This window comes from Crinia signifera, chromosome 4 (assembly GCF_055691185.1).
Source record: "Crinia signifera chromosome 4, ASM5569118v1, whole genome shotgun sequence".
Classification (NCBI taxonomy): Eukaryota; Metazoa; Chordata; class Amphibia; order Anura; family Myobatrachidae; genus Crinia; species Crinia signifera.
The window spans coordinates 111,746,312-111,990,104 of record NC_139220.1 but is presented as its reverse complement, the minus strand read 5'-3'; the positions used below and the strand labels follow the sequence as shown (position 1 = coordinate 111,990,104).

The 243,793-nt window shown below is 44.3% G+C and overlaps 5 protein-coding genes and 3 long non-coding RNA genes across 11 annotated transcripts; 5 read left to right on the top strand and 3 right to left on the bottom strand.

Annotated features, from left to right (window-relative positions):
• Window positions 1-18,268: 18,268 nt before the first annotated feature.
• On the bottom strand, window positions 18,269-26,213 carry LOC146072399 (uncharacterized). The gene is made up of 4 exons (XR_014473108.1): window positions 26,051-26,213; window positions 24,779-24,875; window positions 20,909-21,059; window positions 18,269-18,411 (listed from the first exon to the last, which is right to left on the bottom strand). It is a non-coding gene; the product is annotated as an uncharacterized LOC146072399 (long non-coding RNA).
• Window positions 25,520-38,904, top strand: LOC146072400 (uncharacterized). Its single transcript, XR_014473109.1, has 3 exons — window positions 25,520-25,596; window positions 27,472-27,622; window positions 38,752-38,904. It is a non-coding gene; the product is annotated as an uncharacterized LOC146072400 (long non-coding RNA).
• Window positions 38,905-47,564: 8,660 nt separating this feature from the next.
• Window positions 47,565-53,291, top strand: PMCH (pro-melanin concentrating hormone). Its single transcript, XM_083182249.1, has 3 exons — window positions 47,565-47,859; window positions 48,644-48,848; window positions 53,101-53,291. The coding sequence occupies exons 1-3, from the start codon at window positions 47,614-47,616 to the stop codon at window positions 53,148-53,150; spliced, it is 501 nt and encodes a 166-aa protein (XP_083038375.1). The 5' UTR covers window positions 47,565-47,613; the 3' UTR covers window positions 53,151-53,291.
• A 1-nt stretch (window position 53,292) lies between these two features.
• Window positions 53,293-73,564, bottom strand: PARPBP (PARP1 binding protein). Its single transcript, XM_083182246.1, has 11 exons — window positions 73,407-73,564; window positions 71,120-71,269; window positions 65,866-66,093; window positions 65,010-65,111; window positions 64,746-64,916; window positions 63,860-64,014; window positions 58,934-59,117; window positions 58,628-58,806; window positions 56,337-56,418; window positions 54,191-54,353; window positions 53,293-53,726 (listed from the first exon to the last, which is right to left on the bottom strand). The coding sequence occupies exons 2-11, from the start codon at window positions 71,261-71,263 to the stop codon at window positions 53,437-53,439; spliced, it is 1,698 nt and encodes a 565-aa protein (XP_083038372.1). The 5' UTR covers window positions 71,264-71,269; window positions 73,407-73,564; the 3' UTR covers window positions 53,293-53,436.
• A 27-nt stretch (window positions 73,565-73,591) lies between these two features.
• On the top strand, window positions 73,592-120,394 carry NUP37 (nucleoporin 37). Of its 2 annotated transcripts, XM_083182248.1 has the most exons (10): window positions 73,592-73,700; window positions 79,689-79,889; window positions 89,894-90,018; window positions 93,022-93,094; window positions 94,233-94,327; window positions 103,801-103,891; window positions 108,545-108,726; window positions 116,539-116,589; window positions 117,035-117,128; window positions 119,566-120,394. In XM_083182248.1, exons 2-10 carry the CDS (start codon window positions 79,734-79,736, stop codon window positions 119,677-119,679), a joined length of 981 nt encoding a protein of 326 aa, XP_083038374.1. In that variant the 5' UTR covers window positions 73,592-73,700; window positions 79,689-79,733; the 3' UTR covers window positions 119,680-120,394. The 2 variants fall into 2 exon arrangements, with proteins under 2 accessions (XP_083038374.1, XP_083038373.1); XM_083182247.1 differs by lacking the exons at window positions 73,592-73,700; window positions 79,689-79,889 and adding an exon at window positions 85,760-86,128.
• A 25,131-nt stretch (window positions 120,395-145,525) lies between these two features.
• WASHC3 (WASH complex subunit 3) lies at window positions 145,526-158,223 on the top strand. 2 transcript variants are annotated; one of them, XM_083182244.1, is made up of 8 exons: window positions 145,527-145,741; window positions 147,091-147,249; window positions 147,476-147,574; window positions 148,463-148,528; window positions 152,005-152,133; window positions 154,938-155,063; window positions 155,301-155,365; window positions 157,998-158,223. In XM_083182244.1, exons 2-8 carry the CDS (start codon window positions 147,199-147,201, stop codon window positions 158,074-158,076), a joined length of 615 nt encoding a protein of 204 aa, XP_083038370.1. In that variant the 5' UTR covers window positions 145,527-145,741; window positions 147,091-147,198; the 3' UTR covers window positions 158,077-158,223. The 2 variants fall into 2 exon arrangements, with proteins under 2 accessions (XP_083038371.1, XP_083038370.1); XM_083182245.1 differs by lacking the exon at window positions 148,463-148,528 and having other exon boundaries at window positions 145,526-145,741.
• A 22,188-nt stretch (window positions 158,224-180,411) lies between these two features.
• Window positions 180,412-200,166, top strand: LOC146072397 (uncharacterized). Of its 2 annotated transcripts, XM_083179652.1 has the most exons (7): window positions 180,412-180,566; window positions 180,776-180,895; window positions 181,869-181,974; window positions 194,062-194,163; window positions 196,653-196,892; window positions 197,727-198,118; window positions 199,546-200,166. In XM_083179652.1, the coding sequence occupies exons 1-7, from the start codon at window positions 180,513-180,515 to the stop codon at window positions 199,693-199,695; spliced, it is 1,164 nt and encodes a 387-aa protein (XP_083035778.1). In that variant the 5' UTR covers window positions 180,412-180,512; the 3' UTR covers window positions 199,696-200,166. The 2 variants fall into 2 exon arrangements, with proteins under 2 accessions (XP_083035778.1, XP_083035779.1); XM_083179653.1 differs by lacking the exon at window positions 196,653-196,892.
• Window positions 200,167-239,647: 39,481 nt separating this feature from the next.
• LOC146072396 (uncharacterized) lies at window positions 239,648-242,217 on the bottom strand. Its single transcript, XR_014473107.1, has 2 exons — window positions 241,078-242,217; window positions 239,648-239,863 (listed from the first exon to the last, which is right to left on the bottom strand). It is a non-coding gene; the product is annotated as an uncharacterized LOC146072396 (long non-coding RNA).
• Window positions 242,218-243,793: the final 1,576 nt, after the last annotated feature.

The window sequence follows — 243,793 nt, the reverse complement described above, 5'->3', positions numbered from 1 at the left end:
CATGAATGTTGTATAGAAATTAGTGACAGAAGGGGTAGGGAAAGGAGATGCTGTGTCTTCAAAAGAGTAGGGAAACTGCGAGTGAAAGTAAATAGAACAGATTATTGACAAGTGCTGCCAACAAGCCCCCTAACCTGCAGAGCTGTGTGTGGTGTCACACTCCGCACCACCCTAGTTACAACCCTGGGCTGCCCAACATATTAATGTGCATGTGCTGTGTCAACTTGCCACTGTGTTTGAGTGACATGGTCAGAAATAGACATCACATACTTAGCTCCAGTGAACCTTGCCTCAAATACTGTTACTAATGTTCCAGCATCCCACTCCACCACTCGCATATTAAGCTCCAATCCGTTGCTAACTGGTGTATCCTAGTGAGTATGGCTTTTTTGAAAAGTACAAGAACTAATATTTGTCAGTAGTGCATAAAAAATTACTGACCTAGTTGGAATGTGAAACAGAAAGGGACAAGATGGACTTTGCAAGGGAGTAAGAAAACCATCTGTGGCGAAGGTGTTGACATCTGTGTAGATATATTTTCATGCTTCTTTCAGATTAATACCCCTTTGACATCGAAATGCGGGTCAGACCTGGCACCAACCCAGGTCCCGCGCTTTTCACATTAAACTTGGGAGGCCAATTATACAAAGGGTGTAATGAAACCTTATTATAACCCAGGTCGAATTGCTGGGTTGGTCGGCCCGAGTTATACGCTTTGGAGCTTTCACACCGCACCTCGACCCAGGTCGACACATCACCAACACGGCAGGTACTCAGGTCTGATGTGCGGCGTTAATGGGGTATCACAGTCACTACCTTCTGAACAAAGATAAGTGAAGTTTGGCCCAAATTGAGCCTTGTTGTGGAACAAGCTCTTTTGTAGAAAAAGACCCACCGCAGCATCCCGATATGGAGAATGCCGACAGGGGCTCCGTACCTACCCTAACCCTCTTCCCCTAATGCTCCCCTGCAGCAGCCTGACCCTAACACCCCCCACAGCCTAACTGTTTGATACTTGACTCAGCATGAGACACACTGTGCCTATGGAATGTGCAGCTGGAATGATTATTATTAGAAGTTGCTACATGCTTGCTTACATGTTCACTACTTCCTACATCATCAATTTTCAGTACTTTACTCTTAGCAAATTAATATTTACCCAGTTTCCTCTGTTTTCTTCTTAATTTGGGATTGCTGACCACATTCATTTTCTATTACTTTTACTTTTTTAAGCTGAGACATAATCAGGTATCTGTCTGGAGTCTTGTTTGTCAGATATTAATGATTACTGTTCCTTGAACAGTTCAACAGACAGCTATTTATAAAATGATAGTGTCTACAAAATACTGTATACTGTATTATTTTACAGTGGCAACAATAAGAAAGTGACATACTGTAAAATTACTTATTAATCTCTGAATCACTGAAATGCTAGTTGTGATTATTAAGGACAATATTAAGAATAATAAGGAAAAATACATAATGGTAATCCACAGTGCCATCACTGAAATGCACCCTAACTTCAACTGTCGGGCGAGATGCACCAAACTTTAAAATACGGACAAACCTTTGAAAATGCCATTTTATCTGCACCAAGTTCATGAATGCAATAGATTCCTGGGCTTTGATGTAGTGCAGGGGTGTCAAACTCAAATTCATCGGGGGCCGCATCAGCAGTTTGGTCACCCTCAAAGGGCCGGTTGTATCTATAGGTCCCCCTGTATAATTATATTGCCATGACACCACAGGCTGCTCCCCCTGTATAATATAAAATGAATGCCATGACACCACAGGCTGCTCCCCCTGTATAATAATAATGCCATGACACCACAGACTGCTCCCCCTGTATAATATAATAAAAGTAATGCCATGACATAAATGATTATACAGGAGGAGCAGCCTGTGGTGTCATGGCATTATTATTATTATTATACACGGGGACACCTCAGGAAACAGCAGATATATATATATTTTTTATTGTGAGTGTGATCCTCATCCTCACTTACTGTTTCTCCGTCTGTCCTGCAGCTGCTGCGGCTTCCAGCTTTTCTTCACTGCTTGCTGCGGCCACACTGTCCCCGACTCCCGGTCCAGCTTCCCTGCCTGCTCCTACTTCTCTACAGTCGCATGGGCGGGTGGCGTCATTGTCATGACGTCCCCACCCAGTGTCTGTCACTGCCGGGCATCAGAGGGAACAGGCGGCCGGGCCCTCCTCCACGTAGCCATGGAGGCCGGCGGCCATGTTTCTGTAGCCGCATACATATGTGCCTACAGGAACATGGCCACTGACAGTGGAGGAACAGGTAAGGCGGCCGTGGACGTGGACGCAGCACTCCTGTTTTAGACACACTGCCCCTACGTGCTATCTCCTCGCGCAGGCCACATGACGAGGCCTGGCGGGCCGGATTTGGCCCGCGGGCCTTGTGTTTGACACCCGTGATGTAGTGGGTATCACCATCTTTAGATGGAATTGCCCAATAGAAGCCCTTCGGATCCCTTTCAGCACCCCACATGTGGCAGGTGCCTTACTAGATGTATGCGCAGATAGGACTCTGGGTCATAAACCCAAAAGTCCTATCACTGCAATGATCAGCTCTTAACAACAATAGCAATAGCAAGAGTAAAGGGGCACACACACGCAGAGATTTAGGTACTTGTGAGTTATCCGGGCTGCCGATTTCTAAATCGGGTCGGATCGGGCACATCGCATCGCATCGCATGCGACCATCGGATGCGATGCGATGCGATGACCCGATTTTTCCATAGGAATCAATGTTAAAATGGACTGAGTCCATTTTAACATGGAATTCAATGGGAAAAAGGGGTCCTTTTCATACCCCTACTATCCAAGTGGGCATGGAGATGGATATAAACCTGTGGCGAGCGTAGCGAGCCACCGAGCCCGAAGCGTGGCGAGCGTAGCGAGCCCCGCGAGGGGACACAGAATACCGTCCCCTCGCGGGGCTCGCTTCGCTCGCCACGCTTCGGGCTCGGTGGCTCGCTACGCTCGCCACAGGTTTATATCCAACTCCATGCCCACTTGGATAGTAGGGGTATGAAAAGGACCCCTTTTTCCCATTGAATTCCATGTTAAAATGGACTCAGTCAATTTTAACATTGATTCCTATGGAAAAATCGGGTCATCGCATCTGATGGTCGCATGCGATGCGATGCGATGCGATATCGCATCGCATCGGATCTGATTGTATGCCTTAACTTAAGGCATACAATCAAAAAATCGGCAGCCCGGATAACTCACAAGTACCGAGATTTATGCTGAGCAATTTTGCTTAAGCAAAAAAAGGCCCGGTAGTGGATCAGAATGAGAGATTGCAATCAGTATCTCTTATTCTATACACACAGAGAGATTTGTAGTCACTTTCTAAGCAATCTGACTAGATTTTGGACTGCATGCACTGACTTAATTAGACTTAAAGAGATATTTAATCTCTTGGAGCATACACACGGAGAGATCTGTGCTAACTTTCTAAGCAATCTAGTCAGATAGACTAGATAGATAGACTCCTATAGACTCCTACTCTAGGCTTGCTTATTTTCTACTGTCCACAGATTTCTATATATAATCCAAGATACAGACATTGGGCTTATTAAATGGTTAGACCACTCCCACGTCTTCCTGACTCCGATGACGTCCTGCCCTCATTTTAAATAGTGTCAGTAGAGGTTAAATGAACAAATCCTGATGGATTCGAGGTTTAAACCTTAATTGATTGAGTCCATAGAGAATTATTTTGAGTTTATTGAGACGCCGTACATTTCCAGAGTCACGGTATGGGAAGCACACCAATGTGTTCTGTGCGGGAAGTTTATACAACTACTGTACGCTCACTGTTGAAAATTGAAAAATTAGGGGAAAAAACTGCCCTGGTTCAGAGGTTAAAAGAACTGGTGACAAAGCACAATACAGGAGTATCTGCCCTAGTTTTAACTAGAGATGAGCGGCTTCGGATCCTAGAGATCCGAACCCCCACGGACTTACCTGATCCGAGGCCAGATCCAGGGAGTTCGGTGGTCGCCGCCATCTTCCCGGGTCCAAAACGAGGGCGAAACGTCATCACCCTGCGCCGGATTCGGATCTATATAAGATCCGGCTCCGGCGCCATTTTCATTCGGCATGTAGGAGTCAGACAGCACGGATGTGTCCGTGCTGTCTCTGCGCACAGGGAAAGGGGACAATAATAATAATACTGCAAGGGCTGTTAAATGCGCTGTAGTCCAGGGGTGAGCCAAGAGTGCTGTATAATTCATGGGGTGTTGCTAAGTAAGGTGTGCTGCTCTTTTTTATAATTAAAAGAATACAAATTTTTATTTTTACTGCAGGAATATGTCTGCCGTATAATTCCATGCCTGCCGCCATGTGTGCCGTAACAGTCCAGGGGTGCCGCCATCTGTGCCGTATAATTCCATGTGTGCTGTATCAGGTCAGGGGTGCCACCATCTGTGCCGTATAATTCCTGGGGTAAGCCAAGTCTGCCGTATAATTCATGGGGTGCTGCCAAGTGTGCTGTATTAGTCCAGGGGTGATGCTAAGTGTGCCGTATCAGTCCAGGGGTGATGCTAAGTGTGCCATATCAGTCCAGGGGTGAGCCAAGTCTGCCAAATAATTCCTGGGGTGAGCCAAGTCTGCCATATAATTCATGGGGTGCTGCCAAGTGTGCTGTATTAGTCCAGGGGTGATGCTAAGTGTGCCATGTCAGTCCAGGGGTGAGCCAAGTCTGCCAAATAATTCCTGGGGTGAGCCAAGTCTGCCGTATAATTCATGGGGTGCTGCCAAGTGTGCTGTATTAGTCCAGGGGTGATGCTAAGTGTGCCGTATCAGTCCAGGGGTGATGCTAAGTGTGCCATATCAGTCCAGGGGTGAGTCAAGTCTGCCAAATAATTCCTGGGGTGAGCCAAGTCTGCCGTATAATTCATGGGGTGCTGCCAAGTGTGCTGTATTAGTCCAGGGGTGATGCTAAGTGTGCCGTATCAGTCCAGGGGTGATGCTAAGTGTGCCATATCAGTCCAGGGGTGATGCTAGGTGTGCCGTATCAGACTAGGGGGGATGCTAAGTGTGCCATATCAGTCCAGGGGTGATGCTAAATGTGCCGTATCAGTCCAGGGGTGATGCTACCTGTGCCATATCAGTCCAGGGGTAATTCTAGGTGTGCAGTATCAGCCTAGAGGGTATGCTAAGTGTGCCATATCAGTCTAGTGTTTGTGCAGCACACTTGTGTGGCTTATCATAGTTATCCAGCTACCTCGGTGCAACCTTTTGCCCTAAAAACAATATTGTAAGGTGTGAGGTGTTCAGAATAGACTGGAAATGAGTGGAAATTAATGTCATTGAGGTTAATATAGCGTAGGAGCAAAAAAACTCACCCAAATTCTGCGATTTTATCAGTTTTTATGCTTTTTTAACAAAAAATCAGAACCCAAAACCCCAAAAATCCAAACACAAAACACTTAGGAGGTGTTTTGCCAAAACCCATTAGAACCCAAAATCTCAAGGTAATCAGAACCCAAAACCCAAAACCCGAAAAGTGGCCGGTGCACATCTCTAGTTTTAACAGAGTTGAATGAGATAAGGTCAGCCCTTAATGCTGTGCTATTTGAAGATATTAAGAGGGACTATACTGTAGATTATGCAGGAACCGCTTCTTTCATAGGGGGAAACAAACTGGGGAAGCTTTTAGCTAGATCGCTTTGTGCCCAAAGGGCTACTTTATACATTCCAACTGTAGCAGACACAGAAGGCATTTGCCATACTCATAGAAACATAGAATTTGACGGCATGTAAGAACCACTTGGCCCATCTAGTCTGTCCCTTTTTTAAACATGTTACCTCAAACCATATTTGATCCTTATGTTTTCGTAAGGATATCAATATGCTTATCCCAAGCATGTTTAAATTGTACTACTGTATTTGCATCTACCACCTCTGATGGGAGGCTATTCCACTTATCTACTACTCTTTCTGTGAAGTAATTCTTCCTCACATTTCCCCTGAATCTTCCTCCCTCTAGTTTCAGTACTCGCACGGGAGACATAGTTGACACATTCCACTCCTACTATACCAAACTGTACAATCTGCAGGACCCTAGGTAACCAAGGAGACTTTGCTGGCTATGCAAATTTGAATAAACATTTATTAAAAGAGCTGTTCTTTGGGATTAAATTCAAGTGAATGATGTTTATAAATGCCATTATGCTTGCGAAGGGCAATGTGTCATGCATCCTGCCCTTAATCCTTGAGGACCATGGTTGGGAATGCCTGAGTTAGACATTGAGAAAAGTTAGAAATGCATTAGTTAGACATTGAGAAAAGTTAGACATGCATTTGTTAGACATTGAGAAAAGCTAGAAATGCATTAGTTAGACAAGCCGACGCACTCAATATCCCGACATCCTTTTTTTTTTTTTTAAACCAACCTGTTCATACTTTACCCTCCCAGTGGACATAGTGTGCTGAGTGCAGCAAAGCACCGTGCCCAAAGCATGGCGAGCGCAGCGAGTCATGTGGGTGACACGGTACACTTATATGGTGTCTATGTACAGATATCGATTTTCCATGTCAACATTTCACTTGTGTTGTTACTTTTGTCACTGTGCTAAATCTTATGTGCAGCCTCCGGCCAGTGGATGCATAGAAGTGGTGGGCGGGGACTCTGGGAGGCGGGCAGAGGCAACGGACACAGAGGAGGCGGGCGGGGGATGCTAGTGAGCCGGTGAGGAACAGAGAGTCGGACAGGAGGAGCATGGAGCTGCAAGAAAAAATAAAAACAATATAAATGAATGGGCAGCCAGTGATTTGCTGATTGGCTGAGAGAGCTCTCTGGGCTGCCCATTAATTTGTATAAACTTTTTTTTTCTTGCAGCTTCCTGCTCCCCCTGCCCGGCTCTCCATTCCCTTCACCAGCTCGCCAGCATCCCCCACCCGCCGCCTCTATGTACACCGCCACTCTGCTCCCTCCACCTGCAGCTCCCCTGGAATTGCATATGATAAATTGCATGCGCACAACTATTGATAGTTGTGAACTATACCGCACCCATTGGCTTGGCTGCACATATAAACATTACCTTATACTGGGTATATTTCTGAACCAGTTTCAGAAAGGGAGCTACCAAAACAATAAATGACCTAGGTACACAGCTAATTGCTTTTTTTTACCAAATCAGAATCAGGCCCGATGCATGATATAGCTGCTGTGTAACAATCTACAAGTTGTGGTATCTGTAAGAATGCTATTAGCTCAGAGTCTAATCCAGTGGTCGCCAACCCCTCGCGAGCGAGCTACTGGTAGCTCACGATACTGATCCGGGTGGCCCGCCCTTCCCTCCATCACCCGCCACCACCGCTTCCCACTGAGGGGTGGAGAGGGCATTGTGCGTCTCTTCTTCCCCTCACTGAGCAAATTAGAACTTGCAGGCTGGCAACCAATCAGGAGCCGGCCTGCGAGCTTTGATTAGCTGATGACCCAGTCACAGGGACACAGTGAGGTGAAGGAGAGACGCGCGATGTGCTGTGCTCTCCTCTCCTCAAAGGGAGGCGGTGGAGGTGGAGTAGGAGGAGACAGAAAGACAGCAGGGGACACCAGACTATCCCCTCCCAGAGCAGCAGCAGGAGCAACAGCAACTGGGAAATTCTGGCACATTGAGGGCATATGTGTTTCTGGCACTGTGGGTGCATACCTGGCACTGTGGGGGCATACCTGACACAGTGGAGGCATACTTGGCACAGCAGAGGCATACCTGGCAATGTGGGGGCATACCTGTTTCTGGCACTGTGGGGGCATACCTGGCATTGTGGGGGCATACCTAGCACCGTGGGAGCATATGGGGGAATATGTGTATCTGGCACTATTGGGGGCATATGTGTATCTGGCACTATTGGGGGCATATGTATATCTGGCACTGCACTATTGGGGACATGTGTGTATCACACCCCTATGTGTATCACATCTTCAGAACGCACAGATCTCCCTTCTCCTCTGCCTCCAGTGTTGGGAGGTATGTATGCGGACATTGCAGTGTGTGGTATATTGTGTCTGGGGCATTGTGGTATTTGGCATAATGTGTCAGGGGCATTACAGTGTGTGGTATAAAGTGTACAGGGCATTTTTCTATTATTTTGCAGATTTCTTTTTATTTTTTGTAGCTCTTCAGGCGGTTTATTTTGTCTCGAGTAGCTCAAGCCCCAAAAAAGGTTGGAGACCACTGGTCTAGTCTATATATGGGCAAAGTATGCTTCATTCCATCAGTTCTTAGGATATAAAAAAAAACAGCAAGATAAAATGCTGCTTATGGCAGATTAAATATTATCGTTTTGCTGAGCTCATTTGCAGTATGATTGGTATTTGCAATGAAAGAACTAAAATCTTTAAATGAATCAAGGTGACCACCGAATGTTTTATAATGACTTTGCTAAAGTTGCACTGAAACCAACTGTCTTCCTCCTGACCCCCTGAGGAGTAACAAGAATGAGCAGTTCAGTGCCTGAAAGCATTCTGTTTGTTCTATGCAAGTTACAGTAACAGCATTTAGTTGATGAAGTTGCAGTTAGGGTAACAGGGTTAAAGGCAAACTTTGAAATCTATATTTTTCAATGGCAATTACAGTACTTCCAAATATACTTTGAAATGCACATAAGTATACTGATGCTGATGTGTGTGTGTGTGTGTGTGTGTGTGTGTGTGTGTGTGTGTGTACAATCTCTGTTGGTGACAAACTCAGTTTTAAATGTGTGCTGTGATTTATATTATCTCATTTCACAACCTGCCCAAGTTTACGTACACATTTGGAGGACTGTCCCACAGGCTTAATTGGGCACAGGGTTGGGAGGTGATGCACTGTGCAGTGCCATAGAAGCACGAATCCAGCATCACTCCCAGATGGCAGCTCTTGTGTTTTTAGGTTCTAACACGTGATAATTATAAATAATATGCCTGCTTTGCTCACCGTTCATCACCACAATCCTTCCCATGCAGACTGTGGGTGTAAAAGCATGTAAATAAGAAACACAGGTGCATAATTATTGTACTTACCACTGTAATCTAGCTGTTCCTGGTGCCTGATCAGCTGATTGAACATCCTGGACATTTATTTTGTTCCTGGCAGATGTATTAAGCCTGGTAAAGTGCGAAGGAGCAGCACAGTACTGAGGCACAGATGTGCAGTGCGACGTCTTCGTCGCTCCTCTGAAGACAAGCGGGAGCAATTAACCTCCATTGGCTCCTCCTTAGCTGGAGATACTAGACAAGGCGAGACTGTAGGTTGCACTTTAGGTTGTATTTATTGGCAGAGTGTATATAAGTACGTGCAGTGTGGTTGTTAGACCTCACACTTAGAAGATATAACCAGTTTGAAGGGTTTATTCAAGTGGCAGGCTTGTAGGTTACAACAGTACTTCATGAGTTAACTTCAAGCAGTAATACAACTTGTACATTTGGTAACGACAGTCTCTGGTTGTTACTTAGCTGTAGCGTTTTGGCGCGTGCAGGGTAAATGACAGTCTGCTGGTTTACGCTGCGGTATCTCTCCCAGTCTCGCTGCTGCCAATGATGACTGATCTCCCTGTGCAAAAGGTCACGCTGGTAACGGGATTACAGCGGGGGCTTGCTCCTATGCGCTCCGGTGCACGTGGAGCTACAAACAGCATGGATGGAGTCACATACGATCTGAGGCACACTCTAACGCGGGGACTTCCTCACAGGAAAGAGTAACGCTGCCAGCAGGGTCAGGGGTCTCTGCCCTGCTATTCGCTTAAGCGAGCTGTCACTCAGGGTGACACTTAACTACGTTGGCTGCAAGGGGAAAAGGAAGACTGTAAGTCTTACACTAAACAGTGTATGCGGAGACAGGCGCTGAGCGCTGCAATCTAACACTCCCCCTCGCTCAAGGCTGTCTTCGGCTACATAAAAGAACTCAATACAATGCTTTGTCCTTTTGTAATACCTGTAACCGAAAATATGGTTAGAGAGAAAAAAAGACATTCAGAACATCAAAACTTCAAATCAACATTTTTGAACTTAGACAAGTCCACAGTCCTTCACGAACTTAATAAGCAAGTTTCCCGACAGTCCTTTAGTAAGCATGTCAGCGACATTCTGTTCACTTGCAATGTATTCAACATCGATGGACTTGTTCTCCACTAGTTCTCTGATGAAGTGGTGTCTTATCGCGATGTGCTTCGACCTTCCATGGTGCTTGGTAGTACAGGAAAGATCTATTGCTCCCCTGTTATCACATGCGATACTGATAGTCTCTTCTTCATAAAGTAGACCTAACTCACACAAAGTCTCTTTGATCCAGAGTGCTTCTTTTGATGTCTCTGTAAGAGCCATGTATTCGGCCTCGGTTGTTGAGAGAGCAACGGTTGGTTGTTTTCTACTCGCCCAACTAACTGCTGCTCCGGCCAGTGTGAACAGGTAACCGGTGTGGGAACGACGATCATCTTCATCTGCTCCCCAGTCGGCATCGCAGAAGACTTTCAAATATGAATTGCTTGTCTTGGCGAATTTTAATTTCAAGGAACTTGTACCTTTTAGGTATCTCAGAATCCTCTTCACTGCGATCCAGTGTTGTCTTCCAGGATTTATTGCAAATTGGCTCACCCGACTGACTGCATGAGTGATGTCTGGACGGGTTCCAATACTTGCATACATAAGACTTCCAACCACGTTCTTGTAAGGAACATCTTGCATTTCCTCTACTTCTTCTTGTGTGGTTGGTGACATACCTTTTGTAATCTTGATGCTTTTGTCAATTGGTGTATTCACTGACTTGGAGTCTGCCATCCCATACTTCAAGATTGTTGCCTCGATGTACGTTTGTTGGTCGACTGTGACTGTTCCCTTTTGCAAGTCTTGAACAATTCTCATGCCCAACAGATGATTGGCTGGACCTAAGTCTTTCAACTTGAATCTCTGTTTCAGTTGATCTCTTACACTTGTGATGTGATCTTCGTGACCTGCTATAAGTATATCATCCACATAGACTGCTATGATGAACAACTTTTCTCCCAGAGTTTTGTGATAAAGGCAGTGGTCAGTCTCTGATCTAATAAAATTCATTTCAAGCAGTACTGTGTCCAATTTTATGTACCAGCAACGACCACTCTGCTTTAGGCCATATATGGATTTCTTCAGAAGACACACTTTCTCTGTCTGAAGTTCATTCTCATCATAATGATCTGGTGATTCCATATAGATCTCTTCAAGTAGTTCTCCATTTAGGAACGCTGAATCGAAGTCCAGTTGGTATAGCAGTAAGTCTTGTAAGGTGGCGACTGCAATTACTAATCTGAGAGTGTTATACCTCGCAACAGGTGAGTATATCTCCCCATAGTCAATTCCGGATCTCTGTGTGTATCCCTTAGCAACAAGACGGGCTTTGTAACGGGCAACTTCTCCGTCTGAATTTAACTTCTTGCAGAAGACCCACTTGTTCTTGACTGTCTTGCGGTTGCTTGGCCTATTTACTATGGTCCAAGTATCGTTCTCTCTCAGTGCTGATAACTCTGTGTCTATTGCAGATTTCCATTTCGCCCAATCACTGCACGCTTTCGCTTCTTGAATACTCTGAGGTTCACTGAAAGCAATATTCGCATATTCTTCCTCATATCTTCTGGCTGGTATGCCCTTGTTTTTTCTTACAGAAGCTCTTTTAGTTGGTTCGCTTCCTTCTTCAGTATTTTCTGTTGCAGGTATGCTTTCTATTTCACATACCTCTACTAGTGCTTGCTTTTCTTGCTCTTTTGCTTTTGTGGGTGATGCTGTTTCTTGAAATATCACATCTCTTGATTTCAGGAGACGTCTGTTCTCTGCATCCCAGAGCCTGTACCCTTTGCTCTCCTCACAATAGCCTAGCAATATGCACTGTCTTGATTTTGGGTCAAGTTTCTTCCTTCTCTCTTTTGGTATATGTGCATAAGCTCTGCTCCCAAAGACACGGAGATGACTGATGTCTGGCTTCTTCCCAGACCAGGCCTCTAAGGGGGTTTTTCCCTTCACGGCCACTGTAGGTGTTCTGTTTTTCAGGTATACTGCAGTAGATACAGCTTCTGCCCAAAAACTCTTCTCCAGGCCAGCATCGTTCACCATCGCTCGTGCTCTTTCAACGATTGTTCTGTTCGCCCTTTCACTTACGCCATTCTGTTCAGGCGTGTAGGCCATCGTCAGCTGATGCTTTATGCCATGCCTTTTTAGGAAGTCGGTTAGTACTTCATTTTCGTACTCTCCCCCATTGTCGGATCTCAGGACCTTTAGTTTTAGGCCCGTCTGAGTTTCCACTAGGTTCTTGTACTCCACAATTTTCTTGACCACCTCACTTTTCTTCCTTATGAAGTATACGTGTGTCATTCTCGTGGCGTCATCGATGAGAGTCATGAAGTACTTGTAACCACTGGTTGACTCCTCTTCCATTGGTCCGCACACATCTGTGTGCACCAGAGCTAGTTGTGTTTCTGCTCTGCCTGCTGACTTGGGAAATGGGTTGCGGGTCTGCTTGCCTTTTATGCAACTCTCGCACACAGGTCTTCCGGTGTCTTTCACTGTGATTCCTGTTGCCATCCCATCAGCTAATTTCTGGACATTATCATATCCTAAGTGTCCCAAACGTCTGTGCCAGAGCTCCATTGACTCATTTTCAGCAGAGGCTGCCAAAGCTACACATTCATCTGTGTCTAGGACGTATAGTTGGTTGCATCGGGTTGCTGAAGCAATTACAGTCCCTCTTTCATTATGCACCATACACTTGCCCTTTGCAAACTGGACTCTGTAGCCTTTTGCCTCGAGTACGCTGATAGCGATGAGGTCACTTCCCAATTCTGGTACATACAGGACGTCTTGGATATCTGTGACTACTGTCTGTCCCTCAATTCTTAGTCTCACTGTGATTGTCCCAACATTTGAAGCAGTAAGGATCTTTTCACCAATCCCGGTAACTGTTGTGGGTGTACACTGTGTTAAAGAATTGAACCACTCCTTGTTGCAGCTGAAGTGCCTAGAGGCTCCCGAGTCCATGTACCAGAGATCCCTCCTTGGCTTGTCTGTTACATTCAGTGCTGACTCGTTCTTCTTGTCATGCCGCTTGTGCATGCCACTAGTGTTCTTCAGCCTGCATTCTGAAGCCTTGTGCCCTACTTTGTGGCACACATAACATTTGAATGTGCATTTCTTGGGTTTTGCACCCTTTGCTACTAAGGCAGAACCTTCAGCTATGGCATCCTTGTGGATTCTCTCTTGGAACTGTAGTAGTTTGGCTCTCACAACTTCAGTTGTAAGCTTGGTTTCATTTGACTCTAGTGCGACAACCAGGAAGTCAAATTCTTCTGTCAAGTTCTGCAGCATTACCATTGCTACTTCTTCCTCATCCACTTTTGCTCCTACACACGCCAATTGCTGAGCTATCGATAGTATTTTATCAATATAATCGTTCATGTCCTTGCATGCATTCAATTTTGTTCCATACAGTGTGCGTCTCAGACTTATCCTTCTCATTAAGCCTTTATTTTCATAAGCACCTTGTAGAGTTGTCCACATGTCCTTGGCGGACTCCTTCCCACAGATAGTAGAATAAACATGCTGCTCCACAGCCAGGCCTATTGTGCCAATGGCCTTGTCTACCTCTTCTGGGTTTGGACTATCTCCTGGGGCTATTGTGACTTTCCATAGCTTCTCCCTCTTAAGCTGCATTTCCATAGCGAACTTCCATGTAGTATAATTCTCTGAGCCTTTGAGCTTTGGAAAGTTCATGCTATGCCCTGTACTGTGCATTCTCGTTAACTCTTCCACAAATGGCAATTTAGAAATAATTCCTTTGTGTTCTTTTATGTACTGCGCTAGCACTTTGTCTTCAGGGGGTTAATCTTCGCGCACGTGACGTGCTGGGCCCATAACCTATTGGCAGAGTGTATATAAGTACGTGCAGTGTGGTTGTTAGACCTCACACTTAGAAGATATAACCAGTTTGAAGGGTTTATTCAAGTGGCAGGCTTGTAGGTTACAACAGTACTTCATGAGTTAACTTCAAGCAGTAATACAACTTGTACATTTGGTAACGACAGTCTCTGGTTGTTACTTAGCTGTAGCGTTTTGGCGCGTGCAGGGTAAATGACAGTCTGCTGGTTTACGCTGCGGTATCTCTCCCAGTCTCGCTGCTGCCAATGATGACTGATCTCCCTGTGCAAAAGGTCACGCTGGTAACGGGATTACAGCGGGGGCTTGCTCCTATGCGCTCCGGTGCACGTGGAGCTACAAACAGCATGGATGGAGTCACATACGATCTGAGGCACACTCTAACGCGGGGACTTCCTCACAGGAAAGAGTAACGCTGCCAGCAGGGTCAGGGGTCTCTGCCCTGCTATTCGCTTAAGCGAGCTGTCACTCAGGGTGACACTTAACTACGTTGGCTGCAAGGGGAAAAGGAAGACTGTAAGTCTTACACTAAACAGTGTATGCGGAGACAGGCGCTGAGCGCTGCAATCTAACAGTATTGCCCTTCTGCATTCAATTGCTCATTTATGGAAACGCAGGTCAACTTTAGTACATAATACAACAAGCCCATCCAGTTTTTGAGGTGTCACGGGTAGCAGACTAATATGTTATTTTATCACATATCAGATAATCTGTGCCAAAATGCTGCATACAGCGCTTCGTCATTCCAGGAGAGTTCGGAGTCCAGAATTTGGAACTGTACAAGGTACTGACCAACACATCGAGATCCCTGATGAAGATGTAGTATATATGCAGAAGCTTTAGTCACCTACCCAGGCTCATCAAATACACCGGAATGTTGCCAAAAATTTCTTATCCCCCCTAATCTGGGGCTGAGCATGACAGGAGAGAGATAATGTATGCAACTTTAGTTCTCTCAAGAGGAAAGTTTCTGACACTGATTCAGGAATACCCTTTAGGAGACCCATCGGACTTTGCAGGTATTGGCAAATGCAGACGAGGAGCAGCTGTTGTGTAGTTGAGGCTTGTCTGAGGTCTGACTGGTAAGTGGAGGCCTCAGGTGTAGGGGCTGACTGGTAGGTAAACCTGGGAGCTGTGATAAGGCTCTTGTACATAGACCAATATATAGTAACCTTGACTGTACACCCGAAGGTGTGACCAGAATGGAGGAGAGCTAAGAGTGACAGTCCAACAAGACAGGATGGGCATGCTGTGTAGCCACGGGGATAGTGGTGTCGGGTGACCTCAGGAGAGACTGTGGAAATGCTGCACTGCTCACTGGACGCTGATGAAAGCAGACTTGGAGCGACAGCCCTGTCAGACTGAGTGGTAAGAAAGTCTGTTTTGTTACCCGGATTGTGACAAAGAGCATATTACTCCAGGTGCCATGGCTCGAGTGCCAGACAGGGTCCCGACAGTCAGGATCCCGACTGTAGGGATCCTGGCGTCGGGATCCCGACAGTCAAAATCCCGACACACGGGGGCCCGAAGGCCACCAGCTATTCTCCCTCGTGGGGGTCCACGACCCCCATAGAGGGAGAATAGAATAGCTGGCAAGCACAGCAATCCACCGTGCCCGCTGCGTGGCGAGCGCAGCAAGCCCACAAGGGTCTTTCTTGTGCTCACCATGCTGTCTGGGTCCGGCCAGTCGGGATCCCGACGTCGGGATAATGACTGTCGGGATCCTATACCACACCCCCATGGCTCTACACCTCTGCTTAGAGCTTAACAAGCAGCATAAGTTTATTCACAGCAATGCTAGAGATGTTGCATGTTTTGTATCAGCCAGCTCCTTAGTGAGTACCTGATGACAAAAAAGGATGGGGGTGGCAGAGCAAAAGTGATTGCACTATAAATGGGCATGTTGAGAAGATGGGCATGCCAAAAGCTCTCTGCACGTTTCTTTTTATTATATGTTATGTAACTATGAATACCATGGTACTTGCATAACACTTAGCAAGCTGGACATATTCAATGGCATCGTGAGTACGAAAAATAAGGTTAATAGAAGAATGCAATGTCTAGTAACCTGTAAAATCGAACACGTTTTCATTGGATTCCAACTCTATAACTTGTATTGTTCTTAAATGCTTGTTTTTGCTTTACTCCTAACTCAGAATCAGTACCATTGTATAGGTCATTTTATTAAACCTCAGACAGTATTGGAAAACATAAAGAATAACTAAAGCAATGCAAATCTAAGAATTAAGGATGAATGTCAGATATGCAGCCTTAAAGTTTTTGATGCTTCACATTTGGTGTGCACTACACTCTTGTTTAATACACAAATAAGGGGGAAAAGTTAATAATACATAGTGGATCTTGACTAGATCCAGAAGCATGAGAGGTGAGAGCTTACTATCATAAGTACCATATTGCTTTTTTAATTCTTTCCTCAGATAGGTACTGTGCAAAGAATATAAAGTGCCAGCTCCACCTAGTGTCAACTTGACATAATTACAATAGCTTTTTTAATCCATGAAGGAAATGAGAGAAAAAGGTAAAAAAGAAATATAAATGTTGGGTTTACTTAACTTGATAGAAATCTTAGTTTCTATCGTCTCCAAAGTAGTTGAAAAGAAATTTAATTAAAGACTAAAAACAAAACAATAATTATAATTTTGAAGGAATATATGTTGTTGTTCTTAATTTCAGACAAATAAAATACGGTACTTGTTTCCTAGCACGGTGACAATCGCGGGCATCGGGTGTCATTTTTAGTGGTCTGCGACGCGACCGACGCGATGCCCCCGATTTTCCCATTGAAATGCATTATAAAAAGTCAAAATCGCGTCGGTCGCGTCGTATGCGGCTAAAAAAGGCTTAAATGGTCCAGACGCGATGCCCCCGATTTCCCCATAGGGAACAATGTTAAATGCCTCAATTTAGCCGCGATGCCCCCGATTTCCCATAGGAATCAATGTTAAATGGCTCAATTTCACAAAATCATCATAGGGACCAATGGTAAATGGGCCAGAAACCCCCCAAAACACCCCTGAACAGTGAAATGTCACCACAAAAGTAGTTGACGCCACCCCACGATCAACGCAAACCCGAAGCGCGGCGAGCGCAGCGAGCCCGCGAGGGGCAGCGGTACGCGTCCTCCGACCTTTTCATACCCCCACTATCCACGTCGGCGTGGAGTTGAGAATAGAATAGTGTGGCGAGCGCAGCGAGCCACCGAGCCCAAAGCATGGCGAGCGCAGCGAGCCCCGCGAGGGGACGCGGATACCTTCACAGATAAACGCGTCCCTTCGCGGGCTTCACAGGTATCCGCGTCCCCTCGCGGGGCTTGCTGCGCTCGCCACGCTTCGGGAACGGTGGCTCGCTGCGCTCGCCACACTATTCTATTCTCAACTCCACGCCGACGTGGATAGTGGGGGTATGAAAAGGTCGGAGGACGCGTACCGCCGCCCCTCGCGGGCTCGCTGAGCTCGCCACGCTTCAGGTTCACGTTGATCGTGGGGTGGCGTCAACTACTTTTGGGGGGACATTTCACTGTTCAGGGGTGTTTTTTGGGTTTTCTGGCCCATTTACCATTGGTCCCTATGATGATTTGGGTAAATTGAGCCATTTAACATTGATTCCTATGGGAAATCGGGGGCATCGCGGCTAAATTGAGGCATTTAACATTGTTCCCTATGGGGAAATCGCGGGCATCGCGTCGGTACCATCGCACCCGATTTTTTAGTGCATGCGATGGCCGCGATGCCCCCGATTTTTCCTCACGATGCCCACGATCATGATCGTTGTGGCCGTGCTAGGAAACAAGTACCTAAAATACATTCAGAAAAATACATAAAAAAGTGAATATTAAGAAATCAAAACATGCAGACTGTTTTTTCACATTTGAATTCATATCATAAGGCCTGGTTTGCATGTACTGCAAATGTGTATCTGGTGACCTATTGTGTCCTATTTGGAGTCCCATATTCTGAGGAGAATACACCTATATCACAGCATCTGCCCAGCCTCCAAATACAGTGACACTTACACCTAAGCCTTTGTTTGGTGCAGAAGATACTGTTTGACTGAAAATGTGTCCACTTGAAAAATGCCCCATGTCCTGAATTACTGTCATCCGATGTTGTATACTTAGTTTTCTACAATATATATATATATATATATATATATATATAGCCACTCCAGATAGCGAGCACCAGCGGACTTAGCAGCAAAAAGTCATCCACAACCACACAGGGTTTGCAAGCTTTCGGGCTTCCTTTATTCCAGCCCTTCGTCAGGCAACAATCACAAAGGCACAATGTACAATACAGTTCTTAAATAGCAGTGTACATACCAACGTGGTCAGACGCCGTCCTGGCCCGCAGCTTGTGCGTCCGCCGGAAGTAGAGGGAGCACCCTCATCTATTCTCCCCGTTTCGCACCGCTGAGCGGTCACCATGGCGACGCAGGACACAAACAGTCTCTCATGCGCTGAAATAATGCGCTGTGACTGTTAAAAACAAACAAATACTTATAAAAATACAATACATACAAAAAACAAACATATACAAAGCAGGATCAACCTGGAAGAGAGTGCATGCACTACATACATTAATAGCCTACAGTTTTTTACTAGTGTGGGCATAAATATGAAAACGGGAATAGGTATCCATACACAGGCTATTTGCCTGGGAATAATACAGTAGCGACTAGTTTTATAGAAATGAAATAGATGACTTAATCTACAAAAATACTCATATTAAGATGGTCATTGAGACCTTTGGGCTTGACTGTATCTAGCAGATAAATCCACTTAGACTCAAGGCGAAGGAGACTTTTATGTCGATCTCCACGCCTTTTATCCTCAGGTACATGATCAATTATGACATGCTTAAAGCTAGCAAGACTATGTTTCATTTCAAGGAAATGTCTGGCAAGGGGCTGGTCCGATGGTTTTTCCCCCAGAGCTGCTCTTATAGTCGTCCGATGCATCGCCATCCTCTCCTTAAAGGGGCGGATGGTTTTGCCTATGTAGCATAAGCCACATGGGCATTTTACCATATATACTACATAGGGCGTACTACATGTCACAGCATGTCTGATCACGTACTTCTTTCCGGACTGAGGATGATAGAAATTTTTAGTGGCAATCATATGCTGGCACGTAGTACAGCCAACACACTTAAAACAACCTGGCTCATGTCTACGTGTTCTCTTGTCAGCCAGCATATGTTCACTAACATCACTATGTACCAGCCAGTCCCTTAAACTCTTTCCTTTTTTATAACAAGGCATGATTTTAGCCTGTTTGTTTTTTTAGGTCATTGTCATTCCCAATAACTGGCCACAACTTATTACTCCAGTATTTTACATCATGATGGGCAGTATTAAAATTTTGAACCCAATGGATCCTTTCACCCGTTTTCATGGCTGCAGACTTAGCAGGATTAACCAGGGCTTGTTCCCTGGTTACTTTGGCGACTTTCTTTCTGGCACCCTCCAATATATTGTCTGGGTACCCACGATTTTTAAATTTATCGGTCATACCATCAAAAGTCGTCTGTATTGCAGCCGAGTCACTGGTAATACGTTTTGCTCTCAGGTACTGAGAGTAGGGGAGACTACGGATAGTTGCAGGGGGGTGGTAGCTATCTGCCCTAAGCAACATGTTCCTATCAGTTTTTTTGGTATAAAGAGAAGTACAAATTTTGTTGTCAACAATCTTAATCAGAACATCCAAATACGCAATTTCTTCAAGATTCATCTGGAATGTGAACTTTATTGGACAATCTCTGCTGTTGATGTCTAAGACTAATTTTTCAAAATCATCGGGACGTCCCCTCCATAACAGGATGACATCGTCGATGTATCTTTTATAAAAAATTATCCTGTCTCTCACTTCCCTATTGAAGAAGAAGTCTTGCTCTATGTCTACCATGTAGGTGTTAGCATAAGCGGGGGCCACAGGGGATCCCATGGCACACCCGCTTACTTGGAGGTAGTACTTGTTGTTAAATAAAAAATAGTTTTTCGTAAGTACTACCTCAAGGAGTGACAGGAAAAAATTCACTTCTGGTCCATCATATTAGCGGATTGTCCAATATTAGTTTTTTAGCTGCCGCCAACCCCCCCTCATGGGGGATGTTGGTGTAGAGGCTGGTGATGTCCAGGGTGCACAGCCAGGTGCCATCTGGTACATCACCAACCTCCCGCAGCTTGAGCAACAAATCAGTGGTGTCTCTTAAATAGGTATCCCCACTCTGCACACACGGTTGGAGAAAAGCATCGAGATACTGAGAAATGTTGTTAAATAATCCACCCCGGGCGGATATTATTGGCCTGCCCGGGGGGTTCTCCAATCGTTTATGTATCTTCGGCAGTGTGTACAGAATGGGGACCCTAGGTTGAGACACTTTCAAAAAATCACCCACTTGTTCCGAAATGTGCATATTAAATACAGCACCATCAATCAATTTAAACACATCAGATTTATATCGGTCAGTAGGATCATTTTTCAACTCTAAGTAGACATTACCATCAGACAATTGCAGATAGATCTCATTGCAGTATTGGTGGACATTTTGCACAACTACCCCTCCCCCCTTGTCCGCAGACCTGATGACTATATCACGATAGCCATTCAGGTCTTTAAGTGCCTGCCACTCAACTTTAGACAAATTATTTCTTCTAGTAACCGACTGTTTCTGTGATTCCATTACTTGAGAGTCCAATGCTTTCAAATACCCCAGTATCGCCACATTATGGGTCACAGGGTCAAAAGTTGATTTATTGCAAAATCGTTTAGAAGGAAGTATATTCACTGTGTTTACAGGAATTGTATCAGTTCTTTTTTCAAAGAATTCTCTTAATTTTAGTTGTCGACCAAGATTGTATAAGTCTATCTTCCAATTAAGGCTGTTGAAGGGATTTGTTGGCACAAAACTTAACCCCTTGTTCAACACCTTAATCTCATTCTCTGTCAAAGTCCTGTCAGATTAATTAAATACCTGATTTATTTGTTGCGTGTCCTTTTCTTGGTGGCCGCGGTATCGTTTGCCGCATCTCCTGGTACGTTTCTGGCTCGGCCTCTGCCACGTCGTGTAGTCACACCTAAAGGGTGCTTAGCTCCAGCATAATTCTGGCGGGCAGAGTCATCACCTGAGGAGGAGGGAGCATCACTTGAATAATTAGCTTGAAAACGACCTCTACGCTGGTTGTAATTTCTGGTATTAGTTCTTGAATCAGCCTTGCCAGACAGCCATCTATACACCTGATGTTCAGAATAATCTCTGTTCACAGTGTCTAGCTTCCTCTTTTTAAAGGCAACCAGTTCATTTCTATAGGTCAACAATTGAGAGTTTATTTTCTCCATCCAATCCTGCGTTTTATCTTGTAACAGGATTTTTTTATTCATTCCCTCATACTCCTTTATTTTATCACGTACTAGCTTCAATTCTCGGCCGGCTTCTTCCACTACAATGGTCATCAGATCTAGCGAGCATTTATTCAACACCGCGATCCATTTGCGACAAAATTCGCCATTATGGCGACCGATCGTAGGTGCATTATTTACCCGGAAACCCCGGGGTATTTTTTTATCACGCACATAGTCCGACAATGTAATGCCATGCAACAAAAAGTCTATTTCCTTCTTTTTCAAACGCAATAATTGAAAATAAACATCATCAGCTGTAGCATCTCCCAAGGAATCAGCAAACTTTTCAGTAAACAGGATGGCCTCAGTTTCACTTTCAGACAGGCTCTTAGTCTCATACAACGGCACCTGAGTCCAATCAAAACCACCAGCTTCATCCATAGCATATATAGCGTAATGCACAAGATATGTTTTAAACCACCACAGCTTCTCCTACTCTTGCCACAAGCAGGGATATGCTAGTGTGGTTTCAGCCTGGAAATCATGCACAAACAGTACACTGTATTTCAATGTTGGAGGTGCTGAACTGTCTAAGCAGTGTCACAAACCGCAGTCTGTATATCCACACTACTAATACATACAAGTCCAGTAGACGAGCACCCTCCTACAGCAGGACAGCAGCCGCAGTGCTTCAGCCAATATAATAATATAGCCACTCCAGATAGCGAGCACCAGCGGACTTAGCAGCAAAAAGTCATCCACAACCACACAGGGTTTGCAAGCTTTCGGGCTTCCTTTATTCCAGCCCTTCGTCAGGCAACAATCACAAAGGCACAATGTACAATACAGTTCTTAAATAGCAGTGTACATACCAACGTGGTCAGACGCCGTCCTGGCCCGCAGCGTGTGCGTCCGCCGGAAGTAGAGGGAGCACCCTCATCTATTCTCCCCGTTTCGCACCGCTGAGCGGTCACCATGGCGACGCAGGACACAAACAGTCTCTCATGCGCTGAAATAATGCGCTGTGACTGTTAAAAACAAACAAATACTTATAAAAATACAATACATACAAAAAACAAACATATACAAAGCGGTGCGAAACGGGGAGAATAGATGAGGGTGCTCCCTCTACTTCCGGCGGACGCACACGCTGCGGGCCAGGACGGCGTCTGACCACGTTGGTATGTACACTGCTATTTAAGAACTGTATTGTACATTGTGCCTTTGTGATTGTTGCCTGATGAAGGGCTGGAATAAAGGAAGCCCGAAAGCTTGCAAACCCTGTGTGGTTGTGGATGACTTTTTGCTGCTAAGTCCGCTGGTGCTCGCTATCTGGAGTGGCTATATTATTATATTGGCTGAAGCACTGCGGCTGCCAGGGGCGGATTGGGAATTAAAAGCAGCCCGGGAAATATCTTGAAGCAGCCCCAACGGGGGGTCCGATCCTGTTGCTCGCTGGAGGCGCGCGCAAATTTTTTTTGGGGTGGCCTAGCGATATGGGGGCGTGGCCTATTTAAACAAGGACACGCCCCATTTTTCACCGCTGTGGGGGCATGGCTAGTGGGTCTCTGAGGATGGCACAGAACGCAGAGTGTGAGGGGGGCATGGTGGCACAGGATGCAGAGTAGGAGGGGGAACGCATGTATATAATATATATACACCTATATTTATATATATATATATATATATATACTGTATAGATATAGACACACACAGCACAGCCTGGCTTAATACTGACTCACTGTACTGTTGTAACCCAAGCCAGGCTGCTGCTGCTCACTCTCCACCCGCCGCCGCCCATCAGATGGATCCCCAGCTGCCAGTGGCGTAACTAGAAATTTTGCCCCCCCCCCCCCCCCATACACCCAAAAAGTTTCTGGCGCCCACCCCCATACTTGAATTTATTTATATTTTTTTAAATACATGCTTGTTGCTGGGAGTTTCTATGCTACTTGCCAGGGGTTGCAGGCACTTTACAACCTGAGCTCCCCTAACAGACACTAAAGGCAATTTTTGCAGGGACACTTTAGACGGTAGGCAGACTACTTGGAATCTACCATGACCAGAGGCTGGCCGGCAGCTTTTATTCTGGAGGACAAGTGCAATCAAGTGGCCCTGGCATTTCCCTTTCTACCGCAAATCATCCCTCTGGCCTCTTCACTGTCCACCTCAAAGCAATCTTCCCCTGCATATACTGTATATACTGTGCTTGTGTTTTTTTATATATATGCAATGTATACTGAATACACTGTATATATTTTTTCACTATTTTCATGCTTGTTGCTGGGGGGTTCTATGCTTGTTGCCAGGGGGTCACATTGAAAGGGCCCCCCATTTTTACTACAATGCCCTTTAGAAGAGCATCAAAAAGAGTGAGGGGAGGGAGAGACAAAGAGGGTGTTAGGGGGAGGGAGAGAGGATTTCATGGAAAAAGACAGTTGAGAGAGAGAGGAGAAAGCGTGTGGATGTCAGAGCAAGGGATGAAAGGGGAAAGAGAGGGGGTATCAGGGAGAGAGATAAGGGAGGTCAGAGAGAAGGGAGGTGGGGGCTGGGGGTGAAAGTGGAGTGACAGGCTTTTGGAGCAGCCAGTGACTAGGTGCAGGGGGAGCTGTGGGCCCTGGAGATACTTTTTTTCCCCATAGCAGCTGCACCCTCGGTTGTTATGCCCGTGAATAGAGTAGCCTAAGGATTATGTAAAAGAACAGGGGAAGACAGAAGGAGTGGGGGGAAGAATAGAGGGAGAAAGAAGGAATAGGAGGAAGAATAGGGGGAGACAGAAGGAAAAGGAGGAAGAATAGGGGGAGACAGAAAGAATAGAAGGAAAAATAGGTGGAGACAGAAGGAATATGAGGAAGAATAGGGGGAGACAGAAGGAGTGGGGGGAAGAATAGGGGGAGACAGAAGGAATAGGAGGAAGAATAGGGGGAGACAGAAAGAAAAAGGAGGAAGAATAGGTGGAGACAGAAGGAATATGAGGAAGAATCGGGGGAGACAGAAAGAATAGGGGAAAGAATAGGGGGAGAGAGAAGAAATAGGTGGAAGAATTGGGGGAATCTGAACGAATATGAGGAAGAATAGGGGGAGACAGAAAGAATAGGGGGAAGAATAGGGGGAGAGAGAAGAAATAGGTGGAAGAATAGAGGGAGACTGAAGGATTAGGTGGAAAAATAGGGGGAGACAGAAGGAATAGGAGGAAGAATGAGACGGAGGTAATGGGGGGGGTATGGAAATATGGAAAACTGAAAGTAAAATGATCTCATCTGTTTTCTCTTACAGTGGTACAAATTCCCCCACTGGAAACCCTTCTACAGTACCACATTTATAGTTCAATCTAGGCAGCAGCAGATGTGTCACTTCTGCACTCCCCAGTGACCAGTCAGTATTCTACATACTACAGTACCACGAAGGATAAACACACACAACAGCTGCAGGAAGAGTAGGAACATAAAATCAGGCATGGAAGCAGGGAGGATGTGTAGCGAGTTACATCCCCATCACTCACCACCAGTCTTCTCACTTGGCGCTGCCGTGTCTGGCCATCCCTTGCTTCAGTTAGTTCTTCCCATGCTTTTTCATCAATTACAGCAGCCACCTGCCGGCTGAGATAATAGTGAGTGCAGTGCCTTTGCCGCATGCATTAATCCTGCTTGCTTGCCGGGCCAGCTCCTCCTCCTCTGCCTAGACCAGGGCAGAAACCAGGGTTTCTGGCACCCGGGGCAAGGCAGGCACTCAGACGCTGCCCGGCTGTTCCTGACCCGGCGTGTGGCCGGGAGAGGTCAGGTGGGGAGTGGGCTGTGTCCTGTCACTCACTGTCGGCATCACTGGGCGCCGTGACAGCGAGCGGATTCCGGCCTCTGACTGTTCTGACACTGGAGAGGTTCGGCGGTGAGTGGGTTCAAGCGCTAGAGATGCAGCTCTGCGGCCTGAGCAGCGTGACATATGGGTCGCGCTGCGCAGGCCTCAGCACTGCACCTCCTGCGCCGGAACCCGTTTGCGGCGCCTGACACAGCAATTACCTCCATCCAGGGTCACAGCGGCCACCAAAGTAAGGAGGACAAGGGCGTTTTTTTTTGGGATGCCAATCCCGGGATCCCGGGATTGAGCATTTTTCAATCCTGATTCCCGGGATTGAAAAAATGCCCCGGGATTGGCATCCCTACTTGGCATCTCCTCATTCCTATGTCTATACCTGGGCCAATGACACTGAAGGAATCAGGTGGCCCCGCCCCCTCCTAGTAGGACACTGCTGCCATCTTCCCTTTCTGTGATTATGCAGGATGGTCCCATGAAATGATCAGGTCCTGGGAGCATGGCCGAGAGGTATGCCAGACCCAAGTAACATTTGGGGGTGTGGCCTAATCACGGGGGCGTGGCTACGTCCCGCGATTAGGCCACACCCCCAAAATGTGCCAAATGTTAGGGGGAGGGGGGGAGACCCTCTAAAGAAGTTAAGGCCGGGGGGAGTGTTATTGTGCCCCCACCCAGCAATAGCAGCACACATATACAGCATGTGTGCATTGTGCTGTCAGCATGAGCTCTCACGCTGTCAGTGAGATGGTCATGCTGAGCCCAATGTCAGCAGCACAGCACAATGCACAAGCTATAGGTGTGTGTGTGATCCTGCGGGGGGAGGGGGGTTGGGGGTGTCAGATCAGGGTCCCTGCTCGGCACCACTAGCAAGAAGCCCAGGTAATTGTACCCCCCCCCCCCCCCCCTGCCCCCTGTGGCCCTGTCTGAAACACATTCCCCCAGAGTTTCCCTTAGTTTCAGTCACCTTCATTCTTTTCTGTGACTGGCTGCTTCTTATCTGGGAGGCAGTCTGGCAGAGCTTCTGGCCGGGAGGGGAAGTACGAGAGGCAGGAACATCATGTTCAGGCAGAGTCAGCAGATCACTGTGCCGAGTCCCTGCGCTCCCGTGGAGCTGGCTCCCCCCCCACTGCTAGGGTTGCCATAGTTACGCCACTGCCAGCCGCCCAGTCCAGAGTGCTGCCTTCTGGGGGATCACATGACCGGCGCAGCCACCAGCCGGCTTCATCCGTCCTCCTACAAGTACCGCGGGAGACGCTGTGTGCAGCTGCGCATGCACACCAGGCCTCCCGCGGCCATTTTACATTTGGGCAACCCGAGGCTGGCTGCGGCCATGTTGAATAAGGGCATAGTGCTGCGGCCGCGGCTGCTAACAGCGTAAATGGTGGTCCGCGGCCCAGCAGGGAGGGTGAGCGGCCCAATTTTACCTAAATGAGCCGGCCCACCGGGAAAATGCCCGGTTTCCCGGCAGGCCAATCCGCCCCTGGCGGCTGCTGTCCTGCTGTAGGAGGGTGCTCGTCTACTGGACTTGTATGTATTAGTAGTGTGGATATACAGACTGCGGTTTGTGACACTGCTTAGACAGTTCAGCACCTCCAACATTGAAATACAGTGTACTGTTTGTGCATGATTTCCAGGCTGAAACCACACTAGCATATCCCTGCTTGTGGCAAGAGTAGGAGAAGCTGTGGTGGTTTAAAACATATCTTGTGCATTACGCTATATATGCTATGGATGAAGCTGGTGGTTTTGATTGGACTCAGGTGCCGTTGTATGAGACTAAGAGCCTGTCTGAAAGTGAAACTGAGGCCATCCTGTTTACTGAAAAGTTTGCTGATTCCTTGGGAGATGCTACAGCTGATGATGTTTATTTTCAATTATTGCGTTTGAAAAAGAAGGAAATAGACTTTTTGTTGCATGGCATTACATTGTCGGACTATGTGCGTGATAAAAAAATACCCCGGGGTTTCCGGGTAAATAATGCACCTACGATCGGTCGCCATAATGGCGAATTTTGTCGCAAATGGATCGCGGTGTTGAATAAATGCTCGCTAGATCTGATGACCATTGTAGTGGAAGAAGCCGGCCGAGAATTGAAGCTAGTACGTGATAAAATAAAGGAGTATGAGGGAATGAATAAAAAAATCCTGTTACAAGATAAAACGCAGGATTGGATGGAGAAAATAAACTCTCAATTGTTGACCTATAGAAATGAACTGGTTGCCTTTAAAAAGAGGAAGCTAGACACTGTGAACAGAGATTATTCTGAACATCAGGTGTATAGATGGCTGTCTGGCAAGGCTGATTCAAGAACTAATACCAGAAATTACAACCAGCGTAGAGGTCGTTTTCAAGCTAATTATTCAAGTGATGCTCCCTCCTCCTCAGGTGATGACTCTGCCCGCCAGAATTATGCTGGAGCTAAGCACCCTTTAGGTGTGACTACACGACGTGGCAGAGGCCGAGCCAGAAACGTACCAGGAGAGGCGGCAAACGATACCGCGGCCACCAAGAAAAGGACACGCAACAAATAAATCAGGTATTTAATTTATCTGACAGGACTTTGACAGAGAATGAGATTAAGGTGTTGAACAAGGGGTTAAGTTTTGTGCCAACAAATCCCTTCAACAGCCTTAATTGGAAGATAGACTTATACAATCTTGGTCGACAACTAAAATTAAGAGAATTCTTTGAAAAAAGAACTGATACAATTCCTGTAAACACAGTGAATATACTTCCTTCTAAACGATTTTGCAATAAATCAACTTTTGACCCTGTGACCCATAATGTGGCGATACTGGGGTATTTGAAAGCATTGGACTCTCAAGTAATGGAATCACAGAAACAGTCGGTTACTAGAAGAAATAATTTGTCTAAAGTTGAGTGGCAGGCACTTAAAGACCTGAATGGCTATCGTGATATAGGAGGTTATTCTGATCGGAGCGGCCAAACGTGCGTACGTTCGCCATTACCGCACGCTAGCCGTACGCGGCCGTTAGGGTTAAGTCCACCCACAAATCAGCCGCTTACGTACGGCCAGAAATACCGTAGAAGGGGAGTGGCGTACAAATGAGCGTACGGCAACGTACGCGGACGGGCCAGCCCTTGCACTCCGACAACAGGCGTACAACTGAGCGTACGGCGCCGTCTACGGCCGTCTTTCCTCCGTCTCCCCACCGCCTTCTTGCGGAGATCTGAGCGTACGCCAGTTTGCACGGACGGGTCCCTATTGTTTTCAATGGAAAACTCAGCTTATGTCACCGCTCGTGAGAGTGAGCGTACGTCCGTGCACGCTGGCATACCCTTCACATATATGGACCTGCAAATCTTGCCTCTCAACTACTAATCTGACAATTGATTAATTAATCTATTTGTTATTCACTTATTGTTTTCTATTAACTCAATTGTCTACCTTAATAAAGACCTAATAAAACTACATTTTAACCCACATTACATGTATATTTGTTATGTTCTAATGTGGCATTTTAATCACTATCTATGTGTCCCCATATTGCTGTTACTTTTAAATCAAGTTATGTTGGTGTTTCTGTATATGTACTAAATTATGTACGTAATTACTTTGTCCAAAATGTGTAACATGTATACCTACCCTGATGTTATGTGTGATGTTTTAATCGAACAACATTAAACATTCATGCATTTTCACTATGTGTTATTTTACTCAAAAACACACACATTCACACATCAATCATTACCCCTCACCTCAAATTACAAGTATAACTTACAGTACACATCTGTATGTACCTACCCTTACACGCCCTCTAACATATTTATTAGTAAAAACACAGGCAATTTCGAACTGTAATCAAACTTTTATTGGATACAAAAATAAAAAGGGGGGGGGGATAAATAAAAAATTAAAGGCGGGCCTCCAGAAGCCCAAAAAGGAGCTGGAGGTAGACAAGGGTCAGCATTATTTCCCTCATTATTGCTGCCACCTCCTCCTGCTGCTGTTCAGTGTCTGTAATGAAGGGATAAAACAAAAAATTAATATATAACATACACAAATGTTTGTTGTATTTGTACATAATAAAAAGTTCAGAGTTATGTGTGAAGGCCACATACATTTAGAAACTACATTGAAGATGGGTCTGCTGTAAACACAGTACTAAAAAAAAATATGTTAACACACACATACTGTACATAGTAAATAACATTAATTCAATTACTCCTTCATCAATGAATGTATGCTGTATCCCAATTGGTACTTTGTTTTTGGGGGACTGTCCTCTAACCTCACAATTAGCCTGTGCTATTTAAGGGTTATGACATTGTTGTGGCTTAAGCACTCCTTACTATTTTAAATTTAGGACATTGCTGTACAAATTATAGGCCTACAGCTATGTTTGTAAAGCATGCATCCGCATGGCCTCACACACTATTACCAAAACAATCTCTACATTTAAGTTGCACCAGTGGCAGATTAAGCCTTTGACGGGCCCGGGGTACTTTAGAGCGGGGGGCCCCCTTGCACTTGTCATTACTGGCCGCACACTGCATGGGCGAATATTATACTGTCAAAACATAGAGTAAAGGCAGAATAAACTTGGTCAATGGTTACCTGCAGGGGATATATATATATATATATATATATATATATATATATATATATATAGACAGGGGGTTGGCGGCACTCGGAATAATATATATATATATATACACACACCACATGAAAAGCCTGTGTTTGTCCCTCTGCCCCTTACTCTGGAGGAGACCTCACAGTCCTAGTGCTGCCTCTGATTAAAAACCCTCCTATGACTAAGCTGCTGCTGCTGTTCTCCATGGACCTGAGAAGCATGTAATGAGCTCCACCAATCAGAGCTCAGCACAAACTTCTCAGCCTCTATCCTCTGGTGCAAAGTGTCATGGGACTTAGTCAACTCCCAGAAATGCACTGCACACTTGTGCAATCAGTGTGCCTTGGCTCCCGATGCTCAGCACCATAAATCATTGTCACATTGGCAGATAGGTCAAGCTGCAGCACTACCCCACCCATGCACAAAACATTTAGCTAAAAAAAAACAAAACATAACTTAAACATTTTATTTTTAAAAAATACATGACAACCACAGGGGGCCCCTAGCTAGAGGGGGGCCCAGGGGCACTGACCCCTTGCGCCTCCATTATAATCCGGCCCTGTGTTGCACATCATGCTGGGAACTGGAGTTACCAAACACCTGGAGCCACATAACTACCACACCACTAATGTCGGATATCTCATTGGATGTACTGTTATGTCAATTATTCAAGGGGTGAGGCATGGCCACACTCAAAAAAACCACCAAGGGGAGCCTTGTTCCTGGAGAAGGACCGGACACACCTCATGGTCGGCCTGCAGTGATATGTTGCAACTAATGTTGATGTTGGATACACATATGTGGTTGTTGTGATTGTTTATGTGTAGAAATGTGTAGGTCAACATTAGACACATTATTTACTTACGGCTACTTGAGCCATCCTGGGCGCCGCTGGTTGGCTGTGCAGTGGTTGGGGGGGGCAGGAGCAAGGTGGATGGTCCTGTAGTTTGGCCCGAGGTAGTGGGTGTGAGTGGGGAGTGGAGAGGTTTGGGGGTGGGTGGTGGAGAGGTGTAGGGGGGTAGGAAATGGGGTGGGGAGGGGGGGGGTTGTGGAGGGGGTGGGGGTTGTGGAGGGGGTGGGGGTTGTGGAGGGGGAAGGGGATGGGGAAATGGTGTGGGTCCAAACTGCACCCAGTGTCTCCTCTTCTTCCTCCTCCTCTTCTTCTTCCTCCTCCTCTTCTTCCTCCTCCTCCTCTTCCTCCTCCTCTTTCTTCTCCTCCTCCTCCTCCTCTTCCTCCTCCTCTTCTTCCTCCTCCTCCTCTTCCTCCTCCTCTTTCTTCTCCTCCTCCTCCTCCTCTTCCTCCTCCTCTTCTTCCTCCTCCTCCTCTTCCTCCTCCAGGGCTGCCTGGTCCCGGGTTGCCTGGTCCCGGGCTGCCTGCTCCCGGGCTTCCATACGTGCCCTTGCCCGTGCTGAAATGTTCATGTTGATGGCATAGAAATCGAAGATTGGGTTTCATAAAAAAGGGGGAAAGAAAAATTCACATTAGTCATGCTCATAACCTTTAAAATTATCATTGCTGTGATATTTCAGACATTTATCATGCAAACTATTTGATATCCTACACCCAAAAACTGATCAACTACTTAAACCCCCCCTATACACCCCCTATACACCCCCTATACACCCATATACCCCCATATACCCATATACCCCCCATATACACCCATATACCCCCCATATACACCCATATACACCCATATACACCCATATACCCCCCATATACACCCATATACCCCCCATATACACCCATATACCCCCCATATACACCCATATACACCCATATACCCCCCATATACACCCATATACCCCCATATACCCATATACCCCCCATATACACCCATATACCCCCCATATACACCCATATACCCCCATATACACCCATATACACCCATATACCCCCCATATACACCCATATACACCCATATACCCCCCATATACACCCATATACCCCCCATATACACCCATATACCCCCCATATACACCCATATACACCCATATACCCATATACCCCCCATATACACCCATATACCCCCCATATACACCCATATACCCCCATATACCCATATACCCCCCATATACACCCATATACCCCCCATATACACCCATATACCCCCATATACACCCATATACCCCCCATATACACCCATATACCCCCCATATACACCCATATACCCCCATATACACCCATATACACCCATATACCCCCCATATACACCCCATATACACCCCCATACTCAGGAACATATTTATAAAAAGTACACAAAACATTGCTAAAAAACGCTGACATACTAGTAATCAAAACTTACATCGGGCAATATGGCGGCGAAGGCTGCTGAGTAAAACCGGCTGCCGCCGGCGCAGGTCTGACCAGCGCCGCTCAACCTGCCCCAGGCTTCTGCGGACGCCGGTCGTAGAGAAGATGAGGCGGCGGGCAGCAGTATACGCCCGCCGCTTGTCGGCATTACTGACATATGGGCCCCTGGGCCCCAGGTGACGGTCCATCACTTCCACCAGGGCCAAAAGCTCTGAGGTGGAAAAGGGCCTAGCTCTTGGACAAGTCATATTGGCAATGGCGCAGTTATTAATTGCAGGTACATATATCACTTTTGGTGCTTGCTGATTGGTCGAAAAAATTGTTTGTTTGGTATTAACTTTATTAATCCTTCTTACATTAACAAACTGGATGCGAATAGAAACTTACGCGGACCATTCCGATATACACACACCACAACCAACAGCATGCATTCAATGAAGAGAGAAGTACTGTATTTACAGTGTGCGGAAAATAATAAACGCAACCCTCTACTTATAACTACGCTGCTTAAAGGGGGCACGATACACCGATATGCATGGAGAGGAGTACTGTATATACAGTAGGCGGAAAATAATACACGCAACCCTCTACTTATAACTACGCTGCTTAAAGGGGGCACGATACACCGATATGCATGGAGAGGAGTACTGTATATACAGTAGGCGGAAAATAATACACGCAACCCTCTACTTATAACTACGCTGCCTAAAGGGCCACAATGCAACATGTTGCTGTATGACAATTTCATACACATTACATATGTAAGGAAAGCATTATAACGTGATGTTTTGAAATGTGACTCACAAAGCATACACGAACTCCAACAGATACCAGCTGACAACACTCATCATTGGAATGACAGGTGCACACATTTCACGATGTAGCCCACAATGCTCCACAACCTGTGTATATACATATACGGGTGATTGATCAGGTGCATTGAGACCTGCGTAATTTAAGCGGCAATTATCGGCGGGAAATATCGGCGTAAATTTGCATCTACCTTGCGGGGAAAAATATACGCCCCCTTGTTCGTGGCGGGAGATTAACATATAAATATTCAGTCAGATGCAGCCCACAATTGCTGCAAACATGTCTGACTCTGACGATTCAGCAGCAGAGGACGCTCTGCAGAGAGCACAAGCCGAATCCCTGCTTGAAGCATTACAGAAGAGGGAACAGGAGCGGAGAAGGAGGGCCCAAGAGAGGAGTCGCCTGCAAGATCAAGCGGGCCCCTCAGTAACAGGCCCTGGTGAACCTCCACCAGCTCCACAAGGGCCAAGCAACCAGCCAGAACAAGAGGTTGCATCTCTCCAAACAGGTGTGACCCAGCAGGTGCATGGTGAGAGAGCTGGGGCCACCAGAAAACGTGCTGCAACATCTAGGGTGATGACTGAGCAGGATACCACCACCAGAAGGAGAAACCCTGCATTTGTAGAGGCCGAAATGCGAATTCTAGTGCCCAGGGCACGTGAATGGATTGAATTGGCAACCAGGAAGCCGGGTGCCAGTGCAAGGAGAAACCTTTGGGACAAGATCACAGAGGAAGTGAACCAGGTGTCACCAGTGGTCAGAACTTGGGACGCGGTGAAGAAAAGGTTAGTGTGTTTGTCAGGGCAATTTTTCAGCAGTCTCCAGCAGGAACTGAGGCCCTTATTCTAGTTCACTCTTTCTGCCCAAATATTTCTTAGATGGACAAAACCATGTGCACTGCAGGTGAGGCAGGTGTTACTTGTGCAGAGATAATCCGATTTGGGTGGGGTTTTACACCTGCCTCACCTGCAGTGCACATGGTTTTGTCCATCAAAGAATTATTTGGCCACACATGGCAAAAAAACATAAGATCACCCACACTAGGAAATGTCACGTAGCTAGGGGTACCACCTAGTCCCTTTAATTCCGGACACATATTAATTACACAGGTTCTGTGGCTGGCTGACTTCAAGACTCCACTTCACCTAATTTTAAACTGCCACAGAACCTGTGTAAGTAACATGTGTCCGGAATTAAAGGGACTAGGTGGTAACCCTACACGTAGCACAGTGGTGCACATATCTCATGGTGATATTTGTATTTTTAAACTTGTAGGTGGACTGACTTCAAAAGTGCCCTGAAGAGGAAGATGACTGACCGGTACAACCACAGCATGTCCACCGGGAACGGTCCTATGCCTGACCATTTGGAGTATACCCCCCTGGAGCTGGACTCCTGTGATGCCATCGATGTGGGGGAGATCAGGGGGATCTCCAATATGGACAGTGAGCTCCCGGCGGAGGTCTTTGCTGCTGCTTTTGATGGTAAGTCACAGTAATGCATTGTATTTAGAAAGATATTTTTTATTGCGTATGTGATGGTGACATTGTTTTCAATTCTTATCCTAGCAGAAGCAGAAAGTCAGGATGTACCAGCAGCATCTTCCTCTGCAGAGCCACAGGTGGAGCAGGTGGTCCAGCCTCCACCAAGACGTCGCCCCCAGCCCCAGCCACAGGAGACATTGAGTGAGAGCCTGTTGGTGACGCTGGACAGGATCGAGCAGCAAGGGGTGGATGCTGCGATCCGTCAGCAGCAGGTGGGGGATTTTCTGGCGGAGTGGAAGGCCACAAACCAGCTGCAGGTTGAGGCGTTGAACCGCATTAATGAAACTCTGGCGGCTGGCATGCTAAGCATTGGCCAACACCTCAGCCGCCAGAATGAACTTATTGCGGAGCAGCTGTCCACCGCCAGGTCCCTAAGGGACAATCCCCCATCTGCTGCCCCACCCCAAGCTGCTCCCCAACCTTCCACCTCGGCTGACCCTCCTGTGTCGACTAGGGGAAGACGCCGAAAGCCAGCTGAGCCAAAGGCCCCTGTCCCCAAGGCCCCATCTAAAAGGGGAAAAAAAGGGCCCAAATGAGACCTGGTTCACTTCCTCTGTGATTGGAGGCCAAAGGTTTAAATTGCACTGGACATCCGCTTCCTGAGTTGCCCATCGATCCATTTGCGTGCCATGGGCATGAAAGTTCGTATTTTGACCTCTACAAATGCAGGATTTTTTTTTTTGGTGGTGTGTATCTTGCTTAGTATTCACCCTGGTTGTTGCAGTACGTATTCTGGTGTCCCCATTTCTTTCACCATTGCATTTGCAGGGTAACACATGTTTGGAGATATGCAACCTCTTGTTCTGGCTGTTTTATTATTTGTGTGTCTATTTTATTTGTTTATTTGATTAAAGTGTCAAGCTGTGATGCTGAACAGCAAATAAATTTATTTTACAAATTAAAACAAAATTGTGGTATGTGTAATTTCTTGTGTGAAACAAATACTAGATTTATGTGTACTTACTGACCAGGGTATTTTTAAACATTTGTGGAAGTGTGGTGGAAGTTTCCCATGTGTAACCCTCTCCATGGCCATTCCCATGTTCCTATCCAACTTTTCCCTGCTAATTAGTTTGTGTCAGCACATGTGCAGAGCAACTTAATAGGTGAGAAAGCAGTTTGTGTGCAGGTGAGGTAGCTCCTACAGTAGTAGGTAAAAGCAGGTCCAGAACAATGCTTTCCTCATGGAGTGGGTGAGGCAGACAAACAAGGGTGAAAAGGTACATTTGTGTAGGAATGCATATGTGTCCTCCCTAAAAAAAGATGTGTGAATGGGCCAAACATGATAAATTAGCTTGTGAACAAACATGCATAACTTTTAAAATATATATGATTTGACAGTGTCATAAGCAGATGTAGGAATCCTTTGTTAGAGAGATGAGAGTGCAATAATGTGATTGGTGGCATCTTACATCCAGAGTGTAGTGAAATCCAAATCATAGCAGATGAGATAGTGGTACAGGTCATAATTTTGGGTACTATACAAAGATTGTGTGGAAAATAGTGGTCATGGGCTTCAAACATTGCTGAAACATCCTTTGTAGGTGTTAGATGTGGTTTATGTTATTGTATCCTAAATACAAAACCTATGTTAGTATTAGAGTGAACACGTTGACACATGTCGACTTGTTTATATTGAGTGTGCTACTGCGTAAAGTCTATGAAAGCAGGTAGTGAATGTGTCTGTTTAGCAAATACCTACCTTAGCGTATAAAAAGATTCTTACCTTAAATTAAACAAACCTTTAAATGTGGAGAAGTATAGAAACATAAGCTTCCAATGTGTTTGCGTGCTGCATGTGTGGCTTGCAGGCAGTGAAATCATGGTTTGGAGTTAATAGACTGCAGCATTGCTTATTACATTCAGGTGTATGTGTTTGAGTAGTAATCAGCGTTAATTAGCCAACTCAGGCGCACGCTGGCAAGCGGTATCTGTAGGGGTGGTTTTAGCTGGCGGTTGGCGGCCGCCTGTTTGGTGTCCGAAACGAACGGTGCCTTAGTCGATCGTGCGGTAGTAGCACCGCTCATTTTGGGTGCACACCCCCGTGTACGCCCATATTTACGCCCATTTTCCCTCATTATTTCGGCCGCTCCCATCAACACACCCCTATGCCGCCCCATTACCCGTACGCTCGCGTACAGGTTTTTTCGCACGTTGTGACACCGGCCGTAAGCGTTGTGGAGTGTTCGCGCCGGCGCATTAGCGTATCTGCACATGCGCAGATCGTAAAAAACCCCGGGACGTACGCGTACGGCCCGGACGCTCCAACCAGAATAAGGCCCATAGTCATCAGGTCTGCGGACAAGGGGGGAGGGGTAGTTGTGCAAAATGTCCACCAATACTGCAATGAGATCTATCTGCAATTGTCTGATGGTAATGTCTACTTAGAGTTGAAAAATGATCCTACTGACCGATATAAATCTGATGTGTTTAAATTGATTGATGGTGCTGTATTTAATATGCACATTTCGGAACAAGTGGGTGATTTTTTGAAAGTGTCTCAACCTAGGGTCCCCATTCTGTACACACTGCCGAAGATACATAAACGATTGGAGAACCCCCCGGGCAGGCCAATAATATCCGCCCGGGGTGGATTATTTAACAACATTTCTCAGTATCTCGATGCTTTTCTCCAACCGTGTGTGCAGAGTGGGGATACCTATTTAAGAGACACCACTGATTTGTTGCTCAAGCTGCGGGAGGTTGGTGATGTACCAGATGGCACCTGGCTGTGCACCCTGGACATCACCAGCCTCTACACCAACATCCCCCATGAGGGGGGGTTGGCGGCAGCTAAAAAACTAATATTGGACAATCCGCTATATGATGGACCAGAAGTGAATTTTTTCCTGTCACTCCTTGAGGTAGTACTTACGAAAAACTATTTTTTATTTAACAACAAGTACTACCTCCAAGTAAGCGGGTGTGCCATGGGATCCCCTGTGGCCCCCGCTTACGCTAACACCTACATGGTAGACATAGAGCAAGACTTCTTCTTCAATAGGGAAGTGAGAGACAGGATAATTTTTTATAAAAGATACATCGACGATGTCATCCTGTTATGGAGGGGACGTCCCGATGATTTTGAAAAATTAGTCTTAGACATCAACAGCAGAGATTGTCCAATAAAGTTCACATTCCAGATGAATCTTGAAGAAATTGCGTATTTGGATGTTCTGATTAAGATTGTTGACAACAAAATTTGTACTTCTCTTTATACCAAAAAAACTGATAGGAACATGTTGCTTAGGGCAGATAGCTACCACCCCCCTGCAACTATCCGTAGTCTCCCCTACTCTCAGTACCTGAGAGCAAAACGTATTACCAAAGACTCGGCTGCAATACAGACGACTTTTGATGGTATGACCGATAAATTTAAAAATCGTGGGTACCCAGACAATATATTGGAGGGTGCCAGAAAGAAAGTCACCAAAGTAACCAGGGAACAAGCCCTGGTTAATCCTGCTAAGTCTGCAGCCATGAAAACGGGTGAAAGGATCCATTGGGTTCAAAATTTTAATACTGCCCATCATGATGTAAAATACTGGAGTAATAAGTTGTGGCCAGTTATTGGGAATGACAATGACCTAAAAAAACTCAAACAGGCTAAAATCATGCCTTGTTATAAAAAAGGAAAGAGTTTAAGGGACTGGCTGGTACATAGTGATGTTAGTGAACATATGCTGGCTGACAAGAGAACACGTAGACATGAGCCAGGTTGTTTTAAGTGTGTTGGCTGTACTACGTGCCAGCATATGATTGCCACTAAAAATTTCTATCATCCTCAGTCCGGAAAGAAGTACGTGATCAGACATGCTGTGACATGTAGTACGCCCTATGTAGTATATATGGTAAAATGCCCATGTGGCTTATGCTACATAGGCAAAACCATCCGCCCCTTTAAGGAGAGGATGGCGATGCATCGGACGACTATAAGAGCAGCTCTGGGGGGAAAACCATCGGACCAGCCCCTTGCCAGACATTTCCTTGAAATGAAACATAGTCTTGCTAGCTTTAAGCATGTCATAATTGATCATGTACCTGAGGATAAAAGGCGTGGAGATCGACATAAAAGTCTCCTTCGCCTTGAGTCTAAGTGGATTTATCTGCTAGATACAGTCAAGCCCAAAGGTCTCAATGACCATCTTAATATGAGTATTTTTGTAGATTAAGTCATCTATTTCATTTCTATAAAACTAGTCGCTACTGTATTATTCCCAGGCAAATAGCCTGTGTATGGATACCTATTCCCGTTTTCATATTTATGCCCACACTAGTAAAAAACTGTAGGCTATTAATGTATGTAGTGCATGCACTCTCTTCCAGGTTGATCCTGCTTTGTATATGTTTGTTTTTTGTATGTATTGTATTTTTATAAGTATTTGTTTGTTTTTAACAGTCACAGCGCATTATTTCAGCGCATGAGAGACTGTTTGTGTCCTGCGTCGCCATGGTGACCGCTCAGCGGTGCGAAACGGGGAGAATAGATGAGGGTGCTCCCTCTACTTCCGGCGGACGCACACGCTGCGGGCCAGGACGGCGTCTGACCACGTTGGTATGTACACTGCTATTTAAGAACTGTATTGTACATTGTGCCTTTGTGATTGTTGCCTGACGAAGGGCTGGAATAAAGGAAGCCCGAAAGCTTGCAAACCCTGTGTGGTTGTGGATGACTTTTTGCTGCTAAGTCCGCTGGTGCTCGCTATCTGGAGTGGCTATATTATTATATTGGCTGAAGCACTGCGGCTGCTGTCCTGCTGTAGGAGGGTGCTCGTCTACTGGACTTGTATATATATATATATATATATATATATATATATATATATATATAGAAATCCGGAAGGGCCGTCACTCTGGACTGAAGTGAGCTGAAGTCAGTAACTTGCCCCGGTGCCAACTTGCAGAGAGCAGCAACGTAGCAGTGCCCACAGAATATGGAGAGGAAATAACTGGGCACTCGAGGACTCACAGATGCAGTACAAGTACAGTACTTCACACTGTCTGCACTTGGTCCCGACGAAACGTTGATGACGCCTGTAAGACCTTCTATGGATTAAATTGGTCCTGTTTTACCTGCATCTGTGAGTCCTCGAGTGCCCAGTTATTTCCTCTCCATATATATATATATATTTAACCATGCACAAATATCCTGTCTTATCACATAATGAAGCATTATACTAGTGTCTGTTAATCATGGGGCAATATTTAGAATATAAATGTTTATCCATTTTCCCTTTGTCCTCTGTAACAATATTGCTTAGGTTAGTCATAATAAAAATGGTAACTATGGACTTCACCCCCACTACATGGAGAAGTATTTCTCTTCCATGACTAGATGGCAGCAGCGCCAGGGTTCCATTCAGAAGCAGCAGCTGATATCCAAGATGGCGGTCACTCTCTCAATGCTGCAAGACACTGCTCTTTTGCCAGAATCTCCCCGTGCCAGCTGTGAAGATCCAATTGCCTCATTCCAGACTTCAGACTCCTATCAGGAAATGTTAAGGACAGTTAAAGAAAATAAATCTCACTACTGATTTACAGAAGCCTTTTTATGCAATGTCTAATAAGTGAGATGACCTCAAAATTCAGTCCAGCGGAAATAAGGTAGTGCTACTATTAACTGAGACTGGACAAATTTTGTCATAACTCTTATACTGTACAACAAAATATATGTAATTCCAATTTCAGATACAAGTAGTCAAAGGTCTTAACTACAAAACACCATCCTCCATTGCCTTCTTTTCTCCTTTGTTGGCCACAGCCCTGACTTTTTTTCTTAACCCCTCCATAAGCGTTTTTCCATGAGAAGCTGCAACTTTAAAACTATTTTTTTTCCAAATTCTCTTTAATCCAATCAAACTTTTGGGTTTTCTGGTATAGTCTGAATATCTCTTTTTACATAGAGCCCAAAATCGTTTAATAGGTCTACAATGGGGAAAATTCAGAGCGTTTGCTTCTCGACTTACAAATTCAAGCTAAATGTCCTGAAGATGGTTAACAACAGCATTTGCAAAATGGCATGTTGCCATGTCTGGCCAGAAGAGTGCCGATTCTAGAGAATGATTCTGGTGGATGAACTGTACTAATATACCTTTAATACAATTTTCAAGGTACACCCGTTGGTCCATGGAGGTGTTACTAACAAAGGGTTTTGAAACATTTCCATCAGAGTCAAGAGCTTGCCAAACAAGGAATTTCTTAGGAAATTTACTTTTGGTCTTGATTTGTGTTGATATTCAACTTCAGCACCCTTCTTTGATAAAAAGCTCTTTTTGGGAGCTCTTATGGGTCGACAGGGACGTATGTCTCATCATCAATGATGAGGATTTTTCCTTGCATTTTTCAATAAAGTGTTTTGCATGCTGCTTGGATGCGTGGTTCTTGAAATTGACTGTATTTGGGAGAGGTTTTTTTTTTGTTATGTCCTTAATGCCCAACTTCTCAACTTTAATTCTTCCTACCCAAGATCTTTTCATTTTCATTTTCTTCGCCGCTTCAGCCACAGTACTGGAGGGGTACTTCCTGTAAAGCTTCTTGATCTCCTCCATGTTGCTTTGGGTCGCTAGCTTCGGTGTACGACCTGGATTCTTTTTTAAACTTATTTATTTGAAAAGCTGGATCTTTTTTATATACCTGTGGATAGTTGCTTTTTTGAAATTCTCTTTTTTGAAATTCTGCCAGGTCACATTCGAGTCTTTGTTTGCCACAGTATTATAAAACTGTAAAACACCTTCCACAAATCCTTCACTTTGATGTCGGTTCATTTGAGAACGCTGCATTCTCAGAATAAAATAAAAATAATAAATACTAATTAGATAGTGGAGAATTTAATGAACGAAAACACATTTGTTTAAACATACACTGGAAATGTTATATATGACATTTTACACCAGTCCCAGTTAATAGTAGCACTACCTTAATTGTTAACATACACGTGTACCGAAGACAGATATCAGGTGGTTGGCAGTACTCAAAACAGAGGCACGGAGTCTAACTCACCTAGGTCAACTCCACAAGGGGTTTTAGACTTTGCGGGACCTGTCATGCAGGTGACGGCCCTCTGCCTGGCCACCTGCTGTCTGGACTGGACGGAAGTTATTTTCCTGGAGAATAAGATATGGCTGAAATGTATGTACTATAGCTGAGCAGGGTACAATGACAAAGACTTCTAGAATAAATTGCACTCTAAGGAAGAGATTGACTAAACCCAAGATTACTCGGTTTTCTTCTGGATATCTCTCTGTAATAGGCAGTCAGGGTGGCCAGGATGGATCAGGCTGTCCTCATGCCCACACCAGCCCTCAGGTCACCCAGTCGTTCCCCCACTGCTGGAGCCCTAACGGCAGTCAGACAAGAGTGACACCATCTGTCAGGGGAAACTGGTTTACAGCTGCTGTTGGCATAACTTATACCAGGTAAATGTCCTCTCACCTGGCGCTCGTAGGGGTAGATGCCTGCTGTGCAACCTGTGCTGCTCCCCAGACTCCAGGAGAGAGACGTGCTGTGCAGCCTGTGCTGCTCCCTGCTCCCCCGGACTCCAGGAGAGAGACATGCTGCTAAAATTCATATCTCCCGCTGGACCGCTAGCCAATAGGCGCTCGCGGTCCAGCAGCCACCAGTTGATTGGCTGCTGGACCGCATGCACCCATTGGCTAGCTGTCCAGCGTGAGACGTGAATGCTGCACGTCTCTGTCCTGGACTCCATAAACAGCGGGGAGCAGGGGAGAGGGGTGCGGGGAGCGGGCAGGCGATGCGGGTGCTGGGCGGCCTGGAGCTGGTTCCGGAATGCCGTTCCTGATGACGTAATTTTTAATTTGAGCTTCAGGAACGGCGTTCCGGACCGTTCCGGCTGAAAAATAGCCCTGAATGTATGTGGAAAAAGCCATTAGCCATTGCCAAAATAATGGTATTATGATCGGATCTGCATTACTAAAAAAAATGTTTGTTTGATGACAGTCTCTTATATATATTTAGCCAGATCTGTCAATCAATCTGTGAGTGTGTGTATAATGCTGGACAAAGTCAATCACTTAACTCCGCCCCCACCCAGCATTATACACACAGGACAGCGTTATACACACATCTGGCCCTAGCACAAGCCAGCATTATACACATAATCTGACCTTATATAACCCCTATGGCTCCTAAAGTCTCAGGGCGCCCGCCCCATCTGACCAGGAGCACGGAGGAATGGGACCCCAGCACCACCCACATACCTGCTCTCCTTCACACACACATAAATCCTGCTTCACTCACAGGAAGTCTCGCTGGAAGACGCGACGCAGCCAGCAGTTGGAAGAACCCGCCTCCAGCATTAATAACAGGTAATAATCATTGAGTTTGCTTCTAAAGTGGGTCAGGTCACTTTGAGGATCTGTTATAATATAGCTACAGGCAAATGATGGCAAGGCATTGTTAACATTTCACTTTGCTAAATGTCAAGACAATGACTTCTAACAATTCTTGCACAAGCGAAGAAGAGTTTCATTTCTCAGCTGATGCTTCAGTATGTTTGATTTGAACTTCAGATTTGTCATTTACAGCTCAGCCTCTGAGGACTAAGTTGCTTGGCTGCATATGGCTTGCCTACTAAAGCAAATTCAGCCATGTGATTCTCTCCTGGGAGCAATGTAGCAAACATGTAAAAAATTAATCAGACTAGTAAAGAGTGATGCAGAAACAGTGCTAGATATAATAGTTCTAACACATAAATGCTTTCAAATACTTAAATAATTAAAAAACAAGTGTAATATGTGCCACTAAATAAACCAATAATAAATTAATACAAATATAATAATAAATTATTGTAGTAGGTAAAAGAAACTTGATATTTCATTTTGTTTTCCCCTTATAAAAAAAATCATATAACAAAAGCAACTAATACCCCTTTCACACCCAAATCCTGGATCTGACTCGGTATTTGGAACACGGTTCCAAGCCAGGTCGGATCTGGGATTTGCACTGTGGTGCCGCCCCCCAGTGTAAACCGGAGCGGCGCTTGGAGATGACATCATCTCCAAGTGCCTGGACTGCCGATCATCGCGCTAGGGGCAAGCCCAGCACCTAGGTAAGCTGCTGGGCTGCCCCTAGCCCCCATCAGTGAGGTGAATGGATGCCACACACCGGCATCCATTGACCTACTCCCTGCCACCGCTGCTGTCTGCAGAGTACAACCTCCATGTTGATCACAGGGCGCTGCGGTCCGGAGGTTGGGCTTCCCCCATTTCTGTAAATGGGAGCTGGGCCGGATGACCCGCCATACTCATTTACACTGCCCTCTATCCAGATCTTGCCCTTGTTCTGCTCTAGTCATCACCTGTTAAACACTTTTACACCGCCGCTGACCCGGGTACATGCGGCGGTGTTAAAGGGGTATAAATAGATTACCATGCCACAATGACATCCACTCCACTCAATAATTCATGAAGCATTGTTTCTTATATTTATGGACTCCTTCATAAGTGAGTCGATTTCACAAGTTTGGTAGAAAGCAGATATGGCATCGATCTTTAAAAAGATGCCTACTCTTGTGTTCCGGGCACACAGTCAGCGTTCTCTCTATTCGTTTATTTCGTTCTTCAGGGTAAAGATACTCATCCTCTAATGTTTAGGTGGTATTTTTATTCAAAGAGGAGTACAGTATGTCATTATCAATATTTAAATGTATGGTACTGTGCAATATGATGTTAAAAATTCACCAATTAGGCAAGTAAATATGCCGCTGACCTCCAAAATGAACTTGACTGCCTCTGAGATCTGTCGCAGAGGGAGGGCTGTAGGCCTGTAGGCATGAGTGAGGTGTTTCCCAGATTCACAGGGGCCATAGCTCTTGTAAAACTCCCTGCTGGGTTGTTATGCGATTCAGACCCCCACTGCCACTCCACCTCACCCCACCATCTACAGCGGAAGACTTCTTTCCTGTTATCCCACAGAGTAAGATGTACGAAGCACAGAAAAGAGACAAAGCGGAGAATAATAACGCAACAGCAAATCAGTTCCTACTGTCATGTTACAGGCTGTATTTGAAAAATGACTGTTAGGAGCTGGTCGGTTGATAGTTTATCACTCTTCACTTAATCACTTTTTAAGCTTAGTACATCTGGCGCTTAATACGATCTCTGCTTACAGTAGAAATCACAAATATATATATATATATATATATATAAATTGATATGCATTATATACTGTATAACTAGATTTTAATATATACTCGTAAATTCAAATATGAAAATGAATGTCTACTAGTGCACTTTAAGGAAATAAAAAAATAAGGTGTGTTCAACTAAATGCTTCCAAGAACTCCAAGACCAAACAGGAAACGGTGAATTAAATTAGTTTTGTGCTAGACAATACAAAATTGAATTGGTCTAAAAGAAAGGCTACTTTTATATCTGTTATGATGCATCTTGATGAAATTATACAAATCTGTATTAATCCAGTCAATCATATTGGATTTATTACAAAATAACCAGTAAAAGATGTACTTTTAAACCAGGACAGCTGCAAAGTATTGCTCAGAATCAGCCAAAAAAATGACACTATTCTTTGGAGGAATTAGAACCAAATTTTCTAGTAATAGATAATTGAAAGTGTAGATCAGATCCTGAAGGGATGTGTCACTACATATTAATCAGTAAATGTTCAGAATGTTCAATCTGAGGCAATGTATCCAGGCATAAATTCTAAGACGCCTTGGGGCTAAGGTGCAGGACAAGTTATTATTATGGGACTTGAAGGTGCAAAAACTTTGCTATCATCAATAAAAGACTAGAATGACTGCTCCTAGTAATATGTCATACAGCAGCGATGTTGCTTCGCTACGGCTACAGTTGACACACAACCTTTCCTAATCAGTCTACATGGATGGTATAGTATGAAAAAGTTGCAACAAACCCATGTCATCCTTTTCATGTGTTGACCATTGCCATGTCAACCCATTGCTTGTGTTGACCTTTTGATCATGTCGACCATATGGTGCTGACCTATTGACTGTTGATCTAGACCGGTGAAGCCAACTCCAGTCCTCGAGAGCTATCAACGGTTCACATTTTCCAGCCCACCCAGCAGGTGCACTCATTACTTACGGGTACATTTTAAAAGATCCATATGTGGATCTAAATACCTCACTTGTGATTCTGTAAGAAGACCTGGAAAATGATAACTGTCGGTAGCTCTTGAGGACTGGAGTTGGCTACCCCTGATCTAGACATTGGGCGGTATTCAATGAGCCTGATTCGCCATGTTTTTATGGCGAATTTGTGCTGTTTGGCGAATTTCTGACTAAAACGGTGAATCACCCTATTCAATGACCACTTGGTGAATACATTTCAAGGTTTTTTTTCACCATGATTCATCGAGTAGCAATCGCTATCTTTTTATGGTGAAGTGGAATGTGAACTTTTAAAATAAAGGGTTTGGTTTTTACATTTGGTGTAAAAAAATCAGGAATTTTATTCTGAGGAGGGGCATGCTACTTTTATTCATGTGCTGTAAGCACATGAATATATATTTAATTTAAAAAAATATATATATATATATATATATATTTTTACACAGCAGCCAGCAGGGGGCGCCGGAGCCGAGCTGCTCATTACATATTCATATATTCACTGCACCTGATCGTTACGATCGGGTATAGTGAATATACGGTCCCCTGCTGGCACCCCCGGGGGGCAGCCTGTGCTGCCTGGCACCCGGGGAGCCCACCTACCCCCCACAAAGTTCTGGGGCAGGCAGAGAGACTTCCATCTCTTTGCCTGCCACCGTCCTCAGGCTCCCTGCGGCAATCGCCGCAGGAGCTCATATTCGCCAGTCAGGGGCAGCGAGCACCTGACACGTTGAATACCGGAGCCCGCCGGCTCCGGAACGTGGCGAATGTGCAGCAAATCCTAAAAAGGATTCGCTGCACCTCGCAGGTATTCTCATTGAATACTGCCCATTGTCTGTCATCCATCTGGATACCAATGGATGTTATCAAAGACTAGAACTAAGGTATTTGGTTTTTATGGCTGGTGTGGCAATCCGGTATACTTACAACTTGCAACTTTTCAAATATGATCTGAGTTATATACGGTAGGTTTCTCCCTGGCTCTTGCCGGTAAGAATGCTCGCTTCCTTGCCTCCATTGGCCTCCAGGCAGGTTGTTTACAAAATCCTGGCAGTCAGGATCAATTCAGTCATGAAACTGATAGGGAAGATTCCTGATGTATTCTGGATAAGTGTGTTCTCCAGGGGAGCTTCAAGAGCGGAGGAGCAGACTCCATCTCTATCCGGCAATGCTGTACACTCTGGCACTAGAGGAACTTAGCGAGTCCACTGCACATGCGCAAAACACCCAGTGATTTCTGCAGCGCTTATGCTCCTGACTCAGGTCATAGGAGGGTAAGTATTTAAAAATGGGTGCAGGGTTGCCCATGATAAATACACCAGTAGCGCACTCCCTATCCTTTCTCCAAATCTTACCCCTAACCCACCCTTCCCACTGCTTAACCTCCCCCTCACTCAGCCTAACCATATCCACTCCCTTCCACAGCCTCAAGCTGGGTACAAACTTGTACCCCATTTGTGACTTGGCTTGCAAGTGCTTGCGAGTGTGAAAGGGGTATAAGTGCACAGAAAGGTCCACTGGAGGTGGGGATCCATTCAGAGCCCTTCTTTCACTATGGAACTCCTTCCAATAGTAAACAGTGGTCCATCTGGAACCAACACCATTGACAGGCTTTTAACTAGTATGAAATAAAGATCAATTATTAGTAATGTATATGAATGACACTTTGTATCATTACTATAACAACAGGGTGCTTCAGTAAAATGATTAAGAGAATATTGGTTTCATAGAGAATCAAAAATAGAACGAATGCTATAAAATATACTTAAGAAAAAGATAAATAAGCTGATAGATTTGTTTTTAAGAAATGTGTACAATGCTATTGTACAGCATAGGCTTAGAAAATTGCATACGACTTACTTATGTCTTCTATGTAAAGATGTTTTCACTCAGGGGACAAGCACCCTGTTGATTAGGAAAAATGATCTTTCTAGAATACAAAACTAACAATAACCTTTGCTGGATTAAGTTAGAAATCAATTATTTAAGAGTGCTCGTTCAGGCTGTTCAAGTGGATTCCCTTATCTGAATCATTGAAAGATTTAACTTTTTTTTAAAGTAAGGCGCTAGAAGCAGAACATATATAAGGCCTGCATTTTCATCATATATCATTTCCTAATAGATGCTTAGATCTGCTTGAGGCCTGCCCAAAGAATGGTAAGAATGATTTTCTTGGGCTATCCTCTTATAATATCTCTATCTATTCTATCCCAAGGCTTCCTGGTTTCAGTTTCAAAGTCCATCAGAAAATCAGAGACTAACGATGCTTTATTAGATACAATTGCTCTAAGAAAAGCATTGTGGAACAGTGATATGATCGAGAAGTCTGAAGCTAACCCGCAGAATCATTACTCAATGGACGACAGCACAAATTTTAATGAAGATGAGGAAAGCATGAAGGTAAAATACTATGCATTTCATGCACTATAATAAGAAAACAACATTTCACAGAATTAAATATATTACAGTCTGAATACTTTGGGATAAATTTACTAAAGCTTCTAAAAACGAAAACAGGTATGTTGCCCATAGCAACAAACCAAAATCTGTCTATCATTTCTCTAACGCATCCCAGAAAATGATAGATAGAATATGATTGGTTGTTATGTGCAACATCAACTTTTTTCATTTTTAAAAGCTTTAGCAAAACTACCATTTTGAATTTTATATGAAAAATTGTAATGCATTAACATAGGTTAAAAATAATTGATAAATGTGAAATGTTCACACTCACTCTCCTGTAGACAGAATAGTGGAAGAACCGGCACTCTGGGTATAAGGTTCCAACTTAATTTTATTAAGGCATGAGAGAAATGTACACACACGGCCCAACAGCCATTGCAACTGCACACAGCAGTCTTCCTCAGGGGGCCCTGAGGAAGACTGCTGTGTGCAGTTGCAACGGCTGTTGGGCCGTGTGTGTGTGTACATTTCTCTCATGCCTTAATAAAATTAAGTTGGAACTTTATACCCGGAGTGCCGGTTCTTCCACTCTTCTGTCTACAGGAGGGTGAGGGTGAACATTTATCTATTATGAACTATGCACCACAAATACAAGCATTTACTACAGGAGGAAACGGTGTGTGGTCTTCAATGACCTCTTATAAATGTAAAATGCTAATTAATTTTCTCTTCGTCCCTCAAAAACTCAGCTTTTATTTATTGCAAAACTATTATCTTTCAGACAACAGGGCCTCAAAACAATTACTTCAGCCGCGATGTTCTTCCTTTAAGTGCTGCCTTGAAACAGATTCCGTTTCAACCACTGAAAAGCTCAGTCCGAAATTTGGAAACTGGAGATGAGAATGTAGAATTAACACATGAAAGAAGAGACATTGGCGAAGATGAAAATGCTGCAAAGTTTCCCATAGGGAGAAGAGATTTTGATAGTAAGTATTAATTACAATTAATGGATAATTTGATTATCAAATTCCGGCAATAGAAAAGTTGCAGACACTGATTCCGTAATTTATTTATTTTTGAAATCTAGGCATATTTTACTGTATACCAATGGCTGTTAGACAATGGCTAGGTTCACATCATATGGTCAACATGTCATAAAGGACAAGACAATCAGCTCCTAACAGTCATTTCTCAAACACAGGGGTAGATTTATTAAGCTCAGTGAAGTAATGAAGTGTCTGGTCGGCCAATCAGCTCCTACCTTTCATTTTTCAAACCAAGCCTATATCTTCACAGTTAGGAGCTGATTGGCCGGTGATAAAATACCAGCCACATTATCACTTCACGGAGCTTAATAAATCTGGCCATCAGACAATAATTTAAATATTAGAGGAAAAAAAACCTTCGAAAAACGCATGGATCCAGGCTTTTTGCAGTTACCAGTATTTGTAATAAAAAATGTTATGTTTTTAAAAAGGTTTTTGATTATACATATATATATATATATATATATATATATATATATATATATATATATATATATATATATATATATATATATAATTCAGTACGCATTATTCAAACATGCATTGGATAAAGTTAGGAACGGATTGGCTGGACCTACTATCACTCCACTCCACTTTATACATTTGGCCCAGTATATGTGTTTGTATATACAGTATACCTCAATATAAGAGCTATTTTTTTTATCTTCCAGAATGTCTGAAAAAGTAATATCAGTATACAAAATATTTATCTATGTGACCTTAGGTTACATTGCACAGTTTATTGTGTTTCTGCTCATTTATGTCATTTGGTATGTACGAAAACACAGAGTACACTAAAGTTAATGAGATGAAGAAGTATTTAGGAAAGCATTCGGCTTTAACAATGCAAAAACTTTATCCAATGTATGTTTGAATAATGCGTATTGAAATATATATATATATATAAATTAAAAAAACATAACATTTTTCATTACAAATACTGATAACTGCAAAAAGCCTGGATCCATGCGTTTTTCAAAGGTTTTTTTTTTCTCTAATATTTAAAAGTACATCATTTTTGATCTTACACAAAATAAAAGGATGTACATTTGAGACTGGGGTTAATTTAATTAAGGTGCCCATACACGTTGCGATAAGCAGCGTGCGATGCGCGCTCCTGCAGGCATCGCACTGTACAAAATGTATGTGCTGCACATACTTTTGTACTGCCCGCGGATCACATCGCACGCAAAACACATGCGTGCGATACGCCCAATAACCTGTTGCATTCCACACTGCTTATCGCAAAGTGTATGGGCACCTTTAGAGTCAAGTTCTATAAAGTAAACAAACATTTCTGAGCAGGTAATGCCTGACTTTTACAAGGGCAATGCTTTTACTAGTTTATTTTAGCTTAAAACCAACTTTGATTATAATCTCTTGTATATGAACAATATACTGTGGTTGAGTCTTATATTGTGGATATGCAAAGTAGTATATATGAAAAGGATAACAAAAATATGGTACTGGATGGGAGAAATGGACAATCAGAAATGTGCTCACAAACCCAGGAAATGGGCAAAAAAACATTCAGTCAAATTGTTTAAATCAAACAGGTGCAACTACAGTACCGTGTCTAGGGTTGCCAATCCCGGGGCATTTTTTCAATCCCGGGAATCGGGATTGAAAAATGCTCAATCCCGGGATTGGCATGCCTAAAAAAAAAAAATGCCCCTGTGCTCCCCACACTATCTGACTCTTGGGGAGGGGGGCAGGTGGCAGCGGTGCGTGATGCGGGTGGCCTGGCGGCAAGCAGGTGCCGGGGCCACACACTTACTTTTGGGGAGTGCCAAGTGGGGGAAGCAGGCGGCTTCGGTGAAGAGGCAGGCAACTGGGGGAGGCCCGGCGGCTAGCAGATCCGACGGTGGGGATGTAGTGCTACTGCCTGCGCAGCGTGACCTGTGACCTAATCACGCTGCGCAGGCCGCACGCCGGGATGGGGACAGCCGAGTGCTCAGACGCTGCCCGGCATTAGACTGCGCATGCGCAGTCTAATCCCGAAATCCCGGGATTGAAATCCCGGTCATTTTGGGGCCAAATCCCGGGATCCCGCCGATCCCGATCCTGGGATTGGCCACCCTAACCGTGTCTGAGCGACAGGTTTTGTCCTTTTCCAGATTTTGGGAGCAAATTTCTGAATTAAATATTACATTTGCTCCCATCCAGTACCATATTTTTATTCCATCCAAGCAACAAGTTGGATGGTTGGAGGAAAGTTGGTCTGACGTGTGGCCATCATTACAATGAAAAGAGGTGAAGTCAGTATCTATTATTTTTCTAGAATGCAATAGATAAAATGATAGACAAAATCACCTCTTCATTTTTAGAAGCTTAAGTAAATTCATCCCCAGGTCTGTTAAATATACCAAGATATCAGATAAGTAAAGTATTTGTATCATCAGTACCTTGATGAAATAAGACTTATTCGAAAACAAAAAAGTTTTTTAATGTTTGTGCAGCTACTATACCACATATGTATGTAGCAGTCACTATATTCCCTTTGTCAGTGCCACAATTACATTTTATTAGATGTATCAAGCACAGATCAGGGGTATATGTGCTATCCCCGTACATTAAATAAGGGGATAGCACTTCCCCTGATGTATTACTCCCGCAACGTGGGTACCTTGGCAGCGTGGGGCACGTGTCACATCAGCGCAGGTATTATTGAAATAGTACCTCCAATGTCTGAACGACTGATGTTCATGCCCATATCACCATCTTGATGTGTCGCTGCGGGTCTCCAGCTATCTAATACTCCGTGTCACTTGATGGTCTTCAGCATCTTTATATAAAACAGCTTATGCACTGGGTATAGTGCGCATGTGATAGTTTGCCATGAGGTACGTCTCTTCTGGCTCACATCTTCTCCCTTGTCACTGCTTAATAAATCTTACTATAATAAACAAAAGTTATCCCATCCTTTTGAGAATAAAGGTTTATAGGCATCTATAGATAACACAGAACAATTAGCTTTTTTCAGTTTAAGGTTCCATCCCACATTTAAAAAAAAGTATTGCTTTAATCATTTTCCACCGGTATCAGTGATCCTTATTGCATGTTCATTATATTGCCACTAGGTCCTGTGAGGATAACAGGTGCAGGAAAAGTAAAACCACTGTGCACATAGCTACAGGTTTCTCTTGTATTTTAAGAAGGTTACAAAATGCATTTGCATTAATAAAACCGGGCATCTTGGGAGAGATGTACTATAGCACATCGCACTTAGGGTTACTTTTAATAAAGCTTTGAAAATTGGAACGAGGTCATGTTGCCCATAGCAACTAGTCAGATGGTTTAATTTTTAGGATGCAATAGAGAAATTATAGAACCTGATAGGTTGCTATGGGTAAAATTAGCACTTTTTATTTTAAAATGCTTTAGAGCACAGGTTCTCAAAGACGGTCCTCGGGACCCCAAACAGTGCATGTTTTCCATGTCCCCTCACAGAATCATGTGAAATAATAAAAAAAAAAAAAAAATAATTATATATATATATATATTTTTATTGACATGTTATTGACTGCACTCTATTGTGGTATCCATATTAGAGTCTTTTCTTCCCTTATAAATGTATTGTGTCTGACTCTAGGTAGTGCAACCAACCTGTAAAGAGGCCCATACACTAGTACAATATGGTCCTTTTTTCACACAATTTCGAACCATGGGGCTGATCAATTATGTGAGAAGTGCCATATGTTATGTCATTTACCTCACATTCTGATCCTAAGTCCTGTGTTTATCAGATCGAATATACAGATAGTTATGGCTGCCACAAGATTTGTCATATGCATAAGGACTGCATACCACGTACGGTATGCAATCCTAGCCGCCGAGCACTTACTGAGGTATTATATGTGATACATTGACATAGTGTATAGGGGCATGAACAGATTCAGTTTGCAACCATCAAGGAATTAAATATAATCTAGTTGTTTTTTTTTTTTAACAATAATTCACCTCCCATTCCTGCTCTATTATCTTTACAATTGAGTGGCCTTGTGGAAAGTCTTATGTGGAATCAAAAATTCCCCCTCTTCCGCACATTTGTAAAGGATTTAAAAGTTGTTCTAGTAAATGTCACCTTATTTTAGCCAACACTCCCTTTTGCAATGCAAATACCTTTATTCAGGTGAAAAAGTGACCCTTACCCAAGACCAATGTTTCAAACATGACTAATTGTTATTTCTAGTGCTTAGATGCATGCTTGGAAGAGTTTATCGACCATGCTGGCAGATATGATGTGCGAACCAAGACTGAATAAACATCCGAAGGACGTGTATCTGCAACCCCCCCCACTGGAATGGACAGAGGACGAGCACATGCGGCATAAATTTATTAAATAAAAACAAAATAAATAAATACTGATATGAGCAACGTAAACCGGTTTCTTAATGTCTTATGAATAATGTAAAAAATATTACAGAATTAAAATTAAGGGGGGGGAGCGGAATGGAGAGGGAGGGGAATTGGTTCACATATCACCAAATAAACTTGACACCCTATTTCCAACTGTACAAATTAGAGTTTAAACACGGAAGAAGCTGGTTAACTTGGCTTGTCCTGCAATCAACTTGTTCTTGGGTGCGGATTTTCCTTTAGCTTTTGTGGCTGTATTTTCCTTTGTTGTTGCTGACCCATTTGTAGCTCTCTTCTGAGGGGGCTCGTTATCAAGGTTGTCCTGAGATTCTCCTTTGTCAACCTGCTTTCTTTTTGTACTCTTTCGTACAGAGTCTTTGTTGGACTTTCCTTTCAAGTCTCTATTATCTGTGTTTCCTGACCTTACCTGAAATGCTAGTTTTTCTTTGGACACACAACCTATGAGGCAAAATAAAACCTTTATAAGTATACATAAGCACACTCACTAAGCTTAAGGTAAATATAGGACATGTTGATGCTTCTTTTCGCTTCCAGATTTACCAAATTAACCAGCATTTTCGTACATCATACACAAAATGAAAGAATAAGGATCTCCGTATGTGAAGCTCTCAGTAGACGTTATTGTAAAGCTTATACTTGTGTTTACTGTCTTTTCTACTGCCCAAACAAGATGTGAAGTAAAACATTATATTAGATTCAGATTATACACAGGGATTGTGGCCTTTGAAAAAAATAAAAAAAAATAAAAAATAAGTCTAATTAGCATAAAGCTACATTATGGAGACATGAAGCGTTTCTTCTAGGTGGGGGGGGGGGGGGGGCGGAGCATGGCTTAAGCAAGTGGGCTTTGTCCATTTAACACAATCATAATAAGGTTAAAAAAAATGAAAAAAGAAAGTTACCAATGGGTTGCTCATCGAAGCAGAGCACTGGGACAATCTTTGGTGCTGGATGAATGCAGGTTGGAGCTTGACTCATACTCGGAAAAGCAGAGGACTTGATTGTAGCTGTGGAGCCCTCTTTATAAGTGCATGAGAACTGAGATTTAATCAAGTTCTGCTTTAGCTGTAGGTGGTGAGAAGATGCGTGTATCTACATTAGTAATGTGACAATAGGTTACCAAGTTCTCCTGTAAAGCGCACATTATAGCCCTCATTCTGATTAGCAAACTCACCCATACAATGGTGAAGCTCTGCGCATGCGCATATTCGCTTATACGCATTTGCAGGGCTGCAATACGGATACCTTCAGAGACTTGCATAGTCACCGAGGCACTCACAAAGTGAGGGGGGGGGGGGTGATTGTGAAGAAGGCGGGCATTGGCATATGTGAACACCTGGTGTCCCCATAGGAATGCAGGCGGGTACCTGGATCCCAGGGGCGGGTGCGGCTGACGTTACCGGACTCACAAAGCAGCGAACCCACGCTGCTTTGCAAGCCAACCGGAATCAGGGCCTAAAGCCAAAAACAAAAAGTACTTTGCAATTAATGAGGGGTCCCACAACCCCCCTTTTGCTACATGCACTGTGTAAGCATCTGTATATTATAGAAGTTACACACAAACCCACATTCCAACATGGAACACAAAAACCCAGGTAGACCCTTCCACACCAAGACAGGACCTTGGTTGACCAATAACCACGGTCGGTGAAAAGAGTAGGAGGCTGCAGTCTTTTAAATCACCCAATAGATAGGCTTGCATCTGCTAGGCCCAGGGCATAAAGTGGTCATGCAGAGGTGGGGGAACTCATTTCTCTCTGATACCTAAAAACACCCCCTCCCCTCCCCCCATTAGGCAGAGACAGGGCCTGTGGTAGGGTTTTGGCATCCCCCTGCAAACTAGAATGCTTTTCTGTGAGGATTACTGTGCAAGGCCAATGTGGAGGTGTAAATGTTCCACCTCACCATTAGAGGTGGTATAACACAGTTCCACCCCGTTCCCCCGTAACCCCTGGCTAGGCCTCAGATACAAATATGAAAGGTGGTATTGACGCCAGTCATTGCTAGGAGATTGACCACAATGCAACATGGATGAAATTAAAGTGGTGTTCTTAAAAAGTTTCCTCATAATACCAATACTAGAAGGCATCCAAAACAAACTTATACTTGGGCCCACACTCAAACACTGTTCCCATCATACGAATTAGTTATTACATTTGATTTTTAAATAAACAGAGGACATTTTGAAAGATGCATGGAAGGTGGTGCGCTAACCCTGGTATTAACCCCTTAAACAGTGCAGCTGCCATGGACTAGCCCTGAGGACCGCTGCTCTGAGTACCAAGTCCCAGGAATCGGCATAATGCATTCTGACAATTCCCAGGCGATTACACCTGCACAAATAAAAAAAAAAAAATCTTAAAAAAAAGCCACTAAAGGGCTTAAAGCACCATTGTAGTAGTTAAGTCACTGTTACCGGTCATTGTCTTGGAAATGGAAGAGTTAAAAATGTTATTTTCATGTGTCCTACTGGATTCTATCATGGACTTAACATCCCACTCTACCCAAGAAAATTTGTACTATACTAAAAGGACGACCATCAAGGGTTCCTTTAGTAATGTAAAATAGAGAATTTAAATATTTTTACATTTTTTTTATATAACTAAAGACACATTTCCATAAAGCAAATATAGAGGCAAAGAGGCAGTTATAGAAAAAGCAATGTAAAAAAGTGACTATTCAATGCATATTAGCATGTACCAAATAGGAATGCCTTGCATGGACAAAGAGGGTTATTCAGACTGCATCCCAAAGCTGCTTTTTTGGTACATTGACCAAGCCATGTGCACTGCAGGTGGGGCTGATGTAACTTGTGCAAAGAGTAGATTTGGGTGGGGTGTGTTCAAATTGAAGTCTAAGTGTAACAATAAAGCAGACAGTATTTACCCTGCACAAAAACATAATACCTCACCCAAATCTAACTCTGGCACACGTTACATTTACCCCACCTGCAGTGCAGCATGGTTTTGGCCATTTAGTAAAAAAAAGCAACTTTGCGATCAGGTCTGAATAACCCCCCAAATCAGTTATTGCATGCTGTTTAAGTACCTTGGGGTCATTTTTGTTTATACATTTTTGGAGACGTTGCCCAAGAGGTTTGGGAGAGGATCCATTATATTGTTCAGGAGTCCTGCATTGAAAAAGAAAATAATATTTTAGATGTATTCTATGTGTATATAAGTTTGCTAAGGAAAGAAAACAAAATATTCCAACCTAATCCACACAGACATCCAGATTTTAAAAAAATAATTACAAGATGGTTTGTTCCAACAGTTACAAAATATTTAAGTTCGCATTTTTTAATTGCAGGGTGTGGCTGCAGCTGAGCAACAATTATCAGTCTGTCTGCATGAAAAATAATGGTACTCTTTACCTAGAAGGGTGCCCATCGCAGCCATCGCATGCACTATAAAAAAAAAAAAAAAAAATCGGGTGCGATGCGACCGGCGCGATTCCCGCGATTTCCCATAGGGAACAATGTTAAATGTCTCAATTGACCCGATTTTTCCATAGGAAACCATGTTAAAAATGGGCCACAGAGGCCAAACAGGCACCCTGAAGTGTGAAATGGCCCCCACAATTGTTAACGCCACCCCACGATCAACGTGAACCCGTAGTGTGGCGAGCACAGCGAGCCCGCGATGGGCGGCGGTACGCGTCCTACGACCTTTTCATACCCCCACTATCCACGTCGGCGTGGAGTTGAGAATAGAAAGTGTGGCGAGCGCAGCGAGCCACCGAGCCCGAAGCGTGGCGAGCCCCGCGGATACCTTCACAGGTATCCGCGTCCCCTCGCGGGCTTCACAGCTGTCCGCGTCCCCTCGCGGGCTTCACAGCTGTCCGCGTCCCCTCGCGGGGCTCGGTGGCTCGCCACACTTTGTATTCTCAAAAGTGGGGGTATGAAAAGGTCGTAGGACGCGTACCGCTGCGCTCGCCACGCTTCGGGTTCACGTTGATCGTGGGGTGGCGTTAACAATTGTGTGGGCCATTTCTCACTTCAGGGTGCCTATTTGGCCTCTGTGGGCCATTTAACATTGTTTCCTATGGAAAAATCGGGTCAATTGAGACATTGAACAGGAAAATCAGGTCAATTGAGACATTTAACATTGTTCCCTATGGGAAATCACGGGCATCGCATCGCACCTGATTTTTTAGTGCATGCGATGCCCGCGATTTTTTACTAACAATGCCCACGATCAAAATAGTGGGCGCCGTTCTAGGTAAAGAGTACCAAAATAATTCTCTAGCATGCCTGATAGATGCCATATCTTATCTGTCTGATGGGAAGTATACCTGAGCATAAATCACCAGATATCTAGCATAATAGTTAAGCCATTGTGTGGGCAGGTCATACACCCTCAGATTTAACACAGGCCAGGTATTTGGTACTTACTGATACAAGTACCCACCCAACTCAAAATAAAAAAAACAGGTCTGGTCTAGCGGGATGTTTAGTAACGGATAGTGTGATCATCTACTGCCATTGCACAAAGAAATCCACATACCACAGATATTAACCTTCAATGTCTCACAAGTTCCGATTGGCTGCTATTATCATAGTGCAAATTGCAATGAAAGAGAACTGTAAAATGTGCAATTTTTGGGGGGCAAAATCGCAGGGTCCTTAGATCAAGTGTGTGGTATGAACTAATTGACCTTGTGGTCAGTCCACACACAATTTACCTAATGATCCTTTGTGATTTAGCTAAATCTCAAAAGTTCCCTTTTCTTTACTATGGGGATGATTTCCCCATAGTAAAGTATAGCGAGCTCTGCTTTGACCAACTGGTCAGCTGAGCTCAGCTAATATAGCATTCCCCTATGGACTGCTGGGCCCTGCAAGTTTTTAACACCGGGATGCCTACATGGAACAAACAGGACACGATCTACACTGAATCCAGACGAGTATTTTATATATTTTTTTCTTACTGGATTTCTACGTGGACATGGGGACAGATCTATGTAAGTAGATGTATGTTTATGTAAGAGCGTGTATGTATGGAAATAAAATTACTTTCATAGGTGTGTTAGCATGGGGCTGGCTATGCTCTGGATGTTGTTTTTTTTTTTTTTTTAGCATTGTGGTAAATATTTGCACCCTATTACATTTCAAATGTGCAACTTGCTGCAATTTTATTAGATGCCAAAAAAATTATTACTTAAAAATCGCACACCAGTGTCTTGTTTGGGAATTGTGGTTTATTTATTAAATCCCAACAAGAATGCATAGAACTGTTGCATTCAACTTCCTTTATAAAAAAATAAATAAAAATAAAAAAAGTCATCCATGGTGGCTGCTAACTTGTCACAAAACCAAAATGCATAAAGTTTACACATACCTAAAAAGCGATAAAAGAGAAATTGCTCCAAAGATGGCATTTTCTTCATCAGCACATAACAGCTCAGCTTTGTTTTTGCTGGGAGGACTAGCGGCTTCTTCATCCAGAAGTATAAGCAATGTTTTTATGGTCTCTCTACCACATAAAGCTGTGCCACGGTTTATTGCATGAATTCTAGGCTGTAATTAGACAGAACATCATCTCACAGATAATAGACAATGGCAATGTGAATCAAGCATATACAGTCTTGTCAGAATATGCATTAGGCTTAGCATCCTATTCAACATATAAGAGATATTTGCTTACCCGAGCAGGACTGATGCCTGTGGTGCTCTGACTAGTATCTTCGCTACATAAATCAATTAGGTTTTTAATCCTTAAATCCAACTCTTGTGCTACCTCCACCACAGCTTCACTAAATGAATCCCCGCTGCCTCTTCCTTTTATCAGATGCATCTTAATTGCAGATAAGATTAGTTTGCCTGTAGCTCTGAAATACAAATATAATGAGGTTGACAAATCTGTTAAATTTATATCTAATTTCATCAAAAGAATTTGAGACCAGGAAGAGAAAACTGGACGATTATATTCTTTATAAAAAAAAAAAAATATATATAATTCTATCTATCTACCTACAAGTACTTCAACTCAAAGTCCCCATTTGGGCATTTTTAACTTAGAGGAGGTGCTTTAAAAGATTATTTATTGTTGGGTATTGCGTTTTTCTATATTATAGCTGTACCTTATTTTGGATCTTTATATTTATGCTGGACTGTGGCCTGTGATGACTGCTATGAGCAAGTTCTAAATATCCTCTCCTGGATTGATATTACAATGCCTTTCATAATAAACCTGGTGATCCAATAACTGTGGAAGACATACACCAGAAGAACGACGACTATCTTTTATCCAGTTCCCATAGAACATCACTTCCATATTCTAAAGCAGGGGTGGCCGAACCGGTCCTCGAGATCTACCAACGGTCCACATTTTCCAGATCACCTAGCTGGTGCACAGCGGTAGTCATTACTAACTCACATTTTTAAACATATTCGTTCCTACTATAGATCCACAGGTGGCCTGAAACACATGAACTGTTGGTAGATCTTGAGGACAGGTTTGGCCATCCCTGTTCTAAAGCAAGTGGGAGGGACAGTTAATTAATTGTTTTGGGTATTGTGAAACACAGGACACACACACACACACACACACACACACACACAATGCATGAAGCTGGGGATGCTGCGCCTCTGGAGTGGAAATGGTCTGTCAATAACCCGGTTTGGATTCCCCGGCAATCCTACCAAGGTAATGATCAGGGTAGTACCCGGTTAGCACCCGGATTCAAGGGTAGTGAAAACGTTCCTAAACCGGGTTATTGACTGGCAATGTTAAAATCTTCACTGATCGGTGCTGCTGGGGCGCTGGCGAGTGATGTCATCACTCAGAGCCCCGCAGACAGCACACATTGTATGGAGGACAGCGTTCTGTGCACATGACCTGCATGTCTGTCCTGCTGACTTTCCCCTGCTGCATCAGAGGCTGCTCCAGCAGCCACCTGCCACTCTGCCTACAGCACCACAGGCAGCTCCAGCGGACACTGCGGTTCATCCCGCAGCACAACCTCAATATGGCTGCCAGCAATTGGTCTGATGCTGAAGTGAAGGAGCTGCTGCTCATTAGGGCAGAGGAGGAACTAAAGCGCCAGGTGACTGGTACCGTAAAAGACGCGGTTGTGTACCGAAAGATTGCCCGGATGCTGGAGTCTAGGGGGATACTCCGCTCTCACCAGCAAGTGCTTAACAAGTTGAAATCACTGAAGAGGCAGTTCACCAAGGTCTCTGACCAGAACAGGAAAAGAAAAATGGCGCTGCACATGTCGGGTGGGTCCATTACGATCTATGCTGCAGTGCATTTGGCAACACAGCTCTGAGTGCTCCTGTGGCACGGTCATCCTCAATGGAAAGCCAGATAGAGAGTAGCCAGGAGCCACCTGACACACAGTCCACCATGGAAATGTCGCCGTGCTGCCCAACTTCTCTGCTCCTGATTTCGGAAGACGGTGACGTCTACTCGATAGGTCTGTCTTGTCCGACACCGCACAGTCCATGGTGGAGAAGGGGTCCGAGACAACCAAGGAGCAGTCGACTCAAAGACATACCAAAACTGCGGTCAACTAGTAAGTAAAAAATAAAAAATGCAAACATTTTTCTCAGCAATCAACAGTAGATGTTGCAGAGTGCTGCAAGTGTGCAGGTGGTATAGGGCGACAAGCACATGTCTGCAAACACCTCTGTTATTTTATGTTTATAGTGTTTTTTTGTTTGCCCCACTTGCAGTTTACAATGTGCCGCCAAAGAAAAAACAAAACCATTCCAAACAAGCAGCAAGAGCTTGCTCATCCATAGTAATAGAACAGCAGCGGGAAATGGACTCCGACATGCAGACCAAAGAGGACGCTCGTGTGGAGAAGTTTTTAGCAAATGAGACCGCTGCAGCACTCTTTCTTGGATCAATTAAAGGACATGCAAGACAGACAATTGGCCTTCTTGGAACGGATATTTAATCGTGGGTATACGCCGCCTCCGCATTATGCACAGTATCCACCACATGCTCCGCAGTCCCCAGCACATCATGAGTATGCATATGGCCAATACAGTAGAGGGCCAATTCACTCTGCCCCTAGCACTTCGTGTGAGCACCAGCCACACCAAGAGCCTCTACAATATAGAGGACCCAGTAGCCACGCCCCTAGCACAGCAACTAGCTACCACTCGGCCACTGGTGCTCGCTACGCCCCCAACACTGCTACCAGTGCCCCACTAAACCCAGAGTATAGTGAGGCAAACACCACTAGCCGTGAAAACACGTCTACTACACTGCTGGCAACCCTAGGTTCCCCTGAATTTACAGCATATCGTAATTTGTCATAAGTAATACTTTTTCTTATTGCATTATTGCAATAAGAATGTTGAATACATCTATTGCATTCAGTCGCCTTGTGGACAGTTTGGTTAAACCCTACACTTTGCACTTTTTTTCAATTTATGGGCACTTGTTTTTTTTAACATATTTACGTGCACTTTTTTCCATTTTTATGTACGGCAAAGGCCCAGGTATACGTCAAAATTTTACCTAAACATGTCTTGTGTGAAGACACTTTTGAAAGTTCCAAAGATTTAAGTTTTGGGAGTAAAAAAAAAAAATTATTTTAAAAGAAATGAGTGTGGTCTCTTCTAATATGGTAATCTTTTTAATGGTGGCCCTTTTGGTGTAATGGTGACCCTGTTTTGTGACCTCCCCTGGTAAAGCCCTTTAAAAAAGGCTTTTTCTTATGTAATCTATAGGAAAAAAACAGGCCTTACCCGGGTTAAGTGTAAAAGGGGCTGATAAGGCAATTTACCGGGTAGCACTGCAGTGGAAATGGTGTCTTCCCCATGTCCAAACCTGGTCTGACCCAGGTTGCTAGTGAAAAAAAGAAGTATACTGCAGGAATTAAAACAGACAAGATCGCTAAATAAAAATACCAAGTATTGTATTTAATAACATTGCCCCTTTAAATTTAGTCTAAATGATGTAACCCTATTAATATACATCACTGATTGCTACATGAGAAAAATATGCACTACTTTAGGCTCCCCAATGCAAGTTAAAATTTATGGGGACATGAAATACATAAACTATAAAAAAAAAAAAAAACACTTAAAAAAACTCATGATGCTTATTTTTACGGTAATTGGATTATTTCTGAACTTTAAAACGAACAATAAATGGGAAAAGGGTTCTTATTATTTACATGTTATTTGGAACATATAAATAACTATGGGGCATATTTTATAAGCAGACTTCATGTCAACTGGGTCAAGTTTTTAATTTCAAGATTATGGGAATCCTGAGAAAAAAAAAACATTCCGCAAAGAAAACCATTTCCTGGATCCATAAATAATATCATACACAAAACCAGTACATGATTTAACAGCTCAAAGTTCATCTTCTCTGAAAACAATTCTCTGCTGGAAAAAGAATAATGTTCTCTAGCTAAAGAACAGGGATATGGGCAATTTCCAAGTACCGTTCAAAATATAAAACAGATTTTTAAATCACAATTCCAAAAATATAAGAGTAATCTAACAGCCCGGACAACATTTCTTTATAATTACAAAACCAGAATGTTTTTTGCATATGACAAGCTCCTGCGACCAGCGATCATAAGGGGGCTAAAACTGGTAGAGCGCACCGGGCGATTTATCGCCGGTGCACACTCCAATCGCTGGCAATATCAGCGACCATATTGCCAGCGATTATAGCATGTGTGTATGAACCTTTAGGATGCAATTGATGCGGAATTAGGCCCTAGGTAGTTCAGATTAGTGTTTTGCGGCAGTCCAGTCCGTGGTGCACTAAAAGGTGATACAATTTTTAGGGCCAGATGCACTAAACTTCAAAAGTGATAAAATGGAAAGTGACCAACCAATCAGCTCCTGCCTAACATTTATCAAACACAAACTGACATGGCAGGTAGGAGCTGATTGGCTGGCTGTTTATCTCTCCATTTTATCACTTTTGAAGCCTAGTGCATCTGGCCCTCAGTGAGATTTGATGATAGGTGCTTGTAAACACATCTGTCCCTCAGAAAGTGTGCAATATTTTATATAAAAAGTTCAACATATCTAAAAAATCAAGAATAGATTGGTAACTGATAATAGGCTTCAGGGAGAGAAATTATTTAAAAAGGGAATTGAAATGTATCAGTTAGGACAGTATGTAAAATATCTGCAACAATGGAAATTTGCAACATTATAGGCTATAAGTCGATTGGTATCCCCTTCCAATGGATAATAGAAAGATCAGCTGTACACTATTGAGAGCTTTAGATGTGCGCATGGGGGGGGCTTAGTCAGCTGATCGCAAACAAGTCGGCAACACAGTATGAAGCCACATGGAACAGAGCAAACTGAATCCTGGGTAAAGTTATTATTGGGGGAGTTAAGCTGGTCAGGCCATATCTCAAAGAGGGTATTCCTCTGTCACACTGGGGAAGTGCCCTCCAAGGCTTTGTAAGGGCAGGACAATTGGTAGGTATGCATGTACATTACTCAGCAATAAAAAAAATGTTAAAAAAAAAATTATATACTAATAAAGAAAACTCAAAAAAATGGTACATTATTATTCTGAAACATTGGCATGGCTTGTTCTTTAACTCATTTTATAAAACGGGGCATATGAGGTTACCTTGTATTATGGGTTTCCCCAAGAATTTCATCAAGTCGGTCCATAAAAGTTACAAAGTGTAGAAGTCCTTTCATATGCTTTCTTAAGGGATCAGATTCTGAGGGAGCATAACCTTTCCCTCCAAGTTCCACTGTTCTTACAAATGACATAGCCACCTGTAATGAAAATTTGCATTTATTTAAATTTATCTACACTTCAGATTGTATTTCAAACAAAACAGACCTACACCAGCCGATAAATAGATTATTCCTGCATACTAGTCTCCAGTCCATCAAAATGACATGGCAAAACCATGTGCACTACACGTGGAGAAAATGTGCCATGTGCAGAGTTAGGCCAAATTTTGTTTCTGTGCAGGGAAAATACTGGCTGCTTAATTTATACACTAGTGCGATTTAGCCACCTTTCATCAGATTACGATGGATCAGGCAGAGAAAATCGGGTAAGAAGTGGCCAAATCACAGGTGTTTGACATCTGATCGGGTCATGTGCGCATTGAATCGGATCCCGGCATTGAACCTGCTGCCTAGGGATAAACCAGAATCAGACCCATCAGCTGCAAATCGCTGGTGCTTTTTAGCAACCTGCAATGTATCACACCCCTATTTCCCTTGACCCACCCCAGCAGCTCCCTGGGAGTCCTTTTACATGCAATCAAAAAAAATGCATGTACAAATAAATGGCATATCAAGTGCCAAATTGTATGGAAGCTCTCCCTGGGGAGTTCGAGAAAATAATGTCCGACTTGCTCTTCAGACTCCTTTATGGGAGGCCTTTAGTAAGGAATTGAGACTTGCAACAACTAAACAGAATTACCTAGCATAGACAAAACAAATAATATTTTAACGTAATGTTTACGAAGAATTGCAAATATAATTATACGAACCAAGAACAGTGACATCTGCTTCTTTCTTGAAGCATGTTTAAGGTCGGTGAAAGCTTCTCTGCCTAGTCCTCGGTCCGGACAATTGAGGACCTGGGCTAGGGCAAGGTCATTTTTAGAATTCACCAATAGATGTAGATACGAACAAAAGATAGTATTAACCACGCTTTTCATCTGCAAAAATACATAGAAGAAATAAATACAATATAAACAAAAAGTTTACTGATTTTGTTCAGAACATACCACCAACCTCTAATCTTAAATTACCTTTAGGAAATCCATATTATTCTTGCATGGTGTTGATATGGCCGAATGTCCAAGTTCTGCATCTTCTGATTGAGAACCGAAAATAAATTCCAGTAAGTGGTCCTGTTGAAGCATACATTTATACTGTTATATAACTTTTTAGTGTAAGCAACTCCAAGACATACATTGAAAATTGCTGGATCTTTACTGCTCTAATTAGAATCCTCCGACGAAGAAACATAATAGTAAGTGGGGTATTCAAATTGTGCCAATATTTCCCAACAGGGAAAATATTGGCACTCACCTATGTAATGTTGTCGTTAACGACAGCATTAAAGGGCATCAGATCCGACTTCCTAAGAAGTCGGATCTGTTGTGTCGGAAAATGTTGCGGATTGTTGAATTCACAGCCGTTTTGACATCCGCAGACATTCCGCTCCTCGACATCAGGAACATTGAATTCCAGCTGTCAAGTTATAGTCGGAAGAAATTAAAATTGCACGGAATTCAGACGGGACGTTCCGACAGTCAGAATCCCAACTTTCACACTGCAGTCCTAGCTCCGAGCACCTTAACCATTTGAGTGCCAACATCTGAAAGATGTTCAAAACATCCGCAAAAAAAAAAATGCCAGCGGCACTCATGTTTTGTTATATGAATTCAAATTTAGAAAATAATAATAAAAAAAAAACCTTGTTTAAAAATAAATATATTACTATATAAAAAAAGGTGAACATTACAGGTCATTATGGTGAATAAAAATGTTTGCTTAGCAATTTTCACACCTATTTTGGTAAATTCACTTGGCAAAGTGGTTCTCGCATTACAGTTTATGAATCTTCATTGACTAGTTGTAAATGGCCAGATTGATACTTACAGAGGAGAGGTTTGTTTCTGTAGAGCAGCCAAGTGTTGATAATTTTTCATATAAATCAATCAGATCCAATGAACTGCTGTTTTTCATAAGGAGGTCATAGTTTTTTCTGACCTCATAATAGCTTTCAGGAGCAGGCACGCCACTAGCGATTAGTCCAAGTTTATCTTTTACCAAGTGTTTCCATAATAGCAGCACGTCACTAAGGGAGGCTGTATATTCTTTACCAGTCTAAAAGAGAAGAAAAATAATAATAATAATAATAATCAAAATCAATAACAAAAAATAAACCAACACACCGTGTGGGACTACCTTTAGGGCCTAATTCAGACCTGATCCCAGGGCACATTTTGTTTATAAATGGACAAGACCATGTGCACCGCAGATTGGGCTTAAGTAACATGTGCAGAGAGAGTTTGATTTGGGTGGGGTGTTGTAACTGAAATCTAAATTGCAGTGCAAAAATAAAGCAACCAGTATTTACACCGCACAGAAAAAAAAATACCTCGCACAAAGCGAACTCTGTCTGCACATGTTACATTTGCCCCACCTGCAGTGCTCATGGTGTTTTGCAAGGGTAGCAAACTCCAGTCCTCAAGAGCTACCGACAGCTACCGTTTTGCAGGTCTCTTCGCAGAATCACAAGTGAAGTAATCAGCTCCACCTGTGGATCATTTAAAATGTATCAGTGAGTAATGAGTACAGCTGTGTACCTGCTGATTAATCTGAAAAAAATGTGAAGTTGGTATCTTTGGTAGACTGGAGTTGGCTACCCCTGGTTTTGTCCATTTGTAAACAAAATGTGCCCTGCAGTAAGGTCTGATTTATGCCCTTAATGCAGAACCACCCACAAACAAACAATTAAAGACTGCAGTAACGGCCTGACAAAGCATAGCAAACAGAGGAAATCCACCATTTGGTGGGATTCATGGGTTCTAGACATCAGGCAGCCATTGCCTGCAAAGAATTCTATACAGAGTGAATTTGTCCAAATACAATTAAACCCCAGAAAATAGGGGACTGTATGAAAAATTTTGCAATTCATAAGCATTTTATGCATCATATTTTAGTCAACCCCTTGAATTAAAGCTGAAAGTCTACTCTTCCATTGCAACTCCATTGTTTAATTTCAAATCTACTGTGGTGTACAGAATTGTGAAAATTGTGTAAGTGTCCAAATGTATATGGTCACGATAAAAAAGCCCCTATTGGCATGCCAGGTCACATGAGCATCTTCTGTCGGGATTCTATTTTGGCAAAAACTAAATGCAACTATGATGAACAAAATGAGATTGTGCAGTTTATTTTTATTAATAATTTTATATTGGATAGAATAGATGGTGAAGATTTCAGGTTTTTGTTTTATCTGCATTGCTACAGACCAAAGTTTGTTTTGCCAATTAAGATAAGAGCAGTCCAAAAAAAAAAAAGTCTGTCACGACAAGTCTAATAGCACATTAAAACTTTTAACTTTCACCCTTATTTGCTAATCAAGTATTGGTATGTAGTAACCCAGGTAAGAGTTACTAAAATCAACACCAAAAGTTGTACATAGGCACATAAAGGGTTATGGTTGTTGAGTAACCCTTTGGGGGGTATTCAATCCCCTGCCGCTATGTCCGATGGGGGAAATAGCAGCGGGTGCCTATTCAGTGCTGTCTTTACCGACACCATTGGACAGGCATCTTGGCAGAACGGACCCAACGTCCAAAGCAGACGAGCCCATTCTGCCGAGAACAGCCTTGGATTGTCGAGCTCATGGCCGTATGGCGATGGTCCACAGCCATTTCTCGCAGACACGCCCCCTTTTCAGTGCTCGACAGGCTGGGCTTTGCATCTTAGTCGAGCGGGCCAGGGTCACGACTGTGGGGACGTCCCGACAGTTGTGACCCGGCATTTAATAACCCCCTTTGAGTGCCAATGTTGATGTAGAGGATGTGCAAAATATTTGCTAGTAGTGCCAAGGACGAAATTGAGGAATATGAATCGATTTAGTTATTGCTGGCAAATAATATGAAGTTAATTAATTGAACTTTAGCTAAATATTGTGCCTGCTGTAAGAGACACTGGCATTTTTAGCAGATATTTTTAACATCTCACAGCAATGTTGGCACTCAAAGGATTAAAAAAAATAAAAATAATTCCTCCTTTCATAATAATTTAGCAAAACAATTCTTACTTTATAGCAGTGGTTCCCAACCCTGGTCCTCAAGTACCCCCAACAGTGCATGTTTTGCAGGTCTCCACACAGAATCACAGGTGAGATAATTAGCTCCACCTGTGGATCTTTTCAAATGTGCCTGAATAATGAGTTCACCTGCCGGGTGACCTGAAAAATGTGCACTGTTGGGGGTACTTCAGGACCAGGGTTGGGAACCACTGCTTTATAGCTTGTGTTTCCCCTTCTGCAACAAAAAAGCTGTCCAGAACAAAAAGGTATGTTGCAGCTTGAAAACAGTTGTTAAAAAAAAAAAAAAAAATTTTTTTTTTTTTTGCTACTGGACCACAAAAATAGGCAAAAATACACTGAGCAACTTTAGGAAATGTTATCACAAGAACTAAAGGAGTATGGAGTCTGAAATTTTGGTACTCTTTACATAGAACGGCGCCCACGATTTTGATCGTGGGCATCGTTAGTAAAAAATCGCGGGCATCTCCGGCATTGAATGCACTAAAAAAAAAAAAAAAAAAAAAAAATCGGGTGCCATGCGACCGACGCGATGCCCGCGATTTCCCATAGGGAACAATGTTAAATGTCTCAATTGACCCAATTTTCCTGTTCAATGCCTCAATTGACCCAATTTTTCCATAGGAAACAATGTTAAATGGCCCACAGAGGCCAAATAGGCACCCTGAAGTGTGAAATGGCCCCCACAATTGTTAACGCCACCTCATGATCTACGTGAACCCGAAGCGTGGCGAGCGCAGCGAGCCCGCGAGGGGCGTCGGTACGCGCCCTACGACCTTTTCATACCCCCACTATCCACGTCGGCATGAAGTTGAGAATAGAAAGTGTGGCGAGCGCAGCGAGCCCGAAGCGTGGCGAGCACAGCGAGCCCCGCGAGGGGACGCGGACAGCTGTGAAGCCCGCGAGGGGACGCGTATACCTGTGAAGGTATCCGCGTGCGCTCGCCACGCTTTGGGCTCGGTGGCTCGCTGCGCTCGCCACACTTTCTATTCTCAACTCCACGCCGACGTGGATAGTGGGGGTATGAAAAGGTCATAGGACGCGTACCGCTGCGCTCGACACGCTTCGTGTTGACGTTGATCGTGGGGTGGCGTTAACAATTGGGGTGGCCATTTCACACTTCAGGGTGCCTATTTGGCCTCTGTGGCCCATTTAACATTGTTTCCTATGGAAAAATCAGGTCAATTGAGGCATTGAACAGGAAAATCGGGTCAATTGAGACATTTAACATTGTTCCCTATGGGAAATCGCGGGCATCGCGTCGGTCGCATCGCACCCGATTTTTTTGTGCATTCAATGCCCGAGATGGCCACGATGGGCGCCCTTCTAGGTAAAGAGTACCAAAATTTTTTAGTAGTGTGAGGATATTCACTTACACGGTCAGATGTGCCTTCAGATACTATCCACGATCCGATCAGATCGGATCGTGGATAGTATCTGAAGGCACATCTGATTTGCATACAAGTCTGACTATATAGTGCAGATCTGCACTATATACACTGTAGTCAAGGCAGACAAGACTTTCTGCCTTGCGATACATGAACGCGCATCCGAATCGGAATCTGAAGGGTTAAAACCCATGCGATCTGCATCCGATTCCGACTATATCATCAACATCGGAAGGCAAAAAGTACCGTGTGTACACACCATAAGTGCAGTGTTCCCATTCTTGCTCCGTAATTACCCCCAACATGTAACGTTTTACAGGTCACCCGGCAGGTGCACACCTGTATTTATTATTCAGTGACAGTTTAGAAGATCCACAGGTGGAGCTAATTATTTCACCTGCGATTCTGTGTGGAGACCTGGTACTTGGGGGAAGCTGGGAACCACTTACAGTAACTATAAAGAGGTCATAGGAAAAGTGTTTTCCTTTAGAGATATAAGAAGCTCAATTCAAAATTAAATGTAAACAGATTGTTTGGTTACTTCAGCTTTATGCTGTGAAAATAAAAATAATTAAGACTTTGAGCTTTGCTTTTTGAAATTAGCACCAGACGCTGTACAGACAATTTACACATCGTTAACGACATTGAGGGGGAAATTTACTAAGATGTGTATTCTACTTCACATGTGATGTTGCTATGGGCAACCAATCAGATCCTGTCTACTATCTTCTAGAGCAGGGGTAGCCAACTCCTGTCCTGTAAATTGTGGTACAGGTTGAGTATTCCTCATCTGAAATGTTCAGGACGAGGAACATTTCGGATGGGGGATTATTCCAGATTTAGTTTTTTTTTTTTTATTCATACTCACCTAGTCTCCATGTGCCCATCTTTCATGGCATCCTCTGAAAGCAGATGCCTGGGGACCAGATGGCCAGGTGTGTTTGAAAAAAAAAAAAAAAAGAAGACGACGACTGTCTTTGTATGTGCTTTTAAGCACATGCAATTGGCCGCTCCTCAGGTCTGCCACCTTCCCCCGCCTCGGAGGAGACGGATGCTAGAGATCATATTTGACCTAGTGTCAGTCTCCTCCGAGGTTCTTAACCCCTGGGTGACCATTAACCCCTTGGTTGTATGCAGAAGCTGGATTGTTCGACTGATTGTGTGCACAAAAACCACCACTTCTGTCGGGGAGTTAAATGGGAAATCTGGACACAATCATGATTGTGAGCAGGTCTTTCTGATGTATGGCCAGCTTCAGTGTGTAGTGTTCCAGCTGTGACGTCGGCGGGCCCGGTCCCCCGCCCGCCGCCATGCCCGCTCTAAATGCTAGAGTGAACACTAAGTGTGTGCCTGGCTTAAAGGCCCCCATACAGGTTGCGATTAAAAGCCTGCAATGCGACACGCGCTCCCGCCGGCATCGCACAGTACAAAAAGTATGTGCTCCATATACTTTTTGTACTGCCGTTGATCACATCACACGCAAAACGCATGCGACGTTATCGCAACATGTATGGGCACCTTTAGGGTAATAAGTTTATACATTCAGTGTAGTTTGGCAACCCATGCACATAACACAAACTGCTGAAAAGTGGGCAGGAAAGATATGTGATCAGCTTGTGCAAAAGGCAGTAAAAAAATAGTTTTCTACTGAATATTGTACAGAAAATCCCAGTTCTATTACCTTTTTATTGGTTTCAGCCAAAGCCAACTGTAAGGTGAGTAGCATATTGTCAGCACTGCATACAGTGGTTCTCTCACACTGGCACACAAGGGCCCACTTCTGTCTGAAGCATTTGATCAAACTTGACACCTGGGGAGAAGCCATCTGACCCTGCAGGGACACACAAGTCATAGGTTACACATTGCTCCCATCATAGAAACACTTTCCAAATCATACCACAATCTACACTGCACATGTAACAGCTGTGAACAAGGAGACAGTAACACTTATATATAATGTGCCCCAAGCGGGTGTGGTATAGGGTTCAGACAGTCGGGATCCCAACAGTCATTAGCCCGACTGGCCGGACTCAGATAGCATGGCGAGCACAACAAAGCCCCTTGCGGGCTTGCTGCGCACGCCATCTATTCTGTTCTCCCTCTATGGGGGTCATGGACCCCCAACGAGGGAGAATAGCCGGTGGCTGTCGGGAACCCGTCTGTCGGTGTTTTAACAGTCGGGATCCTGACGTTGGGTAAATGACTGTTGGGACCCTGTCCGGCACCCCCCCCCCCAACCACGCACGAATACACACTCATCCAGTGATGGCTACATTGACACTACAGCTGTTGAACTACACATCCCAGCATGCCCTGCTACAGTTTTGCTATTTGCCCATGCCAAAATGGATGCAAGGCATGCTGGGATGTGTAGTTCAACAGCTGGAGTGTCAAGGTTAGCCATCACTGCATACATCCCAATATGACACATTTCAGGATGGGCAAAATACTCTGCTCCTTGACTTCTCTTTTTGGGGTAAACCCTATTGTGGGTGATGTACTCACAGGTGCGTTAAGGAAGTTGTGTTGGCAGAAAAATTAACCATATTTAAGAATTTGGACAAATGATTGATAACATTCAGGGCTATAATTATCACGTTATGGTCTGGTGAGGAGAGCAGCAGGCTAAAGAATGACAACGTATCACACTTGTTAAGCGGAAGAATAAATCAAAAGTATATAATCATGGGGGGGGGAAAATCACATCTTGAACTTACCCAATGACTTTAGTTAAAAACAGGTCGAACACAATGGACAGACGTCTTTATTCAACCTTATCTACTATGTTAATTTACACCTGCACACAAAATTGTTCATTTTCCCATAGGGCTCCAGAACACATTTGTGTCAAGTAGAGCTAATTTCAGCCCCCAAAAGTTGCAAATATAAGACAATGCGCAATGACACAATTGCTTGAATAGGATTACCAACACCTGAGTGGAAATACTTTAGTTACTTGTTGAAGAAAGGAGTTTCACCACAGGTGACAGTAAATCATACATTAAGAAAGAACTCCAGGAGCAGACCATTTTGCCCCTCCATGAAAGGGTCATGTATATATTTCAAATTGAGGATGGCAAATCTAGGTCAAAGGTTGAACTCGATAGCCATATGCCCCTTTCAGCCGCTCTTATAAGACGGTATTTTGTAGATTTTTTAAGTTTTGAAACGGTAATATGTGCGGTCTGAAAGGTGCAGAGTGAATTTACGGTTTCCAAAAATCCGGTATTTGGAAATGGTTAAAAAGCAGGGTCCTACCGGTGTCAGACCAGTTTTTTTTGCAGTCTGAAACGGTACCCAGGGAGCAGTGAGCACTATTGGTCCCGCTCCGTGCATATCTACAGAGGGTGACTACCCCCCCACCCCACCTGGGCAGCAGGGTCAGGTCAGTATTGCTGGCGGGCAGGGGATCCCTGCAGCATATGCGAGATCAGCGGCAGGGTCCCTGCGGCAGATGGGAACTACAAGTTCCCGTCAATCATAGGGACCCCGCTGCTGACTTCACATACGCCGCAGGGACCCCCTGCTCGCCAGCGCTACCGACCTGACCCTGCTTCCCTTAATCCGGCCCTGCACGGAGTGTAAGCTCACCCCGGTGTGTAATGAAGGTACAAAAACTGTAAAATTAGGGACAAAAATGGCATTGAAATCATAAAATACTGTCTCACATATGCAGTGTGAAAGGTTTTAAGCTGTCCGACCAATTGTTTTTTTTTATGCGTCTTTTTTTGGAACCTCAATTATGTTACTATAGTCGACATGAGTTTTCACTATTTTTTTATTTTTATTGAGAGTCAACCTTGTATGTCGACCACTTCACAGCATCAACAGTTAGTGGTCGACCTAGACATGGTCTACCATTTATATCGTAACCAACCCAACAGTAGGGCTGCACTACAGCAGGGGTAAGTAACCCTGCCGCAGCAGCTCAGCACTCTAAATGCTACTATAAATGATATTACACCTGCCTTAGTGCCGGAGTCTGGAGATCAGCAGCGGGAGAAAGACTCAGCCAACGGGTACTCTGTCTGTGCTCAGTGCCGCTGCCAATTATTCCAATCCACACCAACGGCCGCCAGCTACAGATACACACATACACAGTCACACTACACACGCGAATGAATGTAGTAAGGTTTAAATGCTGGACGCGTCATAGCCTCAGTAACCAATCATAGGCCGCGACCCAAAACCCCGGATGTAGAAGCACCAGCTTCACAACAGCTACGAATCTTGCTGGCGGGAGCAGCAGCAGCAGCAGCGAGGTGTGTACAGCACAGGGTGTGTGTGTTACCGGGGGTGCGGGCTCGGTGACACCGGGTGTGTATCTCCGGCACATGCGGGTGACACAATCATTTATTATTTCTTCGGTGTCCGGAAAATTATGGTCTAACGCTGGGGATAAACACCAGTTCTTATGGCCGTCACCTGCCGGCAGCTCCTCCTGTGCTCGCATTTACCTGGCGTTTGTTAATATGTTACTGCCCAGGCTGCAGCATGACGGGATGCCCGCTATTGGTACCCGCAGCAAGTGATGCGAGGCTAGCCCTGGACACTTCCCCCGCTATGGCCAAAGGACACTTCCCCCGCTATGGCGAAAGCAAAAGCTTCTTATAGCAACTGTACTTTCTCTGGTCACTAGGTTCATTATAGGTGACGTTGGCAGTGAGCACATTGCCCACGTGGGCACACATTGCTATTTCATTTTGTTGACCCCTGATGGAGGATTTCCCGTCAATGCTATGTGCTTAGTGTGCTTCCCTCTGGAGGGAGTGGGAAGTCACTCTGCAACCAGTATATTCCCTCATAGAGAAGTGCAAGTAAATAAGCTAATACTGGCTACCATAACATGCACAGGCATCACACTGATGTGAATTCCCCTGAAGTATGTGCTATTGGAACTATATACATAAAACTTGTTTAAATGATTTCTCATGTTCTTTTCCTACAATCTTCTAGGCCAGTGTGTTCCCAAACTGGCCTGAATTATGGCACCATCAAATATCGGCACTTGTTCCATTGCACCCCTGGGCCAAAAGTTTATTATTGAGCAAATTAGCCATCTTCTAAATTAAGTAAATTGTGCTTACCTGTCACCCTTAAGCTGGATTCACACTGCTCGATCTGCATGTACGATATGCATGATAAGGGCTATTTCACACGTTTCGGCTCCTGCCAGAACCCTGCATGGCCAAATGCTGTGCCGCACACAGTAGTGCATAATGGACACGATTGGCCGGTTTCACACACTCCGGTTCCTGCCGGTCGGTGAAATCCCGCACGGCCAGGGAGCCATGCCGCACACACTAGTTTATCATGGAAGGGATGGCCACAGCCCGGCAGCCGTCCCTTCCAGAGGCGGGATCCGGCTGCAACCGTGCGGCCGGGTCGTGGCCGTCCCGTGTGAATGGACACAATAGTGTCCATTCACAACTAATGTGTGCGGCACGGCTCCCTGGCCGTGCGGGATTTCACCGTCCGGCAGGAGCCGGAGTGTGTGAAACCCTCCTTAGTGTCCATTCACACAGGACTGTGAATGTGGCCATCCCCTCCATTCTAAACTTCCTTGTGCGGCACGACTTCTCGGCTGTGCGGGGATTCGCCGCCCGGCAGGAGCCAGAGTATGTGAAATAGCCCTCATGATATCATCTTGCATAACGTTCATAACGATGCACACTTTTCCGGATTGTTGACGATAACCCCAATCATCTGAACATGCAGTTCAACCTTATGATATTTGTTGACAATTGACGGTGACTGCGCTGATTATCATTCAGTGTATACCTGCGAATTGTTAGTTTTTGGTGGCATCACTATTGTCTTAATCAGTACACAACTTTTAGGTGCAATTATCAAAATGAAATCAATATTGATCGTTCTGTGCAAATTGCTGCTCCAAAGAAGAAATCTGATTTATGCTGTGTACACACGGGGTAATATGATTGCTGTCAATCATATTGCTCAGTGTCTCCTTTTCATCAGCGATGAAAAGGAGACACTGCTACGGGGCGGAGGGGGAGCGCAGCAGACGCTGCTGCTGTCACTTTGATGGGAGGAGGGAGGGAGCAGCGGCACGGGGCTGGGGAGATCAAGGGTTTTTTTCCTTGCGATTCCGATGCGTGCTCCCGGGACAGCACAAATTGAAACCCCGATAGATAGGGTAGCGATGACTATGTAGTGCAAATCGAATGCAGATAGCATGAATTGTGTGTAAAGAGTTTAGCAGAGATTGCATAGCAATTGAATCTTAAGTCGAATATCAAGGGAATCTCACCGTGTGTACACACCATGTTCTATCTCCATTTGATGTGTATGCAAACCCGATTCAATTTTTACTATATAATTGTACCGTGTATACATAGCATTAGACCGTGCCAACCCTTATAAGGAGAGCTCATTTCGAATGCAGTCTCTTTCGATCTCAGAAATAATAATTCTATCCACACTGATATCATGTTGGTAAAATTGTATCCACTATTAGAATATAACCATACTGGTGTAATCAAATGTTTCATTGTGGGAATATATTAGACCTCCTCCACTTTCTTGCGCAGCTGCTATACTAACTCAAACACCTATTGAAGGATCACCATCCTTCGATACACAAGAAACATACACAATATATAGGTGGAGAATGTAAAGCGCTCTTAGAATAAAAATGTGTGACTTCCCTCTGTCTGGTAGTCAGGACTTCTGGTGGCTCTGAATATCACATTTGCTCCAGATGGATGAGTTTTTGTGAATGGTCATGAAAAAAGGGAGAAAATACAACAAATATTGTAGTAGTCTAGTGTTCCCGCTAGGCTGTTTTAGCGGGGCGCTGCGCCCTGCCCGATTTTTAAAGGGCAGAATGTGCCTGCCCCTCTAGAAGCGCCCCGCTAAAACAGCCTGCTGCCTGCCCGCCGGAGTGCACCGGTGAAGCCCAGCGCCGCCATAGATTGCGGTGCACTGCGCTTTCCCGGCAGCTCGGGGACTTAGTTACGGCCGGGCGCGCCCCCTTCAGTGTCGCGGCGGCTCGGGCGTGCCCCCAATTGTGACGCGGCGGCCCGGGCACGCCCCCAATTGTGACGCGGCTGCCCGGGCACGCCCCCCCAATTGTGACGCGGCGGCCCGGGCACGCCCCTCAATTGTGACGTTGGCGTGCCCGGTCCGCCCCTCCAGCGCCCTGCCCCGTTTGGGTCCTAGAAGGAACACTAGTAGTCTATATGAGTAAAGTTGAATCCACCTCAGTGCATATTAATCCCGAATGGGTGTTTCTTTTAAAATTATCCTTCCACCTTCATAAAGTGTGAATGAAACAAAATTATGTACAAAGTTTTATTATATTCTGATGAATCCGGAAACCGTAAGTGAAGTTACTTCCGGCAATATGGTATAAAAAGCCAGACTTTTAGACTACCAGCATCGCTTGAAAAAGATCCCTAGGATCTAAATCTGGGGTAGCCAACCCCATGTTTTGCAGTGAGCTAATTAGCTACATCTGTGTATCTTTTCAAATGTGTCAGTGATTGAGTGCAGCTGTGCAGCAGCTAGGTTGTCTGGAAAATGTGAACTGTTGGTAGCTCTCGAGGGCTAGGGTTGGCTACCACTGATCTTAATGCTTTGGGAGGCAAGGTGGACCTATTCTGCACTCCACTGAGACTTGAACACTTGTGGATCTTTTCCAACTGTGTGGGCGTTTGGATCCAACCACACCCAGGTCGTTATTCCATCTTTTCATACATGTCCAGTTCTCATTTTTGATTGTGGATAGGATCCTCACTTATATGTATTTTATTTTTATATATATTTTATTATTTTTTTAACATGTGTATTGGGGTGTTTCCAAATAAAATGGTGATTTGACATAATCCATGGGTCACAAAGATACCTTTATGAGAGTAACAACACGTGATCCACAGTAAGTTGGAGTACGGGGTTGCAGTTGTAATCCCAGCGTTGAAAATCCCGATTCCCTTCCCCCCCCCCCCCCCCTGTCGGGATTCTGAAAGCCGGGATTCCGACCGATGGGATTTCGTATCAATCCCGGGGTACGCATTACCATTGGGGATCCAGTAAAGATACCTTTATCAAGGAAGATCTACCATAGCATGCTGTGAGTGGGGGTATGACACCTCTTAAAAAGATACCTTTATACTTGTTCTCACTTATGTGAGTTTTGGTACGACACCGTTCACACTTTATGAAGGTGGAAGGATATTTTTAGAACAAACGCCCATTGGGGATTAATATGCACTGAAGTGGATTCAACGTTGGTCATATAGTCTACTACAATATTTGTTGTATTTTCTCCTTTTTTCATGACCATTCACACAAACTCATCTATCTGGAGCAAATTTTATTTATTTATTTATAGCGCAGCAGATTCCGTTGCGCTATTGTTTCTGATTTGTAAAAACAGATCACGGGGTGATATTCAAATGGCGGTTTTTCTCACTAATTAAGGACTCGCATAGAGGTTAAACGTTAGCATTCATATGGGTGACTTTTTGCACATTTCAGCTCGCCACTGACACCATATGCACACTAGAGAAGCTACACTTGAATAGCTGCATTGGGCGCCCTCTAGTGGCTACAGGAGCCTAATCATTTGATTCCGCCCCACAATATGCTTCTTATGAAACCCCACAGCTAGCATTGTGTTTGACCTCCCTTGCTTCTCACCACATGTAACCGCTCCTGGTGTATTGCACATATGCCGATGATGACTGCTCCAATGTATTACACATTTGCCAGTATTGCTGTATATCCATTGCTGGATGTCAGTAATAGTGGGAGTAAGTAGGTCCATTACGAGGGGAAGGGACAACACGGCCACAACACTGGTTGCGGATAACTGCCTTTGCAATCCAGGCTCTCCTTAACTCTGGATGTCCGAGAGTAAGGTCACCACTGTCCTTGATGCGTTTCTCCTCTGTGATTAACTGTTTTTAGAAAGTATAAGCATCTGTATACCAAAAATATATATTTTGGTAAGTTTCCAATATATATCCAATCAGCCTCCCAAACAAAATTTCTATTGCCACTCATTGCAGCAATTGGAACTTGTTTTCAGAGTCATTTATTTAAAAATAAATAAATTACTGGGGCAGTCAATGAGTGATGCTCCGCTCCCCTGCAACACTGGATGGCAGTAGTAATGGTGTGTCTACATGGGCCGATGTGGTGGTGGCCTGCGGGGTCCATGCTGCATTGAGCAGCATGACCCTCATTCCGAAATAGTAGAAATAGACTGTGCTGGACAGTATATTTCTATATTCAGTTCCGATGCCGCATATCACTGTGTGATTTGCACTATGTGCTATGTGATTTAGACTATATAGTCAAAATCGATGGTTCAAACCGCACAAACTTTGCCTGGTGTGCATGCCTGAGCCAGTTTATTTTTTTTTTGAACAAAATATTTTTTTATTCGATTAATAAAATGTTGTACAGAACAATATAGCACATTATTGGATCACATACAAAAATAATTGTGCATATCCAAATCGACTCCAATGTAATTTACATTCAAATGTAACAAATATATTGTGCTATACACAAATATGAATAAAGAACAATATCAAACACTCGGTGTCGGAGTCCTGTGCATTTTAAGTATCTAAACCGTAATATCAATTTATAGTAATTAAATTAGAGAAAGGGAAAAGAAAGGGGTATCATGCAAATACCAATTAGGGGGTACAACCCACATGTGAAAAGAGCCTGGGCCAGTTTATTAGCTCGTACAGGCACACTGAAACTCAAAGTCCTTTCTCTGATTTCCTCTTTATGTTCAACATCTTTTAATATATAAAGAATATTTTTTTTAAAAAATTAAAGCAAAAGTAGAAATGCTTTATTATGAATAATTTTTCTGAGAGAACCTGCATCCTTTTTTACCGTGATTAATACAGTAGTCTTCCCATGCTTTTCAAAATGCACCCCGGTAAGTCAGTCGTTTATGTTAGCATTGCATGGGGCCTTGTTTAAAAGGCAAAAGGCCTACATCTTGCGAAAACATTCTTTTTCTTTTTTTTTCTTTGATAAATAGATATGATCATAAGTAGGATGAATCTGTTAACAGTGTCCATGTTCTGCCAGACGTTTGTCGTTCTGATTTATCAGGAAATGACATTCTGATTTATCAGGAAATGACATATCGGGCCAAGATTGCTCCAGTGTGTACCCGTCCTTATTAGCTTGGCTTAAAATATAACTATTTTGTGATTTTTCAAAGTGCCTGCAGTTGACAGGTTTTATTTTTTTTTCAGTTTGGAATAATAATAATAAACAAAAAAAGTGCATTAAAGTAGAAGATGAAACAGGACTCAACTCGACATGCTACATACTCCGTGGACTGTGAGGACTATGTACATGTAGTAGAATTTAATCCCTTTGACACAGGAGATCCAGGCTCATTACTTGCCTATGGTGGCAACAACTATGTAGTGATTGCTTCTTGCCGATTTCAGGTAGGTGCAGCATTATTATTATTATTAATAAAAATAAATATATAAATGCTTGCATGTTGAGTATCCCTCATCTGAAATGCTTGGGACCACAGATTTTGGAATATTTAATTTTTTGGTACTTATGTAGTATCTGGGCTGCCGATTTTTTGATTGTATGCCTTAAGTTAAGGCATACAATCAGATGCGATGCGATATCGCATCGCATCGCATCCGATATCGGATGCGATATCGGATGCGATGACCCGATTTTTCCATAGGAATCAATGTTAAAATGATTCCTATGGAAAAATGGGTCCTTTTCATACCCCTACTATCCAAGTGGGCATGGAGTTGGATATAAACCTGTGGCGAGCGTAGCGAGCCACCGAGCCCGAAGCGTGGCGAGCGAAGCGAGCCCCGCGAGGGGACGGTATTCGTCCCCTCGCGGGGCTCGCTTCGCTCGCCACGCTTCGGGCTCGGTGGCTCGCTACGCTCGCCACAGGTTTATATCCAACTCCATGCCCACTTGGATAGTAGGGGTATGAAAAGGACCCATTTTTCCCATTGAATTCCATGTTAAAATGGACTCAGTCCATTTTAACATTGATTCCTATGGAAAAATCGGGTCATCGCATCGCATCGCATCGAATCGCATGGTCGCATGCGATGCGATGCGATCTCCCGATCCGACCCGATTTAGAAATCGGCAGCCCAGTTACTACATAAGTACCAATTTTTTTCATACTTCCCTGGTCCCCCGACATCCACGGCAGCCTTCAGGATCTTCTTCAGCGGCATCTCTGGTCCCAGGGTCGCATTGTTCGAGCACTGGGCCCCCGCGTTCGCGCAATGCTTTGCTGGGACAGGAGATGCTGCTGAAGAGGATCCCAGAGGCCGCCATGGACATCGTGGATGAGGTAAGTCTGAAAAAATGTAGCGGGGGGACAAAAATACCACAAAATATTCTGAAAAACCACAGTTTTCAGACCCTACCTGTATTTATTTTAGTGCTATCATTTTACTCAGCTACTTAAAAAGAATATTATAATTTACAGCAGTCTAAACCATTACCCCACAGACGTTTTTATCCATTTTATCTGCTGTTTAACCATTTAATGTTTTTTTTTTCTTGGTATAGCCTGATTTTGTCTATTTTGTATGGAGTCTTAAATTAAAATTATTGATAAAAATGATTTAGCGCTTAACCTCTTGCCTGGTGTGGTGATATCAGATGTGACCATGCTGGTCTTTCTCTGACATGGTTGATTCTGATGCGAACTGATAAAGCCCATTGTGCAGCTGCTGCTATCAGAGAGGGAATCGGGACATCTGTCAGAATGAACTTAGGTCTACAGTCATTAGGTCGACCCCACTAGGTCGACTGGCAGGAAGGTCGACCTGACTTAAGGTCGACATGGGCCAAGGTCGACATGACTTAAGGTCGAATTTGCATAAAGGTCGACATGAGGAAGGTCGACTGGTCATAAGGTCGACATGGGTTTTTCACAGTTTTTTATCCGAATGTCGACACAGTCGACATGGACACAGTTGGCAATGAGAATCGGACCCTCGCATCGCTCGCTTCGCTCGCAATGCTTCGGGCACGGTGGCTCGCTTCGCTCGCCACAGCTTTAATAACCTCCTCCATGCCCTAGTGGATGGTAGGGCATGAAATACCGCCTGTCGGCACGTCGGCTCCAAAAACAGTGAAAAACCCCATGTCAACCTTATGACCAGTCGACCTTCCTCATGTCGACCTTTATGCAAATTTGACCTTAAGTCATGTCGACCTTGGCCCATGTCGACCTTAAGTCAGGTCGACCTTCCTGCCAGTCGACCTAATGGGGTCGACCTAATGACTGTAGACCTAAGTTCATTCTAATAGATGACCACTTCCCATCAGAGAGACCTCTCAATCCCTTTGGTTCCCTTCTCCCAGTGTGTCCTTGCTGCTGATTGCTGATCAGACAGCTCTGCAACACCCAACACCTTCCTGCTGCAGACATTAGCAGCCGCAGGGGAAATGTTGCAAAGCATGCCTTAACTTTCCTCAGGGAGGAGCAGGAACCCATAAAATGTGACATAACAATGTTCCAGTGTTTTGTGTTCTTCCACAATCCAAAAATATACTGATAGGTTAATTGGCTCCCCAAAAATTTAACCTAGCATGAATGTGTGTTCATGTGGTAGGAAGTATAGATTGTAAGCTCCACTGGGGCGGGGACTGATATCAATGGCCAAGCATTCTCTGTAAAGCGCTACAGAATATGTGTGCACTACATAACTAACTGGTAATAGTTAACCCTTATACCCCTTTCACACTGCAGCTCTTAACCCGTATATTGCGGATTATATATTTTTTAAGCCTTTTATAATGGTTAGAGCTGCAGTGTAAAAGCACCAGTCTGCATTTAGCGGTTACAAATAACCGGTATTTGCAAACTGGTAAAAAGCAGAGTCCTACACGGTTCAGAGCCGTTTTTTTTTATGCAGTGTGAATGGCTCTTAACTGATATTTAGAACTCAGGCAGCAGTGAACTGGTCCCACTCTGCATATATAATGAGCGGGACCCAGCACAGTGAATATTTAATGAGCAGGTCACGCTCATTATATATGCACATATGTAATTGTCGGGAACCACTCATTAAGTATGCACTCTCTCATAGCTACTGTGTCGGAAGCTGCTTTCACACTGCAAACCTGCCTGAGACCTGGTATTTACATGCGGTGTGAAAGGGGATTTACTTGCTCTGACCCATTTTAAGAAACATTTTAAATACCGGGTCTAAGCAGGTTTTGCGGTGCGAAAGCTGCGTTAGAGTGCCAAGTGAATCTGTTTAAATAGGTGTAGATCCCTATCGACCACACTTAGGTCGACAGTCATTAAGTCAACAGGGTTCTAGGTCGACATGGGTGAAGGTCAACAGGTGTCTAGGTCGACATGGGTTTAGGTCGACATGGTTTTTTTCCCCGAATGTCGACATGGACACAGTTGGAAGTGAACCGCAGCCCCTCGCATAGTTCGCTTTGCTCACTATGCTTCGGGCACGGTGCCTCGCTGTGCTCGGCACACTATTATATTCCCACGCCACGCCCTAGTGGATGGTAGGGCATGAAATACCACCTGTCGGCACATGTCAGGTGAAAAAACCCATGTTAACCTAACGCATGTGTCGAACTAGACACCTGTCGACCTAGAACCCTGTTGACCTTGCCACCTGTCAACCCAACAGTGTCGACCTAAGTGCTGTCGACAATATGACCGTATCCCGTGAAAATTGGCAAGCAAACCTTTTGTATTCATCATAATGACCTGTAATGTTTACCTTGTATAGGAAATATGTTTTCTTAAACTATTTTTTATTTAAGAAATGTGAGTGATGCTGGCATTTGTAGTGACGTGGGATGCCATGCTGCATTTTGCAGCTTGGCACCACTACAGGAAGGGTTTTCTGACAGCCCTGCAGCAGGGCCAATCAAAAGACATCACTGATGATGGCTGGGAGAGCATATTGGGCATGCACACTGCCAAAATGCGCTGATGCACATGATATGTTGGTCCGATCAGGTGACCTATCACCTTCAATCACTTCCAGCATTTCTCTTCATCACAAAGTATAGCGATGGAGCCCTGATTGTCATGGCTGTACCAAATTATATTAATCATTTAGCTTGATATATAAGTTCTTTAAATATGTTTTCATTGAAAGGTAGTGTAAAATGTCATCACTGATTACAAGATAGTTGTAGTTAAAAATGTTTTAAGCCAAAAGTACACAGCCTGCCATGTTCCTGAACATATCAATATGAAAATGAATGTGGAAAGGAACACAGCCTTCTTTATATCACTCATTGTGTTTAGCTTACATGTGCTAGTGAAACCTTTTCAGAGTTTGGGGAACTGTAACATTGCCTTTTCCCCTAGTCTCAGATATACATGTATAGCTTTTAAAAACAGATGTCTTTGTCTAATACACCAGATCTTTTGTAAGGACACAGAGCCAAGTAGGGCAGAGGCTTTATGGATCCTTTACTCATTTACCAAAGCTATAATCATTTTGCTTTTTAATGGTTAACTATAAGTATTTTACAAATAATATTAAAATAGTTATCAGTCCCATTCTACAAGAATATGATAACCAATTGTCCCTCATGAAAATGATAATGTCCTATATTTGTTCTTCTTCCTGCTGTTTATGTAGCAGAGAGACTACAGTATATTACAATCTATGTGAACAGGTTGATCCAGAGTTTTCTAAACTCTGCGACTAAAGTCCAGATTTTATGGGTATCCAAGAGGAAATATGACTTCTTCAGTTTGCTTCATAGCCTTAAATCCTGGACTGTAAGGGTATACTTTGGGAAACTAGTTATTGCAGCACTATACAGTGATGTCTTCTCCACCAATACTGTCCGGACATATATTATCCTACAGATGTGCGACTTCAAGCTGACGTACTGATCTTACAATGTATTATTTTTTTTACTGTGTGTTTTTTTTTTCTCCCCCATTCCAGCTGCCAATATGTTAATACATAGATGCAATATTGCTACCTGCTTTGCAGAAGCTTTAGCAGCAGAATATGTGCATTAACCATGTGTCTAAAGCTGGCCATACACTTATTCAATTTAGCCCAATTTCAGCCGATTCTGGCTCATCGGGATGAGAAATTGGGCAAATCGAATGCGATTTTAGATCTGATTATGAGGCATGGTCCCGTGCGCATCTTATCTGAGCCTCTAGATCGTAACTGCTGCACTTACAATCTGTCATATCGCATGCAATTGGGACCGCACGCTATCCTGCCACCCGGGAAGCTCCAACTTCAGCTTCTCCCCTTAACTCCAAGTCTTCTATGAAGCAATGAGTGTAGGTATTGTTAACATACTACTACAATAACTATTACTATCCATGAAAGGATAACTATCCATGAAAGGACCAGGGTAAAATGAACACAAAAAAAACTTTGTACTGGATAACTGGTGGAACAGTGGAGAAATACATTTTTTACACAATAAGTTTGGTTTATTTTCACATTTTAAAGCCCAGAGTGACCCATGGACAACAATGACGTGCAACTGATATAATACTGCATAACCTCTTACATGCACCCCTCCGTACTCTTTTATATAGCAATAAAAAACATTTGCATGTCTATCTAAAATCTTTGCATAAATGGATATAGTTCCGTTAGTATGGATACCTGTTGTAAGCTTGAAATACCTTTTAAGCATATGCTATAGCAATGGTTTCCAAGCTATGTGTCTAGGCTACTGGGGTGCTGTAAGTCTCTTGCCGGAGTGCCTTGGGTTGGTGGTCCAGGACCAAATCAAATTTATTGTCAAAATTATAGTCCTAGCCAGTGCCAATTGTATAAAGTGTGCACAACCAGAAGCACACATGTACACCACCACATAAGTGACCTTAAGGGTGGCAGGTAGGCACAATTTACTCTATTGTTTTATTCCAAATTGATTTAAAAAAAACTGTTGTCCTAGGGGGTGCCATGACAAATTGTTGCTAGTGTAGGGTTCTAGAACTATTGGGCTATAGAAACAGGCTGGTTACTGCTCACAACTATGCCAGTTATATACTACGTTTTACAATCCTTACCAGCATGATATCTGACTCCTCAATAGTACATAATCTACCTTCTCCTAGGACTATTTTTTATTTTATATTTCCTAGAAAATTCTGCAAGTGTCCTGTGTTTACTCATACCATAAATAATACTTCTCTAGCTACATTGTAAGACAGGTTCTTATCCACAGCTATATGTGCAGGCTATAACTGCAAATATGTGCATGAATATCTGTATAAACCAATATTCTATGCTCCCCCTCCTATCTCCTTGTGTTAAGAAAACTAATAAACTTACATGGCTGAGAAAAGAAAATACCTTCAGTAAACGAACACTGACTTGTGTCTGACAACAGAGAACCATTACGTAGACTGAAACCTCTATGCTGAGTATGTGGAAGATGTAAGACTGCCTTTTACAAGAACTTATTACAGTATTTATAAAGAAAAATAGAAATGGGCCAAACTCACCAGTGCTGTGCCTACGGTAATATTTTCCTTCTGTTTGGTTTCTTTCACTGTTCAGTCTATATTCTCATCCAGGTTATAAAGCTGCAGCAAAACTCGCAAACATTTGCCCTTCTATTGGATCAGAAAACAGAGTGCAGTAGCAGGGCTGCTGACTTGTCTATGGCACTACATGTAAACTGCTGCACAGAACAGTCCTGTCTTATTACTGTAGGTACAAACCATAGCAGCCTTCTAAGGGTTATTGTATTTGCAGCCAATAAGATCTCCTAACTATGCTGCAATGTTATGTAAGTGCTCTCATGGGACCAAAAGTATGTGTTCAGTTCTATAGGAAGGTGGTTCTTGTGCTACAGTAAATATGGATTCTATAGCCTGACACCTGCAGTTTCTATTCAAAAAGTGTTTTGTATACCAAATATATTTTATTGAGCCTTAAAAGACAAAAGCAGTAATAGCAAAGAAAAAATGGCATACAGAAAACTAATGAGGATCAAAAACCATTTTCCAAATTTTCAAACTGATAACACTATAAGGGTGAATTAAGAAATTATCTATGCTAACAATGTAAGAAAGCCCCCACAACACAGATAGGAGAAAATACACCTAGAAGTTAAACTCGACATAGACCTAAAACCATTATAACATTAAAAAGAAAACAAAAAAATAACATTAAAATAAGAGTATAAAAAAAAAGGAAATAAATTTACTATAAAAATAACAAAATACTTGCCCAACTATAAACAAAAGGACCTCTAATCCATCCACGGACAGATCCAGCCAATCAGCAGTAAAAAAAATATAGGAAAGACGGTATATATAGGAAAGGGGTATAAGAGAGAAGATAAAAGGGAAAGAAAAACAAAACAAGTTATCAGGGAACAGAATCAGAGGGTAATAGGAGGAGTTGGAGAGCGTACCATGAAGTATTTTGAAAGCAAGTCTGATTGCCTGTTTAGTGTGAAAGGGCAGGGTTTGGATGAATTTGTCCCAACAATTAAATAATGCGGGAGTTATTGATTCTTTGTGCAATGAGGTCTCCAACCAGTTCATAGTGAACAAAAAAAGTAGTCGTGAAGTTGGCATGTCCAAAGAGGGGGTTGAGACCTGTATCCATTGTTGTAGGATAACTTATTTACCCACTGCCGAGATTATTAAGACAAGTTTTTTTTAATCATATTGGGATATTGGGCTGATCAGCTATATGGCCAAACAATGCCCAGGATTCTGTACATTGAATTGACAACCGTGTAGAGGTTGGAGCATAACTGTAATGTTTGCGAGAAGGTGAGTATGTGTGGACAGTGGCAGGGACAATGAAAAAGGTCAGCGTCAGGTGTGTGGCATTTAGGGTAATCGGATCTCTCTGCAATGCCCATCAAATAACAGCGCTCACTGGAAAAGTAGGCTCTATGAGATATAGTTTATATAGCATTTCTATATAGCTGGGATAAGTTTAGGGTTTATTAAAAATGGCATCAGGGTCGAGAGAAGATTGGAAGGCCCATTTAGTGAGTGCTGAGAGGTCAGGGTCTAATTCTGGACAAATACAAGCGTATATAGTGGAAATAGTGGGTTTTGGTATGAATAACAGAATTCAAAAGATGCGTAATCTCCTGGGGTTGTAGCTTAGATAACATCGATTGCAGATGCGTGGCTTGAAGATCCGAGAAATTGTGGCCAGGTGGAGAGGGAAGCGTTGCATAGCCTCATCAAATATAAGTGGGACAATAGAAGTATTTAGTAGGTATTGCAGACATAGACTTCCAAAGGAACGCCATGTTAAAAAAAAGCCTTTACTGTTCTGGAACTCTAGGTTTCCAACCAGTGGGAAGAGACAAAGAGTAGAAGTTTTGTAGATGGAGGGATTTTTTTTAGCTCCACTTAAGGCATATACAGTATACGTAGTAAAAGACTATGAAACAGGGGTAATGGGTGTGCGTGTAATAGAAAACTAAGAGAATGGAGAGCACATCATTGTGACTCATCTAGAGCAGCATCAGTGAAGACTGCAGAATCGTTGATCCAGTCCACCGCAAAGATTCAAAGCCAGATTACATTGTTGTATATTGAGTAAATTGACCACCCCGCTTGGTGGAATTCATCAATATATAAAGACTGATCCTGGGTATTTTAGCGTTCCAGATACATTTAGTAATCCTAGAGTGAAGGGAGAACAGGTCAGATTTGTAAAGTGAGATGGGAGTCCTTTTCAAAACATAAAGCAATTTTGGAAAGCTGGCCATTTTAAATAAACAGAGGGGAGGGTTTTTTTGTCAATCGTACAAGACTGGAATGGTCAATTTTTGGACCCCTTAATTTGTCCTTTATGTTGTGAAGTATCACTTATAGGAACAGGGGTGTGCTACTTTTGGACACAGCAAATTTGAACAAAACACATGAAAAGAGAAAAGGAGTGTCCTGTGTCGGTGCGCCTCAGAAAAACAAAAAAATTTAACCTTTATTACATCATATTAAAAGGCTGCGGAAATATTTAAAACCAAAAATGGACGTACATGGGTAGGGTAACACACATTAAAACAAAGGTGGCGGGCAGACGTTGCTATATCTTTTTCACTGTAAGTATATAGTGATTGCACAGTGTGGCTACCCAGGTCTGTGCGGTAGATTGTTATCGTAGTAGGATCCAATCACACCCTGCTAACAGATCCTATTACTGGGTGCCCAATGAGACTGGGTTGATTTTTTACTTTGCCTGCATAGTTAAGAATCTGCCTGATGACCGGTCGGGGTCTACCAGCCAGGTTAGGTCTATCAGGACCAATTCTGTGTGCTCTCAACGGCTAACAGTGTTCCCTTAAGGTCCAGGGCTAATTATTCTGGGATCCAAGAGGATAGATCCATAAGCTCATGCCCCCGTATTGACTCCGGTATGCCTACCACTCGTAGATTATTTTGGCAATTACGGTTCTCTAAATTGTATAATTTCTCGGTAAGGGTGAGGACATCTTTTGGAATGAGATTCAGTCACATGCAGCGCAGCATGCAGTTCATCCTCAAGGGAGGAAATTCTTTGTTCAGCAGTGTCCAAACGTTGGGAGTGTTAATTCAGTTGAGTGAGGGTAGAGTCCATAGCAGTTTTGAGGCCAGACAATTTTTTTGTCCAATAGTGGACCAATAACTGCAGCAATATCGTCCGGTTTCATTTTGGACGATCGGGATGTGGATGTAGATTTAAGTTTACCTTGTGAAAAGATTAAATATTTAGTGGTGACTCTAATTATAATCCAGGCAGCACAGTAGTAAAATGGAGGCTGTTTGTGAGAGGAATAGAGTGCAATATCATATGTCCAGCATTAGCAGGAGTCCAATTCAAGAATGTAGCTGCAGACTATGTATGATAAATGCAGTAGGGAAAATAGGTCCCACAGTCACCAGGGTGGAGAAAGTCAGCCAGATTAGGGAAAGGAAGCAAGGCATATGTTAAAGATAAAGGTCACTTGAAAAGAAAGATCATTCCCTTCAAGGGTATCTGACATGCAGAGAAAGTTGCTCAGTCCTCCATGTGCAATGGTTGCCACTCGGTGATCAGGCTCACATAGCGGTGGTGGTGGTGTAGTCCTGAGCAGTGTAGGGCGAGGCAGGATGAGGTCTGCAGCTGCCGCCGGCCGAGCAGTGTGGTTGAATGGTGCTGGTGTCCGCGCACGACAGTGGAGGTCCCGGCTTCACCCAGCACACTAGGTGGTAACCCACAAGAGGCTTTATAAGCCCTCCGCAGCCAGCACTGCCAGGGGTCCGGCAAGGTTACCGGTCCAACGGAGAGGCAACAGGGCGCCTAGAGAAGGGTGGAGGGGAGGGAAGGAAGAAGGCTGGGGAAGCAGGAGCTCTGGAAAATTGCTGCTCTCCAGAATTGCTTCCAAGCCCCCCCCCCCCCTCCCCCATTGGTTCTATGAATGCCTGATTAATACAAGTAAACTGTTATTTAAGTCTGTATACTAATACTGTGATGTACAGGAAGAAGATTCTACTATAAATGGCATAGAATTCAAGACTCTGAAAACCTTTCAACATGGAGCCAGAGTGGATGCTATAGCCTGGAGTCCAGAAACCAGATGTGATGCTTTGATTCCCCACCTAAGGTAGCTATCCTTATTTTGTGTTGTAGACTAATGATCATACAGTTTATCACCACCTAGACCCTTGATGGCTAACCTTGGCACTCCAGCTGTTGTTGAATTACACATCCCAGCATGCTCTGCATCATATTTAGCATGGCCAAATAGCAAAACTGAAGCAGAGCATGCTGGGATGTGTAGTTCAACAACAACTGGAGTGACAAGGTTATCCATCAAGGACCTAGAGTCCTAGACTAATAGTAAAACTGGTTAGCTCCAGTAACATAAATTGTATACATTGTGCTCCTGTTTAACATTTGTTCAGTTATTGTAATATTCATTGTGTATAAAATGTAATATATATATAACTAGTGGAGTGTTTTTATCCTGTTGCAAAGCAGAGAACATCACTACGGAAGTTCTGCCATATAATTTGAGATTCCATTATAAACCCATAATGCAAAAAAAGTCCTTGTAGCATCCCACTTGTGCTGTTAACAAGTCCTGGATACATAAACTTTTTTTTCCTCCTATTTGGGCAAGGCTGGGATGTGTAGTTTCACAACAGCTGGAGGGCCACTGTTTGGACATAAAAAGGACACGTATACAAAAGTGTATAGCAGTGCTTTTTTTGCTATACGCTTTTGTGTACGGTGTCCTTTTTCTACCAATCCGGTGACGACTGACTATCCTCCCTCTTTTAGCACCTGCTAATTGAAAACCAGCTCTTGTCTAGGTGCCCAACCATATTCTTATTGAATATTCTTTTGCCACAGTTTGGACATGCCTGTGTTATGTAATGATTGGCCAATCGCCTCACAAATGTGTACTGGAGATAGGGATTAGTCAATATATTAACTTAATAATTGGGCCACACACTGTACAACACTTGGACAAATAGATCAAGTGAAATTTGACCAAATGTATACAGCATAACATAAGCATTCCATCCGTGCACAATGTAATTTTTGTCCATTCAAGATCATTCATGACTGAAGTTTCCACATGTTTATTGTTTTGTTTCTTCTTACTTTTTGTTCTATGGGATGTTGACCGCAGACGTTTCCAATGACACATTTGAAACCTACATTATAAATTTTAATGTAATAGTTGCTCCTCATTTTGACCGTCTGGGTAAAACCATAGGTGTGTCTATTTGGAAGGTAAATAGTCAGATTTCCTTAGTGGATCACCTTGGTGCGTTACATTTCAAACTTATGCTTTCATCTTTCAGTGCTGCCCTTTCCCTTGCCAAACAGTCATACTTCAAGAACCTCATCTCCTCCCAGCCTAAAAAGCCCTGGCGCCTCTTCAACTCCTCCTCTGCCCACCTTCACCACCCTTCCTCACTCTCTGCTCTTGACTTTGCCACTTACTTCACGTTCAAAATTGACTCTATACATCAGGACATTACATCCCACAAGACCATCAGCAACCAACCACCTCCTTTCACTCACAATCCCTCCCCCCCCCTTACCAACTCTGACATGCTTCTCCCTTGTATTGTGAGTAAGTCCATGGACCTCATCCGTTCCTCCCCATCTGAACCTATCCCCTCCCACTCTCTCCCTCTGCCTGCTCCCATCTTCCTCACTTCTTCAATCTATCCCTCTCATCGGGTGCTTGCTCCTCTCCCTTCAAGCATGCTGTTGTCTTTCCTATCCTAACTCTCTCTAACTACCGACCCTTCTCTTCTCCCTGTTGCCTCCAAACTCCTTGAGCCTATTGTCTATAACTGCCTTTCTTTTCTCCCACTCCATGCTTGAGCCAATCCTGTCTGGCTTCAGTTCTCTCCACTCCACTAAAGTCTCCACCAAAGTCTACAATGATCCTCATTCTCTTACAAGCTCACTGGCTCCCCTTCAGTATACAATTCAAGCTCCTCACACTCACTTACAAAGCCTTCACCGATTCTACTCCCAGCTACATATCTTACCTTATCTTTTTACACTCCCACTTGCCGTTTTTGCTCCACAAATGAATGCCGCCTCTCCTGCCAATGGGTTACTTCCTCTTATTCTTACCTCCAAAATTTTGGCTGCTGTTTTCCGTATGTCTGGAGTTCTCTGCCCTCCATATCAGACTCTCCACATCTCTACAAAACTATAAACCGGTTCTCAAGACCCACTTCTTCATTAAATGTATCCATTTTTTATCCTAACCTTCTGTTTATACTGCCTTTTATACATGCTGTGTTACCTCGGTTTGTCTGACCCTTTCATTTAGAATGTAATCTCAAACGAGCAGGGCCCTCTCTCCTTATGTCCTTTTCTCGGACTAGATCTCTGCCACCCTGATAATTGCCTTTTCCTGATCTTTATTTACCATGTACTTGCCCTAAATTGCATTGTACTCATTATTTTCTTGTTTTTTTGCTCATCTATGTATTGTCAAGCGATGCGGAACCCTTATGGTGCCATATGAATTAAATAATTTTTTTTTTTGCACTGTGGAATAAAAAATGCAGATAAGACTAGTCTTTGTGGAAATTAGATCAGTAACCTTCATTGCTTTACTTGGAAAACCGCAAAAATTGTATCATCACAGACCCGAAGAAAGGAAGGGTCAGCCTCTGTGCATCACACGCAGGGAACAGATCAACAGACACTAGTACATGCAGTACAGTTATTAGAACAATCATAACTTGCTGAAAAGTAATTGTCCTACCGTTTCCAACAAACATGGGGTCAGATGCACTAAGCTTTAAAAGTGATAAAATGGAGAGTGATGAACAGCCAGCCAATCAGCTCCTACCTGACCTTTTTCAAACACAGTCTGTGACATGGCAGGTAGGAGCTGATTGGCTGGCTGTTCATCACTCTCCATTTTATCACTTTTGAAGCTTAGTGCATCTGGCCCCTAATCTGATATTTATAAAAATTGGCTGTGATAGGACGGTGGGTGGCAGCTATCCCTCTGTAAAATGTTTTGAAAACTGTGTGCCTCTGACCCCCCCCCCCCCCCCCCCCCTCCCCCTCCCCAACTGGTCAGAAGTACATTTACACTTTATCTTCTATCTTCTCTTAGATTTTGTACAGCAGCTGGAGATAAAACAATAAGGATTTTCACCTCTGATTTTCAGGAACAAAATGAGTACAAGGTAAAGTTTATGTATTCAGTATAAACTAAAATATTAACTACTTCACTACAGACAAGATGTGAAATGTTCTTTGCATTGTACATCCAAGCTTTGGAGGAAAGATCCCAATAGTCATTCACAGTGACATGGATAAAACTAAACCGTACTGTTTGGAGGTACAGGAAAACCCCCTACATACAAAGCTAGGGACATCCTCTATGTTGTTATCTGTATGATCACCAGACAGTGACCCCTTACACTACACAGGGATGGGAAAGATTGACCCCATAATGGCTTTCATTAATTCATGGGCACCCACTTTTGAAAGAGTTATCTAGTAAACTAGCACCCCTGTCATTATAGTGTGGTAATCCCCACACAAGATCACCCTGTACTATGGTAATACAAGCACAGTTGGGGAACATTTATTTGAAACAAAAGTTCTTCTTCCAAACAGGGGGCAGATGTATTATAGTGGCGTAATACTTCCTGCTTTACCTCATTAACAAGGCGAAGCAGGAAGGGACACCAACAGATGTATCGACCTCTTGTCTGCCAAAGCGGGGGAGCGCAAACTCCCCCCTCCAGTGATGTCCCCTTGAAGAGACAGCGCATCAGTTCACACTCCTCTCCCCTGGCAGGCTGGACTGGGCATGCGCAGGATCTCGCTACTCACATGAGATCTCCAGCACAGCCCAGAGCCAGCAGCGGTGAGTGACAGCGTTGTCCCTGCTGTTGAGATAGGGCTTTGCCACCCTGCTGCTGGTGAAGCAGATAGTGGCAGCATACATTTGCCCTGCATATCAGCCTGCTATCATTTAGATAGCAGTGCCCCTGTGTGGGGAGGAGGGTATTTCCTTGCTGACCGAGTATAGTGGAGATGTGGATGACTGGTTGCAGGTTCCTTTGGGGAACAGATATTGAAGACCAAGATATGCAACCAGTAACAGCAAGGACCATCAGGATTAGTATATGGAGAGACCCAGTAGAGAAAAAGTTGATGAGATCTTTGTATTCTTGGCCATTTTATCTGCATCCTTTTGGCAAAGTATAATGCATAATGTAGCTTTTTAACAACAAAAAATGTTTTGGGCACTACGTGAAATTTAGAAAAGCATACATTTTTATTCTCTCTCCTCTCACTCCATTTCTTTATAAGGTTATAGCGGGTCACTCAGGCTACATCAATGGCGTGGTTTTCTGCTCTCATGAAGGAACTGAAATTGCAAGTGTCAGTGATGACCACACATGCAGGTAGGAAATAAATGGCTTTAATATGTCTGGTGTTTACACTACAACTGCCACTGTTGTGCATGACCATGGTCAAGATGGTAAAAACTGGCAAAAAAAACAGTTCAGGCCTGTTTTGCTAGAGGAAGAATGCGCTACCTCCTCTGTATACTTTTTGGTAGTTTCCATTTAGTTTCTTTCTTCAGGTGGGTATGGCTATGTTTCAGTGATTTGGCCACACCATCAACAGACCTGCTCTTGCTCTCTGAGTGTCTTTGTAATGCTTCTTTATATAAATGTCATTGCCAGTATTATGGGTATGGTTCTACCAGTGGTTCCCAACCTCGGTCCTCAAGTACCACCTGTGAATCTTTTAAAATGGGTCTGTGAATGAGTACACCTGTTGGGTAACCTGGAAACGTGAAATGTTGTGGGTACTTCAAGACAAAGGTTGGGAACCACTGTTCTAGATTGCATGAACCTGTCAGCTTTCTCTTAAAATGGATTCCAACAGTGGCAGTGTTCCGAACTAGTCTACCAGCGGTGGCTTACTGGGATGTGGTATGGGGGTCCGACAGTTGTGATTCCGATAGTCATTAGACAAACATCAGAATTCCAGCTGCCGGTACTCCAATGGCAGGACGAGTGCAAGGAATCACCTTGCAAGCCGGAACCCCATGAGGGAGAATAGCCTCTGTAAGTTGGGATCCCGGCTGTTTGGCTTTTAACCGTCGGGATTCCGACTTCTGTCTACTGACTGCCGAAATCCCCACTGTTGGGAGGTCATCCAGCACCCCGCTTACTGTTATTGGTCCTGATCTCTGAAAAATGTATATTCTGCATGCTGTGAACTACTTTGCAGCCTGTGACCTGATAACTGCTAATGTTCTGTTGTGAACTGTGTATAATCTGTGGAAAAATAGACCTGCAAATAAGAACTTTTGACTGGTTTATTGGAGACCACAGATATGAGTGATTTTGTTGTCTCCTTGGCTGGCTGTGAATGTATGGATTGTCCAAAATAGCAGTATTCGATCAGTGGGCAAGGTATCACACAGGACTTTCAGTGGGCTCATTGAGGAATGAAAAATGCTGTCTCCTTATCTCATGTCTCTGTTTCTTTACAAGTTTGATTTCATTCTGCAGAATGTGTAATGAGGCATACACGCGGTGTGATTTGACTATATCAGGGGTAGCCGACTCCAGTCCCTGAGAACTACCGACAGTTAATGTTTTCCAGGTCTCCTCACACAATCACAAGTGAAGTAATTAGCTCCACCTGTGGATCTTTTGTCATTTGGCAGTGAGTAAAGAGTGCACCTGCCAGGTCGCCTGGAAAACATGAACTGTTGGTAGCTCTCAAGGACTGGAGTTGGCTACCCCTGGACTATATCGTCCATTTTGGTAGAAAACTGTAAGAGGGTCCATCAATAAGTACCTGTGTTTTAAGACAGGTGGCGTTGCTGAGGAATGTTGGTATTACTATTGTGTACTACCATCTTTCAAACCAAGCCATACCAAATTTCAGATTGATTCATAAGTTAGTTTTTTTTTTTTTTTTCACCACGACAATGCACCAGCTCCCTCATGCGCAATTGTTGCGGCCAAATTGCATGAATTGCGCTATGAATTGTTGTGGGTTTTTTTCCCCGGGAGCCACGTTTTCAGTTTAGAAAACAGAAAGAAGTCGCAGGGAGCCAAGTCGGGCAAGTATGGTGGATGTGAAGCGCAATGGAATCTGTTGCGTTTATATAAGAAACTGTAAATAAATAAATGTGGCAACTATTCATAGTGTAATTCATGCAATTTGGCCGCAACAATTCCGGGTGACGGAGCTGGTGCATTGTCGTGGTGGGAAAAAAAAACTAATCTATGAAGCAATCTGAAATTTGGTATGGTGTTGTTTGAAAGATGGTAGTACACAATAGTAATACCAACTTTCCTCAGCAATGCCACCTGTCTTCAACTACAGGTACTTATTGATCCACCCTATACAGCTTGCCATGGGTGCCCCTGCAGGGTAGACAAGAAAAAGAAAAAAGAGACTTTCAGGTAACTTAATTTTGACTAGGAAGTGTACAGTCCTATAGTATAGTCAGAATTGCACCGTGTATGCCCCTTTTAAGCTTTACACCACTGGGGATAGCAAGCTAAAATTGTGTTTGCATGCCCGTTGGCAAAAATATTTGAATATTACCTGAGGGCATGCACAGGTACCTGGACAGGTGGCAAACATTTGTATTTAATGCCAAGCCAGTAGAAATAAGTAGGAGCTGTGGTGAAGGCGTTTGGTAATGGTCTGGTTGTATGTCGATAACATCACCCTGTAAATTAGGCAGTTACAAGTGTTGGAAATTCCTTTTAAGGCTACCAATATCTGTTGAAGCCCATGGATGTACTTAGGGTGTGATTCTGATTGCTTCGCAATCTGCCAGGTCGGCCCTGTCCTGATGGTTTTGGGACTGCGCATGGTCTATTATGCACATGTGCAGGCCTCCTTTGCGATTGGCTTCATCGACTTGTATAGTCCCAGAGCCGTTCACAAGGATTGGGGATTGGACTAAAATTTGTTATCCAGAAAACCTATAAAGTATTCTGGATAATTTATCCTATACTTATGACAGACCTAAAAAAAAAGAATTGTATTGAAGTTATAAATAACATTGACACTATTGGAGAATGTGATATTAGAGAAGCATATTCGATATTGAAAAGGATTCACTGTAATCAGATTTTCACAATGTTGTATGAGGCTATATTGTAATAATTAATTCTGTGTTTTATCCCAGAATAATGAAATAAAGCACGAGTGGTGTACAATTGCCACATGTCTAAGACACCATTATTTCCTAATAGATTTATGCTTAAAAGCCTACTAACCTTTTAAATGTAATGTAATGATGATCATAGTTTAAAAACAAAAGCCTCATAAAGACATATATTGATTGATTATTATGATATTTTTTAATTCAAATTACCACATTGTCAGCAGCAGTTCCACATGGATTCTGTAAAATGATGTCTTAAATGTTGAGAAAGCGTTATGACTAGAGACAGGATTATATGCATTTGCATATTTGCATATGCATTTGCATATTTTGGCCATTCTCACTGGTTATTGCATATTTTACCTAAAATCTGGTGATGGTGCATATTTTAGGCCCAGCCCTCTTCCCACCCGCGAGTCACAGCACTGCTTTGCCCTGCTGCTGCTGGCCAGGTAGTGGTAGAGTGTGCAGGCTGGGGCAATATGTGCGCAGAGTGGGGAACCTTGGATGTATGATATGTCTGACACTGCTCTAGGCTGCCAATCCATGTTGATAAAAGTCAGTCAGGGCGGATGCCATTACGAAGCTCTTGAACCTTTGCCTGCCCCTGGCCTAGGACTTTACACCAAGAGACAGACTTCTGTAGCAGAGGAGGTTTGTGGAAGTGTTGTGACATCACGTGGCGCGGAGGAAATGCCGTGTCACAGTGAGTATGCGGCACAGGGAGGAAGCCTTCCACTGCTCCGCCCTCACACGCTATGCTGACATTTGATCCATCGGCGCTGGAGATGAGGATCCGTGTAGTTGATGCAAGAAGAGCTTTGGACGCTGCAGTATTCTGTAGCAGCCAGCATCCTGACATCTGCAGATGCTGTGGGCCTATTTTTGAGGTTTATTTGCAACTAATCGTATGCTGATTTTTAAATAAATAAGTTAAAAATTACTTTTTTATTATTTAATGTAGCATATTTTAAGTATTTTTCATGCATATTTGCATGCATATTTCAAGCTTTTTTTGTTGCATATAATCCTGTCTCTAGTTATGACATTGGATACAAACCAGAAAACATTGCCAAGTATATTAAAAACCAAGTACATTCTAAAAGAACACCAAGAGCGTTTTCAAAAGTTCAGCTTGCTCTTATTCTCCTTAACTCCAAATATATCACGTCTCTTGTAATACATCGATTTTACAGCCAGTACATGCATCCATTCATTTGTGTAACCACAGTTAAGCATATTTTTCACCACTTTCTGCGTAATAGGCCCTAAATAACATCCAAAGAACACTGTTTTTTTTAGAATCTGCTGTTCTCATGATGACATCTGAAATAGCATAGCCTTGCTTCATCTCTCCATGTGGGGGAACATTGGGGTCCACAAGTATGTTCCACCCCTTCATTTATAGTATTACTTACTAAAGTTCATTGCAGTGTTAAGGTCCATATACACTATTTGGACAATGGTGTTGGGGAAATTTGCTGGGCTTAAAATGACCACGTGAGCAATTTTCCAGGGTATGGGCAGCTTTCCATTGCAGGACGCGATGGAAAGCCATCTGCCTTGTCACTCTCCCATCTGCTGCCGCCGGCGGTGATGCGGGAGCGTGCATCAGTGCTGATCTGGGGGGCTTTTGACCTGACAGCAGCTCAAACAACAAACCTGAGCTGCTTTCAGCTCAAAATCGCCCAGTGTGTATGGGCCCTAAGCAGTGTACACACAAGACTCCGTCCCAACCATTTTGTCTGAGCCCTGTGTGTATCAAGATGCAGTTAAGCCGTCAGAGAGACCGCTAACCACATTCTGGGAGCCTCGACCAAATACACAGTGTAGCAAGAACATTCTTGCCTGCACGGTCTATTTGGCCGGGACATAGCGACGCTGCGGAGATCGCTATTGCCCACTGTGTACACACAGGGTGATTTTGACGATGTAGGTAAAATCACTTCAAAGAATCGCCCGGTGTGTACCCCCCTTAATTTTTTATGTATATGTCTGTGTAAAAGCTCCTTAGATCCATGTAGTTGTATGTAACGGTTGGCATTTTTGTTCTGGGCTGTGACTATTCAGTGTGAGTAGGTATGTTTAGCTCAGCTCCTCACCTTGATCTCTAGTGCAGTGCCTCAGCCAACATCTCGCTGCTCAGCCGTTCTACACCTGTTTCTCTTTCCTCCACTAGGTGACACTGTAGAGTTACAGTGGGGAATAGAAGGCGACCACAGGGAGCTTGGGCACTTTAGAATAAATTAACAGTGACTAACTCCTCCCCTTCTACTCCCTCTCCTAGGCAGTCTTAGCATGTGCCCTGCGGGAGCTGGGTGCGTTCAAGGCTCACTCCTGAGCTTTATATATTTTTATTGTAAAATGATGCTACAATCAGCAAGAGGACAGGCAGGTAGCTCCCTGTCCCTACCTGCCTGCGACGAGGGCGCTGTCGGCGGGTCCGGTCGCAGCTGCATGCAGCTTGCCTCCGGTACCCGGCTGCAGGATCCACAGATCCTGAGGTCCCGGCTGCTTGCAGCGCGCCTCGAGGACCAATCAGCACGCCGCACCCGACAAGCTATGGCAGGGGTAAGTATAGCGCTGATCTCCCGCTAGCGGGGGATTCAGTGTAAAAAGCCGCGGCAGCGCACTTTTTAAATACAGCGCCATTCCTGAGGAGCGAGAGCGCGGCATGCTGGGTACTTCCGCTTCCTCCTTCTTTGTAGGAGCGGCAGCCATTGAAGCAGCAGCGTGATCCGCGGCTCCCTCGAGGCGTCTGAAGTGCCGGTGACCCTGGTGCAGTGAGTCACAGCGGGACATAGGAGGTCAGGGCGGCTTGGACTGTGTCCAAAAAGGTCCCTTAGCCGGCGCAAGTTATATTTATATACAGTGCGCGTTTCTGGCTTGTGGCAGACTCTGCCTTTTTTTTCTATACCTCCTCTCCTGTCCGGTATTTCCATCTTCTTTCCTCTCTGTGAAAGATTGCTGAGTGTATGATGGCTGGTAAGAAGATTACGTGCCAAAAGTGCAGCAATAAGTTCACGCCACACGCGGAGGGCGCCATTTTATGTCCCTCATGTGCTGCATCCCCAGCCCGAAATCCATCAACATCGGGGCAGGATACACCTGTATGGGCTTCCCAGTTGTCTGTAGTGATTTCTCAGCTAGCTTCTGAGTTATCTTCGGCCAGACAAGATAGGGATGCAGCCAGGGATTAGCAGGCAGAGTTAACCTCTGCTGTGGAGAGTCTGTCTAGAGCATTGCATGCAGACACCTCTACACCCCCTCCCCCTAGAGTAAGAGTAAGAGAGATTCACCGAATTAAGCACAGCCACCTGGCAAGTATTTGAGCAGCATATTCTATTATCATTCACGATAGATTCTCAAGGCAGCTCAAACAATAATGGTCTGCTGCTATCCTGTGATGCAAGACCCATTGAAACACACACACACACAACGGATGTTGCACATGAGCAAATTACTGATAATCCATGCTTTGTGGTGCAGGATGCCACTCCAACCACATCTGCATAAACCCCCGTTGTGTTACCGGCAGCATGCTTTACATGGTAATCAGGGCCAAACATAACGCAACAATAAATATGCTTAGGTGGAGGGGCACTTTCTACTACTCCAGCAATACATAGAAATTGAGGCTGGTTCATTTTGTTATTTTAATGTGAGTAACTCTGTGGGCAAAATGAGCTAAACCTTGAGAAGTGATAAAGTGGAGAGTGTTAAACAACCAATCAGCTCCTAACTGGCATGTTACATTATGTTTGAAATGTGACAATTAGGAGCCAATTGACTAGTTGTTTATCACTCTCTACTTTTAAAGCTTTGTACATCTAGCCCAGTGTGTGGTAGTATTAATGGGTTGCACCGTGTCATGGGGCTTTGCCGGTTCTGTAGTCCTAGAGTCAATACTGAAAAGGTTTTGGCAGGTAGATCCTAGGAAGCAGATAATCTAAGCACTGGACACCCTCTTGTAACTTGAACTCCAAGAACACCCGCTAGAAACAAATTTCCACAAATTGGAATACCAGCCCATCTGGTACTCTCAAACTCCCCCCCCCCCCCCCCCCCCACCTTGGGGGGGGGGGGGGGGGCACATGTCCTCATGCTTCACTTTCAAAGATTTTGGCAAGGTGGATCGCTCCTCTTCTGCTGCAACTATTCCCAATCATAGTCCACGTGGTTGGTGAATGATGAAAAAAGTATCTGTTGATCCTTAAGAACTTCCTACCTTTTTGTACATCTCGACCATATGTGGTCATCCAACCTAATTTCTGCTGGCCTGTCACCCGGAACCCAGTTCAGATAACTCCTGTGTACCAGGTTAATGTGCCTTGCATGAGCCATGACATTTGTCCTCACTGTGGACCATCTGCTTTGATGCCAACGTCTAATATTTCCTTCAGAATGCCTGTTGCAGCAGTCATGAGGGTGTACTGCCCCAGGGAACGGGGTTTTATTTTTTCCCCCTAAAGGTTAGGTAGCAGGTTGGTCAGGCACAGCATATGTGACCCCTCAGTGTAAGGTTGGTGGGCATATTTTGCTTCTTTGGTAGTTTGTTTGATATGCTCAGCCCCTGGCCTATCGCTTATATTATGTATAATACTGTCTTTGCACTGTCATATGTGTGTGTGTGTGTGTGTGTGTGTGTGTGTGTATATAAATATATAGAAAAAATATTTAAGAGGACACATGTCAATGTGAATTTCGGGCACATTCTCTGTGTCCGAATGTGAATTTTGACTTAAAACCTGTGTCCTAATGCGAATTTTGGCCTATTCTGTGTGGCATAATGTGTATTGCACTGGGAAGGGAATATTTTTTGGGAGGGAAATGCCGGTAAATCACCGGTAAATGTACAAAAAGTAGATCTCGTGTTACAAAAGTCCAACCACCCCTGCATTGGCTGAAGTCTGCATGGAACAAAGCTAACACGAGTTCTGCAGTGAGAAAAATTTAATAGGCATTACGCACGAAATTGCTAAATTCCTCTACCAAAAGCATAATGAGTGGAATATTTCTTGGAATGATTAAAATTTTCCCTATTTTGTACTTCTGAACCACCGTGGGGTGAACCAGTGTCTTCAGCATCTGTGTTTTCAAATGTAATATTTAAAAGGCACAGTAACAAAATACTCACATTGGGCCTTATTCTAATTCACTCTTTCTGACCAAATCCTTCTTAGATGGACAAAACCATGGGCCTTATTCTAGTTCATTCTTTCTGACAAAATCCTTCTTAGATGGACAAAACCATGTGCACTGCAGGGGGGCAGATGTAACATGTGCAGAGAGAATTAGATTTGGGTGAGTTTTTTTTTGTTTCTGTGCAGGGAAAATACTGACTGCATGATTTTACACTGCAATATAGATCTCACTTTGAAGAAAAACCCCACCCAAATCTAATTCTCTCTGCACAAGTTACATCTGCCCCACCCGCAGTGCACATGGTTTTGTCCATCTAAGAAGGATTTTGTCAGAAAGAATGAACTAGAATAAACCCCCATGTGCACTGCAGGGGGGCAGGTGTAAAATAATCAGAGAGAATTAGATTTCGGTGAGTTATTTTGTTTCTGTGCAGGATAAATACTGCCTGCTTTATTTTTACACTGCAATATAGATCTCGCTTTGAAGAAAAACCCCACCCAAATCTAATTCTGGCTGAACATGTTACATCTGCCCCACCTGCAGTGCACATGGTTTTGTCCATCTAAGAAGGATTTTGTCAGAGAGTGAACTAGAATAACCCCCATTATCACAACCCTTTCTCCACAATTCCTCATTAAAACACTTCCTAATACCCATATTGCACATTTACATGTGTAATGGGTTTTTTTCCCAAAGCTTAGGGAATGAGATCATTAATAAACGTGCTTTAAACACATTGCTTAACTTAGTTACCATTGTTTTTCAGCATCCATATGTGTGAATCCTTACTGATGCATATTTTATTTCATCCTTGAGAGTTTATTTTAAGCAGAAAATATTTCTTTGATAGTCTCTGCCCTATCATTGCTTTCCTCCATTTTATATATATATATATATATATATATATATATATATATATATATATATATATATATATATATATATATATATATATATATATATATATATATATATACATAGGTTACCACATACACCTTGACAAAGGGGCGCAGCCCCGAAACGTTGGATGTTTTTCCTGTGAATACACTGCTTTTTACAAAGACCCTTGAGTGGCAGTCTCTTCCTTCCTATATATATATATATATATATATATATGTATATATATGTGTATATATATATATATATATATATATATATATATATATGTATATATATATATATATATATATATATATATATATATATATATATATATATATATATATATATATATATATATATATATATATATATATATATATATATATATGTATGTATATATCAGGGTCGCCTACCCTCCTAGAATGGCCGGGAGGCTCCCGAAAATCGGGTCCCCCTCTCGGCCCCCCAGAAAGGTGGGCAACCCTCCCGGATTCTGAAGGACCCCCTCTCCACACCCTCTCCACTTTATTAAATATACCCATGCAACTGCAACAAAAAATTGCTTATATGGCCTTGGGACTCTTGTTAACTATGCAGCTTAGCCATTCTGATGACTCTGTATGTGCCCTGGTACACTGTCTGGTAATATGTGGGAAGACCTTGTATGTCTTGATTTTTTTTTTCTTTTTTCCCCTATTTTAGGATCTGGGATTTAGTAGGAAACCAAATTGCTATGTTTATGCTGCGCTCCCCAGGCATGAGTGTGGCATGGCATCCAGAAGAAGCTTTGAAGGTATATACCTGTTTAATGGAACACTTGTACTTAACAATATTATGCACACATTACATTATGCTGGAATATTGGAATGATAACCAGCCAATCATCACCTAACTGTCATATTTCAAACACAGTCTGTAACATGGCAGGTAGGAACTGATTGGCTGCTTGTATCACTCTCCACTTGAAGCTTAGTGCACCTGGCTCATGAGCTGTTAGTAAATAAGGCTACATCTGGCAGGAAACTGGATGCCATTTGCTTACATTTCAACAAAAAGACTGTCCCTGGTAAATCTGGATGTAAACCAGAATGTATAACATGCAGTAAAGTAATGTAAGGATTTGTAACAAGAATGAAAGACCAGAACAAAAAATGTGCTTCTGATGATGATGATGATGATGGAAATTTTAATTCACGTTTAATTCCCAACTTTAGAACAATCTCCGGCGGGACCTCCTAGCAAGCCCAACATTTGGGCATGTATACGCACAGCGTCTATTCACTGCTGCTCAGCGGGTAACTGGGAACTCTCAACTGCCACCCCCACCACGGGACACTGCTGGGCAGGGTGTAGGAAAGTCCCCAAAAACCTGAACGTTTGCGCGAAAAGCGAGACAATTGGGAGGTATGGTGACGGTACAACTTCTCATGAAACTGAATCTGTAACGAATGTTGCTGTTAGGTCTCATCATTCACATTCCACCCCTGCACCATTCTGCTCTTCTATTGTGGAAATGTGCAGCCAACTTTCTTCACCAAGGCTTTCTGCTGGACATGCAAGTAAGCGAAAAGCCACAAAAGCAACAACACTTGATAACTTTTTAGTCAAAAGACCAAATCAGAAAAAGAAGCTCTTGACCTGCAATGTGCTCGGTACATCTATGCAACAAATTCACTTAGTGAGATGATACATTTGTGCAGATGCTTTACCCAGGATACAAGCCACCCAACCGCAATAATGTAGGTGGAAAGTTGCTTGATGAGATGTCGGTCTGTTCAAGAAGAAATCAAGGAAAAGTTGAGAGGCTAGACCAGGGGTAGCCAACTCCAGTCCTCAAGAGCTACCAACAGTTCACATTTTCCAGAGCACCTAGCTTGTGCACAGGTGCACTCATTACTCAATGACACATTCTAAAAGATCCACAGGTGGAGCTAATTACTTCATTTGCGGTTCTATGAGGAAACCTGGAAAACAGTAACTGTTGGTAGCTCTCGAGGACTGGAGTTGGCTACCCCTGGGCTAGACAGTGTGTATGGCTATTGACGGCTGGGGCAATGTGCATAATGAGCCAATTATTTGTTGTTCAGTTACTTCAGATGATTGTGAGTACTTAGTATTGCATATTGACACATCAGGCCATAGTCATACTGCAGAGTACTTAAGTAAACTTGCTGCCAAAAGTATTACATTGTGTGAAGAATCTTTTGAGTGTTCTGTGAAGAGCTTTGTGACTGATAATACTGCCAGTATCCCAAAGATTAGAGCAGACCTGGATATTATTGCACATGGATGTTCTTCACCCTTATTGAACCTTCTTGCACCTGACCTCAACATTCCAGGAGTTAAGGAACATATCATTGCTATTATTAAGCACTTTAGAAATGTTTTTTTCAGCAGCTTCACAAAAAGGAGCAGGTGGGAAAAGGCTCAAACTACGGCTTATAAGTGATGTACGCTGGAATATTATGGCAGACTGTTTGTCCTTTCTGAAAAACTGTCCCATTCTTGTTAGAGTATGTGATGAAAACAAAGATAATATCCCACAAGACAGTATTAACAAAGTTATTAACTTTAGTATTTAGTGGAGTGCAGAAGAATATTTGGCTTGACCGAAACTAACCTGTAGCCCTGGATCGTGCACAAAGACACAACTGCACAATTGGGTAGGTCGTACAAGTGTGGAAGAAGCTGTTGGAGGATCTTGAAGAGGCACAAGGTGGTCTCTCCACAAATGGATCAGTTCAAGATGGACTTGCCCATAATGTGGCTGATGTGGCCTGAGTCGCCCTAACCATCTGAAGTCAAAATGTTGCCCTAGATATGGGAATGAAGGTCAGAGGTGGTGGTGCTCCCCTGAGTCAATGTAGACTTATTAATGGAGTCAGATAATATCTCTATCTCTCTCTCAGGCATATCCAAACTATGGCCCTCCAGCTGTTGTGAAACTACAAGTCTCGTCATGCCTTGCCACAGTTCTGCTATTCGGGAATGCTAAATTTGTGGCAAGGCATGCTGGGATGTGTTGTTTCACAACAGCTGGAGGCTCACAGTTCAGATATACTTGAGATGTGATATATATATATATATATCTCCATCACTCTGTGAGAATCACAGATCCACGCTGTCAAACACTGCGGTTGTGGTAACCGTCAGTAAGGGTACGTTACCCATTGCTTTAACGTGTTCTTAAAAGCCTTTTATATGTCAATAAATTACAAAACATATTGCACTATGGAGCGCTCCTTTGCTTGTTTTATAGATCTATATATGGTACTTTTGTATTTTGGCGGCGCCCATCGCATCGCATACCATAAGGCATACGATGGTATGTGATATTGCGCGATATTGTACAATGCCATACAATTTTAAAATTGTATATGGCATACAATGCGATGCGATTAAACATTACAATGCTTACAATGTTAAATGCACCCCCCCCCCCCCCCCCCCCACTATAAACGTGAACCCGAAGCGTGGCGAGCGGCGGCGGTACGCGTCCTCCGACCTTTTCATACCCCCACTATCCACGTCGGCGTGGAGCTGAGAATAGAAAGTGTGGCGAGCGCAGCGAGCCCCACGAGGGGACGCGGATACCTGTGAAGGCTGCGAGGGGACTCCGATACCTGTGAAGGTATCCGCGTCCCCTCGCGGGGCTCGCTGCGCTGGCCACGTTTCGGGCACGGTGGCTCGCTGCGCTCGCCACACTTTCTATTCTCAACTCCACGCCGGCGTGGATAGTGGGGGTATGAAAAGGTCGAAGGACGCGTACCGCCGCCCCTCGCGGGCTCGCTGCGCTCGCCACGCTTCGGGTTCACGTTTATAGTGGAGGTGCATTTAACATTGTAAGCACCCATTACGGTGCTTAAAAGCACCCTTTAGGGTGCTTATACAATCTTTCATCGTATAGGGGCCAAAAATCGCGTCACATCGCATGGCATCGGGTGCATGGCATGCGATGCGACGCGATTAAAACATTGCGTATATATATATATAATCACACACACCCTTTTCATGATCTTGAAGAGGTTGATCACCACAACAGTGTAGTAAAGATGGCAGAGGCAAGAGCTAAACTGCACTCACAGATGCCCACTTGCTGGCTAATTACTTGATCCTAGATATTGGGGGGGGGGGGGAACACTTAGTCCTGCTCAAATAGACTGCTATAGAGTTTGCTCATGTCAATAATCATCAAGTTATGTCCTCCTCAACTTTTGCACCAATTAAAATTATTTTTTTCAAAACACTGTTTTGTACAATCCAAAACAAGCAACAGATTGGGAAATGTAAAAACGAAATCAAAATTACAGAAAGCAGCGCTGGGAATTAATGATGGGTGAATCAATGTGTTTAAAAAATACAAATTTAATAAAAAGCGCAAATAGAGTAAAGAAAATTCACAATAAAATGATATGCATAAAACACTGGTAATGTATATGTAAAAGGTGGGGGATTAGTCATCCAGATCTCACGTGGTTAAAGTTATCCACAATCAGGGTTGTTGTGACCTGCAATGTCCACACACACTTTAGTCCCGATTTGTAGAGGAAGTCCCAGGGAAGCACAGCAATTGAAGGTTTTATAAATCGGCTGAGGGAGTGGCTGGTGTTGGAGCCTACCTTCTACCTCACCGTATTTTGTATCCACCTTGGGAGATGCGTGGGTGAGGAGCTTCCAAAAAAGTGGGGACCTTGTGGTCAGGTAAATGGGTAGATGATTATCCAATAAAACACCCTGGATCCAGAAAAGTGTAGCAGCACCACCAACGTGTTTCGCTGGACTAACGCCAGCTTTATCAAGGTATTCCTGGGAAATGTAAAAGCAGCTAAGCTGGTTGCATGCTACAGATGCATGTAACAATGAAGTAACTTAGGACCTCATTCTGATTAGTTTGCTCGCACGGGGACCAATGTTTTGTTTATGCGCATAATAGTTTATGCGCATGTGCAGGTTCACTGGGCAAACTGCTTCGGTGACTTCCATAGTCGCAAAGCTGTTCGCACGTACCTGGTGTCGCCCATGGGAACGCCCATGAAAACTCTGGGTGTGTCACATGACGCCCTGTCTTCGTCCCAGCACATGCAAATAAAATTCAGTTTACACTCACTTTTATTTGCAAGCCGGCGACCAGCAAATTATCTCTCCTCCTGCGGGCACATGTGAGGGGATGTGACTTTGGTACACATCGGAAACGGCAGGGGGGGGGGGGGGGCAGATTCTCTGTGGGGCAGGCTTTTTGGCACCTGGTAAGCTGCGATCCTTGCAGCTTTCTGCGTCAACCAGAATCATCCCCTTAGTGTCCTAGTCAGAGATACATATATTTAAAATTGACCTGCCACACAGGTGTGTCACTTATGTGGCTTTTTTAGTCTTGTAAAATGATTTGGTTATGTTAGCATTTGCATATAAATACTCAACAGTAAAACATCTTTTCCCTTTTCTCCAGCTGATGGTAGCCGAGAAGACTGGCACCATACGGTTCTATGACTTGACAACAAACCAAGCCATTCTGTCTCTAGAGTCCATGCAGATGCCTCTCATGTCTGCCGATTGGTGCTTAAGAAATACATTCAGAGTAGGAGCAGTTGCAGGGAATGACTGGGTAATCTGGGAGATAGCTCGTTCCAGGTTAGTGTTTGCTTACATTTAATGCTTCCTTTTTATATTCTGTTTTAGTAGTTTCTGCTGCCTCCCCCCCCCTTTTCTTAATTCATAAAATAAAACAAACTGCCTATGCAAATACATCATATTACAGTGCTGATTGCATTGTAAATAATTAAGCTTAAGTTGACCTCTCAAGTCCATACTAAATAAATATGCATAGAAATTGTTGTTCAAGTCCTGAACGCTGCTGAGGGAATTGCAGGTACACTGTGCATGCACTTGGGCCACAAAGCGAAGTCCTGTACCTTTGCTAGCAGTTTGCTAGGTGATCGTCAGGAAGCCGGTGTCTGGGGGTGATAACCGGCCGTTTTATGGGTGTGTGATGTCGGCTCTGGCCTCAATTAGGCTAATGTCAACGCAAACGTCAAGTAAGTCCAAGGCTACATGGAGCTTGCTATCAGTGGAGACTGGTGGAAAAATCAATTGATGGTGAGCATCTTACAAATGGTTTGGGAAATATTTGCTCCGCTGCAAATTTTTCACTAGCCACACACTTATTCGCAAGGCGGGATTTTACTAAACGGTTTACTATATGAGATTGGACTACTCAGTCTAGCTGCTCCCACAAAAAGAGTGATTGAAAGCGCCATAACCGAACCTATCCTTGGGATTTTACTAAAGCTGGTGGTGTATACCTGATCACTGGTCACTGCCAATTTGCTGCCAGTTGATTTAAAAAAAAAAAAAGGCATGTAAATGCGATTTCAAATTTTAGTAAGTAATGGATGGAGGATGTCGCTGATGACACAAAGGGGTACTCATCGTCAACAGCCTGGTGCATACCCACTAGGCAATATGAACATCCGTCATAATATTCAGAATTGTTAATATTATTGTCTAGTGTGTACCTTAGGCCCCATACACACCAGAACGACCAGGATCGTCTAACGATCGGCTACCGATTTGGCGTGCACTTTCCTGGTGCGCTCTCCCGCTGCCGGTAAACGACTAGGGAACGATCATGTTCCCTGGTGCACACGATTAGCTAACGATCCGACATCGGTAACGATGGTCGTACGACCGTCGGATGTGCGGATCGTTAGTAAATCGCGAGTACAGTGGTACAGTCGTTTTTAAAATGTTAATAAGGGGCAGGGCTAGCATAGTGGGGCAAGGGGGAAGGAAAAAAGAAAACAAAGAATATGGGCTGGGCTAGCAGAGGGGGTACAAAGACTAGGGGCCATTTTGCAGGACCTCATTTCTGCTTTGTGACTAGTGAGGCTTGGTGTATACCTGCTGAACGCTGCACATTGCTATTTTTGGCTGCTTTGTTTTTGCTTTGCACTACAAAGTTTGCTTTTTGCTTTTCCCATACTGCTATTTGCGTTATGGATTCTGCCCAGCAAGATTTCCTGCTTTCCTACGCTGTGCTCAGGGTGAGGAGGATGAGGGCCCAGCGCAGGAAGGCTCGATCTTGCTGGACCAAGCAGTGGCTCCTGGGCCGACAGGCGCGGTCTCATATGCCCCTGCTGATGGAGATTCGCGAGAATAATCCCCAGGATTATCGGAATTTCCTTCGCATGGACGATGAGACCTTCCAGGAGCTGCTGCGTCTGGTCACCCCCCACATCCAGAAGCAGGATACCAAGTACCGGATGGCTATCCCTGCTGAGGACCGGCTGGTGGTGACCCTCCGTTTCTTGGCTACAGGACGATCGCTGGCGGACCTAAAGTTTGGATCCATCATTTCCCCGCAAGCGTTGGGACTCATCATCCCGGAGACCTGTAAAGCCATCGTGAAGGTCCTGCAGCATCAGTATTGCAAGGTAAGTAAAAATGTACTAGACACGTGTAGTGAAAATAACTGTTTTTTTATTAAATAAGTAAAAGACTGCAATATTTTTTTACAAATGTACTGAGGTAGAGACAATTTTTTGTTGTAGAAATATAAAAAAGGTACAAAAACAGTATTGCTACTATTACAGCTCTGTCCTGGCATGAGGTAGAGAAAAGTAAATTTTTTTGAAAAAAATGCACTTTTTGGCTACATCACGTGTTGCATAGTGCAGATGCAATGGTCCCGGCACCATTGATGTGCACTATGCACCACGTGAAGCTTTGAGGCATCTGCAATGCTGCACCCTGCATGCAGCAATGGTGACATCACGAATAAAATATTAGCAAAGTGCCCAAAAAAGTATAATACTGAACATACAACCAAACAGAAGTCACCTTGCCATGCGGTCACAGGTAGCATTGCAGATGCTGCATGTAGCACAGATCATAAAAACACCCTCATGCATCTGTGGTGCATAGAACAGAAGCAATAGTCCCGGCCCCATTGCTCTGAACTATGCACCACAGCTGCAGGAAGGTGTTTTCAGTATTTGTGCAACAAGCAGCATCTGCAATACTGCACCCTGCATGCAGCAATGGTGACATCACAGATAAAATATTAGCAAAGTGCCCAAAAAAGTATAATACTGAACATACAACCAAACAGAAGTCACCTTGCCATGCGGTCACAGGTAGCATTGCAGATGCTGCATGTAGCACAGATCATAAAAACACCCTCATGCATCTGTGGTGCATAGAACAGAAGCAATAGTCCCGGCCCCATTGCTCTGAACTATGCACCACAGCTGCAGGAAGGTGTTTTCAGTATTTGTGCAACAAGCAGCATCTGCAATACTGCACCCTGCATGCAGCAATGGTGACATCACAGATAAAATATAAGCAAAGTGCCCAAAAAAGTATAATACTGAACATACAACCAAACAGAAGTCACCTTGCCATGCGGTCACAGGTAGCATTGCAGATGCTGCATGTAGCACAGATCATAAAAACACCCTCATGCATCTGTGGTGCATAGAACAGAAGCAATAGTCCCGGCCCCATTGCTCTGAACTATGCACCACAGCTGCAGGAAGGTGTTTTCAGTATTTGTGCAACAAGCAGCATCTGCAATACTGCACCCTGCATGCAGCAATGGTGACATCACAGATAAAATATAAGCAAAGTGCCCAAAAAAGTATAATACTGAACATACAGCCAAACAAGAAGCTGCAACATGCAGCATCAGAAAAAATGCATAGCATCTTACGACAAATCCTGTAATAAAACAGGGGTGTCATCAGTCCCCGTACCCTCTTCCAGCAATGAAGAGTACAGATGGGTGTAGCGAGGAGGTGTGGTTGATATGCTAGAGGATTGTCCGCTAGTTGGTGTTGTTTCCTGCAACGAGGCAGGGATGGGCGATGTTAATTCGGTACTGGTGGATGGTGTATCTTCCCACGGTACAAGGCCGGCCAAATGCGTCTGAAATGACAAACGGCGAATGCGACCCATAAACACCAGCTCACTGCAGACACGTTCAAAAGCCATCTGTTGTGCGGGTTCCAATTGGCGTAAGCTCTCTGCCACATATTTCCCATATGTGTCAAAACGGTCTGGGGGCCTACGCAGCACCTCTTCAGCTCGCTGTAGCAATTCATCCTCTGGTTCATGGACCGGCTTACATCTTTTTTTTTTTCTTTTTTGGGTCGTTACCGGCGGTGTGGGTGTTTCTGGCACTCCGCTAAATGTACCTGAGGATACAGGGCCAGACTGTTCCAGGGGTGGGTTTGTGCAGATCTCTTTTTCTGTACTTGTGGTCTGTTGAAAAAAAAACACAAAGACATGTCAAACTAATGTTTTTTTTCTATTTCTTTTTCTCCCAGTTCCCCAACACCGTGCAAGAGTGGAAAGATATTGCTGCGGAATTTGAGGACACTTGGAATTTCCCTAATTGTGGAGGAGCTATTGACGGCAAACACGTGCGCATCAACCAGCCACCCCACAGTGGATCTTATTACTTTAATTATAAAGGGTACTTCAGCATAGTGCTGATGGCTGTGGTGAATGCCAATTATGAATTTATTTTTCTGGATGTCGGCAGGAATGGGCGAGCCTCAGATGGTGGAACTTTGAAGGACACAAAGTTCTACCACAGGCTCGTCTCCAACAGCATGCACTTGCCGACAGTCCAGGAAACCAAACATGGTCTGAATTTTGTGTTCGTGGCGGATGAGGCATTTGGACTTCATGAACACATCATGAAGCCATATGCCAAAAGGGGACTAGACCACGACAAAAGGGTCTTCAATTACAGGCTGTCCAGGGCACGGCGGCTTGTGGAAAGTGCGTTCGGTATCATGGCTAGCCGATTTCGCATTTTCCACACGGCCATAAACCTGCGCCTGGACAAAATAGATTGGGCCGTCATGGCGTGCTGTGTCCTGCACAATTTGTTGCGCCGGAAAGAAAGGCCCAATCGCCAAAGTGGACCAGCGCCTGATGAGGACCCAGAAGAGCCAAGGGAAGTAGCCCCAATCTCATCCCTGCAAACGCCGGCACTGCAGTATCGAGGGAGTGCGCGTGCCAAACAGGTCAGGGATGAGTACAAGGCCTACTTCAATGGAGTGGGTGCTGTCCCTTGGCAGGAGGACCACATATAATTGGCCGGCAAATGAATTTAAAGTGGAGACAAAAAACTGAAAAAACTTGTGTAATCAGTGGGATGGTACTTACCGATAAGGCCTGTGAACTTTCATCCTGTACTGGCACCACGTCATCTGTTTCGCTCTCTACCATGAGGCAAAGCCCCGTCCTTGGTAACTCCTGGCTCAAGGTGAAGCAAATCAGGTCGTAGTACCAAAGGGACGTTTCATAGACATCTGCTGCTCCTGCCCCTGATTTTTTGGACGCCTGTATCTTTTTGTGTTCCTTGAGGAACACAGTCCGCAGGTTTTGGATTTTCTTTTTGACCCATTCGGAGTTGGCATCTGGGTTGTGACTGCGGCTGAACTGGACAAGGTCCTCCAGGGCTTGACTGCGCTTTACTTTATTGCTGTAGTCCTTTGATTTGGTTTTCCAAAGGCACTCATGTTCCCTGTATTGTTCGATGAATGCCTCAATGAACTCTCTTTCTTTTTGTATGGCTTGTGACATGTCTGCCCAAAAAAAAAATATTTAACAATAAATATACATTCACACAATGAAGGAAAATTAAATGTATTATTATTTCTTAAAAGGACATTAGGAAGACAGTACAGTTGGGGTGGGCTGATGTGTCCTAATTAGCAGGCCAGTGGATACACAGTACAGGTGGGGTGGGCTGCTGTGTCCTAATTAGCAGGCCAGTGGATACACAGTACAGGTGGGGTGGGCTGCTGTGTCCTAATTAGCAGGCCAGTGGATACACAGTACAGGTGGGGTGGGCTGCTGTGTCCTAATTAGCAGGCCAGTGGATACACAGTACAGGTGGGGTGGGCTGCTGTGTCCTAATTAGCAGGCCAGTGGATACACAGTACAGGTGGGGTGGGCTGCTGTGTCCTAATTAGCAGGCCAGTGGATACACAGTACAGGTGGGGTGGGCTGCTGTGTCCTAATTAGCAGGCCAGTGGATACACAGTACAGGTGGGGTGGGCTGCTGTGTCCTAATTAGCAGGCCAGTGGATACACAGTACAGGTGGGGTGGGCTGCTGTGTCCTAATTAGCAGGCCAGTGGATACACAGTACAGGTGGGGTGGGCTGCTGTGTCCTAATTAGCAGGCCAGTGGATACACATTACAGGTGGGGTGGCCTGCGGCGGCCTGTTTACATTGCTGCGCCTGGCACACTGTGCAACCTGCGGTGGGGCACCATTGGTGGACAGTGGGGACACATACAGGTGGGGTGGGCTGTGCTGTGACCAACAAACAGTGGTGGGCAGTGGGGACACATTACAGGTGGGCACCATTGGTGGACAGTGGGGAAGGGCTTTTGTAGAGGGCTGCGTGCAGTTCACATACCTGTTTTTTGTTTTGGCAGCTTCCCACGCCGAGAACCTCCGTAGCTGTGCTGTCTGCGGCATCCACGAGGCAAAATGGCTGCGGTGGGAGTGTCTTTATAAACAAGCCGGATTGGAACGACGGTCCGTACGACGGGAGCACACACAATGTGCTTCAGATGTGCATACAATCAGCACCCGACCTGCGGTCGGATTGGAGATTCTGCTGCAGGAGGCAAAATCTCCAATGCGACACACGACGTGACGGGAGCGCGCATCCCGTCGCAAACGATCCTGATTGTGAGTGAAAAACGAACGATTGACCCACAATGCATGCACAACCGTCGTTACAACGGTCGAAATTAGCCCTAATCGTGAGCTAATCTTTCTGGTGTGTATGGGGCCTTACTTAAAAGTACATTTGTGATACACATTTGTAGATGATCTCTGAGGTTTCGCATAACAACGGGTTATGTCTGGTGTTATTGCTGCAGTTTCTTGACAAAGCTCATTTTAATTTGTTTGACTATAATAAGTTACCGAGTGGAAAACTATCCTCGTCCGCTTAAGGAAAGGCTTCTACAAAGCCAACTGGGCCATCTGACAGCTGCGGTCTACAAACATAGGACAAAAACCATTAATGAACTGAAGACTGCTACAGTATATACCATGAAACTATGATATCTTATTCAAAACAACTGAAATATTTTTTTAGATTATGTACTAAAATTCTAAATAGAATTTACCATGCCTGTTTTGTTAGCCATTAAAGTTTGGGTGGATTGTTTTTTTTTCTTCTTTTTTTTTTTTTTTTTGGCCTCACCCTGTACACAACTTGGCTCTTGCAAAGTCCTAAAACTCGAAAACTGTTGCAAAAGAAGAAATGACAATTACTGTGTAATTGTGACGCCATAGCACTATCCAATGCGCCTGTGAGTTAGAAGTTTTCCATTGAAATTCCTTTCTGTGAATATATGCAGTAATGCCACCGCAGTTCAAGCAGTCGCAGGAGGAGTCTGTGCCGCATGGTCTTTGCAGATTCCATGCAGCCGTCTGCTGACGTCGGCCCTCCAAAATTGTCTGCCACCTTGGAGGACACCGATACTAGAGGTCCAGTAGGACCTCTAGCTTCTTTCATGAGAGCATTGTGTGTGCCCAGAAGTGCTGGATTCTTGGTTTGCTGTAAGCACTAACCCCTGGCAACGAACATGTAGGTCAGGCATGTCCAAATTATGGCCCTCCAGCTCTTGTGAAACTACACATCCCAGCATGCCTTGCAATCGTTTTAGCATTCCCTAATAGCAAAACTGTGGCAAGGCATGATGGGACTTGTAGTTTTACAACATCTGGAGGGCCATAGTTTGGACATGCCTGATGTAGGTAAACAGATCATTATTAAAGGGGTTCAACATTTCTAGTTATGCCACTGATGTATGAGGAGAACACCAGTGGCTACTGGGGGTAGTATTTATGGATATAAGTGAAGTAATACTGTATGATTATTATAGAAGGGTAGAGGATGCTAAGGGAGTGGCCAAATGCGGCAGCAGCACCATTTATTAGCCACGTGTCCCAAATAGTCATTCTTTTGATTTTCAGTACTTTGTTGTTTTTTTCTTCCTTTTGGCAAAAAAAAAACGCCCATGTTACTAGTTATTCTTGTAACATCATATACAATATATACCAACTACTGCTGTTAGAGGTCCTTGAATCTTCTATTTTATATAGTGTACTGTAAACCTAGTGGTATAGAAGCTCTACAATTGTAACTAGGATACAGCTCTACATATATAACAATCCATCCTAAAGCTGTACTTTGGCTCAAACATGTTACCATGTTGCCTGGATTTCTTTCAACTGCACACTGAGGGTCTTATGCAAAGTTTTTAGGTGCCAACCATGTTGCAATGCAAGAAAAATACAGGCTGCTTGTAGCATACAAGAACTGGGTAGGTTTGTTTTTACACAGCAATTTGTATAATATTAAAATAATCTAATACTGATTAACATTTTTCTGTTCATTTTAGTTACCCCCAAGACAATAAGCCTGTGCATTCTGACAGAGCAAGATATTTCAGGTGCATATTTTTTTTTACTTCCCTAAATCCCATTTTACATGTATCCATTTATACAAGTTTCTACAGTACCAGTACCATCGGTGTTACTTTAGTCCCCCTCTTCAAGCCTGCTCATCTTTCTAATTACACTGTTTTTTTATTTGATTTCTGTTTGTGTAGCTCTGTTAAAAAATAAAAATCTATACAGTGGGCAAAAGTTGTTGCTAGCAGTGACCTGACTTGCTGTACATCAGTAAATCTGTGCAAAGCAATTCTGCTAATTAAGGGGACTGCTAAGCTTGCCACTCAGCCTTGTTCACTGGCTCAGAGTGGTGCAAGATAAAAGCATTTGGTTTACACTCCCCACCACCACCTTGAAAGTTTAACACATTACATCATCTGCTCAAGAACACACACTTTTTTTTTTCTTTCAGACATTATTGATGATTTTTTTTATTTTATCCAGGTGGTCCAAGTGCAATGAAAACTTGTTTGCAACCACTGGATGTCCAGGAAAGACGAACACCCAACTTTTCATCCATCATTTAGGGCATCCTCTTGTAAGATTATGTAACAAAGTACAGTTTTTAAGGATGATGTGTTTTATCAGCTTACAGTTTTTTTTTTTACTGCAGAAAGGGTTCCAGCTGGCCCTGTACAAGTCTGTTTTTGCCTGCTGGGATATGTTTCTCTTTTTCCATTGAGATAAAAGTGTAACCATGCATTTTTTTTCCTCCTTGTTACATAAGGAGTGCAACACTCTATGCATCGATGCGCGTTTCTTCTAGACATGTATGTTCTATTAAATTAGACCTGTCCTGTGTTGTTTTTTGGGGGGTTTAGCCGCCAGCCCTTAGTGCGATATGGCCACTTTTTATGCAATTCCGACACTTTGCTGTGAAGGATTGCATGAAAAGTGAATCATCACATGTCCTGTTCCTGCTTTTGCAATGTGAGGCACATTCCCATGTGCAGATCCTATAGGCTGCCATGAACATTAATTGTAGCCCTTGCTAGAATGGCATACGATACATTGTATGAAAAAGGACCTCGTAAAGGTCATGCGATCCTGCTGCCCGGCAGCTGCCGGGTGATTTGGTAGCGTATTGCATGCGAGCTAATGCCTGCAATACCTCACCGTAGAGGATGGGGGCCATAAGAGAGCAGTGTAAATGAACAGCATGGTAACATTGAATAGATCTGCTTACTGTATGTCTTCTTCTTTCATCTAGGGACACTTCTTGACCATGTGTTAATATAGTGTGGGTTGAGGATCTAACACTTAACAGGCTAACTTTTTCTAATATAAATGTCCTCTATCCACTTTCTCATTATAAAACTGAGCGCTAAAGGACTATCTCAGCTTAAGGCTAGTATACGTTTTATTTCTACTTTTTTGTTTTGCCTTCACATTTAGTTTTCTGTCCTTTCCTTAACTACAAAAACCTGGTATTTGTACAGCTTAGGGGTGCTGTCAAGGTCTGGTGCATAGTTGGACCAGAAAGAGGAGGGTGTAGTAGGCCACTGAGAAGGAGATGGAATTGCCCAAACTTTTTACAAATTATTGGGTAAAAACTGCTTGCTCTTGGCCAAAGTTTTTGGCCCTATCTATAGCTTCAGTTTATAAAAGATGACCTGTCTAGGCAGAGTAATTGGGTATCACATGAAGTAACTATATAGTTTCACGGAATATGGACTAAGGCAGTACATAGCCCGATGTCCTTTGTTCTACATTCTCTTTGCCTGGGACCATAGAGGTCCTTGAAAGTTCTATCTTAGGCCAAGGCACTTGAGAGGACTGCATTAGGTTTTAAACATCTTTTTTTAGACCGTATTGTTTTATACCAGTCCAAAAATACGTAATCAACAGTTAATGCAGATTTAATTTTTCTGATTCTGATGATGCCAAAATCGGGAAGAGTCTGATTTTAAAGATCCTGCGAAAAAGTAGTTAAGTGAGTAAATGACTTATTCAGAGCTGTTCATCAGATCTTGGAATTTAGAAAATCAAGATACTCCCCCTGATGATTTATTTAAAACAAGAGACTGAAGAAAAAAAAATCATAGCAAAATCAAATAATTGATTTCCTATATCAGTGGGACCAGGAGTCAGACAATAGGCATAGACCAGATCTGTTGTCCTAGGTCCTCCTAGTCACGGTATCTATCTGAATAATGACATAGCTCTTGACGCCAAGATCTTATGTGTTTGTTTTTTAAAATGCAGTAGTTAACTATATATAATGTTCAGACAACATTAATAGTGTTGTTATAAACTTTATGTGTTTTTTTTTTTTTTTTTTTTTTTTACTTTTTGTAAAATACCGGTTAACGTTAATTATACCAAGATGTTGAAAAACAGTTTCTTCGGTTAAGATACCCCTTCAAGTATGTGAACTGTTGTAATACACTTATTACCCAGAATTCAACTAGCTAGCTTCATGAAAAAATATCAACAAAATTCAGCATGTTAAAAATCCCTAATTCTCCAATCATTTATGGGTCGGAAACATCAAATTTGAGATTGTCCAACATGTTTGATTTGGCCAATTTCCTGACCCAGGCAAAAGCAGAATGGGGAAATGTCCGATAGATGTTGTACACATTTAGCCATGCTCAGCTTTGCCTGCCAGGTGTCCTAGTTGCATGCATTCATGCATGGCCTTAGGAAATGCATGGGGCTGCAGCATAGATGTAGCCCAGTGTTTTAAGTCACATGGTTCCCCATGTCACGAGAAGAGTGTGGCTACATCTGTGTGGGCTCCTTAAGGAATGTTGTCAAGATTCTGCCCACTTTGTATATCCTTCTCCTTTACCCTATATAAGATGCTCTATTCCTAAATAAGAAGACATTACCAAAGGCTGGAATTGAACCTACCCAGATGTAGTATACAGTACATACATATTTAATTTTATCATGTTTGCAACTTTCTTCTTGTTGTTTGCTACACGTTTCCAGCATTGACATTTACCTTGTGCAATTTCTTATCTCTTCAGCCCATCCTCATTGGCACTGCTCCTGTGGGATCTGGACTCAGCTGGCACCGGTCATTGCCTCTCTGTGTAGTTGGAGGTTACCGCAAACTTTTATTCTGGCTTACCGAAATGTAACTGCACGGAGTGATAAAACGTTGTTTACTTTGTATAAACATTTGCTTTTTACTGTATTTGGGTTCTGAACCCTTCCTGCAAAGGTTACTGTAACTCCATGCTAAAGTTACAATTATATGTATTTAATGAAAGAAATGTAGTAGAAAGAATATAAAAGACCAAACCTGTTTGCAGTTACTCTTTTGCTTATCAGAGGTAAAGATGATCCACAAAGCATTGCATTGGCTTTGAGACAAAATTAAACCATTGATTATAAATTTAATGTATTTTTCCTAGGGTGGCTCAGCTTGTGCTTCTCCCTCATTCCCATGTTTCCTTAGAGTCTGACTGCACTCCGAAGTGCCAAAACAAACTGATTCAAGTTTAAAGCAATAAAGAAGTCATTGCGTGTTGTAACCAATCTGTTCCATTTCCCAGTAATGTCAGAGCTGCAGTATAACAGAACAAGTGAATAAATCTGCTATGCCATGGTTTAATTGGGCCTTCTGAACCAACTGGGCACTGCCAGAAATCCCCTTTCAGGTCATGAAAACATTGGGTTACAAAATGGTTATTGCTTTGTAGCACCGCATTCTAAGAATTGTATACTCTGCTGTACAATTCCTGTGTGTATGTATGCTGCAAATATCAGTCACTCTAATGCTATACAGTAGTTTTTTCTTTTTTTATAATGTAAATATTAATGGATGAATGAATAAAATGATTCTTCTCATAAGTTTACCTAGTTTCTTTCTATGATCGACTGCTCCCAGAGTTCACCATTCATTAATGTTGCCATTGGTCCTCTCCTGACAATCTTCATGGAGTAAAACGATGGCCCTCCAGCTTTTGTGAAACTATACATCCCAGCATGCTTTGCAATAGTTTTAGCATTCCCTAATAGCAAAACTGTGGCAAGGTATGATGGTACTTCTAGTTTCACAACAGCTGGAGGGCCATAGTTTGGACATGCCTGGAGTATAGTAATCCTCTTGCAATACTATGCTTCAGGGACATTGCTTAGTGACCTGGGATATTTGTGAGGCCTTTTTGAGGTTCATAATTAAAATGGGGGATCATGTCCAAGTCTAGAAAATGTCAGATTTTGGAAAATAGTTGAATACACAATGCCCTAAATGCATGGAGTTACAAGTATCGTGTGGCACAGTGCTAAATATTGTTACCTCACAAGAATGGGGCTACGGCTCCAGGTGACATGGGATGTTCATTTATGAAAGTCTTCCGTGTTTGCAAGGGCATGAGCTGTTTATTCCACTTTCCTCTCACAGTACAGAAACATAGTTTCCTACCAGTGTCTAGCCCCATACACACGGGGAAATGTGCTGAGCGAGGTGCTTAAATGTTCAATATTTCATAATCCAGTTGACAATATAATAGTTACGCTGTTTCCTTACCCTTACTCATTTGTTACCTTTTCACGTTACCCCTAGCAACCACATGTCATAATTTCATCTACAGCAGTGGAGCTGTGTCTAAGGCATCTCCTTTCACAGACACTGTGAAAGGTTGTAAAATACATTTACATATGAATAGGTGCAACCACAAACATTGTCTCTGTCTCATATACATTTACTCTTATCCTCCCTGAGAATAAGAAAACCGTTTAAAGCGTCTCATACGCTATGTACTTATAAAGGAATTGATACGCACAATCAATCAGTTATATTGGGATCACGGATCTAACCCCGTGTCCTAGTATATTGTAGTCCTTAATGGACAAAGGTGATAAGAGGGTAACAATCAATATACAGGAACAATTCTACAATACAAAGATACAATGAATAGGTATTACATAAATGGTTTAAACAAACGCAGTGACTATGGAACAGGATTACAGCTGACACAGTGCAACAAACATACATATAAATATATTGATTACTGTCACAGGCAGAGAGATATGATCGCACGCTCTACCCCCTGGATCCTAGGATTGTGTTCTGTAAGATCACGTGTCCAGGAAGCCAGTGCAGCTTTTTTGTAAAGCAAAGGGGCTGGAGGGTCAGTCTTGATGGTCATTGGGTAAGACAGAGACCAGGCGTCATCTCATTGGTTCCTCATTACTTTGGTTTCAGATGTCCAGCTGTGGTGTCTTCCTGTCCACGTAGAGTGTCTTCTTGGCCATGAGGTAAAACTGGTTTAAGTCAGTTTTACGGTTCTTTGTCTTTTCGTTTGGGGTTATTTACACATGTCTCTATACACATACACATTTATATTTTATATATATATATATAATTTCTGGGGTTGCGATTAATATAATGAACGTGCGTCTGAGACGGCGATTACAACAATACTAAACTAAAAGTATGGACGATCATATTCCAATACTTTGGGGAATACATAATGTACATATATCGGGAGTGTCATTACAATTTAGACATTAATGCATTACGTCCGTCCTTGATCGATTTTTAAAGATTCTTTTTATCTAAACTAGATCTACGCAAATAGCGTAGTTAAATGGCGTAGAGGACGATCGCAATACATTAATAGCGTAGAGGTGCAATTTCGTTTTCCACAGCCGCAATGTGTGTTTACTATTGTTTTGCTAAGCAAAGCATTGTGATCTATAATAATAGACAGCGCATGCGGGTTCACATCACTATGGGGCATACACATTTGGAGCGATCAAATGCTAGTCAGCTCACATAGAAATGGGGCTTAAATCGCCCTGTGTGTATGCCCCATTTGTGTGGTAGAGAATTTAAACTGGAAACTTGGATGTGGCAACAATAATTGGATGTAAGTTTTAGTGATGGAACGAAGCCTCTATTTAACTAGATATGTTTTTATTTTGCATATTTCTCAAAAAGCAACGCTGATCAATGACAAAAATATTATATATTTTGTGTTTGTGACTTTACTGCCATCCATCCCGAGTCCTCTTTGTACTGAATATTGTGCAAAGACTTTAATTTGGTGATCTTTTACAGATGTTGTGTCTTTTAATTAAATGTTGGACCAAAATTATATTTTGCTTTTCATTCCCATAATCTCTACTTCCTGGTGGTTATTTTCATAACTTTCCAAATTGTCCTTTCCCTGCTTGAAAACATGACTATCTTATGTATCCTCTGTTATTGTACCTATTATGTTTTTTGGGTGTGTGTTCTGTTTTGTTATGGGACATGTTGCATAAACACTTTCACTGACCAAAAAAAGTCTAATACACCTTGTATTCATGACCATTCTAACTAGAATAATTTGAAATGTTCTATTTATCCTCAAGCAATTTCACATGCCCGGCTAAAGGTCCATACACACTGGGCGATTTCTTGTAATTGTTTGTCCTGTAGACAGATGAGAAAAGACCAGGGGTTTAAATTTGAAATAAGTATGATTTAAGGTGTGTACACATGGGCCATGCTGCTCTCAATGCTTTCGATCAGGGGCCGCGCATCGGGATCGAATTGGCATCGAATACAGCTGTCCATGTGCTATTCAGGCTACATTTCTATTCGGATTGTATTTTATAGTCCAAATCAAATAGAAAGTGATCCTGAATCGCACCGTGTGTACTCCTAGAGAAACCAATGTTTGGAGGGTTTTTTGATGGCTATTTTTTAATGTTCAGATTTATCAAAGGGAAAAAAGTTTTGTAAATCTCCACATTTGACTTCACGGTGATGTACTTTTTTTGTGTAACATAATATTTTATACCTTTTTATGTAGACAAGAAAATAAGAAATTCCAGTACGCTGCTAAAGGACTGCAAAAGAGACGTCTATCCTAAATTATAATAGTAATGCATGGATCTGTTAAGTCTCTCGCAGATCTCCAAAAATTGTGACTCTGTGATCTCCGGATATCTGCTCACCGAGACAGCAGTTTAAGTAGTGACGGGGCGGCGACCTAGTGTTTTTGTAGGAAAGTTTTTTTTGTTTTTTTATTCAAAAATTGTCTACCGTACATTGAATGTTGAACGATGTCAATGTTCCTTTTTTCTTTTTTTTTTGAGTAGCTCACCATTGGAGCTTCTACTAGCTCTAGGGCTGTTGAGCCTGACTAAACATAGATAGGATAGAGAATTTTCTCCACAAACTTGCTAAAAATTATTCCTTTTACACCAGGGCTCAACAAATTTTTTTTTTAAATCCAGGAGCCAGGATAAAAGTGTAGGAGCCAGATAAACTAACAGCAGAATCTGGGCGTAATGGCGACCTGGCCCTGGGATTTGTCAAGCCTGGTATTTGTAGGTTTATTTTTATATTTTTGGTAGATGGTATAACTGCATTATACTGTAGCTCACCCTCACATAAATGTTGGTGTATATTACACTAGACATTTATACGAAGAAATAACCATTTATCCTAGTTCTTCTGTCAAGTGCTGGCCATTTGCCTCGTAATGCAAACCAAGGCATGTGTTCTTTTATATTCACAGCACACTTGAATAATTGGATAAACTTGTAGAAATCGTTTTTTCCGAATGCTGGTTTGCTTTGCGATCAATTTGCTGACGTACTGTAAAGAGAAATAGGTCATTTATTTAAAAATATATATGTACCCTTTATGAAATGTTGTATTTTATGAAGTAACCATCATGCTGGGTTTTAAAACACATGGCTGAAACCTGATCTTCAGCCCTGCAACAGTTTCAGCGGTCTGGGCAAAGCTTGTGGAGCAGGTTAATTTGTTCCTCTGAAGGGAGCTTTGCTGATGTGAAGAATGTTGAAAGACAACTGTAGTTCTCTGTATCCTATGTCTTTACCAAATATTAATGCCAAGAGCTTTCCCGAGGAAAAATGTCCCACACAACTTCAGATACTTTTGTGCTTCTCTTTAAAGCTGCCCCAAATTAAACATTAGGTTATTTAATTTTAGTGTTTTTCACCCCTTTTTCCAGTAGAATCTGACTTTTGGGAGCAAAGCCGAAGCTAAACTTGGCTATTGTGCCTTGCTCTCCAGAAACGTACAACTGCAGGGCACATTTGCTTGGAAACTGTTGATGCACTTTCTGCTCTTCTGTAACCAATAATCCACTTTGGGACCTGCAATTCCTATGTTTGACTGTTACAAGATAGTTTGAGAAAAATTGCCATCCGACAGGCAGCACATGGTGATCCGCACAATAATACACCCTAATCCATCATTCTGTCTTTTTAGATTGCCCTTTGAATTAAAACCAACTTGCATGTTATCCTGTATACTGTTCATTTAATATTTGCAGGAGTGGCATTTGGGTAGGGTACTTAGAGATGTTGCACATTAGGTCAGCTCTATGCCTCATCAATAACTTATATATTCCACAAACCTTCATTCACTCAGTGTCACCAGGTGGGGTTCCCAAAGGTATGCAGTACCATTGCGTCCACAAATATGTCCAATAACACTATTGAATAGGGAAAAAGAACTCGCTAAGAAAGAAAGTTAAAATGCAAAGGCTCATTTAATCCATATATCCAGTGACCACGTTTCACATTAAATAAAAACATTTAATAAGGTACAGATGTGATAAACCTATGCTAAATGCACATAAACTGTGAGACGGCTGCTGCTGCCCCAGCACCTCCCGGGAATTTGATGGGCAGTGAGCAGGCCTCAATTAGCATCTGGTTCTGGGATAGAAAAGGGAGGGTATCTGCTGTCCTGGTCTGTCACATATGAATCCCTGGTTGTATAGAATAATTGCAGGGACTCAGTATTGTGATTACTGAGGATGAGAGTACCCATAGGTGTGTTTAGAGAGATAAAGTAGCAGTGTAGTGTAGCGATTGTCTGAAGTGTCCCTCCAACGCCTTCACACACAACAACCACAGTTTAGGTGCTCACGCGCTGGCACATGCCCAGATTGGCAAAAATCGTTATCTGAGATTTTTGGCGATCTCCCATTTCACTAATTACCTGACAGAAACCCCTTCATTAATCACCTTACATACTCCATCCTTTCAATAACCGTCTCACATAACCTAGACTATGCACCTCACAGCCCTCTCTGTCCCCCTCTTTTTGATAAACACCTGACAGCACACATTGCTCTGCTAATAGATCTACCTTATTATTTAATAGTTATGTGTTCAGTTTAATCATATAGCTATGGAAGCGGTAATTAATATATAGTTAGCTGGACATACATATTGTCTCAGCCCAATATGCTCCAGTGAGACCTTCCAGTGAGGAGGAGGCCTGTGTGCAGACTCCATCTGGGCACTCTCCTCTCTAGCCTGCAGCACTGTGCACTCGGATCACTAGAGGACCCCAGCGCTGTCCCAGAGTCTACTGCACATGCACGCCGTTTTCACTGTGATTTCTGTAGCTCTGCTGCTGCTGATGCAGCACTCCATAAAGTATTGAAAAATAGGTGCAGGGTGTACGGTGTGTGCCCTTGTGTTCTCCAGCACCTACTACTCCAGTGACTATAGCAAGCATTTACACAATAATTAGCAATTTAGAAAATGTCTAGTGGTTACTAAGGGGACCAGTATTGTGTTTACATATAAGCCTTCTGTATTAAGCTAATGGGTATGGGTCATTAGGTCGACATGGTTTAGGTTGACACATGGAATAGGTCCACATGGCTAAGGTTGGACCGGGTTGGAAGGTTGTCACAAGCATTAGGTCAACAATAGCAAGGTTGACAGTCAAAAGAGTTTTTTGCCCCTGTTGTCGACATAGGCTGCTATTTCATGTGTCGACCTAAGCCATGTCAACCATCAGTGGTTGACCCAATGCATATCGACATAATGACCGCATACCGAATGAATGGATTTCTCCTGATTGGGGGACTCTGTGTTCCATGGATGAATAGAAAGTGCTACTGCCCACAAATACATTTATCTATGTTGAGTTGTGATGCTCATTAGTTCTGATTGTCAGCATGGTAATAACACGGTAAGGGGATGCTGCACTAAGGGTTGACATGTCTGAAGGTCAACATGGGGATAGGTAGACACAAGCATTAGGTCAACATGGGCTAGGTCGACAGTCACAAGTTTGACATGGATTGTTCAGTGTTTTTTTGAGCCGACGTGCCAACAGGCAGTATTTCATGCCCTACCATCCACTAGGGCAGGGGTAGCCAACTCCAGTCCTCAAGAGCTACCAAAAGTTAACATTTTCCTGGTCTCCTCACAGAATCATAAGTGAAGTAATTAGCTCCACCTGTGGATCTTTTATAATGTGTCAGTCAGTAATGAATGCACTTGTGAGGTGATCTAGAAAACGTGAACCGTTGGTAGCTCTCGAGGACTGGAGTTGGCTACCACTGCACTAGGGCATGGAGTGTGAATAAAATAGTCTGCCGAGTGTAGCGAGGCACCGTGCCCAAAGCATAGCGAGCTACGTTCCGGTCCCCAAGTTGACCTAATGATCCTGTCAACCTTACCCCATGTCGACATTCAGTGGATGACCCATACCCATCCAGAGATAGCTTTACTTTAAAAAATGTTTTTTTTATTCAGTAACCATGTAAAGACAAGGCTATGTTTTTTGGACTGGGTATTACAAATATCTATTTTTCAACACCTATAAGTTGCCCAAAACATGTACATTATGATTTGGTAATCCGTGTGTTCATTAAACATCTATTTGATTTACACCATTTTTAAAAAGGAATTTGAATTGACAGCCAGCCCTAAATGTGTCTAATGGCTGATGTGGCTGATTGTACAGTAAAATAATGCTATGGGTGGGATTGACATGAAATCCCGGCGTTCAAAATCCTAACCGCCGAAATCCTGACAAGGGGGGGACGTGGATCGATAACTCCCCACCCCCCTTGCGGGCTCGCTGCGCTCGCCACACAGCGCGCTCGGCACACTAATATATTTTCCCTCTATGGGTGTCGTGGACACCCACGGAGGGAGAAAGTGTCAGGATTTCGGCGGTCAGGATTTTGAATGCCGGGATTCAGACCGCAGGGATTTGAACTGCATCCCGTCCGGTGGCTCTCAGTGATTTGGTAGACAGTCAATCGGTCCCAATAGGTCAACATGCACTAGGTCGACATTGACAAAAGACCGACATGCACTAGGTCAACTTTGACAAAAGGTCAACATGTCAGCAAATACATTTTCCACAATGATTTTCCATTTAATTAGACTTATTCCTGCTTTACCATTAAGAACAGTAAAGTTTGCCGAGCAGAGCAGTAGCGGAGTTATGTTGACCTACTGCAATGCATTTTGCCCTAATGACTGTCTACCTAGACAATGTCTGTGAGCTAATTTGGTTTAATGGCAAATTAAATAAAAAAAATGCCAATACAAATAGAAGAAGGTGCTTTTGGGTAATTTCAGGTGACTTTTTAAATAAAAAAAAATGAACAGCAATTATTTTTCATTGAAATAAATACATTTAGGGGGATATTCAATATCTGCCGATATTTTCAACGGGAAATATCGGCAGTTCAGTATTCAATCCCTGCTGAGGCTCTCCATCCCGGCTAAGACTCACCTACTACAGACCCGCCTTCCTATGGAGGTAAGTCTGTATTGTCGGAAACTGCTGTGGACTGTTGAATCTGCAGCCTTTTTTACAGTGATATTGGGCACTTTTTATCACTGTTATGAGATATTTCAATCTGTGATGATGAATGATCAATCTTGTGCGTTGTCTGGAAAACATTTCAGTTGTTGTTTGTATGTTGCACATTATTGAGCTGATTCTGAGTTGGGACAAACCATGTTGAATTGTAAGGGTTGCAAATGTATTATTTTTGCATGCAGGGTAAATGTTGACTGCTCTCGCATGTAACCCACAAATTCTGGAAAGCTTTATTTTACACTGCAATTTTAGATGTTTGCTTCCAACTCCGATTCGGTCTTTACATATTTAATTTTGTTCAGCAGGAACACTGTCAAAAAGTTACATGGATTTTTAAAACAGATACAGTATTTGTATAACAATCAGGAAAAACCTGGAAAGACTTCAGTTCCCAAACAATGCAGCGGGATCTTTTCAGCAAGGGAGGGAAACACAAAGCCAGATTGTTTAAACAATTACTGTGAGATGACTGAAGATCTTTATGACACAGCCAAATGTTTTTGGCATATAACTTGTGAAATCTATCCAGCAGGACACAGACCTAGATCCCAGAGTGATAGAGACTATCTAGTATCCTATAAGTGATCACTATAATGCTGATTGTTATCTCGGTAGTAAGTTTGGAAAAGATCACTCTACCAATGCCTCAAAATCTGTTTCTAAACAATAGAAGACAATAGGTGTTTCATAGCTCCGGGAGTCTACCTTCGACAGCTGCCATCGCCTGCAGGCTACCACACTGATCCACCCTGAGATAAGAGGTCATAGTCTGAATATGACTACTGTCACCACTGCTCCGGGGATTTAGAATTGTGGCCACCATAATAATATTATAATGGTTCTCAAACTGTGGAGCCTGACCCCAAAATCGGTCACGACCATCTCTGCATGGTGTGGTGACTCAGTTTTGCTAACCGTCAGGCTAATGCCTTATCTAATCTCCTCATCAGTGAGTCTGAAAAAATGACCATATATACAAGTATAAGCCGAGTTTTTCAGCACATTTTTTGTGCTGAAAAATCCCCCCACTGCTTGTACTCAAGTGAGGGTTACATTGCGGGGTGAAGGGAGGACGGCGCTGCCACTGACGGAAGTGTGGGACATGGAGCTGCCAGGAGCAGAGTGAGAAGCTGCATGGACTCGGGAAGAGAGAGGAAACACTCTGGAGCTGGGAACCTGCACTGCTGCTGCGGAAATCCATGCTGGGGACAGAGAGGAGGAGATCCGGCCTGGGGAGAGTGCAGTGCTGATGAGAGGAGGTACAGTGGGAGATTAGGAGGGACACCTGTTGTCACAACTATTTCAAACCCCTGCTCTCCCTTATTCCCCTAGGCTTGTACTCGAGTCAATGATTTTTCCTAGGTTTTGGGGGTAAAATTATGTCCCTCGGCTTATATTCGGGTCGACTTATACTTGAATTGTTGGTTACTTTAGACTCCTCACATCACTGGCTTAAGCTGTATACACACGGGGGCAATTTCAGCACATATCGCTGACAATATGGTCGCTGAGCGACCATATTGCCAGTGATTTCATATGCTGTGGGAGTTTAATCACTGGGAGCGCGCTCCCGCTGCCAGCCCTTCATGGTTGCAGGAGCATGCTCCTCCGATTATGGATAAAAATTGCTGGTCGCTGGTGCAAAATGATGCAGAAACAGAATGAGAAAGAATAGCTTGCAATTTTCAGCCAAAATTGCTGGTCGCTGATGAAAACGTTACACTGAGCGAGATATTGCCTGTACACTGAGCAATATGTTGCTGAGAGATTTAAAGCTAAAATCACTCAGCGACCAAATCCCACCATGTGTACACAGCTTTAGAGATATGAGGCCCCACCCCTGTGCTCTTCCCTCCCCATCTCACCTAGAAGTGGTTGCTGGCACCACTACCACCAGCAGGCTGCTCTGCAGGCTCCCTCTACATACAGATATCCATGGGGGCACCTGGCTGATAGCAAGGCACTGCCTCTTCTGGTCATCCTCTGTCTCCCTATCAACCCATGCCTCCCTCTGCCTCTCCCTGGAACCAATTGCTTCTCCCTGTCAATCACTTCCTCCATAGGCAAATCTAGGGGGTGGTCCAGGGGTGCACCCATTAGCCCATTTTGTAGCTGAGGAATGGGGCTTTCCAACGAGCCCAGCCCTGTGTCTCTAGCCCCCTGGGAACAGGAGATACTGCCAGGCAAAGCTGGAACGTTTTCCCTATAGGATAACATGGGACCCACTAATTCCGACCCCCACCCAGTTCAACGGCCGCCAGTTCCCTCTTCGGCATCACTGAAGCTCGAGGTTGATATCAGTCGAACCCAAATCAGTGGGCCTTCAATCTGATAACAGACTGGATCCATATGGGTTAATTGGTTCCAGGGATATTGAGGTTAAACCGTTTTTTTTTCCTTTCTTAAATGTAATTTCATGACTGTTTATGTTCTTTGAGGGCAGATTTATCTGAAACCAAACAGCCCAGTTTCACGGGACCAAAATCATTCGAAGCCAACTCAAAAGTTCTTCAATATGATACTGGTCTCATGTAAATGGGTCAGTTGGTTCTGAAGATATAGCTGGTTGGTTAAAGGGGGGTAGGGAGAGGGGAGTGGTTGTCTCTCCCCCTAACACCAGAAAAAGCAGGGACTAGGCTGGGATATAAGGGGTCAGTTTGGGAATATCCCTGCATGATCTTGGGATCATATTCCCGGGTAAATCACTGCATTTTCTGTTGTGAAAGGGTTATTATTTCAAACAGCCGTGACCTGCAGTGCTCTGAATACAGCCGGGCAGCCCCCTGCTCTCTGCCCAGCTGTCAATGACTGTCCCCCCTGCAGCTTCCGCTCCAATTCTTCTCCCCGCTTTCACCACAGCCCGCCCTCCCCCCCCCCTTAAATCATGTGGTGCCGGCGCCTGGCGTGCTCCCCCGACGTCATGCACAACAACAGCGTGCACAATATTTCAAATGTCCACTCGGCTAGAGGGGACACCAGGAGGGGAGTGGGAGCGTGCTCTGCGCTCTGCTCCTCTCCGCATAGAAGCAGCTGCACCGCTCTCCATCTCTCCCTGCAGCAGCAGCGAAGGCTCATATAAAAATTTACAGTAAGTGGCACTTTTGGGGGCATTGCTTAAGGGACGCTACAAGTGGCGGTATGTGGGGGCATTACGCATAATGTGTGGCTTAATGTGTAAGGGGCATTATGGTGTGCAGCATCATGTGTAAGGGGCATTATGTGTGCAGCATCATGTGTAAGGGGCATTATATGTGCAGCATCATGTGTAATGGGTACTATGGTGCGCGGCATCATGTTGAATGGGTACTATGGTATGCGGCATCATGTGTAATGGGTACTATGGTGCCATCAAGCAAGAACCCCCTAGCAATGAGCATGTAGGTAAGCAGCACTTATGTGGCAAATATGTAATGGGCATTACGGTTTGTTATATAGTATGTAATGGGCATCATGATGTGTGGCACAATGTGTAATTGGCATGACGGCGTGTGGCACAATGTGTAATGGGTATTACGGAGTTTGCAAAAATGTGTAATGGGCATTACTGTGTATGGTAATTAAGTGATTGTTTTAGCAGTCATTTCACTTCTGTTTTTGTGCCCCCACGATGCTGCCATACATGTTGTTTTTGCCATCTGGAGATCTTTTACGACAAATTACAATAAAAGGAGCCCGTCCAGCCCTTGCAGTTACAAACAATTGTTTAATTCAGCAGGTCTCACACTTGTCCTTACAGATTTTATGTCACCCGGTGGCTGCACATGCACATGTGCATTCATTACTCACTGACACATTACCCACAGGTTAATTATTTCACTTGTGATTCTGTGTGGAGACCTGCAAAACATGCACTGTGGACCGAGTCTGAGAATCTGTGTTCTATTGAACCACATGTATCCTATGCAGTAAGTTTTCTCTTCTGGGGCTCATACTGAGTTGGCAATACGCTGATTTGTAAATCAGCGATTTCTATGATTGGCTTTTTGATGCACATACATACAGCTCGCCACACTATATAAAATCAACTCCACGCCGACGTGGATAGTGGGGGTATGAAAAGGTCGGAGGACGCGTACCGCCGCCCCTCGTGGGCTCCCTGCGCTCGCCACGCTTCGGGTTGGTGTTAATAGTGGGGGTGGCGTTAACAATGGGGGTGCATTTAACATAATAATCACCCATCAGGGTGCCTGTACAATTAGAAATCGTAACGCATGCCATTGTAATGGCATGCGATGCGATATTAAAATTGTACAGTGCGGCTCTTAGGACCTTGAAAATCGGGTCCCATCGCATACCACTAATTAAGGTATGCGATGGGCGCCATGCTAGGGAACAAGTACCAATTTCTCACTTTCTGATTCTCTCACCCTATTACATTTCACCCATAATCTCCACAGCAGTAGTACCTTGTGATGGCTTGACATTACATACACCACATCAGAAAAGGAAGCTGTGGAGACAGTATTTTCTGTTGTAATTACTGTGCAGGACTGTGTTGGAGATGGAAATAGTTCCCCCTACCTTTACAGGTAGTGGAACTCCATTCCACCTCGTTTCCCCTAACTTTAACCTCTGCTTCCAAAAAGATGTTATAATACAAGCATGTAAAGGACGGGTGCAGTATGTCACTTGTGTAAAGAAAGAGGCAGTGAGGCAGCCATTGTTTTTGAAGTTCTTAAATGTGCATTGTGTTTAGTTGTAATGGATGTACTTTAACATATCTAAGATTACATTTTACTGAGAAATAATACAAACTAATAAACTGTTCCCAATTTAGTAATGTTATACGTCCCTGTATTCTGTAGAGCACCACATGAACTGTGTAAATACCGACATCTACTGGTCCAAAAAGTTACTGACTGTTGGAGAATTTCAGGTAGAATATCGCTGTTCAGTTTTAGTAGCAGTCTAATCAGATCTATGAATCTGATATTATAAGGTGTATAAATGTGATAATATGGAATTCCTGTAGTATACATTGTAAAAACAGGTCCCTATAAAATTATTTTTCAGAAGAGCAAAGGGAGTAATTGTGAGTATGTGGAAACTGTAGCTCTGCAATGGCCATGTCGCTAGCAATATGCTAGTGGTATCTAGTTGTGATTATTTACATACGTATTGTTTGATAGCTGTTATCTTTTTTTTTTTTTATTTCTTTTTTTACAATGTATATAGAACTGTCATAGATACATTGAAACACAATACTATATATAACAGGGATAGGGAACCTTTGGCCCTCTAGCTGTTGTTGAATTACACATCCCAGCATGCCCTGCAACAGTTTTAGCATGACCACATAGCAAATCTGTAGCAGGGCATGTTGGGATGTGTAGTTAAACAACATCTGGAGGGCTGAAGGTTCCCCATCCCTGATATATAACATTACTTAAGGTTCAACTTGCAAGTTCATAAAAACAAGATTCGGGGGATATGGAGTAAACCAGCAGCATTCAAATATTATGCATAGTTACAAGCAGCGATGGCTTCTACCTCTTTGGTGGAGAGGGCTGCCTCTGCCTATGCTGTCTGGACAAGAGGAGAGTCGGGCCACCTTTGCAATTAAGGTGTCATCGGCAGTGGGGATTAGAAATGGGCAAGAGCTGGGATCCAGCAGATCAGTCAGTGAAAAGATCCGTATATTTTAGGGGAATCAACGGTTCGCTTTGAAAGAAGGGGTAATTTGAAAATAACGAAGCATAACTTGTTTTACAATCATTTATTGCCATTTTTTTAAACTTTTTTTTTTTTAAAACAGTGAGCTGAACAAATAAGAACATACATAACCAAGTAAAACACTGATCGATGGCTGGGTGCAGAATCACCATCGATGGCAACCATCGATGGTGTCTGTACCGATGGCCATCCCTAGCAGCAACAGCAGCCTTATTATTCCTTCCTTCACTTGCAGTCACAGCACTGTACTCAGTCTCCGGAGTCAGTACATCTCAGTTGCCACAGGTGGCAGTGCTGAGATCAGGAAAATGCATTGTAATTAAAAACGAAACTTAAAGTAAAAGAACAACGGATCACCTTTTTGGGATCGGCGGCTCACTCGTTCTTTCATGTGATCCGTTCAAAAGATTTGCTACGTTCGCGAACGACCCATCTCTAGTGGGGATTGCTCATGCACTAAATACCGGCTTCTATGACTGCATCTGACGATCTGAGGTAAAGTTCTGGGTGAAACAGTGCTCTATGATCTAGGGCAGTGGTTTCCAACCATGGTCCTCAAGTACCCCCAACAGTGCACGTTTTCCAGTTCTCTACACAGAATCACAAGTGAAATAATTAGCTGCACCTGTGGATCTTTTAAAATGTGCCTGAATAATCTGTGCATCTGCTGGGTGACCTGGAAAACGTGTACTGTTCGGGGTACTTGAGGACCAGGGTTGGGAACCACTGATCTAGGGAACTTAACTGCTCCAATATGGGAGACAACTCAAAGACTCCAATGGTACAGTAGAAAGTATACATAATGATGCATGCTAGGGTAATGAATTAGTATGTGGAAGAATGATGTCGATTCAAGTCTTTATTGTCCATGGACTTGAATCTACATCATGGTTGCCTACCTGACCCTACCTACATGCTCTGTTCCATCAGCTGCGGTGAGCTAGGTAATTGATTAGAAAGGTGTTTTACCACAGGTGAGGGCAATCATACATTACCAGGGAATTCCAGGAACAGAGCATTTTCTCCCTGAAGGAGAGAGTCAGGTAGGCAAACCTGATCTACATCTCTTCCACATACTAACCCGCTACCCTAGAGCGCACTTTTATATATACTTTGTTCTATGGACTGCATTGGCTGCAGCCTATAGATCCCAAGTTGGGCTCTCTGCTTATCGCATCCTAGTCAGTCAGTACCAATGTCAAGAAACATAGGTAGGTATCACTTCCAATAGAAATCATTGCCAATCACAGAGAAGCCAGTGTTATGATTAGGGTGTGAACCCCAAGCTGTAACCGCTGTTTAGAATGGTCATTGCAGACCCTACATTTGCTCTGTTGAATTCCTCAGAGATGACTGGCACCTGTTATGCTAGGGTTCGTTTATAATATCCACATATTGATGGGCAAATTAAGTCTGCCCCAACTCTGGTGCCACCAGGTCTTACATGGGACATGGTGTCAGAAATCTCTGAAGAAGGACAAGACGAGAAACTAAGTAAAGGTAACCTAAACCAGGTCAATAATAGCAAGAAGTAAAAGCACCGCCGCCACAAACAATAAAGGGAGCAATCTAGTTGCAAAAATTTCCTGGTCGCAATGCATAGGTTAGAAAGTCCCACATGCAGGGAACAAAATAGACCACATTGAATACCTTTTAAAATGTGCACAATATAACACCACACCAAAAGCACAATGAGATAATGCCCAAACGGGACTCACTGATACCCCGATAAATGGACTGGGAGCAAGAACAGACACTGGCAGAATCCAGCCTCGAACTGTCAGGAAGCAGGAGATATAGCTAACAAAAAGCTATCACAAGCGAAAATGTACTGAACTGGCTCAGATAGCCAAAAGTATGCCAGCTGAGGCTGGTGCGCAAACCAGGCATCCCAATGCGGAAGTAACCACCCAGTGTCTGTGGTTTCCAGGCGACTGGATAATCAGACCCAGTAGCGGCTTCTGTTCCGGATTCTGCCGCACGTCAGACAGCAGGACCTGCCGCATCGAACTGTCGCCACAGCGGCTAACAGCCAGTGCAGTTGTTGACTGCAACTGGCTTACTGAGTTGGTGGATTTTACTTAGGAATGCAGCTCTGCACCCCTAGGTAAAACCTGTCAATGTCACAAGTTATATTTCTGTTGTTACTAACACTTTTCAAATGTGTGTTTTTGCTTGTTGTAGTGAAGATATATGTTGCTAATATTTTTGTTCAAGATTACATTGCAGGTACATTTTAAAGCAGGCATGTCCAAACTGTGGCCCTCCAGATGGTGTGAAACTACACTTTCCAGCATGCCTTGTAATAGTTTTAGCATTCACTAATAGCAAAACGGTGGCAAGGCTTGTAGTCTTACAACAGCTGGAGGGCCATAGTTTGGACATGCCTGCTTTAAAGGAATAGCACACAATGGGGTGGAAGTACGCTGTTGGAAATAAAAAACATTTCCAGGTAGCCACATAGTAAGCTATATTCATGTCCAAAAATTTCTTCAAGACTTCAAGACCCAGATAATATGGAATGTGCAATTGTGCCCAAATTATTAAGAAGTCAACTTATGTCCTTTTGCTAGGTGGCTTGGTTAAATATGCATAGTTGCAATACATTTTCAGCAGTAGAGACTTTTGCTATATACTGTACTTTAGATATTTTTTTTTAACAGTGGCACCTCTATCTTCCACTAATTGAAAGCTGTTTAATGTATGACGTTTAAATGCAGTTCACTGTAAATCATTCTTCAAATACAGGGACTCATTGTTTATTAGAAGTAAGATTTCTTGAGGATAGAACAGGGTTGCCGACCCTCCCGGAATTTCCGTGAGTCTCCCGAAAATCGGGTACCCCCTCCCGGCCCCCGGAAGGGTGAGCAACCCTCCCGGATTCAGGGGGGACCCCCGCTGACCCCCGGATTGCAGCATTAAAATGCTGCAATCCTCGGGTCTCAGAGGAGGGGGCGGAGCTAAAACGGCACAATCGCGTCATTTTAGCCCCGCCCCCTCCACGGAGATCACTGAATTAGCTGCTTTAACAACATGGGGCGGGGCTTAGTGATGTCACTCGTAAGCCCCGCCCCCTGAGCGGCTGCTGAAACTCTCCTCTCCGGGCTTCTCCCGGAGAGGAGAATATTAAAGTCGGCAACCCTGGGATAGAATAAAAATGTATTACTTTTTGTGGTAAGTTTTGTGGAGACTTTCATTTTTAGAAGTCTACCCTTATTGAGCAATACCCTAAGATACTTTAAACCTTAAACAAATTATCCCCTAACCCCTTGTGCCCCTTAGCTAAACATTAAACAGACATTTCCCTCAAACTTAGGTGTCGATTCAGACCCGCTCGTAGCATGCATGATTAACCCCTTCCCGATGTTTGGGTTTTACGCATGCGCGTTTATGCACATTTGCAAACTCTAGGAGCCAGGCTGTTCACTCCAGAGAAGGGGGGATTGGAGCAAGGGAACGCAGTGTTTTATGGGCATCCCCGTAAAAATGCTGGGCATTCCGCCGGAGACGGATTTTTTCTAAATATCCAACGATCTACAATGAAGTAGGATATCTCATAGATCAATTAGGTGATGCTATATAGCAAATGTCTCAAGATAATCTGTCACTTCAATTAAAAAAATCAGCATATAATGCAATGGGGGTTCTATGCCAAGATAGAAATATTGGGTCTCATAGGATTCAAATTATGATAGAGTGGATATCCTGAATGGAATAGATGCCTGAAGAGTCTGAACTGAACTCCTCAAGAATCCCTCAGATTCTTGAGGAGTTCTAGTTCGAATTCTTCAGGCATTTGCTGTATAGCATCACCTAATTGATCTATGAGATATCCTACTTCATTGTAGCTCGTTGGATATTTTAAAAAATATAAATTTTTGTCCATCATGTTTCTGATTCATTGCCCATATGTCTGAACCCCTAATTAAGTATTTTTAAAGACGAAACGCATAGGGTTATAACTATCATCTGGAAAGGAATGATCAGACGTGAATTATGAGATTTTAACGAAGAATTTTAATAAAAACACAAATTGTATTGTTATCGGTTGTATTTATCTTTCTGTATTTATCCATATCATTGGTGAAAACCAATGAGGTGGTGGACAACATCAGCTCTCTCTCTCTCTCTATATCTATATATATCTGCAGTTATCAATTGACCATGTGATATTCTCGTATGCAGCTTGTGGCCAGTAATGACAAGTGGGAGGGGGCCCCCTATCTGAAGTGCCCTGGGCCCCCCAAAGGCTTAATCCGGCCCTGCTATACGATAGTAAAGATCTGTACTATATAGACCAAACCTAATGCGTTTGCCTTGCCGTGCGATTCAATCCCGATCTAACTGGGATCGAATAGCAAGGCAATCGGACTGTGTACACACTTTTACTCACATTTTCACAGAGTGGGAAAATCATTAGATGGTTCCGGATTACGTATGGATTTTCAGGTGGATAGCGAATAACGATATTTTCACAATTCTCTTGCAGATTTGGACAGGGCGGGTTATCTCTGTCTGGTCGGCAGCTATGTACTCGCAGTCATCGGTAACTTTGTAGATGAGTGATCAGGTCTGAATCTGCCAAGTCCCCAAAGGTCGGGTTTGCACATGCGCGGATATGCACATGCGCAATTCCCGGGAGCAAACTGCTTCGGTGAGTTTCACACTCAGGGACGGAAGCAGGGAACGCCCAGCATTTTATGGATGTGCCCGTAAAAAACGCTAGGTGTACCCCTGCAGACACTTCCCCCAAATTTAGCGTTCTGTGGCCTTAATGAAAGTCAGTCTAGACCAGTGTTTCCCAACCCTGGTCCTCAAGTACCCCCAACAGTGCACGTTTTCCAGGTCACCCAGCAGGTGCACAGATTATTCAGGCACATTTTAAAAGATCCACAGGTGCAGCTAATTATTTCACTTGTGATTCTGTGTAGAGACCTGGAAAACATGCACTGTTGGGGGTACTTGAGGACCAGGGTTGGGAACCACTGGTCTAGACCGACTTTTAGTAGTGAACAGGTGAAAAATCATTCGATGGTGAGTGACCATCGAATGATTGTTCCCCCGTGTGGCCGCATTCTAGAGGGTGTGCTAAGGTGCCCACACACGCACCGTTGCCGGCGGTGCGATGCTGTATGATGGGGTGCGCGCTCCCGCGGCACCTCATCGTACAGTACAAAAAGTATAGCAGCCCATACACGCTGCTATGAGAGCTGACCCGATGTGTGGTTTGAGGTGCGCGCTCCCGCGCACCTCATCGCACAGTACAAAAAGTATGTGCTTGCACATACGTTTTGTACCTAGTTCTCATCAAATCGCATCGCATTGCATGCACAACGTGTGCACATGCAATGCAATGCGATTTGATCCGTGCTAGTACAGCACGGAAAGCACGCTAACAAAGCAGCGTGTATGGGCAGCTTATGTGCTGCACATACTTTTTGTACTAGCTTTTTCTAGCATTGCATCGCATGCACATCGTATGCATAAAGCTGCCGATACACGCTGCTTTGTGAGCGTGCTTTCCGTGCTGTACTAGCACGGATCAAATCGCATTGCATTGCATGTGCACACGTTGTGCATGCAATGCGATGCGATGAGAACTAGGTACAAAAAGTATGTGCAAGCACATACTTTTTGTACTGTGCGATGAGGTGCGCGGGAGCGCGCACCTCAAAGCACACATCGGGTCAGCCCTTATAGCAGCGTGTATGGGCTGCTTAAGGCATACGATGCTATGTGTGCTAGTTAAGCCCACAACGCACGCCGTATTTGGTGTGTGTGTGTGTGTGGGCTCCATTAGTGTACACATCCCCTCGCAACTGGAACGAACTTACGCCACTGGATCTGTATTTATGTATTGTAGTGTAGAGCAGATGTGAGTATACTGTTTATACAAGCGCTGGGGTCACATACTGTTGCATCGCAGACAGTTTGGTGCTTTGGATTAAAGAAACTGGTATAAGTGGTTATTTGGAAATGAACATATATGATGACGTGAGATCTGTGTATACAGAGTGTCATTAGTGGCTGGGAGCAGCAGGGGGCGCCGCTGTCACTGTCGTGCCATGTAGGGGGCGGAGCTGCTGGTGCAGCGGAGGGGAGGGACTAGCTCAGCAGCAGTCAGCTGCCCGGACCCGGACACTGGCGCCGCCGGCGCTAACAGCCCGGTTGTGACTATATGCCCTTCGTGGAAAGGAGGTGATCCTTATGGTGAAGGGTAAATAGCTAAATCACTAGAGAGCAGGCTTATTCCCCTTCACCGTAAGGACTTTTATGCCCCTAGTGGTCAGATCCTGCATACGAAGGGAAATTAGCCAGCTCTATAAAGATGTTAAGACCTTATGGCGAGGGTAATATAGCCAGCTTTACAGTGATAATGCTATATTCCCTTCGCCATAAGGATATTATGGACCAAAAGATGTTAAGACCTTATGGCGAAGGGAATATAGCCAGCTTTACAGTGATAATAGTATAGAAAATAAACTGATCTCCACAGCGCAATCCCTACTTCTGCCCAGGGTGACACCAGAAAAGCTTCCACCAAAAAACTTTAAAACATATATAGGACAAAAAGAGTTGGTGATACACCCACTGGCGAAATGGAATGACACTTACACAAATTATCAGGTTGTATAAGTCCAGATTAAATGATCTAAAATAGCTCAGAAACAAAAGCAACAAAACAAAACCATAGTGTAATATTGTATGGTAATTCAGGTTGTTTGTAGTTCAAACAGTGCACTCACAAAAGTAGATCACAAATGCGCATGTCAGGGGTCTTTTAGATGAAATCTGGTTTTTTCCTTCTCCTCCAATTACCCAAACCTATAGGGCTGGTAAAAGAACTAGATAGTGCAATACCGTTTTGTTCATAGATATAACAGGTTTTAATGTTGCACTCACATAATAAAAAGATAAAAACACATATCACCCAATCCTGGGTAGAACGATCACCGGCCGGTCTGACCACAATTGCAGCATAAGGTTTCCCAGACGTCCACAGCGGCTCCCCCAGGTCCGGTCCGTTCGGTAATGACAAAAGCTTAAGCGCGCTTTCGGGCTAACACAGCCCTTCCTCAGAAGCATATTGTCATTCACGAACGGGGCGGCTCTTAAATCCCCCGTTCACAATCAGAAAAATCCCGTACAGCCGTTGTTTCCGGCTGGACACTCCGGACGTGACGTATATTCTTGTCAGAAGCCGGAAGCAGTCATATTCTTTCTGCCGTTGATATGCGTCTCACGTTTATTTCCTGGTTTGCGTTCCACCTATTCAGTTTCCTGTCCTTTGAAACGCACGGACATTTTGGGCAAATGTTCGTTATTTGAATGTCCATATAACCCAAAGAAAGATAAAAACGGAAAGCAGCATATCAGAGTTTTTAACAGATACATATAAAAACATACAGAATAATTACTAAAGTGACAATGTGCAGCATATATACTGATTTCATAAAAACATTAAAAAACACTATTTGTTTAAAATGCATTTAAAGTGACAGAGTGCAGCACCACTAAAGTAAAAGGAGAAAGAAGTTAAAGAAACCATTTTATTTCGAAGTCACCATTCAGACCTGCAGGAACCAAGGTCTTCAACTTATATATCCATTGCATCTCTGCCTTGGCGAGGCGGACTTCGATGTCATTAGAACGCCAGTTGGGGTTTATTTGTTGAATACCCCAAAATGTTTTTATCTGACAGGGATCCGAATGGTGACATTTTTTAAAATGGGCCGGTAATGTGTGGCTTTCCAAGCCTTTTTTTATATTATAAACATGCTCGGATAATCTGGTTTTTAGGCTTCTAGTGGTTTTACCCACGTATACTAACCCACATTTACATTCGACCGCATATATAACATTTCGAGTATAAAATGATATCGTTTAGAGAAAATAGAAAAGTTCTCAAATGCGCATAAATGGAAGGTGAATACCCGGGATACACCTCCACATCCAGGCCAAAAAGGGGTAACAGGTCCACAGTCTAATCCTCACCAGAAGCAATAGGCAGACAGGAGCTCCATTTATGCGCATTTGAGAACTTTTTGTACCCACATAAGTTCTCCAACATCTGGGTAATTGGCCATTTTTTACCTCTGTTATTGTGGATTTTATTGTATGTTCAAATAAAGGGTATTATTCTATGTACCTTCCTTTTCACTCTTTTCTCGGCATCTACACCATTGGAGGGAATTCTGCCTCCCTGTGGATGGTCCAAGGGATTGACATCAATTGTTGACTATCTTGTGTGATACGGAGAAGAGGATCCCCTCACCTAAAGGAGGGAAGTTCGGGGTACTATACATTACTACGTGTATACGGAGAAGAGGACCGTCCCTTCATTCACAGGGACGTACTCTTCTTTATAGGGCGCCATTGGGAGGAACACCTTCACTCTGTTTCTATTCGTACTGCCTGCCTCTGTCACTGCCCTTGCAGTGTCCCCCACCCGCTGATCCTGCCTGGAGGCTGCACATAAGATTTAGGAAATCTTATGTGCAGCCGGTCCGACTGCCGACTCAGAGGTGCACGGGACCGCGCATCAGATCGGAGGAGATGTCTAAACATGCGATTTGAGCTGATTTCATGGCCCGATTCATCTGAATCGGTTGAAATCGTGCCCAAATCGCATAGTGTATGGGGGCCTTAAGAGTGGGCGACAGGGCACAGTGAGTAAGAGAGAAAAAGAGAGAAGAGTGGGGGAGTGAGGGGACAGTCAGAAGACAGAGGTGACAGTGTATATACATACTTAGTGGCTCTGCTTGTGCTCCACGTCCTCTGTCCTGTTCAACCTCCCAGCGGCGTGCAGCTCTGGCTTCCCGCAAGAGGTAGCAGACAAGTCCCAGCAGTGCGCAGCCTCGGACTCCCATGGGAGGGGGCAGGTGGGTCCAGGCGGTGCATGGCTCAAGCTCCCATGGGGTGAGCCAACGGGGGGTGACACACACGGGGTGAGGAGGGGTGGCGGGAGCAGCTGCGGGTGAGAACTGAGGAGGGAGGAGTACGCAGCCATTGGGTGGATGAGATGGAAGGGTGCGTGGGTGAGGGGTTCGCGGGTGGAGGGTGAGTGCACGGATGAGGGGTGCGAGGGCGTGCGTGGGTGAGAACTGATGGGGGTGGCCGGGGTAATCATGGGTGTTGTGCACGGCCGCCGGGCGTGTGCGGGGGCTAGGTGCAGCCATGGGTGTAAAACGTGTACCTGCAGTGCTTATAGCGCAATCTCCGCGCTCCCGCTGCTACAGCTATCCCCGATTCCCCACGCTCCTGCCGCTTCAAACTTCTTAGTCAAATGGGTGTGACGTCAACTGAGGGAGCGGGTCACATGGGGGACGACGTCATCAAGGCTCCTTTCCACGAAGGGAATCTAGCCACTACCATACTAGCATGGACTGAGGAGAGCCAGAGGATGTCTATATACAACCAGCGGCTCCTCCACCCAAATTGGTTAATTGACCGCCTATTGGCCAATCAGGAGTCGCAAGGCCGCTAGGCAGCCAATAGTGCTAATCAGCTGCAGGAATATGCGGGAGGGTGCATGGAGGGCAGCAGGAGGGTGCAGGTGGGGGCAGCAGGAGGGTGCAGGTGGGGGCAGCAGGAGGGTGCAGATGGGGGCAGCAGGAGGGTGCAGATGGGGGCAGCAGGAGGGTGCAGGTGGGGGCAGCAGGAGGGTGCAGGTGGGGGCAGCAGGAGGGTGCAGGTGGGCAGCTGGAGGGTGCAGGTGGGGGCAGCAGGAGGGTGCAGCAGGAAGGTGCAGGTGGGGGCAGCAGGGGGGGCTCCATGGAGGGCGGCGGCATGGAGGTGGCAGGGGGGTGCCGGTGGGGGCTGCAGGAGGGTGCCGGTGGGGGCTGCAGGAGGGGGCAGCAGGCGGGTGCAGCAGGCGGGGGCAGCAGGCGGGGGCAGCTGGCGGGTGCAGGTGGCGGGCTCCATGGAGGGCGGCAGAGGGGCTGCATGGAGGGCGGCATGGAGGTGGCAGGGGGGCGGCATGGAGGGAAGCAGGGGGTGCATAAAGGCAGCAGGGGGGTGACGGAGGGTGCAGGTGGGCAGCAAGAGGGTGCAGGTGGGCAGCAGAAGGGTGCAGGCGGGTGCCGGTGGGGGCAGCAGGCGGGTGCCGGTGGGGGCAGCAGGCGGGTGCCGGTGGGGGCAGCAGGCGGGTGCCGGTGGGGGCAGCAGGCGGGTGCAGGGGGGTGCCGGTGGGGGCTGCAGGAGGGTGTAGGTGGGAGCAGCAGGCGGGTGCAGGTGGGGGCAGCAGGCGGGTGCAGGTGGGGGCAGCAGAGGGGCGGCAGGGGGGCGGCAGGGGGTGCATAAAGGCAGCAGGGGGGTGACGGAGGGTGCAGGTGGGCAGCAGGCGGGTGCCGGTGGGGGCAGCAGGCGGCTGATGCAGGAGGGTGCAGGTGGGGGATGCAGGAGGGTGCAGGTGGGGGCGGCATGGAGGGCGGCAGGGGGGGCAGCATGGAGGGCGGCAGGGGGGGCAGCATGGAGGGTGGCAGGGGGGGCAGCATGGAGGGAAGCAGGTGGTGCATAAAGGCAGCAGGGGGTGACGGAGGGTGCATGTGGGCAGCAGAAGGGTGCAGGTGGGCAGCAGGGGGTGCAAGAGGGCAGCAGGGGGGTGCAGGTGGGGGCAGCAGGGGGGTGCAGGTGGGGGCAGCAGGGGGGTGCAGGTGGAGGGTGCAGGCGGGGGCAGCAGGAGGGTGCAGGCGGGGGCAGCAGGAGGGTGCAGGCGGGGGCAGCAGGAGGGTGCAGCAGGAGGGGGCAGCAGGAGGGGGCAGCAGGCGGGCTGCAGGCGGGGGCAGCAGGTGGGGGCAGCAGGCGGGCTGCAGGTGGGCTGCATGGAGGGCGGCAGGGGGGCTGCATGGAGGGCGGCAGGGGGGCTGCATGGAGGGCGGCAGGGGGGCTGCATTGAGGGCGGCAGGGGGGCTGCATTGAGGGCGGCAGGGGGGCTGCATGGAGGGCGGCAGGGGGGCTGCATGGAGGGCGGCAGGGGGGCTGCATGGAGGGCGGCACGGATCAATACATGGCAGCTGGCGGAGAGCAGGCAGCGGCTGCAGGTACAGGGGATGTGTGCACCCTGAGACCCAGTCTGAAGTAGGGAGTGACGGGGACACAGCCGCCGGGTCAGGCTGTCTGAGGGGGGAGGGGGAGGGTGTCCCTGCAAGAAGCCCGGAGAAGCAGCCAGTCCCCCCGCCCGCTGTCCTCCCTGCATACCTGCGTGTATGCTCACCGGTCCCTGTTCCAGAGCTGCCGGGATAGCGGCACTGACAGCCGCATGAGTACTGCGAGCTGGGTCCCCCGCTCATTACTTATGCGGCAGCTCTGGAACAGGGACCGGTCAGCATACACGCAGGGAAGACAGCGGACGGGGGGCTGACAAGCATTGGGACAGCATGCAGGGGGACGGCTCCCGGGGGACTCCTAAATCCCCCGGCGGCACACAGGGGACTTCAGACGGGGGACACAGTCCCCCCTTCCCTTCCAAACCACGCAGCAGTGCACTCTCTCCCCCTCCACCCATCTAACACACCAGGGGCATAGATGAGGGGAGAAGAGTGTAAACGTGTAATAAACCCCCGGGAAACTGTACCTGACGCCGCTGTGGGACTCACGACTCGAACGTGCTGCCTGTTTCCTTTCCTGCAGCGGGAAAACTGTGCTGCGTGCTGACTCCTCCCCCTGATGACGACAGCAGTCACATGACCGTGACGTCATCAAACCTCCTTTCCACGAAGGGAATCTAGCTGCTACCCTAACAGCCCTGGGGAGTGTGATCCGGTGCTGGATCTGTCAGCTGCGTTGGACCCGGAATACTGAAAGGCGGCCGTCGCAGCGGCGTGTGGTCACGGGTTATGCAGAAGGACGTACACGGGACAGAGAAGTGCCAGGGAGGAGGAGAAGCGCTATATCCGGCCCGCTGCCCTGTAAGTACCGAGGATGTGCACACAGGAGTTCCGACATCGGTTTTAACTTCTCATGAATAACGCTGCTCTCCCTGTCTCCTCATTCCTCAATGGTGAGAGTGGCAGTAGCGGCCACTACCCTGCTGTCAGCTTTGTGGATTGTGGCAGGCTGTGGGGAAGGCCTGGGAGTTCTGCCAGTGTGACCGACTGTGGGGTCAGGCCTGGGGGTGCTGCCAGTGTGACAGGCTGTGGGGACAGGCCTGGGGATGCTGCCATTGTGGCAGGCTGTGGGGACAGGCCTGGGGATGCTGCCAGTGTGACAGGCTGTGGGGACAGGCCTGGGGATGCTGCCAGTGTGACAGGCTGTGGGGACAGGCCTGGGGATGCTGCCAGTGTGACAGGCTGTGGGGACAGGCCAGGGGATGCTGCCAGTGTGACAGGCTGTGGGGACAGGCCTGGGGATGCTGACACCGTGACAGGCTGTGGGGACAGGCCTGGGGATGCTGACACCGTGACAGGCTGTGGGGACAGGCCTGGGGATGCTGACACCGTGACAGGCTGTGGGGACAGGCCTGGGGATGCTGACACCGTGACAGGCTGTGGGGACAGGCCTGGGGATGCTGCCATTGTGGCAGGCTGTGGGGACAGGCCTGGGGATGCTGCCATTGTGGCAGGCTGTGGGGACAGGCCTGGGGATGCTGCCAGTGTGGCAGGCTGTGGGGACAGGCCTGGGGATGCTGCCAGTGTGACAGGCTGTGGGGACAGGCCTGGTGATGCTGACACCGTGACAGGCTGTGGGGACAGGCCTGGTGATGCTGACACCGTGACAGGCTGTGGGGACAGGCCTGGGGATGCTGACACCGTGACAGGCTGTGGGGACAGGCCTGGGGATGCTGACACCGTGACAGGCTGTGGGGACAGGCCTGGGGATGCTGCCACCGTGACAGGCTGTGGGGACATGCCTGGGGATGCTGCCATCGTGACAGGCTGTGGGGACAGGCCTGGGGATGCTGCCACCGTGACAGGCTGTGGGTATGCGGCTGCAGGGTATTACATGGTGAAACACTGTCACCAAGCAATAGAGAATAACAGTTACTACATGCTGCCATGCATTGGTAAGTCCTTCTGGTAAGCAGAGTGCTAGCCGGGCTTTTTGCTGCTTCATAAGTTGATGACATCTGCTGTCCCACTGCAGCTTCTGGTGCAAAAACACAGCAGAGACACAGTGATTTTCTTCTTGTTTAACATTTAAAACCTTTTAAGAAGAGAATTTTTAAAGGCTTATGTTTTAGTCATAAATAAATATCTTATTTCGGTTGAATGGTCACATCCTGAGTAATCTTCATACATATGCCATTTCACCCTTACAGGTCACCGTTATTTTGTGTTTGTGTGACCGCTCTTGCTGAGACTGGTCACAAGAGCGACTCCTGACAGCTGGAGGAAGTGAGGCATTTGTGTGGTCATCTCCTGGCAGGATGGACGAGGATGGGCTGCCTATAGTTGGATCCGGCATAGACCTCACTAAGGTGAGCACATTTTATGTTTAATAGTGAAACTGCATTACGTGGTGACTGTGATAAAGCTGTGGTGTACCAACTGTCTCCAAATCAGCACCCTGCCTTCCGGATAGGCTAAATGAATGCCATATATTTTGCAGCTTTATGTTGCTTATCCCGATGTACAGTATATACAGTACATTATGGCAGCAATAACCATACACATCTGTAAAGCGTGGTATTTGTGTCTGTGCAGGTCCCAGCCATCCAGCAGAAGAGAACGGTGGCATTCCTCAATCAGTTTGTGGTGCACACGGTCCAGTTTCTTAATCGCTTCTCAACAATTTGTGAAGAGGTTTGTTAAATCCCCTGTACTGTCTGTAGTGCTGTATGAAACATAGGGTACATGGTCATTTCTCTAACTATTATTACTAATACCTACCAACGTATTTAGCTTCATCTATGATATGTTTTGTTCTGCTTGTCTATTATAAGTGCAGTTGCATTGTTCAAATGAATGCAAGTCCTAATGGGTCATACACATGGACACATAGGGCGATAACAGACCCATTTCTAAGGGATCTGTCTAGATTGCTTAAATTGAAGCACGGATCGCTCACCAGTGTTCTCTCAATTGAGATCACTGGACGTGACAGATCACTCAGCACACATCACTGATGCAGCGCTTAACTAGATCGCTCAGCGCACTGCTCCCATCGCCCAGTGTGTATTGGGCATTAGGGAGGTTTCCTATTGCCTCCAAAAAGTGTGCCACAGATTATCAGGGATTTTGTTTTACCTGCCTCAAGCAGGTGTTCAAAGTTTACAGTAATTGTGTTTTTTTTTTTTTTTTTAGGCATTAGGATGGTGCTAAAAATCCAGATCCCAATAATTTTACATCACTAATTGCATACCACCCTACGACTGTCAAAATAGATGTTATTCCTCACTTGTCACTTTGGGATAGATTTATTAAGCTCAGTGAAGTGATAGTGTCTGGTCTTTATCACTGGCCAATCAGCTCCTACCTGTCATTTTTCAAACCAAGCCTGTAACTTCATAGTTAAGAGCTGATTGGCCGGTGATAAAGTACCAGCCACATTATCACTTAACCAAGCTCAATAAATCTGCCCCTTTGTTTTTAATCTTTCAAAAAAACAATTTCATTGATTTTATATTTGGAATTAGGCAATCTTTCATCACCTGTTCTTTTACTTTCTTTTTTTTTTCTTTCTTTTTTTAGAAACTATCAGCTCTGTCACTTCGTGTTCAACAAATTGAAACAACGCTTAATATTTTAGATGCAAAGGTTTGTAAAAAAAAAAAATCTGTTTTAAATGCTGGTGATTAATTAAAAATACTTTCAAGACATACATAAACCGATGCTGTCTAAAGTGAAATAATTTATTGCATTTTTCATGTTTTTTTTTATTTTTTTATCAAGAACATAGATGTTCATTCATTATAGGGGAATATTTGCACTGTAGTGTTGTCTACCTGTCAAACAAGGGTTGCTAGTTATCATGTTTGGCGATGGAGGTTGTCCCCTGCCCTCCTCCCCATTTGTATCTCTCTCCCCTCTTCCCCCATATCCCTTCCTCTCTTTTTTTGTGTGTGTGTGTGTCCGTACTTATCCATGTGTCATTTCTGTAGGCCTACTTATTCCCCCATGTAATCCTGTCTCATTTGTCCTTCCTCCCTCTCATCTGTTTACCTTACTCCACCTACTCTTGCTTTCTCTGCCCCTCTGTCCTTTCTGGGTATCCAGCTGCCTCTCTACCATCTCCCCCTGTCTAAGCGCTCTCTGAAGCTCAACACGACCAAAACTGAACTCATCATCTTTCCTCCATCCAGAGTCTCACTCCCCCCAATATTTCCATCATCTTCGCCTTCTCTGCTGCTTGAGTGTCATTCTCGACTCCCAACTTTCCTGTGCCCCCTGGCTTAATCCTGTCTGTTCCAGCTATGCAAAATTGCTTGCATCAGGTCTTTTCCCTCGAGAGTTATGTTGGCCACACATCAGACCAACTTTTTTCCACCCATCCAACTAGTTGGTTGGTTGGACTGAAAATCTGGTACCGTATGGGGGCAAATGCCAATAAGCAATTTGCTCACAAACTCAGGAGAATGGACAAAAACAGTCAGTGAAATTGTTTAAATCAAATAGGTCCAACTGCAGTACATTGTCTGAGTGACAGTTGTTATTTATTTTCAGATTTTGGAAACAAAATGACTTCATTACAAATTACATTTGCTCCTATCCAGTACCAGGTTTTTCTTCCATCCAACCAACTAGTTGGATGGTTGGAGGAAAGTTGGTATGATGTGTGGCCAGCATAAGACTGAACTTATTATTCACTCACTGCGCGATTACAGCAACATTCTCTTTCCTGGCCTCCCGCACTAGCAGATTGCTTCCCTCTAGTCTGTCCTCCACTCTGCAGCTAGACTTCTCTTCCTCTACCGCCACTCCACTTCTGCCAAGCTCCTTCAGGAATACAGACAATAAAAGTTATTACTGGACCCCAGCAAGTTACCACAGAATGGACTCCACATGTGTGAAGTGAAGTGAAGTAACCTTTATTTTGGCAGTAGGTAATGAGGGGGATGTAAAAGGGGGATCGAAGAGGGAAGCAGAAGGTCCACAGACACATTCATCTGATGGTCAGCAACATGGAGTCGTGACCCCATGCTGTGATGGTCGGGAGCCACAGTTTGAAAACCAGTGCCCTACAGAATACTCTTCAAACTCCTCCCCTTCACATACACCTCCACTGCACCCTACATCTCCAACCTCACTTCCCTACCCACTCCGTGCTGCCCTCTCCCGTGAGCGAATGACCCTGGTCACTGAATGCCATGCACGTATCTTAAATTTTGCCATCGCTCCCCCCTTCACTGGCATGGGCCACCAGTTCACAAAACCATGCCCTTCTGCATAAACTAGCACCAAAACTACTCTCCCTACCCGCCACCTTCATATCATGGCCATCCCTGCCATTCTACTGCCTTCAGGTCTCCTTGCCTGCACCTCATGTTGCATGTCTGTCTCCCACTCCCTCTAGACTGTAAGCTCCTTGGAGCAGGGCCCTCCTCTTCTCTTGCGCTTCAATTACTGCTCTCTTACTCCACTACCATCAATGCTTGCTTCTCTTCCCACTAGTGTTCATTCATCTCTACCAACAACAACCTGCCCCTGGTAGCATGCAGACAACTCCTTTGCTTCCCTACATATCGCCTGTATTGTGTACTAAGAATTGTGCTGCTAATTGTTAACTGTGCTCTGTTTTAGTTTTTCAGTTAGTGTTCTGTGTACCCTGTACTGTTCTAATATGTGGTGTGTGTGTGGTTTGGGTCCGGCACTCACTACAGCAATGTTCAACGTACCCAGGTGCACATACACAAATATGTAGATGTCCTGCAAGCAGCACTCAGTATGCATAACACATAACAATAACAATCACAGACTCCAAATGTTGCAATATATGGAGTCTGTGACCGTTATTGGGTGGCACCTTATAAATAAAATGTAATAATAATAATGTCTGTGCCTAATTTTAGTTTGATATTTCTGCCCAATAACCACCCTGGCACTGTTAGAATAGTTTAATTCCCTGCCATCACCTCCTGCATCTGACAGACAGTTCCCCTCCCCTAATTTACAGGTAAGGGGTTGCAGGAGCTGGGTGTAGGTAACAGTCCTGTCCTAACAGCACAGGATGTAGAAGTCTGCCAGACACTGAAAGGGCTGGATCTTCTTGCAGCTAAACACAAACTTTAAAGGCATATGGAGACATCCCCACTGACCCGACGCGTGGTACCGTGCGCATCGGAGTTGGGAGGTCAGACGGGCTGCACATAAGATTTGCTAAATCTTATGTGCTGCCCGGAGCCGTGCGGGGGACTGCAGCTGGCGGGGGAGCAGGGGAGCTACCATAGCCTGACAGAGGGCGCAGGGGGGTGGTGCAGAGAGCTGGGCAGTGGAGGAAGCCACTGCCATCAGCGGGAGAGTGGGGGGGGGTGGGGGCAGAGTGCCAGGCAGGAGAAGATGCTGCAGCGGGGCAGCACGAGCAGAGCACTTAAAAATAAAATAAAAAAAGAGGTCTCATCCAATCAATGACTTCCTATTCGTTTGTATGAATGGACACTCAGTGATTGGCTCATTCAGAGAGCTCTCAGCCAGTCACTGGCTGTCCATTCATTTCTATGTGTTTTTTTTTTTCTAGGTGTGTCCGCTGCTGCCCAGGTTCCCCTACAGTACTCAGAACTGGTCCCCTTGTCGCCCAGTGCATCTACTGCCTTTCTGCGTCCCCTGCCTGGCTCTCTGCCTGGCTTCCCCCGCCACACTCTGCTCAGTTCACAGCTCCATCTGCCTGCAGCTCCCCGGGGACTGCATGTGACAAATCGCATGCAATTTATTCCATGCAAATATTGGCTCATCAAGTGCCAAATCGTGTGTGACTCCCCATCCCCCCCTCACCCTGGGGAGCTGTCAGTATGATTAGGTTCAACTTGTATGGGGGCCTTAAGGGAGCACTATTACTGTCAGCGATGCTGACTGTGTGCTGTGAGAATGATCGCACGTTACCGATAATCGCATTGTCCCTGAAGAATCGGATTCGGTTCTCTCTAATGTTTTTAAAAGGGTTGGCATTACTTAACCAATACAATCACAAGGAAGATTAAAAGGTAAAGTCGGAAACTATTAAATTACATTTGGTTTATGACAAAGCTTCAAGTTTTTCGCTAATCTTATGTGCCATCTCCCTTTTTTTTTTCTTTTAGCTTTCCTCTATTCCTGGCTTAGAAGATGTTAAAGTTGAAACACAACATCTGTCAAAGAACACTATTCCCAATGGAAATGTTCAGTCACAGACTGATACAGTATCCATCGCGGTGTCTCCTCCATCAGAAGTGAGTTGATTGTCATTGGTTGTGTTTGGTTCCGTATATCTTTGTTGTGCCAGAAATACAGTAAGGTAAATCCATGTAGAACTTTCCCTGATGCTGGGAGAAATGTGCACGGCATGGAGTGTGTTTGTCACAATGTAATGTATGACCTGATGTGGTTTTTTATTTTTTAAGTAATTAACTAAATATAATGTATGAGGTTGGAGATGGGCTGAGCCAACCTTTACTTTAAAAGCATTTGTATGCCCCCCGATGTAAACCCAAAACCATGAGGGATTTATTCCTAACTTATATGCCTTTCACATCGCACCTAATTATTGGGTTTGACCCGGTAATTGGTTCGATGTGAAAGGGGTTACCTGGTCCAGCAAACTGGTAGCAACACGGCAATACGAACCGGTAAAAAAGAAGGGTATTTACCGGTGTGTTGCTTTGCGGTGTAAACAGGTTAATCGATTCGAACAACCCATTTCCCATTCACACTGTGGAGGAGGCAGTGCTTGGAGCAACGCTAGCTCTGTGCGCTGCCTCCTCCCCTGCCCCTATGACTATCTGGCGCTCCACCCCGCATGACCTCAGCGAACCGGAAATATTGCTGCTTCGCTGAAGCGATCCGAATAACACAAAATGCAGGGTCGCAGCGGGACTGAAATGTTTCAAAGTCCCGGTGCGACCCTGCATTTTGCAAGGTGAAGGCGGTGTTAAGGATTTGTTGGCAGATACGTGCAAACCATTATTTACCAGAGATCTTCCTAGGGAGTGCATTATGCTCTCATTCTGGGAGAAGAATGTGACCCATGCATTAGGCCGACAATGGAAAGGTTAACATGAGATTTTCCAGTTTTTAGTCCAGAATGTTGACCTAGTCGACACGGACACCATCTAAGTGTACCGTGTCCCCTCAGGTGGCTCGCTGCCCTCGGAACACTATTATATTCTCCCACCGCTGTAGTGGATGGTAGGGCATGAAATACGCTACCCATTAAAATAAATGTGAGAAACTCATGTCAACCTCCCCATTGTTGAACTAATGCTTGTGTCATCCTTAACCATGTCGACCTATTTCAGGTGTCGACCTAAGCCACCTCGACCTAATGTATATCAAAGTTCATAGCGCCGACCTAGTGACCGTATCCCACAGGAACAGCGTCTCTTCCATAGTTGTTAAGCACAGACCTGCTCTCTCTATCTCTGCTGCATAATCTGAATGGAAGGAAGCTACATCATACATAGGCACCCAGTAGCTTTCCAGCTGTTGTGGACCTCCCTTCCCCATCATGTCCTCCCCATGTCTGACTAGCAGGGCTAATGGGGCAGGTGGTTCCACAAGACATTTGTTTCCACAGATGGAAGCATGCCTCTGAGCTTTACAGATCATTCATGCTGCCGGGTTCTGACAAGCTCGGGGGAGCTTCCCTTCCCTGCCTCCAGGATCTGGGAGAGGGCCATATTCTGTCAGAAACCAGTCATGGATGGCTGAATAGTTAACCAAAAAAATGTGAGTACTCGGGTTTTAGTTCTGTCACACAGCTTAAATTGCTATAGCATGCAAACCATTCCCTACAAGTGATATACAAATATTCTTGTGTTTTGAGATGCAGTTGTTTGTCTAGTGCTATGTGCCTGGGTATATTCTAGCTATGCTCATGCAATCTGTCACTGGGTGTGTTCCATGTCTAGCATTGCCATTGGACAGTTTGTTTTTTGAACAGGAGAGTCTGGTTTGAATTTTTATTTTATTTTTTTAAATATTTGTTTTCATTCTGTTTGCTACAGTAGGTAAGGTTTTAGATATCTGTGTGTCTTATAGTGTGTACAGATGTTAAGATTTGGCTTCTGATGTTCCCGATATAGGGAACATCGGAAGCCATATCGCATGCTTTTTTGGAGCTTGCGAGCCCGATGTGAGCGCATATCGGCAGCCAGATAGAGAGGGCAGCCAAGACTATATAGTGCAGATCTGCACTATATAGTGTAAATTGTGCCCCTCTAGCATGCCGTGAGATGCGATTGCCGATGCGATCTGATCGTATCGGGACTCGCATCTCACGGCAGTATCTGCTGTGTGTACACACCATTAGCCCAGATTTTTCCACTGCGCACTCAAACTCCTAGTGTTACACGATGATCTATTCTAGTTTCCTGTGACTTTAATTGGCACTGTCTGGGGGTCGTTTATGAATAGAAAATATATATTACAGGATAAAATGACTGTTCCGCTGAGTTGAGATGTTCATTTGTTCTAGTTCTCTGAATGGTAATAAGGTGGTATGGGGGTGTGGCTTATTGTGTTTCTTTCATCTCTTATGGAGTCATAAAGAACCCTGGCTTTCAGCTTCATTCTCTGATAAAGAAAAATTAAGCCTTTTGGGTTTTCTAGAAAATATTTTTTTTAAATGAAATGCCACCAACTACATGTCTAACTTTTGGGTTGGAGATATTCTTTTAGGTGATTGCTGTTGTTTATTCATAGGGATAACAGTGCTGGTGGTATGTGAGCAAACTATTTACAAAGCGCATTTTGTGGGAGGTGAGCCCAGGTTCTAAAGCCCAAGTTCACATTAGCAACATGGCAGTGGGTGACAGGGAGAGGCAGGGGGATGCATTGTTTGTCAGGAAAAACTTGGTGACAGGAAGAGGGTGGTAGAGTCAGCAGTTGGCCCCTTAGTCCTCAGAGGATCTGGTGCACTGCATTTGCTGCACCACCGGTAGTTCCGCCTCTCTGTGTAGGAGATTATACATAACTCTAGCTGGGGTCGCTGGCATTTCTCTTCTGCTGAAATACAACTATTGCTGGTATTTTTCAGGTCATACAACAAAATTCCATAAATGATATTCACACAACATTACAGAAGGAAGAAATACAAGCAGACAACGTCACCACTGTCTCTAAAGATCCAAGATATGCCCGATATCTAAAGATGGTCCAAGTGGTAAGATCCCAATCTCTTCTTACTATTGTTATCCAGGCCATTAATGTGAATGTGCTACTGTATGTAGTAGAGCTGATGATAGAAGTGACTGCAGGTACTGGTTTCTTCTATCCGTATAGTGATGTACATTGCCCAACACTGCATTTGTGGAATTATAAATGCATCATTTATTCAGCTATTTATTTAGCGTTCCTCAGACTATTGCATTACTCATCAGTCTTTTGTTCATTTTTATAGGGTGTTCCTGTGATGGCAATCAGAAATAAAATGATAGCAGAAGGCCTTAATCCTGATCTCTTAGAGTAAGTACAATAGACTCTTCCAGTACCAGAGGTTAAGTGCGAATGACAGATATATCGCTTGTGGGTGTAGGCAAACACCATTTCTGTGAACGTCTCTCTCGCAGACATATCACATCAGTGATGCAGCACAGCTGACTGCTGATGTATCGTCAGATAGATAGGCATCTGGCTGCGTGCTCCACTTGATGTGGATGCTAACATTACAACTGGGCGGCATCCACCGCTTGGTCGGCGAGACCGCGTGTCCTCTGTCGGCTGATGTGTACCTCGCTTTAGAGGAGGCCATACCAATTTTTTTTTTTTGCATTGCTCCAACCAAGTGAATATTTTAGGGTTGTATCTGGAAATATAGGGCTATATTTTGGTACCACAACAATGTGCCCCTGTACTGCTCTCTCTCCTTCTGTCCTGTCCTGTCACTGTAGTTGGAGCCATTGTGTTGGCACACACCAACCACACTCACTGCACGTGACAGAGAACAGACAGGTCATAGGGCTGTATTCAATGAAGAAAATTCTCCGTGCATGGCGAGAGATTTTTTCTCTCGCCATGCACTCTCCGTGTTCCGGAGCCTCCTGCTCCCACTATTCAATGTATTTAAGACTCGCCGCCACTCGCGGCGAGTCTTAACCCCTGCAGCGGACGAGCGTCCGCGGCAGGGAGCTGACAGGGAGCCGTGGGACGGTGGCATCCAGGGAGATTAAAGTCTCCCTGGATGCCCCAGAACATATGTGGAGGGTAGGGGGCCCCCCCGGGACCCAGGCAGCACAGGCTGTCCCCCCTATAGCCAGCGGGGGACCCAGTATTCACTGCACCCGAACGTGCATATTAACGATCAGGTGCAGTGAATATCTAATGAGCAGCCCCCTGCTGGCTGCACTGTGTAAAAAAAAAAAAAAATTTAAAAAAAATATATTTTTTTAATTAAATATATATTCATGTGCTATAAGCACATTAATAAAATTACATGCCCCTTCACAGAAAAAAAAACCTGATTTTTTGACACCAAAATTTAAAAAAAAAACCTTTTAGATTAAAAGTTCACATTCCAGCTCTCCATCAAAAGATGGAGAATTTCTACACGGAGAGAGACGGCGAAAATCACTTAGAAAGACGGCGAATATTTTACATTGAATAGGGTGGTTCACTTTTGGAGAGCAAAATGCTCCGTCCAAGGCGAAAAAAGCAAAAATTCTCCATAAAACACGGAGAATTTGGTACTTGTTTCCTAGCACGGCCACAACGATCATAATCGCGGTCATCGGGGGTAAAATCGGGGCCATCGCATGCGCAAAAAAATCGGGTGCGATGGGCCAGACGCGATGCCCGCGATTTCCCCATAGAGAACAATGTTAAATGCCTCAATTTACCCGCGATGACCACGATTTCCCATAGGAAACAATGTGAAATGGCTCAATTTACCCAAGTTATCATAGGAACAATGGTAAATGGGCCAAAAACACCCCTGAACATTGAAATGTCCCCACAAAAGTAGTTTACGCCACCACATGATCAACGTGAACCCGAAGCGTGGCGAGCGCAGCTAGCCCGCGAGGGGCGGCGGTACGCGTCCTCCGACCTTTTCATACCCCTACTATCCACTAGGGCGTGGAGTTGAGAATAGAATAGTGTGGCGAGCGCACGCGGATACCTGTGAAGCCCGCGAAGGGACGCGTTTACCTGTGAAGGTATCTGCGTCCCCTCGCGGGGCTCGCTGCGCTCGCCACGCTTCGGGCTCGGTGGCTCGCTGTGCTCGCCACACTATTCTATTCTCACTCCACGCCCTAGTGGATAGTGGGGGTATGAAAAGGTCGGAGGACGCGTAACGCCGCCCCTCGCGGACTCGCTGCGCTCGCCACGCTTCGGGTTCACGTTCATCGCGGGGTGGCGTGAACTACTTTTGGGGGGACATTTCACTGGTCAGGGTTTTTTTTTGGGCTTTCTGGCCCATTTACCATTCTTTCCTATGATGATTTGGGTAAATTGACCCATTTAACATTGTTTCCTATGGGAAATCGGGGTCATCGCGGGTAAATTGAGGCATTTAACATTGTTCCCTATGGGGAAATCGCGCCCATCGCGGGTGGACCATTTAAGCATTTTTAGGCGCACACGACGCGACCGACCCGATATTTCAATGGAAAAATCGGGGGCATCGTGTCGGTCGCGTCGCAGGCCACTAAAATTACCCCCGATGGCCAAGATTTGTGGCCGTGCTAGGAAACAAGTACCGAGAATTTTTCTCATTGAATACTGCCCTAAGTCTGTTATATAATATAATAGTATTTTATTTTTATAGCGCTTTTCTTCAGCAGAGCTCAAATTCTAATACTGTAGACTAGGGATGGGGAACTTTTGGCCCAGCAGCTGTTGTTGAGCATCAACAATCATGAACCTGCTGCATGTTTTTCTATTTAGCCATGCTAAGACAGTTGCAAGTTATGCTAGGATGTGTAGTTCATCAACAGCTGGAATGACAAAGGCTCCCCATCCCTGCTTTAGACCGTATCTCTCCTGCACTTCCAAATGATAATTGGCTGATACAATATTATAAGCTTTTGTTTGCTGCTAGCTGTATTTACTATGGTGTGTTTAGCCCACTGTGTGCCTTATGAATTGGTACTTTCCCCAGGACACCCAACGCACCAGTCCCAGATGGGGAACTCGCAGCAGAAGACAGCTCTGACAGCGAATCATCTTTCAGTGACTGAAGATGCCTGAAATTGCCAATGCTCTCTGCAGCTGGATGCCATCCATTGGACTCTAAAGTTTATTTTCTATGTACAGTAGCACTGTTCACAATTGTCAATAATCAGTGGATTAATCCACATAATATAATAAAAGTTAGGGTTGTTATATTGCGTAGCCAATATTTTTCGTAAGTAGCAACTATATAGAAAACTATACTGTGTGTGTGTGTGTGTGTGTGTGTGTATATGAAGATGTGTATGTAATACATCGAAAATGTTTGATCCTATCTGCAGTCTTGTCTATTATTGCCTCTGGGTGCCGCCGCTTTCCTCGTGTGTGTGTGTGTGTGTGTGTGTGTTTGTGTGTGTATGTTTGTGTGTGTGTGTGTGTGTGTGTGTTTGTGTGTGTGTGTGTGTATATATCTTAGCCACACATAGTATATTTTGCTAATCCCTGTATTGGGGTAAGTGTTTAGCAAGATTGGTAAAGCACCGTTACTGTTACATTTTGTGCAGGAGTTGTCGAGTGTGGAATAATCCATGGAAAGACAAAACCACGTTCTTCAGTATTCTGCCAAAGTCTTGTGTTGTCCACAACACTCTATGTACTAACAAATGCCACATCATAGTGTTTACATTTTATCTAAATACAGTATATTTATTATGAACTACAAGCAAGCTTGGTGAGAAAGGGCGTAAGGAGTAGCATCTAGAGCAATTTGAAGTTGCCCTCAGGAACTGCACTGAAAGCTTTTCCTACTGTATGTTAGCCTCCCATTGGTGCCTTATGCCCCTTTCAGGCCGCACTAAAAAAAAACGGTATTTTGCCGATTTTTAACCGTTTTAAAACGGTAATATGTGCGGTCTGAAAGGTGCAGAGTGATTTTACCATTTTTTGGAAACGGTAAAAAAGCAGGATCCTAACCGTTTCAGACCTGTTTTTTGGGGTGTCTGAAACGGTATCCTCCCCCCACCCCGGGCAGGGAATAATCACGCTGGGGGCATGGCATGGCGGACTCGGGCTACTGGCTGCCGGGAGCAGGGGAGATGTGAGTGGGGATGGGTGGCTCAGGCTGAGCTGCCAGCGGCTGTCTGCCCTGTCCCAGCCGGTGTACCTGCTACGATCAGACATCCGAGCACCTTCACCATCGAGAGACCAGCATGATTCTGGGTGCGGTACTCCAGGGGGCGGGATAGGCTGCGGCAGGGCTCAGGGAGCAGGTGCCGGAGAAGGCACTTAGGGGCAGCAGCGGGTGGAGGAACTTCCACAGCAGGCGGCTAGTCTGGGAGCAGCCAGGAAAGGATTAGGCAGTTGCAGTCCCGACATCCGAGGCTGAGCGGCCAGTCCATCACCGTGGTGAGTAGTGTTAGAGCGGGCAGCCAGGCTCCCGGAGTACAGACTGGCACGACCCGGAGCGTCACACACAGGATCAGATGCCCGGAGCTCCCAGCAGCATCACCCGCACTGCCCAGAGCATTCAGCACTGTTCCTGGAGCACAGGAGAGAGCGGCATCAGGCGCAGGTCCTTGGGTGGGGGATGGGGGTAGAGGGGGGCAGTGCATTTGACAGCTTTCACTGCTCTGTTCTCGGGCTTGCTAACTGCTACCATGCACAGGTCCATTGCTAGAGGTGTCGGGGTCTGCTGCTGATCTGTTATAGCTGTTGTTCCTCTGGCTGTGAGTCCTGCCTCATCCTTTGCTGGGGTCACCTGTGTGTGTGTGTGTCTCTTTGCTTTCACACCGCAAACCTGCTTTAGACCAGGTATTTACATGCGGTGTGAAAGGGGTTAAACTTGCTCTGACCAGGTTTAAAAAAAAAAACGTTTTAAATACCTTGGCTAAGCAGGTTTTGCGGTGTGAGAGCAGCATTAGTCTGCCTGTCAGCCCAGACGTGGAATGACCTTGTCCATCTGCCCCTCTCAAGTGCACCTCTGTACGCCCGCCATTTCACACTTTCTTAGGAGCCTTCTAATGCGGAGTTGACTTCAGACAACACTGTTACTCGCCACTGTTCCTCCTCCTCTATCCCCCAGGAGTCTTTGCAAGTGACGCTGGTGGAAATATCCATGCAGGTAGTATTAGTGCTTTGTGTTTTTTCTAGTGACATAGTTTTTTAAAGGGATTCCGTATTACCGTAAATCCCGGCGGTCGGGATCCCGGCGTTCAGAATCCTGATGCCGGAATCCCGACAGCCGAAATGCCGACAGGGGGGGGGCGTGGATCGCCACGCAGCGGGCCGGGTGCCTCGCTACGCTCGGCACACTAATTTATTCTCCCTCCAGGGGTGTCGTGGACACCCCAGGAGGGAGAATGTGTCGGTATTTCGGTGGTCGGGATTCTGAACGCCGGGATCCCGACCGCCGGGATGGTAACTGCATCCCTTTTAAAGTGGTAGTACAGCCTCTTACCAGCCTACTCCGGGACCTACTTAGCAGGATAGTGTAGTGCACTGTGGCTGACTGCATAGGCTATTCTTCCTTAGGCAACTGAGGAAGTTCAACATCCCACAGAAGCTTCTACTCCGCAATTGTGGAGTCTGTACTGTGCTCTTTAATACTGGTCTTGTACGGCTCCACCAGCAAGAGAGACAAATGCAGACTCCAAAAGGTAGAACTGTGTAGAAGATAATCGGGACGGACCTTCCCTCTGTCCAGGACCTGTACCTGGCTAGAGCAAAAAAGCGGGAAATGAAGATAGTCAAGGACCAACTACATCCTGGCCATGGCTTGTTTAACCTGCTGCTATCAGGCAGACGCTACAGGGCTATTCCCACCAGAAGCCTAAAAATTTTCTTCCCACTGTCTAGTCGCGCCATAACCCTTTGCACGTAATCTAACACGGTGTCCCCTCGGAATAACTTTCTATATGACTGTACATGTTCCCCTACCTGTTTATATTGTTTATTGTTTATACTGTTTACTTGTTACCCACCTGGCTGCTGCACAGCAAACCCAAAACGGAGGAGGAGGCTATCAACTTCTTCCAGCAGCATGATCTCCTTCCGCTGATGCAGAATTGCGCTAATGGGCATGCTATGCGGCTGTCAGTGAAGGAGTGTATGTGGAGGTGCCATGTTAAAACGTGCCGGCTCAAGGTGAGCCTCAGAGCGGCCCACTGGTTTCCAGGGTGCTGCTTATCCTTTGTCACCTTGGTGCGCTTCATCTATTCATGGGCCCAGGAGCTGACATCAACTACTGTCAGCAACAGCTGGACATATCGAAGAAGACAGCGGTTCTGTATAACAGATGGATGCGGGAGGCTTGCACCATGGACCTCATGGCGCAGCCACAGCGCCGTAGCAGCGGTCCAGGCCACATCGTGGAGGTCGATGAGAGCTTGTTTGTCAAGCGGAAGAGCAATGTCGGCCGTACGTTACCACAGCAGTGTGTTTTAGGGGAAATTTGTTGGGAAACTGGACAGTGTTTACTCACCATGGTGCCCAGACGCGATGCCAGCTCTTTGATGGTGGCTATAATTGACAATATAGAGCCAGGCACCACTATTTTCATGGACTGCTGGAGGGCGTACAGCACTGAACAGCTGGAACTTGCAGGTTATCAGCACGCCCAAGTAAATCGTTGTTTTCATTTCATAGACCCGTCCACAGGGGTTAGGCGGCTGGGGGGTGTATAGTTATGGCTAGGATACTAGAGGGTATATAGTTAGAGTTAAACTGCGGGAGGGGGGTGTATAGTTAGATTTAGGCTACGGGGGATGTATAGTTAGAGTTAGGCTGCAGGGGAGGGGGTGTATAGTTAGAGTTAGGCTGCGGGGGAGATATTGCTAGGCTTCCAGGGGTGTGTAGTAGCTACTAATCTGGCCCCCTATGCGTGAAAGAAGGTTTCATAAAGAGGACACTCTGAAAAACAAACCTTCAGAAATTTGTTAAGAACCCCAGCTCACGGCATTTATCCTTAATACCCATCCTGCTCTGCTGCCGCTGGGGACCCTGACTTCCACAACGGGTGTGGAATATCCCACTTACCACCCTGCTTCTCTGCTGGAGTGTCCCCTGAATCGCTTGTCTGCCGGAGAGTGTGGATCAGTAGCTGAGGCCTGCAGCTGCGCTGAGCCGTGGCCACCGCCGAACTCCTACTGTGCTGCTGAGATCCTGTGAGTCTGCCTCTGCGCCTCTCTCCCGGGTGCTGCAGCGGGCCGAGTGACAGGCGCTGGTTGCCCTCTGTGAAGTTGAGCGGTGTGGGCGGGAAGCGGCCTCGCTTGAGACGCGCTGCCGCTGTCCGCGCAGGGAGTGCCGGCGCCATCTTGCCCGCGCGTCCCCCTGGGTTGAGGCGCTTGGGGTTGTGACTGTCTGCTGAACTCCTCCTGGGACCAACTGGGATTACTGGCAGTGTACTGCCCTGCTGTGGCATCCCGAATCCCCTGTGTGCCGAACTCCGGAGCTCCCAGTGCTCAAACCCCTGCTTTGCCTTGCCAGCCTTTCGCTGCCTGTAGCCTCCGCATACTCCAGATCTTTATCTCTTACATCTCGGCGCACTCTGACGCCCGGAGACAGCATAGCCAAGCCGTACTTCGCTGGGGCACGGAAGAACCCGCGGCCATCTTGGCCTGTAAGGTACTGCTCTGACTAGTGCCATTATCCTCCTCCAGTCTGCACGGGCTTGCAGCTCAGCCGGGCTGCGCGGTGCTGGAGAAGGGGAGAGACTGCAATTTTACTGTAACTGGTGGTGTGCTAGCCATCACCGGTTTCTGCTGGGAACCTTAATGATAGTTGGTCAGCTCTCCTCCACATTCTGAACCATGGATACCAACGCAACTTCCATAACTATGGAAGCCTCTATTAATCAAATCCTGCAGGCCATACATGCCTCTACTGGAAGGCTTATTGCCTTGTTTGCTGATGTGCGCCCCGCTTCCTCTGCTCCTGACAAATATGCTGTTGGAGAGGAGAAGTCTTTGCCCACACACAATAATCCTGTGAACTCTACGGTGCTTATGCATGGTAAACTCCTGGATGAGCTCTTCACGATGGATCTACCTTCCTTTGAGTATCTGAGGAACTCTGTATATATATGCCTGGAAGCGTCTACAATTCAGCTAAAACCTAGTAGATTTAGCCTTTCTGCAGCTGTACAACCCCTTACTTCATCCACTGGCTATACTTCTAATTGTCTCCGTGAGAATGGACATATAGTGGGATGCCCTCATTTTCGACTTTCTGCATACTGGGAAAACCTGACTCCTGAGACTTTGTACCTTCACTATGTGGAATACTGGCCGGACTAATGCATTATAATTCATTATACCTTTTCATTGAGAATGCCACATTCACGATTTTTTACCTTGTATCGAGTCATCCCCTTTTTTTTTTTTTTTTCCTTTCTCCTAAATCATATCCTGCTTTTACACTCTTATGCTGTCTATAATTCCTGAGCTAACCCTGCTCTACAATAGGATTGACAGCTGGTTTACATAATGTCGTGCATTTATATACCCTGCTCTAAATATGTCGTATTTGCCACATATGTTATCCTGCTGTTTACAGATGTATTAAATAATGACCCAGGTGACTCCTGGGTTCGTATACTAAATGACCGTTGTGTCACTATTACATCCTGATGGTATTTGCCCTATGCTTACACAGGCCACGGCCCTGTCTGTCCATATGCTACTTATCCGTTTCGATTATAGATAGGGGGGGGGGGGGGGAGGGAGGGGGGTGAATTAGGTTTTTAGGCTAGTTCAGCTTATATAAGCTGTAGGCCACTAATTTATTCCCTCTTAGAATAGTTGACATAGGTAGTTGAGGGGGGGGGGGGGGCTTGTTAGGGATCCAGGTATACCTAGGTTGGGGTTAGGTCATACAGGGTGGGGGAGTTTTGGGGAGGTTTGTTTTGGGTCCTTTTGGGGGGTTTTGTTTTGGGTAGTATAGACAATATATTATAGATAGTGGATTTTTCTAGTTTGAGCAGTGGTGTCCTTGATAGATGTTTGTTTAATACTGAAATTGGAGGGTGCGTAATGATTGTGGGAGAGATACTGTAATATGTCATTTGTATACCTCTTCTCAAACTGCTGATCGCAAAAGCCCGGATGGCGCCTCCGGATGCTGGCGCATTTCTCCTGGAAGGGTGATACCCGATGTGTATACCCGAATAAATGTTTACGTACCTATACATGCATATTTCTATGATTTCCCTCAACGCATTTGTTGTCAGATTTGTCATATATGTTATATGCACCCTATGCAACCCTGCTCTTGTAAGGTTTTGTTTGTCTCTGTAAAACCAATAAAAATTACTTAATTAAAAAAAAAAAAATAAAGAGGATACTCTGGACCAACTCACCTCACTGCACCTCTGCATTCATCCCATGGGGACCTCTGGTATCAGGTTCACTGCAGCCTTATTCCCCATTCTGCATTGCATCCTCCTAAGCCCCTTAATCTTCTGCCACTGGGACCCGGTTCCGCGCTACTCTCTACTGCTCCCTCCCCTCCGGCAGCCCCGGACAGCCTGACTCCTGACATACAGGCAGCACAGAGAAATGCGTGCGCAGTACAGGCGGAGGGAGTGACACTGCAGACATCATCCTGAGCCGCTTCCCTGAATGTGTGTCGACCCTACAGAAGTTACAGAGGGCAGGAAGTTTGCATGGTGTCCCAGGGGGGCTATCCGCCATTGCGTTATCCCCTGTGGCATCCGTCCATGTGGTCCATGTACCTCCAGTCCACGGCCTGCAGTGGGGTCTATCCAAGTGGCGGCTGGGGGGCCGGAGCTTATAGCGGAATTTTTCCAGGCGGCAGGATGCAGCTGCTGAATATTTTGAAATGACTCTCAGCCAATCAACGGCCAGCCAGTCATTTCAAAATATTCAGCAGCCGCATCCTCCCACCCGGCAAAATGCTGCTACAAGCTCCAGCAACCCAGCCGCCGCCGCTTGGCCAGACCCTGCTGCCTACCACTAGGAGCTACCTGCCCCCCCCCCCCCCCCTAACCACAACAAGCTGGCCGGACCCTGCTGCCCTCCCCCAACCACCACAGCAGCTCCCCGGGAGAATCACATGCAATAAATTGCATGCAATTTATTGCATGTTAAAACGGCACGTGAGCCTCCTGGGGAGCTGCCAGGGGGCTCTGGGCAAACTGATCCGACTTGTGCTTAGAACAAATCAGGCCAGTGTATGGGGGCCTTAGCAAATCATACTGTATGTGCACAGCATAACACTAGAAGAGAGGGGTAGGGGCATTTCAGTGCTACAATCATCGACCACACCCCCTGACCACACAGCCACACGTGGATTTGTTCCTCTTATGCACAACAGGAGTGATGGCTTTTTTTAAGTTAAACATCTGTTTATTAGAATTAGCACAGAACAGATAGTGTGTACACATGGTAAGATTTGGCTTCCGATGTTCTCGATATACTGAACATCGGAAGCTATATCGCATGCAAATTGCATGCTTTTTTAGGGCTTGCGAGCCCGATGCGCTGCCAATGCGCGCTCCCGTGTGAGCGCAAATCGGCAGCCAGATAGAGAGGGCAGGCAACACTATATAGTGCAGATCTGCACTATATAGTCTAAATTGTGCCCCACTAGCATGCCGTGAGATGCGAGTCCCGATGTCACCTATTTCCTGTCACCTAAGTTGAACCGTATCTGGTCAACAGATCTACGATGTCTACTTTGATCATGTTATGGTCGACCATGCTGAGTCGAACCCATCTAGGTAGATGCCTAAAGATAGTCACCCACATCTAGATCAACAGTAACGGGAGATAGGCGCCAGCATGAGAGCGATGGCATTGTGGTTGACGGTCACATGGTTGACATGAGTTTTCACTATTTTGTTGCCAAAGGTCGACTTGGTTCATACTTTACTATCCAAGTGGACATAGAGTGAGATTATAATAGTGTGCTGAGCGTAGCGAGGCTCCTTGCCCAAAGCATGGCTAGGGCCCATTGTGCACACACAGTGTCCCCGGGGACCCATGTGACATTTGGCCCCAGGGGATGCGGTCGGCAGGTTGGCATTAAATAGGTTGACAGTCAACCACTATTGTTCAACATGCCATAGGTCAACACATGAAAAAGGTCAATATGGGAAAGGGCAACAAGAAAAGGGTCAACATAAGTTTTTCATATTTGTTTCCAATACAGGTGTTGGTACTTGTGTATTATCGCGGTGCCCATCGCATCGCACTGCATACCACTAATTAAGGTATGCGATGGGACCCGATTTCAGCCTTTCCCCGAGCTGAGGTATACAATTTTAATATTGCATCGCATGCCATTATAATGGCATGCGATGCAATGCGACGAGATCATGCCCAATTTGGGCTTATTCCAAAGATAAATGCCCCCCCAGATGCAAAGCGTGGCGAGCACAGCGAGCCCAGCGAGGGGACACGGAATATATGTGAAGTCATCCGCGTCCCCTCGTGGGGCTCGCCGTGCTTCGGGCTCGCTGCGTTTGCCAGTCGCCACACTATATAAAATCAACTCCACGGCGATGTGGATAGTGGGGGTATGAAAAGGTCAGAGGACGCGTACCGCCGTCCCTCGCGGGCTCGCAACGCTTCGGGTTGGCGTTGATAGTGGGGTGGCGTTAACAATGGGGGGCATTTAACATTGTACACCCCCCCTCCCCTGATGGGTAATGACTATCAAAAATCGGGTCTGGGGGGCATTTAACATAGGAATCAGGCATCTGGGTGCCTGTACAATTAAAAATCGGGTCCAATCGTGATGCATCGCATGCGATGCAACGTGATTTTTGGTCGTACAATGCCCTACGATGGAAAACGTGGGCGCCGTGATAATACACAAGTACCCAGGTGTTTTTGTTTACTTTATGTATATCAACATAGACAACAAAAAGTGTGAAAACCCATGTCATCGTATTTGTTGCGTCAAACTTTTGACCCTGCCGACCTAAGCCATGTTGACCTTTTTATTGTGTTGACGAATAGTGTCGACCTTCATTTAGTTGACCCTATGACCCATTCTCCTGGTGCAGAGTGTTATATCATTTGATGTATCCTAAAACTAGGGATGGTCGACACTTCCGGTTTCCGCTTGATGGAGTGAGGGAGGCTGACGCCGGAGCTCCGCTTCATCTATCCCCGTCGAACCTTTTAAAGGCTGCTTGCGGCTTCCACAGGCTATACCAGCCGACATACATCCTCCCCACACCCGATGGATAAATCTTCTGCACCCGCAGTGCCCGCACAGGCGCTAGCCCCGAGGCAAGAAAAAAGACGCCAGATATCCAACATGGCGCCGGAACAAGCCTCGGAGAGCGATGCACTATCACCCGCATCAAAGAAACTTGCTGCAGACACAGTGGGCTCACCACAACAGGTACGCCGACAACTTGACTCTCCAGTCACATATGGAGAGGTGGTGGACGCAATTAAGTCCACCATGACACCGCTCCTAGCACAAGCGGTAGCAGATATAACTGCACAAATGAAAGCCATTACACACAGAGTCACCAATGTGGAGAACACAGTAGGTGCTCTCACACATGATATAGATGGACTGAAACAATCCTATAAAAGTCTACAGACTGACAACCATCACATATGGAATAAACTTGATGAAATTGAAAATAGATCAAGACGTAATAATGTCAGAATTGTAGGTCTCCCTGAATCCTTAAAGGGACCAGCACTGCACCATTTCGCAAGAAACACCTTGCCTACTTTACTGGGTATAGAACAGGAGTGCCGAGATCTTGTTATTGAGCGGATCCACAGAGTGGGACCACCGCCAACTCCTAATAAACCCAGGCCGCGGGTTACCCTATTCCGCTGTTTAAATTTTTTACACAAACAAGCTATATGGGCCGCTTCACGACGCACTAAAGATCTGATATGGGAAGGCCATAAAATCCTAGTTTTTCAGGACTACTCCATGGAACTAACCAGAGCCCGAAAAGCCTTCTCAGAGATTTGCACTCAACTGGTTAAAGAGGGCAAAAAATTTGGCTTACTCTATCCAGCTAGATTACGTCTATATGAAGGCTCATCCCATAAAGACTTTTTATCTGCAAAAGACGCCCAAGCATACCTTCGTGAATCTTCTCGCGCATTGGATCAGGATATAAGTGACCCGTCTCCTGGCACCCTAACTCCCTGAAGAAAGACTGTTGTTAAATATTGACCCTTCAGCTAAGACTTGGTTTAGTCCCGCTCAGGGTGACCCGCTAATGCAGGACAATGCTAACTTACACCCATGAGCTCTCCAGACCAAGACTGCAACTGACCCACATTCACAGGACAGTTCACGGATCTACTCATAATTCAGCATTCAACCGTTACTTCGTGTGTGTTACATGATCATAGGAGATGTTCAGACTCCTATTTATACATAATTGGTTATACTGCGATACTTTTAACCCACAGTCATCCACTATTGATGTTTAATGTTCAAAGGTTTAACTAGATACTAAATCTATAGTAACGATGATGATTGAAATGGCTCCTTTATCATATTCCCAGAAAATGGAAATTTAGCTAGGAAAAAAAAAAAAAGAAAGAAATGTTGGGCTGATCTCTCTTGCTTTGCTTTTTTGTTTGGTTTTTATTGATGTTAGAAAGCAAGACACAACAAGCGAAAAAGGAAAAAAATATTAAACAAATATATAGAATAACAATAACACAAAAAAAAAATATATATATATATATAATAAAAAATGATGTTAATGGAGAGGGAAAACAAAATAAATAAAATAAAAATATTAAAAATATATATATGTAAAAAAATAAACAATTAATAATAATAAGTCTGGTTAGTAAAATAAAATTTATACAGATGCAACATATCTCAGTGTAGCCATGTCAGTACCTTGAAAGCAATATGGCATAGGGCTGGATGGGGAAGGAGCTGCCCGCCCTCCTCCCACTTCTTGATGTTTTAAGTTAAGAAATACAATATAAGAGTTTACTTGTAAGATCCCTGATGTTATCTAGGGTTATAGATATTTCTTACTGTTCCCTTATTACTGGAAGAGGGACATCTCCTTCTACGGTAACAATAATCTGTAAAATAGGAAAGACTACGCAACTAGTAGATGTCCCCAGGAACACAGCTGCCAAATGTAAATATGTTTTAGTCTTGTTTCCCCCTGTCTGTCTCTATCCTAGTGTCTCCCTCCCCCCCTGTCAAATATTCTTTCAGGTTCGCAAGGATTGTGTCTTACTCTACCAGGTACTAACTTCAATCTGAAGATAGGATCCTGGAACGTTGGTGGATTCAACTCTCCAGCTAAAAGAAGAAAACTTCTATCATACCTCAACAAGCAAGAAATCCATCTAGCGTTCCTTCAGGAAACACATCTGAAAGCCGAGGAGGTACTCAAATTGAACATGCTGGGCTGGCGGGTGATAGGCTCCAGTCCATATAATTCGAAATCTAGGGGTGTGGTCACTCTCATCAAACAACACATACAGCATGACATTATGCAAAACATTGTGGACCCCCAGGGCAGATATACTTTCACTAAACTAAAATTGGAGGGCCGGGTCTTCCTCATGGGTAATGTATACGCCCCTAACAAGTACTCACAGCAGTTCTTTCAGACCCTGATTGCCAAATTGTCCCCACACACAGACGCTACCATCATAATAGGTGGCGACTTCAATTTAATTTCAGACAAAACCTTAGATCGTTCGAATTCCACCCGCTCATCATACCGCCTCCCTAAACTAGGTATCCCAGCATTCTCTGAAAGACTTAATCTAATAGATATTTGGAGAGCTTTACATCCCATAGACAAAGAATATTCCTGCCTTTCTGCGGCCCATGGAAGTTTATCCCGAATTGACTACATTTTAGCTTCACACTCAGCATTTCCACTCGTATCCGATTCCAATATAGCTCCTATAGCATTATCAGATCATGCCTTAATCTCCCTCACTATCTCTCTCACTCCACCAAATAAAGGCCCCAAACCATGGAAATACCCATCTTATCTTTCCAAATCTTTAAAATTCCAATCCAGATTGGAGGCGGCTTGGGAAGAATATAAAAACAATAACCTTACACATTTAGAAACAGACCCCATGCTTTTCTGGATGACAGCTAAATCTGTCATTAGAGGAGAAATCATCTCATATGTAGCCTCGAACAAACGCAAACAAACCGAAAAATATATAGCCCTGCAAACATCGCTTTCTCAGGCTTTCTGCCAATATAAGGCTGATCCCTCACTGCATAATAGACAGGCATATGATTCAGCTAAAATTAGCTTTGATGAATACATGCACAATGTGGGTGAGCGCCATCTTTTCTCTATAAATTATAAATATCATAAATTTGGTAATAGAACAGGGAAACTATTGACTGATCTTTTAAACGGCACTAGAGCCCCAGCTACTATTCACCCACTTAAAACCCCACAAGGCACTCTCACATCATCCACCTCTGAGATAGCAGAAGTCCTTCAATCTTTTTATACATCCCTATACTCTGGGCCCCCTCCGAAAGCAACTACTTCTGACTCCCTTCCATCTCTCCCTCCGGACTTTTGGTCCTCCCTGCCGTGCCCCCAAATCTCGGCAAGTCAAGCAGATACAATTACATCCCCCATTACATTAGAGGAAGTAGAAACAGCAATACGCTCTATGAAACCAGAGAAAGCCCCTGGCCCAGATGGGTTTAGTGGAGACTTTTATAAAACTCTTCTTCCAAGAATAGCTCCCACGTTAGTAAAGGTCTTGAATTCTCTATTTAACTCAGCCACTCCACCACATCATTTTAATTCCGCCATACTAAGGATTTTGCCAAAGCCAGGAAGAGATCTTTCTCTCCCTGGTTCCTACCGCCCTATATCATTGCTGAATCTAGATTATAAATTATACACGAAAATACTAGCCAACAGAATCAAACTTATACTACCCTCAATAATACACCATGACCAATCCGGTTTCATAGTTGGACGTCACTCAGAAATTAATTTACGTAAAGTCCTCTCTGTGATACATTCATCTGCCTCATCTCAGACATCCTCAAATCTCCCTGGTCACGGAGGTGGGACAGGAATAGATCACAGAGACGATATCCTACTATCCCTAGATGCTGAAAAGGCTTTTGACCTTGTAGAATGGCCCCACTTATATGACACATTATCCAAATTCGGTTTCCCAGATAAATTCATCACAATATTGCAATGCATAAATTACAAACCCAAGACCCAAATCATATGTAATGGAATACTGTCAGATCCCTTCCCTATACAAAAGGGAACACGGCAGGGATGCCCACTTTCCCCCCTTCTTTTCGCTATTGCCCTTGAACCACTAGCCATAGCACTTCGTTCCTCCTCCATGTATTCGGGCATCAGGGTGGGCGAAATGGACCTTCGCCTATCCCTGTTTGCCGATGACATGCTTTTATTTATTTCCAATCCCCGCACTTCTCTACCCGAAATATTACGGCTGATTGAATCCTTTGGTGAAAGGGCGGGATACCGCATAAACCTGTCTAAATCCGAAGTTCTTCATATACATGACCTAACACAGGACACCAAAACTTTTTTAGCATCACTACCATTTTCCATGGTGACCTCAAGCCTTAAATATTTAGGAGTTAATATTCCAGCAGCCTTAGGTAAATTATACGAATGTAACTACTCTCCCTTGATGAGGAAAATTTACTCAATGCTAGATAATTGGAAACTTTTACCCCTCTCCCTTATAGGGCGAGTGGCAGTCATACAAAGTGTCATTTTCCCAAAAATATTTTATCTAATGCAGATGCTCCCCATTCGCATCTCAGGCCCGGACCTGAAGAAACTTAACTCATCAATCACCAAGTTCCTTTGGCGAGGGAAAAAACCCAGACTAGCTCTCAAGAAACTTTATGATACTAAATCAAATGGTGGATTGGGGCTGCCGGATTTCTTATCATATAACATTTCAGTTTTGATGAGATGTGCGATTGACTGGCTTAATGAAAGCTTCGCTTATACTAATATTGACATAGATAAAGCACTTTTCAATCCTTATTCTATAGGAGCTCTTCTCCACTCCAAATCTTCTCAGATTCCTAAGCATATACGGGAGAACTTGCTTTTCAAAGATGTCTATCAAGCATGGTTACATGTAAATAGAAAATTAAAGAGAAGTCACCAATACACCAAAAATATCCCCCTATGGGCGAACCCGGCTTTCCCTCCTTCTCTACATAATAATAATTTTGCCCAGTGGCGAGAAAAGGGAATAACTGACTCGTCAAAAGTATTTGATCCGGGGGGCAAATTCTTGTCATTTTCAGACCTACGTGAGAAATTCGGCCTCCCACACACGCAATTCTTTATGTATTTACAAGTTAGACACTACATATCTTCAGTGCTTCCTAGGATCTCCCCCTCTGCTCCCCCCCCATCCCCAGATTCACTACAATCCATCTTAAATATTAGTAAGCAAGTACCCTTTCGCACGAAATTCGTATACTCTTTATTAACGAACGCCACATTAAAGGGAAGATGGGAGGATCTTAGATCTAGATGGATTGTAGACATTCCTTCCATTCCTCAGGTAGACGTTTTGAGTAGACATTTTGAAACAACAATGAAGATCTTACAATCATCATATCTGCAGGAGGTCCATTTCTTTACTCTACAAAAGGCATATATATCCCCGGCCAGATATGCACATTTCCGCTCAGACAACTCAAGTCGATGCCCTAAATGCCAGATGTTAAACGCATCCCTCTTATATTGGAACAAACTTCTCAATTATATCACTGACACGTTACATATTAAAGTCACCCCTGACCCACAAGCATGTATACTAGCAATATTTTCCAATTGGAATTTGGGCCACAGTCATAAATCAATTACACAGATCTTGACACTTATAGTCACGATAGCAAAAAAGATCATCTTAACCCATTGGACATCCAAATCATCACCCTCGGTATCAGAAGTCAAATGTAAACTTCTACAGACACTTTACTTTGATCGGAAATCAGCCACTACCAACATAGAAAAAGGAGTTATATCCTTCTATCGCAAATGGGGTTTATTTATTGAAAGTTTAGAAGATGATGTCCAAAAACAAATTTTCTGTATATTTGAAAATACTGAATGGGCCTTGCATCGTTCTTTGTTGTGTACCTCCAAGGCATAGATTACTTTAACTGACGAATCCTCCGACTGAGATTTAAAGATATAAATTTAAAGATATAAAATTAAGATCCTATATCCACTGATTTCGTATAAGCAGAAATACACTTTTTTTGGTGGACAAGTAAATTGGAGATAATAAACAGAATCCTTGCTAGAATTATTTTACCCCACTCCCCTCCCCCCCCCCCCCCTCCTCAATGTGTTTACCTATAGATACCCTTAGGTCTGTATGTTTATATGTGCACATGTTCATTACATATATGCGATAAGTAGAGTTGGTTTTATATATGTATTGATATCAGAGACATTGAGGTTAATTAGTGAAATATATAGACCAATTAAGGTCTACAACGTACAATTACTATACATAGCATCAAACCAGCCAGAAATCTAACAAGACAAGTACTAGTAATATCTGACGATAATTGTAATGTAGAATGCTAAGGTGAAGGCTCCGGAAATGTTTTAGATATTCTGCCTCATGTTAAGATTCGATTCAATCTGTAAGAATAATTAGGGTAGGATTTTACATTTTAAACATATAATTGTATCATACTCCAAGAACGCAATCTGTTTTGTTAATAATGCATACATGGAAAGATATGTAAAGATTTTAAATATGCAAATGTTTATCTGCTTCATGTACCTGATATAAGATTCACTGTACTTTGTTCTTCTAAAAAATTCAATAAACAGAATTAAAAAAAAAAAAAAAAACTAGGGATGGTCATTGATTTGTAATCATCGATGGTTTATGACTGATATAGAACAGTTTTGACATCTATAGGTATAGAACCAGGCAGTTTTCCTTCATTGATGGCACAGTATAACCTGACCCCACAGTATAACCTGACCCCTCCCCTGACCCCAGTGAAGCCTTGCCCTGAGGTTCGGATTGGCCCACGAGCCAGTCAGTCAAAGAAAATGGAGGATCATTGATAGGTAACCATTGATAGGTAGTGGTAACCATCGGTAGTGATCACACCAATGTCTGTTCCTACCTAAAACTGATTATGTAGAATATCTAAAAGCAGCATCAGGGATCTACATTTCCATAACATCCTACACTCATGGTAGATGTCTGCCATGGCTGTTCTGTTAAAAGCTGTACAGTAAGACCTCTTACATAGATTTAGGGGTGTCTGCACAGACCACTATACTTACTCTTTACCATGTACAGTATAGGTAATTTCCTATTATTATATTATTATATTCTGGAAAATTAAATTCTGTTGACCGCTATGCTTGGAGGTGCTCCCAGGAATATTAAATACTAGTACAAAACAAGAGAGAGAGTATTCCTATTATGGGGCACTTATAGGACTAATATTGAGTTGTATTAGAATTATTATTGAACTTCAAGGTTTATCTTCCTGGGGATTGGTTAAAAACAAAAATACAAATAAAATGTAACTTTTATTGTTACTATTATAACATTTCTGGAAGCCAGCGAGATATAAACATTAATTTGACATAAATGAAAATATGTGAAAAGTGTTGAAAAACAAGTAAAAAAAGATTAAAATGTTGTGCACTGTATTAGAGTTGTCTGCAATTCTCTCTGTCCTCAATAAGCTCTTATCAAAGTAATTATTTCTGTTTGTAATAAAGTACTTCCACTAGTAGTTCAGTTCATGTGTGTAATCTGCTGATTCTGGTTATATCATTTGTTAGTATACCGCTATATCAAGGTAGGGTGCAAAGCCTTACAATCGTTCTAAGTAGTTTCCGTCATATACATTTTGATAGTAACTTGGAACGTCCCCTATTTTATTTAATTCTCTGAAATGCAATCGATAGGCTAATTGTATTACAAAAATAGGGTTGGTATAAATATGTTCCCCCTATCTCATGCAGATTTTTATCTGTCATGTATGTTTCTCTGTCTGTGGGCCTTATTCTAGTTCACTCTTTCTGACAAAATCCTTCTTTGATGGACAAAACCATGTGCACTGCAGGAGGGCAGATGTTACTTGTGCAGAGAGAGTTAGATTTGGGTGGGGTTTTACTTCAAAGTGAGATCTATATTGTAATGTACAAATAAAGCAGCCAGTATTTACCCTGCACAGAAACAAAATAACTCACCCAAATCTAATTCTCTCTGCACATTTTACATCTGCCCCCTGCAGTGCACATGGTTTGTCCATCTAAGAAGGATTTTGTCAGAAAGAGTGAACTAGAATAAGGCCCAGTGTAACAGAGCGTATTTTAGGTGTAATAACTACTATAACCTAGACACTAACAGCAAAGATATCTTCTTTATTTTAATTGAGCAGTATATTACATATAACACACTTCTAGTAATCTAGATGGAGAGAGATTGTATGCACTCTTCATACAGTGTTGCTAATTGTTACAGGATATTAGTGCATCCACAGTAAGGCACCTATAAGGCCCCCACACGCCTCCACATTGTGGCACATTTGCAGTTAGCTTTTGCCATTTTACTGGTCGTGTTTCAAAAATGAAAGTTAGGAACTGATTGGTTGGTTCTTTATCTATCTCCAATTTAGCTTTCTCCAAGGTTTGATACATTTCCCCCAAAAGAGGGTTTGGGGACCGGTTGATTACACCTAAGAAAATACATAGTCTTTCTATTTTCTGATTAACTTTTATTCATTAAATATTTGATAGGGAGAATACCACAAGGAGACTGCAGTGATCAGTCTTCTGGAAATACTCCTCATCACGTGGTGGATACTATGTGCTAATTACCTGTACTGCATTATGTATTATATGTATGTTTCTCTCTATGTATATTGTGCTTACGTGTACACAGCTTTTGAAAGAGGAGAGAGTATTAGCCAATCAGCTACTTCCTGCCATGTTACAGGCTGGGTTTGAAAAATGACAGTTGGGAGTTGTGACATCACAATGCAGCCCACTAGGTGTTGTCTCCATTTTGTCTGAGTCACTGCCGCATAGCAGATGCCAGACAGCATTGTGTGAGATTAGACTACCTTTTTTGGGAATCTATTGAACATACCACGAGAAAAGACACTGTATTCAATCATAATATTAAGGTACGTAGCCTAGAGCCTAAATGGAGGAGATGTAGGAAATTATCTGGTTTAAAATAAGAATTTATAGTCTGTGTTTATGAAATGTTGCTGGCTTCTGCCTTTCATACTATGACAGTTGGGAGCTGTGTCCTAGCATACCTCCCAACATGACCCATTCCAGGAGGGACAAAATGCTCTGTTCCTGAACATCCATACCAGTGGCAGATGCCGGGCTGCAGCACAGTCCAAAATTCAGATAGGGGAACCCCACCAACTGCCACCCCAAACACCATAGTCCGATACTCACTGGCAGATGTGGCTCCCCTATTTGAATATTGGACAGTGGTGCAGTCCCACCTCTGCAACTGCCACTGGCAAGGCAGTCCAGGAGCAGAGCATTTTGTCCCTGTCATGTTGGGAGGTATGTCATAGTAGGAAAATAATCTGATCTAAAATAACATGTCAAGTCTGCATTTATATTATGTATAAAATTAATAAATAACTAAATTAATATAAAATAACTAACAATGTAACTAAACAGGTATTTACATTATTGAGTTAAGGCCCATACACACTGGGCGATTATGCCCAGCGTGTATGGACAGCGATGATCACTATAATTTCTGGGGGGAAAGCCGCTCAGTGCATACACACTGAGCGTTTGTCCTATGCCTGGCGCCATCAGCGGGGGAGGATGGCTTTGCATAGTGCAGTGCCAGGGGCGGATCCAGGATAAAATGACGGGGGGCACCATAATAAAAAAGGGTTTGGGTGGGGGAGAGGCGTTGTTAGTGGTGCCAGTGTACATGCTAAGAGAGCAGCAGGAGAGGGTGGGAATGGAATTAAAAATAGGCCCTGGCATTTAAAGTACGCAGGCCCACCATGGCGACAAAAGTGAAGGATGTAGTTATGCGTGTGCCAAAGGCGCACACCGGAAAAGGGTGTGTGGCCACTCAACAGAGGTGTGTCAACACCATATACAACTTCTACACATTATGCAACAAAATACTAGACCCCATTATACTTGCTCCTTACACATGATGCCAAATGGATTGAGCCAAAATTCAAATAATGCCACGTGGATTGTGTCAAAATTCACATAATGCCACATGGATTGAGCCAAAATTTACATAATAACACACACGGATTGAGCCAAAATTCACATAATGCCAAATGGATTGTGTCAAAATTCACATAATGCCACACGGATTGAGCCAAAATTCACATAATGCCACACGGATTGAGACAAAATTCCCATAATGCTACACGGATTGGGAAAAAAATCACATAATGCCACACGGATTGAGCCATAATTCCCATAATGCCACATGGATTGAGCCAAAATTCCCATAATGCCACACGGATTGAGCCATAATTCCCATAATGCCACATGGATTGAGCCAAAATTCACATAATGCCACACGGATTGAGACAAAATTCACATAATGCCCCATGGATTGAGCCAGAATTCACATAATGCCACACAGATTAAGCCAAAATTCACAATACACTTCATAAACAGGGAAATTGTCCACCAAAGGCTTGCATTAAACATTTACACCATAATGTCCATTACACGTTAAGTTACACGCCATTATGTCCATTATGTGTTATGCCAAACACCATAATGCCTATTAAAAATGATGCTACATAAGTGCTGCTTCTCTACATGCTCATTGCCAAGGGTTCCATGCTCATTGCCAGAGGTTCCATGCTCGTTGCCATGTGGGATTACATGCTCATTGCCAAGGGGGAATACAGGCTCGTGGTAAATGGGGGACAGCCGCCACCAGGCAGAAGTAATAGCCACTGACAGTGGCAGAGCCTGGCTGTATTCAGAGCACTGCAGGTCCCGGCTATTTTAAATAATACCCCTTTCACACCAGAAAATGCATTCCCAGGTTGGCCCCTTTTACACCAGCCTAGTCCCTGCATTTTCTGGTGTGAGGGGGAGAGAAAACCACCCCTCCCCCCTTTAACCAGTTATCTCATTTAACCGGCTATATCTTCGGAACCAACTGACCCATTTACATGAGACAAGTATTATATTGAAGAACTTTTGAGTGGGCTTTGAATGATTTTGGTCCAGTGAAACTGGAACGATTGGTTCCAGAGTAATCTGCCCTCAAAGAACATGAACAGCCATGAAATTACATTTCAAAAATAAAAAAATCGGTTTACACGCAATATCTCTGGAATTGATTGACCGATTTGGACCAGCCTGGTATCATATTAAAGGCCCAGCGATTTGGAATTGAATGAAATCAAACACAAGCTTCTGTGATGCCAGGGGGGGAACTAGCAGCCATCGGAACCGGGTGGGGGTCGGAATTGACGGGATGCAGTTAAAATCCCGGTGGTCGGGATCCCGGTGTTCAGAATCCCGACGCCGGAATCCCAACCGCCGAAATCCCGACACATTCTCCCTCCGTGGGTGTCCACGACACCCCTGGAGGGAGAATAAATTAGTGTGCCGAGCGTAGCGAGGCACCGGGCCCGCTGCGTGGCGAGCGCAGCGAGCCCGCAAAGGGGGGGGGGGGGCGATCCACGCCCCCCCCCCCTTGTCGGCATTTCGGCTGTCGGGATTCCGGAGACGGGATTCTGAACGCCGGAATCCCGACCGCCGGGATTCAGTACTGAATCCGAATTGACGGGTCCCATATTATCCTATGGGGAAAAAACGTTACAGGTTTGCGAGGCGATATCTCCGGTTCCCGGGGGGCTAGAGACACGGGGCTGGGCTCATTGGAAAGCCCTGGTCCTCAGCTACAAAATAAATGACAGGGGGCACGTGCCCGGGTCCCCCCCCCCCCCTGAATCCGCCACTGTGCAGTGCTATGCAAAGCCGTCCTTAAAGCCGCTCATCTGCTGGTAATACCAGCAGATGAATGGTTTCCCGGCGATTATGCGGGAGCACGCAGCATCCACCGGGCCATACACACTGGGTGGCTTTGAGCCGAAAGCCGCTCAAACTTGCTGTTTTACAGTATGTTACATCTGCCGCATCTGCAGTACAGCATGGTTTTGTCCATCTGTGAAAAAAATTTGCTGTGCGATCAGGTCTGAATTAGGCTCGTAATCCTTTATTACACACTCAACTGCAGATCCCTGACAAACATGCAGTACTATAGTGTACCAAATGGTTTAATCAGCCAATCATCAAGTGGTGCTACAGATAGGGCAGCCGAGAGGTGTGCCGGGCCCTGGTAAAATTTTGGAGGCGTGGCCTAATCGCGGGAGGTGGTTAAACGCCCCAAAATGTTTAAGGTGGGTGTGCACACACCTGCAGCATGTGCAGTGCTGACAGCAGGCTCAGCATGAGCTGTCGCGCTGTCAGTGAGACACTCATGCTGAGCCGGCTGTCAGCACATGCTGTAGGTGTGTGCTGCTGCTGCATGGGAGGGACGAAGGAGGAAGGTATAGGGGGGTCAGACGAGGGCCCCCGCAGGGCCCCTCCAGCAATCCTGGGCCCAGGTATTTAGTACATTACACCCCCCCCCCCCCCTTCTCGGGTGCCCTGGCTACAGAAACTTCATTGGCTATTTCACACATGTGAGGTGCAGTTTAAAAAAAAAATAACAAGCAGCTGGTGGACAGAAAGTTGTGTTACAGTCTACGGCAGTGGTTCCCAAACTTTTTTTAATCACGGCACCCTGGAGTATCAGAATTATACTAGGCTTAAAGTTTCTGATTTACAAAAAAAATATTAAATTGAGAAAATAATGTTTATATGTCATCCTTAGGTATAATTATATGGGGAGGAACATGATTCACTTCTGTTCTTCCACATGTAGTTTATGATTTGAAGCTAACAGCACTGGTTTTGCCTATTACAATAACAAAAAATATCTGATTTGGTCTTGAGCCACCAAACTGGGGCACCCCTGCAAGGGTTCCGAGGCATCCCAGGGTGCCACGGCACATAGTTTGGGTACCACTGGTCCTCCTTACTGGCTGAAGGCCACATGTGCACGATAGCAATAATGTCAAGAACATGGTTAAGGCTGATTCATCTGGCCATAGCACCAGTGGCGTAACTAAATACATGTGGGCCCCATAGCAAAAGTTTGTAAGGTCCCCTATTTATCACCTAATGCTAAAAAATGTATATAGCACATGATACTTTGACAGGCAATGTGGGCCCCTCTCAGCTCTGGTCCCCATAGCAGCTGCACGCCCTGCAGCTATGGTAGTGACGCCCTTGCATAGCACATTATACATGACAATTTATAATGCAGGCCATTTTATCCAATGTTTTGTCATGATATGTTCTCTTCATTAATTGCATTTCCTTCCTCTCTCTTCTGTAGGGAGTAATCCTGATACGCAGTTGATCTGCGGTTCGCAGACGTCAGCAAAGATGTCCGACAAGGACAATGATTGTCACTTTTATTTTCACTACACCTGCATTAAGGTAACATCCAGAATTAATTTATTTAAATCATTTCAACTACATTAAATTGTACTATAGAGTCAGGGGTGTTGGAATAAATGACAGGGGTCAGTTCTGTCATTTTACTCTGCACTGCCATTTTCTTTTCTTTTGGAGAAATCCTAAAATAATGTTTGTGTGTAGTCCAGTAGCGATGAATAAGTACAATGTCAGTGTTTTCTGTCATACAGGGCGCCAGCTGTCCCTTCCGGAAACGTGAGGCAGCCCTAGGAAATATGACCGATGCCGATCTATGGAAGGAAGGCCGCTGCTTTTGGAGAGAATTTGCATTTTGTGATGAGGCGAGAAATGTAAGTGATCAAGATCAATCAATAAGGTGTAAAATATATATCCTGACACTTTGTATTTCAAGTAAAAAGTGCTTTCTTGGGCTTTATGTTCACTAACGTCAAAGGCATTTTTTACGGTTTCAGTAGGAAAAAAACCAAAAATACTGTAAAGGGAGCGCGGCTTAACCGCCATCGTTAGATGACATGTGCTTAACTAGTTCCAGCTGTTTTTTAACTAAAAATGTATATCATACCCAGAGTCCGTGTTCCTATTGGTTATATTTGGAATGGGCACCCTTGCTAGGCTGGCGGAGGTGATTTTCTGGGTGGTTTCCCTGTACCTGTGTGGCCATGCTGTGGCTCCCTGCCAATGGCTCAACTATTGTAAGCCTTGGGCTCTCTGTTGTGGAGTGAATTGTTCACATTGCCTAGACTTTCACTCCATTAATTTTTTCTTTTTCCCATCCCTCCTTTGAGCCAGGCAGTGTTGTCTTTAACTGTATAATTGACCCTTTGATCTTTTTCATAATGACTGTAAAGGGGTGTACACATGATGCGATTTGATCAGGCGATTTTGACAAGGTATTTAAAATTGCCTAGATTATTACGTGATGCTCCTGGCTACCCAGAATAGTGGGCCAGTCTCCTGCAGCCACCCTGCTGCACTCCAGCTAGATGCCCACTTGTGGGCATACGTCGGGCCGCTAATGTGATGAATTGTGTCATTGTAGCCATGACTCCTGTATAATGTTGGTATTGTATAACAGGGGCCATGGCCAGGATGTTGTAATTATGTAGCCATGCCCCCAGCATGCCCATGTGCCACCCCCTATTGCAGGCCACACTCCCCCACATCCACTCCTGCAGTGCTGACCTGCAGCCAGGATGTTGGCACCTATGCATAAACATATGTCTGAGGCTGATCTCTTCCATATATGGTGGGTACACCACCGGTCCTCACAATATTAAATATTTTATCTCTCCCCTTTCATAGGCTCCAAGCAAGCTTTCTGTGACCCCCATGACAAAATTACCAGAAGCTGTTGATAAGCCACGTCCTAGAAAAGTACCTGGAGCTGATAAAAAGTTGGATGACAGTGGTGAGTACTGTGTGTACAGAGTACACAGATTATAAGTGTGCGGACTGATTGGGTTGGCAGAGACATCTCGGCAAAACTGCAAATTCAAGCGTAAAATTAAAACTGTTCCTAACTGTATGTGAGGCCCTAAATGTGTACATTGGCTATTCTGCCCTGTCGTTGTGTGCTTGTCACACCAGGGTTCTGAGTCGACGAGACTGAGACCTCTGATGGGGACCTGGACCGGTACCTGAACCGGGGAGGTTGGAGAGGACCCTGTCACGCATATGATGCGTGACAGTGCACCCGAAGCCAATGAACAGTCAGTGGTAAAATACAACCGAGTTTTATTAGCAGATGGTTGTAATACACAGGCAGTAAAGTATGCAGATGAAATAGTACAGTCTATGTAGATAGCGATACTTTACAGCTGGATGATGGTGAGGTATCGATGGTGGAACATCGGATCCGGAATATCGGATATGGAGTGAAGACTGTGGGTCCGGAATGACGGACGGAAACTGGAAGTAGGAGATCCGGAATATCGGACTTAGCGATGGTGGAACATCGATGGTGAGCGATGATGGAACATCGGAAGGACCAGAGTCCTGGAGCTAGGCTTGAATGCTGGGCTGTAGAAGCAGGATCGCAGGAGATGGAATGCCTGGAGTACACTGCAGCATAGGAGAAACAACACCAGCAGGAATACACTTGTATGGAGACAAGGACAGCTGAACACACACTGGAGACAACTGAAGCACTAGCAATGATTCTGAGAGCTCCCTGCATACTTATACCCACTGGGTGGCCAGGATTGGCCGGGCAGGTATGACAGGGAGATCAGAACCATCAGGATTGGACAGTGCAAACATGTGACTGGGAAAAACATGGCAGCCCCCATGTCTGCTATGGCGGGAAAGAGTGTTTGTGCACGCCATGCTTGTGGCTGGGAGCAATGGCAACGGACAGACGGATTGCCGTGCACTGGGTACTGTCACTGTGGGTCAGGATAGCGGTGCGCCGCGCAGCCGCGGACTCAGCAGCGCTGAGAGGACTGGAGGATGGCAGCGGTGATGGCGCACGGCAGACAGGACGCCGGCAGGGATGACATCTGAACCGCAAGCTGAGCCTGCAGAGGCACTTAGCCGGTAGGATAGCCTGTCTTAGTACTCGGATCGTGACAGCACCCCCCCCCCCCTTTAAGGGTGGCCCCAGGACACCTTTTAGGCTTGCGGGGAAACTTGGAGTGGAACGCCCGGATGAGTCTGGGAGCATGGACATCTATGGCATTGGTCCATGATCGTTCTTCGGGGCCATAGCCCTTCCAATCGATCAAATATTGCAGACGACCATATCGGATGCGAGAGTCCAAGATTTTACTGACTTCATATTCTGTTCCACGCTGGGTTCAAACCTTAGGTGCCTTGGGGAGCTTGGAATGAAAGCGATTCAGAACCAGCGGCTTGAGCAGCGAAATATGGAATGTAGCTGGCACTTTCAAATAAGGCGGCAACTTGAGCTTGTAGGCCACAGGATTGATGACTCGCTCAACTGGAAATGGACCAATATATCGGGGAGCGAACTTCATAGATGGCACTCTCAATCGAAGATTCTTGGTTGACAACCAGACACGATCTCCTGGACGGAGGGCTGGCACAGCTCTGCGTTTCCTGTCGGCAAATTTTTTGTACCTGCTTGAAGCTTTCAGGAGTGAAGAACGAATGAGCTTCCAGGATTTGATGAATTGCCGGATGGTCGTGTTGACCGCTGGAACAGAGGACACAGGTTGCAGAGTGAAGTCAGGAACTCGAGGATGAAACCCATAGTTGGCAAGGAATGGAGTGACATTTGATGAAGAGTGATACTGGTTATTGTGGCAGAATTCTGCCCACGGAAGAAGTTGAGCCCAGTCATCTTGGGAGGAAGAGACATATGTGCGGAGGAATGCTTCAAGATCCTGATTTACCCTCTCTGTTTGGCCATTTGTTTGAGGGTGATAGGCAGTAGAAAACTTTAGCTTGATTTGAAGCAAGAAGCACAGGCTTCGCCAGAATTTGGCTACGAATTGGACCCCTCTATCGGAGATGATTTCAAGAGGCAGACCGTGAAGCTTGAATATCTCTTTAATGAAGAGCTGGGACAGCTTGGAAGCTGACGGAAGACCGGTGAGAGGAACAAAGTGAGCAATCTTGGTGAACCGGTCAACAATCACCCAGATGGTAGTGAACTTGTCAGACTCTGGAAGATCAGTTACAAAGTCCATAGATATGTGCGTCCAGGGACGAAGTGGCACTGACAGTGGCATCAATTGCCCAGGAGGAGACTGACGACTGGTCTTGTGCTGGGCACATTTAGCACAAGAGGAGACAAAGTCCTGTACATCCTGTTTGAGGGACGGCCACCAGTAGGACCTGGTGATAAACTCGTAAGTTTTCTGAATGCCTGCATGGCCAGCAAATTTTGAAGAATGCGCCCAACAAAGCAGCTTCTTCCTTAGAGCTGGCTTTACATATCTTTTCCCTGTAGGGGGCGTGAGATTTGTAACTCCCGTTGGGGAGAAGGCCACTGGATCAATAATAAAATGTTGACTCGTGGACTTTGACTCACTATCTTGCTCCCATGAGCGGGAAAGGGCATCAGCTTTTCGATTTTGTGTCCCTGGACAGAATGACAGCTTGAAACGGAAGCTGGAAAAGAAAAGTGTCCATCTGGCTTGACGGGGATTTAAACATTGAGCAGACTTGAGATACAGAAGGTTTTTGTGGTCTGTGATAATTGTGATCTCATGGACAGCGCCCTCTAGAAGATATCTCCATTCTTCTAATGCCAATTTGATGGCGAGGAGCTCTTGATCGCCGATGGCATAGTTACACTCTGCAGGCAGGAACTTACGAGAGTAAAACCCACAGGGATGAAGACGTCCATCGGGCGCTTTCTGCGAGAGGACTGCCCAAACGCCCACTGAGGAGGCGTCGACCTCGAGAATAAAGGGCAAGGTGGTGTCAGGTTGTCTTAACACAGGAACTGAAGTGAACCTCTGCTTCAACAGATGGAAGGCTTTGATTGCTTCTGCAAGCCACTTCGCTGGATTGGACTCTTTTCTTGTCAGGGCAGTGATGGGTGCCACAATAGAAGAGAAATTACGGATGAACTTTCTGTAATAATTGGCAAAACCCAGGAAACGTTGAATACCTTTCAGCGAAGAGGGAATTGGCCAATCTTGAATGGCCTGCAGTTTTCCTGGGTCCATTTGTAGACCAGAACCAGAGACAATGTACCCTAGGAAGGGTATAGACTTCACCTCGAAGACACACTTCTCCAGTTTGCAGTAGAGATGATTAGCTCACAGCCGGGACAGGACCTCTTTGACCCAATAACGATGTTCTTCGATGTTATTGGCGTAAATTAAAATGTCATCGAGATATACGACTACATGTCGATACAGAATGTCCCGAAAAATCTCGTTGACATAGTGCTGGAACACGGCTGGGGCATTGCTGAGCCCGAAGGGCATGACGAGGTACTCATAGTGGCCGTCTCTGGTGTTTAACGCCGTCTTCCACTCGTCGCCCTCTCGTATGCGGATGAGATTGTATGCGCCCCTCAGGTCGAGTTTCGTGAAGATGGTTGCACCGCTGACACGGTCAAACAGCTCGGTAATGAGGGGCAACGGATATCTGTTCTTTACAGTGATGTCATTGGGGCCGCGATAATCAATGCAGGGACGTAGGCCTCCATCCTTCTTCTTCACGAAGAAGAATCCTGCGCCAGCAGGAGAAGTTGAAGGACGGATGAATCCCTTTGCCAGATTTTCCTTGATGTAATCGGTCATGGCCTGAGTCTCTGGAAGAGAGAGGGGATAGGTTCTACCTCTCGGTGGTTCTTTGCCTGGGATAAGGTCGATAGGGCAATCCCACGGTCTGTGAGGAGGTAGAATATCAGCGCCAGACTTGCTGAATACATCTGAGTACTCTCTGTAGGGAAGAGGCGGAAGGTCTGCTGCATCGGCTGAGGAATGACGAGCTGGGAGTACCTTTTGGAGACAGGTACCGGAGCAGGAAGGATCCCAGGAAAGGATTTCGGATGTCTTCCAATCAAGGCGAGGATTATGAAGACGGAGCCAGGGTAAACCCAGAACCAGAGCATGAGTGGCTCGGGGTAGTACCAGAAAGGACAAGAGTTCAGTGTGCAGGACTCCCACTCTAACTGCAAGTGGTAAAGTTCTGCGGAGACTGTCGCATAAGGAATCCTACTGCCATCCACAGCAGTAAGGAAGACAGTCTTGGAAAGACTTTCAGTGGGCAACCCCCACTTGCGGACCAGTTCAGCAGTTACGAAGTTGCCAGCGGCACCGGAATCAAGAAGTGCGGAGACAGTCTTGAAATGCTGACCAACTTGTAGGGAAACTGGAAGTACACAATCAGTTGCTGATGGAGAGGACTTAATTACTCCTAGCCTACCCTCTCCTTGAGGGGCTAGGAGGAGGAGTTTTCCTGACGCTTTGGGCATGCAGAAATTTGATGTGCTGGGTCGGCACAATACAGACAGAGCTGTGCCAATCGACGACGTCGACGTTCTCCTGGAGACAAACGGAAGCGATTTATCTCCTTTGGTTCTTCTTTGGAATGAGCCACTGGAGTAGCAGGTAAAGAAGGCGGAGGAGTTGGCACTTTAACTGGAGCACTCCTGTTACGTTCTACAGCCCTTTCACGGAAGCGTAGGTCCACTTTAATGCATAACGATATAAGGTCATCTAGACCAGATGGTAAGTCTCTGGTAGCGAGTTCATCCTTAATACGGTCGGATAGACCATGCCAGAAAGCTGCATATAAGGCCCCATCACACCAGGAGAGTTCAGACGCCAGAATCTGGAATTGGACCAGATATTGCCCGACGGAGCGGGATCCCTGTCTGAGACGGAGGAGTTCAGTGGAGGCAGATGCTGATCGCCCAGGCTCATCAAAGATGTGCCGGAATGTTGACACAAAGTCCTTGTAGTTAGACAAGATGGCATCAGATCTTTCCCATAATGGTGACGCCCATTCTAACGCTGCTCCACACAGGAGGGAGATGATGTAGGTGATCTTGACCCTTTCAGTAGGGAAGTTACTGGGTTGCAGCTCAAAGTGAATCTCACACTGATTGAGAAAACCTCTGCAGGTCTTGGGGTTCCCATCATACTTAGTGGGGACAGACAGATGAAGGCGAGGTGCAGCAGCCAACACAGGAGGATGAACTGGACTTGGAAGTTCACTGACAGGCTCAGGGTCACTGAGAGTGGTCTGTAGTTTATCCAGCCGGGAAGACAGATCTTGGAGACAATGAATCACTTGGCTCTGCGCAGCTTCTTGCTGATCCAAGCGAACAGCCAGTTGCTGTACAGGGCTGGATGATGATGCTTGGCTTGCGGCTGGATCCATTAGGCTAGTGCTTACTGTCACACCAGGGGTCTGAGTCGACGAGACTGAGACCTCTGGTGGGGACCTGGACCGGTACCTGAACCGGGGAGGTTGGAGAGGACCCTTACGCATATGATGCGTGACAGTGCACCCGAAGCCAATGAACAGTCAGTGGTAAAATACAACCGAGTTTTATTAGCAGATGGTTGTAATACACAGGCAGTAAAGTATGCAGATGAAATAGTACAGTCTATGTAGATAGCAATACTTTACAGCTGGAAGATGGTACGGTATCGATGGTGGAACATCGGATCCGGAATATCGGATATGGAGTGAAGACTGTGGGTCCGGAATGACGGACGGAAACTGGAAGTAGGAGATCCGGAATATCGGACTTAGCGATGGTGGAACATCGATGGTGAGCGATGATGGAACATCGGAAGGACCAGAGTCCTGGAGCTAGGCTTGAATGCTGGGCTGTAGAAGCAGGATCGCAGGAGATGGAATACCTGGAACTTCACAGGAGATGGAATGCCTGGAGTACACTGCAGCATAGGAGAAACAACACCAGCAGGAATACACTTGTATGGAGACAAGGACAGCTGAACACACACTGGAGACAACTGAAGCACTAGCAATGATTCTGAGAGCTCCCTGCATACTTATACCCACTGGGTGGCCAGGATTGGCCGGGCAGGTATGACAGGGAGATCAAAACCATCAGGATTGGACAGTGCAAACATGTGACTGGGAAAAACATGGCAGCCCCCATGTCTGCTATGGCGGGAAAGAGTGTTTGTGCACGCCATGCTTGTGGCTGGGAGCAATGGCGGCGGACAGACGGATTGCCGTGCACTGGGTACTGTCACCAGGGCTGCCAAGAGAAATCCTGGGCCCCGGTACATGAACTTCCAGGGGCCCCCATGGGGGGGGGGGGGTTTGTGACCACGGCATGTTCCTGCCTCCCAGCAGCTGGGTTCTAAGATATATATATATATATCTATATATAGATAGATATATAGATATATATATATATCTTAAGGGGATGCGGCAGCACTCAGAATGAAGGCAGCAGGCAGTTTTGTCCACCAACAGTTTCAAAGCCACAAGGCTCCTTTATCAAGGTGCTTTAGAGAACACATATATATATATATATATATATATATATATCTTTACTGCTGTCTTTGGATGAAAATATTTTATATTTGTATATACATACAGATCCTTCTTACTATACAAAAGGCCTTTGCCTTTGTTTTATATCATATACTGGTGTACTCCAGAAGTCTGTACAGGTAATCCAATGAAGGAGGCAGACAAGGAATTATGCAGAAATTACTGTATTAGTGCCTAGCGCCTTTCAGGGTCTCTCTTGTCCTCAGGGCGATACAGCATAAATATACACACAAAAAGATATTCACCTACCCCTATAAATACCCCCACTGTAGTCCCATCTCTCCATCCCCGCCGGGCTCCCGGGTCCGACCTACCGGAACTGCTTTGCACCGTACTTCCAATAGGAAGTAAGGACACACTCACGTGCATTCCACTGATCCCCCTCCGCGTTCCACAGGCCGGCAGAAACCAAGCTACATCATAAAAGCGGATCCACGGCACTCATTCACTGGGGTCTAAAATCGCCTCTTCTGTTACAGCTGGGTGCCGTGGATCCGCCTGTCATGAGCTGGGTACTGCCAGCCAGTGGAACGTGGAGAGGGAGCAGTGAAATGAATGCGAGTGTGCCCTGACTTCCTACTGTGCGTGATACGGGAAGTAGGGTGCCAAGTACTTTTAGTAGGATGGACCCGGGCGCCCAGCGGAGACCACAGTGGGGGTATTTATATGGGAAAGTGAATGTCTTTTTGAGTGTATACAGTATTTATGCTGTATCGCCCTGAGGACGGGGGAGACCCTGCAAGTGCTAGGTGCTAATACAGTCATTTCTGCATAATTCCTTGTGTGCTTCCTTCATTGGATTATCAATATATATCTATATATAGATATATATCTATATATACTGTGTGTATATATAGATATATATCTATATAGATATATATATAGATATATATCTATATAGATATATATCTATATATATATCTATATATATATATTGATGATCCAATGATGGAGATGGAGAGGGAGAGGGAGAGGGAGAGGGAGAGGGAGAGGGAGGGAGGGAGGGAGGGAGGGAGGGAGGGAGGGAGGGAGGGAGAGAGAGAGAGAGAGAGAGAGAGAGAGAGAGAGAGAGAGAGAGAGAGAGAGAGAGAGAGAGAGAGATGGTTTGGCACAATTTGTGCATCACTGCTGCTGCCTTCACGGTATAGCACACCGACAGTCAGGATTCCAACAGTCATTAGCCTGGCATCAGAATCCCAACTGCTGGGACTCAGACAGCGGGGCGAGCACAATGAAGCCCCTTGCGGGCTCGCTGCGGGCACAGTGGCTCGCTACACTCGCCACCTATTTTATTCTCTCTCTGGCCCTTATTCTGATCGGTGCGGATATTCCCGCATTCTTACGGAGCGGTCCGCACGCTACGGTGTTTTGCCGCATGCGGCCAACGTCCGTAGAAACGCCCACGTGTCCTCCGCATTCGGACGGACTCACTCTTTAAGAACAGGGCGTGTTTACGGACGACATACAAACCATGCGTGTGCGGGAGAAACACTCAGATTCGGCACGGTATTACAGAGTATTACAGAGTATGCTCGGGAATACCGCATCCGAACGGGAGCCAAGCGGTGCTACCGCACGTAAGCGGAGTATTTACGCCAAACAACCCACTATTAAGTATCTTCTGCAAGACATCACATGACCCACTTATTCAATTACCTATCCTTTGGTCATTGCATCACAGTGGCATTGACTGTGACATGTATAGAAATAAATTTTTTTACTTTACCCAAAAATGTGTGGTTTCATGAGTACATGTCGAATACACATGTGTATTGCTAGTATTAATATTCTGTCATGTCCATTGTTAGCAGTTTTAAAGTGTCTGACAAGTACAGGATATGTGGGTGTTTAGGAAGGGTTCCTTGAAGCAGCAATGGTTTCAATTAAAGCACTGACAAGCGGCCTATTAGTGAGTAATGAGTAAAGGAGTAGATTCTATTGGGTTCAGGTGTTAATGCTTGTAGTCATTAGGCGTACGTTCGCCTACCGCATGAACGAGTGGTGTCCGCAAAGCAATAGTACACTTGTGGACACCGCACATTTCTTCCCCTTTTGATCGCGTGCATTCGGAGTGCTATCCGAATGTACGCCCCCCAACATAAGTGTACTCCCCCGTGTCCGCCCATGTTTCCGCCCCGTTTTGCCCACTTTGAAACTACGCCCATGTGACATTCCGCATGACGCCCATAATACGCCCATATTTCCCGACTGATTGCGGGGAACAGTTTTGTACGGGATTTGGCCGAACTGGTACGGAGTCAAGGCGTGGCACATGCGCGTTGCGTTCTCCACGCATGCGCAGACGCCGAAAAGACGCGATCCGTAAGAATGCGGTAAAGTCCGCGTCAATCAGAATAAGGGCCTCTATGAGGTCATGGACCCCCACAAAGGAGAATAGCCGCTGCCCGTCTGTTGGGGTTTTAACAGTGGGAATTCTGATGTTGGAGTAATGTCTGCTGAAAAACCGTATGTCGGTCAGTCATCCGGCACACCCTTCACTGGAGTATTAAAGAAATGGTGCAGCTTGTGCGGTGTGGGCCCCCCTGGACCACACACACTGAACTCATTATAAATACAGAACTGCCTAACCGTCGCCCCAATACCTAACCCTCCTCTCCTGAAGCCTTAAGTTGCCCATACACTAACTGCGATGTATTACAGCAGTGTATAACCAATCTGACCACCCTGAGCCACCCAAGACCTTCCCACGCAGCTGAATCGCATGGGATACATTGCATGCAGTCCTTTCACAACGTACCACATGCGACCCTGCTCCCTGCTGCTAGGAGGAGGCCGTGTTGGAGGTCGGATGGGTTCAGACCTGATGCGCACAGGACCGTGCATCAGACTCAAGGGAGACACAATACACATCCTATTTGGGCTGATTTCTCAGCCCAATCCATCGGAATTGGGTGAAATCCGCCCAAATTGGACAAGTGTATGGGCACCTTTACACTAACCCTGAACTGCCAAAGCCTAATCCTCCAATCCATGCAGAATATCAACATTTCACATGGCGATGATCTGCAGAGGACTGTCGACATTTCAAAACAAGTTGACATCATAACTGACGACATGGTGGAGTCAACATGGTAACTGTCAACATTATAAGTTAACTGCACCCCAGCTATGTGTATAGTTATTACCAATACTAAATGACTTTCAAGCTTTTTGCAAGTATACTTTACTGTGATTAGTAAGATATAGTCAGGCTCACAGTCCAAACAGTAGGAATAAGAAATACAGTAGAAATATGAGTTGTTCTGAGATGGATAGCGATTCCCACTAATATGTAGAATGAATGAGAATTAAGACAGACAGGGCAGAAAAAAAAATGCACTTACAGGGCAGGACTCGACTTAGACAGATTCAGGAGCTCCTCCAGCTCCAGCCTCCCCTGTCACATGCCGCGCTTTGTGCACCTGACCTTCCGACCTTCCCCTCTCACATGTTGTGAAAGCAGCTAGTGCAGTCTGCAGTGCAGACACACGGAGACGGAGTTTCTCTGCAGACGCTCCGCACTCAGCATTGGATGGGGCCTCTGTCACTGTCTGCAGCACTGACTCCACACACAGTTAATGAAAGTGACACAGCCTGCCGCTGCTGACCCGCTCTCACCGGCCAGCCGCAACCCCTCTCCCCCCCCCCCCCGCGCGGGTGCTCCAGCCCACGCTGCTACAGCGCTGCTATAAAAAAAATGTAAGTGTGACTGTCGCCTGGCCCGGGCCCCCCTGACAGGCCTGGGCCCAGGTAAAATGTACCCGCCCCCCCTGCCTCTCGGCGGCCCTGACTGTCACTGTGGGTCAGGATAGCGGTGCGCCGCGCAGCCGCGGACTCAGCAGCGCTGAGAGGACTGGAGGATGGCAGCGGTGATGGCGCACGGCAGACAGGACGCCGGCAGGGATGACATCTGAACCGCAAGCTGAGCCTGCGGAGGCACTTAGCCGGTAGGATAGCCTGTCTTAGTACTCGGATCGTGACAGTGCTTACCTCTTCTCCTCAATTTCTCATATTAAATAACAGTCTTCCAATAAGAGAGAGGAGAAGAAAACCTCCAAACAGTCACATCTTTCACCAAGTGGTCACCAGGGTGGCCATGTTATATCTACCCAAATATCTGTCACCCCCACAAAAGGTGTCCTGGGTAATTGATGGTGTTACTGCTGCCTTATGTATGATGTACTTACATTTTCTGTGTGGGGAGCAAGGTGATGGGCTAGTGTTTGTATCCATTGTTCTGACTAAGGAAAACAGTATCCTAAAGTAGCCAGTAGACCAGCACAGTAATGGGTAACTGCATATTGTGTAGACAGAACAAATACAGCATTATTTATTATTTATTACTAGTTTCTTATATAGCGCACACATATTCCGCAGCGCATTACAGAGAATATTTGAACATTCACATCAGTCCCTGCCCCAGTGGAGCTTACAATCTATATTGTCTACTACATGGACACACAGACATTCTAGGGTTCATTTTTGGGGAGCCAATTAGCCTACCAGTATATTTTTGGATTGTGGGAGGAAACTGGAGTTAACGGCAGAAACCCACGCAAGTACAAGGAGAATATACAGTTAGGGCCATGGTGGGAATCGAGCCCATGACCTCAGTGCTGTGAGGCCATAATGCTCACCATTACGCCATCCGTACTGCCCCACACCCTCCGTAGTGCCCCATTATAGAAATTAGGTTAAATAAGGACCATTGTGGGAGGGGGAGAATACATGATGGGTGAGATTTAATAGGATGAGAGATTCAGAAAGTGAGAGATTTGGTAATAAATCTTCAGGTTTTTTTAAAGCAGCAATCATGTATACTGCAAAACCATTTTGATTTTGCAGTGTAAATGATTGCCGCTTTAAAAAAACCTGGAGATTTCTTACTAAATCTCTCACTTTCTGAATCTCTCATCCTATTAAATCTCACCCATAGTTTTAAATAAAAATAGCCTGTAAAAGGCTATATCTTACTGAAAGCTCCTTTCTCTGTGTAACACGGTATATTCAGGGCGCTCTATGAGATATTTAGGGGGAAATTTACTAAGAATACGAATACGATATATCGTATTCTTAATACGAATGAATACGAATGCATACGGCTGTTTCAGCCATATGCAAATTTGTGTTCCAAAGGGTAATTTACAAAGCAGTCAATTACGACTGCTTTTTAAACCCCGATGTCGTATTCATTCATATTAGCGGCCAAATATACGGCTGCTAATACGAATTCCTATAGGCAGGCTGCATGGATCAGTCAGATCTGTGCAGGCTGCAATATGTAAAAAAAAAATAGAAAAATAAATAAATACATTTTTAAAAACGACGTGATTGGCCGCATCAATATGAATAATCATATTTTTTGGCATAGTAAATGCCAAACATCCGAATACGCCAAAACTATTTGTATTTTACTATGAAAATACAATTTTTTTTAATGAATTTAGCTTAGTAAATTTCCACTTTAGAGTTTGGTCTATAATAGTTGAATACAAAAGCGCTTAATATTTCATGGACACCTGTCTTCCTGCAGAGAGAGCGGATAGGCTGATTGCTGAAGTACTGGCCTGGGATGAAATCCGCCGGGAAAATGCCAAAAAGAACAAAACTCTGGATGACAACAAGCAGCAACAAGGTAACAAAGAAGTGTTTATTTGTAATATTAGATGTGATGCAATTAAACGACTTGTCCCAAGTGATACTGTTCACATCAATGTGGGACCAAAAACAACAACTTTGAATCTTAAAAAAGATAAAAGTCGGTTCACAGTCTCTAGATCATGTGCAAGTAAATACCATTGAAAAAATTAAGAAGAATAAATCTCTCCTGCATAAACAAGCCGCCCAATTACAGTGTGATGAGGCTTTATCTGCACTATATACTAGATACAGGTGCAGTTCCAGAGGACTGGAGAAGAGCAAACGTAGTTCCACTGCACAAAAGCAGAAGCAAAGAAGAAGCAAGTAACTACAGACCAGTGAGCCTTACATCAGTAGTAGGGAAATTAATGGAAACACTATTAAAGAAAGAATAGTGGAATATCTAAAATTAAACAACTTACAGGATCCAAAACAGCATTGGTTTTACTGCAGGAAGATCATGCCAAACAAGTCTCATTTACTTTTTTGACTCCGTGACCAAAATACTAGATGAAGGGGGGGCTGTAGATGTGGCATATCTAGACTTTAGTAAGGCATTTGACACTGTCCCACATTGCAGACTGCTAAACTTAAAAGTGTGGGATTGGATTATAAAACAATTAAATGGATAAGAACGTGGTTGCAGGATTGGAAATAGACAGTTGTAGTAAATGGAGTGCATTCTATGGAGGGACATGTTACCAGTGGAGTGCCCCAGGGATCTGTACTTGGACCAGTGCTCTTTAATATTTTTGTTAGTGACATTGCAAATGGTATTGAAGGGAAAGTATGCCTTTTTGCAGATGACACAAAGATATGCAGTAGACACACCAGGAGGGGTAAATCAAATGACTGATGATCTAAGTAAACTTGAGAATTGGTCAAGAGCATGGCAACTACAATTTAATGCTAAAAAATGCAAAATTATGCACCTGGGACTCAAAAACCCAAAGGCTCAATATAGTACCAAGGGTACTATAATGGAAACTATTGAGGAGGAAAGGGATCTAGGAGTCACTATTTTAAGTGACTTAAAGGCAGGAAAGCAATGTAGCAAAGCAATAAGGAAGAAGGGTCAGATGCTTGGTTGCATAGGGAGAGGAATCAGTAGCAGAAAAAAAAGTAATAATGCCCCTTTATAGGTCATTGGTACGACCTCATCTGGAATACTGTGTCCAGTTCTGGAGACCATATCTTCAGAAGGATATAAATACATTAGAGAGTGTACAAAGAAGGGCCACTAAAATGGTGCATGGCCTACATTACAAAACTTACCTGGAAAGACTAGAAGACCTTTACATGTTTAGTTTGGAGCAGAGAAGGGAAAGGTGGAACATGTTAGAAATCTTCAAATATATCAAGGGTTTTAACATAGTACAGGAGGGAATTTTCTTCAAAGGAAAAGAAGTAATAGAACACGAGGACATGCACTGAAACTGGAGGGAAGTAGGTTCAGGGGAAATGTTAGAAAGAATTACTTCACAGAAAGGGTAGTGGATAAGTGGAATTGCCTCCCATCAGAGGTGCTGTGTACACACTTGTACAATCTGCATGAGATCCAGATGAGATTTTGACTATATAGTCAAAATCTCATCTGGATCTCATGCAGATTGTATGGGTTTTATCCCTTGCGATCCAGATGCGTACTTGATGCGCGCTCCCGTATCGCAGCCAGAAAGTCTTGGCTGCATAGACTATATAGTGCAGATCTGCACTATATAGTCTAAATTGTATGCAGATAGTCTAAATTGTATATATTGTATGCAGATAGTCTATTAATTGTACAAGTGTGTACACACAGTAGAACAATTTAAACATGCTTGGGATAGGCATACAAAGAAATAAGGATTAAAAAGAGTTGAGATTACCTGAACGGTAAAAAAAGGGGCAGACTAGATGGGCCAAATGGTTCTTATCTGCCGTCAAATTCTATGTTTCTATGTTTCTATGCTGCATCTCCCACAAAGATAATGTGGCTTTGTAAGTTATCAGGTAACACACAGAGTCTATCTGCTGGCACACACCTATCTGCAGAGCGTGGAACCCCCGGTCAGGAGATTCCACGCTCTGCAGATATCTGCTCCATGGGAGCTTTCTGTCCTCCCTGAGCTAACCTGAGGACACCTGCATTACGATTTGACAGGTGTTCTGCCCCAGTCAATCTCCCCAGGCAGGTGAGGCGCTCCCCAGCGCTCTGCATCCCAGGCGGACAGAAGAATGGGTGGCCGCTGATTGGCTGAGGGAGCTCTCTCTAGTGTATGGGGCCTTACCAATGCTGGATTTCTCACACTTATAATTGGGGTAGGTCTTATTATCGGGAAACACGGTACATAGTACAAATGGGAGAGATATTGGATGTGGACATAGACCCAACTATAACATAGTGTTTCTTCATTTCTCAGTTTGGAATTTTTACTTTACAGAAGATTGATGTGTTGGGCTTATTTTCTGTATAAGAGAACTGACCGGTATTCTTGGTTACAGATAAAGCACAAGTGAAGGCAATTCATGCCAGAAAGTGCGAAGTCACCATTGCTGCAGGAGTGATACCACGGAGCTGTGATATGGGTAACGCACCTCTAAAAGCCACCAGGAAGCGCAAATATTCTGCAGTCACCACCATGGGAGATAAAGCAGACGCACCCCCCTGCAAAGTTGCCAGAAAGTGTGACGAGTCCGCAGTCCCCATTGCTGCAGGAGTGACACCACAAAGCTCTGATTTGTGTAGGTTATTTTTTTTCTGTGCAGGGTAAATACTGGCTGCTTTTGCATGTAGCCCACAAATGTTAGACAGCTTTATTTTTAGTCTGCAATTTACAGTAGATTTCAATTGGAACCCATCCCACCCAATTATATTTGTTTCTGCATGTTACATCTGCCCCACCTGCATGCAATATTGGCCCTACATGCCCCAGTTTAATAGCATGGATATACCACTGCCATTTATCACCCAGTACCCAGCTAGGTGACCTCATCTTTGCATCATTTCAGTTCACCCAGCGTTTTATGCTAATGCAGCCATGACGGACAGACGGCGGCGGGCAGCTGACCTCACCGGATGTTAGCTACATGCCCACTTCCCCCTGAATGTGCATGTACATGTAAGGTTGCTCAGAGCAACCTTACATATGCGTGCACCTTCCACATCTTTCGAAGGTCAGCAACCATTGAAAGATGTGGTAGGTTCCCCCTGGCCTGTGAATGGATAGTACTGTGAAACATCCATTTGCATGCCCTGTGTGCGAATCGCACTTGCGAATGGGTGGCACCAGCCAACCATTCACAAGGCAGGGTTTGGTAGACTTGCAAGGCTTGTAATTCGTAACCTTGCGAATCAACCAGAATAACCCCCTTAGTGTAACCTCCTGTCTAAGAATTCTGGGTAGATACATGCAAATCATTATGTTCAGATACAGTATAGATATAGATACAAATGGGAGGGATATTGGATGTGGACATGTTCCCAACTATACCATAGTGTTTCTTCATTTCTCAGTTTGGAATTTTTACTTTATTTTATTTTCTGTGTAAGAGAACTGACGGTATTCTTGGTTACAGACAACGCACAAGTGAAGGCAATTCATGATGCTGGAAAGTGCGAACAGTCAGACTCCACCATTGCTGCAGTGACACCTCGGAGCTGTGATTTAAGTAACACACAAATGAAGGCAATAAGCACACCTCTAAAAGCCACCAAGAAGCGCAAACATTGTGAAGTCGCCACCATGAGAGATAAAGCACAAGTGCAGGACATAGGATCAACCCCCTGCAAAGTATCCAGAAAGTGCGTTGAGTCAGAACTCACCATTGCTGCGGGAGTTACACATGTAAGCTCTGATTTGGCAATGAAGGCAATAAATGCTGGAAAGTGTGAACAGTCAGAAGTCCCCATCGCTGCAGGAGTGAGCTCTGCTATTACCTTGGCTGGGAGGAAGAGGAAGCCCCCTGCTGTAAGTAAAACTCATGCACCTATTTTCATTTAATAATGTATTAGAAAAACATATGAATCTCACCTAGAGGCGCAATCCCAAGAAATGTTATTTACTGTACATAAGCCTTGTGCGCTTTTTGTTCTTAAGAGAGTGTTGGCACTGGCAGAACTCTGGGAGGCAATGGAGTCATCTGCCGCCGGGCTCCTGCTCTCAAGGGGACACCTCTCCTCCCCTGCAAATTGAAATCCATTAATTGAAAGCCATTGAAATAGCATATGTGGCTGTGTTCTGAAATATATATGTGTTCTTTCTCTCTCCATATATAGAACTATATATTTCATGAGACATATATGTGTGTTTACAGTATATGTGTGTGTGTGTGTGTGTGTGTGTGTGTGTGTGTGTATATATATATATATATATATATATATATATATATATTCTTGGGAGGTCCCGGCACTCACGATAAGTTGTACAGACACAGGTCCCGGTGCCTTCCGCTGACCGGCTTGTCCACAAACCCCGCCTGTCCAATATGCATGGTATTCGGCAGCACTCAGTAAAATAAATAAGACAGAACGCCAGATGACACCAACGTTTCAATGCTTTGTGGCATTTTCATCAGGGCAGCCCTGACGAAAATGCCATAAAGCATTGAAACGTTGGCGTCATCTGGCGTTCTGTCTTATTTATTTTACTGACTGCCGCCGAATACCGTATATATATATATATATATATATATATATGTGTATGTGTGTGTGGATGTGTTGGGGGCACCAATATATATCTTGCCTCCGGGCAACTGGGATGAACTTACGCCACGGAATGTTGGGCTTTGGGCCTTACATTCAGAACTGGTGTCCTGGTGCCGGAGGGCTTCCTTGCTTCACATTCTCCATCTTGCAACTGCTCCTGAGGCAGGTGAGCTGTGACATGAGAATAAAGCCACCTGGTAGTGAGGACAGGGCCTCTATTGTGGAAAGTACAGTATCACTGCTTCATTAGCATTATGCAACTGGACAGAATAGCATCATAAATCACACATTCAGCATGTCATGGACTCAGATGATCTTTAGAACAATGTAGTCTGTATGTTTTCTAACAATCATGGACCTCACTGAGAAACAAGGTCATGTTCCTAGAACATTGGTTGTTTCACACCTTTGCTGAGTGTGGGTAACATGTACAGGGTATTATGATGAAAATGTCATTTGCTGTGCTGAAATCAATAATTAAGTACACCCAAGTAAGCAAACTTCTTAAAAGTACTGTATATACTAATATACATATATATATGTATATATATATATATATATATATATATATATATATATATATATATATATATATTAGATTTCTTGTCTGACACATGTCACTGAAAAAATGTCTCATTCTGAAACTACTGGGCCTTTGTAAAATGCTTTTATGTTTTGTCACTTCCACAGATTCCATTAAATGAACAACCCCCAATGAAGCGCAAAATATCTGAGGCTGCATCAAAACAGGCGCCATTACCATCTACATCTACATATAATAATGACATCGATATGGAGGAAACCTCTGATGAAGATGATTTCCTCATGGACCTCAGCTAAGCTTCTAAGAAAAAGCCTACAATATATTAACATCATGGGGACAATTAGTATACATTTGTGACTGGGGATCAAGCCAGGTCTTGCAGAAAACATCATTTTATCATCCCCCAGCACATTTAAAGACATGACCTTGGCATAACTGTGAATAAATATTTAGCAGTTGTTACCCAACCTGTGGTGAATTATCATCATTCTCCTTCTCCAGATGTGAACTATTTTTACAGATCTCCTTAATTACACTTACTGACCTTTTACTGGTTTATTCAATTAATGTTTTACTTACATAATTTTATAGATTGACTATTTCAAATGATACTGCTCTTGGGATAAGGTGTTTTTTCTACTCTCTTTTTGTGGGAGGCATAAGGAGCTAGCCCCCACTATGTTATTGGTGTCCATCAGGGAGAAACCTGGAGAACACACAGCATTCTGGATCCCTTTCACACTATAAAGATGTGTTCTCTAATTATGCTCATTGCCTGTTTGTGGTACACAACATTTTATAGGTCCAACTCACAGTATCTCTATCTATGTCGACAATTCACACGGGTAGAAATATTCGGTACTTGTTTCCTAGCACGGCGCCACCGATGTAGATTGTATGACATGGGGTGTGTAAAATCGGGGTGTGTAAGATCGGTCGCATCGCATGCGACCGATTTGACCCGATTTTTAATTGTACAGCCACCCTGATGGCTGATTCCTATGTGAAATGCCCCCCCAGACCCGATTTTTCATTGCATACCCACCCTGATGGGTAAATACTATGTCAAATGCCCCCCCATTGTTAACGCCACGCCACGATCAACGCCAACCCGAAGCGTGGCGAGCGCAGCGAGCCCGGGAGCGGCGGAGGTACGCGTCCTCCGACCTTTTCATAACCCCACTATTCACGTCGGCGTGGAGCTGATATTATATAGTGTAATTATATAGTGTAAACCCACGCTTCGGGTTCACGTTGATAGTGGGGATGGCGTGGGGGTGCATTTAAGATTGTAAGTACCCATTAGGGTGCCTTTACAATAAAAAATCGCATCACATCGCATGCGGCTATATGGCATGCGATGCGATGGCATAAGATGCCATAAGATGGAAATCTTGGGCGCAGTGCTAGGAAACAAGTACCCACATTAGGCATGGAGTTAATTATCCCAAATATATTATATTATTATAACTTTTATATTGCAAAATAATAAAAATATTGGTACTTATGTAGTAACTGGGCTGCCGATTTTTTGATTGTATGCCTTAAGTTAAGGCATACAATCAGATGCGATGCGATGCGATATCGCATCGCATCGCATCCGATATCGCATCCGATATCGGATGCGATGACCCGATTTTTCCATAGGAATCAATGTTAAAATGATTCCTATGGAAAAATGGGTCCTTTTCATACCCCTACTATCCAAGTGGGCATGGAGTTGGATATAAACCTGTGGCGAGCGTAGCGAGCCACCGAGCCCGAAGCGTGGCGAGCGAAGCGAGCCCCGCGAGGGGACGGTATTCGTCCCCTCGCGGGGCTCGCTTCGCTCGCCACGCTTCGGGCTCGGTGGCTCGCTACGCTCGCCACAGGTTTATATCCAACTCCATGCCCACTTGGATAGTAGGGGTATGAAAAGGACCCATTTTTCCCATTGAATTCCATGTTAAAATGGACTCAGTCCATTTTAACATTGATTCCTATGGAAAAATCGGGTCATCGCATCGCATCGCATCGCATCGCATCGCATGGTCGCATGCGATGCGATGCGATCTCCCGATCCGACCCGATTTAGAAATCGGCAGCCCAGTTACTACATAAGTACCAAAATATTTAATGCAAAAAATCACATAATGTTAAACATTGTGTACTGGTGCAAAACTATTCACATGTTTTAGTACTAAATAACATACAAGAATGGAGTGAGTATGATGTGGAAGATGGTTTACGTAAGAGAAGAAAAAGCAGATCAGGGAAGAGGGCCCTGCTCATGAGAGCTTACATTATCCCCAATCCCATGTGTTTCCGTACGATCTCAGCTCCATTTTATGTTGGAAAAAAAAATGGCAGCTAATTGGATACCATATTAATGACCATTGGTCACTAAGGGGGAAATTTACTAAGGTTTCTTTGTAAAAAATAGGTGTATTCGTATCTAGAAATACACCTTTTTTTTACAATTTCTCATTTTTGGTATTTACTATCACAAAAATATGTCTATTCGTATTCATGGCACATTCTTATTTGTATTTACAAATACGAATGTATACGCCATTGACAGAATACAAATAGGAATCACCATTCAATAGAATGGTGATTCCAAATTTTACTAAGCGGACAAATTTAATTACCAGCAATTATTGGAATATGGCCGCTAATTGCCGGTAAAATACGCCAGGAGAATAAACGTAATTTTCCTGGTGTATTTGGCAGAAGCCTGCACAAATCAATCAGATCCCTGCAGGCTTCAGTGTAAAAAAAGAGAAAAATAAATAATAATAAAAAAACGGCGTGGGGTCTCCCCAACCACAGCCATAACCAGCTGCAGGTTCACAGAGCCGGTCCTGGTTTATAAAAAAACAGAAAACAAGGCAAATACGGGTTCCCTGTATTTTTTTAAATCAGCACCAGGCCCAAGAGCCGGTCCTGGTTCCCAAAATATGGGGGACAAATTAAGTAGGTGAAAAAGTAATTTGAGCATCGGCCATATTCAGAAATCACAGCACCAACAAAGATAAGCTGACGTCAGGGAAGCTTGGAAAGTTCCTTTGTTTAATGAGCTCAGTATCTCATATTTATACTTTAACATAATGTTGCTCTCCTCCCAGCAAGGAGGAGATATTAAAGAAAGCATACATATTCATATTCAACACACCCCAAAGGTGGGGTTACAATTAAAACTTTGGTTCAACGTGCAAAAGCATAGTATCTCTGACGATAACATAGGCGTTTACTTCTAATGATGGGAGTATTTCTAAGTCACTTCACAAAGGCATATGGATTTCATCAAAACTCTTCTCATTAAAATGGAATTGCATGTTTTTCTCTTTCTTATCTTACTTTAAGAATGTAGTCTTCTCCTACATCTCACAGCTGGTTCATATCCATTTTAATTGGGATTCTAGTAGAACCAAGGACAAGCTGACTATATGTAAAGATTAACTATTTCAGCTTCTTGAACATGCATTTGCTATAACTCTAATAACACATAATACATCTTACTAAAAGGAATATTCAGCTTATATAGACAATATAGTGTTTAGTAAGTTTCACTCTATCAGTTACTCCCTCCTTTTTATAATAATTAAACATTACAATTGAGTTAATATTGTTTACATACAGTAGTAAACAAAAACACACAAAAAAAAAAAAAATTATTATAAACGTAGGAAACTCATAGTGGTCAGACATCTTACAATACAACCTGCCTATGCAAAGGATTAGTCACATCAGATGGGTCTAGTGGGTTATAGTCCTGAGACCAGGAAACTATTTCCTGAGGTCAGAAGGCAAATGGCCGTTGGCTCACATCCATCGGAATAGACTGATCCTCTGTTTTCTGTGTCCTTCCAGATATGAGTTTCTTGAACTTGGTTGTAGTTATTGCAGACTGGCACTGTTTCAGACAAACAGAGAAAACACACATCAATATCTTGAAAGCAATATAAACAAGTATGCATAACCCTATAATTTTTAGGCCAAACATAAGAATTCCCATAACCCATCCACTGACTCCTGTGAACCATGTAGATGGGTTTAGGAACGATAGCCAGCCCCAATCACCTCCTAGAGTGTCAGGTGTATTATGCTCAGTGGCATATATCCGTGTTTCATTTTCTATCTCTTGTATATGTTTTTCTATTGTCTCGAGCATTGTCAGTCTCATTGGTAATAAATGTACAGCACAATATTCCTGTTTGCATATATAAAGTCATCAAAATTCCAACAACCTATCCCCTTTTATCATTTTCAAATCCTCTACTACCAAGTCAAAAGCTTGACCATAAATTCTGATAATATTATTCAATAATTTGGCCAGGTCCAATATCTGCCTATCATTACAAGGAGTACCTGTGGTTCTCAGAGAAGTTACATTCCCCAGGATTACTCCTAACATAGTTCCAAAAGCCGTATCGAACCAGGATTCATACTCTTTGGGTTGACTAGCTTTCCCAATACTTTTCTTATTTATATGATGTGGCCCATTGGACCATCATATCTGGGCTCAAGCGATTTTCGAACGTGTCTTTTGAGATACACCCAATCTCCTGGCTGGAGATGATGAGGATTGTTCTCTGCTGTAGAATCTGGAATCCTGGAGCTATCCATCTCTCATTAGTAGCAGTCATTTGATCCTTCCCAAGGTGGGTCTGTCCATGAGTAATTTGGCACATAGCTGGGTAGAGTACTCTGGGTAGGCATAACAGTTCATCTCTTTTCCAAAGCTCCGTTTCTTGATCTTTTGACGCTCCTCTCCTTTGCCATTCTGCTTTTTCCACTGGACCTGCTTGGTCTTGGAATTTCCTTAATTGTTGCATATCTGCCATGTGTTGTGGTTCTCCCGTTTCTGTCACAACCAAGTAGTGTCTTTTTCCTACTGGCTGGGCTTTTGCTGCTCTCTTAGCTTCTGCATCTGCAAGATTGTTTCCTCTTGTTTCTTTTGTTTGATTCTTTGTGTGTGCTTGAATCTTGATGATGGCAACTTTGTGTGGCTTCATTAATGCTTGGAAAAGTTTTTTAATGAGGTCAGCATGCTGTATCTGTTTACCTGTAACTGTTTTAAAGTCTCTGCTTTTCCAGATCAACAGATCATTGTCACTCCCCATCTATATCTGGAATCTGTATAAATGTTCGCTGTTGTATGCTTTGCGTGCTCCAATGCTTTAGTAAGGGCGACAAGTTCAGCTGCTTTTGCTGATAAGTGTGCTGGTAGGGCTCCAGAAGTTACTACTTCAGTGTCGGTAGTGATGGCATATCCAGTGTAGGGCTTGCCATTTTCATAGTATCTGGACCCATCAACGTATAGTTCATAATGAGCATTGGGTATGGGCATATCTTGGACGGGTGGCAATGTCTGGGTCTCTTATTCCATCAAAGCAAGACAGTCATGAGAAAATTTTGAGTACAAGTATTTTCCTCTTTGTCCTCACCTCCACCTCCTGCATCTACTTCCATTCTCTGGGCTGTTGTAGACGATACTGTGCTGACCGAAGGTGCTTGTTCCCTCATTCTTTCTCATTCTCCCTCCTTTTTGAACATTGATGTTCATACTCCTTCTGTTCTGGCAACAGGGCTGGGAGAAGCGTTGCGGGATTAAGAGTGATGCACCTCTTGATTGTCACATTGGTTGCACTCAATAGGGACACTTCGTACTTGGTGAGTCTAGCTGCTGAAAGATGTTTGGTTCTTGCTTGTCGTAGGATTTCTGTTACAGCATGTGGTACTTGTATGGTTAGTTCATGATTAAGAACAATGTCTATGCACTTATCCTTCAATACAGCAACCGCTGCTACAGCTTTAATACATGTAGGTGATCCTTGAATGATATTGACAAGCCTGCTGGAATAGTAAGCAAGAGGTCTTTGTCTTGTTCTGTGGATCTGTGTTAACACTCCCAAAGCATGTCCTTTTTCCTCATGGCAATATAAGGTGAAAGATTTAGAATAGTCTGGTAGGCCTAGGGCAGGTGAAGAGGTAATGGCCAACTTTAATTGCTGAACTGCTTGAGCCATGTCTTCATCTGTTGGATGCGGACCCTCTATTTTGATTGCATTGTATAATGTTTGCATGTAAACTGATGCAAGAGGTATCCCGTCCCTGCAGTAGCCCACCAGGCCTAGAAATGACCTGACTTGTTTCACAGTCTTTGGTATTTTAGCTTGTAGTATTAGCTTCTTCCTGTCTTCTGTCAGGTGTTTGATGACTTGAGAGATACAATGTCCAAGGAAGTCAACTTTTTGTTTACAGAGCTGTAGTTTGTCTTTTGAAGCCCTGCAGTCTTGTTCTTCCAGGAACTTGAGTAGAAACACTGTTTCTTGCTGGCACTTGTCTTGAGTTGTTGTAGCTAACAAGAGGTCATTGACATACTGGATAAGCTGAGTTTCTTCTGAGTAAAAGGGTCTCCAAGCCTGGAGAACCAGTGACATTGCTTCAGAGTAGTCACTGGGGCTAGTGGCGCCCCCTTGAGGCAATCTTGTCCAGCAGTATTGTTTGCCATCATGTGTAAAAGCTAACAGTTCTTGAGAGTCTTTAGTGATAGGCATCGCATTTGCCAGATCGATCACCGTAAACCAGGCCCCTGATGGTGGGATCTGATTCAGCAAGGTGTGTGGATTAGGCACAATGGGACAATTAACAGTCTCTTGTTGACCTCCCTAAGGTCATGAATCATTCATGAAACAAAGGCGTCGACCATTCGGATCCACATTGAACAAGGATGCCGGACTGTAGATAAGCTTGTAGTTGCTTGGTGATGGCGACTCTTTGATCAGGATTCAGTGGATATTGCTTTACGGATACTGGCACTGCTCCTGGCTTTAATCGCAGTTGGACAGGTTGTACGTTCAGCTTGCCAGAGTCCATCTTCCCCTTAGACCACAGCTTGTCCAGTACTTGGGATGTGATCCAGTCTGGGAGGATAACTTTCAGCAGACTCTGTAAAAGATGATTGGGAGAGAAACACATACACAGCGGCATCTATTTGAGGTAGTGAGTCTTTGGATATATTGGATTTATATTTGATACAAAGTAACAATGGAGACTGTTAGGTGACAAGAGAGAACCTGCCTATACCCACAGATGACACAAAACAGACTATAAAGTTCACTAATGAGCACACAAGCTACACTTGTGCAGCCTAACAGAACACTCAAGCTATAGATCCATAGGAGCAACTGTGCTCACAGATACAAGAACGATTGAATAAGGTAAAACCCCAAAAACGAATGCAAAACCTAGAAAGCTAATCCGGAGAGACCATACAAACTAAACACAGAACATAAAATTTCTAACGAAATATCCAAAACAGGAATGAGCCACTCTGTGGCTTGCAACAATGTTCCAGTAAAGTATCATTGTTCATATTAAGCTATGAAAGATAACATAGTCACATATGACCAATAGGAACTGTGTTTCTTAGCACTACATTTTTAACGAAAAACTAAATTTCCAAATAATGTCATAGTAAACAAGTATAACATTCCCTTCAAATACTAAGTTCTTATTAAATGCACACATATGTGTTTGAGTATGTGTGCATATATCCACATATTTTCTTACTTTAAGGAAAAATTCAAGTAGTAATATCCAATGACAAATAAGAAATATCTGATATGCAAAAAAATACACTTAATTGTATTGAAAAGTTTGCTATGATTCTATAAAAAGAGAAAGAAACAGAAAATAGCAGTCAACTGGTATCTTTAACCTTCTACTAAGGAGACAAAAAAACAAATGTTACTGTCACATAATTGTTTTTTTTTTTTTTTTAAACAAATAAAACATACAACTTAAATACTGATCAGATTTCTAAGAGAAAAATAAAAAAACAATTTTAAAGTTAGCGCATTCAATCGTAAAGAATGATTATTTTAGCTAGCTTACTGCGATAGCAGCTGGATGTCACATGCATTGAACATAAGAAGACATTCACTGTTACATACTGCAGCTACGTAACCTTTCGTGACCTTTGGCTGTCATGAAGTCAGTTAAATCCTTAACATGCTTAAATGTTAAATACTGAATGTTCAAATACACTTTAGTATTAAAATTCACCAAATGCAAAGATCATAATTGCATACATATGAATTTGAAATGCACATTAAACATTACACACATGTAATGACACAAACTTGATACTTTTAGTTCATTACTTTGAACACAAAACTGTACATTTGATTCTGCTCATTGGTAATATAGGGAAAATTAAAATATTTATTTATTCTCCTGGCCAGGATATTTTCCAAAATCACCAACTTGCAGACTTTTCAAATGTAAAGCATTTTTTTATTCTCAGATCAGTTATTTGATCTGGGCACATATTTATTTATTCCTAGGATTTTTAAATAAATAAAAAAACAACACTTTAATTTCTTCTTATAGTTACTTTGGTTATAATCTTTTAGCCTTATTACAGATCTTACTTCGGGGTCACATGGTAAAAACCTCTGACCCTACCCAATTCCCACAATTAGGACATTTTGTGTCTCCCTCTGGTATACAGAACACACACATAATGGACACTTCCTCTGTGGACAATACTTTCCAATTTTAAGGGCCTGCAAATCTGACGTTGGATACAATTCCTCAGTCCCTCTACATGACCTGGCTATACCAGCTATGTTTCTACCTGCTGTTGTAATTGTGGTTTTGGGTGTGGTGGCCCCTGCTGCGAACAAGTCTAGTTCTTCTATGTTGGTGTACAAATGGTGCATTATCCACCTATCTGGTGGACTTTCAAATGACAACTCCTTAACTTTTCTTTTCTCATCATCTAATTCTTGTGACACTGTAAGCCATATATTAACTGTATCTATATAACCTTTTTTCTGTAGCCAATGAGCGTTCGTCACTTGGAAACGCTTCAACGTGACAGGATCTAAAATTTCATCCTTAGAAAAATTAGCCCTTCTTAAAATCGAACCGATCGATTTGATCGATTTCTTACCTTCCCTTTCTGCCACAACCTCTGGGGGGGAGCGCTCCATTATCCTTACAATGTTTACTCCCATTGGATTAATTACTTCCTCTGGGTGTGGCCTGTATCCACGTGCGTAAAGCAGTGTGTAACATTGTGCAGAAAGGTAAAACAACTGTGCTTCTATTGGCTGAAGTTTAATATAGATGCGGCTTTCAGTTCCCTGTTTTCAATCTAAGCCAAAAAATCATAACCACTTATCAAGACAATACAATGATACCACTTTCATAACCTGGGCAGGCACCCTGTTCTGAGCACTTTCTCCACCGCTGAAGTGTGGGTTTGTTTGATCACCTAACAAAGTGCACAGAATGTTATCTTATGAGTATCAACCCAGAATAACTGTTTGGGCGAATTATTGGAAATATCCACTTCTCTATTGGTAATAATTCAAGGCAGCTTGGGTAATGCTTTCCAATTCAATGTTGAAGAACCTCTGGTTTCAAAATAAACGACACCCCACTCTTAAAATCAAATCTGAGCCATCAAGATCAATAATTTCGCTTATTGTTCTAAAATGTGCTTGTTGTATTACTGTAATCAATTTTGGCTCTATATATATATATATATATATATATATATATATATATATATATATATATATATATATATATATATATATATATATATATATATACACTCTAGACATGTTCTACTGGAAGAGACGTAAATACACAAAACACTATATCATAAGGGCTTTTTCAAGAATCATTTGGCTGGCAATCTCCAAAGAGACAGATTAACCTTTGGCTACTCCAGTGTTATCTTGATTTATATACACCTTATGCTTATTGATGTTTAAATGACAAATGGACAGGTAATCAGGCAAAACAGTACATGTACATAAACACACTTAGTTTCATAAGGGCTGTACCCTAATTGGTTCACAGTGACTTCCAGTGTCAGTCTTTGATAAAAGGCAGGTCCAGCCTATTACAGCATTCATCAAAGAAAAGTCTTAGCGGTCTTGTGAACACTTTTACACCTTATGACTTATATTGTGTTTACCAAACAAACAAACAAACATATACGCTTTAGATCTTTTCAACTGAGCGTTAACCAGAAGTAATACTCAGTATATCGATCATCGGTCACGCCTCGTGAAGATGGCGTCCAGTCATCCAACATAAAACATACAGATACTGACACACAGTAAACACACAGTAGACACTGACAATACAAACACAGTACAAACAATTCTACAGCTATACTTAAGGCTGTGTGATTTCTGAATACACCGGGTACTATCTAATGAAGCGTACAAGTAAGAACGCAAATGTATATATTTTTTCTTTGCTCTGCTAAGGATATGACACAAGAGATCTGACTGAGTAAAATAGTTTTTAAAATCAAAAACAGATTTCACTCACCATGCCATAAATCTTTGTCCCCTTCACCAGAGAGCAGTACAATTCAGACGTTTCTTTCTTCTAAAGCTCATCCGAGCATCGGCCATATTCAGAAATCACAGCACCAACAAAGATAAGCTGACGTCAGGGAAGCTTGGAAAGTTCCTTTGTTTAATGAGCTCAGTATCTCATATTTATACTTTAACATAATGTTGCTCTCCTCCCAGCAAGGAGGAGTGTCAGCCGCCGCCGTCCCAGAGCGCCTCTGCGTGATGTCACGTCCGGGACGGGCGGCGGAGAAGGAGCGCCGGGGGAGCGTCGGGGGCGTTGCCTAGCAACGCCCCGAGCTTCCGGCTCCGTGGTTCCGGCTGCTGGACGTCGGGGCGTTGCTGGGCAACGCTCTCGAGTCTCCAAGCAGCGTGCGGCGTCAGCGCGGCTGACGTCAGCACAATCACAGGCGGCAGATTCAAATAAATAGCTGGCGTCTGCTGGGAACAGACGCCGGTTATAGCTTTGGTCATACCTTAGTGTGCCTTGGTGTTCCTGGTTCCAGAAGTACTCTGCAGTCCTGTGCCTTCCCGTTCTGTGTCGTGCCTCGTGCTGTTCCTCGTGCCGTGTCCCGTTTACCTGTGTCCGGCTACAGATAAGTGTCATCAGAGGACCTGGTTGTCAGTGCTTTCTAGCTCCATATTCCACCTGGTTAGAAGCATTGCTGCCAGCTGTATCTTTTATCTTTATATTCCATCTTCGGCATTGTTGCCCTCAGTTGTTGTGATATTATCCCATCTTTGTAGCATTGTTGCTTCCTTGTTCACCATTTACATTTAGTACCATCTTCACGTATTGTTACGTTTAGTACACGCCAGGCGTCCGGGGTCCCCCTGCCTTCTGTAGGTGTAGTTAGCTTTGCCCTTGCGCTCTCCTGGCCTCAGCAGCTGGTGTTGTCCACCCTTAAGACCTGCCTGTAGCGGAGCGGAGCGGGCCTAACTCGCTCCCCAGCCGAGACGGGCCCAGGTGAAGTCTAGCTCTGCACACAGCTGCTGACTCCTGTCTGAGGCAACGGAGTTAGGGTCCGGCAGGGGTCCCCTTCGCATAACATTATAACCGGCCAGATAATATTGTAACACAACCATATTACCTTTACAGTGGTTGTGTATCTCTTGGTTTAGCATGGATCCCAATGCAGGGGTTCCGGCCCAGGTTTTTGCTGAACAGTTACACCACCTTACTCAGCAGTTGCAGGATCTCACTCTCAGAGTTGAGTCTCAGGAGGAGGTTCGTAGAGCAGCTCCTGCAACGGCTATGTCTGTTAAAGAACCCAAAATGAGCCTTCCTGATCGGTTCACTGGGGATAGACATCAGTTCTTTAATTTTAAAGAGAGCTGTAAATTATATTTTCGGTTACGGCCCCTGTCCTCCGGGTCTGAAATACAGAGAGTGGGGTTGGTTATTTCTCTCCTCCAGGGGGATCCACAGACGTGGGCATTTGGGCTGAAGTCAGACAGTCCGGCTCTCCGGTCCGTGGAGTCTTTTTTCCAGGCAATGGGGATTTTATATGATGACCCAGATAAGGCAGCCGCAGCAGAAGCTCACCTTCGATCTCTCAAACAAGGTCGCCAGGTGGCAGAGGCCTATTGCTCTGAATTCCGGCGATACGCTAATGATTCAGGGTGGAATGATCCAGCTTTACGCTCCCAATTTAGGGTTGGGCTGTCTGACCAAATAAAAGATTCCTTGGTGCAGTATCCCACACCAATGTCCTTGGACGATCTCATGCAGCTGGTTATCAGGGTGGATCGCCGGCTCCGTGAGAGACGCTCAGAGCGAGGGGCAGGGTTGGTGCCATTGCCCAGTGTCCCCGAGGATTCTGCTGTTGACCTTGGGGAACCTATGCAGTTGGGCGCAGCTCGCTTATCTCCGCAGGAGAAGGCCAGACGGCGTGCTCAGGGCCTCTGTTTATACTGCGGGGTGCGGGGACACTTGGTAAATGCTTGTCCTGAGCGCCCGGGAAACGCCAAGGCCTGAGGATGCGGGGAGACATCCTATCAGGCCTATCTCTTATATCTCCCAGTAATTCTTTATTAATCCCCATATGTATTTGTTCTGAGATTCATAGGTGGGATGGCCAGGCATTTATTGATTGTGGGGCTGCGGGTAATTTTCTGGACTCCCAGTTAGCCAAAGAACTGGGGATTTCCCTCATACCAGTATCTCCAGAGATTTCGGTGTATGGCTTAGATGGCAATCGATTGCCCAATGGAGTTATTACACAGCGCACCGTTCCCCTACAGGTCCAGGTTGGGGTTACCCATTTCGAGCTCTTATCCTTTTTTATTTTTCATAGTCCTGTTACACCCGTAGTGCTGGGATTACCATGGCTTAAACTACACAACCCACATTTTGATTGGCAGTCAGGGGAACTTGTAAGTTGGGGGGAGCAATGTTCTCATAATTGTCTAGCCCTGCCAGTCCGCATGGTGACTCCCTCAGTTTCTGGGTTACCTGAACCTTATTTGTCTTTTTCCGATGTGTTTTCCAAAAAAGAAGCAGACGTCTTGCCCCCTCATAGACCATATGATTGTGCCATTAATCTCATTCCTGAGGCCAAACTTCCCAAGGGGCGATTATACTCCTTATCCCTTCCTGAGGAGAAGGCGATGGAGGAGTATATTGAGGAAAACCTGAAGAAAGGGTTCATTAGGCCCTCAAAATCACCCGTCGGAGCCGGGTTTTTTTTTGTGGGGAAAAAGGACGGCTCCCTTCGCCCGTGCATTGATTTTAGACAGCTCAATGCCATTACAGTAAAAAATTCGTATCCTCTTCCACTCATATCTGTACTCTTTGATCAGCTTCGTAAGGCATCCATTTTTTCTAAAATTGATTTGAGAGGGGCGTACAATTTAATCCGCATTAAAGCCGGTGATGAGTGGAAAACTGCGTTTAATACGCATTCGGGACATTATGAGTATTTGGTTATGCCCTTTGGTCTCGCTAATGCACCTGCAGTGTTCCAGGATTTTATTAATGACGTCTTGAGGGAGTTTTTGGGGGTTTTTGTCGTAGTATATCTGGATGATATTTTGATCTTCTCCCCATCACTGGAGCAGCACCGCTTGCATGTATGCGCAGTTCTAAAAAAATTGAGGGAGAACAATTTGTATGCCAAGTTGGAGAAATGCGAGTTCGAGGTGGAGAGCATTTCTTTCCTGGGTTAAATTATTTCCCCTCGGGGTTTTCAAATGGACCCAGTAAAGCTCCAGGCCATTAAGGATTGGGTTCAACCATCTAACCTCAAATCCACTCAGAGGTTCTTGGGCTTTGCTAACTATTATAGGAGATTTATTCCATTCTTCTCTGATATTGTAGCCCCCATTGTTGCATTAACCAAAAAGGACGCCAATCCTTCAGTCTGGTCCGATGCCGCTGTTAACGCCTTTAGTAAGTTGAAGGCAGCCTTTCTTTCTGCCGGGGTTCTGAGGCATCCCAATCCTGAATTACCCTTTGTCATGGAAGTTGATGCCTCAGAAGTAGGGATTGGGGCAGTCCTCTCACAGGTGGATAGGCAGGATGGGTTCTTACATCCTTGTGCTTTTTTTTCTCGGAAATTTTCCTCAGCGGAATGTAATTATGATGTCGGCAATCGGGAGCTTCTCGCCATCAAAGCAGCCTTAGAGGAATGGCGACATTGGCTGGAGGGGGCCAGGTTCCAGGTTACCATCATAACAGATCATAAAAATCTGGCATATCTCCAATCAGCCAAGAGAGTCAATGCGAGGCAGGCTAGGTGGACATTATTTTTTGCCCGATTTAATTTCATTATTACTTATAGGCCAGGGTCAAAAAATGTCGTTGCCGATGCTCTTTCTAGAAGTTTTTCCGCTGTCCAAGAACCGCATTTACAACCAGAGTCTATTATTCCTGCCTCTTGTATTATTGCTGGGGTTACTCATAGCCTTATGGATCAAGTCATGTTGGCACAAGCTTCGGCTCCGAAGGCCGTGCCAGAAGGTAAACTCTTTGTACCTTTTGAGCTCCGCAAAAAATTTTTTTGGGAGTTTCATCAATGTAAATCAGCAGGTCATCCCGGCAGTGATAAAACGTTATCTTTGTTATCAAGAGCTGTCTGGTGGTCCACCATGAGGAAGGATGTCAAGGTATGGGTAGCTGCCTGCGACGTTTGTGCCAGGAATAAGACTCCCCGTTCTTCGCCCATTGGTCAGTTGGTTCCCTTGTCAATATCCCGGAGGCCATGGTCACACATTTCCATGGATTTTATAACTGATTTACCATTATCCAGGGGTTGTGATTCCATCTGGGTGGTGGTAGACCGATTCAGTAAGATGGCACATTTTGTCCCCTTGACTGGTTTACCTTCCGCGGAAAGGTTGGCCTCTTTGTTTTTATGCCACATTTTTCGCTTGCATGGTCTTCCTACTGATATCGTCTCAGATAGGGGCGTTCAATTTGTGGCCAAGTTTTGGAAGTCTATGTGTTCTGCGTTACAGATTAAGCTCAGTCCATCTTCGGCCTATCATCCACAATCTAATGGGCAGACGGAACGTGTGAATCAGACACTCGAGCAGTTCCTGCGGTGTTACGTATCAAAGTCCCAACAGGATTGGGTGGAAAATCTGCCATTCGCAGAGTTTGCCTACAACAATGGCTGGCATTCTGCCACCAAAATGTCTCCATTTTTGTGTAACTATGGTTTCCACCCTCGGGCCAATTCGTTTGATCCTGTTCCCGCCAGAACAGGTAATTCGAGGTGGGTGACCAGTAGGAGAAGTATCTGGGCTATGGTCCGTAGGGCTCTCCTCTCTGCGACCACGGCCGCAAAGCGCTTCTCCGACCGTCACAGGAGACCTTGTTCGTTTAAAGTCGGAGACTGGGTGTGGCTATCCACCAGGAATATTAATATCCATCAGGCATCCAAGAAGTTGGGTCCTCGCTTTATCGGTCCCTACAGGATCATTAGGAGGATCAATCCTGTGGCCTTTCGACTCCAGATTCCACGCTCTCTGAAGGTCAATCCCACGTTCCATGCCTCATTGCTTAAACCTGCCCATCGGCCACGTGCTTACAGGCCGGCCCCAGTAATTCGTCAAGGCATCAAGGAGTTTGTGATCGATAGTATTCTGGATTCGAGAATCACTCGCGGGCGTTTGTTCTTTCTAGTCCATTGGAAGGGCTATGGACCTGAGGAAAGGTCCTGGGTCCCGGACAAGGACCTTCACGCTCCATCTTTAAAACAATTATTTCATAAGCAAAATCCGTTGAAGCCAGGACTTGGAGGTCGGTTGACCTCTCCTCAAGGGGGGGGTACTGTCAGCCGCCGCCGTCCCAGAGCGCCTCTGCGTGATGTCACGTCCGGGACGGGCGGCGGAGATGGAGCGCCGGGGGAGCGTCGGGGGCGTTGCCTAGCAACGCCCCGAGCTTCCGGCTCCGTGGTTCCGGCTGCTGGACGTCGGGGCGTTGCTGGGCAACGCTCTCGAGTCTCCAAGCAGCGTGCGGCGTCAGCGCGGCTGACGTCAGCACAATCACAGGCGGCAGATTCAAATAAATAGCTGGCGTCTGCTGGGAACAGACGCCGGTTATAGCTTTGGTCATACCTTAGTGTGCCTTGGTGTTCCTGGTTCCAGAAGTACTCTGCAGTCCTGTGCCTTCCCGTTCTGTGTCGTGCCTCGTGCTGTTCCTCGTGCCGTGTCCCGTTTACCTGTGTCCGGCTACAGATAAGTGTCATCAGAGGACCTGGTTGTCAGTGCTTTCTAGCTCCATATTCCACCTGGTTAGAAGCATTGCTGCCAGCTGTATCTTTTATCTTTATATTCCATCTTCGGCATTGTTGCCCTCAGTTGTTGTGATATTATCCCATCTTTGTAGCATTGTTGCTTCCTTGTTCACCATTTACATTTAGTACCATCTTCACGTATTGTTACGTTTAGTACACGCCAGGCGTCCGGGGTCCCCCTGCCTTCTGTAGGTGTAGTTAGCTTTGCCCTTGCGCTCTCCTGGCCTCAGCAGCTGGTGTTGTCCACCCTTAAGACCTGCCTGTAGCGGAGCGGAGCGGGCCTAACTCGCTCCCCAGCCGAGACGGGCCCAGGTGAAGTCTAGCTCTGCACACAGCTGCTGACTCCTGTCTGAGGCAACGGAGTTAGGGTCCGGCAGGGGTCCCCTTCGCATAACAAGGAGATATTAAAGAAAGCATACATATTCATATTCAACACACCCCAAAGGTGGGGTTACAATTAAAACTTTGGTTCAACGTGCAAAAGCGTAGTATCTCTGACGATAACATAGGCGTTTACTTCTAATGATGGGAGTATTTCTAAGTCACTTCACAAAGGCATATGGATTTCATCAAAACTCTTCTCATTAAAATGGAATTGCATGTTTTTCTCTTTCTTATCTTACTTTAAGAATGTAGTCTTCTCCTACATCTCACAGCTGGTTCATATCCATTTTAATTGGGATTCTAGTAGAACCAAGGACAAGCTGACTATATGTAAAGATTAACTATTTCAGCTTCTTGAACATGCATTTGCTATAACTCTAATAACACATAATACATCTTACTAAAAGGAATATTCAGCTTATATAGACAATATAGTGTTTAGTAAGTTTCACTCTATCATAGGGTTTCCCCAGTATTTTAAGAACCAGAGCCAGGCCCAACCAGCCAGTTAGGTAATGCCACAGCCGGGGTGGGGAGACTTTTTATACAAAGCATTAACCCCCTGACCAGTCAGCTTGGGCAGGGGTCCTGGGGGAGTGGGGACACCACAATGAAGGGGTCCCCCCTCCAGAATTTTCCTACCCAGGCTGAAGCCTGATAAAAGTGTAAAAAATAGAATAAAACTATTGTATATTGCTGGTGAACTATGAGTCCCAGCAAGCCTCCACCAAATTATTTACACTCTTAGCCCGATGCCCACCACACAGGGGCATCAGGGACAACCCCAGGCAATTAAATTCTGGAGGGGGACACCCCTTCATTGGAGAGGCCACCACCCCCCCAGGGCCCCTGCCCATGCTGACCGGTCAGGGGGTTAATGCTTTGGCCAGGGGGACTTGTATAAAAAGTCTCCCCCCGGCTGTGGCATTAACCTGCTGGCTGGTTGGGCCTGGTGCTGGTTCTTAAAATACGGGGGACCCCTACTAGTTTTGTCCCCTGTGTTTTGGGAACCAGGACTGCCTTTGAGCCTGGTGCTGGTTTTAAAAAATACAGGGAACCCCTATTTGGCTTGTTCTCTGATTTTATTTATTTATTTTTCTTTTCGGGGATTACAAAGCAGTTGTATTTGACTGCTTTGTAAATTACCGTCTGGAATACGAATTTGCAAACGGCTATAACAACCGTATGCATTCATATTCAGGCGTATTAAGAATACAAACACAAATTTTCGTATTTGTATTCTTTGTAAATTTCCCCCTAATTGTGATATCTGTCAATTTTATCAGCCGACATGACATCAGGGTTAATAGAATATTGTCCTTAGTACCTTGTACATATCCCCCAAAGGGGGTTATTCAGACCTGATTGCTTTTGTGTGAACTTGCACAGTTGACAATGAAGTGGAGACGGGCAGGGGTCACGTCCCCCGCCACACAAAAACTAGGACGCGGGTGTGTAACGATCAGATCAGGTGGTAGGCCGAATAAAGCATACCTCCTGTTGTTATTATTATGTGTGAGATCAATGTATTTCTGGTATTGTTTGTAAATTCATATCTGCTATTATGTTGTGGGAGATCAGGGCATGTCTTGTATTATGTGTGTAAGCTATTGGTGACCCAGGGAGTGTAAGCATGGTGGACATTCCCTCAGAGTAACCATCTGTATAGTTCTCTGAAGTTAGGATGCCAGATAAGATCTGAGACCCCTCATAAACCAGATTGGGGGGGTTAGAGAATAGTTTCCAGACAACAGGCCTCTTATCACTTTTGGAATATGCACAAACTACTTCAAAGCAATGGACCAATTCTGCATTACTGTAGAAGGGACATTCCCTAGGGATCAGCAAGGAAAGGGTAAAAATCCCAAGGGTGGGAGGGATGAGGGAGCCTGCAGATAAAACCCCTCTCCTGTCAATATATTTTTGTTACTTCTTGGGGGAACAGCAAACTGGAAGCAACCGGCGATTTCTTGTGGAGACTCCCCCACTACAGGACCTGTACTTGGGTGTAACATACCGTCCTGTCATTTTTCCCTTTTATTTATTTTTGAGTTGTATCTTGTGTGTGCTTTTAAAATCATTTTAATATCTTGTAACCATTTTTATCTCTTAAACTCTGTAGTATTTCTAGGAATCAATAATACATATTCCCAGTTCTGAATTTGTGATTCTTAGGACCTTTTAAGCCAAAGAAGAGTGGTCAAAACGTTACCTTTGTTCTATACTGTATTGTGTGGTCAGGAGCACCAAGGCACCCTTGCGCAATTCGACAGTGCTAAATCAAGCCTGCTGGTGGTGGCATACCTCATAGAGGGGACTTGTGTGTCCAAAGTGAACCCCAGCCACGGCCAGAGCTGCTCAGATTGACGTATCTGAACAGGCGACCGGTGGGTCCGTGACATGGTTTTTGTGTGCGTGTTATTTAGGTGTGTGTGTGTATGTGTGTGCAATAGTATAGTAGGGTGTTTTTGAGTCAGCGGTTCCCCACTGGCGGAGGTCACGACACAGGAAAACAGGAGGCTGGGTAGTGATAGGGGTGTGTGGGCATACGGAGGACTAAAGAGGAGGGTTGGGGACACTGTGCAGCTTCTCCCAGTGGGTGAGGGTCCAGCGTGGCAGCACAGGAGTACAGGACGGAGGCCCTGAGTCAGTGTCTCCCCCTACTGGGTGGGAGTTAGGGTGCATGAGAGCAGGAGGCTGGGTGGTAAAGCATGATAGGGGAATGTGGGCAACACAGGGTGAGTGGGTCCCCACTGGCGGAAGTTACGGGGCAGGAGAACAGGAGGCAGGGCAGTGATAGAGGTGTGTGGGCATGAGGGGTAGTAAAGGTTTTTGCCTGTTGCAGAGTAGGGATGGGCATTGGTGCAGACGTCCTCGATGGTTGGCATTGATGGCGATTTAGCACCCTGCCATCCATAGTAGTAAAATATTACTTGGATAACCATCGATTGTTGTAGCTATCGATGGTTATCCATTATATCTGACTGAACAGGCCGTGGGTCAATCAGAACTTGGTGGCGGGACTTCCGGGTGTGGGGGGCGGAGCTATGCTTCGTGTCCCGGCACCATAAAAAAATTTGAAACTTGATCAGTTCTCCTTTGCCATTCATGTAGGGAAACCATCTGGTCCTCCCACATCGATGGCAAAAGTATTCAACATCGGCCATAAACCATCGATGATTTGAAATCATTGATGGTCGATGGGCATCCCTAGAACTTGAGGAGGGTGGGGGACAGTATGCAGCTGCCGGCAGTGGCTGAGCATCTCCTCCCACTAAGAGGGAGTGAGGGTGCATGAGAGCAGGAGGCTGTATAATAGTGGTGCAGAGGACCATGGGGACACTTCTGGCAGTGGGGGAACCTGCAGCATGGCAGCCAGGGCCAGATTTCCCACCTAAGGGCAGCACCTGCTTGTGGCGGTACAGGATCCCCCATTCTCACGGGGTTACGTGAAATGTGGGGTCGCGGGGGGTCCGCTGGGGGGGGAACTGCCGGAAGGGGGCAGGGGGTCTGCAAATTGTGGGAGGGGGGGTGCAGGGGTCCACGAATTGCGGGAGGGGGTCCACAAATCGCGGGAGGGGGGCGCGGGAGGCTGTGAATCACGGGAAGGGGGGGTCCGCAAATTGCGGGAGGGGGGTTGTGGGGGTCTGTGAATCGTGGGAGGGGGGGTTGTGGGGGTCAATGAATCGCGGGGGGTGCCGTGAATCAAGGGAGGGGGTCACGGGGGAAGCTAGAGTCGCGGGAGGGGGGTCGCGGGGGTCCGCGAATCGCGGGAGGGGGCTGGGGTCCGCAAATCGTGGGAGGGGGCTCGGGGGGCGTGAATCGTGGGAGGGGGGGCGCGAATCGCGGGAGGGGGGCACGGGGGTGCCGTGAATCGCGGGAGAGTGGGGCAAGGGGGGGCCCGTGAATCGCTGGAGGGGCGTCGCGGGGGGGTGCCATGAATCCCCGGAGGGTGCGCGGGAGGTGGGTCCACGAATCACGGGAGGGGCGGGGCTCCGCAAATCGGGAGAAGGGGGCACGGGGGTGCGAATCGCGGAAGGGGATGTGGGGGCGCGAATCGCGGGAGGGGGAGTCGCGGGCGTCCGGGGGTGTGTGTGTGTGTTGGCAGAGGGGGGTGCGGGAAGACCTGCCACTCACCTGGTGGTTGTGGAGTAATAGTGGATGGTGGGCGTGTACTGTAGCCCTGGCTGGGCGGGGGAGGTGATGTCAAGGGGTAGAACACCACCTAAGGGCAGCACCTGCTTGTGGCGGTACAGGATCCCCCATTCTCACGGGGTTACGTGAAATGTGGGGTTGCGGGGGTCCGCTGGGGGGTGGAACTGCCGGAAGGGGGCAGGGGGTCTGCAAATTGCGGGAGGGGGGTGCAGGGGTCCACGAATTGCGGGAGGGGGTCCACAAATCGCGGGAGGGGGGCGCGGGAGGCTGTGAATCACGGGAAGGGGGGTCCGCAAACTGCGGGAGGGGGGTTGTGGGGGTCAGTGAATCATGGGAGGGGGGGTTGCGGGGGTCAGTGAATCGCGGGGGGTGCCGTGAATCAAGGGAGGGGGGCGAGGGGGGGCGCGGGGGTCCGCGAATCGCGGGAGGGGGCTGGGGTCTGCAAATCGTGGGGGGGGGGCGTGAATCGTGGGAGGGGGGACGCGAATCGCAGGAGGGGGGCACGGGGGTGCCGTGAATCGCGGGAAGGGGGGCTGTGAATCGCGGGAGAGTGGGGCAAGGGGGGGCCCGTGAATCGCTGGAGGGGCGTTGCGGAGGGGTGCCATGAATCCCCGGAGGGTGCGCGGGAGGTGGGTCCACGAATCACGGGAGGGGCGGGGCTCCGCAAATCGGGGTAAGGGGGCACAGGGGCGCGAATCGCGGAAGGGGATGTGGGGGCGCGAATCGCGGGAGGGGGGGTCGCGGGCGTCCGGGGGTGTGTGTGTTGGCAGAGGGGGGTGCGGGCAGACCTGCCACTCACCTGGTGGTTGTGGAGTAATAGTGGATGGTGGGCGTGTACTGTAGCCCTGGCTGGGCGGGGGAGGTGATGTCAAGGGGGTAGAACACTGGTCTTTTCCCTGGGGGGGGGGGGGGCGGGTTTGTGTATCCCGCTGGGCGGGAATGTTATACACATAGAAAACTAGTCTTTTCCCTAGGGGGGGGCGGGTTTGTGTATCCCGCTGGGCGGGACCATTATATACACAGGGGATGAGTGACAGATCTGGCTAAATATTTGCACCTTCAATATTACATATTTAGTATTGTGCAGCATTTAACTGAATCTTACATCTGTTTCAGCAGAAGTAGAGGTGTGGGGAACACCTCACGAGGGATCTAATTCATACCTGATTACACCGTTAAGCCGCCACCCTGCTACAGAGAAATTCTGCCTTGTGAAGTAATGTGCTCGACATGCGAATGGATGAGCACGGTTACACATCTATTTGCAGCCAAGTGAATATGTCCCAACATCTATCATAAGGGACTCGTCATCAAATGATTTGTACACTGGGCACAAGTTATTACAGTCTCAGAGGCACCATAGACTTAAGGTGCCCATACACTGAGGCGATTTGGTCCGATTCAGCCGATTGCGATCAATCGGCCCATTAAATTGAATCACATCGCCTCTCCCTGACATGCAGTCGGATCCGATGTGCGGTCCCGTGCGCTTCGGACACAACTAGGTGGTCGGACCGGCTGGCTGTCCGACCACCCGTCGGTCCCGGCGGCTCGCAGGCTGTCGGGTGTCCGTACACTGCTGCGAGACATCGCAGGCAGTGTATGGGCACCTTTACTCAGTGATGCAATAGAAAAAGACCTATCACCCACAGATATGCCTAGCGCATTCCCGGACACTCCCAGATTTTCCCAGGCACACCTACATTTTTCTTAGGGCTCCTACTAAACGGCCAGTTTCCACCATCAGATGCCTACTTTTTGTCAAGAACCTTGGGAATGGCGTGTGAATAGAAAAAGTAGCAGGACTTCATTGCAGGATGGCCTTGCATATGCGTACTATTAACCTCATGCGCATTGTGATCAGGTCTGAATTACCCACAAGGTTGTCTACCTATATGTTGCTTTTAAACATTTTCACATTGTAAGAGTTCCACCATTACCCCCACAAACATTAGCAACGTTACAATACTTTTCATTTATTTGCTTTGTTACAAACTGTATAATTGCTAATATTGTCATAAAAAGGAAGGCAAATCCATGGCTCGTACCAATCATTAACCATAAAATGTTCAATATGTATGCAACTAAACTGCAAATAATCGGTGCATAACACAAACTATTATTTGACAGTGTACCACTTATGAAGGTATTCAATGTGTGCCGATATTTCCGACAGTCGGAAATATCGGCATACATCTATTCAATACGGCTGTTTCCGGCCACAGTGAAGCCCGTACAGATACGTCTGTTTAAAAAGTAAAAAATGGCCGCGGACGTTTTCAACAAAATACACATGGATATGACAATCAAAGTATAATCAAATAGTCTGAAGATAGCATTTCAACTGTCGAATTGACGTCGGATTGGCCAATATTCTGACTGTCGGAAACTTGTCGGAAAAAGATATTTAATGAGTGACTAAAACAATCTGCTGTAGAACAAATGAAATATGATGCACAGTCGGATAAAATTATTGCTAACCACGTAATATAATCACAGCCATTTGGATTTTTCAGTATTTTAAATCAGTTTGTTCCTTTCATTTAGCCATATAAATAAGACATACATAAGGAATGACCTTCAGGGGGTCATTCTGATTGATTCGGTAAGCTGTGAAGCTTGCAGTTTACTGAGTCCCTGTTTTCATTGAGATGCCCATGATATGCTGAGCATTCCCATGGTCCAATGACTTCATTGTCTCATCCACCCCTGGCCCTCCCTCCCCGAAACAAAAGGCAAGGCAAGTGTGTTACTCTCCGAGGCCATTCATTTCCTGGGTCTGCACATGCGCAAACCCTCAAACATCAGAATGGGTCCATATTGGCCCATTCCGAGTAAACCTGAATAAGGGTTTAAAGGAGGAAATTATAAAAGATTGTATAGCAATAAACACAGCATGCTGGGAGCTGACTGGTACTTTACTAGAGAAATATGTACAGAGGTTAATTCCCCTGAAAATATCTGAGAGAGCACCACACAATTGGGAAAATATTAATACCAAGACTATTGGTGGTTTATTTGGAACGACATTAGTAATTAAACCAGCTACATGAATTAATTAATCAATTCTTAGTATATAAGAACTGAATATATGGAAACGACAAACAATTCAGAAAAATATAATTTATAAAAAGACATTGTAATTAATATGGGAGCCAATGGCTCAATTAATAAGACTCTGGTCTTACACACAAAGGAGAGTCCCAGGTGACCGCAGGTTCGAACCAACAGGGCCAGAAAAATTATTATTCATATATCAATTTGTTTGTCTATTTATTTAGAAACATAGAAACATAGAATTTGACGGCAGATAAGAACCACTTGGCCCATCTAGTCTGCCCCTTTTTTTAAACATGTTACCTCAAACCATATTTGATCCTTATTTTTTTGTAAGGATATCAATATGCCTATCCCAAGCATGTGTAAATTGTACTACTGTATTTGCGTCTACCACCTCTGTTGGGAGGCTATTCCAAATATCTACTACTCTTTCTGTGAAAAAATTCTTCTTCACATTTCCCCTGGATCTTCCTCCCTCTAGTTTCAGTGCATGTCCTCGTGTTCTGTTGCTCCTCTTCCTGTGAAGAATGTCTCCCACCTGTACCTTGTTAAAGCCCTTGATATATTTGAAAGTTTCTATCATTTCTATCAAATTTCTACATTAGTATTATGATATTTAATGGATTCATATATAGCATAATTCTACAGCCTTCCATTTTACCTTTCAAATAACAGAATGGTGCTATAGTTTAGCCAACTACTTAAATGTATTACCTAACTAATAGTATATGAGAACTGAACATATGGATAAAAATACATAAATATAAGGCTACGGTCATAAAAGGAAGAAGAAGGGAAAAAGGAAGATAGGTGGAATTTATAACAAAACATTTATAGTATAGCGGTGATAATGACAGATACGCTTTGACTGTTAAATATTGTTCAATACAATACATTCATTTAATCCTGCTGGGTGTAATGTGTTCAAAGCAAATGTCCATAAGCCTCTTTCCTACAGAGTTGGTTGAACCTATCACCTCCCCTAGGGGTTTTATCAATAGTCTTTATACCTTGAATAGTTATACAGTTGATATTGTCTTGATGTTTACATTTAATATGTCGTGAGAGACTGTGTGTTAACATACCCTTGAGTATGTTCCTTCTATGTTCTAAAAATGTAACTGACTCTTGGGTATATTTTCAACCCAAGGTCGATGGTGACTACTCTTAAAATTCAAATATATATGACAATCAACCTCTTTGCAGTAAGTAGATGTATGTATATAATTCTCTCTGGCCGAGAGAGCAACATCCAAAAAGGTCATTTCAGTGGCATGTGAGGTGCTGGTGAATTTTAATCCATAAGTATTATTATTGAGATGTGAAACAAACTGGTGCACAGACTTAGTGTCCCCATCCCAAACAAAATATGAATCATCTATGTACCGCCCATAGAACACCAAGTTCGCCCCGTATGGGCCGCCCCAAATATATTCCTCCTCAAAACGACCCATATATAGATTGGTAAAACTGGGGGCAAACTTGGTGCCCATGGCGGTACCAAGAACCTGTAAACAAATTAACCCATTCAACGTGGGTTAATACCGTTATGTTAGTAAACAGGTGAGACAGGATGCCTTTTTGGTGAGAACCCCCAGGAGAGACTCTCTACCTCATAACCAACATAAGAGGACTTGGTACCCTATATTGGTGCTCACCTGTTTACCAACGGTCTTTGCAATACACCTTACCATCGGTGAGACCTACTGAGTGAAAACTGGGGTTCCAAAACACACCATCTCTGCATGGACTCTTCCAGCGGATTCAACTGGTATCACCGTGTTAATAGAGAGGACCTGTGCAGCTCCGAGTGAGGCCCCACTTCGGGCTAGTTGGGGTTTTACAACAGCTTCAATTCTCACAGATTCCTCCAACGACTTATTTACAGCTCCGTAATCACAGAGAGGATCTGTGTTACTTCAATAATCAAATAAAGAACAGTGATCCCTTATACAGTCCTTTCTTTTGGTAAAGTGCACTTACCTGAATTATTCATCCATATCCAATCCTGTGAGTGAGCTTGTCAATCAAATGTAATTATTCAATTTATTTTTATTTTTATTTATATTTATTGTAATGTATGTGTAATTTTTAATGTTTATATAAAATCTTTATTATATCTGCTGTGTAGTATGATTTCATTGTAGACAATCGCTTCTACTACTGTATATATTTTGTCTTGTTTCATCTCATAGGGCAGTGGTTCCCAAACTTTTTTGAATCACGGCACCCTAGAGCATCATAATATTTTCAAGGCACCCCTAGGCCAAATGCTTCTTATCAAGAAATTCAGGGGGAAAAAAAAATTAATTAAGTGCATTGTGTTTATATGTCACAGTTATCTGGTGAGGGACAGGATTTGCTCCTGTTTGTCCACATATATTATGATTGGCAGCCACAAGCACTAGTTTTGCCTGGTACATTGACCATAAATAATATGAATTGATCTTGGTCCACCAACCCAAGGCACCCCTGCAAGTGTCCTGAGGCACCCCAGGGTGCCTAGGCACACAGTTTGGGAACCACTGTCATAGGGATTGACTATCCCTATATTTTAGCAGCTGCTTCTTGGGGACCAACACATATCACAGGCGCCCATATCTTTTTCTTCAAAATAATTAGAGCTTTTATCCTTGAAATAGGACCTCAGTGACACCACTATCCCTTGAAGGTGTGCATCTACATAAGCCAATAAATTAGAAGTGAGGGATCCAACACCAAAAAATTATAGGGCGCCCAGGGGGTGAAGTGACTGATTTATGAATTTTAGGTAAATGAAAATATGTGGGGGTGATTGGAAAAGGGTTTGTGCAAAAAAGTGTGATCCTTCTTAGATATCGCTCCCCCAGCCATTCAAAAATTTTGTTTTAGTTTCCTGGAGTAGGGAGGGGTAGGATCTTGTTGCAAAATTTTATAAAATTTCTTATTATTAAGTTGGCGATAAGCCTCTGTGACAAAATCAGTCTTGTCTTGGATTACGGTGCACCCCCCTCCCCCCCTTGTCCGCTGTCTTAATAGCGATCGAGTCATCTTTCATTAATGATCTTAAGGTTGACCTTTCATTAGGGTGAAGATTTTCATTTTTACACTTGGTCTTTTTATTGTTAGCTTTATTGCATAACAATTTGAATTCCTGTAGGGTTAAAAAATAAAAGGCTTCAATGCAGCTTTTTTTCTGTTGAAGTCGATAAAAGTCTGATTTCTTTTTAAGTTTATCTAAATTTTTAGCAGTGATATCAGGGACAAAGGGGGGTGGGGGAGGTTACATGATTCTCATTTTGCAATTCTTCCAAAATGGATGTCATATGTTGGTCAGCTTCATCTAAAAGGATAGGAGTTCCCTCAGTATTATTTTCTCTCAGTTTTTTAGCGACAAAATGCCTCTGTCTGCATGAGTCTCTTGTATAACGATTCAATTCTATATATAGATCAAATCATTTAGTTGGTTTAGCGGGTGCAAACGTTAATCCTTTTGATATAATTGCTTTCTCACTTTCTGTCAAAACTTTTGAAGATAAATTAAAGAGTCCTTCATTCCTTATTCTTTTTTTATCGTTTTGGACTGATTTCTTAATTCCTCCTCTCCTTCCCCTAGATCTAATTTTTTTCTTTTTGGAGATTCCACACTTAGAGAACTGTATCTGTTCTGTGTTTTCCAGGTAGGGTACACATCCTTCTCTAAAAAAGAAACCTGGGGAGAGGGATCTCTATTTGCAGTATAGGAATGTTGTTTGGGTCTCGCTCACTTATTGTCACAGTCTAGTGTTCTCCTTGGTTATTGTGGTTCTCTACTCTGATCTAGATTGGTTCTATTTTCAGCCAAGGTTTTTGTGGAATCCATTCTCCCACTAAAGGAACGGTTTCTACTACTATCTCTGGTATTATTATTATTATTATTATTATTATAGTTTTATTTATAAGGCGCCACAAGTGTTTCGCAGCGCCGTACAAAGGAACAATACAGGGAGACAAAACTTGGCATAACATTGAATAAATAACAAAAATAGAGTACAAATAAAGAGCGCCACAGTTCAATACCCGTAACAGCTTAAATATAAGTAGTGAGGACTCAATTAACATACTATAAGAGGCTTGAGGCCAATGATGGAGATGAGTATGCAGATGAAGATGGTCACTGAGGGTTTCATTATAGGAGAGCTGTGAATGAAATGTGAAGAGAAGAGGGCTTTGACAACAGGAGGGAAGAGGGCCCTGCTCGGAGGAGCTTACAATCTAGTCATTAGTGTCCTTACTAGAGAACCTCCTTCTGCTTTGTCGTGTATAAGGGCATTGGCTAACATGGTTAGACTCCTTAAAATTTTGTTCTCTAAATCTCCTATTATAGAACCTGACTTGGTTATTTTAATAGTCAGTAATATCACATAATAATTTACCATTCTTTGTTTTGATCAAAAACTGTTCAAATTCATCAATCTTCTTACTTAACTCAAGATCATAATCTGCACATTTGGGTCGAGTTTTATGTAATTTTAATAGATTCTGAACTTTGGTGATTTCAGCAGTGGTCTCAGAGACTTTAGTCTCTCTATATGAAATGAGAAATTTGAGAAATGAGAAGCTTGATCAGAGAAAAAGAACACTGATCAAGAGTCTCATTCCACCTAGTAGTTAATTCAGGGTCTTCCTGAGAGGAACAAGATTTAAAAATGCGTAGACCTCTCGGGATCATTTTGTTATCCAAATATTGGGTCAATAACATTTTATCTAATCAATGACGTGTTTCAGTTTTAAGTAGACCTTCCAATTTATTAAACAAATATGTAATTTCTGGTAAACTAGAATCATGCTGTGGATCCTCTATGTTAATAGAGTTGCCCAATAATTGGCTCCGTCTAAGGTTCCTAGAATTAATATCTAAAGATGCCATTCCTCAATAACACAATAGATACAATAATAATAAATGCCTCCTGATGAAACCGCTGAATGCACCCATAGCGGAGAAACTGACTGGGTCTGCACATACCCCCCTACTTGTTAATATTCTTGGCCATCATCAACTGTGCCCTGCTGAAACTGAATCTGCCAGTTTTTCCACCATCTACCCTTCAAGGCTCCTCTTTGTGTACCTAATGCGGCTTACAATCTATACACACTGCCGGCTCCAACCAAGTGCCAACAAACAGCTGGGGTGAGTCTCCATACGCCGCACAGAGGGCCTTATTCTAGTTCACTCTTTCTGACAAAATCCTTCTTAGATGGACAAAACCATGTGCACTGCAGGGGGGCAGATGTTACTAGTGCAGAGAGAATTAGATTTGGGTGGGGTTTTACTTCAAAGTGAGATCTATATTGCAGTGTAAAAATAAAGCAGTCAGTATTTACCCTGCACAGAAACAAAATAACTCACCCAAATCTAATTCTCTCTGTACTAGTAACATCTGCCCCACCTGCAGTGCACATGGTTTTGTCCATCTAAGAAGGATTATGTCAGAAAGAGTGAACTAGAATAAGGCCCATAGACACAGCTGTGTCCGGCAGTTCAGCGTGTTCCATCTGCGCTGACTGCTGTTAGGCAGACGGCTTGCTCCCTGCAAATTACAGCAGCAGTGGAACGTCATCAGGCGACGGCCGCTGTAGCAGGGTAGCTTGAGCTGTCTGCGAACTAAGAATGCTATACCTACACCGGCTATGTTTATTCTCATTTAAACTCCGTGGAGCACCTGTATATACCATCTTTCTGTAGAACTTATTTCAAAGGAGCGGGCTTAAGATTTACTCTCTTTTTTTTAGCAGGGGACTACATTTTTTGACTCCTTTCGCATATCTTGCTAAAATATTTGTGTATGTGTATGTTTACTTTTAAGTAACTATTTTTATGCATCATTGCTCTAGATATATATTGCTTATTTAATTATATAATAATACAATTTTATATTTTCCCAATTTCCCAAAGTCCCAAAGTGTGGCGTTCTCTCAGATATTTACACTGGAATTAACCTCTGCACATATTTCTCTGATTTAATGAACAACTCATTAATATGTTATTCTATCCTTCATCAATATGCACTACCGCACGGACTACGTTGTTAGACTGAGCAACATTTATGGCCAATCTAATAAGGTTGTTAGAGACCTGCGAATGCGTTCAATAGTGTGTTGAATATTATGTTGTTGGTTGTTCCACTCGAGTAAATTATTCAATATATTGTCTAATGCAGGCATGGGGAACCTTTGATACTTCAGCTATTAAACTACACATCCCAGCATACCCTGCTGCAGTTTTACTATTTGGACATGCCAAAACTGTTGCAGGACATGATGGGATGTGTAGTCCAACAACAGCTGGAATGTCAAAGGTCCCCCCTCATTCTTCAAATGTGTACACAAGAAACAATGTCAAAAAGTGTTATGAATTCTACAAACATACCTTTTTTTTCTTACAAAATGTAAATTTCAGCTCCCAAAACAATGCAGCGGGATCTTTTCAACAGGGAAAGAAATACAAAGCCAGATTGTTGGAACAGTTACTTTAAGCTGACTAACTATCTTTATTACACACCCAAAAGTTTTGGCAAATTACTAGTAAAATGTATCGAGCAGGTCCCAGAGTGATAGCGCATATCTAGCAGCCAGCCTACAGTATAAGTGGTCACAGGGCCTAATTCAGTATATATTGCTAATCAGAGAATTTGCAGGGGACTGCATGCAGAAAGCCACCGCATAGGCAGAAAGAAAAACGGCCCCTAGCAAAATTGTGAATGCATTGTAAATACCACTGAATTCACATCCATTTACAAAAAAAACAATAAAATAATAACTATCGAACAGTTTTTTCCCACCTGGGCCTGTCTATAGCTGGCCATACACCTGAGCGATCCCAGGCCGAAGATACATTTCCGATGGTTCGTTCTAGCTCAAGAATCAGGCTGGAAATGGAATCAAGGATCAGGCTGATGTCAGAGACCCACTCGAAAAATGCATGGGCACACCTGCATTTTCTACTCACACTATGTTTCCTCCCTAGATGCCAGTTTTATGTCCATCAAACTGCGGCTACCCTGCGGCATCTATGCGTATGGATGTTTTTTCCCTATTTGGGCCCGTGGAATGTTCGATTATCACTCAATTTGCATATTCTTTAATTAGTTATCCATGCTGAATTAGGCCCAATGTATACAGATGATAGTTGTCATGATGGTAACTTTGGCAAAGTTGCTTTTTGCAGTATTCATCCGTGTCCACACACTTTGATCAAAATGTTAAAGAAACTGGAGAAACAAAGCTCATATTACATCTATTTAAATAACTGTAACCACCTAGTTGCGTCCCTGCCTTCTACAATACTGTTTTTGTTTTGTTGTTCTGACAGGAGATCTTTACAGGTGTTGCAATCTTCTATTGTATTTCCAATAAAGAAAATGCTTAGAAATTGCAATATTGCTGGTAACATGTCCCCACCGGCTTCATTGTGTTTATCCTTGGGTTTCTGATGCTAAAGGAGTGTGGACAGTCATTTACTTCAATGTATGTATTTTATCTTCATATTTTTCTCACCTGTTTTGCAATATGTTTTGATTTTTTTGCTTGTTTTTTTTTTTCTCGTTTTCTTTTGTTTGTTTTTTACTGTCTGTTTTCCCCAGTTTTGTATGGATTTTTTTTGTTTTTATAGACTCATATGTATGATGAAGTTGTAAATCTCCTTCCTTTTTATCTGCTAAATGAATAAATAATGTTTTACGGTCCTCCTGAGTCTGGTTAATATTTTTGAACAACCTTCGGATATCCACTTCGTTTTGGAATACCTAAAGAACCTGCTAGAGGCTTGGAAAACACACCCTTTTGTGTAAATAGCAGTATGTGGGCCTGAGTGTCAAAAGATACCGTTATGTGTATATACCTTCCTTGCCTTTCTATAAGTTAGGTACGCTCGCACGTCTTCACCACCCCCTCACTATTGCGCCTAGGGTGAGGGAAAAAAAAAGAGAAAAAGAGAAAAGATTGTCTTCTTTTTTTGGCGCACAGAAGAAAAGATAGGGTATTTTGATTGTAGTGTTTATTTAAAATTTAGCTTTTAATTGGTCTGTTTTAAAACTGCTTTTTCTGTGAAATATTGGTGCAGTAAACAAAAATTAATTAAAATCGGTATCAGTGTGTCTTTTTAATCTTTTAATTTAATTCTTATTCAGAGATATCTGTTGAAATTTCCTTTCTTTTGATTCAGATACTTTATTACATCATGTGTGTGATACAATGTTTCTTTAATGGATTATAATTGTATCAGGGTTCCTCTCATTTGTTCTTCCTCTATGAGTATATTTGTAAACTTTTATATTAATCTCAGAGGAATGGAGGAATAGGAGAGCATAGGTAGGCAGTTTTTTAATTATATATATTTTCGCTGTCTTATCTTATTTCTCACCCGTATTGATGTATAAAGTTAATATTCTTTAATTTACCTTAATCAACACATGTAGCTCCGATTTTTGTTTGATTGTTAATTATTGAGTAGGGATTTATGACCTTTTTCCAGCATCTATATTGTACCACCAATTATTGATTGAATAATTTTCTACTAATCCCTTAATGTATTGTGTACCTTTATTGGTTAGATTTGGGATTGTGATATTATTCAGTATTTATGTGAGTACAATTTCGTCAGTTAATTTCTACGCGTCGCAAGATACAAGGCTGTGTTTTATAGTATGTCTTCAGCCAATTCAGATGGATACAGTTCTTCTTTTATGAATGGCAGCGTTGTATGGTTTAATTCATACAAGCCGCCGGCTAATATCTGTACTTGTTGGTTAAGTAGCGTGCAGGTGATAAATTCACTTAAATGCGTTTCTGCTTCAATTAGAGAACAATGTTGTGTGATTTAATTTATCCACACCGCTAAGTAATGGCTGCGTTGTTAGGTTTATAGTGTGCTCGCAATAAATTCAATTGGATTCAGTATTTGCACAGTTAGTAACAGCGTTGTGTAGTTTAATTTACACACGCTGTTTAATAACAGCAGTGCTATTCGTTTGTCATATGCCGGTAGCACGTTAAATTAGTAGCAGTTTCATTCAGTTGAAATTAATGGTGTATAGTTTAATTTATACACTCTGCTGGTAGCAGTTATGTTACTGACTCATAGTGAGCTGACAGCGGGTTCAAGTAAATATGATTTCACACAATAAGACGCCGTGACAGCGTTGAATACAATGTTTGCACAGTTGGTGGTAGCGTTGTGTAGTTTAATTTACACACGTTACTTAGTCACAACTGCGCTGTTCATTTATCATATGCCGATAGTGAATTAAAGTGAATACAGTTCCCTTCAGTTAATGTTGGCAGTGTATAGTTTAATTTATACACGTCACTGGTAGCAGTAATGTTATTAATTCACAGTGAGCTAACAGCAGGTTCAAGTAAATATGATTTCTTCACAATTGATAATAATGTTCGTGTAGTACAGTCCATACACACTGACGGATAATCGGCTGCGTTATTGATTCCTAGCAGACTAGCAGCAGATTCGCATAAATGCAGTTTTGCTTTAATATGTGACAGCGTTGTGTAGTTTAATTTACACACGTCGCTGAGTAAGTACTGCACTCCCACTATATTGCTTTAGTAGTGTGCTAGCAACATAATCAGGTGACGGACACTTTTTAAAGTAACGGCGTTGGATAATTCAAATAATGCGCGTTGCTAGTAGCAACTGCGCCGCTGTTTTTATAACTTGCTGTTGACAACAGATTTAAATAAAGGCAATTGTTACTCAGTCAGTGGTAATGCTGCATAGTTTAATTTATGCACGCTTTAATATGTGACAGCGTTGTGTGATTTAATTTACACACGTCGCTGAGTAAGTACTGCACTCCCACTGTATTGCTTTAGTGGTGTGCTAGCAACATAATCAGGTGACGGCCACTTTTTCTCAATCAAGTAACGGCGTTGGATAGTTCAAATAATGCGCATTGCTAGTAGCAACTGCGCCGCTGATTTTATAACCTGCTGTTGGCAACAGATTTAAATAAAGGCAACTGTTACTCAGTTAGTAGTGATGCTGCATAGTTTAATTTATGCACGTTGCTGATAACAACTGCGCTAATAGCTTGTAGCGTGTTGTTAGCAAAAAGCGAGTATGATTTTCCTTAGTTAATGACAGTGTTATGCACGTTGCTGGTATCAGCTATGCTGTTAGTTTATAGCTGGCTGATAGCAAGTTCAAAGAGGGTACAGTTTTTTCTTTGATTAGTGACAGCGTTATGTAATTAATTCTATGAGCGCCGCTGGGTAGTAACTGCGTTGTTTATGATATAATAGGTTTATTAATAGGATACAAATAGACGCAGTTATCCTCTATTGCTCGCGGCGTTATGTTCTTATAAAACGCTGTCAGATAGTAACTCTCAGCGTGCTGACACCCCGCACTCGTGCCACATGTGTTTTTTTCCTAATAACACAGACAGTATTGTATATATACGTTCTTGGATGCGCAGATGCTGTTATCTATATATTAGGTCTTCCCTTATTTCATAGACATACAAACAAATCAATTAGACATTTTTTATAGACACACTGCCCGAGACGCCGACGCGCGTTTCACAAAGGCAGTTTTATCAAGGCGATAATTTTGATTATTACTGCCTAGGGTGAGGGCCCATATGCCACCCTCTAAATTCTTAGAAGTCTGTCACTACTTCACAATGGCTTCTTCCTTTTTCTTATTTATATGTGCCTTGATATTGTGAATTATATTGGGGTTTGAAGAAAAAACCCTTATATGCACATCTCTGCTCTCAGCTGAGTAAGTTGGGTACACTATCTCCTGTTGTGACTTATTCCACCATTTATTGAAAGAAACCATGATGTGCATTTGTCAAATTTTGTTTGTGGTGAGTTAGGTATGCATATTTTTATGACATACTGAACACCACATGGAAAACATGTATTGATACAAGTCCCAGGCATGTATTCCCCGCTTCCTGGATACCCAACATACGTTCCAACATATGAGCCCAGGACCACATAAAGATAACTGAGTCACCCAGGATCCTAATACCCACCACCCCCTCTCTATACTGTGAGTTCAGTATGCAGTATTCCTACCATCACACCACTTAATCATTATTATTGGCTTTAATTAATAAACATTTTTTTGTCTGATGTATATTTCTGTCTATATGTACTGCAATGGTCCTAGAATCCTAGATTGAAAACAATTTTTAACAAGTCTTGAAAACAAATACAACACAACAAGGGACATTTGGTCAAGCTTTATTTGCTGTTTACTATATATTTATCCAATTTTGCTTGACATTTTCAGTCATTTTTGCGCTGAGTGTTTAGGTCACCTTCACCCTTTGTTTGTGCATCTAGCATCAGATGCCAGTTTGCTTCTTTTCTGTGTGTCTGGTGGAACTGCCCCAAACTTTAGCCATTTTGGAGGGAAGTCAGATCTCTTGTCTCCAAAATTCATAACTTACATGTCCCATATGTAAGTACATTCTCCTCCCTCTCCTAAATGTAGACTTCCCCAAGCAAGTTTATAAATTATTTTGCCATACTATGAGTTCTGCAACCTGTCAAATAGCATCCTCATGGAAAACACACTGCCTCTTCCCATCACCAAAGTCTGTAATAGGGTATGGTGATCATTCTGAGAAATATTCTGCTTGCTTCCTTTCATAAAGTATGGGTCATGGTTCAACCAACCTCTCCTGAATGCTTGGTTTGGCATTAGCTTTCTTAGTGGTCTTCTAATCATAGTTAGCTTCTCTCTGTGGCTGTGGAACACCCCCTTGCATACCTCCCCACCCCTTATTTTTTGTCCAATAAATCTTCAAGCCCCCCCTCCATCTTCTTCCCTTAATTGTACAAATCACGTTTATTTTTTTGATCATTTTTACCTTGCATTTATTATGTATTTGGTATAAGTATTAAAAAATAACAAGGAAAACTCAACTCACAGAAGGGTAAACCTCTTGTTTAAAAGTTGACAAAATACTGTTATGTCTTATAAGCACTGTATATAGGGTCTAATTTTGAGCGGAGTGGATTGCAATGCACATTTTTTTCTCTTATAGACAAAAATATATTGTACTGCAGGTGGGGCAGATGTAACATGAGCAGAGAGAGGTAGATTTGGGTGAGCAGTGTTTAAACTGAAATCTAAATTGCAGTGTAACAATAAAGCAGACATTATTTACCCTGCACAGAAACAAAATAACTCCCCACAAATCTAGAACTGTATATATAATGTCATTGAATTTCCTTCTGTCTAGTGGCTATTTAAAGTTACCATTAGTTAACTCTGAGTGACATATGAATTTGTCAAAATTGGTGTGAAAATTGCCAAGCAAACATTTGTATTCATCATGACAAGTAATGTTTGCCTTATATAGGAAATATAATATTTTTTTACACAACATTTCTTATTTGAATCTACAGTATATAATAGGAGGGGATGAGGAAGTCGGCACACTACTACATTTTGCCTTTCAATTTAAGCTATGTATTCGCAATATTGTATTTTATTTGCAGGGGTGCGATCCAAGACAACCAACATTAAGTGTATATATATATATATATATATATATATATATATATATATATATGGAAAAGAAGAAAGAAAAGTGGTTGCGTGACTAGATACATACCTTAAGTCGTTTTAAATTAATATTTAGCTTTTATTAGGTTCTTTTTTTACAAAAATTCCTTTTTTTTTTTTTTCATCTTTATTTGTTAAAACCAAAGGGATGACAGTCATACAAGTGAAATAAGAGATTAAAATCACATACAGATACAACACATAACATAGAAATTGTGCTAAAAAATAGGAATGAAAAAGTGAAAATCATATTTAAAAGCAGAGCCTGTTCTTTTCGCCGTAATTTATTTTATAGTGTGGTAACGGAGGATCAGTGCTGGTATTTATCAGAGGTTTATAGCTATATTGCTATTTATTTATTTATTTATTTATTTATTTATCTCAGCCAGTTTGGCAGACAGTCCAAATTTGATCTCTCCAGGAGATGTGTATTTTTACAATTGTTTCCCTTTCTGGGTAAGAGAAATGTGATACATTTGTAGCAGTATTCATACATTCCTAATGAGTGTGTTTCTACATAGACCCTCTATGCCCTCAGGGTTAATGGTTTTTATGTATCATAGCCTGCACATATGTTATGAGTAGAGATAGGATTATATGCAACAAAAAAGCTTGAAATATGCATGCAAATATGCATGGAAAAGACTTAAAATATGCATGAAAAGTGTTAAAATATGCTACATTAAATAATAAAAAAGTTATTTGGAAACCGCAAAAATAGGCCCACAGCATCTGCAGATGTCAGGATGCTACAGCATACTGCAGTGTTCAAAGCTCTTCTTGCATCAACTGCACAGACCCTCATCTCCAGCGCCGATGGATCAAATGTCAGCATAGCATGTGAGGGCGGCGCAGTGGAAGGCTTCCTCCCTGCGCCGCATACTCACTGTGACACAGCATTTTCTCCATGCCGCGTGATGTCACAACCCTTCTGCCCGCCTCCTCTGCTGCGGAAGTCTGTCTCTTGGTGTGGAGTCCCAGGCCAGGGGCAGGCAAAGGTTCAGGAGCTTCGTAATGGCATCCGCTCGACTGACTTTTATCAACATGGATTGGCAGCCTAGAGCAGTAACAGACATAGCGTACATCCAAGGTTCCCCACTCTGCGCACATATTGCCCCAGCCTGCACACTCTACCACTACCTGGCCAACAGCAGCAGGGCAAAGCAGTGCTGTGACTCGCAGGTGGGAAGAGGGCTGGGCCTAAAATATGCACCATCACTAGATTTTAGGTAAAATATGCAATAACCAGTGAGAATGGGCAAAATATGCAAATGCATGTGCAAATATGCAAATGCATATAATCCTGTCTCTAGTTATGAGTTATTTCCGTGCTGAATTCTTGGTCTCAGCAGGATAATCTCTCACGTGTCACTTTTTTTTATTTATATACAGATGTACCGGGTCTCGTCTTTGCTGGCGAACGCCAGCAACACGGCGCCGCTATCTGACTGATCGCTATCTGCAAGCACGTCTCAGTATCCGGGCGGCGGGGCGGCGAGGCGGACGCATTACTGTCCGCCTCCCGCTCGAGGGGGCAGGGGGGGACCCGAGGAGGCTGCGGGGGGGGGGTTTGCGGTCCACACCAGGCGACTGAGGGCAGCACCATCGGAAGGGGACGCGTGCACACATCGTGCGCGCGCGTCCCCTTCCGGCATACAGATGGCGGCGGGGCAGGGGATGGCGATGGCCATCCCCTGAAAAGATGAGACCCGATACATCTGTATATTTTATTGTTGTTTTTCTGGGTTTTTATGTGTGTATTTTTGTGTCACACACTTAACATGTTTTTGTGGGTGTTAGATTACAATCGGATGTTACATAAGGGAAAATATTTTCGCATAACCATCACTCTATCTGCTGCAGGTTCTGCCTGGACTGGCAGTAAACATTTAATAGGTCTCTTCTCACATCTCCATCACCTCTCCTGTATATCCAAATCATCTGTATCATCTATCTATTTTGGCATTACAACAGGCTCTAGCTAAATCCGACATGTTTTTCACCTATCTAAAAGGACTTTTCAAGGCTTGAGTCAGTAGCCCTTATTTGCTCTATTTATCAGGTTCTGTCTCCCAATCACAATCATTCTGGCGGTCACATGTTCATAATTTACCAATCAAGTATTGTTTATGGCTTCCTCGGTTTTGAGGCTATTTCCGCCCTTCTCCCTGCACTCCTGGTCCAGTGGGCAGCGACTGACGTTGGCTGCATGCCACGTGATCAGCTCCAGCCAATCACCGCTGATACACGGAAGTCCCTTCATATATACATATGAGTTTCTGTGTAAATTTGTGAAAATTGGCAAGCGAACATTTTTATTCATCATAATGACAAGTAATGTTTGCCTTATATATGAAATATAATCTTTTTTACACACCATTTCTTATTTGAATCTATATAACAAATATGAGGGTCTTGTGTAGTTTTGCAGAAGTTACATAGTTAGTGTAGCGTCCCTGTCAGAATCAGCGTAGTGTTCCTGTGGCCAGCATAGGCAGCGTCCCTGTCAGTGTCAGCGTAGTGTTCCCGCCCATTCGCGGCTAGCCATAGCTTACATAGATAGCATAGTCAGTCAGGCGTCCCTGTCAGTATCAGTGTCGTATTCCCGCCCGTTCACGGCCAGCCGTAGCTTACGTAGTTAGCGTAGTCAGTCAGCGTTACACAGTTAGCATAGTCAGTCAACGCTTATTACATTGTGTGGAAACCATTGACCATTTTAACCTGCCTTACATGACAGGTGTGAATGTATTCCTGAAACACCTCCACTATCCACACCAGCCCAAAGCATGGCAAGGGGATGCGGTACACATCCTCCCTACCTGTTCATACCCCCACTATCCACGTTGGCGTGGAGTTGATTTTATAAAGTGTAGCAAGCCACCTACGCTAGGCAGCCGCTGGGCTATGCTGACAACGTAGCTTAGCCTATGCTGAAAACGTAGCGTAGCCTGCCGCCATGAAACTACACAAGTACCAATATGAGTGACGCTGGCATTTTTAGCAGATATTTTGCGCATCTCTCCCAGTAATGTTGGCACTGAACGGGTTAAACCCTGTTGCTACTGCTTATTTTGCACATGAGTGTTTAATCATTCTGTAGTGCAAACAAATAGGCAGCTCCAATATATTTTTATATAAACACCATCAGCTGAGAAAAGGATTCAAATTTCAAATAGGATATAGTATTATTCTTTCATAATAAATGTAATAAAAATTTAAGAAATGGAGATTAAATCTAAACTCAACTGTGATTCCATAGCCTATTGTGATAGGATTAATAGTCATGTCTGTTTCTTCAGGCTCCAGACCTAGGGGGTATATTTACTAAGGTGCGTTTTTAAAGAAGTGGAGCTGTTGCCCATAGCAACCATTCAGAGTCTACTTAAAATGTATCTAGCCCCTTTTAGATTAGAATCTAGTTGAGTAACATCTCCACAGTGGTTCTTGTGCACACTGCACCCATTATAGATACGCCACTGTGGAGATGTTACCCATTATACACCACTGTGGGTAACATCTCCACAATGGCGTATCTATAATGGGTGGAGTGTGCACAAAAGCTCCTGAGTCCGAGGGGGCCCACACCGCGCACATTGATTCTACATTCACACCGCGTACACTGATTCTACTTACTCTCCGGAGTCCAGCTGCAGTGTCAGTTTACTTTAGTAAATATAACCCTTAGGGCCAGATGTATCAGGCTTCAAAAAGTGATTAAGTGAAGAGTAATAAACAACCAGCCAATCAACTCCTACCTGTGATTTTTCAAATGCAGCCTGTAAAATGGCAGGTATGAGCTGATTGGCTGACTGTTTATCACTCTCCACTTTATCACTTTTTGAAGCTTGATACATCTGGCCTTTAATGTATAATACAGACTCAGAGCTACAGACTCATAGAATGACCATACAATTACGATCTTGGAAATCTAATGGATACTTACTTACTGAATAAGCAATAAATCAACCAGAGAACATGAATTTTAAATTATTTATTGCTGAAAAAATATAAAACATAAAAATACTAGGAAATGTTGACCTGATATTTCTGCGACCAGAGCAGACTATATAGTGCAAATTGGGCACCAGTAAATCAGTGTCAACCTTCTCTGATCGACGAAGGCAATGTGAACATGTAGGAGCTCCTGTCAAAAATCATCATGTATTTCTGTGGAAAGTCTTATAGTCACAGCCTGAAAAGACACAAATTAGGACACTCATTAGGAGAAATAGTGTAGTGCTTATGGACACTGATAAATGAAGGTTATGCAAATTAATATTATATATAATTCTATACATAATTACTCCTATCTAAAGTTATGATCTGGTAGACAAATTTGCCAAAGCTAGAACAGCCGGTAAGAGGGAGATGATTTTCTATAGAGCAGTGGTTCTCAAACTCTGTCCCCAGGACCCCACACAGTTCACACTTTCCAGGTCATCTGACAGTTGCACAGGTTACTAAGCCCCATACACACTAGAGGGGCTCGTGAGCGATAAGATTCACAATATCATCTAGTGTGTACACTCAATGGGGTTTATTCAACGGTTTCTATGAGCAGTGCTGCCTTCTCGCTGTCACAGCTCGCAGGTCAGTATTCAACTGCCCCTCCTGCACACGGCATTTCCCCCTCACTAGGTTTTTGGAGTGAGGTTGAAACGGCATAAGCGGACGCTAAAACAGCAAGGCTTGTGGCTAAATGCAGCAGGCTCCCTGCATTAGCTGCCGTCCACTGAAAGTGAGGATTTCCCTGGCATGTTGAATAGGGTAAGCAGCCGGCACTGGGGTTAAACGGCGAGGATCATTGAATACGGGCCATATGGTTAATGATATGCCCTCCTGCACGTCGTTAATCATGATTTATGTCCACAGAACGTGCAGGTCAATTTCTCTATATAGCCAAAATAGCCCGCATGTTCTGCAGGTCTCGATGATGTCACATAATGATATCAGTTACCAATGGCGTTCAGTGTGTATGCTCAATATCATTTGCCCAGAGGTTCAGAGAAAACGCTGACTACCTGTCTATTGAACATCTTTCATATCATCTAGTGTGTATGGGCCTTTACTCACTGACACATTTTAAAAGATCCACAGGTGGAGCTAATTATCTCACTTGTGATTCTGTGAGGAGACATGATAAGCATTTCCTGTGTGGGGTCCTCAGGACAGAGTTTGAGAACCTATGCAATAGAGATTTCGAGTATCCATACACACTGACAGGGTCCTGAATGCATAATGGACCATGAAAAACAAAAATGTCAAAACTCATGTAAAAAGGAAAATAAAAACAATTTAATGCAGCGCAAAATACTATTCCAAGACCATATAATCTCCAGTATGAGGTAACATTGGAAATGCTAATGTCTGATCTCATTAAATGCGTTGATTGTAATTTATACCAACCTGGAAATCTCTGATAAAAGTAAGAAAAAATGTAACAAATCCAAAAGCCACGATCCACTCACAGATGGCACTTGCTTGGTGATATGGGGATGGCTGTAGGAAGAGAAGGGGTTAGTAGAGGACTCTCAACAATTTGACATTATGAGGACATTACCAGAGGCAAACACTGCCAGTCAACATTAGTCAGATGTTCTTAAAAACTTGTCCCGATGCATTCAGTAAATGTTGCTGACAGGCACGGTGTGATACCCAAAAAGAGTTTTCCAGTAGAGCACCCATTTTGTTTTAGGAATAGGATAATATATCATTCTCTGTTCTCTACTTTTGGGGGAGAAAATAACTTCCACATGCAGTGCAATTGGAATTTTTGACTGGCTATTTAAGGGAATGTCCTGTTCATTTATTTATGTTCAAGGTGAGAAAAAGGGGCATGTTTGGCCCCGAAAACGTTGGCTCATTTGAGATTACATTACTGCACTAAATAAATCACTTTTGGATATTTGATGAGACTCCCGAGTGCCACTGCATACTACCCTATCTATTACTCACGTCACAGGGGGCATAGGAGCGGCTGTACAAGTAAGCCGAGTGCTGGACCTACACAAAGGCATGGTATCAGAAAAGGAGGTGTTACCCATTACACATTATGGAACACACCGTAATGCCCATTACACATTATGGAACATACCATAATGCCCATTACACATTATGGAACACACCGTACTGCTTATTACAGAATATTACACAATCCATTATACCCATTACACATTATGGAACACACCATTATGCCCATGACCAATGTTCCCTCTAATTTTATGAAGGCTGTGTGCGGCAAAAGATTTTGTTTGTGCAACTTTGGAAGGAAATTTTTATTTTTGTGCGTCACTTATGTTAGGCGCCGTGGGAGCGCTTCTGGAAGGACAGAGCGGCATGTACGCTTAGCCGCCTGTCCTTCCGGCTCTGACGTCCGGTTGCCTAGCAACCAGGGACGCCGGAGGACGCAGCGTCGGAGCGTGACGCCCGTCCTCCCTCCTCACGTCTCTCAGCGCCTGAGACGCGGCAGCGCCGTTGCTTAGCAACGGCAGACGCTGCTAGGCAGAGAGGAAAAGCCGCGAAATTCAACAGGCCGCAGGTGTCGGAAAGGACTCGTTATGACAGGCGGGACTCAGGCCTCCATTCTCATTGGCTCCTAGCCTTCTTATCTAGGAAGCCAGCCCTGCAGTCCTCGCCGGTGATAGCTCCTGTTTGGACCTATCTGTCTGCTGCTCTCCGGTCCGTTTCCCTGCTGTTCCCAGCGGCTCCTTTGTGGTCTCCTCTTCCATTGGTTCCTCCTGTGTCGTGAGTTGCCCCTTTGGGGTAGTTTCATTCACACCTTCTTTATTGTCATTACCTTACTCATTACCTGTGTTCTCTGTCTGCCGCATTGGCAGGTCATTTATGCTGGAAAGGTCCATTGCTTCCCACTCATTCTCTCCCCTTGTCTCCCAGTTTTTCTGGGGTTTTCCAGTCCCTCCTGCTCTTTGTATACTTTGGTATTGTGTCTTATATTTTGTATGGTTCCCTGGGCGACGGTTGTCGCGGGTTGTGGCGACCAGGTCGCGGGCGCTTAGTTGCGTTAGCCAGGGCCCGGCAAGTCGCCGTTTGTTAATTTCAGTTAGGCCCCTCAGTCAGCTTTCCTCTTGACCGTACCCTAGGGGGGTCCCCGGCTCCTTGTCCTCTCATAACACCTGGCTGCACCGGAGCTTGGGTGGGCTTAACCTACCCATTCAAACGTGGCGGCTACAGGCGAAGCCTAGTAACACCTGCAGGAGTCGGTCACCCAGCCTGGGGGGTACAACAGAGGTAGTATAGGGTTTGGCCGTGGCTGTCCTAAACAGCAGTCCCGGCGGTGGGGTCACACCCGAAACCTAACATTATCACCGGCCATACAAAAAAAAAAAAAAAAAAGATTTTTTTTTTTTCCCTCTCTCCCTTCCCCTTTCTTATTCTCCCGTTTTTCTGGACAGATAGCATTTTGGGTGTGTATATCTTTGTTGTCTCTGGTGTGGATCTGTTATTAAGATGAATCCCACTCCTGAGGGTCAGGCCCAGGCATTTGCCAGTCAATTACAAGGTTTAACGCAGATGGTTCAAAATTTATCTCTTAGGATGAAAACCCAGGAGGAGGGTGTACGAGGAAATCCGCCGGTTCTGGTAGAACCCAAAATTAATCTTCCAGACCGGTTTTCGGGTAACCGGAAGGATTTCTTTAATTTTAGAGAAAGTTGTAAGCTTTATTTCAAACTGCGACCCCGGTCATCCGGCTCTGAATTACAGCAAGTTGGTTTAATTATGTCTTTGCTTCAGGGGGATCCCCAGACTTGGGCTTTTGGGTTAAAGTCCGATAATCCCGCCTTAGCGTCGGTGGATGCTTTCTTTAAATCATTAGGACTTCTATATGATGACCCTGATAGAGAGGCGTCTGCCGAGAGTCATCTGCGCTCTCTCAGGCAGGGCCGGAACCCTGCAGAAGCATATTGCACAGAATTCCGACGGTGGTCGAATGACTGTGGCTGGAATGACCCGGCATTACGTAGCCAATTCAGGCTAGGGCTTTCTGAAGCCATTAAAGATAGCCTTATCCAGTATCCCGTCCCGGGATCCATTGATAAACTCATGGAGTTATCGATTAAAATTGATCGGCGTCTTAGGGAACGCAGGTCTGAGAGAGGACCTA

Coding starts and splice junctions, on each gene's coding strand:
- PARPBP (XM_083182246.1), bottom strand. CDS start 71,263: ATGGCTTCTCCCCAGGTGTCAAGTTTGATCAAATGCTTCAGACAGAAG. Junction 64,917..65,009: donor ATAATATGGATTTCCTAAAG/GTAATTTAAGAT, acceptor GTATTTTTGCAG/ATGAAAAGCGTGGTTAATAC. Junction 58,807..58,933: donor CAGGCATCAGTCCTGCTCGG/GTAAGCAAATAT, acceptor GTCTAATTACAG/CCTAGAATTCATGCAATAAA.
- WASHC3 (XM_083182244.1), top strand. CDS start 147,199: ATGGACGAGGATGGGCTGCCTATAGTTGGATCCGGCATAGACCTCACT. Junction 147,575..148,462: donor TCTCAACAATTTGTGAAGAG/GTTTGTTAAATC, acceptor TTCTTTTTTTAG/AAACTATCAGCTCTGTCACT. Junction 155,064..155,300: donor ATCTAAAGATGGTCCAAGTG/GTAAGATCCCAA, acceptor TCATTTTTATAG/GGTGTTCCTGTGATGGCAAT.
- PMCH (XM_083182249.1), top strand. CDS start 47,614: ATGGTAAGAATGATTTTCTTGGGCTATCCTCTTATAATATCTCTATCT. Junction 47,860..48,643: donor AAGATGAGGAAAGCATGAAG/GTAAAATACTAT, acceptor ATTATCTTTCAG/ACAACAGGGCCTCAAAACAA. Junction 48,849..53,100: donor AGGGAGAAGAGATTTTGATA/GTAAGTATTAAT, acceptor TGTTATTTCTAG/TGCTTAGATGCATGCTTGGA.
- LOC146072397 (XM_083179652.1), top strand. CDS start 180,513: ATGTCCGACAAGGACAATGATTGTCACTTTTATTTTCACTACACCTGC. Junction 180,896..181,868: donor TTTGTGATGAGGCGAGAAAT/GTAAGTGATCAA, acceptor CCCCTTTCATAG/GCTCCAAGCAAGCTTTCTGT. Junction 194,164..196,652: donor TGACAACAAGCAGCAACAAG/GTAACAAAGAAG, acceptor TCTTGGTTACAG/ATAAAGCACAAGTGAAGGCA.
- NUP37 (XM_083182247.1), top strand. CDS start 85,907: ATGGGCCAAACTCACCAGTGCTGTGCCTACGGTAATATTTTCCTTCTG. Junction 103,892..108,544: donor ATCCAGAAGAAGCTTTGAAG/GTATATACCTGT, acceptor CCTTTTCTCCAG/CTGATGGTAGCCGAGAAGAC. Junction 108,727..116,538: donor TGGGAGATAGCTCGTTCCAG/GTTAGTGTTTGC, acceptor TGTTCATTTTAG/TTACCCCCAAGACAATAAGC.